At 40.9% G+C, this 265,821-nt stretch overlaps 12 protein-coding genes and 4 non-coding genes across 25 annotated transcripts; 7 read left to right on the top strand and 9 right to left on the bottom strand.

Annotated features, from left to right (window-relative positions):
• Positions 1 to 4,802: 4,802 nt before the first annotated feature.
• On the bottom strand, positions 4,803 to 15,552 carry tgfb5 (transforming growth factor, beta 5). The gene is made up of 7 exons (XM_004545585.5): positions 14,042 to 15,552; positions 11,885 to 12,048; positions 11,607 to 11,739; positions 11,405 to 11,515; positions 9,657 to 9,837; positions 9,112 to 9,265; positions 4,803 to 6,581 (listed from the first exon to the last, which is right to left on the bottom strand). The coding sequence occupies exons 1-7, from the start codon at positions 14,400 to 14,402 to the stop codon at positions 6,423 to 6,425; spliced, it is 1,263 nt and encodes a 420-aa protein (XP_004545642.1). The 5' UTR covers positions 14,403 to 15,552; the 3' UTR covers positions 4,803 to 6,422.
• A 2,614-nt stretch (positions 15,553 to 18,166) lies between these two features.
• Positions 18,167 to 21,404, bottom strand: trmt112 (tRNA methyltransferase activator subunit 11-2). The gene is made up of 4 exons (XM_004545584.4): positions 21,211 to 21,404; positions 19,322 to 19,423; positions 18,697 to 18,789; positions 18,167 to 18,588 (listed from the first exon to the last, which is right to left on the bottom strand). Exons 1-4 carry the CDS (start codon positions 21,283 to 21,285, stop codon positions 18,487 to 18,489), a joined length of 372 nt encoding a protein of 123 aa, XP_004545641.1. The 5' UTR covers positions 21,286 to 21,404; the 3' UTR covers positions 18,167 to 18,486.
• A 1,159-nt stretch (positions 21,405 to 22,563) lies between these two features.
• Positions 22,564 to 51,111, bottom strand: atg2a (autophagy related 2A). The gene is made up of 42 exons (XM_004545583.3): positions 50,571 to 51,111; positions 50,027 to 50,189; positions 49,434 to 49,583; positions 45,622 to 45,724; positions 43,340 to 43,484; positions 42,653 to 42,859; positions 42,458 to 42,557; positions 41,775 to 41,939; positions 41,230 to 41,366; positions 40,807 to 40,885; positions 39,821 to 40,073; positions 39,365 to 39,506; positions 38,881 to 38,979; positions 37,800 to 37,955; positions 37,153 to 37,426; positions 36,669 to 36,741; positions 36,050 to 36,224; positions 35,807 to 35,949; positions 35,030 to 35,151; positions 34,686 to 34,843; positions 34,246 to 34,378; positions 33,965 to 34,149; positions 33,802 to 33,882; positions 31,760 to 31,866; positions 31,568 to 31,660; positions 31,381 to 31,451; positions 30,481 to 30,557; positions 28,554 to 28,724; positions 28,327 to 28,453; positions 27,811 to 28,025; positions 27,476 to 27,705; positions 27,139 to 27,274; positions 26,789 to 27,016; positions 26,486 to 26,587; positions 26,141 to 26,225; positions 25,774 to 25,936; positions 25,477 to 25,546; positions 25,305 to 25,387; positions 25,077 to 25,198; positions 24,826 to 24,980; positions 24,550 to 24,708; positions 22,564 to 24,321 (listed from the first exon to the last, which is right to left on the bottom strand). Exons 1-42 carry the CDS (start codon positions 50,739 to 50,741, stop codon positions 24,085 to 24,087), a joined length of 6,045 nt encoding a protein of 2,014 aa, XP_004545640.2. The 5' UTR covers positions 50,742 to 51,111; the 3' UTR covers positions 22,564 to 24,084.
• A 1,090-nt stretch (positions 51,112 to 52,201) lies between these two features.
• nxf1a (nuclear RNA export factor 1a) lies at positions 52,202 to 64,955 on the bottom strand. Of its 3 annotated transcripts, XM_004545579.2 has the most exons (22): positions 64,512 to 64,955; positions 62,802 to 62,861; positions 62,170 to 62,377; positions 60,425 to 60,584; positions 60,251 to 60,334; positions 59,886 to 59,990; positions 59,582 to 59,662; positions 58,392 to 58,461; positions 57,992 to 58,080; positions 57,769 to 57,876; positions 57,526 to 57,635; positions 54,914 to 54,950; positions 54,515 to 54,583; positions 54,347 to 54,402; positions 54,047 to 54,154; positions 53,821 to 53,879; positions 53,618 to 53,733; positions 53,486 to 53,528; positions 53,311 to 53,389; positions 52,749 to 52,931; positions 52,605 to 52,665; positions 52,202 to 52,493 (listed from the first exon to the last, which is right to left on the bottom strand). In XM_004545579.2, the coding sequence occupies exons 1-22, from the start codon at positions 64,564 to 64,566 to the stop codon at positions 52,455 to 52,457; spliced, it is 1,980 nt and encodes a 659-aa protein (XP_004545636.1). In that variant the 5' UTR covers positions 64,567 to 64,955; the 3' UTR covers positions 52,202 to 52,454. The 3 variants fall into 3 exon arrangements, with proteins under 3 accessions (XP_004545636.1, XP_004545637.1, XP_004545639.1); XM_004545580.2 differs by lacking the exon at positions 62,802 to 62,861 and having other exon boundaries at positions 64,512 to 64,954; XM_004545582.4 differs by lacking the exons at positions 62,802 to 62,861; positions 64,512 to 64,955 and adding an exon at positions 62,922 to 63,162.
• Positions 64,956 to 67,025: 2,070 nt separating this feature from the next.
• Positions 67,026 to 73,263, bottom strand: LOC101469347 (inositol-trisphosphate 3-kinase A). Of its 2 annotated transcripts, XM_076874798.1 has the most exons (8): positions 73,208 to 73,263; positions 72,146 to 73,059; positions 70,867 to 70,951; positions 70,134 to 70,347; positions 69,377 to 69,581; positions 69,183 to 69,284; positions 68,031 to 68,102; positions 67,026 to 67,922 (listed from the first exon to the last, which is right to left on the bottom strand). In XM_076874798.1, exons 2-8 carry the CDS (start codon positions 73,010 to 73,012, stop codon positions 67,674 to 67,676), a joined length of 1,794 nt encoding a protein of 597 aa, XP_076730913.1. In that variant the 5' UTR covers positions 73,013 to 73,059; positions 73,208 to 73,263; the 3' UTR covers positions 67,026 to 67,673. The 2 variants fall into 2 exon arrangements, with proteins under 2 accessions (XP_076730913.1, XP_076730906.1); XM_076874791.1 differs by having other exon boundaries at positions 72,146 to 73,231.
• Positions 73,264 to 73,540: 277 nt separating this feature from the next.
• LOC101464193 (seipin) lies at positions 73,541 to 81,128 on the bottom strand. The gene is made up of 10 exons (XM_004545577.3): positions 80,219 to 81,128; positions 79,012 to 79,267; positions 78,857 to 78,935; positions 78,419 to 78,562; positions 78,273 to 78,308; positions 77,625 to 77,759; positions 77,377 to 77,474; positions 75,869 to 75,992; positions 75,699 to 75,759; positions 73,541 to 75,601 (listed from the first exon to the last, which is right to left on the bottom strand). Exons 2-10 carry the CDS (start codon positions 79,260 to 79,262, stop codon positions 75,456 to 75,458), a joined length of 1,074 nt encoding a protein of 357 aa, XP_004545634.1. The 5' UTR covers positions 79,263 to 79,267; positions 80,219 to 81,128; the 3' UTR covers positions 73,541 to 75,455.
• A 4,190-nt stretch (positions 81,129 to 85,318) lies between these two features.
• On the top strand, positions 85,319 to 88,201 carry rnaseh2c (ribonuclease H2, subunit C). The gene is made up of 5 exons (XM_004545576.5): positions 85,319 to 85,469; positions 86,184 to 86,338; positions 87,143 to 87,255; positions 87,350 to 87,469; positions 87,970 to 88,201. Exons 2-5 carry the CDS (start codon positions 86,185 to 86,187, stop codon positions 87,991 to 87,993), a joined length of 411 nt encoding a protein of 136 aa, XP_004545633.1. The 5' UTR covers positions 85,319 to 85,469; position 86,184; the 3' UTR covers positions 87,994 to 88,201.
• A 182-nt stretch (positions 88,202 to 88,383) lies between these two features.
• Positions 88,384 to 94,461, bottom strand: zbtb3 (zinc finger and BTB domain containing 3). Of its 2 annotated transcripts, none has more exons than XM_004545573.4 (4): positions 94,180 to 94,461; positions 93,718 to 93,872; positions 92,073 to 92,899; positions 88,384 to 91,757 (listed from the first exon to the last, which is right to left on the bottom strand). In XM_004545573.4, exons 2-4 carry the CDS (start codon positions 93,802 to 93,804, stop codon positions 90,689 to 90,691), a joined length of 1,983 nt encoding a protein of 660 aa, XP_004545630.3. In that variant the 5' UTR covers positions 93,805 to 93,872; positions 94,180 to 94,461; the 3' UTR covers positions 88,384 to 90,688. The 2 variants fall into 2 exon arrangements, with proteins under 2 accessions (XP_004545630.3, XP_012773114.3); XM_012917660.4 differs by having other exon boundaries at positions 88,384 to 91,754.
• trpt1 (tRNA phosphotransferase 1) lies at positions 94,458 to 99,948 on the top strand. The gene is made up of 7 exons (XM_014412603.2): positions 94,458 to 94,570; positions 94,764 to 94,845; positions 97,387 to 97,556; positions 98,464 to 98,641; positions 98,720 to 98,776; positions 98,869 to 98,979; positions 99,084 to 99,948. The coding sequence occupies exons 1-7, from the start codon at positions 94,499 to 94,501 to the stop codon at positions 99,104 to 99,106; spliced, it is 693 nt and encodes a 230-aa protein (XP_014268089.1). The 5' UTR covers positions 94,458 to 94,498; the 3' UTR covers positions 99,107 to 99,948.
• fermt3b (FERM domain containing kindlin 3b) lies at positions 99,652 to 115,580 on the bottom strand. Its single transcript, XM_004545571.5, has 15 exons — positions 115,341 to 115,580; positions 113,968 to 114,092; positions 110,613 to 110,846; positions 108,461 to 108,577; positions 108,126 to 108,294; positions 106,036 to 106,138; positions 105,816 to 105,923; positions 105,484 to 105,618; positions 104,920 to 104,966; positions 104,641 to 104,765; positions 102,445 to 102,551; positions 102,063 to 102,281; positions 101,714 to 101,838; positions 101,123 to 101,264; positions 99,652 to 100,442 (listed from the first exon to the last, which is right to left on the bottom strand). Exons 2-15 carry the CDS (start codon positions 114,089 to 114,091, stop codon positions 100,263 to 100,265), a joined length of 1,935 nt encoding a protein of 644 aa, XP_004545628.1. The 5' UTR covers position 114,092; positions 115,341 to 115,580; the 3' UTR covers positions 99,652 to 100,262.
• Positions 108,694 to 108,765, top strand: trnaw-cca (transfer RNA tryptophan (anticodon CCA)). Its single transcript has one exon. It is a non-coding gene; the product is annotated as a tRNA-Trp (tRNA).
• Positions 109,613 to 109,684, top strand: trnaw-cca (transfer RNA tryptophan (anticodon CCA)). Its single transcript has one exon. It is a non-coding gene; the product is annotated as a tRNA-Trp (tRNA).
• Positions 112,054 to 112,125, top strand: trnaw-cca (transfer RNA tryptophan (anticodon CCA)). Its single transcript has one exon. It is a non-coding gene; the product is annotated as a tRNA-Trp (tRNA).
• On the top strand, positions 112,719 to 112,790 carry trnaw-cca (transfer RNA tryptophan (anticodon CCA)). Its single transcript has one exon. It is a non-coding gene; the product is annotated as a tRNA-Trp (tRNA).
• Positions 115,581 to 116,425: 845 nt separating the features above from the next.
• Positions 116,426 to 263,917, top strand: macrod1 (mono-ADP ribosylhydrolase 1). Of its 3 annotated transcripts, XM_023154822.3 has the most exons (12): positions 116,426 to 116,978; positions 118,299 to 118,397; positions 119,616 to 119,723; positions 198,449 to 198,478; positions 215,121 to 215,237; positions 219,437 to 219,601; positions 243,897 to 244,018; positions 247,868 to 247,898; positions 251,811 to 251,884; positions 255,915 to 255,996; positions 258,803 to 258,832; positions 263,413 to 263,917. In XM_023154822.3, the coding sequence occupies exons 1-11, from the start codon at positions 116,558 to 116,560 to the stop codon at positions 258,805 to 258,807; spliced, it is 1,254 nt and encodes a 417-aa protein (XP_023010590.1). In that variant the 5' UTR covers positions 116,426 to 116,557; the 3' UTR covers positions 258,808 to 258,832; positions 263,413 to 263,917. The 3 variants fall into 3 exon arrangements, with proteins under 3 accessions (XP_023010590.1, XP_023010589.1, XP_004545627.1); XM_023154821.3 differs by lacking the exon at positions 258,803 to 258,832; XM_004545570.5 differs by lacking the exons at positions 219,437 to 219,601; positions 258,803 to 258,832.
• Positions 151,126 to 188,732, bottom strand: flrt1b (fibronectin leucine rich transmembrane protein 1b). 4 transcript variants are annotated; one of them, XM_076874737.1, is made up of 3 exons: positions 188,661 to 188,732; positions 159,012 to 160,107; positions 151,126 to 156,297 (listed from the first exon to the last, which is right to left on the bottom strand). In XM_076874737.1, the coding sequence occupies exon 3, from the start codon at positions 156,280 to 156,282 to the stop codon at positions 154,081 to 154,083; it is 2,202 nt and encodes a 733-aa protein (XP_076730852.1). In that variant the 5' UTR covers positions 156,283 to 156,297; positions 159,012 to 160,107; positions 188,661 to 188,732; the 3' UTR covers positions 151,126 to 154,080. The 4 variants fall into 4 exon arrangements, with proteins under 4 accessions (XP_076730852.1, XP_076730844.1, XP_076730848.1 ...); XM_076874729.1 differs by lacking the exon at positions 188,661 to 188,732 and adding an exon at positions 182,426 to 183,132; XM_076874733.1 differs by lacking the exon at positions 188,661 to 188,732 and adding an exon at positions 182,751 to 183,132.
• Positions 263,918 to 265,821: the final 1,904 nt, after the last annotated feature.

Genomic DNA, 265,821 nt, shown 5'->3' with positions numbered 1-265,821 from the left:
TAAACATTAATTATGCACAGCATTGTGCAAAAGCCTTGAACTATCCCTTTTTTCTTTATATTTTGCTTCCAAGGGCCTGACCATTTTCAGAGAATAATTGTTTTTTAAGGTACTTGGTGTTTTTCTGACAGGCTGCTATTAACATACTTTCTTCCCATGCCTCCAGCTGAGTTTATTAGAAATGCCAAAGATAACACAATTCGACAGGCGTAAGATGGGATTGTTACACCAGCAAGGTGATTCCAAAATATATCTCAGCAGTTTATCTTTGAGGAAAGAAAAAAGATTTTTCTATCTACAGCCGATAAACAGTATCTGAACGCCATATTCTTAAGAAACAAAAACAAACAAAAAAACTGGCACAGGACAAGCAAGGTGTAGCTGGACCTTCAGTTGATCCATCTACTGGTCACTGAAGCCTCATCAGAAATGGTATCAGTGGAAGGATGGGCATCACATCTTCAAACATCTTTTTAAAAAACAAAACCCACAGGAAAGATAACATATTTTTTTTAAAGATCAACTTTTGCATATAAATACTTGAAAAATAAATTTCAACTACATTTAAAAAAAAAAAAAAAACAACACACAGCTAAAAGGCTGTATTTTCGTATGTGATTTAACCCTGTTTTTAAAAATTAGTCTTAGCCTAAGCCTAGTTTTAGACTAAATACTTTTTAATTGTAAGTCTTTGTATTAGTTGAGGATTTGTTTTAATCCAAGGGTGATAAAGTGTTGTGAAAGCTGTAGATTTAGTGATTACTTACAAGGGGAAAAAATAGCTACTAAATCTTTTCTTCTGTTTTATAAAATGTGGCCCACTTCACAAAAAACTCCTGTTGTAATAAATATGACTCCCACAGTCAACACCAGACAGACTGAAAGTCGAACTGAGCCACCCTGCTGTGCAGTTATTGAAAGAAAGCACAGAAACGACGCCCTCGTCTGTTAAAAACCAGAACAGCCAGGCCTCTGTGGGTTTGGCCTTACAGCTGTTTTGTCCCAGCAGGGCCTCAAGTACAGCTCTGCTCTCCAAGTTTGACTGCTCGACGAATATGGCTTCAATAATGCCGAGGCCACAGATCGGTATCTTCTGTTTACTCCTGTGTCTCGTTGCCGCTCTGCTGCTTGTATAACTCTATATTTTGTGTTTATGGTGCCCTGTTGCCCCGAGAGCTGCGTTTTAATTTAACTGGCAGGAATAAATAGGAATGACTTCAATCTAAAGTCTCGTCCAGACCTGTCATGTGAGCTCAGACCATAAGGTGCTTGTGTGAATGAATTACTTTTCTAACAGGCTCTCTTACTTTTTGGTCAGCACGCGGAGGGTGAGCGAGCGTTTCCAGAGGCAGAACCATTAATCATGGCATATTTTGCTGCACGGAGGCAAAAATAGCAGAATATATGAATGTAGGGGTGTGCTGCACTCACACTCTTTTTCTATAGGTCAAAGGCAGGGTGTGTGTGTGTGTGTGCGTGTGTGTCTGTGGGTGTGTGTGGGCAGGGGTCGACATCCACAACAGACGTCCTTCTCAAGGACAGAGGGACTCAATGTGAGACGGAGCAAGGCGCTCTACCGTGGGATAAGTACAGGTTGGATTTAGCAAGGGGTAGTTAAGTGGAAAAGACTAACAGATGCTGGGGCTAGTTTACTCAGGGGGGAGGGAGGCTCACCACAGCTCGAGGACTGACACCCCAACACACACACACACACACACACACACACACACACACACACACACACACACACACACAGCGAAGCTGTTTCTCACTGCTGCTCAGAAAAACAATTTTATTGTAATCCTCTAGAACAGTTTGTATCTCTTTAAGCTACTTTCACAGCTGGGATTTAAACCACACTGCATTAAAGGATCAGTTCACCAAAAACAGCTCCGTGCAGCAGCATCCAGCCATGCAGGCAGTTTTGGGTTTTAGATGCTTGCTTTTGAGAAACTGGATGAATCAAGGGCCTTTGACTGTGCGATAATTCATTTCTTACACTATATATCTATATTTATAAAGTGTAAATAAAAAAGCCAACTTCAGTTGGTTATTTTTTTTAATCTGATTAAACAGACTTCCAGCCTCTAGACAAATAAACAGCCTACTGAGCCAGAGAGTTGTGTGGGAGTAATGACACAAATTATAAATATAGCCTATATGTAGGCTAATAAACACATGGATGAATACACAGATTAAAGGAAAAAGCATTAGTGCTGTCAATGCTATTAATGCCTAACATTTAAACACATACAAAAAAAAACAGACTTTTTAATTTATTTTTGCTCAAAAATATATTCTAATAAATTCTAATAAGAATGATTTCATTTTATTTTTCTTTATACTGTGAAGAGAGCAAATTAGCAAATCATTACAAGGACTGCTGCTGGGGAATTAATTATTAGGAAACTTCACCATTTTTTATGTTTTTTTTTTCATTGTGGCATTGAGCCTCTTACTTTTAACCCTATAACACCAAGTATGTCATATTTGATGAGATTTAGTACGTTTTTCAGATGTCTGTATCATCAGTGTTATTCCCCCCTGAATAGAAACAAATTAAATAGCACAATAAATCTTTAATTACACAAAAAGTAGCAAATATTATACAAATGATATATATGTAAGTTAATATTTAATTTTTAATCAGACAGTTAAAAAATTAGAATTTTCTGGCAATTATTTCACAGGTCAGGCTTTAGAGGGTTATCGCTCACCACCCAAATGTCATGAAGATGCCACCTGACGACCTCCTCTGTACTCTTAATGATGCGTACAAATATACCTCACTATATATCAATAAAGATGAGGTTTGGCGACTATTAGAACAGGCTCTGGGTTTTCACTAACTTTTGATGCACACCTAGTCATTTTGTTCTGGAAACGGCCTGAAATATGACAGAAACCGTTCTGTTCAGGAACAAGAAACAAGGGTTAGCCCGGGTGTTTTAGGGGAATTTAAAGTAGATTTCACGTTATACAAAACGGTCACATTCATACTCTTGATGTGTGATACCATTGATTTCCTTTCCAAACCGATACCAAGTAAAATTCATTGTGGCATCGACGATACTGATCTGATACTTTGTACAAAAAGTTAAAGTTAAAAAGTTAATTATAACTTCAAAATATTTACAGGACATCAGAATACTTGTTCTTATTGTTTAATTATAAAGAGTTATCATATAGAAATAAAAAACCTGACGGTGTGTGTTAATTGATGCTGTTTAAACACATAGATCTTGACATTAAACATGTATATACTTGCCTGGACATTTCAACAAAAACATTCAACATTCACACTTCCCCTCATTCACAGTAGTCCTGTGCCACATCACAAATTTTGGTATCAGTCCAATACCAAATAAATACAGGGCCAGAATTGCAGATATCAGTACCAATAATTTTAAGTTATTCAGGCAGTTTATTGGGGGAGAGTAGTGTGCCATGACTTATGAGATGAATTCTCAATTTGCAAATTCTGAACACATTTTAATCAGTGCTATATCACTGTGATTGTTACTTTCCACAATAATTAGTTAACACAACTCACCAGCTTTTCATGTGTTTTGAAACTGGGTTTTTGGAGACCTGGGATGTAAAATAACTAACACAGTTCAGTGGGCTACATACTAAACTTGAAAGAAGCAAAGTATTGTTACAGTCATGCTAGTATCGTTTCAATACCAGAACCAGTGTTGGTATCGTTACTATCGATATTTGGATCGATCCACCCACCTCTAATTCTTACAGTTCACTCAAAAGACTCTGAAAACAGCTCACTTTGCTGTTTTAAGAAAATTTAAGGGGACCTGTTATGCTTATACTCCTTATATCTCCTTATTATTTGTCATTTACACGGTTAAAGTGCTGGATGCTCACATCCAGAGTTTAAAACAGTGAGGTCAGAGTAGACTATATGAATAAAAATAGTGGGCCACACCTCTTAATCTTTGAGTTTACGTGTACAAAATCCAGCACATAGATACGCAGTCTGCCTTTATTAACATTCAGGGGAAAATGGGTCGCTCTAAAGAGGTCACTGAATTCCAGCGTGGTGCTGTAATTGGATGCCACCTCTAAAACGAGTCAAGTTTGTGAAATTTCTTCCCTCCAGCATTTTCCATGATCAACCGTAAGCGGTGTTACTGCAAACTGGAAACGTTTCGAAACCACAGCAGTTCAGCTATGAAGTTACAGACCACGCAAAGATCCAGACCGGGGTCAGCAAATGCTGAACCACCAACGTTTTGCTGACTCAATAACTGCAGAGCTCCAAACCTCCTCTGACATTATCACTGGCACAAAAAAATTGTGCACCGGAAGTTTCTTGGCATTGATTTCCACGGCCGAGCAGCTCGTGTAGGTGTAATGTGTCGGTGGCTCAGTGCTTCTGTCCATATATCTATGTGCAAGTAATCCCTGTGAGCTAAAAGCCCAGCTTCACACTGCACTAAAAACCAAGTTCCAGACATTTTTTTTCTCATTTTGACTCTGCGTGATGTCACTGTGATAGAAGGGACAGTTCACTGCTGTAGGCACAGAAGCCCCACCCCTTTCCTGTTTAAACCCTCTATTCATGAGGGACAGCCAATCAGAAGACAGCTGTCTTATAACAGCTTGTTTCATGCAAAATAAAGTTAGACCCAGTGTCAAATAAATATGGATTATTGTTAACTGAGACTTATGCAAAGCTACTCTAGTAAAAGTGTAAAGCTGGGAATGAGCACAATGTGTAAACTTTGAAGTAAATAAATGGATTCGTTGAATAAAGCGTCGAAGAAAAAGCACTTAAGCCAACCTGGGGAGAGAAGTTTCATTTAATCCACCTGAAGTGAAACATTCAGATATCTATAAGCTGTCGTGTATACTTTTTTTCTTTCTTTTGTTTTTTACAACAGCACATCCTCAAAGTGTTGACCAGAATATTGTTTGAAGTATCCAGTTACACGATTTTATTGCAGGTGATATTTCCTGTGGAGTAACACCAGTGAGAGTATAAAAACCACTGGCCCGCTTAATACTTCTATAACTGATGTTGTTGTCACAGCCTCATACCTACTGGGACTGGACTGCTTCCTATTCAGCTAAAACTTTACTGTCAAGCAGGTTTTCAAAACACATGCATGCATACATTTAAGAAAAGTCACAGAGAGAAGATCTGCTGCAGATGGAGCTTTTTTGTTGTTGTTTTCAGACACAATCACAATAAAATTCACAATAAAACCTCAGGAATGACTTCTGTGCTATCACGCATGACCTCACTAGCTACATTCACACACAAACAGTGCAGACGTGCACACACACACGCGCCCAGTCGCTGTCTGTCTCGCTCTCACACACAAACCACCGGCATACCAGAGAGTCTATATTTAAAATGAGCCCTGGGGATGTTTTGTTTTTTTTATTTTATTTTATTTTCAGCTTTTAGACATTCTATCAAAAGTGGTCAACGTGAATACTCGGCTGTAGAGAGAGAGTGAGAGACTCTGAGCGATGATAAACATAGGTATGACAAAATACAACCTCAGCAATGAGTCAACAGCTTTTTACATAAAGATAATGAAGGCACATTCAGCAGAGGAGCATGAGAGTGCGATTATGAAATGTTTGAGCCAGACCCGAATAGTTACAAATTTGCTAAGGCTGCAAAATACCACCTTCCAAACTTGCAGCTTTTCCAAATACAGCCCTATCATCCCACGTCTCATTTTCAAAGCCTCTCTTTTCTCCCTCTCTCCTCCCACCACAAATCCCAGAACTTTGAGCACCAGAGAGAGAGGGAGAGAGAGAGAGCGCAACAGCGGAGATGAGGGGAGCGTTTAAATCTGGCGTTCCGTGAGTGGTCGGGTCGGTGTCTGGAAATCTTTCACATCCTGTTTACGGCAGGCAGATTTCAGCCCGGGACCGCAGAGAGCTGGCGGGTGCCTCTGCCTGGACACAGCTCCTCTCTCTCTTTTCTATCTGTTCCCGGCCTCCTTCGCCTAAAGATCTCAGTCAGCCTGCAAACCTTTCCACACCGCCTCCCTCTCATCAACACCTTCAAACCTAAAGCAAACACGTCAGCTTTGCCCCCGCTGCCCGCGGCCGCAGGAGAACGACAGAGGGGGAATCAAACTCCTGATAAAAAGAATCCTTTTCATGCAGCAGGCGCACAGCAACCCCCATTTCATTTTAATATCAAAGTACGGGTTTAATAGAGCTGAGTTGCCGTATTTACAGTGTTCCAGTCAAACAGAAAGTTCCAGAGCGTGAAGAGCAGAAGTTTGGAAGCAAAATCCTGATACTGGAGTCATGTAGCATTAAAAAAATAACATCTCATGAGTCTGAGGTGCGAAGCTTAATGAACAGAGGATCAGTGTGTCCCCCCCTGAGAGAAGCAGTTTGTAGCTTTGGTCCTGAAATCAGTCCGTCTGCCTCCCTCAGCGGCACTTGCAGGATTTCACAACCATGTTGGAGAGCTGCTCAACACGCGGTGTGCGGCCTATGAAGTACATGATAGTGAGGGGCTCCAGGTCCTGAGGAACGCAGCAGGGTGTGGCGGAGGCCTCGGGGTTCAGCTTGTTGTAGAGGGGCAGAATCTGACCCGGGAACAGAAATGAGCAGATGTTAGAGCGATTTATCCAAAGTTTAGTGCTGCGAGTGATGAATGAACATGCTGAAAAGTGTGAAGTTCAGCCCAAGTTTAAGCAGGGCTGAAAAATGAAGCCAATGTGGTAAGTGCCAGAAACGGCAGTCCATCTAATGGCCACAAACGAGCCAATCCCCACAGACTCTCAAGCTGTTTAGGTCTCTTTAAATAATTTACCTTTTTTAACATCTGCGTGGACATGATTTTTTTTCATAACTGACCTGTTTCATTGTATTAAGGATTGCAGTTCCAGGTCTGAGTGACCAGTTAGTGCCTACTTAGCCTTACCTCTGCTAACTTGTTGGTGCCTTTTGGAGCATTTTTAATGCAAATAACTGACAAATAATATGAGTCTAATAAGAGTAATAAGTTTGTGCTCCAGTTTTAGGGAGTAAAATTCTACAACACTATTATTTTTTTAGCACCAATTAGCATCTCTCTAGTATCTGTGTCTGAGTGCACCCATACAGTCTTTGAATGCACTTAAATGATGTTTGCTGGCATAAGCGACTAACACTCGGGTTAAAGATTGTGGTGGCCATCATGCTAAACCCAAAGCTTCAAATGTCCCAGTGGCTACCTCTATCTTTTAAATGCAGTCTGTCGTCATTTTGCATGATTATTTTGGTACTTTTTAAAAATGTGTTGGCAAATCTGAAATGTTAGTTTGACATTTTGGGAAATTTGCTTATTTAGAGTTAGATGAGAGGTTCAATGGCACTCCTAATATCAGCATCTGGTTAGTTTAGCTAAACATAACAAAAGGTTGACTGATTCTGTTTACTGGTAAAAATGATATAAACAGCACGTATAAAACTAAATCAAGATAATTCAAAACTTCCTGTTTTATTCCAGTTTAAAAATAACTTTTAATGGTTGTTTTCCAGAGTCTCTACATTTCCCTCACTTATCCAACTTTTCAAGTTTAATTCCTACCAGGTCCGTTTTTTAGCTTTAAATCTTCATATTCAGACGTTAAAATGTAGCTTTCTGTGCATTTTATGTGGGGGAGCTCTAAGTAAATCTATAGCAATCAAATCAATTTTGACTTCTTTAAGTACATCCTGTCAGTTTCTCCAAAATACATGCACAGCAAAAGCAGCCAAACTGCCTTAAACTAAAGCCACATTTTGACAGCAGCAAAATGTGTAATTGCTGCAAACTTAAGTTAAAATAAATGTGAAATTCTACACATCTATATTAAAGTGAAGTACAAGAAAGGTGAGAGTCAGTGAGGCTACAGGCCAAGCCCTTCGCTGAGTGAGACGGGCCAGCTGGGTTGCATAAACCTATGTGCTCTTTAACAGGCTTCTGTGAGGTGTCAGCCCATTTATAATGCTGGGGTTAACCAGTGGTGTTTAGCTGCCGCAAACAGCGCGCTCAGGGCTCACTTACGGGAAAATGTCGCCTGCATTTCAGACTTTCTGTACGTTAACGTCAAGCCGAGCGTTGATTGGAGTTCGGTCCAAACCAGAGTGTTTTAGCAGACGGGCTGAGGAGGAGCTGCTCAGATTTTTCTGACAATCACAGATGTTTTCTGTTTATATAATTTGGCCGTGTCTCAGCAGCGAGAAGTCTGTCACTGTTTCCATTCAAAATATTCAGCACTAAAGGTCATGAATCTCCAAATTGGAAAGAAATATATGTTGAAAAAAAGAACACATTTGTCCTACTGGAGAAGGTAATCCAAGTTATTAGTCTGAACTAGGATCTCATGAGATATGGGAAGCTGCTAATATCGAGGTATCCACACATGGACTCGGCTAATTAGTAACAAGCCCAAAAACTGCCTATACCAATTCTGTTCTATTAAGGGCACAGATTAAGTTTAATTCCAGCTACTATGCACTAATGTAGCTTTGCATGATTCCCACTTCAAAATAATCCTTATTTACCTCATGCTGGGCCTCGGTGCAGCCGCTCCCAGCTGTTTTTGCTGTTCTCCCTTTAAGCCAGTGGTTCTCAAACTTTTCCTGGCATGCGCCTCTTTAACTTCACTCCACACACCCACATTGTTTTTCATTAATCATTAACAATAAATAAAAATGCGAGTTGAAAATAACAATCCCACCTGCAGTGGCTCTGTGCCCCCGGGTGTGGCCTGTCCCACAGTTTGAGAACCACCACTTTAACCCAGCTTTCTTCTGATTGGCTGTCCCTTGCAAACAGAAGCTTTAAACTGCAGGTGGGTGGGGCTTCTGTGCTTACATCCATAGCTGTATATTAGGAGTATCCCCTATATTTTGGTTCACAGAGATTACCTGCACATATACTGATCTTATTATCCAATTATTATTCATAATTTAACGGACATAAAGACATTTTTTCTTAGCAAAAGCAAAACATGTCAAATGACAGCTGTTAACTAACCACAATTATTGATTATTAAACGTCTTTATGGCAAAATTTATAAGAAAGAACAACAAAGATTAAACAGATTTGGTTAGTAGCCAGGTGACCTTTTGACCCCTGAGGCTCACCATGTTGTAGTGGTTGTTGGCGCTCCAGAGGTAAGGACAGTTGCCGGCACAGAAGTTGGCTTTGTAACCTTTTGGCTCGTGGATCCACTTCCAGTTGAGGTCACGCCTGAAGTCGATGTAGAGCGAGCGCAGGCAGCAGCCCTGGTCCGAGCCACTGAGACACACACACACACACACACACAATATGTAGTTCAGCTCCCACCCTTCTCTTCAGTGTCATGGGAAAATTACCACAGGTCACCATCGAAGAACCAACCATCACATGGTAATAACTATGCAGGGCTGCCAGAGTTTTCCCCTGCAGCGTGAGGTAGTCTAAATAAAACGCTGCATGCCCGCTGGCCTGCAGTCTAAACACAGGGTCAGCGCTGTTAGTTTTGCTGCGCAATTGTCTGCAAAGTGGGTCACGAGGAAAAAAACAAAATGAAACCGAGTGCTCCCCACAACTAGATTTCAGAATTACAAAACTACAAATCTTGGAGGAGTGTCAGCGCTGTCAGTCAGTCGCACTAAACCACCACACGAGCGGCTGGTTGGCGGCCTACCGGGAGCAGGTTGAGGTGTCGATGGCGGCCGCCCTCTTCTTGCGGTTCTTCCTGGCCGGGTTATCCACTCTGTCGCTGGGCAGCAGGGTGAGGATGAGGTGCGGCGTCTTGGTGCTGAAGTCTGCCTGTCCTTTCACCTGACCAGGCTTCCTCATCTGACGGAGCCGCTCATCATCCACGCCTACAGAAGGAGGAATTTTATTTTATTTTTTTAGGATGAAAAACTAAAACTTTCTGTCTTCCACCAGAGTCTGTGGGCGGACGTCGCTTTGTTTCAAAGCTAATGTGATTTAATTCCTATGGTTTGTGCAATACTCTAAGCATGGGAAATGCTTTCATTTTGCAGCAGCGACTGCTGCCCCTCCCAAAACTCCACGCTGTCTTTCTGCCAGGCCGAGGCATTTAGTTCACACTTTTTTTAAGCATATTTTTTCAATCCAAATATATTTAAATTCCAAGTAAATGCACTGTTAAAAATGCAGAAGATTGTGTGCATGATGTTTTTAAAGTTAGTCAGCCAGCCCCGGTGTGAGTGCCAGAAAAAGTGTTTTTTCATACGCAGCAATAACTACTGAATCTGTCCGTGAAAGGCGCCGTCACCTCTTTGATTCTTACCCTCTAAAGACTCTGTTTTTCTAAGAAGGCAGCAGAAGTAATGTTCTTGTGCACATTTTGAATGTCATTGAACAAATATGACAGAAGTAATATGTAAACCAGATGTTTCCTACAGCAGAAACGATGGTCTGACTCTTTGTCTGACTTCATGGATCGTTTTTTTTGCTTCACTCTTTCTGAGCTACAGGAGCCAGAGCGCTCAAAACAAGCCCCTGCTTGTCTTACATCAGTATCGCAAGTTGAATTTCTTTTCCCCCACGTGTGCAAAAACCTGACTTGGCTCAGTTGAGAGTAAGTCCTGAGGAAAGCGCCATAATTTGGGGGCCTAAATGAAGCAACACAGACAGTCTGGTATTCAGTAGTATCACTGTGTGGAGGAACAGTTTTTCCATTATTCCTGTAAGATAGTGTGTGAGTGATTCATAAATCATTTTTGTTATTTATGTTCACTTTTTTGTGACCTGCTGGATTTTTTTTTAATCTTGTTTTTTTTTGCTGCGCTCATAAATCTTCAACTCTTCCAAATCTGTGAACTTTGCATTTCGCAACTCAAAAGACTGCCAAGAGACAACTGAAGTTTCTTAAGTCTTGCTGGCACGCTGGCTGTCTTGCTTAGTTGTTCTTGCGAAAAACAATCTCACGTAGCTGCAGTACAACTAACGATGAATCCCAAACAGCCATCTAAAAACGAGCATCTGCGCAAAGAGGCTGATTGTGCTGATTTTAAGGACATAATCAGTAACAAAATGAAGCAAACAAATGAAACAAGCCATTTTGGCTCTTCTCCTCCTCCTGATTCGCTGCCCCTCAGAAACAGTTGAACAGGGGTGGGTGGGGCTTCTGTGTGGCTCAGAGGACCATATCAGGGACAGCATGTCTCATTGACGTCACTCAGAGGCATAAGTAGCAAAACTGAAACATTTAAATTAGACTGAAGCCTAAAATGTAGTCTCACATGGACTACGTCTGCATCTACCTTTTTAACAATTTATATGACAGAATAAGGAGCATCATCATCATCACTGGGTCCCATCACTGGGTCAGTTCCTGGACTAGAGTGCTTTTAGCGGCATCTGCAGTGCACATAAATGCATGATTATAAAGTCTTTCTATCATAAAAGACTGCAACAGACCAGCAAACAGGGCCTCCAGCTCCTCGCTCTTGTTGGGAACGATGTTGTTGGTGGATGGGACGAAGGTGCAGCAGGGACAGTGGACGCCCAGCTTCAGGCCAAGATTATTCTCTATGGGAGGGAAGAAGGGAAAGAGAAGTGCAAACACTGATGTATGGATCGCAGTGCAAGCTGGTAACGACTCGCTGGTGCTGAAGCTCACCTGGCTCTGACACCCAGTCCTTTACAGTCTCTGTGACCTCCGTAGAGATCCAGGCTCCTTTTGCTTTTGGCTGAACAGTGCGCGAGTCGATGTAACGCTGAGTGGATGTGCTGTCTTCATCCGGCTTTAGCAGCTGAGACAACAAACACACAGAAGGAGCTAGATCCCCATCTCATCGATACATAAGAGATGTTTCTGTGTTGGGTTGAATTATAAATAACAATCTTCTGACTTTAAGATCAAATCAGACTGTCGCTCACTGAGAATAATGGATATACCTGATAGAGCTCCACTCTCTGCTCCGAGGCCCGAGCCTGTGGGTTGGGGGCTCTGAAGATCCTGAACTCAGCCTTGACCAGAGTGCTGTTAGTCAGGTCGACTCCGCTGACGTCAAAGTGGACGACTCTGTAGTGGGGGCTGGGTGCTGTTGGCTGCACCGCATCTTGAGGGAGCAAAACAAAGCACTGTGGATGACTAATGCTCCAACAACATCTCGTGCCTTCACACAATGCTGTATTTATACTATGGGTTAAAACTGCACTGTGGGACTGATTGTCTCGGACGTAATTATAGGTTTTGGTAAAGAGGCTAAATGTGTCGGGCTTATGTTTAATATATGGCTGATTGTTGTGCTCATGGGTTTCCTGTGTGAAACATCCCCAAACACCTAGACAGTTATACAATTATGCACCATGTAATATCAGCAGCACCATTAATCTTCAAATCTTCCAAATGAGATCCATCAACACACCGAGTTTTCTTTCCACAGCTGGTGGATCGACTCCATGAAAGTGCTCTGATGGGGCAGGAAAGCAGAGTGCATTACTGAGGGGCACATCTGGGGTAGTTTTTAGTTTTTAGAAGATGGGATGTGCAGTAGTACAGTGTCTCACAGCAGTAGCTACGATTTAAAACAGCCAGAAACTTCTTACTGACTACTACTACTAACGCTTCTCCTTTTAGGTCCCCCTACTAAGCATGTGGTTTACAGCAGACTACAGAGTAGTTATTCTGTTGTATTTATCAAGAAATATAAATGTTACTTTGTTACTACCAACCTGACACAAAAATACATCGTTTAAATTTATAAAACATAACACAGTTTAACAGGCATAAAATAGCATTTTCGCAACAACAAGATGCTTTTCCAAAGAGCTATTAGTTGGCCTATCTCAGCAAGCTGTGCAGCGTGTCCTTGAAAAACTGAGGAAATTGGACAAGTGGAAGACAAAAGACAGCAGGTCTACAATCTGTCTGCAGGACAGGAAAAAATCCAGCCTGACGTAGGACCTGAGAAACGGACCTGGACCTTCGGTTGATCCATCTGCTGTTCACTGTAGACTGATTAGAAATAGTCTCAGTGGAAGGGTGGCTGTCAGGAAGTGATTTAAAGGAAGGGAAACATGGAAAAAAGGCTGAGTTGTACAAAATTATGAAAGAACTGGACTGAAATTCAGTGGCAACAGGTCTCATGGAGTGATGGATCCAGATCAGACCTCAGCATAATTGAAGCAGCGTGGGATCATCCCAACAGACAACGGAGCAAAAGACAGCCAACATCCAAACACGATCTTCGAATGTCTTTCAAGGAGCCCTGAGAAGCTTACCTGAAGACTGCTTAAATAAATAAAAAGAAAGCTTGACGAAAAGAGTTAAGAATAAAGTAGTCATACCAAATATTGATTTTCAAGCACATTAGAATAAATACTTTTTTTCCCCAAGTACGGTAAAATATAAGGAACTGAAGGGTGGCTCAGGACTTTTGCACAGCACTATGGGTTACAGTAGTTGCCAAAATATATATATTAATTAAAAATGTCACACTTGCTGCTTTCAGCTCTTTTTGTGTTAGAATTTATTACAAATATTTATATAAACTGATAATAAATGGTGCACAGAGAACCTGCTATATACGTAGTTAAAGTTGATAAAAGCAGGTAGTTTATAAAGCTTAGTTAGGAGACTGAACTATTAAACCAAACAGGTTAATCAAAGACAGACTCACAAAATCAGATACAATATTCAAGAACTACTAATCCATCAGCAGTCAGAAAATCGTTTTGTTTTTTAACTTAGATAATTATCAGTCACTGCTGCTATGATATGGGTGGAGGGACTGTTCAGTCTGTTCAGGATGCAGGACCTGAGGAGGTTCAAATAAATCTCTCATGAGGGGAAAACATGCACCTGATTTGCTATTTAAGAGTTTAAAAAAAAGAAAATAAAACATGGCAACATTGTTACTTTTTCGCTGTAATTCACTGAGATTCAATTACATAATTAATGCTCAACAACAGCGAATAGAGGCCTCTGTGTTTGTTTTACCCGGATGGGATTGGATATTCAGACGTTTCAAACTAGTACATACTTTCATTCTTCTAAAGTGACCACTGGGGACCCCGGGCCACACATTGAGAACCCCTGTCAGGACTCACTTGTGTCGGTGCGGGGGGGCAGCATGTCGATCCTCTGCACCTCTTTGGCGTAGTAGTCCTCCTCGCTGCTTTCGCGCTCGCACGCGGACTCGGCCTGGCGCGCGCGCTCCTTCAGCAGCTCCCGCGTGCTGTTGTACAGCAGCAAGACCTCCGGGGGCACCGAGCTCGGTGGTGGCACGTCGTCGTCGTCATCTGGAGGGCTGCGGATGCGGAGCTTGCTGAGGATCTGACCGCGCACCGCCTCGATGCGTCGAGACTTCTGCGCGTCCAGGTTGATGGACTGGCAGGTGTTGAAGCCCTCCACCAGGAATACACCGGAGAACCGGAGCAGCAGCACCAGCGCGAGACGGGGAAGCCACATTGTCCGGGGAGGTGCGAGGACGGAGATAATTCAGCGCAGTGGGCTCTGACCAACAAGCTGCGTCTCCAAGCCAAGCGCGCAGAAACGTGTGCGTAAAATGATTTAAACTGCGAGACTGAGGGTGAAAACCGAGCCTTTCTAACTTAGATCAATAAACTATTTTGAAAAATCCAGCTCTAATGTGTTAATTTGGTCAAAACCGCGTCATGTAAAAAAGGAAAACCGCATCTGCTGATTTCACACTTCTGATTTTGTAGTTTTATAACATTTTCATAGATGCGCCAAGCACCAAACACACAAGGACGCATTATTTATTCTTTAAAATCTACATTTAACTTACTGCATCTAAGAATAAACGGCTGTTTTAATTTAAAAATAAAAATATAAAACTGCAACAAAACACTGTAAAAATGTAAAAATGAAGTGATTGGAAATTTCTCGTGACTCTTCAGGTCCAGTCTGGTGCGCTCGGAGAGCTCTGGTGTCCCTTGCCGCCGTGCGCGCTCTCTCTTCGTGTATAAGTGGCGTTTTTTAACGAAAGTCTGTCCGGAAAGTTAAAACGTTATCTCCGTTTTCCGCCGTCCATCCTCGGATACGCGAACAGCTTTCAGGAGAACAGAGTCGTCACAAGAGCTCAGCCCATGTCGCAAATCCTTCAAACAACAACCTGAGCGGAGCAGTTTACCGAAAGCAACAGAGCTCCCGTGCCTTCACCCCCGAAACACCCATGTGTGGAGCAAAAGACTGTCCCATATCCGCTTCCAGAGAATCTAGCTACAACTTGGAAAACCTAGTGAGGTCCTCCCATTCCCCGTTATAGGTAAACAGTGAGCGGGCTGTACTGAAACGTAGAAAAAAATGTGATTTATGTTGGAAAAAACACGGTGGGCCTGTTAAACCCCTCATATAAACATCTAAACACGGAAAAAGTCAGACGACATAAAAATACATGACGCAGAAAACATAAGAAAGAAGTCCTTGTGCTGTGAGTTAAAAAAAAAAGAGAGGAAACTTTACAGTGACCTGCAGATCCCAAATTAAATGAGCTCCAGCCTGGTGAACGCTGGGCTGAAAGCTCTGCTGAAGACACACAGACCTGCTGCAGGATGTTACTCCATTATTCTGCAGATCCTCTGTGAGAAACTCTGAGACTGAGACAGAGAGAGAAGGAGGCTGGAAGGGAGGGAGGGATGGTGGTGGTGGTGATGGTGGGGCGGGATGCCACCAGAGTGAATGCAGTGTATTATTATGTAGGTAAAAACCATCTTCCTCCCTCCAGAGGAGGCACACACACATAGCTGCACATTTTGCAATTATTTTCTCCACAAAAATTCACCACCCTCTCCCCGCAACTAAACCGCTCCAGAGGAGTAGCTCGGCATTTGAGGAACTAAATCTTTACATTACCTTTGCTTAATATGTGTAAAATAGCCAAATTATACATGTTTATAGTGTACACCTGCCACTTTGTTAGATACACGGTGTTAGTACCATGCTAGACCACCTTTTGTCTGCAGAGCTGCCTTAATTCTTCGGGGCAAAGATTCAACAAGGTGCCGGAAACCTTATTCAGAGATTTTGGTCCATGTTGACGTGACAGCATCACACAGTTGTTGTTGATTTGTCAGTTGCACATCCATAATATGAATCCTGTTCCAGGACATCCCAAAAGTGCTGTGTTGGATTGAGATCTGGTGACCGGGGAGGGAATTTGAGTACAGAGAAGTCGTCAAGAAAACAGTTTGTGATCCTTCTGGAAGCAGCCATCAGAAGATGGGTTGTAAACAGATGGACATGGTCAGAAACAATACTCAGGTATGCTGTAATGTCTACATAACATTCAAAGTGCCCAAAGTGTGTCAATAGAATACCCTCAACACTATTACACCAGCAGCAGCAGCCTAAACTGTTGATACACAGCAGGATGGATCCATGCTTTCACATCGTCTCCAACAAAGTCTGACCCTTTCATCCAAAGGTTGCAGCAGAAATGAGACCTATCAGAGCAAACGTTTTTCTCCATCTTCCATTGTCCAATTTTTTTGAACTCATTTTATTCATAGTTTAATTTTTCTGTTTATAGATGCTCCCTTGCATACCTGGGTTGTAATGAGTAGTTATTTGGGTTTTTGTTGCCTTTCTGTCAGCTCAAAGGAGTATGGCTATATTCTTCTGACATCAACAAGGTGTTCTCACCCACAGAACTACTGCTCATTGGATATTTTCTCTTTTTAAGATCATTCTGTGTAAACTCTGGAGGTGGTTGTTTGTTTGGAGAAAATCCCAGCAGATCCAAAGTTTCTGAAATACTCAGACCAGCCCTAAAACCAAGCCATGTTCAAAGCCACTTAAATCACCTTTCTTCCTCATTCTTTCATATTAAATGAATTGTATTTCTGTGATTCACTAAATAACTATTTGCATTAACAAACAGCTGAACAGGTGTACCTAAAGACGTGAGTGCATGCAAGGAGCTAAATGTCAGTATTACATCTGTGACTCCCACAGAGTGAAACATCACTGGGCTCTGACGCCTTCAATCAATTATTCCTAAAAACCTGTGAAAATGCAGTAAAGTCAAGAAGCCCTGCGTACAGCAGTATCAAAAATACTAAAAGGGAAATGCAAAGTTTAGATTAGAAAAGCGGTGATCAACCACTTCAGTACTCTCAAGCTACATCTCTAGAAACCCACAGATCCCGACAATCACTAATCCAACAATAAAAACTGTAAATTTAAGAGTTTCAGCGCTCCTGTTGATGGCCATTTGTCACCTGCCAGTAGAGCCAGATGAGAGTGGTATCGATTTCTGCTAAAAGGCCCATTTCCCAAAATGTGAAACCTCTTTTAAATATTTATGCAACATGAAAATGCTGATTTCAAAATGCAGCTTTAGGCTAGGTGTGATTTCAGGCTTTGACTTGTTCATGCAGACTTTAGAGGCTTACTCCGAATTTTATTAAATCACTCCAAAGGCAGTCGATCCCCCGCTTTAAAAAAATCTTTATCTCTTTAAGCTTTCAATCTAGCGCCTTACATTTCTCTCTGTTCCTCTTCGGTCTTATTGTTAATTACAGCTCCTAACTCAGAGAGGACTATTAATCTGTCAGGGGTGGCTTTTATTGCTGCTCTGCTGCCATCCCATTATACCGTTATTATAGTTGCGGGTGGAGGCCTGTAATTGCTGTAAGTAGAAGGGAAAGGTAGGAGAGACTCAGGCTGCCTTTAGGCTTCTGGTCAGGGCAACCTCCCCCTTCGTCGTCTGTCCTGGCAGTGTTTCTAAAAATGATAACAGCGCCTTCGAACAAACAGGCTCCTGCTCTAACTTGACTGCTTGCCGCTTCACATCAGAAAGAAGACGATGAAAGACGCCCAATTAGTCAACACGGCGCTCAAATCCTCCTGTCAGCGATCTTACAAAGATCAGACATATCACGGACCATCTCAGATCAGAGGAGCATGCCCAGGTGGGGTGTTTTCTCTGTCTGTGTCTGACTCTGTGTGTGTGCGTGCGTGCATGAGAGCTGTAATATGTGGCTTCAAGGACAAAAAAAAAAAAAAAAAATAGAAAGACTTCCTCAAAAACAACCTCCAGCCTGCCTGCCTGCCATTTCTGCCTCTTTTTCCTCAAAGCCAAATATAGACAAGCCACTGCCACGTCATCTGGCCCTTAGCAGAAGGCAGGATGGGGTTCAGAGCCAGCCTCTCAGGGTTATATTTTAGCATATAACTGAATCCATATTTCCCACTAATGACTCTGGCTGTCATGAAAATCTGGACAGTTTTATTGAAAAAGGAAAAGAAAAAAGAAAAGACAAGTAAAAACAAGAAAGGAGTCAAAACAGTTACAAAAATAAATACAAATAAAAGCACTGGGGGTTACTCTCAGGGAACGTTTCCATCTGTTAATCGTCAAATCTTCTCCACTGGCGGAATCGGCTGTTCAGATGCCACAACTACAACCAAACTAGTGGCCCGTTTTCCAACTCTGGCCAGAGTCCAGCCTGTCTCTGAATGCACGCAGTCCAGAGTCAGAAACACAGTTTAGGGGTGAGAAGGTGAATGGGAACCGCCGCGGTGCCATCTACACCTCGTCTTCATTCAGCAGCATGTTGGGGATTCCTTTGGAGATCGGGAACTCCCGTCCTGATTCAGGGCACTGCAGACAGCCCTCTATCACCTCCACCTACAACGCAACAGACAAGAAGTCACCACTAGGTGGCACCATAGTGCAAATTCCGCACACATTATCTCGCTCTTAAAAATTTTAAATTGGCATCTTGGAGCCATTTACCTCTAACAGCACTCGGTGCACTTTCTTCAGGAAGTCTTCGTTTTTCTCGTAGTCCTGCACCAGCTCGCCTGGCAGGTCCTGCCGATGACCCAGCTGCAGAGAGAAAAAGGATTGCATCGGGTGTTTACGTTACAACATGCACCCCAGTGAAAGTTTACTGTGGAGCATTTTTTATAAACACAAAGTCCTGTGACGCTTTATGGATCAATTAGATTGATGCAGTATCGCCAGGTTGACAACAACCTCATACATAAAAGCCAGAGTCATAAAAAATAACCTTATTCAGCCTGTGGTCACATGAAGAGGGAGAAGAAATCCACACACACTCAAAACAACCTCCCTTATTATTCATCTTAAGAAGCAAGCGTGCCGAGCACTGATGCTACTTTTAAGGCAAAGGGTGCTCACTGAATATTAGTTCTCCTTTTCTTTTTATGCCACTTTGAATCATTTTCTTAACCACTCATCCAGCTCAGGTTCACTGGAGCCCATCCCAACAAACAGAGTGAGGGGCAGGACACAACCTGAACAGGTAACCAGTCCATTAAACATTCATTCGTTCACACTCGCACCCCACTACAGCCAGTTTAGCATCAACAATGAAAGTCGGTGATGTCTGACTCACCTCCTCCGCTGCCTGGACCAGAGCGCCCCACTCCAGTTTGGGGATCATCCGGCTGACAAACTGAGGGTTAAACTCCACCTCGTTCACCTTCACCTCAGTGGCCTGCACAACAGAGAACGCACGAGTTTAAAATGTTCAGTAACATTTTATTAACACTCATTCAAAACACGCACGCGTGATGTCACACAAGACCAGATGTGCATATTTGGTTTGGGTTTAAATGCAACCCATTAATAATTATAGATGAGAAACATTTTAATGTTTGCCGCAATTATATACTTGTTTTCAATGAAATGTTACACAGCTGATGTACAATGTGACCATCTTCAACATTCCCCTGAGATAATATCCAAATTTCTGTTGTGCTTTTTTACATTTAACTGTATATGAAAAGAAAGAAATAAAAATAAAAGATGTTTATGGGGGAAACAGCAGCAGTAACTATCAACCACTCTGTCGTGTGTACCAGGAAAAGAATATTTTTAATTAATCGTTACTACTTAAAATCTTACACTGGATTTCACAAGAATAAAATTGGAATTAAGCTTTATTGTCACTGAAGCAGAGGTTAGTGACATTAGGAGTGCTGCCCTGCCATCTGCTGCATAAAAATGTAGATACAGTCACACACGATTCACATAAGCAGAAATCAGACAACGTGATAAAATGCTCAGTGTAAAGTGCATTTCAGTGATTCAGCAACTGTTACAGCGTGTAATGGCAATTTTATTTGTACAGCACATTTCATTTTATATATAAAGATAAAAACATGAAACCTGCGTAGTTTTACAAAGGCTTAACGCCAATTAAGTGTAAACTCGTGTGAACAAAATAAAATTTGTGTATGTATGTACCTGTAACTGATCTCAGATCAGCTGATGTAAAAGTACGAAGGCTCTGCAAAAGAAACTCATTGAGTCTGGATGTGTGGTGATGAAGCTGCAGTATCAACTATAAAAACTTAAATAACAGACTTCATTTCGTGCCAATACTTCTGACTGTAGAAGACCCAGTAGTGATCTTATAGTGCCATTTCATCCCATGCCAGCACCTGGCTCTCAGAGCGCAGGCTGACTTCCGGTTCCTGGAGTTTGCAGAAGAAAAAACGGCAGAGCCTTCAGCACTATACTGACTACCTTTACGATTAGGGCTTCAAACCTCTCATCATCATGAAGATTATAGCTGGAGCTGGATCAGGTTATGCTGCAATAGGCTCAGATTATTTCCACTCTACACACATTTTATCCCACTAATTGATGCCATTAAGTTTTGTTTTCTCTCTCTGATAGTGTGGGTTTTGTCCTCGTCTCTCTGTACTCTCCCTTTATTACTCTCCTCTTACTCCTGACCCTGCTAACTCTTCCTGGATTCGTGTTGGTAATTAAACTGTTCTTAATTTTTGACTTATAACAATATCAAGCCTTAGCAAGCCTATCAAGTTACTTTTCCATATTCTTATCGAGGTAAAAGCGCTCCCTGAGTCTGACATTAAAAATGTCTTTTTTTAATAAGACATTTCTTTATTTTATATGTCCCCTTCATAAATTATGTTGATTAGAGCCTATTTACCAAAATAGCAAAGATATGAGCCATAAAAACCGCAGAGAAACAACAGATGGCTTCTCTTCCCTGAGCCTGGATCTCCCAACTAAAAGGGAGTTCTTCCTTCCCACTGTTGCCAAATGCAGCTCAGAGGGAAACAGCTGATTGTTTGGGTTTCTCTCTAATCCTTCAGGTCTTAGCCTTACAGTAAAAAGCGAACTGTTAACTGCTGCTGCATAAATCAACCCTAAACACTAGAATTCGGCGTTAGCAGAAACGTGTGTCGCGATAAGCTCGGTGAGCTCTGGTGTTTTAGAATTAGCTTCTGTCCAGGTGTTCGCGGTTACCTTGATGAGCAGTGGGTATCCCTTGGTGACCCCTTTCACGTGAGACGTCAACATGTTGTGCGTGAGGAGCTTCATGTTTACAAACAGGCGCTAAAAAGCCAGAAAACTGCAAACGCTCTGACAGCTACACGTAAACCACGCTGCGGAGTTTACATGTGCACCGGAAGTGACGGCGGTACGTCGCATAAAAGATTCCCAAAGCTTCCGTTGATTCCTAGTGTCTTTTAATTTATTATTAGGGGTAAAAATTTTTATAAAGGCACATTTTCCGTACCACAAAAATACTAAAACAAATATTTGTCGTATAAATTGCACAAAAGTGTTTCCAAAATATGTAATATATAAAGTAGCTTCTGAACACCCCTCTTTTTTGTTTTTTTTTCTCTTGTTCCTACTTCTGCAGTAACAAACTGCAGGTCAAATTACAAAGTAAGTTATAAATCCACCTTTTCTTTTCTTTTTTCTTTTTTTCCATGTTTGTTGTAATGATCCAACCAGTTTAACGTGTTTACATAATATTAACGTATTTTAATATATATACATATATATTGCATAACAGTAATTTTGCACTGCAAGTTTCTGGAAAATCCGTTTTTGGCAGCGAAATTTATATATCCTTTATTTTGTAGATTTCGGTAACACCCATTTAGCCCGGGACAGGAGGAGACAAAGCAGAGAGATGACCAAGAGGAAGAGACATGAACACCATGGGTAGAAGGTCTACACATGGTGACCTTTGGTCTACTTCCACTTCCACAGTTTCAAACCGTTTGTGTGTTTTTCTTAAACACATAGTAGAAAATTACAAAGTTTCTCTGTCTTTTGTTCTTTTGTAATTTCTGAAGTCTAAATTTTCCTCCAAATATAGAATCACCCATTATTATGTATTTAGTGTAAAAATTAAAAAGTGTGATTTTTTTTTGTAATAGCCGTTACCTCACGCAACATGCACAACAATTATCAGAGAAAGAAGTAATAAAAGAGATTAAAAAGTTAAAAAAGTAAATAAATATATGTAAATACACTATTCTCAGTATATTTTATAAAAATATTATCAATACTCAGGATGTGCAATATAATTATTGATGCACCAGTACATACTTACAGGTTTTATTACTGCACCAGCTCACGATTGAGTTACTTTCAGTCTTAACTTTTTTAAACAAGTGAAGATACAATACCGGCCATCATTTTGGATGCAAGTAATTACAAGTAAGTTCCTGAAATGCCACAGTATACAAACTGTACAGCAACAACACTGCTTAAATTACCAATAGATACAATAAATAAATAATAAGAACAATAATAAGAATCATAATAATTAAAAATACAATAAATAAAGGCAGACAGCTGTTCGGTTTTTATACTCAAATTTTTTTAATTTTTCTATTAATTTTGTATAATCCTCATCTTTGTATTATACAGATCATTCATACAGTTTATGATATAGTAAATAGTAATTACACGCAAGAGGTGTAACAAGCATCAACCTGTCACCTTCACAGACGTGCATCATGCGCGCAAACACATTTTCTCATCCTCACACATTCACAGACAGACAGACACACACACACACACACACAGAGAGACAGGGACACGCGTCCCTCACACTGATTAAAAACAAACAAAAAAAGAAAATGTAAAACATTTTTAACCCTAATTTTTCTATCCTCCATTTTCACCAGATTCACATACCTCCTTACTCTTACTCTGAAAACAAATATGACAATACTTATGCTTTAACAAAATAATAATAATAATATTAAAAAAAAACTAAGAAGAAGAGACAATTACAAAATCAATGCAGAAAGGCAACTAAAGATGTGGGCAGAGGACTTCTGAGGACATAGTGGGCTAATTGAGATCCAAGGATCTGACATTTAACAGGAGAGCTGCAGTGACGTCAGCTTGGAAAAACGTTCATCTTCGTGAAGCTCGAGCAGAATCCAATATGCTACAAAATTTAGAGACTTCATGTGACCCGTTGTTTCTGTTCAGTCAGGTATGCCACTGTATGTGCTGAGCTTTGAGTAGGGGATGAGGTACAGATCCGAGGAAGGCAACACAAACTAGTTAAAAAGGACACTGTAAGGTTTATGGCACGAATAACAGCACTGAGGGTAGCGGGTGCATAGTGGGAGTCACAGCTAAACCAATCACACAGCTTTGTACCATCTGCAAGGGTGTTAAGCAAAGGACACTTGATCAAAATATTTTCAGTTTCCATTATGAGCACAAAGAGAGCAAAACTAACACATGGCAACCCCCCTCCAAAGACAGGTACCCCCCACTCATCTGCAGAAAGCTCATTAAAGTGAAACTGCTCTCAGTTATAAACATCCCTTCTCAGCGCTCCGTGCAACTCGTGCTTGAAATCGCTGCTTCAAATTACAAACAGCTTCAAGCATCACAGTTCAGAGCACACAAATGAGTGAAGAAACACAGAGCGTGATAATCTTACCTGCCCCCTCTGCCCGGGTCACACTGAAAATGAAGCCGGCAGAAAGTGACGGCGATATGTTTGCACTGACGTTAAGAAGAAAAACACTAGTGTGTTACAGAGAGCGGGAAAACGAGCGAATGCCGAACAGAAAAATGAAGTCTTGCACGTCTATGTATGTGGGAGCAACATTAAACACTGTGCGTCAGGAACTGCAGCAGTAGTTAGTCATTTTTTTTTAAATTTCTTCTTCTTTCCTTTTCTCTTTTTTGCATTGGAGCACACGCTGACTCTTTTTAGACACAACACACATGCAGCTACTCACACAACCCATGGATTCCCACAGAATAGACTTTCCCAGATCATAATCTCATACTCTCGTATACACGTACGCACACACACTTCCCCTCACACACAGACACAAAAAGCTGTCCTCATTCTTGGCCGTCCTCTGTGCGCCACTTGAGGAAATCTTCTTTCCGGGCGTCCGGTTTGATCTGGTTTCTCATGCCACCCAGCAGATTGGAGGTGGCTTCAGAGGCCACTATTAAAGGTCGGACTACAGTGGGCGGGATCTGCCGCAGGACGCCGCCCACGGCTCCGGGGAGACCTTTCTGTTCGTGGCCGCGGGATGCTACATCGCACAACTGTTGGGCCGTGTCAATCACTCCCTGGAGAGCAAAGAGAGCAGACAGTTTAGTCTAAAAATTTAGGGTTTCAACCCCCTTTGCATTCTTGCATGTGGAAGTTTCTACAAGGCCTTTTAACATATAGTTAACCTCTTCTACCAACATAGATGTAGCTGCAGATATTTTCTTTTCATCCTCAGCCCTGGTTAACCCTGGCCTCTAACCCACGAACTCTTTCTACATTTTAAGAGCGTCTATTTGGGCACGTACCTCTCTGACGGTGTCGTAGGCCTTGGCCACTCCTTCCCTAAGGTCTGCAGGCTGGGCGACTCTTCGAGGTCGACTAGAGATGGCCCGGCCCTCGGTGATGGCGTAGCGATTCAGAGGAGGTGTTGGAGACAAGATGTCGTACACGGTCTCTGCTGTAGCCTGTCACAGAGGTACACAGACACCAGAAGAGTTATTGGCATATTAGGAATGTGTGTGCTTTACCTTCAGGCTTTTAACGTCTTTGTAACTAAGAGTCATGATCTGCACTCAGAGTACCTGGATAGCCTGCACCAGCCTGTTGCTAAGCTCCAGAGCAGCAGATGCTGTGGAGGTACCAAAGGACGCTGCCCCCCTCTGGAGACCTCGAATGATGCGTCCATCCTTCCTGTACTGCTCTATAGGCAGCCAGAACAAATCCCTCACTCCGTGGACTGGACAGGATGAAGGAGAGAGGAAGTATGAACCACAATCCAAGCAATAATGGAAAGCAGCTGTAAAAATGTTTGCAGAAAACAAAAGCAACTTACACAGCTGGACGACTGAGTGCATGGGTCCGACACCTCCCAGGATGCCGGGCAGCTGATTCTTCCTGATGTCCGTCAGCCACTCCGTGACGGCGTACTGAATCACTTTGTCGACCCCGAGGAGACTGGAACATGCAGAAAGTCTCAGAAAGTCAAACTACTAACAGCAAATTTAGGGCAAATTACTGAAAAATAACTGAAATGTTTGCTTGTTGGTTCGTTTGTTTTTACCCGTGTCTGCAGCAGAGCCTCTTCAGTTTCAGCTCGGAGCAGTTTAATTGGGCCAGACCGATCAGAATCCCTGCAAACGTCCCCTGAGGAACAACAAGTGTGAAAACGCATCATTTAAACCCTTCAGCTTTTTGTTTGAATTAGTAGACAGGATCTCTGAATGACCACTCACTTGTTCAATGACGACATGCTTGCCATGATAGTCGAGCCAAATAGGCACTTCAGATGTGAAACGAAACTCCCTGAAAAGGGTGGAGACAAGAAGCGGGAAACTTTATCAATCATTGAAACTTTTAGTCTTTGAGTTACTCTATTTAAGCTAATTTGTTAGAGGTGATTTTTCTTTTTTGGAATCTGTAACATAGGAGTTTCCTAGCTAGTAACTTACATCGTCTTTACAGTATTCTCTGCTCTTTCTTTTTTATTCTGTTTCTCTAGATTTCTCACTCTCTTTTCAGTCACTACATACCGGAAGTAGATTGGCTGGTCAGAGGAGGCGCTGGAGCCGGCAGAAGAGGAACTCTGCTCACTGTAGGTAGTTTCCACAGAAGCTGTGAGGTCGGGTCCAAGACTACCTGCAGCAGCAGCCATCTCTAGATCCTCAGACCCCTTCTGGGAGAAATCTGCCTTCACTGAAAACAGAGAAATTACAACAGGTCACAAATCTAGCATGCTAAAAATTCACCTCAGTCATCATTTAAATGTACTCTGTAGCTAATTAAAATTCATCGTGCCACAACGATGAACAAGAAAAAGGCTACAACTCCATAAAAATCAGCTCGGCAGATCTGACATCAAAGAAATGAATGATAGAAAGAAGACCTGGCAGAGCTCACCTTCAGCTGCAGGATCCACAGGCAGGTAAGGATTAACAGAGGAAGCTAGATTACTAAAAAAGTCTTTCAGGAAAAACAGTGCGTCCTACACAACAAACAGAAAAAAATAAGAAAAGACGTGAAGACTTTATGGGAGCAGTACAAACAGCAGAATGAATGGTACTGAATGAATTTTGAGCTACAAAGAAACATCTGTGGAGTGTGAAACGGCTCATTTATGATGATCAAACAGATTTAATACACCTGTACTCAAAATAATTTCTGCAGTAAGAGTTGTTTTGTTTGTGCCACCACCTCATGGACGAGGTTCAAGAGCAGCTCTCAGTATTCAGTCCCAAAAGTTACCTGGTCGATGTTGAGTCTCAGCGGCAGCAGGCTGACCCGGAGACAGCACTCTGGCCCCCCGAGGCCAGACTCAGGACACACCTGCAGGGCCTTCACAGTCAACTACAAAAATGACACACCACATGAGTACTATCATTCAAAGTCTGTTCATCGTGTCCCTAACTGCATTAAAGCTAAGCTAAATAGAAAGTGCACAAAGTAAGTAAAGATTTACAACATCAGGATGGTTTGACTCCAAGTCAGATGCTGTGCACGACAGAAAACTCAGTTTCTAATCAAAGACCCTCCGTCTCTCTGTCTCACCATGTTGGAGTGGGCTCGGCGGGGCATGCTCTCACTAGTGTAGAGGTAGAGGAATTTGTTGATTTGTGAGGAGGCCAGTCGGTCTCGAACTTCCAGCTCCTGGACGATGAACACCTGCCTGGAGAGCGGCTGCTCACCACCGGGACCGACCCCGACCACAGGTGCTGCTGACCCCTCCCCATCCTGCCCCGCTACTGCCACCGGGTAGGACTCATGCTGGAACGACACCTGGAGGACAAAACAGGAGACACATGTTGAGACAGAGGTACAGTGATATATGTCTGTATGCCAATATGTATTTAAAAAAAAACGTACATTTTCAAACCAGTGATATCAGTGCATTAGTGTACCTTGGTGAGCTGTATCTCCATCAGCAGGCTGTGCTGACGGCCGACGCCTCCAGCCGAGCGCCAAGAGTTCTGCGGTCGAGAGGAGGGGGCGGAGCGAGAAGGTGACCCACGGACACCAGCGGGCACTGAACGACCTCTGCAGAGAGGTGCACCCACACACACAGGAGAACAAAAACAAAAACTATAAATCTGACAAACTATGTACACAAAAGTTTCAAAAACCTTGTATGGACTGGACCAATCACCATACTAATGTTTCAGTTATTTAATATTTATATAATTAATTATATGATAACCATGGGTGTCTGTGCATGAAAGAATTCATGTGCATTGTTACCTGTTGACGTTCTGAGCATGCAGAGACATAGGCCTGCCTCCAAAGTCCTTTCCCCCGTAAAGGTGCCAGACCACAGAGATCTCCCGTAAAACTACCCTACTCTGAGGCACTGGGAAGCGACTCGGGGCTCGGAGCAGGTCTGAGCTGCCACGTGGCCGGGAAAAATGGCTGTCCTTCACTCTAATGGGCCCCTCGCACAGCACTGTTACCGTGGGCTCCCCATCCCGGGGCTGTAATAAACACACATGTAGACATTTTGTGAGTGAGCGCAGAGTCTGAAATGGGTTCATGAATGAGAGGTGACAGGGAAGTGAAAGCTAAGAGGGGACCCTCACAGGGATGCCCATGCCGGGAGCCTCCAGGATACAGAAGTCGTCATTGTCGGTGGAGCCCTCGGAGCCTTCCTCTGACATCATATCTGCCTGCGCCTCTGTCGCTGTGGCAACCAGCCCGTCAAGCTCCCCCTGAAGGACAGAGGGGCCGTGCTTTGAGGCTTCATCGGGGAACAGGTAGACGGAGACGGGGGAGCTTCTCGGCATTGAAGGTGAACCTGGATGAAAGCAGACAGAATCAGATGTAAATATTTAGCAAACTGGTACTCTATACAGACCATAATACCTCCTGTTATACAAAGAATGCCACTGTTCCCACTAAAGAATTTTTGGGGTTTTCAGACACTCAAACAATATCATTTAAAAAAAAAAAAAAAAAAAGGAACTGAATTAAGTTTTTAAGTTATCTCCTGTGTGTAAAGTGAAGCATGTCTACACACATGGGAACAGGATAATTTTACCTAACTATAGCATGTCAGGATGATCCCAGGGGTTATAAACAGAGCAACTCTGCAGTACCTGGTTCTAAACTTTCTTCTCTGTGGCTCTTCTCCGTGTCGATTAAGGCGTCAGCCAGGTCGTACTGGTTGATCTCGGCGGTTTCAGCGGGAGGACAGGGCAGCATAGACGCTGGACTTTCTGACAGCTAATAACACAACATAACAACACAACAACATTGGTATGTTGGACCAATTTATCACATCTTTAAAGTAAACATCATACACTCCACATTTCACCAGCCTTACTGGTAATTTCTGTCCAGCGATTTCAGTGGGCGAGGTGTGCCGTGGCGGCGGGTGCAGGTCGCCCTGAGAGACCAGGTACTGCAGCAGATTGACGAGGGCAGCACAGGAATCTGCACAGGTGTGCAGATGGACCACATTGTTGGAACAACGGAGCTCAAAGAGCGGCTGGGACTGCAGAATAAAGAGAGGACAATGGCAGTGGGAACACAAGAGGGAAGATCATAAGAGAGATGAGAGAACTTTTGTCAAAAATGTTAACAAAATGTGTAATGGTACAGAAATAAAGAGTTTTATTGTGGGCAGAGTTTATTCAGAAACTTCATTAAATCAAATCCTCTTAACCTCTAACATCTTTTAATCCTTAAAATGTATAATTTTTTTATTTACGTATTAACTTAATTTTTCATTGTGAAACCTCAATCTATACATAAAAGAGAAAAAAAATCACAACTTTTAAAAGTCATGTTTATAGAAATACTATAAAGGGGAAAAGGATAGGTGGGGTATAAGAAATGCATATATTTGTATGCATTAGAAATAGTTTATTTCTAATTTATTACCAGATATTAATGTTGTACATATCTACTTTTTTTGTGTATCTCATTTTAAATTTATAGTAAATTAATACAAGAAAGAAAATAAAAGAGATTCCTTTTCATGACATATTTTCTACTTCACATTTTCTCAAATACATCATCCATATCCCCATCCTTCATTTTACTTTCTGGGTGTTTTCCTATAAATGTATCTACTAATTCTATTATTTACATCAGAGGGATTTAGGTTTTTTTTCTGCCGTTCGATATGTTCTTCAGTGAGTCAATAATTCTCAATTAAGACTGAAGGGAGTTTTCTTCCCCAATATAATTTCATTGTGCCTTTAAATATTCTACAAACTTAAAAACTTCTAGTCAAAAATCTATTTAAAAATGTATACTGCATGCAATTTCTCCAGCACAGAAAACCTGAGCTTGGCATAATCAAGAACATGGACAGGTACTTGTATATATAACTTTTCTATTCTAACTAAGCACTCAATGCACTTCCTTACTACCAGCCTCATTCACACACACACACACACACACACACACACACACACACACACACACACACACACACACACGCTTTTGTAAACCGATCATTCACACACACTCCTGGATGCTTCATGGAGACTAAAGAAAACTGAAGATCAAGCTACCAACCTTCTGATTGGTAGACGACCCGGTCTACCCTCCTGAGCCACAGCCGCTGCTGATGAGGTTGTTTGTTTTTTATAGCTGCATTGTTATGCTTTGTTGATGCCTTGTTTATCTGAATATTTAACTTACTTGTAATGACTCTTATCCATCTTTTTTTTTCTTGTTCTTTCTTTCGTTTGTTTGTCTGTATTGCCTGGGGATCTAAACATTTTTTTGTCTAATTACAGCCCATAAAAACTTTAAAACCTTAATAAAAAGGAAAACAATAATTAAAAAAGGGCAAACAGAGCAAATACACCCAAATAAAGACTGAGAATAGACATTTAGAGCATTTTTTAATTGATTTTAAACAGACATTTTTCATATTATACCCTGAATATGTCCTCACTGACCTGGTTATAGGACAATTGCATCGGTGAGGAGGGAGGCCCTGTTTACTGTGGCTGGTTTTGGTTTCCTGCCCAGCTGAAATGGATTATAGTCCTAAATTGCTACCTGGAGCTTTTTATCGTATTTAAACTTCATTATAACAAACAAAATATTTATAAACATGTAGCCTGTGCTTGTTAGTGGTTTGTGAAGATAATTGCGCTAAATTGTGATGTTTTATTTATGCTCACATATTTTGCTGGCAGCAGTAATCTTTTTCTCTTTTTTTTTCTTGCTGTGGTTCACGGCTGCTGAGGGTGAAGGAGACAAAGGTAAGTAAACACACGGTGGGCACTCACCAGCTTTCCCGTATCACTGCCTTTCCATGTGGTGATGGCGAGCTCCAGCAGGTCAATGTCCAGGACACACACGTAGTCTGTGTGACACAAACACGCGGTGGTTTTATTAGGAAACTGCTTATTTTGTAGTCATTTCAACACATTTTTTTGTTTATTTTACTAACAATAACTGCGGGACAGGCCCTTAAACTGGCAAACCAGTTTTCAGAATGCCTGTTTTTGGAAAAAGTACATATTAAGTAACCTTTCTATTTGCCATTCAGCTTCCCAATATTATAGTGGATGTACCTGTTCTTTTCAGCATAAAGATGACCTTTTAGGCCCAGTTCCAGTCATATTTTTATTTTCTATTCTTGGACCCTACTGGAGCATAATTAACAGTTCAAAATCTTAATCTTTATGTTAAACTGAGCTTCAATAAAGAAACAAACCATTTTAACCCCCTTTTCCACCCTTCAAGATTACTTTCTTCTGATTGGCTGAGGGTACTACCTCCCTTTAACATCATACAGAGCTCACACATACTCTTTTGTGATCCACCACTTTAAACCATTCAGAGGGTGGTAAATTACTCTTAAACAGCTCTAATATCAGTCTCACAGGCCTCATGTTAAAAATACTAGACCGCCAAACTTGGGATAACCATTTTCACTGTTCAGTCATCTGTCATTCTGAACAGCATGGCCAATGATTCGGTCCCCTGTTAGTTTCTGATATCGCAAGACACTGATTAGTTTAATGCATGCAAGATAAGAAAAGAAAATGCTACTTCTCATCTAAGCTTCACTGGAGTTCCTCAGCACACAGTCCTGAATAACTCTAACAGATAAAATCCAAAAAGGAAACCCAAACCAAACCCCTGTTTTTACACAGCTCCAAAAGGCATCTGAAGTACCTTACCTCTCCTCAAGTCCACTGTTTCAGTCTCACATTTGTCAGAGAGGTAGAGAGCAGAATCATCCAGGATGAATCTGACCGCAACATAACAAAAATGAACAAAGGTCTCCCAACGATTCATACACTGTGACAAAAACTGACAGCGACGTTTTTGATTATCGTTTTAATGGACAATCTTTATGTCGAGTACCTGAGGTGGAAGGTGGCAGTGTCAACAATGATATTACTGGACAGAGAGAAGGACTCCGCTGTGAATAACACTCGCAGGGGCAGATACAGGGGTCTGAGAAACAAGATATGAAACAAGGGTGTAAAACGAGAAAAAACAAAAACAAAATCCATGCCCACATTATTTTACAAAACCTCTCTTTTGGGTGTATACCTATAGTCAACAGCACAGGTAGCGAGGTGCGTGTGGAGGACAGTGATGACGGCCGGCGCGGTGTATCCCAGAATAGGATCGTCGATGACATCCAGGAAGTCAACCAGCTGGAACAGTTTGCAGGTCATGAAGTAAATTTAGACTTTATCCACTTTATTTGACTTCTTTGTGTAGAGTGTGCTTTTTATTTTTCTCTTCAGTCCAAATGGTTTAACTACCGGTTTAATTACCACATTTACACATTCTGCAGGATAAAGCTCATTATAGTTATGTAATTTTCCATCTTAAATCATATTTTTTTCCTGTCTACGGTGTAACAACATATACTTATTTATTATTTGTGGGAGCAAAAAGTTGTTTTTGGCAGAGCCGGTAATAGACTAATAGCAGCTGCCAGCACACTCGCAGCCGTTTTCAGCTGTCTGGATTTTTTATTCATTTCCTGTACAGAAACATTTGCAGTGCAATTAATCTGACCTGTATAATCAATCTGTGAAGTCCAAGTTTTTTTTTTCTTTCCCCCACACATCTCCTCTAAACCACATCTACATCAGTGATTACAGCACTTTCTAAATCGCCTGCAACCTCCCTGATGCAGCAATTTAAACGTTTTTTCTTAATGTATAATCGTGAATTATATGTTAACTGCACAAGATAGTGGCTATAAAATAATAACAGCATCAGTGTTTAGACTGATGGTGCAGAAAATGAAGAAAATGAGGGCTTAATTGTGCTTCCAAAACTAGAGTAAGACAGAGCCTGTGTTTTCCTGGTAGCTATTTTCAGCCATTTTCACACAGATTAGAGAAATGCTGGATGCTGGGAGAACCAGAGTAACTGTGGAAACTCAACACAGCAAAAGAAGCGTCCTGTTGTTGTAAGAGCCAGTAAAAGCAAAGAGGGAGAGTGATAGAAGAATAAAACTCTTTCACGATGGAAGGAGCTCTGGGACTATAGCAGAGTCTAAACTGACATTTAGCTGGCATTATTTCTACTCAAGAAAGAAAAACTTGCAGTCTGAGCAGGGAATGTTTTTAGAACTGAAAGCAGTCATTTCTTTATGATAGTGTCCCAGAGGGGAGGGCAGGAGAGAAGGTGTTTACTCCAAGTACTTGGAAAAATGTCTCACTAAAAAAATAAATACAATAATAATGTGTTAGTCTAGTTTCTATTCAGTCCTTTTTAACCAGTTCAAAAAAAAAGAAAAAAGAAATCTGTACAGATTTCTTTTTGTAGAATGTAGAATGCCAAAAACCAGCAGTGTAGGAAGAAAAAGATATTTCCTGAATTGCAAAACAGCAAATCTGACATTTTTTCTCTATGACAGCTGAAATTTCTAATCCAAATACTTCAAAATTGAATAGCAAAAACATCCATTCATTTTCTTAACGAAATGTCCAATTCAGGATTCAGGGTTGCAGCAGTGCTGGAGCCTGTCCTGCTGTCAAAGGGGTGAGATGCAGGTAGACCCTGGTCAGGTCGCCAGTCCATGGCAGGGCTAACCCAGAGAACAAGAAGACAAATTCATGCTCATTTTCACACCTGTTGCCATTTTAGAATCACCAATTAGCCTCACATGCATGTCTTTGGACTGCAAAAGGAAGCCGCACGACCTGGAGAGAACTTATTAAGGCATGCAGAGAGCATGGAAACTCCACACAAAAAGCCTACAGAAGCTTGTTTCCCCCCACAGAAAAATATATATTTTTTGCCATCCGCAAGTCAAAATTCTGACTTCCTCAGAAGTTTTTTTTTAAACATTTTAGTTTGATTTAGACAGAAAAAGATAGACAGGAAAGAGACTGGGAGGGGTAACAACACATAAAGAGCCGCAGCAAAGGCTGCTGCATGGATATGGGATATGGTCGCCTGCTTAACCAGTGAGCTAGCTCTCTAGATTTCAAATTCAGCAAAATGCTATTTTGTTTTCAGTGGCTTCCATATCAGCTAGCTGGTGGATTCAGACTGAGGACCTTTTTGCTGTTAGGAGACAAACCATTGCACCGCTGTGCCTCTTTAGCGCGACTCATTCAGCTTCTTACCTGCTCGTGCCAACTGTGGTTAGTCTGCGTCATGTAATGTCGCATGGTGGCACCTTGAAGGCGAAGGGCAACGAGGAACTCCTGTGAAGAGAACAAGAAATAAAAAACCAAAACAACAACAATAACAATCATCATCATCACTATCAGGTATATGAGGACATGCCTTGACATTTCTCTGAGGGTCCAGTGTGATTTTGATGGCTGTGGATAACATCTGCACCTCTCCCTCCCTGCCGCTCACACTGCTCACTCCCACCTCTGTGGGGTAGATGGTGAGGTCCAGGTGCTTTGGGGGCATGAAGCTGGGCATTTCCAACCGCTGCGGGATGGGGGTGTCCTTCAAGACAGCTGTGTTTGTGTGGCATATGAAAAAGTTAACTGCATACTTAGTGCATAACACACACCATGCTGAAACTAAATGTCTTTAAATAACACAATGCGCACCTCGATGGTAGAGCTCCACTCGTCTGCTCTCCAGACACAGGAAACTGAGATTGGGGTCATTTTGGTGCTGCGCTACACTGAATATCTTCCCCCCTTCCAGATCAAGCACGAGCTCTCCGTGACTCTGGTCCTCCTGAATCAATAACATCAGTGTCAGCAGAACAATACATGACGGATACACAGTTAACAATGGAAAAGCATTTTACGCATCTTCATGATAATAGTAACTATGAATAGATTTCGATAAATACATTCATTAACATGTGGTTGGATATCTGATTACAACTACTTTATAGTCATTAAATCTTCATCTCCTGACTTGAAAGGCTAAAAATAAGAAGTTCCAACACATTGTAGTTTAAGAGAAACAATCTTGGAAGGTTTTAATAATTAGTATCTGATGCAGTTAAAATCCACAAAATTCACTGTCTTCTGGCCACCTTCTTGTCTGTCCTGGCTTGGAGGCGACCCTTCCCGATAATCACAGTGAGGGAGAGAAGGCTCAGATTGTGGTTGGGACGAGGAGCCATCGGATGCGACTTTCCAGATGATTCACTGGCCAAGTAGTACTGACACTCGTCCTCTTCTGAGTCAGAGTCTACAGCAGAGAGAGAGCATGAGAGAAGACGAAAGAAAAAACATTTTGTCTGTTTAATTTTAGTCATCAGTGAAGGAAAAATTCTCCAAACATAATAAAATACTTAATATAAGATGACCTGAGAGGTTATTATGTCTAATAAATCTACAATATGTTCAAGTTTTCCATCAAATGAGCCAAACTTACCCAGTCTAAAGGCCGACTTGCAGAGCTGGAACTCGTCCTGGTGATGGCGACTGTGGTCGGGGCTGTGGGCTGAGGGGGGAGGAGGCGGGGGAGGCTCCCACATCAACAGATCATTATTGATCCTTGTGGACAGAGGGACGGGTGAGGGGAAATTACTTTTAGTTCTGAGGCAGGATTTAAGACCAAAATAAGGATGAAAATAGGAACAAAGCTGGAAGAGGTATTAATATAACAAGCAAAGTCCGTTTGACACGAGCACCTCAAAGACGGAGAATTGCGTTAACAGTACAGCTCCGAGACGCTCAGAGGGAAATGAAGGAGCTCGTTCTGGGTTATGTGGTGGAAGAAATACTAGCAGTATGAACTCGCTACACAATCAGCTAAAGTCAGTACACTCGGGCTGGACTCCCTCTGCACATATAACCAGCGCTCATGAGCAAACTGTAGGAGCAAGTTTATCTCTGGTGATGCAAAACTTTAATGAGTTACGTTCATCTATAAGTAATGATGCAACATAATCTTTATCAGCAGTAATATGTTATGTATTAAGTTACTTTTAAATGTATCCAGCACTGGACACTATTAACACCTAAAGCCAGCAGAATCTTTTGTGTGTCAAGACAGGTAGAGTGCATCTGTAAGACTTTATAAGAGTCGTTTGTATTTTGAATATTAAACTTAAGAGTTTAAAAAAAGTAGAGTCCATATTTTTTAAGGACACCTGGATTATTCTAAACTGGGAGGGCAAGCAGTGGTCTTGTGATACTTTTTACATACCTGTTATAGATGCTCTGGAAGGCCTGTTTGCTGGGGAGCAGGATATAAGCTAGTGGCATGCTGATGTCCACAGCACACTGACACTGAGCGACACACTGCTCCTGAAACTGACGCATCTCCTCTGGGTCGGCTGGAATCACCATCTAAAACACACAGGGAGGAGAGGTGAGGCGAGGAGGAACATGGATGGCTGAGATGGTTTATAAACTGGGATGTGTCATGTTTTTGTGTGTGTCAGCACACCTCCTCAGTCTCAAACATGGTGCGGTTGGAGGAAAAAGGAGAGCTCGTTTTGTCGTTGAATTCACAGTGACTTTCAAAGAAGGCGGCGCCAAGATCCCTGATGAGGCCCGGGTTCATGCCACTCAGACCAGCTGCTGGGCCCTGAGCCTCACCTCCACGCACACGCACTGATATCCTGTTCACAAAGACGTGAGGAAAGCTGACTATGAGTGATGAGAAAGAATAATGAAGAAAATCAGCTTTGCCTTCAGTTGTCTCACGAGTGTTGCTACTCCTCATGGTACTGAAAGAACCAGACTCCTGAACAGTGAAGTTAAAATTAAAACATGTAGTTCAGCATCTCAAATTTCGTGAATTACACATATTGTCTTTTGGCTTCTGTATCTGAAAAAAAGGGCTGGTGAATATTTGAAGAGAAGACAATTTGGTCACAGCCTCAAAAGGAGGAAATGCTAATTCAGTTTATTAAAGATCTTGACATTTTTATTATATTTTATAATCTTCCCATAGCTGAAAACACATTTATTGTGTACTTCTGATGGTCTTCTTGAGCATCATAAGATGGAGTCTGTGACTCCTTTTATGAATCACTGATCCACTGATGATCAGAAGGACTAACCTGGGCAGAGTGTCCCGGTTCTTCCTCACTCTGATACAAGGGAAAGAGCCTCCCTCCCAGCCCTCATATGACCCTGGTGAGACACAAGACATTGGGAAATTAAACTGAGTTCTAAATATCAGACTAAAGGAATTATTAACTAAACTATAATCTTAGAAACCAAGCCGGTAAAAACACAACTTGGATGGGTACATCAATATAAAACGCCAGATATGAAAATGTCTGCATTCATTATAAAAGACACTTGTATATAACATAACTTTATGTACAGAAAGACACGGGTCTCTTTTTTTTAAATATAGCGCTAATTTAAAATTAAAGTTACAGTTTATTGTTTCCAGAAGTCCCTAATAACTAAATTTAACACTAAAAGTACATCGGACTGTCTTTGCTAAACAGTGGTCAGTAATCTAGTCATCTAGCTTTGGTTCCTCCTGTCATGAATCTTCACTGAGAGGTAACAACTACTTGTGTGTGTTCCCACCGTGCAGGTCGGTGAAGGAGGCCTCCAGCAGCTGGGTGAGGCAGGGGGCCCACGGCTGTCCCGGTGTAGTCTGCTCACTTTGCAGGTCTGGGGCCTCCTGGTGCTTCAGCTCAAACTCTGTCATCTCCAACACCAAGGTTTCCTGCCGCACCGCCCTCTGAGTTGGAGGCCGACGCTTTGGGAGGGGCTGCAGATCAGGTATGGGGAAACGAAGTCTGAGGACGGCGTGAGGCGACAGGAGGGTGAAGGAGGAGCTGAGCTCGGTGCTGTGAGTCTAAGAGGACAGTAGGAGGAAAAACATGTGAACATGGATTTTAGGAAGCATTTCAACCATAGAGCTTCAGAAAGTAAAAAGTTATGACTCTGAACAAAGCTGCCAATGTTATGTTTTATCTGAATGCTTTTCTGCTCACAGTCTTTTGGAGGCTGAGCCTCAGTGGCTTGTATTACCAACATATTACTATAATTATAAACTCTATAGCCTTTAATGATGTCAAGATTAAGTATCCCCTCAGATCCAGTAACCATGAGGGATTTTTTTAACAGCAGGTCTCTCTGTATGGTCTGGACCTAAGACACGATACACAGTTCGTACTCTCTGGGTGACCTCATTTATTTTTTTCACAGAATAAATCTTTTCCACTGACCTGTACGAGTCCTGGTCCAGGCGTCTGATTGGGACAGTAGCTGAAGGCTTTGCTGAGGCTCTCCAGGCGGCTGAGGATGTCCAAATCCAGTTCGGCACTAAGCTCAGCCAGCTCCACTCGCACAACGCTGCTCCGCCGCAACACCTGCTGCTTTCCCTGCAGAAACACATGAACACACAACAGGTTAAAGAAAAAAGAAATTGTTGCTATTCTCACATCAGTTTTTGACATAATGTTTGGTTGATTACGCATGTTTATGTTTGAATAGCTAAAGTAAACTGTAAGGCTTTTAGCGGTCAATCCTTCTGAAGAGCTTCACAAAAATCTGCATATATAAATACTGGAATTGTTACAGTACAGATTTTTCAGGATACAGCTATTAAATATTAAAAAAATTACTTGAACTTTTGAATATTTTAAGACATAAAAAGTTAAAGGGTAAAGTTTTGTTTTGTCACAAATATCTAATTTTATTTAATATGACATGGAAAAAAAAAAAAAGAGGGAAAATCTTTCTTAATAAAACTGTAAGAAACGCATACTTAATGCTTTTCTTTTTAAGCTATCAAAATGTCCTTCCTGGAGTTCACATTTTCATGCAACTGCTTCTTGTCCCGTGTATGATCTCCATTGCAAACACTAATTTCGGCTATGACTCTGAGTCAAACCTATACTGTTTTAACCTCAGCTGGCATTGGGAAAAATACATAGAAATCATTTTGGTGCCAATCTCTAACCATAAATATAATTTATATTTGTTTACAGTAAAACTCATTACGGAACCATTAAACCATTTCTGAAAATATTTCTGAGCACACTGTGGTTTGGTAATTAAAAGGTGAATTGCACTTTATTATCAGAAGATATACTTTTAACTTTTACTTTACCTGATACACTGCTTTTAAAATGTATATTTTGTAAACGATGATGGGTGAACAGAACAGGAAGTCTTGAACTGAATAACCACCATCAGGGTATCCTGGCTCCAATGTGAACCCAGAATAATTTGCAATTTGAGAGGCTAAGTCAGCGGACTACTCGATGGCTAAAAAGACTGGGCCGTGTGTTTAGAAACGCTTACCTTACGCAGGCGTTTTTCAGTGAGGCTGTAGTGTAACTGGGCACACGGTCTGGCTGCAGCTCCAACTGTGAACAGACCAGCTTTCTGGAACTGAAGCAGCTGAAAAGAGAAACCCACAGGAGAGTTAAGACTGGATTTGTAGTTTTTCCCTTGGGGTGGTAAAGAAGCAACAAACGTACCACTTCCAGACAATAGGGAAAGGTCATCTTAAATGTGAAGTTCTTATCTGACATTTTCAACTCTAATTTAAGTCACTTTTCCTTTATTTTACAATAACTTTAGTCTGAACAGCCATTTCTCAAAACCTTAAATATTGATGTTTGTTAAGTATTTGGATGCTCTTATGAAATAACTTACTCTGGACTGTGCAAACACTGACTTTAATGTGAATGCTTCACAAAATTAAATTCTTAGCACGGACACAAGTGTGAACACTGCCTGTTTTTGTTTAAAAGCTCGACAGACTGACAGAGAGATGATCTACCTCACAGTACTCCGGCTTTCCGTCCTCCCAGAGGCACTCTAACATCTCCAGTCTGCTGAAGGAAAGGTCAGAGGTCACAGCCCTGTTTTGGCGTCTCCCACTCCGCATCTCACAGGCGACCTGCACCGCTGCTCCTGTTAATCTGCAGTGAGAACGATAAAGAGAAACAAACTCTTGGTCTCAGTGGGAAAACTTGACCAACTGTGTGTGAATGCAATTTGAGAGAGAGGACGGAAGCAGGACCAACAAAAAGTCGGAAAGAAGGAGAAAAAAAACCCTCCCAAAACATCTGCATCCTCCTCAATACCTACAGACTAACTTCATTAATGTTTGTAGTACTTAAGAAATATATAACTACCATCTAATGATCAATCACAAGCACCTGGTTATGAAAGTGTATTTTTCGTTGTCCTTCCATACAAAACCACAATAAAGACGATGTGTGCATTTTTTAACCTGAGATTTGAGCGTGGGCAGGCTTTGGCGAATCCGCCTCTCAGTTGATGGAAGTCTCTTTCACTGAACATGCTGTCCTTGAAGGCGGTCAGCTCCTTGAAAAACACCTTAGACACCTGAGCCAATGACGAGGCTCCGTCAGCACTGGAGGGTTGTGGATCCTCCTGCAGAAGGGTTAGAGTGAGTCCGCCAAGGGTCAGTCGCAGCAACGCGTCAGGCTTCAGCTGCTCTGCCTGGCCACTGTGTGATCGTCCTGCAAAGATGAGAGTTCAGCATAGAGACAAAGCATGGCCAGGCTTTCTTGCTTAATATAAGGATATAAGTAAATTTAATTTGCTTTACATTTAGTTGTCATAGTGTTAAGGCACTGCTTCTATTACTAAGTGTAATCATGACACTTGTTATATTAGACCTCCTGATTCTTCTATAGGCACAAATGCCAGGACTCCCTTATTTTAACACCATCTTCTGGCACCCTTCTCTTTTGCTGTTTCTCCCAGAAAAGTCCAGCAACTTTCTTAAAAATCTAACTTTTTTAATGTGTACATATATATATCAGACATGCAAGCTTTTTGTGGTCATCTAAAGTTGCAAGACTGCCCATTAAACACAGCCTACATGCAAACTTGTAAACCCAATTCAGGGTGTATGTCTGCAGGTAGACCAATTAGATGCTCCCTGACTTAGTTATTTTTACTTCACCACTTCAGCTCCTTTTATAGCAAAGGCAAAATGAAGAGTAAGACTTGAAAATACTGAAAAATCAATAACTTTGTGGCTTTTGTGAAGCTGAAAAGATTCGAGCTTCCTGAATTAATAGCAGCACATTTTTTCTGAAGTATTCAGGTAGAGCGTGAGCTTCAACCAAACTGTTCAGTCCTCTGGCCGGACAATGTACAACTGTGTACTTTCACCAAAATCATTTTACACATATCCCACCCGTCCCTCTTCCCAACATAAACCCATTACTTAGCACTCCACATTACCTCTACTGCGGCCGCTGGCCTGGGGTAGACTAGATAGACAGCCAGCAACAGGATATCTCCTGGGACAATTCATGACGCCCTGGCAGGAAAAGTCAAAGTGAGAACAAGATTTACAAATTCCTGTTTAATGCATGCTATTCTTCAACATACATAACTTTGTGCTTGCAATTGGTGCTAAAACACATTTTTGCATTTGTTAACAACTGTGAAACGCCCAAAATAAAATAAATGAAATAATTGTTTAAAAAATAAAATAAAATAAAAAAATCATACTAGATATTTTTATACTTTTCATGGCATGAGCACACAATACAAATACAGATCAACCAGAAATTTATTCTGACAGTTTTTGGACCTTAGAACAATCAGGCATCTGTTAGAAATTTAAATATGCGCGCGCACGCACACGCACACACTGTGTACCTGTGCAGACAGCGGCTGTGCGAAGCTGGCTAGACTGTGTGTGGAAGACTCCATGTCGCTGTCTGACAGCTCACTGCCGGAGCGGACAGATGTCACACTGCTCGTCATCCCAGCAGGACCCATAGAGTAAAACATTTCTGCAGGAAGACACATACAGACACACCGAGTGATTAATTACTGAAATGTAAACAAACACTTCTTCACGTCATGTTCCTGTAAGAAAAGGAGCAGCAGTTTTACACACCTTCAGGAATAGGACATAAAATTAAAATACCAGACTACTCTCTGTGGCTCACACAATCAAACACCAGACTGGTGTCCTGTATCTTTTTTAAATGACACTATCAAAGGAAACTGTGTATTAATTGCGAGCTAAGATATTGGGAACAAACACCATTTACTATCCCAAAATAAATCAACTCATGCTTCACAATTTACTTGGCTTTTTCTTTTTAATTAAATATGCAGATTCTTAACAGTCCTCCTGATGTTAGGATGCATTTGAAGCAGACACAGTATAAGAGGTCTTGTACTGATCCGTGTACCTCCATTCTCCATGCCGGTGACAAACGACTCGAGGTCAGGCTCAGTTTCCCACTCATCGTCTCTGGGACTGGAGCCGAGCTGCTTACCGAGGTCTTCCTCAATCATTCGCATGTCATCCGAGTCTAACGGACGACTGTGCACTCTGCCGCACTTGGTCTCTGGCTCTGGGTAATAGAGGAGCGAATATCTGATTAAAATGGTTCAAAAGAAAACAGACCATGTGTATAACCTCACATTTAGGAGGCGTTTAAAAATATCTGTGACATTATTGTTTAGCTCCAGGCTGCAGCAGGAGAAGCCAGACTAGTGTAGGTGTTTAAGGACAGAGACGTTATCACATTATGGGGCTGTACAATGTACTGCTTGAATTTGTGAGCCCGTACTACTTTATGGTTCAGAGGATCATACATTTCAGGTGCAATATTATGAGCGAGGGCAATACTTTTTAACCTACATGACCATAAAGGGGAAACAGAGAAAACTTTAATTTTAAAATCATTTATTTATGTTACTATACCCCCAATTACCTAACTATGCTTCAACCAGTCTTCTGCTTTCACCTAGAGTCAGCTGACAAAAATGGCATTCTTTAACTTATAAAGGTACAGACTATTTTAGGTCATGGCATAATCATAAAACTGGCCATGAATTAGTTTATATCACACTGCCCGTTTTTCTGTACCAGTGTCTATACAGAGGGCTGCCAGCAGGTCTGTCAGATGGGTTATTTGATCAGGAGACAGCAGCATGTGGACACAGCCCACTTTCCCATCCAACTCCAGCTAAGAATCGGAGAGAAAGAAAAGAGAGAGAAGTCAGCCTGAGACAGTAGTTGTGTTTTTGCATTTCTTGGTGTGCATGAGAGAGCTTCGTGCACCTTTGGTCCGGGCAGCATGTCGTTTTGTTTGATCTTGACGGTGGTCTCAATGAAACCGGAGGAGCTTCCTATAAGGAGCGGCTGAGATAGAGGGGCAACTTGTGGCTTGGCCTTCTCCTCTTCCTCCTCCTCCTTATCATCGTCGCCTTCACCTTCCTCTCCCTCACTAGCCATGGCTGAATCTGTGTGTTCCTCCTCAGGAGTACCCTGTCAAATGAAGACAGAGATGAAAGTCAGGAACATTTTCTTCTTCACACAATGCCACTTGTAAATTATAATTCAGTTCTAAAGAAAAAGCAGATCCACACCACTTTGTCCTCCCTAGGTATCACATACCATTATTATGGAAGTTGTACTTTAATACATTATTTTCTGACAACACTTCACATAAGAAAAGACAAATCATCCTGTTTGTAAAGCTGTGAAGTCAGACATTTTTAAAAAGCTGCAGACTTTCTCCAGTCAGATTGTCTGAACTGATCTTATAGTCTCAGTTTAAACATCAGCAGATCATGTCTGTGTCATATCTGCAACGTGTCCCCAAAGCTGTCCACATTTGTTAGTCTGATTACTTGTATTCCAAATGAAAACTAAAAATGTTGCAAAAAAAAAAATCTAAAGGTAAAAGAAATAAAGAAAATAAAATAGAAAAGATACAGAAATCTGAGGCAGCGTGGTCTCCATCACCTGTACTATGCCATTGCTATCATAGAACAGCTGAACAGCGCTCAGCTGGAGGATCTTGTGCAGGAAGGCGGGTGGCTGGTGGATGTCGACAGGCACGGCAGTCTGGCTGGCTGGATCGCGCACTGCCTCGTCGAAATACTCCAGCCTGGAACAACATGGCAAAATCAGAAATGTACACCATTTATTGCTAACAGCAAATTTAAGTGAGAAGAAAATAACGGTGGAAACAGAGGAAGACATTACACCTGCAAACTGGTTTCAATGTGACAAAACACCAGTCGTGTAATTAATGATATGCTGATAACCAACGTAATATTCTGACCAGAAATACACACTTACACGATCAGTGCCTTCAGCACCAGGACAGCTGAAGCAGAAGCGCCTGTTTAACAAACACTGCATGTGTAACATGCCTCACTTGACCTGAATCAGTTCTGCCCTTGTGGCCTCTGATCACAGATCAGCAAAACTCAACCTGTGCAGCTTTGTCAATATGCCAGGACAACAGAGAGTCATCAGTCTCACAGCAAAATGCCAATAACGTCATGACATATGAGGGACACAGAAAGACGTGTGCAGGGCATTGAGGTTTAAAAAAAATGAGCATACTGTAATCCAAGTCTATTTAAAGTAATCTTTACCTTCCTTTTCAGATAATAACTTGCGATTGTCAAAACAATATTAGCAACTATAGTTTAAATAATTTAAAAAGTATCCTGATGCATTCTCAATCATCCAGGAAAGTAAATCTCCAAAAGTTGAATCTATTCATCTGGACGTAGCGTTGTCGAGACTGAAGAAGTCACTTGGATGAGTGACGAAACGTTTCTCCCACAAAAACGCTACGTCCAGATGAACAGATTCAACTTTTGGAAATTTAAAAAGTACTGTGATTTATCCCATTTAAAGTCCAGCCAGCCTAAAAGTAGCCTGAGAGCTAAAAACACTTTCTTGATTATGACAACTTACATCCTCTCCTGTCTTCTTAGGCTTGGATTAAGGATTTTTTAAAGTTATAAGATCTATCTGAAAATAAAAAATTGGGGGTCATTTGTAATAATAAAACAGAAAGAGTATTTTATGCTTTAAACTAGGTTTAGTGCATTTTATTTAACCATGCTTGACTACTGCAGTTGGAAATGGTTCCAATGTTATGTCAACAATGCAGCACGAATACATCAAACTATTAGGAACAGCTCTCTCTATATATAATTCTGGTGTTTCATACGCAGCATCAGTGACTCATTAGTGTCCATAGTCATCAATGAATGTCACGGTCACAGACACTCTATTATTGACAACACCTCAAGCACAGGCTGCAGTTATCTGTAGCCACTGTTCAGCCGAATACTGGTAATGTTACAGTTAGATAGAAGGTTAAAATATGACACTATTGGTGAACACATTTGGAGCTTTCTTGAAGCTGCGGATTACGATCATAGGGCCTGATTTCTGACTTCTGTGGGGAATCTTTGTAGAACCTACGACGTAACTCTGGAAGCGGCCGACGCTGTTGCCACCACTTATCCTTGTGCTGGTGCACTATGTGTTAATAACCTTGTGGTTGTGTCCCAGTCTTTCATGTGCCTGGGCATACGCTCTTTGTTGTGGTCAGTTTTGTCCGTCAAGTTTTTCTTGTTCATTCCTCCACATCCATTCTGACCGTTTCAGCTATCACCTTCTGTGAAATTGCTGACATTTTTGAGTCCTTAAACTGGTGCTATGATTATTATTCTGTCACTGATAAATGCAAATCTAGGGAAAAAGTCGCCAGAAGTGCACAGGAGGTATCAACAGTACTGAACAGACCAATCACACCGGCTGTGTTGTACCGACACACATCAAAGTGCACGCCAGGTTACAACGTAGGGTTTCAGAGGGGTTTGCAGCTACAGCATAGCTACGGCTTAATTTTCCACTTAAGCATCAATTCCAAGTAAGCCTACTATTATTTCATTTGCAAATTTCAGGAATTTCTAGTGAACGTAAATGTAGAAAAATAAACACACAAACACATATTGCTCCCTTTAATACACTGAATGAAGACAATGTGACTCTAAAAGGCAAGTAAAGTTACTGTCAGATGAACTACTGAAGCACAAGTTATACATTTATGTGTTTGAAAGTGTTTCCATTACTACTGGAAATGTTGTTACTACTCTAACTGTAGTATCAATGAGGCTGTAACTGTAAGTATGTAAAATAACCTTCAGTGAAAACCAGGTCTAGTTTTTCCTGTTTGCAGCTCATATTCCGTTAGGAAAAAGGAAGCAGGAACTCACCTTTTAATGTGCACTTCTAAGGCAACACCTGTTTCCAGGTCCAAGGGCTGGTGCTCGATGCGGACGATAGTGTCTAGAAAGGTGACTTTAATGCGACGAAGGACTGAAAAACAGACGACAAAACAGATATGCAAAGATTCATTAGCACCAATCTCTTACATGAGTTCTGCTTTGCTCTGAATGGTGGGATCTAATATGTACATTAACAGTGTCTCTACTGTCTCCCTGAAGCACATCTGCTTAATCAAAGCTGAATGAAGGTAAATTCTGATTTGTCAAAGTCAGAGCTAACCGTTGTAAACAAGAGGCTCTAATTCACCTCCCTTTAAAACAGTGGATATCAAACTATGGTGGAGGCCCCAGTGGTGGGGAATAAAGCCAATTCAGATGGGGCATGAACAACCATGGAAAAATGTGAAGTGTAACAAAGTTGAACTGACATGTTTTCCTGTAAGGAAATTAAAAGTTTTGGAAGCAAAAGATTTGAAGAGCAGCTTGGTGGAATTACAGAGCTGTGTGCCCAAGATGACAATATTAAGGATATGACCTCTCATTGGCATCAAAGCCAAGAGCCAAGTAAGGAACAGAAAGTACTGCCTGAAACTGATCAAACAGAGAAAGAATTACCTGTGCAAACAACAGCCTCCTTATCTGAAACATCAATCATATTTAATATGAGCAGTCACCATTGTAACAGTAAAGTAGATTATGAAAAAGAAGTAGAAGTATAATGGGGGCACTGTAAAGTTACTGTGAAATTAAAAAAAAAAAAAAAAATCCATGACCAAACATTAATGCTGTTTGATAGCACATTATAAATGTCAAACAACTCACTTGTACTGTGTAACACTATATGTATATGTATGAAGTGTTGTTCAATTATAAAAAAATAAATTAAAAAACAGAGTAATGGTCTTGAGCCACCTTTAATGTCTATGCTTCCAAGGAGCCAGAATTTCCTCTAATTATTAAAGTGGTCTTGAGCAATAGTTCTCCAGGCCTTCTAAATGCTTGTTACTAGCAGCCTGCTTCAAAAGCACATAATTTTGAACAACACAAGAACTTGACTGTCACTAGAATCAGTAACGAGTCTTACAGAGTAATTTTCAATTCACTGTCAGTATATCCGGAAGAGATCAGGAGAGCGGTACTAATTTAAATGTTTACAGCAGGGGTGGGGAACTCCATGCCTCAAGGGCCTAGGTCAACACCCCTGAATCAAATGATTAGTTCATTACCAGGCCTCTGGAGAACTTCAAGACATGTTGAAGAGGTAATTTAGCCATTTAAATCAGCCGTGTTGGATCAAGGACGCATCTAAAACCTGTAGGACACCAGCCCTTGAGGCCTGGAGTTCCCCACCCGTGGTTTATCGCCATCACAGTTGAGAGTCATGGTTTGGGGTGCATTTGAGCTGGTGGTGTTGGAGATCTTTTCAGAATTGATGAAATTTTGAATTCAGAAAAGTACTGTGAGATTTTCATTCACCATGCAATACTATCTGGAACGCATCTGATTGGCAATAGCTTGATTTTTCATCATGACAGTGATGCCAAACATACTGACCATGTAGTAACGGCATACCTGGATAGAACCCCCCCCATCAAATATAATCAATGAGCAAGGGTCTTGAACTCCAGGCCTCGAGGGCCGGTATCCTGCAGGTTTTAGATGTGTCCTTGATCCAACACAGCTGATTTAAATGGCTAAATGACCTCCTCAACATGTCTTGAAGTTCTCCAGAGGCCTGGAAATGAACTAATAATTTGATTCAGGTGTGTTGACCCAGGGTGCTATCTAAAACCTGCAGGACAGGTTTTAGATAGCTGACGGTATCCTTGAGGCCTGGAGTTCGAGACCCCTGCCCTAGAGCATCGACCTCAACATTATTGAAGCAGTGTGGGGTCGTCTTAAGAGAGAACAGAGCAAAAAGCCAGCCAAAGAATCACTTTGAATGTCCTTTAAGAACCCTAGACAACTATTCCTGAAAATTACTTAAAGAAATTATCAGAAAGCTTGCCTGAGAGAGTTCAGGGTGTGATGAAGAAGGTGTTCAAACCTAATATTAACTTTCAAACTAATTATTAATGTATTTTCCTTATATACTTTATTTTCACATATGTTTGGACGTGTTTCAATAAATAGTAGCAACTAGCATCTCACTTTCCTCACAGAATAAAAAATGAGGCGTGGCTCACTGGCCTTTTGGACAGTACTATAGGCCAAAAGAATACTTATCAGTAATGGAGTAAAGGGTAACTACATGAACAAACAACTAAATAAACATAAAAAAGAACCGCACCAATGTGGAGAAATTGTAAATTAAGGTGGCCAACTGTGAGCAGATCACAGGTTTTTAAATCTGTTCCATTTCAAATTTACCCAATATTTTTTTTTTCTCATTAGTTACACAAACCTATAAGCATGCTGGATGCAAATGAACAGATTCCCCATCTCTCACAATAATATAATCTCCTGAGTCCAGTCTGCAGGAAGCCAGAGGACGTCACTTAGCAGGGATGGGCCGCCCAGAATAGATAGAACAAGTGTGCAGTGAAACTGTTGACCTGTAGCATGCCCTATATTATATTTATGTAAACCTCCAGAATCCTGTTTTCTTTTTCTTTTCTTTTTCCAAAGAAACATCTACATCGCTGAGGAGCCTCTGATTTAGGTAACATCAGGAGGTTTGGTAAAGATGAACAAAAGCCCCTTTCAACCCCCAAAGTAGGAAATGAACCGTGGGATGATGGGTAACAGCCAGGAGTAACTGAGTAATGATAATATACAGAAGAAGGCTGTCACAGAGATGGCTTTCTATTTGGAATGAGGTGGAGGGATAATCGGGGAGATAGATCATAAATGGTTAAAAATACATAGTTTAAACTATAATTCGTTGAAATGTCAAAGCTGAGACATGTCAACACCACCATGAGGCCAGCAATGATGATTTCCCTCTTTCTTACAGAAAACAATACAAAACAACAACAAGAACTTTGGCTAGTTTTATGGTTCTTTTCCATGCAAAATAAAATATGAGAGTATCAATAAGTGTTATGTGTTTTGAAACAAAGTGAGCGTTAAAGTTCATCCCTCTGTGTGTTTATGTTGGTCACTGAACCATCTGATACACACAGTATCTGGTACACATGAAGTACAGCTTATTGTAAGTTGCAGTCAACCTACCTTAATTTCTCCCCGTCTGGCCTCGGGTGATATGTGTCACTGTTTCTTCATCTGCAAGTGTGCTAGGGTCAACTTGTGTCTGGGTTGCGTTAAGTGTATCAACAGACAATGAGCGAGACGCTTCATGCAAAAAATCTGCATGCCTGCCTTTTTTATGGACTCGACCCAACTACGCATGCGCCCTTCAGAGGACTATTACAGGAATAAGCACTGGTCAGTGGTGTCTGCACCTGTCTGTGTCTGCAACAAAGACTAATCCCCACCTTACTGCACTCGGTTTTGTTTGATGCTCCCCTCACACACACAGTGACTTTAAATACATGTAACACATGAAACACTCAAAGCAAAAAAGAGCAGATAAATTAGGTCAATAAAGTAAATCTAATTTTATGACTTTATATTTTTATTTGTACATTTTTATCACTTTGGTTTCTTGGGGGAAGAGGTTTCCTGGGGAATGGATGGAAAGTACTGTACTCCAAAGTGATCATAACTGTGATGGTTTGTGGGAGTTCTTGAGAACGCTTGACTTTTCCTCCGTTGCTGTGGAAGTTCTTTTGTCTGCACGCCAACTATCACATTTAGACAAGTGACAATCTGCATGCAGACAAACTGCTTTCACTCACCCGTCTCAATAGTCTGTGCAAACATCTCAAGCCCCTCCAGTGGAGCAGGGGGCTCCTCTGAAGCCTCAGGGGGGTCCTTTAGGCACTCCTGAGCCAGCTGCATGCTGGAGGTCATGCTGGACGACCAACCTTGCGAGTCCCAGCCCCCACCTGATGGCAAAAGAGGGAGCACTGAGTGATTTCTGTACTTTAGCTATTTCAGCATTGGCTATTTACCATTCTTTTAATTTCTTTTTTTTTAGTGAGATGATGTCTAAGTTACACATATGAGACAAGATTTAGCCTGAGCTAGATGTGGACCTGAAAGGATTCACAAATTAGCATCATTAGTTTAATATCTGTCAGACTCAAACATATGAAAGTATATGGCAGAATTATTGCAGTCCTTGTTCACATAAATAGTACCAAATGAATGTTTTCTTATCCTGTTTACATCTTCTGCAGTGTCCTTGAAGATAAATGATGCAATCTTAATAATTATACTGATTTTGTCAAACTGGGTTTGCACGTTAAGAAATGATAAGAACATGAGTTGCTGGCTGAGGCGTGTTCGGTGTCTCAATGAAAAGAACATATACTTTAAGCGAACTTACTGGTCCGGTACTTGGGTCGGCATGTTATCTGAAGACCAGAAACCTCTAAGGTGCAGTGATCAGTCAAGAGAGCCTGCCAAGGGATGGTCACCGTTATGCTGCTCACAAAGCCATCTACTATCTCCAGAGGGGCCCCCAGGGACTCCAAAAGCTCATTGACCGCCTGTTGTAAAGAGGAGGCAGTTAGTAAGCAGCTGCTAAGAAGTAAAAGTAAAAGAAAAAATTGAAATATGCGGTTTCACATTTGCCTCATCACTCTGGGTGTCATATAAAGCTGAGGAAGTGCATAGTTAGTGTACCATGGGCATATATATTTATGCTGAATGCAGACAGAGGTAAACCTAAACTCGTGAGCTAGTGGTGCGTTTCCTGAGAGTGGATTTCCTCGAAGAAATGTGACCTAGGCTGGGAGCCCGACGCTGGAGATTGTTGTTGAATTCAAGCGCAGTTGCGAAATAGTCGAGGGAGCACGAGTCCGACAAAAACACTTGATGGCTGCTGCTCGCGTGCCAAGATCACCTTCTCCTCACGGTTAAAAACTCACCCAAACATCGAGGTTGATATCCTTGATGACACCGCTGCCGTTGTACAAGTCCAAGCCCAGCTGATCGAGGCTCAATCGCTCCTGCAAAAAGTGACCGAGGTAGTGCTGTAAAAGGTACCGACAGGCCCGCTTCTTGATTGAGCCCGACCAGGGGAAAAACCAGCGAGACATAGGGCCAGAGAGAGCGGGGAGAGGGAGCGAAGAGGTGGTGGAGGAGAACGAGTGCGAGTACAGTCCCCTGGAAACTGCATAACAGACTAAAACAAAGTGTGCAAAAACAAGGAATGAGCCACAGCTAGCTACAAGGGGCTAAGGAAGGGGTATACCGTAACTCTAGTTCTCCCTACACAAAAACTACAAAATCCTTTGTGTCAGGACCCAAGAAGCTCCCACGATACTTTTCGAGACTTTACTCCAGCTGACGGTATCCGTCTCAACTCATATTTTCGCCCGCTTTGTGTCGAATCGCAGCGATAAGTCCTCTTCGCGTATCCCTTGTTTCGGGGTTGTTTATTGTTATCATTCGCCAACTGATGGAACGTCCGTGCGTAACTCGTCACACTGACGTAGACAAAAACCGGAAAAGGAACGTATCTATCCAGGCGCCATTTTTAGAAGGTCAGCGTTTTTATTGTAAAACACTGATTTTATATTTTTCTTCCAGAGTTTTGAACATTTACGTATAACTGTATGGAAGGCAAGGCGATATGGACGATCAGAAATCACAAATCTTATCCTTTTATAAAATGTGATATTTTTTAAATTCCGCTTCAGTGTGTACCTTTGTATGTAAAAAATAATAAAATTGAAAAAAAGATCATTTGTGCGTTCTCCCCGATTGTCTCCATTTATTTTTCTTGCTGATCGTTTTCACTTGTTCTTTAACCTTAAAATTTGTTTTGGTTAATTAAACTGGTTGTATCTAACAAGAGTTCTGTAACTCCAAACTTATTTTTTTATAAAACTTTGTGGTTTTATCTTAACTATATTTAATATAATAAACATCACAAGTCTTAGTATCATAGGTAAGGCAAATGTACAGCATATATTAAATCTACCACCCTAAAGCAAATACAAACTTAAGGCCAGCTTCCCTCAGCTGCTCCCTTCAATAACACTTTGTCTAAACCATCTGCTCTCCCTCCATTTCACATGCTCCCACATCAGACTACTCTGTCTCCAAACTGCTCAACCCGAGCTGTCTCTGATATACAAGAAAAATAATTAATTTAAATTAGCCCAAACTTCAATCTGGACAGCCATAAAGATGTAGGAACTAAAGCAGCACTGTAAAAAGTTCCATACTATATTTTTTATGTCAACTTTTCCCACACATTTATATTTGCTTGGATAAAACTTTCTGATAAAAGAAGTCATCCATGAGCAGCACCATTGATCTATTTTTTTACCCCAATGAAACTTAACAATTTTACATCTTTCAATAAGTCACCGTTTCTCAGTTATTTAAAATATTTTGACATTTTTGCTGTAAACTGAAATGTAGTCAAATTATTGGGCATTTCCCCCTCACTTTTCCACTCTTTTCTAATGTAACCTTGAAGAAAATTTATCAGTTGTGACAAAATATATTTTATTGTTAAACATAAACAAAATCAAGATGAGCACATGAATACAATGGACCAATGGCCATATGTCTTTATTCCTATAAAAACTGTGTAGTGATATCTATACAAATGACCAAAAACTAAGGTTACAATAACCAAAAACAGTAGCAGAATGACATTTGGCTGTTAAAACAGTTAACACAAGTAGACTTGATCTACTTCATTCATAATTAAACAAAAGTGAGCGAATAAAAGAACAAAAGCCATAAATAAAAGTAACTGCGCTTTAGTTTATTTCACAGATATTTGATTCCACTCTTTATTTTATGAAAGCTACGTCAGGAATCTTTCCTTCAGCCTGGAAAGAGAAAACAAAAGGAGATATTTCAAAGCCATGGCCTCACAATAGTGTTTCTATGTTGATTTATAGACAGAACAATTATCATTATTATTATACAATTTAAGTTACCTTCAACTGAGTAAAGATCTGCGCTGCTCTGCTGAAGTCCCATTCATTGTCTTGTAGACACCTGTTAAAGATGTATGTTTAGATGTTTAAATACACAATCATACACAAGACCACAAAAAGATATGTGCAGGAAACAAAACGCACTTCTGTGACCACTCCAGGTTCATGCCAGACTTCTGTGAGAAAGCTGTGAGCATCTCTTGCTGCTGTGCAGTGAGGGTGGGGACAGGGCTGGAAGATGGAGTCGGGGCAGGAGCCACGAAGGCTCGGCGGATCTCCTCTGTTGTGGCCATTCGAATGAAAAGCTGGTCGTTGACAATGCACAACCTGTCACAAAAGAACCACACACAGAAAACATAAGGATATCTGGATGTTTCTGTTATACACAGGAGAAGCTAAACGTCCTTTTTGTTTGTTGGTACAATTTCTGATTAGGTTCATCTGCAATACAGTCTGCTGTCAGGCTCTAGCAGGAGACGCACGCATGTAATATGTTTGATATATTTAACTTGACCGTTATGACTCTCTGACTCTAACACAGCGTGTTACCAATTTCATGAAATACACATTTTTCTCTAGTGATTGGTGGGTGCCAAGTTGTTGCAGACTGGTCTCAAGACGCAGACTGAAGCATAACAATAAACAAACACTTCGTTATGCACCACAGGAAGATCATATAAACCGCCGGGAGCTCAGTAAAACTCACCCAGAATTTCCTGCTGGGACTGTGATGAAAACTCGAGAGAAGGCCATTGTGGATTCTCGCGATTTCCCATCAACAACAACTGAAACAGACAACAGACAGACAAATTAGTAAAGAAATCAACAGGTATGCCCCTTTGTTCAGGACCAATTCTAAAACTCTGACTAAAACAGCTCACCTTCTTTAAAGACTCCACTCACTGTGAATGACAGTAGTGTATTCTGTAAACGGAAAACATGTTTTGAGAGAATTAGAACAATAAATTGCTTCAGAGGAAAACGTCAAGGTGGATGACAGAATGAAAACCCACCGTGTAGGTGTTCACATCAATCGTAAAGGAGGCGATGTCGTGCTGAGTCTTTGGTAGCTCGTTGAGGAAAGCCACCACGTTCAGTCGTGTATGCTTCAGCAGTCGAAAGCGTATCGCTAAAGAAGTCAAAATTTCGAGAGGGAAAACATGAGGAGACGTCTCAAATCCCGACAACCTCAATTTAGACAGTGAAAGATACTCACTGGAGTCTTTGACTCTCTTCAGGTTTCGACTGTCTTTGTAATACTCTCCCAGACTGCTCCTAAACAGCAGAGGGACAAACAGACTCAATGTTAGGGGAGGACACAGAAAGAGCAACCCATGCAAACATCTTGTCAATGAAAAGCTTAATTCTGCTTTGTTGATGAAAACACCCAAAATATATTAATCAGAGTAGTAAGTTATCTACAAATGTGCTTGTGTCCTCACCTGGAGGGGTTCTGGGTGGAGTAAGGTGTTGTGATTGATAATGATGCTCCATCATGATAGGCATCCAGGAGCGGCTGTCTATCCCCCGAATCATAGATACTGTAGTACCTGCAACACAGTCACAAGCCATGAAGTTAGTTTCTGTGTTTGTCCTTTTCCCCAAAAAATTATTTCCTTAAAAGCTAATTAAAATTAACAAATAAAAACATTAATTGTTCAGTGGGCACATTATCAGTGCACCAACTCTAAAAAAATTTCAGGGTTTTCCTCATTACTAAAAAAGGAAAAGGAGAAACTTACTGTTGCAAGAACCGAAGGATGTGCGCCTTGATCTCATCGGAGCCAAAACAGCTGCCCTGGAAAGTCACACAGGAAAACATTTGTACAACGCAGATTAAACTAATTCAGTTAACAGTAATATAGACACAATGCTGAATATCAGTGAGTAAAACTATACATTCAGCTAACCTTGCAGGGGGGAATAGTGGTGGGCGTTTCCACATCAAATCCAATCGGTGGAGGGAGGTCATGACCATCCTGAAGTGAAACACACAAAATTATCGTAAAAGTTTGGTTTAACATCAATAAAGCAATACAAAAACTAAAATATGGAGATGTGCGTATCATATGAAAGATAATGACCATTTTAGGGTTTCCCAGGGAACACATGAAACAAAACTACTCTGATCATTTTTCCCATTTTGGCCAAAAACAATAGAAATCAAGAACACCAACAGATTCTTCAGAACATGACATTTATTGGAATATTCAAAAGGATTTTATAGCATCTTTAGGTAAAAGAACAACTAAATAAAGGAGAATGACTTCAAAGATAGTGAATTTTGAGATATAAATGTGGGAACCTACCAGTCTGAGAAGCCGGGGAAACCTCTGGCGCACAGCACTGGTATGGGAACAAAAACCAAGAGCAGGAACGTTATCGTCACAATCCATACCCATACACACACAAATAATGTTCATTACTGTGGGTATAACTGACAGTCACACCTGCTGATCCACTTAATGTCATTTTGTGCCTTTCAGTTGAATTTTTAGGACACTACACTTTGAGGATGAAATTAAAATGTTTCATTACAACCAGTGTCACAAAGGATTTAATCTTCTGTGTGTACAAGGAAATCCACAAATCAACTTAGCGTTTTCGTCCTTCTCATATTTTTTGCTGTGCTCTTTTGAAGTTTCCCGCACTGAAGTGTACTTACCAGCTGGTATACTCACCCTCTCCCCCATTTTGGTGACATACACAGATCTGACATGGAGCAGCAACACAAGCACACTTTTCTAGGAGCGCACACATACTAACATGCAAAGTCCCATGATTTACGAGACCACACCAGGATCCAGCAAACACATTCATTCTGAAGTATTAAAATAAAGAGATTATGCATTGCTGGGAGAGAGGTGGTTACAAAATCTCTGGCCAAGATGTTGGGGAACAGATGAGTCTACGTCACCAAGAAAACAAAACAGGTGAAGTACAGTTCAGTGACATACTAGCACAAGTAGCCTAACATTCAGAAGACAGTCACTATTCATCATTTGGGTGATTTTCATCAGCGTCTGTGCCCACGATTATCAGCAATTAAAGCAGACCTGAGAAGAGAGCCGAACGGCAACGACAGCAGGTCTCTAAGAGAGCTTAGCCTAGCAGTCCCGCCGCTCATTCTGTACCCATCCCCTGCTGCTAAAGTACGAAATTTACCAGCTAACTTTCTCACTCTGAAGAGTAAATAAACTTTCTCTAAGCTTTTTTTTTTTTTTTTCAAGTAAAATTTGGGACCAAACCTCTGGTTAAAGAGGCGTAATCATGACGTAGAGTGATAATCATCTAATAATAATTGAGCTTTTTCGTACTGGTCACAGCCATCAGAAACTGGAAGAGGAAGTGTTTTCATGTTGGGGTTTTTTCTGAACTGATTTCCAGTTCAGAACATATTTTCTTCAGACGTTTTGTCAGGGATATTTGCCAAACTCTCCACTTCATTCACAGACAATCAGAGGCCCATTTTAGGCAAAAGAGATCAGACTTAGTGGGAGTGTTTTCTCTCTTTGGCTCATCACTGGTCATTGATAATGACATTTCCCCCTCCGCCTCATCCCAGCGGCTTTACCCTTGAAGTCCCGTCTTCTTCACTTCATCTCATCAGTGAGTCTGAGCTCACAGGGACTGAGGCCGAGTAATCGTGACTGTGCCTGCCTTAGGTTGTCCCAGGGTTTCGAGGTGGGATCTTACCCGTCATGGGCTATCCAGCCTTCCATACTCGCCTGATACGGGGGCCAAGTGGGCAGGGGTGCTATGAGGGGAGGGGACACACTGGCTGTGGAAATTTTCTTTGTTTCATCCAAAATTTGTCGAGATGAAAATGGCTTGCCCACTCTCCAACAGAGAGTCTACACTTTTACAGTACTGCTCAAAATCTCATTATGGATCCCTGTTTTTGAAATAAATCAGATGTGAAATGCTCACTTTTTTTTGCTTTTTGTTGCAGTTTTTGTTTTGTTTTTTAAATTAGCATGCTTCTTATCATCTGCAGTGTGACAGTATTTTTACAGCAGCTTATGGGATAAGTAACCACAATGTCAGCAGGGGAATACTAGGCAGAGCGCCGCCTAGAGTGACAACACACAAAGATGAGACCAAAGCTTGAAAGGAAGTGCCACAGAGAAGCTGAACAACCGTCAGAAAGAAGAAGTAGTGCTGTTCACACTGCAGAGGGTTTAAGCAAGCTGAAAGGAAAATAAATTTTAACACTGTGCAAATTTACTGTGGTCAGATGTCCTCTCAGCAACTTTTGAAAGTAAGAAATGATTAGTTTGCAGTGCGAAAAAGAAACGTTAATCATTGAGTGGGAAAAACACGTTCAAACCCCGCCCCCCTCAAAAAAAGCAACGACAACAACAAACAACCCCCAAAACATTTAAATACCCACAGATCCTTGATTATTTAACGCACAGCAACATAGCTGAATACTTGTGTATGTCACTACAAGTGTATAGGTATAGGCACAACTGCATGGATATTTAAAAGTCTGTATGCAAGTAAATCTGTACATAAATGACAAATATTAATCAGTTATCATTTCCATTTAGGGCGTTTTTAATATTCCTCAACACAGTGACAAGATCAGAAAGCTTATGGTGTATTTAAGTCAACTGGTACGTCTCCTTCAACTTTAAAAAAAAAAAAAAAAAAAAAAAAGATAATATCTGCGAGTTACAGTGTTTCACTCACAGAAAACACAAGTCGTTAAAGTTTTTATGAGTTGGCTCTGCTTGGTCCAAGCGTTCATCCTCAACTCCTGAGCAAAATGGTTTGTTACTTTACAGCCATCTTAAACACAAACACAGGTAACTGATCTTGTTTTGTAGCATCCTGCATCATACTCAGACAGCCACACGCAGTCACTGAATTATTTCTGTAAGAATTACTTTTTCAATCTCGTGAATCGCTGACTGACCTAATGTATGAGGCCTGGTCCTTGAAGACGTCACACAGAGGGTTTCGAGTTAGCCACAGCTCCACCAGCTTCAGGCCTTTCACCTTGTCCAGCTCCCGATCAGACTTTAGCTGGAGAACCACACAGAATCAGGATTTTTTTTTATTTTATTTTTTTAAATTGCACAAACATACACACGCAACGTGCAAAGGACCACTAGGTCATGTCTGTTTATACTTCTACAAACTGAGTAGTCAGTCTCACCTCATTTTGGGAAAGATTGAGAGTTTTCAAATTGGGCACCTTGGTAACCAATTCAGCCAGTTCATCCAGTTTGTGAATACGGTTGTTACTCAGGTTTAAGGACGTCAGCTGGCAAAATGAGACACAAAATGATAATGAGCACACTTAAATGTGTTCCATTACTTTATAGCAGCTACAGTAGATTATAGAAGTGCCCGTGCTTCTGTCACTGCACTAATGTTACCTCAGGAATGTTTTCTTCAATGATCTTGATGACAGCTTCCATGTTAGTCTTCCTGTTCAGGATCACTTCAATGTTTTGGGACACCAGGTCTGTCATGCAAGATAAAATTAGCAATAAAACACTACACAAACATGTTAAAGTGTTGTTTTACATGGCAGTAAATAAAGTTCTGCAAGGTACAGTTTCACAGGAGGATTGATTTGACTCTTGGTGTAAAACATCACAGGAAGCCATTTAGAACAGGCATTCAATCGCCATTTTGCAGAGATGCAAGTATTGTAATAACAATAATAATCATCATTTCTGTAAGGCTGGTCAGAAACTTACTTATAAGTATGAACCGTGTGATCCTGGTAGCAAATGTATGTAAAAAATTTTTTTAAAAGATGCGTATAATCACCTGGGTCTGTTCGAATGTTGTTCAAGTCGAGTGCTTGCTGGGAGGCATCGAAACGTTTTGCCATGCATTGCTGTCAGATAAAAACAAGAATCAACACATTAGCCTCCAAAACACCACAAATGGTCACAATGGCAAAATAATTCTCCTCTGAACTCTCTCCACCACTCAGGTCAGATCACTTCTGTTGAATCAAATGCAAAAAGAGTTTACCAATTTAATAAAATGAATGCAGCGAAGCAGCCACCACTTTACCCGTTTGCTCAATGCGTCCAAATATAACAACACAAATAATAAACTTATGGTACAGTCATATAAAAATTTCAAAAATTTATAAATATTTTATTAAGGTTCTACTAACGCTCCTAATCACTCCCCATAGTTGCAGCTTTACTCTGAAAACACCTGACTGGGACAATACACATTTACAGTTATTATAAGTAGGGTTTGGCTAGAATATAGCAGCTATTGGTAGTTCAGTGGTCTGCTTGCTTGAGAATTTGACATGTATTTCCCAAAAACACCAGAAGGTGGTGCTTTCTTCCTTTTTGTTGTGTTGAGTGGATAGCTGTACACTCATCAGTGAGTCATTTTATTGTTGATGTTAAGTTCATCATAACAAAGTCCTGAACATTGTGCTTGGTTAGTTTGGGGCGCTTTGCCTTTATGGTTGTGAAACTGAGATGTCGTCATTTTAAATCATACTGCCTTACTACATTTAGCAGTAACGGGTGAAATGTGTATTTAGTCAACTTTGTTTTCTGCAATTTCATTCTAAAAATGTCTCTACAAACAAGACAAGCGCATACTTGGCATTTTTTGACAGGGAGTCAGGTTGAGACGATCGGTTAAAAATGCAGGCTAAAGGCCACCTGTCTCCAACTTCTTAGAGATATGACAAACTTTCACTTTCACTCATGACATGTGCATCACTAAAATGAAAATGCTTTGCTTTGAGGTTCTATAATTCTGTGACCTAAACTGGTAAACTGCATTTAAACGAACGTGCTATTAACATCACTAATAAACAGTTAATGTATGTAAGAACGACACTTTAACAGTGTACTTAGTACTAGAACACCATTAGTTTGAGCAACAGACTCTCACAATGATTAGAGAAACTCAAAGACATTTTGAACATTACTTATGAGGCTTTTAGCCACAATCACTGCCCCCACTCAGGTGCTTCCTACCTTCAGGTGCTCCAGGTGTTCAGGCTTCAGGTCAGAGAGGAGGAATGACGGTGGAGCACTTTTGTTGACGTGCACTTCGACCTTGGAGAAACACAGATGGAAAATGACAAATCAATAACTTAAGATTAAGATTGTTTGATTAATGGTTATTCATTATCTTGTTTTCACATTCAAGTAGGTGGATAAACACTCAGTAGCAGCACACCAATGATCTGTGACCTTAAGGCAACAGCACAGCAGAGTACAATAGGCGTGAACAGTACACATGACACAAAAACCTATCGATATTATTACACCAACATACCTTATAACCATCGGTGTCTGTGATCTTATGTGAACACTTGTGTAAAGCACTGGCAACAGAGGAGTCATCCACATAGAAATGGACCCTGTTATGGTCCACATGGTACTGGATAAAGAGGGCAAGACAAGAAAGAAAAAGATAATACAATTAAAATCGCCTTAGACTTACCTTACAAATTTTACTACATGGGTACTGCAGATATTTTCTGAATAATTGTATAGGCATAAAGAATTACATCATTTATTTTATCAGAACACAACATACAGAAACTTAAAAAAGCTTACTCATACATTTGCTACTTCAAGAAATATATAAAAAGGTATTAAATCTGTTTATAACTAGTAATTATAAGCGCTTAAATGCACCTGTATAGGGTGGTACGGAACGGAACAAATGTTCTGGAGAGCTGGGAGTAGCCACTTCTTGTCATATTTTCTTCCATGTGGAATCTGCCAAACATACAAGAAACAAAATATAATTTCTTTATAGATTACAAAGTGGTTTCTTTGACTTCCTGGGGTGACCGTAATGATACACACCGTTACTTTGTACCAGCCCGATTGGTTTTTCCCTCCTCCGCCACCTCGTTCTCCTCCTCTGAAGGGACCACCCCCTCCACCTCTGCCTCCACCTTTGCCTTGTCGCCTGTCTCTGTCAAACCGTCCATCTAATTTCCTAAAAGGTCTTCCGTATGGGTTACTAGGGAGAACACAACAAGGCAGTATATATTCAGGCATATGGCCACACAGGGAAAAGAATCAACGCAATTTTTAAGTTCTATTTCTCAGTATTCTGTCTTTGTACAAGCAGTTTATTTATCTATTATCATCATTGCAAATCATGCCATCTGCCAAAGATTAAGTCACAATTCTGGCATGTGAGGCGCTTTGATAAACTACCAGTTTGTTGTGCCTATCTAGATTTTTGCAATCTGGTGTGTGCAGAGCAGAAGGGCTAAAGGTACCAGTAGGTCGGTCTCAACGTGACTCATCAATCATATATCTCGAGATAGCAATAAGGAGATTCCTGATAAAAACCTCTGTAATTGCGTTGTTTGCCATTCTGACTTGTGTTCTGATTCTAGTTCAAAACCATTTCCATCATTTAGGGGTAGACTGCAGCAAGTGTGGTTATGATATGCACAAGCAATCACCAGTGTGCCAACCACAATCATTACAGGACTTTGCATCAGGTCGACAGGAGTCAGGTTTCAAAATTACACGGATAAATGCTCTGTATTTTTCCTTACATTCAGTGTTGCTTTAACCTTTTGTCAAGGCCCAACACAGCTTTCACACTCGCAGTTCTTATTGTAGTAATGGTAATGGCCTGCATTTGTATAGCGCTTTTCTAGTCCATAGGACCCCAAAGCGCTTTACACTACATTCAGTCATTCACCCATTCACACACACATTCACACACTGGCAATGGCAAGCTACATTGTAGCCACAGCTGCCCTGGGGCGCACTGACAGAGGCGAGGCTGCCGGACACAGGCGCCACCGGGCCCTCTGACCACCACCAGTAGGCAAACATGGGGTTAGTATCTTGCCCAAGGATATTTGACATGCAGCCAGGATGCAGCCTGGGATCGAACCACTGACCTTCTGATTAGTGGCTGACCTGCTCTGCCACCTGAGCTACAGCCACCCCTAGTAGACTTAAAATAAATAAAGAAATAATTACCCTACCCCAGTGTTTGTGAAATAGTCACACGCATGTACTGGCAGAGCATGAGACACAGACAGGCAAACTTATTAAAACACTGCTTTACAGTGGCCTCCCTTTTTATTACCTGGAATATTCTCCTTCATCAACCAGTTTTTCATTCAAGATGTGGAAACTAGAAAAAAAAAGTCACACTGGATGCAGGACACGAGCTGATATTTTAATAATTTCATGTTATAATTTTTAGCTGACTAACAAAATCACTTATTTTTTCTCAGTTCACTTTTACCGTTTCAGTCCTGTTCACTTTTCCTGTGGTATTATTCATGTCAGCAAAGGAACAGAAGTGAAAATGGTCTGGTGCTCTACTTTCTCATCCTGTGCGGGCTATTCAAGATGCAACACCTTTCCTACAGCTTCACATGAAATCCACATCAAACACCTAAGACCTTGCTGTTTATGTGTTACTCACCTTACAAGAAAATTATACATTGTGCAAATGTTCTTTTCAGTTTAAAGCCATTAATTGTTTACTTAGACTAAAGTATTACTGTGAGAAGTTTATCAGACAAACTCTAGCAAATGCATTCAATGAAAGTGTAACTTATTACACTTACAATCTGTTCTGGGAGCTGCTGTCCTGACAGCCATCACTCATAGTTACATCTCCATCAGTATCTTCAAGCCTCGACCGTGGTCCAGGACCTCCAAACCCTCCTGAGTGGTTTCCACGCTGGCGGTCTCTGCGAGACCTGTCATACCGACCCTTGTGAGGGCCTCTGCCTTTACGGTTGCGAAACTGTGGTGCGGTTCTGTCATCATGCTCTGTAACGGAGAAAGTAAGTTAGCTCACAACCTAAATATCACATCTCAGCTACAAAATACAAGCAATAATAACCCCCCAAAAGGCATAGGTTATGAGTTAAATTAAATCAGCTACTGTACATGGACTAGATAAGACTGAAAAGAGCTCAAATGACTGTTACAGATTGCAATGTAAACATTAAAGGAAGCTTACAATTTTAAATACGCACTCTGTAGCAGATTTTAATTAAGCCTACACTTTTGCAAATTATGCACATTTTAAAAATTCCTTTAAATATCCAAGACAAGCCCTGGTCTTGTTGATCTCTGCAGTAACTCTCTGGACTCATTTTACCAGCGAAATAATACAAATATTCATGGCGTGGTACTGGGTAAACATGTGTCACAAAATGACACCTCCGAGATGCCTTCGACATATTTTTACCTCCGTGAACCATGAAATCGGTTCTTCTGACCTCTCTCCTCACCATAAAGTCTCCAAGATCTGTGGAAAGGTCGTTAAAAGTGCAGTAAGTTTAAACCTGCAGTGAACGTGGCTTCTTACCGTTGTAGTAATGCCCGCCGTCCGCCATATTTCTCCAATAGTGTTGGATAACAGCCACAACCCAGAGTAAAACAAAAAACAACAATGCTACTAGTGGTGGTTTCTTTTCTTTGTTTCACGGCACTCAAAGCCAAGGCTGTCGGAGAAACTCCAACATTCCGAGTGGACCAGCGGAAACAAAGGCGACCCCGACGTGACTGTCGGCTCGTAATTAGCAGCTTAGCTTAGCTTCCCCTGCCGAGCCCAAACGAAAAGACAAAGCCGGAAACACAACTGGGTTCTCTTCCGGGGCAAGAAAAGGGAGCGGACAGTTGACACAAACTACGGTGGGATTATGGTCAAGTAAAAAAACAAAAACAAAAAAAACAATGTACAAATCAGGTTTTGCTAGCGTTAGCTTCGACTTACTTTTGCGTATATATGCGCAAAACCTATAGCGCGAAGCTTGATGTGGGATATCCGACCACTTAAATCACACACGAACCTCTTTAAAAGGCTCACCAACTTCTGTATTTCCACAAAGATGAGGGATAAAACACAGACAGCTGTCTTTTAAGTTAGCCAACGGGCCGGTCTGTTGTTTTTTCAAAGCTGCGCCAGTATGCAAATGTATTTTTAAAAAAAACTACAGCGGTTTCAAAGGGTATACAAAATGGGGTTGTCTCGTTTAGCAACACTTCTAAAAAACTATATTGTTTGAATTTGAAAATAATAATTTCAACATCATGTAACACTGAGACCTTTGATAAAAACAGAATCACATAAGATTCATTTAGATGTGTCATTTCCTAAACCTACAGAAGTTTTTATTCTAATTTCAGCGCTGCACAAATCATATCTCAGTATGTTGTTTTGACCAGCTGTCAGTAATCCTCCAAATAAGTTCCCGTGACATGTGCACAAAAGACTGATTTTTAAAAGTAAGAAAAAAAAACCCAGGTTATATTAATGACTCACTTCTATTGTTTGTGCCACTGAAGCATAAAACCAGGAGCACTTTCAATGCAGGAAGGTGCAGCTGGAAGCAATAACAATAATGATGTCCCAATAAGCCCTGACAGTGAACCAGCACGGTTTAATACTAGCAGAAATATCACAAAATGTCATAATAAGCTCTTAATATTTTATTCTGGAATTGTCCAGAGGTGCTTTTTTTTGTACAAACAGTGCACTTTAATATGACCTATCAGGATTTAAAAAGGAGTATAATTTGATAATATTTCGCTCAAAGAAACTTTAGGATAGGGTCAGCTGTACAAACTGTGTTTTATCGCAAATCGTGACGATCCTGGTTCTTAGTAACCAAACTGCAACTGAATATATATTTAATTAATATAAAAACATATGCATTTAAAATATTAGCCTGAAGGCTTCCGTTAGCATCACACCATTTAATTCTCTGACCAGGTAAACAATAGCTACACCTTCCTCCTCGGTAGCATGCTTATTTATTTTGTAAATTTTCAATGTTAAGGCAATATCATTCACAATGTCTGTTTAAAACACGAAGCATAAGCAGGTGTAAGCGATTAGACGGTAATGTAAACCCGGGCTAAACGAAGCCGAGAGAATAATAGGAGTCAGACTTACCATCATTCACCACATGTGTCACCACGGCCAGGTTGCGGTAGTTCCTCTGAAACATGATCACTTGGTCCTCTCAAGACCACTTAAACTCCCAGAAAAAACTTACTTTCTCCTTGAAAAACTCCTTTTCAAAACAGCACCAGATTCTTTGTCAGCCTTCTTGAGCGAAATTTGAAGTTTATGCTTTTTTCCTTTTTGGGCAACTTTGTGAGCAGAAGCTAAGGTTAGCTTGCAGCTAGCAGTATCGTTCACGTTGGCTGCCCAGGACCAGTTTCAACATTTACCACTAATTTCTTTTTTTCTTTTTTTACCACCTTATTGGTTTTCCCCCCCATAAAAGTACCGAAAACGTGTCGTTTTAGCTCCTGTCAGTCGGTCTCTCCCGCTCACTTGTCTCCTGAAGCGCCAACAACATGGCGCCACCTGGCGAAACGAAGCTCTAACGTCTAATTACTGCAGCCTGAGCGCTTAAACTGCCACAGTATTAGCATACTTTAAAAAAATATATTTAGGCAAATGTAAAATTTTGTATTTTTATGGCATTTTTTTAAAATAGATATTTGGCTTAAATAGTTTTATTATTAACAAAGTAATTAACTTAATGTAATTCAGGCATCTATTTGTCAATCAAACACAAATTATTATTAGGTTGTTAAACAATAACAAAAGGGGAAAAATTTAATTTTTCTGCTGTATTTCCTGTTGTTAACTAAAAAAAAAAAATACAAAATTAAGTCATTGTCATTTTTAACAATAGTCCGTAATAACAGCTCCAAAACATTATTGCAAACTTCTGCATCATAATTTGTGGTCTCTGTTTTAGACTTGTCACATTTTAATGCCAAATGTGTTTTCAATAGATGGAGCCTTTAATTACTAAAACTATACATTTTCATCTTGACAGTCTACAACCACTAAAATGCTAATTATGATGTCTTAATGTTGGGGGAATATTGTCTCTTGGGCCAGATATTTCTATTTTTCTAAACTTTTGAACACAAAAATGTACTTGAATTTAGCTGAAGTACATAAATCTGTTGAAACCCTAACCCTAGCTCTGAGTCGTAACACTTTGCAGAAAAAAGGAATTTAACAAGTAAAGTTAGTCTGATTATTTTGTTATCCTCTGTTTCTCAATGTCAGTGAGAAACAAAAACATATTGTTATAGCCTAGAGTTCAGATCACCGATGATGTGTTAGACCTCACAGGGTTAATAATTGTAATTGTTTTACTGCTTACTTTTCAGTTATTATTATTTGCCTTACTTTAAATTAAACACTCAGCATTATGTTAACAATACTTCAGATTTGCACAAATCATATCTTTCAGTCTTCTTCTTTCGGCTGCTCCCTTTAGGGATTCCCACTGTGGAAATCTGTCTCCATCTCACTCAACCCTTTGCGTCCTCATCTGTCACACCAACCCTCCTCCATTAATATTTTCCTCCTATTTTTTTCCACTATCCCTCCTCTGCACATGTCCAAACCATGTCAGCCCTGCCTCTATAACTTTGTCTCTCTGATGTGCTCATTTCTAATCCTGTCCATCCTTCAGCTCTGCCACCTCTAGCTGCACCTCCTGTATTTTTGTCAGTGCTAGTTTCTCACTCCCATCTTGTAAACCTTCCTTTTCACTCTCACTGTTCTCTTTCTGTCACAAATCACCCCTGATACTCTTCTCCACTCACTCCACGCTGCCTGGACTCTCTCCTCTCTTGTGCCCCATCTGTTGCTTTGGATGGTTGACCCGAGATATTTAAACATCCACCTTCACCACCTCTGTTCCTTGCAGCTTCACTTTTAGATGTGTTTTCACCTCTCCATGCTCTCTTCAGCCTGCCTCCTTCTCTCACTTCAGATCATAATGTGTAAGAGGTCAGGCAGGAGTCTCTGTGGACTCCTGCCTGACCTCATCAGTCCACCTGCCCATCACCACATCAAATAAGAAGGGGCTCAGAGCCGATCCTTCCCCACCTTAAACTCATCCGTCACTTCAGCTGAACACTTCACCACTGCCTCATGCAGTGTAATACATATATGTACATTCTGCACATTCACTACTGCACATTACCCAATGTATATACTATATATATATAATGTTCATCCTCTACCCCCCCCCCCCCCCCCCCCCCAATTTTTGCACACGTCGAGGAGTGTGTCAGGTTACATTTCACTGTGTGTTATACTTGTATAACTATGTATGTGACAAATAAAGAACCTTGAACCGTGACATATATGCTTTTTGGCTGCACCAATCCAGCTCACTGAAATATTTCACTCAACCTGCTTTTTGCAATGATCGAATGGATTTGACTGCCCTGAGATTTCAGCTGTTAAACTCTCACTGCCATTTAGCATTTTATTTATTTATCTACTTTTTTGCATATCACTTGGATGTCTGCAACTCATTGATCATTTTATATAAGATGATGATAATAGTGACATGGATATATAAAAACCCAACAGAAAGAAGCATTCTTATTTTAATTTTATATATATATATATATGTGAGGTTATTTATAGCCTATAAAACTGTGAAAAACATTTCAGCTGCATCATGTGTAAGTAATCTAAATACAAACAATATAATAATACAATACAAACATTGTGGCTGTGTTTTCTTCATTGGTATAGCTTAATCTGTACTTAACCCATGTTTTTTACACATACTGTCTTAAAAAAAAGATAGAGCACGAGGCTGTTCAGTCGATGTGCGCATTATGAGATACCTTAAATGAGCTTATGTTGCAACAAAGGTAAGCTGTTTTAGGTTATGTAGACCAACCACATTAAAACAAACAAGACAGGAGCATTTGTAAACAGATCTCCAGCAGAGTCATTCCCAACCCATGCCTCTTCACTGGGCAAGCCCCTGATCTGTAGATGTTCCTTGGATTGTCCGTCTTTTGCAAATGAGAAAACAAAAAGGTCTTTGTAACATAGTAGTTTTAACTGTCAGAGTATGTACATACCGGATGCACAACCACATATCTATGGATTTTCGGTACACTGAAGTCCCTTTTTCCTCCTCCTTAGCCCCTGAAGACACAATCTCCATTAACAAATCAAGTCTCTTCCAGTGAATGAAACCATTCCGATGTAACACCAGTCGATTTGTCCATCTCATCCACTTACAATTGTGTAACGACTGTCAAAAATGCACATTCACGGGCTTATTTGCTCCTCCTCACAGCTCTCCTCCTGCTGCCAGGAGGCCACACTGATGGCCTGGGCTAAAGATGCGACGAGAGAGGACAGACCGATGAGGTAGCCGTCCTCCCTGCTACCCTCAGACCACGGGACGTTGTGTCGGAGCTCCTGCGAGTCAGGCAGAGGCGTCGTCTTTCCGAAGTCTATCATCCATACACTGGCCTTGCTGTGGTCGTGGACAAAGAGAAGCGAGCTGCCAATCACCTGATCGATTAAAAAACATAAAGGTATTGTAAGAGTGGCTATGATGAATTCATGTGTTTTTTATTTATCGTACAATTGAACAAGATTCATCTCTACATGTAGACTAACCTCATGAGTTCTGAAAAATGGCGAATTCTTTAGTGCGTCACTCAGGGCCAGGAGTCTGGAGTGGTACGCTCTCTGAGAACACACATGGGTGGAAATGTTTAGCAACAGAAAATGGTGAAGCTATGATAACTAAAACAAATGGGATCTATTATGCTTTTCCTTGTTTTCAGTGTTACAACAGTGGATGCTCATCTTAGACATGGCCAAAGCTTTCAGATAACCAGGTCAGTGTATGTGCAGCCAATTGGGCTGTAGGCTGCACTCAGTGTCACTATCCCTGGGTCTCTTCACGGTTCTGAGTTTTTAGAGTTTTAGTTTCATTTTGGGTTTAAGTATGCTTTAGGTTTGAGTTGTTTCTCATTTTGCTTGAGTAACTTTGTGTGCCTGTTTACGAGATTTTCAAGTTTACTTATTTTGCGTTTTGACTTTTTATTAGAGTCCTAGTTCAACTGGGTCTCCTCGCTGCCCCAAATACCCCTGTGTGACAATTGTTTCTGTCTCCTTGTCCTCGTGTGTTTTCCAAGTTTTATGTTTGTGTATTTTCAGTTATATTTTGGACTTTGTGGGGTTTTTTTTCCTTTTGTGGATTATCTGCCAACATCTTTAATAAACGGATCATTTTTAGCTCATTCCTGCCTGCATTTGGGCCCACATTCGACAAGTCACGATGACACTTTTTCACTCTTATTTGTAAAAGAAAGACAATGCTTTTAATATGGTCACAGCTCTGCCAGAAAATGCAGGTCTGCTTTCTCCAAAAATTAAGAATGAGAGATGTGAATGAGCAGAAAATCCAAAAGTAATTTTACATTTTCTGATCATTTTGTAAAGTGGTTGGTGTTGGATTATTCTTTCAAAATAGTTTGGTCTGGTAAGTGTCTTTAGGTATACACTGCAAGAACTTTGCACTTCTCTACACTTTTCCCTACGACCATGACAGGTCACAGCAGATGTAAGTCCTCACCAGGTTTAGCTCCACTTAGGGTTTCTTTATCCTCACTTTTTCCACTTGCTTGCTCATTAAGGATTGCATTCATTATCAGTTTTGAAGTTGCCAGTTATGTTTTCTGTTATCAAACAATTTTTTTCTTACTATGACATGATTCCAGTGTGTTTTCTAAAGGAAAAGTTTTACATGTTAGCAGAACTGACCAGAGTGTGCAGCTGGCTCCTGGTGAAGTAAAGCAGTGCCTCAGTGACCTGAGCTAAAGTCTGAATCTTCCTGAAGTCTCGCTGGATGCTACCATCCTCCATCTGACTCACAGAGACAGAAACAGATACTTTATCAGATGGATACTTTTAATAAACATAAACAGTGCAGTTCCTTCCCTGGCCTTCACTCCTACCATAATGCCCTCTATCCTGAAGCCCAGCGTGGACGTAGAACTGATTGAATCCCTCCACTGAAGGTAGCGCCATTTGGTGACTCCCTTCTGTGCATGTTCCTCTGCTGACGGAGCAGAAGGGTCCATTTTCACCATCTTCTGGTACATATCGCTTCGCAGAGGAGCTTTGACACGAGCTTTGACTAATTCATCCTCTTGGTAGGTTCTAGCAAAGAAAATGTAGATATTTAGTTTTGACAAAGGGGTCATTCAAACAAAAACACCAATATCAGACTGGAAATAATGGTGTGATATACCACAGTGAGTGAAATTCAAGGGGAGGTTTAATTCCTGGCCCTGAGCAGAAAGTGTGGTGTTTAGATGCTGAGGTCTCATAAGGTAAGACTCAATTCATTCCTTGTGGACACAAAGACGTATCTGAACCATTCAAAACGACAGTTCCCGTATCCGTCGCTCTTAATGACTATAAGCTCAGGACCAGGTACAAACTGGATGTTCACGTTTTAATGTTTTGTCATTTTTTCGGGATTCGATATAAAAATAACCTTCCATGAGTTAGTCATCATAGCAAGAACATGATATAAACAATTTATTCCCAAATACCCTTTCTATACATTAAAACCAGTGTAGCGTATTATTCATAAAATCTGAAATCTTGACATTTTCTCTCCTAGAAAACTCACTAAGCCCTTCACGTAGCTGAATGTTAATATTCTGCAATCAAGACTTGATGAGTCACATGTGAGGGACGCCTTACCTGACTCCCATCTTGCAGTCCATGATGACGGGCCTCTTCAGGCCACTTAGCAGATCCTCCAGGCGGATATAGCAGAGCTCCCCTCTTGTTACCAAGCCATGATACTGTGGGACAAAGGGTCTCAGCGGGTCTCTCATCAGGCAATCCAGGCAGTTTGCTTCCACTTCACTGTATAGTTTCAGCACCTCACCTCCTTTACTGACCTGGAAGTTACCTGATGACATCAGCAAACATCAAGAAGAGATGAAATTATTGTTCCCATACAATCAATAAGGCAATAAGTGAAGGAAGCAGAGTGATGGGTACTGCCTAAGTTCAGCATAGTAAACTTTTTCAAGACTGACACCTCAGTAAAGGTAATACTGAGCTTCACTGTCTCCTGGTTTTAACCATCCACTGTTCAATGACTAGCCCACGTCCTAATAATCTTTTGAAACACAAACTAAAACAATGACTAAGTCCATGAAGAGCTGACATAATGTGCAGTCACATGGATATTTACATATGAGTCAATGTGAGTTAATGCCGGCAAGCAGTGGTGATGACATACAGTACATCCTATAGTGACTTCAGTTCATATTTACAAGTCAAAAATGTCCTCTTGGAAAGCTTTGCAATCATGTAAACATCAATGTGTTGGACAGCATCATAGCTAGCATCATTTGGAAATGTGTTCACGCTGATTTCTGAAAGCCTGCACGTGTCTGTGTGGAAGAAACTGTAACACACATGCCTTGATGTCCAGCCAGCTGGACCCAGGAGCTCTGCCGGCTCATAGACCAGTGCATCATGGTCAGGAAGGTTTTCCAGGAGCGGCACTGAGGCATAAAAAGAAAAGCATGTTACGTGAGAGGAGCATTCCTGTCTAGTAGTTATCCAACAACTATTATCTCTAAGGCCAGTTCAGGGTGTGGAGAATACCTTCCATTTCTTTGTTAATAGGTAGGTTACCTATGTGTAAAGGACAAAGACAAACACCTGCAGGGAGTTTGGAGTGCCGAATTTACCTACAACAGGAATAGCAGCATGCATGCAAAAAGAAGCAGGGTAAGCCGGTTTGTTAGTGTGAAGGGCTAAACTTGCTTTGTCACAGTAGGAAAAACAGAGATGTCATTAATAAAATTAACAGAAACTGGTTTGTTTTAAGCGGCAAGTACGTGTGTTTTTACGCACGTTTGCTACCGTGAAATGTCAAAACATTCACAGTGAAATCATAGCTATGGACGCACGTTGAACTTTAATTCTCTGTAATTTGGAAATGGTTCATTTGTACATTTCTTTTGACAAAAGCATAAAATGACTACATAAAATTCTTTGATTTCCCACTTCGGGGAGCCATGTAGTCACGTGGCCTTAACAAACTCTGAAAAATGTACTCCAACAAACAGAACATTCCTCAGCAGTTACGATCTACTTTGTATATACACAAAACAGTCTCTAACAGACACAGAGGTAGCCAATGAAAAACCTAAACCCAAAAGCAGCTGAAGCTGAGCCAAGCATGTTCAGTAGTGCACTGTTACAAAATGACAGGCTTGCAGTTTGGAGGAAATGTCTCTATTACATCATATTTAAGCTCTTCCAATCATACACGCTTCCATATTAAACGTTACCATGCTGGTTTAAAATGTTTTGTAGGCCTGCTACAGCCGACTGTCTGCTATTCAGTGTCTGACAATGCAAACACACTGTGTTTAGAGCGTGCTTCCTATCATCCTCCCTCTGTTCGCTCTTTACTCTCATATCTGCAGCAGCAGCAGCAGCCAGGCATGCAAACACCATTCAAATCTGACTTTGTCAAAGTCCTCTTTCAAGCCCATGCAAATCAGTAGGACCACAGGTGCACAGAACAGTTGAGAAACATGGTTTTACTTTACTTCCATGGAAAACCAGAGCAGCCAGACACATGAGCCAATGCTAGTGTATCAGCCAGGACCCCCCTCCCCCCAAAAAATGAGAACATACTTTAAAGCTGCATCTGTGTATAATGTGTTGTTCTCAGATATTCTCACCTTCCTGAATGTCTTCCTCTTTGACCCAGCATCCTCTCCTTCACTGAAGACCTCGTCGCTCTCTGCGGAGGAAAGGTTGAGGGAAGAGGAGGAGGAGGTGGAGGAGTGCAGAAGCTTGGAGAGGATAGGATGTGGGGAGGACCACTGTTGTGTTGTGGACCCCTCTGTCACTCCTGGCAGTTCCTCCTCATCATTCCTTTTTGGGGTCTCCCTGCTGCTCTTTGTATCTCCTTCTACTGCTGAAATAGTCGATCTCCCATCTTCGTCTTCCTCCTCTTCTTTCCTCACTTTCTCAAAGCTGGAGTTTCTACCTCTCCAGTGTTTTCCCTCAGCATTTGCACACCCTTCATCATCATCATCATCATTAAATTCCTCTTTTTTTTCAGTCTCCTCCACCCTTCTTTTCCCACTCCACCTTCCTCTCTCGCAGCTGTCTGCGTCGACCTCAAAGCTTCCCCCCGACCTCTCCTTCCTCCTAAGTTTCCATTTTGCCTTTAACCAGTCCCTTGGAGATCTTGTAGTCAGCTCTTCGTTTCGTTCTGTGCTTTGAAGTTCTTCTGTTTTGTCTTCCTTCACATTTGTGGCATTTGACTGGCAAGCCATGTCTGAATTGTGCTGATCATCCTCGTCCTCGTCCTCTCCCAGTCCACCTATGCACTGACTATAAGGGGGGAAGCTTTTTGTTGACTGGAGACTGGGTCTGGATCTTAATCTGACCACCCTGCAGCTGCTCGACGGTCTTTCACTGATCAACAGATGTTGATGCGTTTTATCCGATAAGGTGGAAAAGCAGTCATTCTCTACAATTTGCTGATTCTCTATCTCCATCTTTATCCCCTCTGTGTGGTTGTCATCTGTAGTGTCCATCTTTGTGTCGGATGTGAGCCCAACATGTGCTTGTACAACAGCAAAATCTTTACAACAGATGCACAGTTTTGAACACGTTTGAGGAAAAGCATTCAAAGAGTCTAAAAATCACTAGAACGACAACATTTTTTTAAAATGACAGAAATTGAAAAAAAAGAAGAAGCAGCATTAAATGCTCACGTGTATCTAACTTACCTAACCCGTGTCCTCCACCTACAAGTTTTCAGTTACACAAAGCTGTGTGCCTGTCAGTGAGCCACATCCCGTTCTCATTCTCTCTGCTGGTGCCAAATTTTGCATGCAGTGACGCTGTTAAGTTTCCAGAGCTTTATTCAGGGACAGCTGCTGGAATTTGGCCAAGAGTGCCACTGGCAAGAGGACATCCAGGAATACGGTGTCCTCCCTCCAATAATGAATGTGTTTTACAGTGTTTTACTTAAATAGTTACACAGCATTCGAGTGAATAAATGCAAAAAAAGTGTTATTTGTGTAATAAGAAAAAGATGCAAATTTTGCTTTGTTGTTTTTCAGAATTTCTTTTCATCATACAACAAAAGAAACAGCTCCACAGTCCAACATTTCACAGCTTAATGAAAACAGAAATTCTAGACAGTTATTATGTAGAATAGATTTCATGTATATTGTTATAAGTACATATTACTTTGAAATAAACCCATTGACTACTTTGTTAGGAAAGCCTCAACTGCTCATTTTCACAATTATCTAATCAGCCAATCACATAGCAACAACTCAGTGCATTTATGCATGGTAAGGGATGCTCAACATAACCTGCTGAAGTTCACACACTGGTAATTTCTGCTTCAGACTTGCTTAAAATGCCACACCCTATAGAGCATTGTTGCTGACCATATTGACCCATTTGTGACCATAGTATACCCATCTTCTGATCATTGCTTCCAGCAGGATAGCGCGCCGTATCACAAAGATCACATAATCTTAAAATAGTTTCTTGGACATAACAATGAATTCACTGTACTCAAATGGCCTCCACAGTGACTAAACCTCAATCCAATTAAGTATATTTGGGATGTGCTGGAGCGGGAGATTTACAACTGTGTGATGCTAGCATGTCAATAAAGCACAAAAGAAGGATGTGTACGATATCTCGTTGGATTAAGGCAGCTCTGAAAAGAGATCCAATCTGGAACTAGCAAAGTGTAACCAATAAACTTTCCAATAAGTGCGTGTTGATGGATGTAATTGTCCCAAGCTAAGGAGACACGGTGTGGCTTTTTTTTTTTTTTGCAACTATTGCTTAAAAAACTTGCAGTGGGGTAACCGTTTGGCTCACTGTGTTGAGCAGACAACCAATATTCTGAAAGGCTACTGCAGGAGCTGGGGTTTGAGTCTGTCTTGGGCCATTTCTGGCCCCCAGCTTCGTGCTGCTGATGTTTCTGCTGTTTTATGTGTGGATGTTCTGTTTTAAACGTATTTGTCTTCATACTCAGTTGTCCGCTGGAGTTTCCCCACATTGTTTCGATTCTGGTTAGAGCCAGTTCAGGCTGTTATGTGAAAGGAGTAGCAAACACCAGTGTATAAAAGCATCACTGATTTTGATTTTCGCATTAAATAGTCCTCATTTCTTAGAACAAGAATGCTCAGTTTGAAAAAAAAGGTCGTTTTTTTTAATGGTAATGCTTCATGCAGTCAACCAGCTAAATGAATTACTTGTATTTAAAACCCCTCCCAAAACCAAAAGCAGCTTTCAGCTGATGTATTTGGAAAAGATTTTATCTAAGTGTAAATTAACATAGAAATCTTGGATTAATATGCCACTGAAACACAGAAGTGTGTTTCAGTGGCATGGGAAGTTACCTACACAGCTGTGTAGGTAACTTCTTTTTCTTCTTTCAGCCACGTTCAGTTTCTACCTTTGGAGGTTGCCTCAGGGCGTCATCTGCCTCCACCTCAAACTATCCCTCTGCATGCACCCATTCACTACATCCATAAACCTCCTCCTAGATCTTTCTCTTTTCTTCCTGCTTGGCACCTCCATCTTTGTCCAGTATATCCACTATTCCTCCTCTGCACATCTCCAAACCATCCCGACCCCTCTTACTTTGTCTCCAGACTTTGTCTGTATGATTAGTGTTAACCAGCAACTACAACATTTATGATCATTGTAATTATGTTTTATTTTATATCAGAGCAAATGTCTTTTTGTTTTGATTATAAAGACATTTGCAAGTGACTTATTTGTGGTGCCTATAAATACTCAAACAAATAAAACCATATATATTTTTTTCAGTCTAACATATTCCCAAGAAATGTTTTTCTCATAATGACAGGGTTTCTTTGCGGCTTTTATGTAAAATTGATTTTCTTCATCATTTTCAACCAGATATTGGCCTTAAATATTCATCTTTACATCACATTATCATGGTTGTTCTCTGCACATTTTCCTCCTCCTTTATCAGTTGCCTCAGGCTGCTTCTGTTTCGTTTATTTCTCCCTGACCAATTGTATCTCTGTTTTGCTGCTCTGTGCCATTTCCAACGTGAAAATGTGGTTCCTCCTGTCTCACGTCTGTGGGGTTTTGATGGAAGGGACCCAGCATTTCTGCAGTGCCTGTCAAAGAATTTGTTCCAGCAGTCAAACACAGTAAATCACACTCTTGAACTGATCCAGTTAGTTTAAACATGCATGAACATAAATAATAATGTACCTGCAGGGACAGCTCTTTCCTCCCCTTGCTGGTTGTTCTCCTCTGTCCAATTCATTCTGAACTGTAGGCAACAAGGAACTCAGTGACAGGTAAGCATGACCAGGAAGGAAAAATCTGATAATTCAAGTTTAGAGCCCTGTCTGTTTGCAGTCATGGGTCTCTCTTCTCACCCGCTGTGGTTTCACTTGAAACAGCAGCCTCATGTAGCTGAAGATGAAGATGAAACTGAGGAAGATGAAGTTGCTGGAGACGCCCACAATGGCTGATATGATGGGGAAGTAGTACAGCAAGTATCTGGTGAGGCAACAGGTAAATATTATATAAATCTCAGGAAAAAGTGTCCTGAATGTGTAGTGCAGACTAAACAAAGACCAAAACACAAAAAGCAACAGAAAAACGTCTCTTTACAGAAGCATAAACTGGGAATAAATACTAGGGAAATGTAGCACAGGACCTGGGATATGTTAGGGGGAAGTGAACTGAGGCTCTGACAAGGACAATGAGGAAGACAGCAACTACATAGGAAGCAACAACTCAAAGCAACAAACAAGGAACACAAACTCCCAAAATAAGATAACTACATGGGGAAAATGCAGACACATAAATATGAGGGACAACGAAGAGTGAAATGATGAAGCTACTTAGAAACTAGGAACAAAACTAAATACAAGAATACATGAAGTGAATATAAACATCAAACAAACCGGGGATCACAAAGAAGAAATAAATCAATACAACTTCAAAACTTCAAAGGTCCAAGAAACTCTGGGTAACCTGAGCCAGAACCATGACAAAAAGTACTCAAACTGTCTGCCAGAGACACCCCTCAAAGACTTAGCAGTAATGCATCTCAAAGTCTGCATGTCTCTGAGTGTGGTCACTGAGACTGGGCCAAAGTCTACACAGTGTCGGGACCTGGGGTCATTGAGTTTGGCAGCTGATTAACAAAGATGAGGATCACTGCTACCTGAATTCAAGTTTTTCAGAGCCACTTCTGAGAAACGTGTGTCCCTTTCACGTCCACATCATATTTCTATTCTATTTATTGTGGCGTTATTGAGCTGAATGTAAGTTCTGCTTCATTCCTCATAAACCACGAGTGAAAGCAGAGCCACTGGTGCCTTGGCTTATCATTGTTATATCTCTGTCAAGTAACCAACCCATGATTTTGAGGAAGATCTCACAAAATGCCATATTCTGACAGTTGGTCACAGAAAAAAAATAAAAAATTTATATTCCATAAATAATCAAACGTGTATTTAATGAGCCATTCAAAATTTTGCCTTCATACTACAAACATTTTCCTGGAAGAAGCCCTCGAGGTACATATGAATGGATCGAAAACTTCTTTTGGGTAAACTTTTGAGCGTCTTTATTCCCACGCAGTATTTCTGGTCGAAACCAATCGCAGCACATGAAAGCTCTCCTTTTTGCCTACATTTCAGTTCCAGGGTAATCTGGTATGATTCCTTCTGGTCGAAGCAATTTTCTAAAATAGTGACATTTTATCATTTGTGCTCCATATGATTGTTTGGATACATCACAGTCATCAAATAGCTTTAGACTGTGAAGAGAACCCTGCAATCTGAGTACACAGAGGGGCCTGGAGGAGGTTTAAACGTTACAACACGTTCTTCTTTTTTCAAGCAAATGTGTGCATTATGTGGGTAATTCTCACCTTATGCCAGTGAAATGAGCATGAATGTAGAGGTCAGATGAATATATCTGCACCTTCCTGGACATGATCTCGATGACAGCCGTGACTGAGGGAGCATACTGAACAGAGAGGGAAAATAAACTTGTTAATTAGGTGTCAGTTAAATATTGACCTGCTGTTTCCGTATTAACATGTGTTCCCCTGTATCCCTGTCCTGCTTATTGCTCCCTACTCCCTTTTTATCTAACATCTATATATGCAGGACTCACTGGGTTGTCTGTGAAGTCTGAGAAGAGCTCCACCTCCAGCACTTGTTTCTGCTCGGCTGCTCCAGTCAAAAAGGCCGGGAGGAACAGCAGCGTTCCCAGCGTCCTCAGCAGGTCTGAGCGGTATCGCAGTATGCTCTGACCACAACAGCACAGCACAATATCTTTCACTTACAGTGCACATATTATTATCCAGACTCTGGGATGAATTCATTTTGCTCTTTTGTTACAAGTGTGCAAGTCGGTGCAAAAGGTCTTTAGTGATGAAATTTAAAGAAAGGATTACAGATGCAGGCTCAGACGCTCATGAGTTTATACTACACCCATGAACCAATAGGCTGTTCATGGTGGTTGTGGATTCACTTACCTGGGTTTTTTGTAAACAATTAAAACAAAACTCATATAATTTATTTCTGCTGAATTTAAAAAAAAATACTTTAGAGTTTGAGTATCGGTGCTGAATCAAACAGTCCATGTCACATATTCATCTTGTATTTCTAAGCTGTCATGTCACATCTCTGTCCTGTCATCTCATTAACTTTAGCACTGGGGTGACCTGACACAGTGGAAGACCTGCCATAAGCAGCTCTAATCTGGCTCTGAGCAGGCTGTGTGATTAAAAGGGTTAGCATGCATCAGCATTGTACTCACAAAGCGAGAGCTGGAGGCAGACAGCTGATGTTTTCCCTGGGAAACACACAGCAGTGCAGCAGTGAATCACTGGAGTAGCTGTTAAAAGTACACTATTTGATTGCATGTAGACGCGCTGGTGCTGAGTGAGTATGAGTGCAGCTTACAGAGCGAGCAGAGGAGGCCACTTGCTCTCCATCCTGAGAGAAACAGGTTGTTTTAATCATAAACATCCCCAGCTCCCGATTGGTTGGGGAATCCGGCATCTCCAGCTGCAAAGACATCCGATAGGGCTGGCCGAATGTCAGCGCCTCGATATATATTACAAAAAACATATGAGTATTCTTGGAATGCATATAAATATATACATATATATAATATGAATGAATGTCTATAGGGGAACAATTATGCTTATTTCCAGCCATATATTTTTATTTTTAGAGTCTACTAGTGAGGCTTTGCATGATTCACTGTTTAAAATTAATTCACTGTCTGAAACAAGCCCTTTTTTGTTCCTCCGCACTCCGCTCCCCATTAAGGACCACTTTCTTCCTCTAAAGAAAAGCCTAATAAGTCCCCTGCATGGAGTAAACTGATGAACTTACATGTTTTTTATTTCTGATCAGAGAGATGTTGGCCATAGGGTAAGAGCACAAAAACGAAGCTGGAGATTCACAGTCTGTCCTGGAGATTAAAACATGAATAAATGAGAAAGAATGGACCACAAAAACAGAAGCTGGATGGGACTTGACATACACACCTGTAGTAGTAGTTCACAGGTGCAGAAAAAGTCGCCTGGGGCATGTAAGAGTAGTAGAAAGTCCCGTACAGAAATGCAGCGATCCACAGGAGGAGGAAGACAAATGAGAACACAATTGAGAGCTGTACGAGTCTCTGCCGGGCCCGTGACATCGCAACGAATACAGCGTACTGGAGCTTCACCAGCGCCCAACCAATAAGGACTGATGGTTCTGCATCATCTTGTGAGTGCAAGTTGCTTTGTCGCTCCATTAAATCTAAAAACCAAACAAGCAGTGAAGGTTAATAAAACACATCGATAAAGGTTATTTTATGGAAATAAGGACTCATATGGACTCAGCTAAAGCAGGTTAAGATCCACATTTGTGAGTCTGAAAATGTTTCAGTGTTATCTAAGACGTCATCTGCTTCACATTTTCTTGAAATACAGACACACTGAGCATTTGATTCACTCCCAGACCCTCAGTGTGGCTGATGATGTTATGATGTTTCGGCACAAGCCTTCACATTCATGTTACCGAGATCTGCAAATCCGCTGAGTCCAATCACAGTCACATGCAGAGTTCTTTCATATCAGATTACTTCAAACTGTGTCAGCAGTCAACTGCCAGACTGATAATATTCAGCGGTGAATCAAAGTCTGATGGTACTTTTCTGTGTTCATAATGTCATCAGTTTTGATAAGATCTCCAAAACCACTGACTGAAATGCAGCCCAAACCATGATAGAGCCTCCACTGTGATTTACAGATGGCTGTACACACAGTTCTTGTGTAATTTGGCATTCCTCAGCATGTTCCCAATATTTCCCTTCCTTAAGAATGGCTTTTTCTCTCAGATCCACTGTAGTTTTATTTTTTAGGAATGACATTTCTTCTTTTGTCCTCCACTTGTCCAGTTTCCTCAAATTTTTAAGGAGACACTGCACACCATGATGAGATATGGCAGGCTTTTAGCTAACAGCTCTTTGAAAACCCCTTTGTTGTTGCAAAAAAAAAAATGTCTATGGAACTGTTATTTTTGACATTTTTATAGATGATAAATATAAATGAGGGGTAGCTCAAGAATTTTACACAACACTGTAAATCATAAAAGAAGAAGGGAGTTGAGACTTTCTCTTCACGTGAATCCTGATAAAGCATCCAAGAAAAAAGTAGGATCCCATACAACATGCCTGCAACAGTTATCTGTCCTGCTATAAAAACTCACCTCTTGCTTGCGCTGGCTAATTGTGAGCAGTTAGGAAACGTCTTCTTCTTCCCCTGAAGTCCCCTCAGTGGAGGCTTGACACAGATTTTATGCAATATGAGCAAAACTCCCCCAGGAAACTTCTCCTTAGTGGCTCTCGGACTCACATTGGACAGGATTTAGTCCATCCCACACTAAGACAGATGCTGCTGCCAACTGTAGCAGAGTTCTCAGAACTGAGCAAGACTGAAGTAACACTGCGACACACGTCATCAAAATACTCCGAATGTGCGAGACATTTCAAAGTGTACTATGACATGTGAGATTATTTAGTGATGGTGCTTGAAATAATGCCTACAATATCACATAAACTATAAATACCTTGGAGTACACATTGACAATAAACTGGACTGGGCTAAAAACACCACAGCACTTTACAGGAAGGGCCAGAGTCGTCTCTATTTTTTGAGGCGACTGAGGTCCTTCAACATCTGCCAGAAAATGCTGAGGATTTTCTATGAGTCTGTGGTGGCCAGTGCGATCCTCTATGCTGTTGCATGCTGGGGGAGCAGGCTGAGGGTCGCAGATGCCAACAGACTTAATAAACTGATCCGTAAGGCCAGCAATGTTGTGGGGATGGAGCTGGACTCCCTCAAGGTGGTGTCGGAGAGGCGGATGCTGTCCAAGATAAAGACAATGTTGGATAACACCTCCCACCCACTCCATGACATGTTGGTCAGCCACAGGAGCTCGTTCAGTGAGAGACTGAGATTACCGAAAAGCACCACTGAACGACACAGGAAATCATTCCTGCCTGTGGCCATCTCCCTGTACAACGCATCCACTTAACACACTGTTTGCTGCTACAACTACACATGTTTCTTTTCCAAATATTTATTTATAAGTGACTTATGTATGTACAGCGGGGAAAATAAGTATTTGACACATCAGCATTTTTATCAGTAAGGGGATTTCCAAGTGGACCATTGACACAACATTTCCACCAGATGTTGCCATCAAGCCAAATATTGACGTCATACAAACAAATCAGAACATATAAGTATACAAGTTAAACCACAATAAATAAAGTGAAATGACACAGGGAATAAGTATTGAATACATGGAGATAACAAGGGGCAAAATGACATAGAAAGCCAGGAGATCACCTGAAATCTGTCAGTATTGATAGAGAAATCCTGTCCCCTATCAGTACCAATTGATATCAGCTGCTTTAGTCCTAATTGATGGCCTATAAAGGCTCCTCATTACCCAGAAGGCACACAGGAAAGACTTCATGATGGGTAAAAGCAAAGAACTCTCTCAAGATCTTCGTAATCTTATCGTTGAAAAGCATTTTGATGGGAATGGTTATAGGTGCATTTCCAGAATGCTGAATGTTCCTGTGAGCACTGTGGGGGCCATTATCCGGAAATGGAAAGTGCATCAGTTCACCATAAACCTGCCACGATCAGGTGCTCCACGCAAGATCCCTGTCCGAGGAGTCCAAAGAATAATCAGGAGGGTTCTCCAAGAGCCAAGAACCACTCGGACAGAACTTCAGGAAGACCTTGCATCAGCAGGTACTGTTGTTTCAAAGAAAACTATAAGCAATGCACTGAACCGCCATGGCATCCATGCACGCTCACCACGCAAGACTCCATTGCTGAACAAAAAGCATGTCAAGGCTCGGTTAAAATTTGCGCAACAGCATTTGGAGAAGCCTGTGGATTATTGGACGACTATAGTATGGTCAGATGAAAGCAAAATTGAACTTTTTGGCAGTCATTCTACACACCATGTTTGGAGAAGAAATGGCACTGCTCACCACCCCAAGAACACCATACCAACAGTCAAGTTTGGGGGTGGAAGCATCATGGTTTGGGGCTGCTTTTCAGCAAGGGGTACTGGCAGACTTCATATTATTGAAGGCAGGATGAATGGAGAGATGTACCGGGACATTCTGGATAAAAATCTGCTGCCATCTACCAGGAAGCTAAAAATGAAAAGAGGGTGGACATTTCAGCAAGACAATGATCCCAAACACAAGGCCAAGGAAACAATGAAGTGGTTTCAAAGAAAGAAAATCAAGTTGCTTGAATGGCCCAGTCAATCACCTGACCTAAATCCCATAGAAAATCTATGGAGAGAACTGAAGATTAAAGTTCATAAAAGAGGCCCAAGGAACCTTCAAGATTTAAAGACCGTTTGTGTGGAAGAATGGGCCAGAATCACTCCTGAGCAATGCAGACGACTGGTCTATCCATACAAGAGGCGTCTAGAAGCTGTAATCACCAACAAAGGCTTTTCTACAAAGTATTGAATAAAGTGTGTTCAATACTTATTCCCTGTGTCATTTCACTTTATTTATTATGGTTTAACTTGTATACTTATATGTTCTGATTTGATTGTATGACTTCAATATTTGGCTTGATGGCAACATCTGGTGGAAATGTTGTGTCAATAGTCCACTTGGAAATCCCCTTACTGATAAAAATGCTGATGTGTCAAATACTTATTTTCCCCGCTGTATGTATGTATATATATGTATATATTGTACTATTCTTAGTTAGCGTATTGTCTGTCTTGTCTTAATGTTGGTTTAAAATGGAGCACTGTAACAAAAAATAATTTCCCCCAGGGATCAATAAAGTATTCTGATTCTGATTCTGACATATTCAGTGTTTGAATCCATAGCGTAACAAATGCTAACTCATGATCTAATGCTGCATGAGGTCTAATATTCTGAACTGTGTATTGGTTTTATGTCCAGCAGAAACTGATAATCATATCAAACTGTTTGCTGAACTGATCATTTATTGTTGATCTATTTTGTTTTATCTCGTGGTCCATCGTCCCCAGGGGTTTTTTGTTTCAGTTTTGTGTTCTGCTTCATGTCTTTTTTAATAGCATTATTACTGGTAGTGATAATAGTCTCCCCAGTGTTTCTATCTGTATCATCCTCTGTCTATTTTCTGTTTTAATGCTTTGTTCCCCCTTTTGTTCCTTTGCCTCTGATATCCAGTTATGTGTTAGTATTCATGTTTCCAACAGCCTCCTTATCAGTTTGTATTAGTTTTATTTGTATTTGTATTAGTTTTATTTCACATCTTGTTCCTCTCCTGTTAGGAACGTTCAGAGAGCTACACTCCTGTCTTCCAATTTATCTGTTAGTTCATTTCAACACTGTTTTGTGTTGTCTTGTTTTTGTCTGTTATTTTAATATATATATATGAACAACATGGTTCACGCCTACTGGCTAAAGAAGCTGACTGCACTCCACGAGCATCTGGCAGCACAAATGAGCCAGCTGCTAGTTAACAGGGGACACCCGGAATGGCTAACCAAAGGTCAGACGGTCCTGATCCCCAAGGACCCCAAGAAGGGACCGGTCCCCTCCAACTACCGACCAATAACCTGCCTCAGTACTACATGGAAGCTCCTGTCAGGCATCATATCGGCTAAGATGAACAGGCACATGGGTCAATACATGAGCGGGACACAGAAAGGAATTAGCAAGAATGCCAGAGGCGCAAAACACCAGCTACTGGTAGACAGAACAGTCAGCCGAGACTGCAAGACCAGACTGACCATGGATGGAGGGTTTCACCCCAAGTCCAGCACCCTGAGGCTGTACGCTAAGCAGAAGGAAGGGGGCTGGGGACTGGTGAGTGTCAGCACCACAGTCCAGGATGAGACAACGTACATCCAAGAATACATTGGGAAGATGGCCCCAACTGACCGAGTGCTCAGTGAATACCTCAGGCAGCAGAAACCCAAGAAAGAGGAGGGAGACGAGGAACCATCATGGAAGGACAGGCCCCTGCACGGTATGTACCACCGGCAGATAGAGGAGGTGGCTGATATCCAGAAATCCTACCAGTGGCTGGACAAAGCTGGACTGAAAGACAGCACAGAGGCACTAATCATGGCAGCACAAGAACAAGCTCTGAGTACAAGATCCATAGAGGCTGGGGTCTATCACACCAGGCAAGACCCCAGGTGCAGGCTGTGTAAAGATGCCCCAGAGACAATCCAGCACATAACAGCAGGGTGCAAGATGCTAGCAGGCAAGGCATACATGGAACGCCATAACCAAGTGGCCGGCATAGTGTACAGGAACATCTGTGCCGAGTATAACCTGGAAGTCCCGAGGTCAAAATGGGAGATGCCCCCAAGGGTGGTGGAGAATGACCGAGCTAAGATCCTGTGGGACTTCCAGATACAGACGGACAAAATGGTGGTGGCTAACCAACCGGACATAGTGGTGGTAGACAAACAGAAGAAGACGGCCGTAGTGATCGATGTAGCGGTTCCGAATGACAGCAATATCAGGAAGAAGGAACACGAGAAGCTGGAGAAATACCAAGGGCTCAGAGAAGAGCTCGAGAGGATGTGGAGGGTGAAGGTAACGGTGGTCCCCGTGGTAATCGGAGCACTAGGTGCGGTGACTCCCAAGCTAGGCGAGTGGCTCCAGCAGATCCCGGGAACAACATCGGAGATCTCTGTCCAGAAGAGCGCAGTCCTGGGAACAGCTAAGATACTGCGCAGGACCCTCAAGCTCCCAGGCCTCTGGTAGAGGACCCGAGCTTGAAGGATAAACCGCCCGCAGGGGCATGCTGGGTGTTTTATGTATATATATATATATATATATATATATATATATATATATATATATATATATATATATATATATATATAAATGAAATGAAACACTGAGATCTCTTACTTAAGTAAGAGTAAGTACTTGTTATGTGCTACTTATGTGCTACTCAAAATGTATTTATTTATGTTAATAATTATGTAATAATTACTTTATTATGTTATATATGATATTATGCAGACATATAATATATGTATATATACGTACATAATAAAATACAAAGACTTATATTAAATGAAACCTGGGAATGAACGTGTTTAAAAAAAAAAAAATAAACCTTTAAAATCGAAGCAATTGAGTTGGCCGCTAATTTCACTTCAAATAGAAATCAAAATTACAAAGACAGGTGTTTAACCCCCCACCAAATAAATAAATAAATAAAAAGGATACGGCTAACTATCTCACATCTAGAGGTGCGAGTGTGATTCACAGTTCAAGGGCGAAAACATCGAGCTTCACCGGGAGGAGGCGCTATTCTGGGGCTGAGCAGAAAAAAACCGCCAAAATATCTTCTGGCGTAGAAGAAGAAGGTTTTGTCCAATCACAAGCTGTGTTTGTTGTTTACCGGAAAAGATCCAGTTTAACGTTTCACGTTTGGAAAACTGCAGAAAGGTAAGGGTGGAGATATATGTCTTTTAAATAAATGTAAGACTTTTATTGCATGTTGTATGTTATTTAATAGGAATTATTTTTTTCTCTGGGATTCTTTGGAAAACATACATGTGCTCACTTTGAGTATGTCGTATTCTGTGTATGAAAAATGGAGGTCAACAAATAACCATTCTTATCGAAAGCCAGAAAAAAAAATATTGTTTTAAAGTAAGTATTACTTTTGGCTGCTCTCAGATACTCAGACAGACTGAAAGCTGTCCACCAAAAAGTTTCATCCTGTGCTGTGATGCATGGATTACATAGCTGAAGGTCTGACAGACAGTTATGGTTGACAGGCAATCAGACAAGTAGGCTGGCAGAACAACAGAAAAAGCTGTAAACAGGTGGAGTAACATTAAAGTCACCATGAGTTCTGAATCAACTGCAGATGATTCATTGTTTGTTTTATTTTTGAGTACACTAGTGTGCTGGACATAAGAGCTAAAAAAAAAAAACTACTATTGTGAACCTTGTATTGTGACATCTGCAGTTGAAAAATTATTTTAATTGCAGAAAAACACTCAGATTAAAGGCTGAACTTTGTGGCTCAGTTTGTCTCACATACAATTTTTTTCCCCTTTTTTTGTAGTCTGTGACTGTGTTTGATAAAAGAGACTGAGGTTAAATTAAAAACTAAAAATGTACTTTCTTTTTTCTTCTGTCTCCTGGCTGCAGGATGTCCTGTAATTCCAGTGTTATTCGACTTTGTACATCATCAGTGGGACAGGCACCGCAAGCTCCAGTCCACCTCATGCCATGTGAGATTGAACACAATGGGCCAGCACAGGTCAACCAATACTTCACTGCTACCACCAAAGACCAGAAACAAGGTAAACACAAAATCTTTTGATATCTGCTAATATGGATTAATCCACAGTGGACAGATAAAAATGTAGAGATAAAAGATCACTAAATGTGTAAATAAAGCAAACAGCTGCCAGTATCCTGGTTTTAAACTATTTTTACTGCTTTTTTAATAACTGCTGTTTCTGATATGATTAATTTGTTTTGGGGGTAAAAGTGGAATGGTTTTTAAGAATTCTTGGGAATTTTTAGTTAAAGTGAGTTGCTATTTAACACTTAAGTAAGTAATAAAAATGTAGCTTTATTGTCCTTTTTGAGACAGAAAACACTAACAAAGCGCAAAAACCAGCATATGCTAAAGCAAAGTGGACACATATGAACACTACCCGAATGTCTGTCTGAACAGATGAGTTTTAAGCTTCATTATAATGGATGCCACAGAGTAAAGGGTGTGTGTAGAAAGTGGTAAACTATTCCCTAGTTCTGGAGGTTTGGAAGTCACTATCATATTTAGTTTTCAAATGGGTTTGCAGAATCACAAGAAGACCCCTACCTAAGGACTTGAGAACACAAGTGGAGTAGTTTGACAAAATATGTGGGGACCTCAACCTGTAAGGTCATAAAAGTGAGACCCAAGATTTTAAACAATTCAAAAACTTTAAAAGTGGGATGTTATGCGAAGACTTATGAGAGTGAGTTAAAGCCTTACAGAATCAGTTTAGACAGACTGGAGGCGACAAGTAGGTGCTTTAGGAAAGAAAACTGCGCATTACACAGCACACATCAAGAATCCTCAATGCTTTGTTTTGTTTTTTCCTTTCACATTGCAGATAAGTCAGTGTCATTCAGGGGACGTGGGTTAAAGGGGCAGGAGATCAGCTGTCCGCAGGGCTACACGGGGCTGGTACTGAAAGAGATCAACAAACCCGGCTCAGACCAGGAGGTAAATACCACTGGAGTTGTGGGTCCAAGAACTATTTCATAAAATCAGATGCGTAGATGAGGTTTTTGTAACTTGTGTTTATGTGTGTTTTCAGGACAGGACAGTGAAAGTATCTTCTGTATTTGACAAAATGACCTACTGGAACCTGGAAACACCTCCTAATTCAGACGATACTATTGTGATGGCAATGGATTGGCCTGATTTGGCTGAGGCAGTGAGTTGTTTTTTCCCCCTCTTGGATCCATTAATCCAAGATCAAACCAAACTTTGTCTCCTAGTAATTAATATTTAATACATTTAACATAAATAATGTGTGTTTTTTTGGTGAAATATGACCCAAACAATCTTGGGATACCCTTGGCTGTATTTTGGAGCAGGTTCATATACTATTCAGTCACCTTTAATCACATCCTACAAAAAATTAAGCATGTAATACCAGTTGTTGCTTGAAGCTGCTGTTCTGAGTTAATTACCAGTTATTTCCTGGATCTATATTACATTTCCATCTGTGGCTATTCAGTACATGTTCACCGGGTTTCATAAATATAACGTTTTCTTGTAAACTCAAATTACACTGCACTGAAAACCTCAGTTGAGGCTCATTCTCTTTGGTGGAGGAACTGTGTTTAATTCAACTGATGAAAATGCAAAAGACACAGACAGAAATATTTTCAGATATTTGCAGGTTTGTCCTGATATTTTGTCTCTTCACAGATCCACGCTCCAGTAGATGACTGAAGAGGCCGCCTGATGTCTCCTCAGCATTTTACATATGAAATGCGCCGCTTTCTGGTTATTCATGATAACTGGTGGAAAGGCTTAAGAAATATTTTCAGTAAGTGTTGCTGTTGCAGAGCAATAAGTTACACAACCTTTGTATATATCTTTAATGACATGTTTTTTTTCTAGTGAACAAAAAATAAATAAATAAAAGTCACTGACCAAAGTGTGCAATGTTTTATTCACTGAAAAAACTACCATGTTCATGTGGCACGTTCTACTCAACACTGTTTATTCACAAGGGCACATTTAGATTCTGTAGACTGGCTACTATAAAACCCTCTAATATGTATTAACTGCAATTATGATATGATAACGGTATGGTAATAACGACACACAGCAGCTGTCATACAAATACACTTAAGGTGGTGCAGAATGAAAGAGTGTTTAACATTAACTTAAAGTTTAAACAGAAGGCAGAAAACTGCATGTGTTCAAGTGTGTCGATACTGTGGTGGTTCTCAGTCATGGTAGTTTCAAGTGCTTGAAAACTATTCATTGCAAATGCGTAAATGACCCTCAGGTCCACCTCCAAGGATACAGTCCCCACTAAGACTCTCAGACAGCTGATGAAGCCGCTTGGATGAGAGGCAAGAAGAACATAAAGAAGTCCAGCTGCCTTCTTTTCAAGCACTTGAGACGATATGCTGTTCTGTCAAATTACAGAAGTAAAACTGGTATGAGATTAATCAACCTGTTAGCTAATCAAGAAATGTTGGCCAGGAGCGTTCAGGGTTTTGTCTCCTTGACAACATTTGATTGTATCTAATGAACAATGTCAAACAAAGTCTGAAATGTGTGGTGATAAGACACAGACGTTACGACCGGACATGCACAGAGCTGGGAGCATAACTTGCAGTAAACTACAATGTAAAATCCAATCCTGTGCAGGTCACTGGAAATAAAAAAGTTAATTTAACACCTTTATCCATTTCCATTATTTTCAGATGCAACTTCAGTATTTCTGGATCAGTTACTTTATGTTCCTCATTTGACACTTACTGCATTGGAGATAAAGAGGAAGGAAATGAAAACGAGAAAGAAACAAGGCAGGTATTGACAAAGTGACTTCAAAACAGTTCGAGCTCACATTTGGGGGTTTAAAATGGCACAAAAATCAACTTTCTGGCACTGAAAGAGCAGTCATACAAATTTAACAAATAAAAAAATAAAACCTTTGTGTTTGTTTTGAGTTAATAAAGCATAAGTGGTATAGTATGTCACATGACTAATATTTTTAGACATCTTTTTCATCTCTGATAATTTTAACAAACATACGTCTTTGATGCAACAATGATGAAGGTATTTAAAATTACAAACTTGGGTGCGAGGTGTCACTTAATATTACAAAGAGTACACAATAGTACAGCTATCAAATCTGTTCCAGGGCTCCAGTAGACAACAGTGAACATTAAACAGATTAGATTTGTGAATAAAAGAAGTACCAATATGTGTGGGTAAGATTGGGATCAAATTTCCAGAAAGGAAAGTTGGGGTATCTGTGGAGCGTTTTTAAAGTGAGAGATATAAAAGTCAGTCAGTGGCAGGGGTGGGAAATTTTCTCTCAGCCACTCAAACATTTAACCAGCCACGATTTTTATTTTTTGTGTGTAACATTTGCAATGTTGCGTTATATTTACTCCAGAAATATAACGCCACATTGCAAATGTTACTGATCGATTTTTCCTCCCTCTTCTAGATCCCCCTTTTCCATTAGTACCTACTCGGATTGATTTGCCACGGGAGTCAACTCAGATCGACTGGTTCTCCATTACAAATCAGTACTACCTAACCTGCGTGGTTGTCATCACAGCAATGCGTCAGAAAACCCTGCAACTTTATTAATATGCGACATGAACACTACAAAAAAAGGTGGACGTTGAGGCAAGAATATACCTGCTGCTCGGTCTGTGGCCTTTCGTCAGACTTGGGGACCACAGAGTTATTTTTGTAGCCATTTCCCCTGCTGCTGGGTTTAAAAAATGGTGGTTTCAATTTTCACGAACGTATGTAACGAAATATGTGCAGCAGGCTAAGCGTAATTTATGGTCCCAAAAATGTGTTTGTCAGCGTACATCTTTCCATTCGGGGTGAAAAATACAGAACAGGCAGTGGCTGCAGTTGACAACTTTTTACTGTTTTAACACTCTGCTTCACTTCAGCTCTTTTGTATGTCATATATGCTGTATGTATGCTGATGGATCAACAACAGCACAAGCAAAAGTGGCTCACAGACCGGTTGCACCACATACTTTGTACACTGCTTCCATATGACAACGGAGCTCTCTGCAGGTATACGGGCAACCCCAAAACTGCCAGCGGACAGCAAACATGCTCTCTCTGTTGGATCATAAACTCAGCTTTAGAGTGATTAAGGACAAAGAGAGATGGAAACATACTGATGAATGAAATGTGTGGTGAGCAGATGGAAGGAGTACTTTAAGGAGCTGATGAATTAAAAAATCAGAGAAGAGGACAGACAAAAGATAGTGAATCAGGAAATGCAGAGGATTAGTAAGGAGGAAGTGAAGGCAGCTATGAAGAGAATAAAGAGAGGAAAGGTGGTTGGTCCAGATTACATACTGAACAGTATGGAGTCTTTGAGAAAATGTACATACTGTACATTTTGTTGTGGAATTGAAAGGTGTCTGTGTTAGCTAAGAGGTGGAGGTGGTGGTGGTGGCTGCGCTGGCAGAGAGGACTCTGTGTCTACTTTGCTGCGTTTGGCTGGCAGTGTGTGGTCATGCGCTTTGCGAATGTGTCGGTACAGATCGCCCGATTGTGTGTAGCTTCGGTAGCAGTAGCGACACTCATACGGCCGCTCCCGTGTGTGCACAATGGCGTGGCGTCTCAGGGTGTAGGTGCACGAGAAAGTTTTTCCACAGACACCACACGTTGGTACGTCCTCTACGAAGTTTCCTACAGAGTCCTGGAGCTCCTGGAAATATGCAACAGGGTCGGAGTGCTGCTGAGATGTGGATGGAGGAATGAGGGATGCAGTGAAAGAGGAAGCATCCTGGGAGGAAGGTCCAGCCCCAGAGGAGGAGGAGGAGGGAGAGAGGGGGAAGGAGTAATCATTTGTTTGGGAGGTCAATTGTAAGAAGCCCTGTGGGTGAGAAGAGAGAAACTGAGGGCTGTTCAGATCTTCTTCCTGGATGTCATCTTCAAAGTCATCATCAACTTCCATCACGGGTTCTCCCTCTTTGCTTTCCTCTTTCTCATCCTCTAGCTCTTCATCTGATATAACAATGGCCTCCACTTTGACTTTCACATTCTCTCCATCATTGCCTCTCCTATCTGTTCCCATTAGAGGGTGATTTTTAGTATTAGATGAAGCTCCAGTGCCCCCCTCAGGTCCTTTAAGCATTTGTCTCTGAGGAGGAGGAGCAGCAGCGAGGGATTCTGAGCTCTGGGTTTGAAGCGATATGGCACTCTGAATTCGGATCTGTGGAGGCGCACGCCGGGACAGCGTCTTTGGTGCGCTTAATTGTAAATGTGAGGTCAGAGCTGATGCTTGGATCAACATAACCATCTGCTGTCCTTTGCCTAATGTACTTCTGTCATCAGTGACTGAGGGTTCCCCTAAAGAGCCATTGCGTGGGAGTTGCGGTTCATCAGGATGTGCACTGGATTCTGACTGGGGAAGAGCAACCAGTGAGCGACCAGCAGCCTGGCTCACTGGGACCAGAGAAGAAGATGAGGAGGAAGGCTGCTGGTTACTGCTGAAAAATAAAAAGGAAGATACAAAGCCTTTTGATAAAAAGAAATAAGAATGTTCAATTTCTTATGGTTTAATCTAAATAATGATCATAAGTCCTCTCAGTGAAGGCTGTATTGAAATCAGATTTTACTTTACTTCTCCTGTTATATATATATATATATATATATATGTCCTTACACCCTTAAAAACATCTGATTATGAAACTGAATTAAAGACAACACTAAATAATTATAGAACAGAATTAAGTAATGTATGCTGCCATTGAAGTGTTCTTGTTTTTCCTTATTTTCTGTCTGTAAATCAACAATTTATCTACCTGCATGTCTCAGTGGTGCTACAAGGACTACAGAGTGCTGTGCCTTCTCCCTGATGCACAGCCCCCATCCTGATGTGACCTCCAGGAGCAGGGGCAGACTGGCCTGTGATGAAGCCTTGCACCAGCTCTCCACCTGGGGGCAGAGGAGGGCCATCCATGCCTGGCTGGGTGGTATCGGCGAGATCGGGGCTCAAAGGAGTCTGAACTCGTGCCTCTGATGACTGCCCACCAGTCCTTTGTTCAGACTTCACAGTCTCTACATGGCTCCTCTCTGCCACCATGGATGCTGATAACAGTGGTGCAGCTATGGTGACTGGATTTGAGTGATCTGATGCCATGGCCACCATGGGCTCTGCTCCACGGTCACCCCCATCCTTCCTCCGTGTCTCTATTTCCTTCCTCGAACCAGCACTCTCTTCAGAGCGTGTGCTGTCTGCCTCAGCCAGAGGCCCTCGTCTCTGCAGCCGCCTCTTGCAAACTCTTACTACCTCATTCATGTGTAGAAAGCTTGCAGCTGCCAATACGTCCTCCACTGGAGGTGACTCTTCAAGCTGCAGCACTCCTTCATAGACAAAGTCCAAGAGCAAGCCAAATGCAGCTGATGTGACAATGTCACTGTCGAGCGTGACAGAGCTGCTGGTGCTGTTTCCTCCTGGAGAGTCTGAGTAGAACATATGGAAGAATGGCGAGCAGGAGGCCAAAACAGCCCGGTGAGCCAGGAAACGGGATGAGCCCACCAGGACGGTGCAGTCACAGAGGAAGCCCCGCTGGCGCTGAGACCGCAGGGCGGACAGCAGCTGCTGGGAATGCTGAGGAAACTCCATCACCTGAGCAAAAAAGACAGGGAGAGATGCGTTTAACCCCTACAAGTGAAAGCTTCTGTATGAAACTATACTGAATCACAATACAGTAAAGCAAAGCACAATTATACAAAAAGAGGATCTGTTCTTGTGGGATAACTGTAGGTAAATATTGTGCACTAGAAAATGTTTAAAATGTCCTCAAAGCTGGAAACACATTATAGTTATCACAGTGTGTAATAAAGCATTTATGACATGTCTGCTTTATAGGGAGACAACATGTTACCTATGCACAAAATAAAGCACAATAAACTAAATAAGTTAATTAACTTATTTTCTCTGAGTGACAGTGTGATTTTTTTAGATGTACTCTTTAGATAAATTAATGTTAATGCTTAGATAAACATCTAATAATATTTTATAAGACTACCTGTAGAGAAATCATAGGGGGACACTACAGCTAAATACAACACAAACATTTCCTAATTACTTACACTTACTAACAAAATATATATGATTTCTGACACTGTTCCATATAAACGATAACTGTTGAATAATGACATGTCTCATCTAATTTTGCACCAAGATACATTACTTTTCCAGAACAGACACTGGATAATGCCGAGGTCAGAATTGCTAGTGCAAGATTTATACAGTTATATACAGTTATGCAGTTTTTTGTTGTTGTTGTTGTTTTTAAATCATTATACCAGTAAATAAATGGCTACGGCTATAAATAAAAAAGAGAGAAGCTATTTTTAAAATTGGAAATTGATTATTTGGAGCAAAAAGTTAAAGTGGCTATCACCATATATATAGAGAGAGAGATAAAATAAAAGACTCACGGCAAACTCTTCGTGTTTCCGTCTTTCAGCGCTGTTTAATGGCAGGTAAGACTTTAAACAGCCGTCCAGCTTTAACGTTGCTAACATTAGGTTTCCATGGTGACCTGCTCGAATTCTTCGGTCCGCTGGCAGATCTCTTCATCCACGAGCTCAATCTGTAACATGGGACGTTTCACACAAACAGGAGAAGAAGAAGCACGACTGAAAGCGTACACTTTTCAGAAATCCCCCCCCCTGCTGCCCAGCCAGAAATTCAGGTAACCCAAGCTCAACGATGCTAGCATTAGTTAGCCAAGTTAGCTCAGGTTCTGTGTTCAGTTCCAGCACTAGGAGTATCCGGACAGTCCCTACTTTAGAGCCTGCTATTTACCAGATAGGTTCTTATTTACCACGGACGGAAACGATCGTTTCTATTCTTGAGTGCGTCATTGTTTTTGGTGGGTGTCCTGAACATTTTCTTACCTGCAGCCACTCAGACAACAGCTGTCTGTCTGAGTGATGTTTTCCTCCAGGACAAAAAAAAAAAAAAAAAGAAAAGAAAAGAAAAAAAAAACCCCGCTTTTCCTCTGTGGTGCCGAATTACCGGAGCACTGCCCGTCACAGTGCCACCTGCAAGCGGAGAACGGGAACACACAGGAAGCGAGAGCAAGCCAAAACGCTACGCGCAATGCACTGACAACAAATATTATCCTATGCAACGTTTCGCAGAATTAAAACCAGTGAAATTTATCATACAACAGCTGTAAAACGAGGTCTGAAAAGCTGAGCTGCCTGTGCGTTCATGGACAGTGCCAAAGGAGGGGGAGGAAGTGGCAAAAGAGGAAGAGGAAGGAGAGGACATCGTGGTGGAGAGGTGAGAGTTTGTTGACCCATTCAATTGGGATAATTTCCCGTCTTTTTAATATCTCATAGTATTAGCTGTATGACAGGCAGTATGAGGGTTTTGGCATGGTAAAGTCTAGGTCCTATATTTAAACCACAGCTATAATTAGAACTAAATTTCAGTGTGTGTATGTTACTGAAAGTGATGCCTTTTCCACCACCAGGACAGAGATGTCCGCCTCTCTAAATCCATGTCTTATGCACTTCGCCATGGAGCCAGCCAGATGGGTCTGCAAATGGGTACAGGTGAGCTGCTTACAGTCAGATCTAGGTAACATAGATAATGCAGGGTAGACTGGTAGGGATGCAAATTTAGCAAGGACTCTAAAGGAGTTTTCATTTGAAAATGTAGCAAATTTTCATATTATTACCTGCAATTACACACAGGAAGTTCACAAACACTTATAATGAGCATCAAAACCAGCCTCACACTTACACCTCCAGAAATACCTCGTGATTGTGGTCAGTTAGCTCTATCCTTGTCTCATTTGTGGGACGGAGAGATTTCGCAGGTCTTTCCTCCCCACTGCTGTCAGACTCCACAACAAAGACTTTAACTGAACAAACACACACATCCACACATGTGCAATAACACTAAGTGCAATAATCCTTTCTGGCATCGTTGTATTTTTACTCAGTTGTATATAGCATTCGTATTCTATTTTTATCTTATTGTATATTTTTATTCTATTTTATTCTACTGTATATAGTATATTATTTTATTCTATTCTGTACAGCTGTGTACTGTATTTATTCTTATTGTATTCTAATTTTTGCGTCATAACTTTTGCACTGTCCACTTCCTGCTGTGACAAAACAAATTTCCCACGTGTGGGACTAATAAAGGTTATCTTATCTTATCTTATCTTATCTTATCTTATCTTATCTTATCTTATCTTATTTAAGCATAAAGCTTTTCTCCAGAAGTCATTTAGCTTGTCCATGTGGGCAGTATAATCATACTATAATCATTCTGCAGTTCAAATAAATCATTAAAAGCCCTAAATCACCACTATTAAGGGCTAAGACAAGTGATGTGTACTGAAAACATAAAGGGCCCTGATACATAGAGATAACCTGCATGTAATTAATGTCACCATTATAAAGGACATTTAAGAACGTAGCCTGTACATATGTTTACCTAACAGCAAAATTAAGATGGGCAGTTTAAAATAAATAAAACCCAATATAAACATTTTACTGAGTACCCAATATGACCTTTAAAGAAAATGATGTCATTCACCCAGGTATTTGTAGTATAATACTTTCTTCACAAAGTCTTCTGCTGGATATGCTTACCAATATTATCTGAGATCTGAGGGTGATTTCTGTAAACCAACATAAATTTGGTTTCCTTAACATTAAGAAGCTGCTTTAAACAAGACAATTTGGAGCTCTGACTCAGAGCAGGGTCAGCTGGTACAGTATTATACATTGAGCTACAGCCATTGCTCAGTTCCGGTAATTAGTGTATAAGGACGTAGTGTATCTGTTAATCAGAAGTTTGGTAGTTTGATCCCTGGTTGTTCCCAATGTGTATCTTGCTAAGGCACATTCATCCACTGATGCATCAGAGTATGAATGTGTGTGAATGTTAGACAGAAAAGCACTTACACTAAAGTTGTGCCTGAAATCTGCTGGTCTGCTCGTCGAGTTTCAGGGTTGTTGCTCCTTTTACTGCTGGGATCACTTTGGACATTCTGCATCTCCTCCAGTTGTTGTTGGTACTTCTGTTTTCTTGTGTTCCTTCTTTCTGATATTGCTGTCCGCTGGGATTGCCACATCTATCACAGCTGCAGTGTTCTGCTCCTTGTCAGCCAACACTATGTCTGTTTGGCTGGCCAGCAGCTGCTTGTCTGTCTGGAACTTGAAATCCCACAGGGCCTTAGCCCTGCCATTTTCAAGCACCTTCAGCAGTGTTTGCCATGAGGACTTGGGGATTTCTAGTCCATATGTGGAACAGATGTTCCTGTATACTATCCCAGCCACTTGGTTGTTTCTCTTGGTGTATATTGTCCCAGGTACCATCTTACCTTTTTCTACTATGTGCTGGAGTGTCTTTGGAGCACCTTTGCACAGTCTTCAACTTTGGTCTTTATCAGCTGTGCTAGATTTCTGCCTCTATGGAGCTTGTGCTTGTAGCCCTTTCTTATGCTCCTAGGATCAGAGCCTAGGAGCATAATGTTTTCCTTTAGGCATGTACAAACTATGCATTGGGAAAGTCTGAGGACGCATAGAGATTAGTACCAACTAACTAGAGGAACCTCTGATTATTATCATTCATAAATTTGATTCATTGTGTTTTGTCTACATGTGATGCTGGAATGCATCCTTAGAAAAACACTCACTGGTGAAATACCTAGAGTTGTCTTAATCACAATCACGTTGCTTGATGTAAACAACAAGAAGGGTAAAAAACTTCAGTTACACCAAAAAGACTTATGCATTCAATATGAAATAAGTAGTGTGAACAATTTTAAGCAATTAGAAAAGTGGGTGATACATATTTCTGATGTCCATATAACAAATTTCACCTATGGACAGATCCCATTTAATGATGTTGTCATAATTTTGATAGCAGATGCAGACCTTAGATTTATTTTTATTTTTATTAATTTTAATATTGAACTTTTTAACATCCTTTTGCTGTTTTTTTTTTTGGATTATTTGTAGAGAAAATGCTGCCAAATTGGATCAGTGCCTCAAACAAACAACTTGTTGCTCACAGGGCTGTAACATCCACAGGGGAAATTTGACCATAGTCATAACAGCTCTCTTCACATATAGACGGCTTCCTGTTTGTGGAGGATCTCCTGGCTCATCCGCAGTTCCACTCGTACTCGTTGGAAGACGTTGAGAGAGTTGTGGCCACAAATGACAAGCAGCGCTTTAAGCTCTGTACCCACCCTGAGGATGGCCGGCTGCAGATTCGGGCCAATCAGGGTCATTCAGTACAGGTAATGAGAGTTACAAAATTGTAAGACATGTCAACACCTGTAAACTCTGAGAAGCTTATACTTGCTGTTGTCAGCACATTGGCTATATTGCATTATCGCCTAGCTAGATGCTGAATTCAGTAAATATTCAGTTTGTTTGTTTGTTCTTGCTGATCAGCAAATGATTAGAAAAATATGATGAAAATGTGATTTATATACTTTTGGGACATAAAACCAAAAAGCAACTCAGAAAATGCAGACTTTGCTTTAGTCATATACCCAATTTGTGCCTAATATACTGTAGATGTGTATGTGTGGGAGAGTGTTAGTGAGTCAAAGACTATTTTGAAGAAGTTACTCTATTTCTTTGCATTCTTGTCATGGAAGAAGTCCTACAACATGGTAAAACAAACTCCATTTTATCCCAAATAATGTAATAAATCAATGTAAATAGAGTCTTTGGAATATCAGCGTATCAGTGTCTTAGAATTAATCCCAAAATTACATTTTTAACAATCTTAAATTACAGGAAAATACACGGATACACAGAGTAGCTGTCTTTAATGTGTACAGACTGATAATGATTATATGTGTAGTCAGGCCTTCCCAAATGCCCCACTGATGCTGGAAAAACCCTGCACGAGCGTTTGCATTTGATGTTAGGTTTAGGCCCAATAACAATGGGGAATATCTTCCTTTTAAATTTTTTGACACTGCCACTGTTGTTGACATTTCAGCTGAGCATGGGATCAGTCAAACTCTCACTGGGCTTGAGTTTAATAATTTCTCTCACTATTTTCTCCGATACTAATCAACTGCCCATGACTAATTACTAAAATAAAGCAATAGTAACCAGAATGCCTTTCTTTACCAGATTTAAGGCGGCTTTGTAAATCTGTGGCTATCCTGGCTGTGTTTCCACGGTCAGGTTGTGGATCTGGAGCTGAAACCGGTCATGGCTGGTTCTCCAGACTGCCCTGCTGAGGCTGTTCATGGCTCCTACCTCAGAAACTGGAGCTCCATCCAGCAGCAGGGCCTGAGCCGCATGAAGAGGACACACATCCATCTGGCACAAGGCTTGCCAGGGGAGGACGGCATCATCAGTGGTATGCTCGTGTGAGTTTGATGGAGAGTAGCTTGTCAGGAGGTTTGTACTACAGCGTTATTTTTTTTTCCCCCACCAGGCATGAGGAAAGATTGTGATCTAGCTGTGTTTATTGATGTCCCCAAAGCACTGGCTGGTAAGATTAAACCCCGATTGCTGCTGTCCAATTATCTACCTTTACTCTATATGTGTAGGAACCAATGCTACTAGTTTTATGTGTCTCTACAGATGGTATCAAGTTCTTCTGGTCTGAGAATGATGTGCTGTTGACTGAAGGTGATGCTGAGGGTAAAATTCAACCTAAATACTTCAGCCGAGCTCTAAGACTGAGACCTTCAAGTAAGAAAAACTCTTATACAGAAATAAAAGTTTAGATTTTATGCTTACGTGGATTTGGGTTCACTATTTCCTTGTTCACTGAGCTCTCTTTTGCTGTGTTCCAGGGAGCATCCTGCCACTGCAGTAACAGCAGAGAGTGCTGTCCTGTCATTGGTCATTACCGCACTCACCTGACCATGTTAGCATCCGACGGTTGGTTGATGCTTATCCCAGTTCCCCTGGCAACACTTGTTTTCCAGCAGCATCGATTTATCAGCAACAGAAGTGTATATTCAGAAATCTCCCAAAGTGGCACCTGATTGGTAAACTTTAAACTGTTGATTCATTATTGAAAGTGAACAGGACAGAAGGTGTATCCTTATTTTTATATGACAATTCAACAAACTTAAAAATACAGAAGCCTTGTTTTCCCCACTTCATGCTAAATAAAGCATTGTACCAATGACTACCAGGATATTTTAACTGGCAGATCTTTAAATAAAGCGTATTGTGCATGTGGTTAGTCACGTGGCTAAGCATGGGAAATGAGAGGATGCAGACATTGAGGTTTAACGGACTGCAGTTTCCAGTAAGATATGGACTGACACGCACAGTGTGTGAGGGAAGATAACTTGTTTGAGGTTTCCTGTGTAAGAAATTGCCAAAATATGTCACAGGGAAAACAAGAGATAATGAAAAGTATACAGCTCTATTTATTTTAGTAAATGTTTTATGTGGTGAATATTTTGCCATTTATCTTATATTTCTCAGTCATATCATTACCTGTAACATTAATTTCTAATAAAAAGTTTAAGTAACACTGGGTCTGGAGCTCTGGACATTCAAGGCTTTCAATTCTGAGCAATGCTGATTACATTTCTTGACAGAGTGAGTTCAGAAAAGTAGTTAGAAGTTAGAGCTGGCTGATTCAGCTGTTGATTTTACATTTCTTTGAGTCTGATTATGACGCCTGCTGAACCTGGACCAGAAGCCCAGCAGATTGGCCCAGCAGCAGTCCATCCTGTAGGGAGGGGGGAAGTCAGCATGAGGACCGCTGGAGTCTTGAACATGTCAGAACATATCAAGTTTAACATCCACTGATGTGTGAATGGAAAACTTGGTGTACTTACAAGTTTCTAACACATTTACAGTAAACTGAGTATCTTGTTTTTGATGATTTCCTTATCTTTTTGTGGCTGCTTGAGTTAAACATTAAGTCTTTTTCCAAGCTGGTTTTCCACTGAGACACAGGAGGTCTGATGGGCTGTCAACCATCCCATTGTCTGGGCTTTTGTGTTTCAGTCTTAGAGAGCTTCGTGGCCACCGGTCAGCTTGTGGAATAGCTCCTCATTGAGCGTTTCACTCTTCTCCCGACTGCGTGTCGACATGAAAATGTAGCCTCCGATAAACTCATGAACAATTTTGCAATCAGCAGTCACACAGCTGAAGGCAATGTTCACATTCCCTTCAAACTCAATGGCCATCTGGAGTAGATGAAAATTAACACAAAAGAAATGCAGAGCTATTTAGAAAAAAAATATTAATCCAGGGATGAAAAATATCTTCACTACAAATATACATACATATCCCACGTTGTAAGTCATTAGGGCAATAGCTCCTAAATTTTCTTTCTGGTTTTGTAAAAGCATATTCATCAATCTCAGTTTCATTTCAGGTTTTTCACCTGGTTGTCTGTGCCCCACAGTTTCACAACCATTTCCATTAAAAGATCTGACCAGTAAGAACTATAAATGTCACTTTATTGAAAGACACACTGTCAGCATGTTTTCAGAAGTCTTTAGCGTGCAGCTAAATTCATGCTTGGTTTGTGGGTCTGTCTCTAAACACACAAGCGTCTTTTCATTCATGCTCAGTTATCACAAATACCATTGTGTAATAAGGCATTGTACATCAGTTGTACAAGAAGTAATTATTCTTGCAAGCCTAAGGTTCAGGCTTCAGACTACTCAGAGTTCTCCCTCTTAGACAATTTTCTAAAACTCTTGGTAAAATATGAGGTCAGGACAGCGAGTAGAAGGTTCAAACCTCTTGTCAGAACTATGAATCATAAAAACCTCTGAGAATGAAAACGTGAAGTTGAAAATGAGCATTCTAGACATTTTTAAATTATCAGACAGAAGCCTGTTCAAGATATGAGTCATACCTGTCTAATATCCCAGTTGACGTTCCACTGTTTCATGTTGTTGTAGCGCCAGGTCTTCACTACATCACCCACACTAAGGTCAATACGGATCAAGCGATTGGGAGCAATGCCGAGTACCTCATCCTTCCGGCTGCCTTTGAACCTGTTTGGGGGGGGGGGTATATTTTGTTTAGATTCCTCTAAGTTTATTTATTTATTTATTTTAGATAAAAGTCAGTCTTGAGTCCTCCATATAAAAATGATTAAACTTCTACAGAACTACGCTTAGTCTGATGACTTTGCACATTGCTGGTGGAAGGATGTTTAAAATTTTTCTTTCTGTCTACCCAAAAAGTGAAAAAAAAAATGTTAGGTTAGTTTCATTTTTTTTAGCATGAACTACATTTCTGCCGATCTTGGGCGTGCATTTCCCTCGACTACAGTCTCTGCTTTTATGCTGTTAAAACATTTATAATGTTCATAACACACAGAAGGAGGATGTTCGAGGTCAAGTGCTTTATAATAACCTTGTCACAGTGAATTTCGGTCTTTGATGTGTTCACTGGCACAGAATCAACTCTCAAAAGCTTTAAATGAAACTTTAAACTTAACCTGACAACAACGTATGCAAGCCCAAAGTCAGGCAGGGCTTGCCAGATCTGCAGGAAGCGCATCAATGCATCTGTCAGGGAGAGCTGAGCCACGTTCTGGTATGCATCCAGGATTCGAGGGGTCAGCTGGAAGAGCAGGCAGAGGGTAAAAGGTGAGATTTAATTATATTTTTGCTGCCATAAGCAGTTGCAGATTTGCACAGTTGCACAAAATTACTGTACTGTAAGGTCATTTAGGTTGGTAATTTGAGCCACACAAAATATATGAGATCAAAAATACTGCTTTGTGAAAACACAAGACAATAAATCTGCAACATTTATCCTTTTGTGGCCTGTTGCTACATCTGTACCTGTTTGGGTTTGTACTTTTTATGGTAACGTGGTGACACCAGACTGTGAGTATTGATGCTTTCTTCGCTGGCATTTGCACTGCTGGAACTGGAGTTGGTCTTTTGCATCGCCAGGAAAGAGCGGATACTCTGGATCTCACTTTGGAAACTGCTGTCGGCGAGGGTCTTGCCTTTGGATCCCAACCGGCACCCTGCCATCCACTGAGCATACTGCTGCTCCTGCAGGGTGAATTTCAAAGACATAACATAGAAAAAAGAGCATGAGAGACAGGTGTGACTGTGGTCAGAGCTGAGATGATGAACTGAAGATAGAGGCATTGAAAATGAAAGGATGTCACACGTAGAGATGAGAAGAGGTGTATGGGTGTGCGTGTGGCCTCACGTTCTCACAGCGAAGATAGACCTCATTCATGCCTTCAGGTGCTGGAATCAGGAGTCTGATAAGGAACTTCTGAGCAGCCACATTAACGTCTGGAGCCACCTCACATCCTGTGTAAAGGAGCAACATTAAAGTGGTATCATTAGGTTCATGGTTAAGCTGTTAAAAACAAAAAGCGTGTAGGAAGAGACTGATATGATCCCCGCTGATTCTCCTCAACCTCCTAAGACCCGAACTCTTCCATGTCATGCATTTTTAATTTCTCTTTGATATTTGGGCATATTGGGACCCGATGAATGTAAAAACAAAGAATCACCACATTTGTTTTTTTTACGCCATTTTTGTTCCTAAGAAAAATGAGAGCCACATATGAGGATATTCGTTTTAAATTTTGATGAAACAGAGGCAGTATAATGTCCTCGTGAGTGGATATCAGGCCCTTGTAAAGCAAAATTTAGTATTTTGGTCTAGACAACCCAAAATGTGATGTCCACATATGTGGACGCCAGGTCCTAGGAGGTTAATTCACTTTTAACTCATAGTACTTATCTACCTTTAGGTGTTCACTTCTTGCAATATATTAAAACTCAGTGTCTGATATGTGATTCCATATGTGTTGGAAGTTTTTGGACTTCTTCACTGACAACATTAACACCAGAAGATCTAAAATGTCACCCCCGCATTTAACATTTTCAGAGAGTCAGTCAACTTCATCACTGTTCTCTAAATATAATACCTGCACACTTCTTCATGGCAGCTTTTGGTCCACTGTCTCCTTTTATTCTGACTATTTACGCTATAATTATTTAGCAAATTGAGTCATTCCTTCCTGTTTTAAAACACAGTCATGCAGCCGTTTCTAAAGAAGCATAAACTTTGCCCATATTTCCTTAGTAACTGCAGACCGATACCAAAGTTACCTTCCTTTGCCAAGATTTTAGAAAAAAATTCTCTTCTCCCAAGTTGCTTTCTAGATAAATACTTTTAACATTTGAACAACAAAACATTTGAAGCATAACGTAGGACTGCAGGGTTTCTACACTGGTTTTCCTCAACCTTTAGTGTCCAAATAGGAAACGGCTTCAGTTTCTACTAACTGTGATATCCCTCAGGGATCCATGTTAGGTCCTCTTTTAGTTTCAATATATTTGTTACCCCTTGACTCTAGCATTCATGAATACAACATTTACTATCACTGTTACGTGATGGCACCCAGTTTTATCTGCCAGCCACACCTGACATTGACCACTCCTTTAAGAACCTCTTCGACTGTTTGAATGATCTGAAATCACAGATAGCCAAAATATCCTTCAACTTCAAATCATAGCATAACTGAAGGTATTTTGCCTTCAGTTAGGTATTCTGCTAGAGTCTTTACTGGTACAAAGAAAAGACATCATGTCACTCCTGCTGTAGATCAGCAGTATGGAAGCTTGTCTCTGCCACATAAAAAAGTGATTTATATGTCTAAATTTTGGGTTATAATCTCAAAATTCAAACCTCAGAAATCTGAGCCAGTAAGTTGAATTTTTGAGATACCTTACTAACAATATCAACTTAGTTCCCCCTGCTTACAATCAAGCTTCTATACACATGCAATAGCTACCTGTGAAATTTCTAAAAGGTTTTAAAATTGTACTATTTGTTTTTAAAGACCTCCATGGCCATAATATACTACAGGTCTTTTTCCTCCAGGTCCTTCAGCGTATCATCCCAATTTCTCTTAATGTCTCTTCTCAGCTAAAAACAGGTGACCTGTCATTGCCTCTAAGTTCTGGAATAGTCTGGCTTCCCACATAAGAACCTGCTCAACAATTGACAATTTTCATTCAGCTCCAAGACCTACCAGGCCCATTTTCATCAAGTTTGAAGTCTCTCATGGTTTGGTCAAGCTCACTGTTAATGTTTTCTTCTACTGTTTTATTTAACTTCTTACCATTGTTACAATTTAGTTGTTTTTATTCTCATTTTCTGACTTATTTTCCAGTTATTATTTTTATTATATCATCTATTTAGGCAAGTTATGTGTTTTGTAATTGATTTTTGGAGAGTTGGATTGCAAATAAGTGTGCCTGGAAATCACTTTGGGTAAACATCTGTTATTTTAAAATGTGCTAAACACTTACCATTCTGTTAATAGCATGGTGCACTATATATAGCAGAAAAACATAACATAAAAGTACGTAACGAAGTCATTACCTTTGAGGTTAATCATTTGAATGGGCTCTCCTATGCTTTCCTCTTTGCTCTTGAAATAAGAAATGGAGGTATCTTGGAACTTGAACCAGTATTGCTTGTACCCCTTCAGAGTCAGCCTTTTGGGTCTGAAATATACATGTAATCACATTAGCTGATTTCACCAGGGATTTTTCCCCCAGATTCATAACAAGTTAGAAATAAAGAGGAAGGTTACTAATAAATATTTATTTATTTAAAGAAAATGAAATTTATTTTAACCAGTTGGAAACCAGCTCTCACCTAAATATCTTCAGGTAGTCAGTGAGTTCTGGTGCTGTCATATTTTCCTGGATAAAATGCAAGTTTTTCAGTTAATATGTTTTAGCAATAAAACTGTTAGTCAATCAATGTTAGTTTGACATAAGACCAAACATTTAACTCAATGCTGTCTACATCATCAGTGGATTTGGATCCAGGCTAATACTACCATTAATGAAATATCTTAAATCAGGTGTTCTTAAAGCCAATCAGGGGGACAAGGAGGCCCATATAGGAAAAATTCTACCATGAAACACTGATGTGCTGGTCTATATTTTTTTAACCATGAGTCAGGTGCATATCACATTTAATAATGTCAGCTGTACTTGTCAGTGTTAGGAAGGTTAAAATTGAAGTGAAATAATCCCTCTGTTTCATTCTGTGATCAAAGTAGTAAAGTGTACAGTAGCACATATCATCACAGGCAGCCACTGGCCTGCAAGCCACACTTTGAGAAGCCTGGACCTAAATTGTTATAAATTTCTGTTCCCCGTTATTAAAATAATTTAATTTTAAAAAGACTCGGGTGAGACTATTGTATCTGACCAGCAAATCAGATGCAGAGCTGCCTTCTCCCTCCATCTTGACCTCCAGGGACTGCAGGGCGGAATCCAGATCGTCCATGGCTGGATTGTTGCTCATGATCTGGGGCTCTGACTGAGCCACCTTACTGATATGATACTGCATGTAAAACGAGACAGAGAAATGTCCTATTTAATCCAGTTTTATACGACACTGCTTTACTGACGATTGAATAGACCAGATATCTTTGAGGAGTGGGAGAACATTTGAGTCTCTATATTATCTGACATCCAGCGAAATGTACACTTCCATTAGAGTGATTCACATATTTCACTGTCAGCAGATGGATTTTCTACCTGCAGAGCTCCAAACAGCATCATCTCCTCCTCGGTGCAGTCGATGTCTTCCAGCAGGATGGCCCAGCGTGCCTGCTCATAGAGCTGGGTCAGACGTACAGCATCATACTGCAGGGTGGAGAGGAAAGAGAAGGATGAGGTCAGAGAGTTGATATACTGGCAAAGAAATATGCACACACACACACTCTCTGTATTTGTGTAAACACACACACACACATACCTTAGAATCCATATCGTAAGTAGCATAGTATTTGAAGCGAAGCCAGAGTTTATCACTCTCTTGGATGCCCTGCTGCAGAAGACAACGGGACGAGTCCAACCACCTGAGAGGGACAGACAAAGAATATATATGTTTATGATTTCATATTTGTTACATCCATGTTTATCTGTATTTAAAATCACAAGAAAATACTATTTGACATCATATAGACAGCTTGACCTAAACAAAGTAAATTGGTAACATGATTGTTTTTAGAAACTACATCTTATAGCAAAACACAGCAGAATAACAAAAAATGTGCAAAACCTTAAGAAACAAACATATACTTCTATATGAACTATATTCTGTATTTCACTTAATTTTATAGTAGTGTACAAAAGTCTAGGGTGTGATCATTATTATTATTTAACATAGTCTGAAGTGTCTTAGCCAAGCTTTCTTGTCATTTCTTTAAGTAGTCTTCAAAAATAATTCCCCAGGATTCTTGAAGGACATTTCAACCTCTTCTTTGAATGTTGGCTCTCTTTTGTTCTATTATCTGTCAAGATGATCACACATTGCTTCAATTATATTAAAGTCTAGGCTCTGGGGAAATCAATCCATTACTGATGGCATGCTTTTACTCCAGTGTGATCATTGTCCTAAACACACTGTCGTCAATGAGATGCTTTCCAGATGGTATTGCATAGTGGATCCAAATCTGACTGTACTTTCCAATGCTCATAATTCCATTTTTACAAGATCTCAAACACTGCTGGGTGAAATGCAGCTCCAAACCATGGCACAGCCTCCACTGTGTTTTACAGACGGTTGCTTGCCTCCTGCATACATATTCACAACCGTTTGAATGAAATTTTTCAAATTTGGATTCATCACTCCATAAGACCTGTCACCACAGATTTTGTTAGCACACCTCAGCCTTTTCTCCATATATATCTACATTTTCCTCTCAAGCATCCTTCCACTGACACGATTTCTGTATTAAATGGATTAAAAGAAGGGACAAATGCATCTCTCTAGTCCTGTGTCAACTCTTTCCTGGATTATTTCCTATTTCTTAAGGACATGACTTTCATGTACTGTTTATTTTTCTTTTTCTGTCCTCTACTTCTAACATTTCCACAAATGTTCTAAGGACACACTGCACACTCTGCTAATTAATAGCTAACAGCTCTCTGGGAATAGGTGCAACAATACAAATTTATGCCAATCAACTGTGTTATCTTTAACATTTTACAAAAATAGAAATAAACAACACCAGTTCATCCCTTGAGTTAGGTGTCATTTTATGCTTGCATGACTCATAGGTGTGTTGAGGGTCTAAATAAAAAGAAAAACAAACAAAATATTCTGGTTGCTAAGGTACAAGGACTGGACTGAAAGTGGGTGAAAAATCATTTAATGTCTGAAGTCTGGCTCCTTGGAAGTAAAATATGAAGAAATGACGTGTGGCTCAAGACTTTTTCACATTACTATATTACTGACTACTTATTATAAAGCTAATGATATAATGTGCTTTATGTAAGCTCACGTATTTGATGTTTTCAAAAAGTATTTATTTGATGTGTAATTATGCAACAATGGCTGAGGCAGCTGAAGTTTAAAGCGGCTTTGAACTTTAGAGAGATAAAGCAGGAGACTTTAAAAAAGCTGCGACTGTGCCTAATTTATCACATCAAAGAGTCTAAAAGCCCTTCAAACAGCTCCTATTTTAATACATTTGTAGGCACTGGCGGTAGTATCTTTATGAACCAGCATGCGCATAAGATAAAATATGTCTGAACTCGAGATCAGAGGAGGCCACTGCTTCAGTAGATACAGCTCTGAGTTCTGGAAATCCCCAGTTTTCTTTATCAGGACTGATAAAGAAAAAGAAAAGTGGCGAGTGATTACACCGGCCTTCTGTATTGTGGGGTAAGAATACTAACTGAGGCAGCATCCCTGATAGCTAGTTAATAAGAGGACTCAGTTTGTGGGGAACTTGTTTGTTAAACATCTTGCATTAGTGTGACATGGACAATGAAACTCTATCAGTTCCCCTCTGCGATGTAAACACCTGGTTTGACAGACTGATACCTGTGCACACATACCTGCCATTGATGTGAGCCTTGTCCACAACGCTGGCTGGGCGGTACTGCTTGGCTATGACCTCAGGGGCAGGGGGAGGCTGACTGACTGACAGCATCTTGTAGATGGCCTCCATCTCCGGTGAGTCGGCAAAGTGAGCGGGCATGCCGTTATACAGACAGGGCCGGGATACTGCAAAAGGAGTGGAAATAATAAGGTTGACCTGCATAGTTTTAATTAAAATGACAGCACACAATGTTTAAAATGTTTTTCAGGCCTTTTACATTACATGGGAAATGATTTAATTTAATTTTTACTATGTTATGCCTGCAGTGTAAATAAAATGTGATGCGTGTACCCGAGGAAAGGGGCACCTCGGTCAGGTCGTAGATCTCTGGTGCCAAATTTTTGTCTTTCTTCTTTTTCTTCTCCTCTATGGGTCGAAGGAGGGAGAGTTCCTCAGGGTGACGAATGTCTATTAAAAATAAATAAATAATATGTACAGTAACAGTGCTGTAAAGGTGATAAGTTATTCAGGGGTGTGTTTACTTCTTGTATTAAGCTGATTGTTAAAGCAACACTCAAAGCATAGACTCTGTGGCGCAACGGTAGCGCGTCTGACTCCAGATCAGAAGGCTGCGTGTTCAAATCACGTCAGGGTCAAGTCCTTTAATATCTTACCCTCTAACAAAGCTAGATGCTACATTTGTATCCTCACTTAACAGCAATCCGTTAACTGACGATCTTCACTCATAACTGATCTAGGTTCTGCTGGAGCTTTCTTCCTGTTTAAAAGTAATTTTCCTTCCCACTGTCACCAAGTCCTTGTTCGTTTTGATTCTTGATTTTTCGTGTATTCTCTGTATTATTGTTGGATCTTTACCTTACAATTAGCAGATATCTTCATCTTACTGGAGAATTGTTCACAGGCGGATATAATACCAGAATTAGTACATATAATAGTAAGAAACTGTTAATGTCAATGCTGTCATTTTGCCACTGACGTTCCCCCACCTCCAACTTGTCAGTATCGTTGGATTGAAACCTTCCACTGTGAAAGGCTCTGATTGCGCAGTACATGCACTGTTGTCCCGATAAGGATTGGCAAGAGATGAGAATCTGTTAAACTGACAACCCTGGTCAAACGGCTGTAACATGACCTTGTGGTGCAATAGTAGTGTGTCTGACTCCTGATCAGATGGTTGTCTGTCTGAGTCACTTAGGCTCATGGTTCTGAGAATCTCACTCCTATCCTCTAACTAAGAAAGACATTAAAACTAGGGCATTTTAATAAATTAAAACCAGGTTCTTATTAATATTTGCTTGTGTGTGATGTGTTTGTAGTACAGCAGGTAATTTGACATAAAAGGAGATTTTCATAAGTACCAAAAATGGCACATATACTATAAACAAACTTTACTTTAGTATTCTACCCCACCCCAAAAGTTTTCCAGTGTTATTACACTGACACTTTGTATTGAGTCTGACCTGAGAAAATGACCACCCGTGCGACTCTGTGGCGTAACGGTAGCGCGTCTGACTCCAGATCAGAAGGCTGCGTGTTCAAATCACGTCAGGGTCAATTTATTTACTGCTTAAATCAGTGAAGTGTAAGAGTGCATACCAAAATTATAATTTGGTATTCAAAATTTCCTTTTGTTGAACATTTAGTGCCACTGCAGAGCTGCTTTTATTTATCTCATCTCAGGAAAATGCATTCCTCTTTTCCTAGGTCTGGTCATTTTCCTCTTCCTTATATCAAACATCTGTTGTCTTTATATTACTTTAAAAACGAATTTTATTGTCTATTAGATGCCAACTAGGTGCCTTTATATGCAGTGGTGTGCAACTGCAGCAAAGTGGAATTTTGGAGCATACATACTCCCTACAAATCCTCACATACACCTCTTGATATTGATCCATACAAACAACATATGAAGCAATGTCACAACAAAGGCAGGAAGCAATGCGGGATTTAAAATTAGAAATAAAAAATAAAAGTTTATAGTCAAGAGAATGTCCTCAACATGGATGTGTCTTTTCTGCCAGTACAAGTGAGCTCTAGGAGCAAATATAATTAAAAAGGAACTGCTTACTTCATGATACCAAGCCTTATCTTTGAACATGTGTGTGACATTTCTATAGACAGATGTCATTATTTTCCCCCTTCCGTGCTGCTTTAAAAAACCTTTCCAGTCTGCTGGCCCCTCCCGGGGATTTCTGGTGAGGAATCGAGACCAAGAAGTGCCAGAATTAGACAAAATGAAAGCACAAAGCAGATGGGGAAGGCCCTCTCTGGCAATAGTTGCAGTCACCCTGCGATGTATTAATGAGGCACTTTGACACATTTCACTGATTAAATTATTGTGAACAGCTATATTACAGCTTGAGTACTTAGAATCTGCAACAGGACTGAGAAGGAGAGATGAGAAAAAGAACTTAGATGTGTAGATGTTGCTAGCAAACAGAGAACTAGACAAAAGAGAGAAATGAAAGAAAGAAAATCTTACTAAGCATTCTGCAGATGCCCATCACTGTCTGGAAGACGGGATTGGAGAAGCAGACCCGGAGCCTCAGTGTAATGCCGTTGGGCAGACCCAGTCTTAGGGGCTTGTGCTGGGGCATGAAGACTAGCTTGGCATCAGCGTGGATACCATATTTCTCCAGAGTCCAGGCTGTCCGCAGCAGCCACCGCTGCTTCTGCTCCCACCACAGCGCATGATCTGACCAGTCCTGTTTGATCTCTGCAGAGGACAGAAACAAAAGTCAGAGTAAAAAGAGTTAAACTATTCAAGAAACTGAATCTGGTCATCTTTACTTTAAAAATATTCTAATTTACTTATTACTACGATGATCGTCGGATATTTTAAATGGCATTTTACTTGAAAAATAATGGATTTTTTATTGACTTTTTGTATGGTTAGTTTTAACAAAAGCCATAAAGTGATTTCTTGTCTTTTTTTTTCACAAAAAAGTACAACTTAAAAGTTTCTACTGACCATTAATCTTTTGTAAATATAAATGAACCGTTTTCCGCTTATATTAGGCAGCCATACTTGACTGTGTTATGGAAATATGTTTCTAATATTGTCTCCATTCCCATTTGAATGTAACAAATATAAGAAAGGAGTCAATACAGTCTGCATGCACAGCATAACTATTGTAGAACAAACAAAAGGAAATGTGTGAGCTTAAAATTTAGAATTGATGATAGAGCTGTTGTATTGGTCTGCAGCTGCTGGTATTACCTGATCTCCCCCACAAAACTTTGGTTTTCACCTATTCGATACCTGGTCTGCCTCCTCATTTACATTATATTACTAATAAAAAGAATACAGTATTACATTATTATTACTGCTGTTGGCCACTTTACTAGATATGTATGTCACATGTCATGTCCTATCTCTCACTCTGCTCTCGTTCCTTTGCTCGTACCAATGGCTCCCTCTCTAGTTCTGCTGGAGTTTTCTTCCCGTTAAAAAGGAGTTTTTTGTTCCCACTGTTGCCAAGTAGGGGTCCTGCGATTGTTTGGGTTTCCTTAGTGTTTTCACCTTCACAACTTACAAACCATAGCGTCGTGTTTTTTTTTAGTTAAAAAAAATTGTTATTAGTACGTTACACATTTTACGTGTGTGAAGTATTTTAGGATTCGGGGGAGTTAGCGTAGTTAGTGTACTGTATGGTAGCAACAGTGCTTATGTTTGCAATTGCTAATTAAATATCACAAATTCGTTTAATTTTTAATATTTAATTAGTGACATTTGATCATTAAAAATTGTTTTCTATGCTTTGAGCAACACTGCTATGACACACTATATAACATAATTTCTTTGTTTAAAGCTAACCCCAGCTCACTGCATTTGTGACCTAATAATTAACTAGTTTTTTGTTTGTTTTTTTCCATTAAGACAGGAAATGGTGTGTAACCATAGTTGGTGCACACACTGTGCAGACTCTGTGGCGCAACGGTAGCGCGTCTGACTCCAGATCAGAAGGTTGCGTGTTCAAATCACGTCAGGGTCATTTCTTTAGTCTCTTACCCTCTGAGAAGTCTCGATGCATGCTCAGATGACTCACTTCAGTCTCGAGACTGAAGAAGTCACCAAACCTTTTTTCCACTGAAAACGCTACTTTTTGGGATACCTCAGTATTACATTTGTATCTAAAACCAGCAATCTGTTAACAGAGGATCTATTCTCGTAATTCATCCAGGTTCTGCTGAACGTTTCTTCCTGTTTAAAATAAGCTTTAAATGTTTAAGGTTTAACATTTAAGAGACTGACATGAAAAACGGTTTAGATGTTTCAGAGGGTGAGAGTGAGCAACGATGTTCATTGGAAATACATCAACATTTTTTCAAGACATTTCAAAATCTCTGAAAGGAGATTATAACACTTAACAGAATATCAAAAAGTACTTTATGAGGGACGATTTCATATCTACTACCCACTAGTGCATAAAAATGATGAATATATGCATTACTCATTTTTCAAGAGGGTAAAAGTTTGATGAAAAGTTGAGTAAATGACGTTATAACAATAAAAAAAATATCAGTTGTAATTTTCTGACTGACACCTTGCATTGACTCATTGACCTGAGAAAATGGCCACCTGTGAGACGCTGTGGCGCAACGGTAGCGCGTCTGACTCCAGATCAGAAGGTTGCGTGTTCAAATCACGTCAGGGTCATTTCTTTACTTATTTCTGCTCCTTATACGATGCTTTACACTGCTCTTATGTGACCACTACCAAACAATGCTAGGCAATAGCCAGATTGTTTTCAGTATGTTCCCACATGGCTCATATTTGTCTGCTAGTTTTTCGTTTTTTCCACACATTATTTACACTAATGTTCCTGAAACACGTCATAGGAAAGTGCAGCCTCTTTATTAACTGGAATATGTTCACTACAGAGTTAAATCAGCAGGACCTTATGGATCTTGGATTGTGAGAGATGCAGCACAACACTGTTACCCACTCTGCATTGATCCTGATGTGATTTGAACATTTTCCTTATTGCTTTTCCTTATTTTCTGTTGTCAGAAGTTCACATACACTCAGCGACAGCTTGGATCTTTTTTTAGACATTGGACAAGTGGTGACACATCTGAATAACGCATCTGGGAACATCCTTGGAATCTACAGCTGTTCAGAAATGGCAGCAAGGACCTTCCCAACTTTTCCCATTGTTCTGAACATTGGTCAGTCCAATGATTGCAATCAATTTACTGTTTGTCCAGTGCAGGGTTCGTCTGGGGTGGAGTCTGTCTCTGCTGTCAAAGGGCTGTGTAATCTTTTGCATGTGTACAAAACATGTTTAAATAATGCGTGACTGATTTTGATTGAATGCATGCATAGACCTGCTCGCAATTAACAAGTGATCAATTTGCCCGAGCTTTATTTATAGCTTTGTTTCCTCACTTCTTCAATGTTTGCTCCTAGGTCATTTACATTCATCCTCTCTGAAACTAAAACAGCCTCATGTGATTGAGCTGTTTTGGTTAGATCTTACTGGTGTCTGCATGATCCGTCCAACCTAATTGGTCTCACATTGACAAACTACTTGATGAAACATATGTTTAGACTGATGTTGTGTTTCTTGCTGAAAGCAGTGGCGGAAGAAGTGAACAAACTAAAATTGAAAACATGTAGCAGGTGACAAAAGAAAAAAAATTATAAGAGCAGTTCAGAGGACTTGTGACACACTGTGTGCTGAATAATTCATTCAGTTTTCTTGCCTTAACTATGCATTTGTAATTTTGTTAACTGTATGTGAACTCTTGTGTGAATATGTAAATTACGACACTAATTTTAGTCTGAAGTGTGACTGAGAGGAAGACAAAGAGAGGAAGACAGAGCTACCCACGTGTCTTTTCCACCAACTTGAGGATAACCCCTCCGATGTGAAGGTCGGAGGCCACGCTGATGGTGACGGGTGGGGCATCGAGCCCCAGGTCCTCCACCGTGACTGACAGGTCCCACGCCGCCATACTGGAAAAAAAGAGAGCGTGGGATAGTGAGAAAGAAATGCAGGAGACAAGCCTGACAGAGCACAGTGACAGATAAACAGACAAACACGGAGAGAGTAAACAGCTTTATCGCCCTCCTCCATCTTTTATGTGATGGATTATGGGTGACAAATGCCTTGTGTTTCTTTTTATTTGTCCTTGTTGTTACATATGTGACAACGATGACAAAGACAATGGAAGAAGACGTGTAATTAACTTTCCTTTGTTTCTTCGCCACATTGATCAAACTGTGAAAAATCAGCTCCATGAGACTGACATGAAAAACTGTTCAGATGTTTCAGAGGGAGTGTTAGGGTGAGAGTGAGCAACGATGCTCGTTTGAAATACATCTACGTTTTTGCAAGACATTTAAAACTCTCTAAAAGGAGATAAAAACATGCAAGAATATTACAAAGTACTTTATGAGGGATAAGTTCATATCTGAATTATGAATTATGGATATATGCATTAATTATTTTTCAAGAGGGTAAAAGTGTGATGACAAGTTGAGTGAGTTATTTTATAACAATTAAAAAAAAATTAAAAAAGAAATCGGATAGCTTTGGTCATATAACACCTCCTTCTGCTTTTCAGGGCATTTAAAATATTGAATGAGACAAAGGGAGGATATTTGACCTGCCAATCACTCTTCGGCCTATCAGAGAAAACCAACTTTAACCCACATAATACTGCGCAACATGACACAGACACACACGTATAATGGATGGGATGTCCACTTTGATGAGCACTTCCTGTTTCTGACTTAAACTATCACCATGGATGCACACTTCCGCTTTCTGACCCACCCAAAGTGAGAAGTTCATCCCCCGTTAAGACAGTGTCCTCCTGCATATGTATGAAAAGTAGAAGCCCACCTTGAAGATATTGGATTTATGGACTGAAATGTGTCTGAACTTAATTAAGAACTGAAATAAGAGCAGATAGAGACAAAACAATGCATAAATAAAAGTTTCATACCCCCTGCACCTCTACTTAGGCCTACACTTTCCACATCTGTATGAGTCTAATCATAATTTTCCATCTGTGTGACCACTTCATCATTTTACATTTCATTTCATGAAGTGGTGAAAGTAAATACATGACCTCAGATGTGTGTATAACAGAGAAGCTTCGTAAACATGCGCATACACACACGCCCTGTCCTAAACTTGCTCTCTGTCCTCATGCTGTCTCTCTCTCACACACACACACACACTTTAAAGGACAATACCGTCAGTTTCCCGCGTCCAAGGTTTTGAAAAATGGAAACTGGGGACCCCCTGCGCCTCTGTCAAGATCTCTGAAGAAGTTTACCAGGTTTTCTCCGAGAAGGTTTACCAGTTTTGTCTCTCTTGGGTTGTGGTCTCTGCTACTTGTGTCACTGCTGCTTGTTCCTTTTTTTTTCTCTGTCAGTTTCCGACAGGCGGAAATGTGAAAAGGCTCAAACATTTTTCACTGACAGACTGTGGGAGTGACACATATATGGCAATTTGGGTGTGCATAAATATGTTATTTTTGTGTGTTGAGTAATCAGCAAAAATGTAACTTTAGGGTGTGAGTTATGAGTTCTATACTTTAGTAGCAGCACTTTCACCTTTTATTGACATATCAGACACAAACCAAAACAATTTCATTTTTATGCTCGACAACTAATAAAAATTGGCGCATTTAAAACCAAAATTCATTGTCTCCTGTCTAACATCCACAAAGATAATAAGGAGTTCATTGTTTTTAATATGGGGAAGATACCTTTATACAATGATAGGCTTGCTGTGACTACAGACTGTCTTTTGTTTTTTTGAATCCGCTAGAGGGAGACCAAATACGGACATATTCTTCTGTACGAGCGTACAGTTAATGTTGCTTTCAGGGCTAGATGGCTTTTGAAGAATCGGCGAAAGTGTCGATTTTAAGTCAAGATTACTGCGTAGGGTTGATGCTTTAATTTGTGTTGTCCTGCTACCGCATCCAAAACGACTACTTTCTGGAAACGTCTTGTTAAGATACATATTCGTATTCATTATTCTGTGGGCTGTAGCAGGCCAGCGTGTTCTTATCATGTAACGTCAATGTTTCCGACAGTCATGAAGGCGGCGCGCTCTTGTGGTTGACGGTTTCGACTCTGCTACTCGGGTCGAGGTTTTCGCTGGGTGGGAACTTGTAAATAGAAACACCCTCAGCTGTGTAGTCTACTTATTTCACATGTCACAGCATAACTTGTTTAATGACACCACTGAAAACCATTACAACTCACATTTTTACAGGTACTTATTTGGCGGCAATTAGCAGGCTCCCCTCATAAATGGTACGGTCCCATCTTAACTTCCCAAACAAAAATGGCACATGAGTGTTTGTGAGGTGTGTTGATAACGAAAACGAAACAACGACGTGTGGCCGACACTGCAAACTAGAAAGCCGTAGCAGCACGACCCGTTAGTTTCCTCAGACATGGCACTGCAAGTATCAGCTCGAGTTTCCCGTATCGGGGCTCTCCCGTACTACACCGGCGGCCCTCTGTCCCGTGTCAGTGCTGACACTCAGAGTGTCGGTGTCAAGTTCAAACATATTTTAACTCCTGGAAGCCCCCAGCTGGGAAGGAGGCCAGCAACAAGTGCTCCCCGCAGCCATATTAACGCTGTCCGCCGAACTGACAAGTTCTCAACGACAACACCACTTTGGCGGTCCAGCCGAGGCACCCATTCCTCCTTACCCCAGGTGAACAGAGGCTGGCTGGGCAAGTTTGCCCTCGGTACCGCCTTTGGAGTGAGCACAGCCGTGCTGGTCCAGTCTCTCCACACCGGAGCTTTCACCGCCATGGCCCTCAAAATTAACCTCGACTCTGATAAGGAAGACTGGAAGAAAACCAAGGGTGAGAGAATTCAGTGACAGAGGCGAAGATTTTAATTTAAGTTGACAACGCTTAACCTGCAGGGCCTTTGACGCGTGTGTGCGGTCACGTGACCGCCAGAACCTGTCCAGCTGTTGTCACAGGGATCAACAGTACCGATAAAGCAATTAGTGGTAACAGATCAAAGTACACATGTATTTCATACACATTATACTGTATATTAAAAAAATCGAATTAATAAATTAAACTTAATAAATATGTAAAACACACCAATATTTTTAATTAACTGTTAAATTAAATAATACATGATTAAAATACAGTAACGTTATAAAATTATAAATTATGGAATGAAACTGACTTACTGCTGCCTGAAGTTGTAAGCTTGTGAAAAATTTCATGCACTATTTAGTTTCCTTCATAAGGTTGTGGTCTGAAGTTTACATACACTCATCATAGGCATGAATGTCATGGTAATTTTGGGCTTTAAATTGTATTAATTTTTTTAAAAAATTTTTTATTAACTGTTGTTTTTCCTGAATGAAATGATTGTACAGCATACATCTTTAATGACTTAAAAAATAAATTAAAGAATAGGATGCACAAATTTGAAATGATTTTTGGTTCTCTTTAATCTACACAGGGTGAAAAGTATACATACAGGCTTAAATGGACACATACAGCCCCATTGATATTTGGTTAAATGTCTGTTAGCAAGTTGTACTCGAACAGATGCTTTTGGTAGCCATCAACAAGCATCTGGCATAATTCTGGCCAGATATCTGACATCTCTTCTCGGCAGTTCACTTAACTGGAGTTCATTTAAATTCAATTGTTTCCAGTCATAGAGCTGGAATTGAAGCATTATCTAAAAGTTTTCAGTTGGGTTGAGGCCAAAGCTTAATGGAGCCATTTCTCAACAACTCCAGATTCCATAGTCAAACGACTATATGCAAGAATAAGTTTTCTGGATGTGTCACCTCCTTTGCAAAGTCTGGAAGAAGATCCAAACTGTCACTCTCAGATGAGAGGAGATTGGTTTGGTACAACCAGGAGTCACAAAGACTCAAGCATGTCATGAACTGGAAACTGCTGGAACACCAGCATGACTGAGTTTTACATTGTCATGGACTTAGAGGGTGCTGACCAAATTTGCTACTGCCTACATGGACAGGCCAAAAGCCTTCTGGAGAAATGTTTTTCTCAAAATCTGCCAAGAAGAGTGATCAAATATTCAGTCAGAAAGTCATTGATGTCTGCTCAAAGTGCAAATGACAAATACATTTGATGTTATATGTTTCAGATGACTTACTGCCTGTTCTCTTTATCTTACTTTTCTCTCAGACTACCTGCTGTCTCTGAGCGTGGAGGACAGGCGTCAGTACTACTGGACAACTGACTACAAGCCACTGGATGAGATCTCAGTGTGGACTCCCACTGCAGGTCAGACCCTCAGCATCAGTCACAGTTACCATTCTGTTCACAAAGAGTTGAGTGATAGTAGTGGTAGGGTTTTCCAAGAGTCTCAGATTTCCAAGGTTTCAGATCATTAACAATTATTTTAATACTGGACAGACCCCATATGTAGCTGCTCCGTAAAGGTAGGCATAAGATTCAGCTGCTAAAAAATGCAGTCTGATTATAAACATCAATATATTTTCTTCTGAGTGAAAAAAAATGCTGCCCCACACATCTCTGGTTTTTAAGAGACAATGATAGGCAGTGTGCTCAAACGCTGTCAGGCGGAGTCAAGTTTTTAGAAATGAAAAACTATTTTGTTTTGAATTAGCTGCAGAGCTTTCAGTGCACAATATTGTATTATTTAACATTATATAGGTATATTTAGAATGATGAATTAAGGTGGTGATTTCCAATATGCACTAGAGTGGTGTGCAGCAAGAATGACTCAGCATTTTGAAGTCTGAGGTCATGATCCTCAGCCGGGAAAGGGTGGAGTGTTCACTCCAGGTCAGGGATGAGTTGCTGTCTCAAGTGGAGGAGTTTAAATATCTCAGGATGTTGCTCACAAGTGAGGGAGAGTGAGATTGCAGAGTATTAGCTTGTCCATGACCTTCCTCTGAAGGGTGGCTGGGTTTCACACTGAATAGAGCTAAGTCAGATTGTTTGATGGTTTGGGCATCTGCTCTAGGATGCCTCCTGATCACCTTCTAGGTGAGGTATTTGATGCATGTCCTGACAGGAGAAGGCCTTGGAGCATCTCTGTTTGATATCTCCATGGATGGATGGATGGAGGTCATACATTTGAAGGGTCACTGCAGATCACTACACTTGCTTTGATGAAGGTTGTGGAAACTAATAGTTTTTAGTGCTTCAATGTGTTTGCTTTAGATTCACTTTGCTATATAAAGGCCTTGAACAATGAAATGACAGATCCCTCTTGTATGAATCTGTATCTCATACTGTAGATGCTTGGCAGGGAGTGTGAGAGTTCTGACAGTCGCTTAAGGATTGAGTGCCTTCCTGGCAAATCATTTCATTACATACACATCTTGTGATCTTCTATAAATGGTGGCAGCCTTTTCCAAGAATTGTTTAGGACATGATGCTTTTTGTATGCGTTGAACTACAGATGTATCCTCTGTGCTGATTTATCAGGTAAGCAAACCTGGTCCTGAGGCTGTTTGTGTCTCTCATCATCAGGTGGTTCGCAGCCAACTGACTACAAGAGGAATGAAAAATTGGACCAGAAGATTTCCCTTTATAACGGCGACATCACCAAGCTTGAGATAGACGCTATAGTCAATGCAGGTATGTGTGTGTGTGTCTATGTTTAAACCTTTGTGAAGTTGTCTATTTTCACACAGGTCAAAATCAAATGTAATTAAAAAATAAATTGATGAAGCTCAATTTTATTTTGCTGTTATTTGACTAAAAATAATGGCTCGCAGTGGTGTACAGATGAAACCTCTGGAAAAGAACAATGTGAAGAAGAGTCAGTCAGAGGGAAACATGAGAAAGGATTATGTTTTTAAAAGCTTGGTGCCAAACTGAGTGCCGCCTCCAATCCGTTTGTGCATTGATGTGCATACATTTAGCAAGGAACACCTGTGAGGGAGGTTCGCGCTGTGATTATGGGTATTATGTTTTCTCAGTGTGTGGGAGATACAGCTACAGGGCTTTATATGGTTAAGAATCCTACTGTGAAGTTTTCTTTAAAGTGGAGTACAAAAGAATAAAAGAACAACAGAACGGCTGAGAATCAGAAGATTTGCTGAGTCGCTCCCTGGAAACTTTAAAAGTAGACAAAGAAACACAAAAGCAGAGCTAGCATTCATCTGAAGTCTCCATGCTGGAAGAATTATGGACAGACTCCTTTGATATATGTGAAATTCATATGCTTTGTTTGTTTATGTAGCATCCCCCAGCTGTTTGGTTTAAGAACACTGTATCTTTTAATGTCTGTGCACTGCAGAAAGTGATTATTTTCAACTCCAACTGTTGATATGCATGCATGCATCTGCTGGACATCGGAAATGGCCTTGCTGGCTGCAGTTGGCCTATGAGCAAAAAGGTTGACATTTACCCATGGCAGTGGCTGATGTTTATCTGCTGCGTCAGATCAGTTTTGCTTTGGGTAAATGTTCAGCAATAGTACGATGAAGAACTGGGAGAGTCTGAAATGTCTGAGTTACTGGAACAAGAGGCTGAATAAATAAAAATATAAAACTAAAGACAGACAATAAGTGCAAAACAAAACTTAAAAACCACTCTGATAACGGTAATGCTGTTAACCAAATGATTTTTAAGCCATTTACTAAATTTGTTTTTTAAAATTCTATTTAATATTAAATTATTTAAAAACGGACTAGCTCTGGAACAGAAGAGACGAATGTCTTAATTCCAAAACTACTTGCAAATATTGAATTATAAATAATATTTAAGCTATATCTAATCAGCCGACACATATAACAGAAATCCAATGCATTTAGGCATGGTCGAGAAGTTAAAACTGAAGTTTGGACCATGAGAGTACCCCATTCCCGCCATTCCTGTCAGCTCAAACTGAAACTGAGGGTATGATTCATACAGTCTCACTAAAATAGGATAATAAAAATTTGGAAACTTTTGCCTTGTCCGATGAGTCTCCATTTATGCTCTGAAATTCGGATGGTAGGTTCAGAATTTGGTGCAGACGATAGGAAACCATGGATCTTGTCTGTGTTGTAGTTCAGTTCAGGCTGCTGGTGGCGGTATAATGGTGTGGAGGATATTTTTTTGGCCAATGTTGGGTCCATTAGTGCCAACTGAGCACCTCTGATGAATGCTTCCAGCACCTTGATAAATCTATGCTATGAGGAATTAACACAGTTCTGAAGACAAAAGGGGGTCCAATTCAGTACTAGCCAGGTGTACCTAATAAACAGTCCAGTGAATGTATATCTAACTCTTAAAACATTTTTTGGTCTCATGTCCTCCCATCACTTGTTGTTCTCAGGTTTTAGATAGTAGTGACCATTAGATGGAGCCAGAAGCCACTTGATCCATTCGAGACTTTCTTTTTCCCACAAGGCTGTTTGGGCATGTGGGGGAAATTTAATCGGTGTCTTGGCACTGGTGATGCATCGGGGGAGAGTGAGGCAGGCCAGCATGCCTAAATGATGCTTGATGATGAGGCTTTAGCAGAAAATGATAGATTTTCACTGGCAGCTGACTGTCAGCAGGTGCGCGCTGTGCCAGCATCCAGTGAATATTTTGATCGTTGACTCTCATAGTTCAGTGTGACTGCTTCTGTTTGTGTGTGCTTGCAAGTAATTATACATGCATCTGTCTACAAATGTTTCAGTAATTATGTGTGTATACAGTAAGTACCGTCTCTGTGTTTCTGGAGAGGCGACTTTGTATTTTACAAGAGCTTTTACAGAGTCGTGGGATGCAAAGTAGCACAGAATTAACAAGAAGAAACAGCTAGTAAAGTGTCATTTAGCGGAGAGGACGAGGCAAGGTGACGAAGAAAAACCTCAGCAATGCCAGAGGAAACATGACTGAGAGATGGAGCGTGAGAGAGTCACACTGAGTGACAAAAAGCAAGAGGGGAGTCTGGAGGAGTGAAAAGAAGAAGATGAAAGAGACACAGGGAGAGGACACAGGCTAGTATTTAAATCTCAGACTGCATTGCCATGGCAACAAGCAGGTACAGGGTACCCTCAAAGGAGCTTTGGGCGGCAGAGTCCGATCATCCTTTCTGCCTGACTGATTGGCTGCCCAGCTGACTGTCTCCGTGGTCATTTTGTTGACTAAGCTGCTGACCTTTTCTCCCAGTGACTAACTGATTGACTAAGAGGCTTTGAGTGATGCCAGTTGCACTTAAAGAAATATGACATTAAAATAAAAGGAAACATCGAGCAAGTTAATTACGCTCATTTTTGAAATTGTAAACTTTCTGCTGTTGCAGCAAAGCTCTGACCAGAGCGTGCGGTTTTTGACATGTGGAGGAGTGTTGTGGATTTTCTGTGGCTGCTTTGAAAGGCCTTGAAGCATCATTTGGCCCCTAAGGCAGCAAACATTCAATTGAAGCCAACTGTGGCCAATTATACGCTATACTGGCAGGCTGGTAGGTAGGTTGGGAGGGTGGGGGCCTCCAGGCCTGGCTGGTGGTTAGCAATTGATTAGACACTCAAACACACGCACACATATATATGCATGAAGAGAGACACTCGTGTACATGAATGCATAGGGACGGATAAATTAACAGGTTTGAACTTCACGTGCTCCCTTATCTTGTTTCATTCCCTCCCTTCCTTCTCTCCTTTCCTCAATCAGCACTCGTTGATCAGGTAAACAGGGCGTTGCAGGGTGGGCGCTGGTTGTCGTTTGTGTCTCTCTCAATAAAGATTGGATTTACAGTAACCCTCAACTCCTCCTTCCCTCCTCCTCCTATTCCTCCCTCCCTCCTTCTTTCCACACTTTTACTGCTCCTGGCTTCTGCCCACTCCTATAAAACACTACAAACATAAAAACCCACAAGCACTTAAGAGCCGTCCGGGTGGTGGTGGTGGGGGGCATACTGGGGGAGGAGACGTGGGCAGAAACATCCTCCTCTTTACACCCCTCAATCACTCCGTCCGGAGAAGGGTAGGGAGATGGAGGGGAGGATATATTGTCTCTGATGGGCTAGCTGATTAAGATGGATTGCACAATGAAATGTCGTTGGAGTGATGCGTTCTTGGAGTGTGTGTGTGCTGCTACGCAGCAACTAACTTTGCATTAAAACCTTTTTTCAAATTGATTAAATGCAAATTTGTTGAGCTCTACTGAACTGCATTTTTGCCCTGCAAAAGTTTTATTCTTCATTTCCATTTCTACACTTACTTTTAGCCCCCGTAGTGTTTATTATGTTTGACATTAAATGCCATTTATTCTGGCCCACCGTCTTCACTGCGCAGAATAAAATCTAATTGAAAAAGATTTAAAAACTGAACCGATAAGTTCTCTCAGTATTTTTGTGTGATGTCCTTTTTTTTTTTTTCCGTGGAGCTAATTCGGTGCGTTAAAGTAAATGCAGCAGCAGAGTCAGCTGATAAATCTTTCAGGCTAGACTATAAAAAACTGTCCCTAAAATTAAGCCGTGCACCGTCAAGAGATAAAGAATATTCCGGTCCTATCTCAGTCTTCGCAGCTGAACCACTTGTCTTCGTCACAATTTCTGCTTGCCAGGAGTCTTTGTGTGTGTGTGTGTGTGTGTGTGTGTGTCTGTGTCACACCTTTACACCCTTATTTAGATGTGCTGTTAAGACTACATATATGTAAGTCTGCATGTGTTCCCCTGCTTTTGCCAGGAGCACACATGAACCCAGCTCTAACTGTGTGTACGTGTTTGATGTGCTTTGTCTATGAGTGGTTTGATATGTGAGCAGGTATCCTGTCATGTGCATGTGTGTGCCTGTGTGGGTGGATGAGATAGGGTCTCCCAGGTTTTCCTCTGCTGGTCAGAGATAAAGCTGTTGGTTGGCTCTGCTAACCCACCCACTGTGGCTAAAGCTGAGAGATACAAGATTAGAGCCAATAGTTTTCTCGGCCCCCAGGTGACCGACAAGAGGGAGGAAGAGAGAGTCTGTATGTGTAGGCTGGACTTGTAACATCCCCCTGGATAAGAAACCTAGAAAAGGAGATGGATGGATGGATAAAGGAGCAGGGGTGGTGTTGTGAGGGACAAAAGGTCAGGCATTAGACAGGTGAAAGGCACTAACTCTTCAGGTCACCTAGGATTTCCACCCCAAACCGTCACGTTACCGTCAGCGCAACATCAGCTTTTTGAAATAAAAAGTGTGATCGGATTGATGAACAAACATTTCTTGAGAAAAGCTGGGAGATTAAAAGCCTTTCATGAGTAATTGTAGACCGTCAGGGAAAATAGAGATATTCATAGCGTTAACTTGAGATGCTGATCAAAGCCTGAAGCTTAACTCCTCGGGAATAATAATAAAGGTTTAGGTGTGCAGTCGATTCAAAGGTCAGAAGGAGACTCGGCTCAAAGTCAAATCAGCTTGAGTGAGTACAGTTTCAGTATTCTGTTTCACAGAAGAGATGCATCTTTGTTTAGGTACATATTTACATGAATATAGGACAAATCGTCACACTGGAGAAGGTGGAAAAAGCACGAGGCCTTTTTGCTCAAAAGCCCACTGAAGCGTTGGTTTTCAAAATGCTTGAGGATTAATGAATTGATTTCAGGTTTAAAAATATTCAGGCATTATGCAGATTTTTCTCCCAATGGCATCTTTCCTGGTAATTAGTCAATCAACAGAATTAAGTGCTGATCTAAATTCTGATTTTCTTTGTCACATTTAATAGTCAGTTTTCAGCCGTCTACAGCTACTGGTCTGTTTGTTTGGCAAAAAACAAGGAAATTAAGGGTCTTGCTATGGCTTGTAAAAAGATGCAACAGTGATGAGATGATAAGTAGTTTTTTACTCTTTGCTTTTTTCTTGTAGCCTAAACTCTAGGTTCTCAAGAATGACTCGGTCTGAGTGCCGAATAGGAAAAAAAGTGACTAGTTTAAAAAAAAAAAATCTATTTATTTTTTAATAGACCATTTAACACGTAACAGTCAATCTCCTCAAAAATTTCTTCTCTAGAAGGAAATAAAAGGGCAGGAAAAGCAAACAAAATGTTCAAATTGAGACCAAAAATACGCCTCCATTCAGTACAAAAAATACAGCAAACAAAAACTGCATGGCTCTCGAAAAACAACTATTCAGGCCAACTTTCTGTTAGGTCTTTAAAATAGTTTGAAAAGCTTCCCCAAGCCCTTTCAAATGTGTTTGTCTTTCCGCGTATATGTTATTTGTCTGTGTTTTTCCTTTTTTCTTTTCAAAAAAACTGACATTCATTAATGCTTGCTTATTTTTGTTGCTCATACAAACTGAACAGAAGAAGCTTTTGAAATTACTTTTTCACATGTCTCTGCCAAACAGTGTTCCACCAGCCCAGGGATGTCAAACTCATTTCACATTACAGGCCATATGCAGCCCACTTAGACCTAAAGTCAAGTTTAACTACATATTTAATCCCTGGGAAAACGTGCTCCTGTAGTAAATGAAAGAAATCTGTCAGCGTGACTATTTGGGCTTGAATTTTAAGAGATAAATGTGTAAAATTACAGAATAGTTCTGGTGACTCATTTCCCATAATGTCCTCTAATTATAAAACAGAAGGCTTTTACTAAGTCACAGAAAATGCTGTGTACACATTGTTAAAAAAAATACCTTTCTCAAGTAGGACATGAAAAACAAGAACTTTTCTGTCATTTAATTCATAATCTAATCCTTAATTACTTTCGTGTAGTGTAAATGGCCAATTGAGATGTGTTTTAGGAGTGAAAGCTGAAAAAATTCAGTTAAAAGTCCAAAATCTGTTCACTCACATTTTCCAGAGTTGTCCAGTGGGTCGGGTTGGAGTCTGCACCGAGCCGATTCTGGCCCCTGGGCCTTATGTTTGACACCTCTGCTCTAGGCTTGTACATTTAGTACAAAGGCATTTTTGAGTTCCCTCCCCAGACGCCTTAACGCCCACTCACATCCTGGGCCATCTGACCTCAGGAATTCGCATGATAAGTTGGGGCCAGGTTTCACAATGAGCTCACCCGAAACTCTGGCTGATTGGGACCCACACCCAGTTTCACACCTTGGCTCAGGCCATTAGAGGATCATCAGGGGGTCCTTTTGTCCCTCTGTGGGGGGAAACTCCCACTAGGTTTAAATCTGGGACTCTCCACCATTTGACCTTAGAACTGAAGAAGCTTCTCGGATGAGAGGTGAAACGTCTTCAAGCAACTTAAAGAAGTCCAGACGCTTTTCTTTGCAAGCTCGATGACCTGGATGACTGAGAACCTTCACAGACATATTAATGGGGATGGCTGTTCTTTTATTTTTTTTTAACACCAGCTGCATTTATCAGACTCGGGGAGGTTTAGTCTGCTATGAGGGCGGGACTAAAGAGTTGAAACTGAAGATAAATGCTCCCTTGGTCTCACTCTGTGCGGGCTATATTACAGTTTAACATGAACCGTGGATTAATGAAAAGTACCACAGTGCATTCTTTCAGTGTTGCTCTCACGGCCTGAATAAAATGTTTCTGCTCTCGGCCTGCAGGCCCCACTTTGAGAACCCTGGTCTTAAATGATTAAATGCTTGTTCTGTTAATTGAGAAAATAATCACTTCATTAATAAACAATGAATATAATTGTTTCTTGCAGCCACAGCTCTTTTTTTCTGATGTTGTTGTTGTTGTTGTTAGTGAAGATGATCCATATTTAAAGGCTTGCTCTGCTTGGCGGCACTGCAAAAACTTTGTAATATAAGATCTGGTTCCTGCTCATGATGTAGACTATAGAGCTCGAGTGAGCAGACGCAAACACTGTAAATGGCTATTAATGCTTTTTTTCTATAACGGTGGGTAATTTTGAATTGGGCCGTAAACAGAAGTGATACAGCAGAAGCCGCACAAGATCAGCTTAATCTTTTATTATTACATTGTGTATACGGGTGGATGCATGGTGGGAGCATTAATAATTAAACAAAAGTGTTTTTTTGAGCTTGGATGCTTCCTTCGATTGAAATATAAATTCAAGTCAGTGTTGGGGCATCTTTTATTGATTCCAGAGAACTCCATGCTTGATGATGTCCTGTAGCAGTAGCAGGGTTGTGGGGGCCTATGGGTTATAGAGGATGAAGTTATTGGGAGTGTTGGGGAGTTATGGATGAGCGGACCCAGACGGATGGACAAGCAGCAGGACATCGACTAGAAAATGCTGGAGGAAAAAGGTGAGAGGGATGTACTCTCTGATCCTGTTTGGTGATTTTTAAGAGGATAAAACAGGCGAACCCTTGGCGCTGCAGGTAGAGCCCCTTACAAGAGCATTACCCTACAGCGTCACACTCCTTCTGCAAGGCTTCTCTGATTCTTAGCTGGCTTTGTCAATGGGGCTTAGTGCCGTGCTTAGCGCCAGAATCAGCCTGGCAGACGTCGCCGTTTTTTTTTCCACGCTGCCGGAGTGTGTATGGGAGATTGTCAGGCCTGACGTTGTTCTAAATTGCTTCAGCGCAGCTAAAATTATTTCTTAGATTTCACCTGAGCTGCATTTTCCTCATTTGACTAGAGTGATGGGGGACATTCAGTGGGAATCTTGCATGCTTAACCACTTTATAAGGGATTTTCCAGCATCAGGCCAAGGATTAAGTTTTCTTTTGTTGTCGTTTCTTTTTCTTTTTTTTAACTGATCTACTGTATCTGGTCCAGCTTCTGGTGCTTAAGCTGGTAATAGTGTAATAGTGTGTTTGTTTTAAGTATGTACATAGTGTAGCTGTTATTAGAGGATAATCAAGTTGTAGCCAGCTGTAGTAATTTTATTTTATTTTTTTAAGCAAGAGGAATGAATGTTTTCAAGGCTTCATAGACACCCTTCGACGTCTGCCAGTTAGTCACCAAGTCACACGTTTTACTCTAGGGAGGCAGCTTGTTGTGATCCACCCGACCTCTCTGGTAGTAGCAGGGGTGTGAGGGGGGAGGATTGATGGAAATCCCAGAACGGACCTAGTCGTGCTGCTGAGGTCTCTTAGGCCCCACAGCGTTCTCTGTTTCCTGCAGTTACCATATATCTAACCCAGAGCACTTGTCAGGTTGTGTTAGGACAGGCTCATATTACAAGATGCAAAATGTCACACTAAGTTTGCTGTTGCTGACAAATATTTCATGCGTGTATGCTTTAGGAAAGATGGAACTCAGATGCTGCAAAATTATAAATGTCCCGTGTGTTTTGATGATTAGGATTTCAATTGAGAACCAATGAAACTCTTCTCGTTGCCTTCAGCTTGCTGGCATCTGTGAAAACTAAGCCAGAGTTGTGCTGTTTACTCTAAAAGTAAAACGAGTCCATATGCCGCTCTTGTGAAGCAGAGCAGATCCCTCATGAAATGCACTGTTTCTCCCTGCTGTAGTAACTGTACTTATTTAGCTCCAGTTCCTACAGCAGTATCCCCACTGCACTGGCTGTTTTGTGAAGCACCGCTAATGGACGCGCTCTTACAATGTGCCTGTCAACTATCTGTATACAAAAGCACTACAGAGTCAAATTGGCATCGCTGGTGTAGTTTCAGATTGAGAGCAAAAATGATGTGCTGTCAAAACTTGGTAACGACACGCTCTCCCCCTCCTCTTTCTACCAGCTACTAAACCGGGATCACTGTGGCGAGGATTGTGCAGACTCTGCCAAATGGAGACATAACCTGCTCTTTTCTTCTTCTTCTTTTTTTTTTTTTTACTGTAAAGAGGATTTACTGTACAAAAAACCAATAAAAGAGAAAATCCATCAGAGTAAGATTGAGCTGTATGAAGCGAGTTCAGGCAGCGGTGGTGATCGGCAGGGTCAAAGACGGGGCTGATGCAATGTTTACCCATCATCCAAAGTACTACTATTACAGAGCAGAAGTACATTTAGCTTTGTTTTATTCCTCTGTAGGGTAGAGCAACTGTAATTGATTTAGACCACTACCCAACTGACAAATGATCAAGTTATTTTCATAATGGATTAATACGTCAGATGCAGAAGTATCATCAGCGCCGTCTTGAAATATCAAAAGTAACAGCAGTAAGCAGCAGGGATGCCCTTATTATTGTGTTATATAGTTATGTAATGCTGGATTAATGCTGCCTCTTATTGATTTATGTTAATCAGCTTTTAAATGTTGCAAATTTTAAAACCATTTTTAAGTTGATCAGATTTTTAGTAACTAGTGATTCCAGCTGTCAAATTAATGTATTGCAGGGAAAAGATTAAAATGTACTTGAGTAAAATTATAAAATGTAAATAGTCATTAAATGCATAAATACCTCGAAACTGTACTTGAACAAATGCACTCTACCACTGGTGCTTGTTCCAGACAGGCGGCCCAAAAGGTGAGACAGTAAGTGTTTTCCTCAGCGAGCTCCTTTAAGAGAACACATGAAGATCAAGTGAGGCGCAGGAGAAATTGGAGAGCTGAGATTTCAGGGTTTCAAATTGGCTTCTTCTCCCAAAAACTAGATTTAACACCTTCCCAGTAAAATGTTCTTCAGTGTTGGAGTTACTGTGACACAGCCAATAATCGGTGTCGGGTCAACTCCTTAGAGATGTAATCACAGTCCGCCCACACATTTCAGTTTGACAGTAACACCATAAGTGAAGAGCCTGTCTGTGAACTTCAAGACAGCGGTAAGGACACAACGTGGGCATCGCAGGGTCTCCACAGAAAATAAGTTCGAAGACCTTTTTAATAGCACTCTAAATGTAATTTAAACTTGTGAAGGGAATAAACATCATAACTGTAAAAAAATACTCTTTTTGAAGTAAACACATTTGATGTCAGTTCAAACCGAAAAGTAAGGCCGTGTTTAGTTGAGTTTAAAAAATAAAAAGCCCATTGTTCTTGATCTGATGAACAGTGAAAGAGCTGAGAAGCTGATGTTAAGAGAAATAGACTCATATTGCTATTTTTAATCTATATGACAGGGACCTTAGATATTTAATTTAATATGACTGAGACAAAAGCAGGAAGACCACATTTTAATGCCTCAAACAAGTCACTCTCTTTTTTTCCATGAAAAGATTACACAGGTAATAAATTGATTCAGCAGATGTGAATATTTGCTGGTTAACTTTTATGTTAATCGACTCATAAATGCCGTACAGGCTCTAACCTGTAGTAAAAATGATATCATGCATTTGGTGGACATATTTTTAAGCTTGTAAATGCTTTAAGATGGATTTAAACATTAGGCCGTGCCAGTGGGTTTTTATATTTGAATCACAATCGATGAGAGCAGTGACGCGCTGATCTAAAACCTGAGATGACTGCATTTAACGTGAAGCCAGTTGCTTTCTAAATCATAACTGTCCTCTCATTTAGAGGTTTTTTTTTTTGTTTTTTTTTTGAAGAACACTGGATTTTATTTATCTCTGTAAAAAAGGATCGGCTTTTTTTATAGACTTCCTTGTGCTAAATAAACTTAATTGTCACTAAGGAGACGTGCCATAGTTAGCCTGGTTTGTTTCTAATGGGAGCTTATATCTCAGCGCTCTGTGTTTGTGTTTCGAGGGTTTTCAAGAAAACCCTCCATATGAGTTAAAGACATATCAAATGAATAGAAAATTACTATTAGGCTGCCTCATGAAGTGCCTCATTTTTTTATGCTACAAGAACTTAAATGATTGGGGGTGTGTTTAATAACTTTTAAGGCTTTAGATGATCTGAAGTCCACCACTGAGAGTAATCAGAGTGTGTGGGCTTCAAACTCATTTAAAAAAAAGGTAGTTGAAGTGATCACAGCTGACATTTTGTTTTATGTTTAGCTACAGATTTCTGCTTGCCTTTTCAAGTCTCTTCTCTTTTTTTTCTGCTCCTTACTTAAATCTCTACTTGTGTCTCCCACTTTCAAGCACAACACTGAAGTTGCGTTACGGCCACTCTGTCCTTTTGTATCTGTGTCTATGCCATGGGTCAAGTTTGGAGGCTGCAGAGACTCGTTGGCTGCAGCGTGGATTTAGACAGTGCTGCTGCTCTAGTTTTTTCCAGTCCAGATCTGTCTGAGTTAATAACGGTACAACTGCCAGAAAGACCACTTTACTGGTCATTCGGGCAGTGACATTAATGCTCTCTGTGTAGTCAGAATTTTGAGTGTTCAAGGTTCAGTGCCTCCCAGTTTCCACAGGATGCTGCAATGTTCAGTTTGTGTCTCAATTTGAGTGGGAAGATGAAAGGAAAAACTTCAGCGCTCGGTTTGTTAGGCTTTAATCCTTTCCCTTCCCCCTTCTTTCGCTCATGAACTCGGGCATCATCGCAGTGCTGTGACCTGAGAGGAGTGAGACATCGGCGCTAGACAAATGGGCCTTAGTTTATAGCCTCAAACTGATTTACACCCTGACATTGAGAAGTTAACATACCCTTGGAGAGTTAATCCCTAATGTTGTCTGGGTCAGTAAATAAACCGAAAGAGAAAAGCCAAATTGAAGGAGTTTGCAGAAAAAGCTCATTCGTGCTAATTATTTCTCTCCCACCCCTCCCTAGTTAAAAGCTTTCCCACCCCTCCAATCAATCGCCACTTTAGCGAGCAGGAAGGGTTGAAGGAAGTGTGAGCCTCATTAGCCTGATTGGGCCAATGTGGGAGATGGAGAGAGATGGACTGAATGAAGGAGTTAAAGAGAAAAGGAGTCAGCTTGATCCTCAGCACTTGGCCCATCAGAGCTTCTGTCAACAAGGCAAGTGCTGCATTCAAATGTGTTGGTTTGTTTTGTAGAGTTGGGGCTCCTAGTGGGATTTGGGTGGATCTGCTGATGGTATCTGTGCTGGATGGGAAGCAATTAATGATGTGTGCTGCTTGGAGTTTAAGGTAAATATTGTCTGTGTCAAAAGTGAGGAGACTGGGAATGTTGCCTTTGTTTTTAATTTGATTGGAAGATTAAGATTAATGGTTGAAACCTAATGGAGGCACGGGAAGAACTTAGACACACAGTTAGGCCCAGAGACACAGTCAGGACAGAGACACATTTTTTTTTGTAGTTTTGCCTTTGTACACCATCACAGTGGCTTTTAAATTAAAACAGTCAAAATGTGATTGAAGTGCAGACCTTTAATTTAACTGTTTAGGAATTACTGCTGCTTTCATACACAGTTCCCTATTTTAAGAGGCTCAAAAATGATTTTAAATATTTGTAGCCAAGTTTTTATTACTTGGCTAAAAATCCTTTGCAGTCAATGACTGTCTGAAGTCTAGAAACCATGGACACCACTAGATGCTGTGCTTCTTCTCTTTAGATCTTTTGCCAGTCCTTTACCGCAGCTGCCATCAGTTGCTTGCATGTGGGACTCTCTGCATTCAGCTTTGCATTTAATACCTGAAAAGCTGCTCTATTGGATTGAGATGGCTTTGCTGTCTGATCAGTTTTGCAGCAACTGCCTGAATCTGAGCAGAGCATACAGCCCGACACACTTCAGAGTTCATCCTGCTGTTTCTAACAGTGATCACATCATCAATAAACAGTGTTGACCCGGTTCCACTGGCAGCCATAAAACTACCCCCTTGTAGTGATGCAGTCATGTAGTTCTTGGTTTCATCGGCCCCAAGAATCTTTGTCCCCCAGAACTGTGCAGCCTCTTTTCGATGTTTCTCGGTAAAGTCTAATCTGGACTTCTTGTTCCTTTTATTTAAACTGAAGTAAACTAATTTTGTTTTATTCAAAGGCTGCATTTAAATACCAGGCAGTTTGGTGCAGGGTGAATTGGTTAGTTAGCAGTATTGGGATAACAGTGAAGCACTATTGTAGACTGGTTATATCAAGGGTTGTATACTGTTTTGTAAGGTATTTAAGTTAATGATGCTGATTAGATTCACTGTTTGAATTCTACCTTTTTATAGTGTCTAGAGGTTAGAAATCAGCTGCTCACATCACATATTTTCCTGTTAAAATAACAATGAATGTCAGGGTAGCAGCACAGGTCAGCTGATAACAGTCTGTACACAAAGAAAAATCTATTTGGGTTCACAGCACAAATTACTGTGTGATTTATTTCTGAGTTAGACCTTGCCTTAAGGTGTAGTTACACTTTAAACTATAAATTTCTGCTCTGTGAGTGTCGTGTCTCCTTCAGATTCTTGGTCAGGTCCACACCTTGCAGGTCCAGCTTTAACAAAACAATGTGATGGCCAAAACTCTGACTAATGTGTGACATCTTGGCATCTGTATCCATTGTTTAGATACATTTTTCTTGTCCTGAACACACAGTTTTGGCGTAATCGTAACTAATTAAACCATAAAAAATTTAAACAAAGAGGAGAAAAGGGAAATAAATCATGTCCATGTGTTATTTATGAACTGTCTAATACCAAGAAACTTCATCAGAAGTATGCGGTTGTGGTTTAATCAGATCTGATTGACACCATATTTTTCCAGGGCAAAACAAACAGCACAGAGATCTCTCAGGGGAAGGAGGGAGGCTTTCAGGGCATTTGAAGCCTTCGTGTAGTCATATTAAAGGAGGCAGACGCTGTGCATTTTTATTAAACTCATATGCCGGCATGACTCACACGTCGTGCTTTAATTGGCCTTTCTGGACAGCCGGAATCTGCAAAATTTTCAGACCTGCCTTCAGTTTTGCTCAAAGACTCTTTCAATATTCTTTTTGAGACAGTTGCTTTTGAGTGTTTACATTAGCAGAGGAAAGCAACATTACTCTGCACAATTAAACTGTTAATAAGACGGAAACGAGAATAGTAAAGATCTGCAGTGGGATGTAAGAAGTCTGTCTTTAATGCAGCCAAGTGAGTTTTATTGCTCAGGACTCTCAGGAAAGACTTTAGCCTCTAATATGTGAAATCTTTCAAAAGTAATATTAAATTTATTACTGATTTCCTGACAGCTGACCAAAATGTTGCTAGAAATTTAAATGATCACTTATAGTTCTCTCTAGCAGCAATTCCAGTGACAATCCTGCTGGCAGAAATTTGATCTGATCTCAAAATTGCTTGTGAGCTCATTTGGGACAAAAAAAGACCAAGGGTGAAATTGTCTACCTAGCTCGTGCTTGAGGAAAGAAGAGACTAGGCTTTACCATTGTTAAGGGATTACTGCCTCTCAGCCCAGTGGCGTCCACTTCTATGCTGGTGCATCTCGTCCTATGAGGCCAAATGGAAGAATATTGAGTTTTATTTATTTCCTTTCCAATCAAATCAGCGCTTGGTTATGTTGAAAATGATCAAGACATCTAGCCAGTGGGTCAACCTTTCACTGAAGATAGATGATATATGATATGATTGAACGTTTCCAGCTCCAAAATGAAGTTAAACTGAATCTTAGGCGTCCAGCAAACAATCCTGACTTTGCACCAGTGATGCAAGATTGCAAATTTAGACAGTGAGCATGTTATGGCATTATCTGCACATGTAAGATTGTTAAAATCTGTAACTTGTGTCAGACATATGGGCTTTAAATGCCTCAATCCACATTAACTGCCACATATGATACAGATATTAATTGTCGCATGTAATACTACTAATAAAGGACTCATAAGCAAGTTAGCATCACATCACTGAATAGTGAGACTACTGATTATGTGAAACAACGATAGGAGAAAGAACTGGGCACTGGAATATCTGTAGATATAGGTGGCAAACTGCTTTATAGACACACTCATCTTAAAACATATTCCTGGACCTGCTGTTGGAAAAACTTTAAGTAAAAATCCAAACAAACTGGCCTGCTGGTGAATATTGAAAAATACTGGCTGATTATACCCTCATATTTTGGATTTGTGCCTTTAATCCAACCTGGAAGGAAGTAGCAACAATCATCTCTAAAGGCTTGGGCGTTAAGGTTTGCTGAACTTTTACCGTTCTTTATCTTGGATGTACGCCAGATAGACTAAGCAATACCTTCTGAAGATCCCTCTGGCAACAAGCAAAAAGCCATTAAAAATTGATGGCTTCAGGAAAATTGCCCTACTGCCACATTGTTCGTCAATACTGTCAAACATACACATACTGAACCAGACGACATATTATATACGGAGAATAGAATATGTCGTCTGTGGAGGGAGAAATTGTGCTCTTTAAACCCTTGAAACAAACACATGTCGCGTTGGTGAGAAGCATATTTTTTCATTTACACATACAGTATTTATTTTAAAACATACAATTTTGTATTGGCTTGTATTTCAAAAGTCCTTGTGGGCTAAATTCACTCAATCCATGCAGTGTTTTGCTCTCCATACCTAAATGAATTGGTAGATTAAGGAAGTAACTGATCAGAAATCGTAGAACAGCAAATATGGAAGATCAGAGATGACACACATAATCTCCTCAGAGACTTCTGAAAGTAACCCAGGGTCTCTTCCCAGCCGGGCTTGCCTGGAAAACCTTCAAGGGGGAGTCATCCTAACCAGATGACATCTCATTTGGCTCCCATTAACATGAAGAAACAGCCATTTCAAGCTCCCTCTATATGTCCATGATACTCACCCTGTAGTATGATTTGGATGTGTGTAGCCAGAAGTCTGCTTGAGGCACGCTGCCTGGGCTACATGTGCAGTTGGTCAATTGTAAATTCTCTGCAGACGAGTCCACGTGGTCACAAAAATTGGCAAGTCTGCACGGACCCTCTTGCTCACCGACTGGTGACAAAATTTACATAACTCGGACCCCCGCAGACTCAGAGGAAAGTATAATCAATGCCTTAGGCTGAGCCCAGCCACCCTACTGAGTAAACACATTTCGGCGTCTTGTATTCATGACCTCACTCTTTCGATCATTACCCAGATCTCATGACCACAGGTGAGATTTTCATTATGGATGACTGATCGCGTACAGATCCATTGATAAGTACACAAGCACAACTTCTCTAAGCGTGTACAGTATTCTTATACTAAATGGTATTAAATCTGATTTTTAATTAAAGGTTTTAAAGTATTTTCTTTCTTTTGGGAGGTTTTGGAAAAAAGTAATTTTATATTTTCCAATTAGAATTATAATAGTTTGTTACAGTTGGATTTGTGCTATGTCTGTTCTTCTCAGAGTCTTATAGAGGAAAGAAAAAGGAGTAGCAGGGACATTTAAATCCATTTAATGTCTCTTGGGGAAAGCAGTGGAGTCACATATAAAAATCAGAAAAGTACTAACCCTGCACTGCTCCTGAAAAATATGGCACCATTGGATTATTTGGTCCCTGCTGCTACCAGCTCATCAGCTCCTTCTTGACCGCAGACTGGTAACATATCAATAAATATTTCAGTATTTCACTGAGCGCTACAAAAGGGAGACAGCAGGTTAAGCGATTACATCAATACACTATTCATATTTCCTTAATTAGAACAAATAAAGACATTAAATTGTGGAGGATATTAAGCATTCTTAGGTTTTGTATTGTTCTTCCCCAGAAATGGCATTAATGCATATTTCTTTTTAGGGCTTTAAAATGCCTTAATAAGTCTTAAATTGGATTTTTAAAAGTGTACAGTCAGACTGTGTAGGAATAATTGTTTGCATTCCTGGTTTTTCATGACTATAAAAGTGTTCACTTTGTTAAATATTGGAGTCAGACTAGTAATCAGAGCGGCATTGTTGAGACTTTGCCTGTGCATCCAAATGTCTTGTCTTCTTGGGTGCTAAGGTTAAATGCTTGAGCAGTTCCAGCACCGTAATTATGACCACAATCACCTGATGAATATTGTGACTGAGTTTATCAACCTTAGATGACTGCCGTTTTTCATTTAGAGGTTTTCCATTAGTATTGAACCCCGTTTCACTGAAGCAGCTTTGCAAGTAATTTTTTACTCAAATCGAGACTCACAGGACTGAATTGGGGGGGGGGGGGAATTAGATATGGAAATTAAGAACACATTGGGGAAGATTATCCTCATTGTAGGCGGTGTTATTTGAATAATAAAGTATAATGCAGTCTGACAATACCCCTCCATTTTCTCTAATCTGCGTAATCATAGTTTAGTGAACAAAGTACAAAGCATGTATCATTGTAACCTCCAAAATGGGCTTTAAAGTATTCCTAAGTCCTCTTCCCTTCTCTTTCCACCAGCCAATACAAGGGGTCCTCATTGTCTGCTCATATGTCCTCATCACTGATGATGCTTTTGTCACATAATTACCAGCATGCACATTCAGAGAGTACAGGGAGTGCACACGGCACACACTGCACACAATTACCATCTTGTAATTGCGATCTATCAGGCGTTGTTGTGAAGCGGTGATGCACACGCTGTCGGCTGTGCTGCATTATCAGAGCTTAGGAAATGACAAGACTATTTATAGGGGCTCTTTATCCACTTATCCTGCTGTTGCCATTGTCCTCGGGTGCAACGGGCAGCCCTGGTTGAAGCTGGACTGACAGACGGGTTGGTCAGTTGGATACTGCGGGACATAAGTGTGTAAAAGTTTGGACTCTATGGTGAAATGAAGTAATAAAGCACCCCCTGCAGGAAACTTGTTGGTCCTTAGCTGCATTATTAGGACTTCTCCTGACTCTTTAAACTCCCAAAACAACAAAAGAGCTAATATTTTATCATGACAGGCTCCTCTAAGCCACTTGCTGAAGGTATAAAATCAGGCTAAATGATGTAATCTAAACAGGTTAAGGCTATAAAAAGATATTAAACTCTCCATTCTGCAATTCCCCTGTCTGAATTATAATTTAGAAATGGCAGTGAAGGGGAAACCGTGGAAGTCAAAACATAGAAAGCTTTAAGATAAAGATTTAAGATAAAACTGCACCTGAGCCGCAAGAGAAATGCCAAAATCAAACCCATGGAGAGCTAAGCAGAACAGTGCACAGTTTATCAGGTTGGGTTGTATGACAACCAGAGGCACAGGAAATACTGACAGAGCCAAATATCATGAATTGAGTCAACAAAGAGGTTGATTTCTGCAACAGGGCAATGATCCAAAGCAGAGCTCAAAATCCACCTTGAACTACTTACAAGAAACATAAGCTGAATCTTTTGGAGCATCCCTCTGAGTGTCTGACCTGCACATCACTGAAGATCAGAAAATCAGTTGGGAGACCTTGGAAGTGCTGTGTGTGCAAGGGGTGCCTAAAAATATCTCAGAACTTGAAGAGATCTGCATGGTAGAGTGGGCAAAATTTCCCAAATCGGGAAAAGAAGGACTCTTATCTGCTACAAAATGTGTCTGAAGGCTGTGATAGCTGCCAGCGAGATACAAATAGCTTCCTTCCAAGTCATTAACATTTGAAGGAAGGCTAATATTTTAATACTTTCTGTGTTTTCAGCACTTTTCTTTACTACTTTAAACTTATAAATTAATTGTTGCTGATTTACTGGACTTGTGTACAAGCAACAGATTTATTGAGCTTTTAAACAGGCAATTTGTTCAACTGTTGCAGTTTTATCTTAATTATTTCAATTAAGGCATAATATTTTGTTTTGTAAGGCCCCTGGCACACATCTGCTTTCAGAGCACGAGCCAAGACATTTCTGTGGTCAATTTACTTTCAACACACCAGTGATCCAGTAATTAAAAAAAGGGAAATATTTATCCATATAATTAAATGTGATGTTTGCCACCTCGTGTAAAGTAAACTGAGAGGAAATTGTCAGTTGATATGCTTTTCAAGAAAAGAAAAAAAAAAACGAGGGATAAGAAGATGTGAAGGACACTGTGATGTATTGGAAGGACACTTGGATCACAACAACACTGAAGTGCTCAGAAGATTTATTACACCCTTTACGTCTTGTGTCTTCTCCAGGATCAACAACCTATAACCATTTCGTGGTCTGCACACTCATGAGAAAGCCAGTTACGTGTATGCATGAGTGTGCTGCTAATGTTTTCACATTATTGTGTTCAGATATGTTTACGTAATGGTGAGGTTCGGGCTCTGGGGAGGCCGTTGTGTGTTTGTTCTATCCAGGTATGCGTTTACAGCATTGGTTGGAGCAGACCTTCCCATAGTGTGTGGGGGGGGGGGCAGAGCCATTGCAGGGGGGGCGCGGTGTGAAAAGGGGGAAAAAAACAAAATGCTTGGACACTGCAAGCATGGGGCGCCCACAGAAACGCATAGCAGGAGATGAAGCATCGCTGAATATGTTTCCAAACCAACTTCATTCTAAGCCAAAGACTAGAAAATATGGTGAAGCATGTCTTCCCTTTGGTTTCACCTGCACAAGTGCCGAGGTAGGTCTCCCCTGCAGAATTGGTTTTCCCTTTGTTGGGAGCAGCGCTGGGCTGTTTAAATCACGGACAAACAGGATCCCACAGTTGCTTATGTTTTTAAACCCATTTTGCACAGAGAGGCATTTTTTGAAAAATGTATTGATAGCAATGTTGAATATTATTACACATGGAAAAAAAAACAACTACACGTAAAATAATTACACCGAGACGCCTCTGCCTTTCTAAATAGAGGGACATTAACTGCATCCCTATGTAAGCGTGTAAAACCTGAAGATAGTCAGATTAACATTATTTTGTCTCTATCTGCCATTCTGCAATTCATCTCATGTAAACAATAACGTGAGGCACAGTGTGACGTGAGAAAAGGCACATACCTTTGACGTTGAGTGATGAACTCTGTATTCCTCGTCCACAGGTAAACGCAAAAAAGGAGTTTTAAAAAAATCTCAGTTTTCGGTGATTCGAAACGCCGTTTACGTGTGGACGAAACAGCTGCGTTTTCAAAAATACCCGTGTAGGTGTGGACATAGCGTAAAAGAGTTAGTAGTTTATTTTATTACTACCTGTAATTTATTGCAGATTACTTGTATTTGCTTAATTGTTTACTAAATGTTTGAGGTGTGAAATAAACCGCAATGGAGCAAAATATGGGTGTGTGTGGTTGGAGGATGTGTTTGTGCGTGTGCACGCGCGAGAAGGGGGCGGGAACATTTTTCTTGTAAAACAAAGGGGGGCCTAGCAAAAAAAAGTTTGGGAACCACTGGGTTGGAGTGTGTTTGGGATTACTGTCATCCTGAAACGCTGTTGTCATTCAAACTTATTGCAGGTGGTACTGCATGGTGGATCAAAATCTGATGGTACTTTTCCTGCATTCATAATACATTGTTTTGACCACTGGCTGAGATCGCCAACACCACTGGCTGAAATACAGCCACAAACTGTGTTTCATCTCCTGACCTCCTCTGTACATATTAATGATTTAATCCAATCATTATTTACAACTCTGCTAAAAAAATCTTTTCCCGCTCTGCACAAGTTAAGCTCTTATATGTTAGTACTGTAATCCTAAACAAAACAACTATGCACACAGCTTTACCCCTGACATTAGTAAATAAGTACTTAGAAATCCTTGGTTTATTAAAAACCTCTACATACTGCATTAATCTTTCTTTCTTTTTTATGTGACCTGAGATTGCTATGTCCCTTCAAAATAAAAGCAGTTGTAAGAGTAGTATGCGAGGTTTATTAAAGCATGTTTGGTGTTTCTGAGAATGGACAAACTGCATGATGTATCCGATCATGGCTGCAGTGATACAGCATTTCTTCACTTCTATGAAATGTGAGACACATATATGAACTTGATAGACATCCAATTTGTAGTCCAAAGGATTTAATATGATGTTGGTCCACCTTTTGCAGTTGTAACATTTTCCACAAGGTTTCACAAGCAGATTTGTGAGGTCAGACACTGATGTTGGACAAGAAGACCTGGCTCACAGTCACTGCTCTAATTCATCCCAGAGGTGTTCTATCGGTTTGAGATCAGGACTTTGTGCAGGCCAGTTAAGTTCTTCTACACCAAACTGGCTCATCCATGTCTTTATGAACCTTGCGTTGTGCACTGGTTTGCAGTCATGTTAGAACAGGAAGTACCATCCCCAAACTGTTCCCACAAAGTTGGGATCACAAAATTATCCAACATGTCTTGGTATGCTGAAGCATTAAGAGTTCCTTTTGTTGGAACTAAGGGGCTGAGCCCAACTCCTGAAAAACATTTCCACACCATAATCTCCCCTCCACCAAACTTTACTCTTGGCACAGTGCAGTCAGACAAGGACTGTTCTCCTGCCAACCACCAAACCCAGACTCGTCCATCGGATTGCCAGACAGAGAAATGTGATTTGTCACTGCAGAGAACATTTCTTCACTGCTCTAATGGCGTCATGCTTTACAACACTATATCCAATGCTTTGCATTGTGCTTGGTAAGGCCTGGATATAGCTGCTCGGCCATGGGAATCATTTCCATGAAGCTTTGTATGCTTCTTAAACTAATCCGAAGGCTGCATGAAGTTTGAAGATCTCTCCGCAGAGAGCTGACGACCTCTGCACACTATGCTCCTCAGCATCCACTGACCATTCTCATTTTACTTGGCCTACCACTTTGCTGATGAGTTACTGTTGTTCCCAACCACTTCCACTTTGTTATAATACCACCAACAGTTGACTGTAGAATATTTAGTTGCGAGGAATTTTCACGACTGGACTTGTTGCAAAGGTGGCATCCTATCACGCTGATATGCATGAGCGACCCATTCTTTCAGAAATGTTTGTAGAAGCTGCCTGCATAACTAAGTGCTGTATTTTATACACCTGTAATGTAATAATGTGTGTATGTGTTAGTCCCCATAGGGAAATAGTTCCTCTGCATTTAACCCATTCACCCAGTGAATTAGTGGGCAGCCACCAATGCAGCGCCCGGGGAGCAGTGTGTGGGACGGTACCTTGCTCAGGGGTACCTCAGGGTAGCCGTTCAGTGGAGTCGAACCCCTGACCTTCCGATCATGGGGCCACCACTCTACCTACTGAGCTATCCCTGCCCCACTGTGACCATGGAAGTGACTGGAACACCTGAATTCAATGATTTGGATGAGTGAATACTTTTGCTTACTTACTTACAGTGTGTGGATGTGTGTGTGAATGGGTGGATGATTGTGTATAGTGTAAAGCGCTTTGGGTTCCTTAGGACCAAGTAAGGCGCTATACAAATACAGACCATTTACCATTTTGGCAATATAGTGTATCATAATCCAGCCTGTGTTATCTTTTTATTACCAGACAGCATTTTTTTGTACAGAGCAGTGTTGACAGAAAGCAACATGCAACAATGCCCTTTATGCATCTGTTGCATATAAATGATTGCAACTTTTCAAGGCTACTTAATCTGCAGGTTTTCTATCTAATTTTATTGTTAATCAGCAGTTGAAGTCTGAATTAAGGCTGTCTGTTACACTGTGCATTGCTGCTGTCATTCTGTGAAGCCTCACTGCTCACACAACGAACACAGCAGAGAGAGAGCAGGTGCTGTGCCAGGAGTGCAAGATGTCATTGTAAAGCAGTATGATACTGTACATGGAGTTTTTGCAGTGCCTTAAAAAAAGAACAGCTGAAGGGGCATTGAAAGTGGCTAAATGTAGTGACAAAGTGACCTCAATGAGGTGAACGGAAGTTTGAGAGAGAGAGAAAGAGAGATGTTGCACAAGCTGAGATTAGTTACAGTTCCTCATTTAACAAGAAAAAAACCCAACAACATATCCAAATCTTAAAATTCAACAACAGACAAATATCTAAATAGCTGAATATTTGGGTAGAGCCCCAGTACGCTTTTAATTTTTCACCTATCCATGCTGAGCTGAGCAATTTCTCCTCAATTGCAATTTCATTATTTTGCTAAATATTTGTTGTTGTCTTAGCGCAGCATTAAATAACGCAGGTTTGAACTGGGCAGTTACCTTTTAAGTTCAGCTGCACATTGTGTGCTACACCTCTGGAATGATCACAATTCACTGTGTGGCATTTTCAACTAAGTAATGAATAATTTACTGTGCTCCAGGAATTCATTTATTTTTTGGCTGAGTTGTGTCTGCCTCTGCTGAAGAAAGGCTGAGAGCCAGTACTCCAGAGAAATCACAAGTTGCCATAACTACAAGTGCTGAGGTCTCTGTGTAGTCCAGAGTATAGCCCCAGAGAGGTGGGCAGTAAGCCGACCATGAATGACGGCTGAGAGCTGTGGAAGACCACATCCAGCAGGAGCCGGCTGCCTGAAGCGCCCTTTAGCCAGAGTCGTTCCTCTGCAGTGTTTGCTCGTGTGGGTTGAATGGCTGATGGGTTATCGTATGAGAAAAAGAAAGCTATCAATTATTCACTTAATGTCAGCCTGGGATAGATAATGAGACAAATCGCACGACGACTACTTAAGGTTGACTTTAATTCTCTAGTTCTCTTGAATTTAGATGCTCTTTTTCTCCTGAAAGCAAGGTTACAAAAACAATCCTGTGTTTTAGGGGCTCATAATTAAGCTAAACTAAAAGATAACATGCACAGTGATCGGAAATTGAATAGAAGACAATTGCTGTACAAGGAAAATTTGGTTATCTTTTTGCACATGCTTTGAGTGTAGTTACAGCTGAACTTTACTTGGAAGACTTCTTTTTTTTTTTGTACTCCTTCACACTAGAGGGGCTTTGCAGTAGCACCAAAGTGTCTCTCTCTGATAGACAGCCTAATTCATACAGTTGGTGTTTTCATAATCCCCCAGAGGCTGTCTTGGTGTGCTCTCTGTCTTGTTTATTCCACTGATGTCCTCTCCACCCACTGCTACCAAAGAAGCCAGACCACTGCAGCCTAATGTCTGTCTGTTGTTGTTGTTGTTGTTGTTATAGCTCTTCATCCCTCTGAGGTATCTCATTGGTTTCTAGGAGTGTGTCGGTATAAAAGATACACACGAGTGTTTTTAATCTGGCCCCCGGGATCACTGGTCCCTTGTCAATTCAGGCTATACAAATGTGTGTCCAATAATGAGAACCTTTAAAATTGATTTAAAACTGCTGTGTTTGTCATGAGTTGGTGTTTGTAAATCTGTGCACGTCTGTTGAGAGCTGTTTTCATATCCTGCAAAGATTTGAGGAAGGCAAGGTCTCGAGAGAGTTTTTGCTTAATGAACAAAAAGTAAAATGGCTTTGTTAAAAAAAATCACACTAAGTGGGGAAAGGTGCTGTTTGGAGTCGAGCTGTAAAATGAATAAGAGAGAAAAGGAAAAACTAAAATCCAATCTTCAGGAAAAAGAGCCTTCATGTTATAGTCACCAACATGTTTTTACTTGAATCATAACTCAAGACCTGATTTGAATTTTTTTTTCAATAAAAAAACATATTTTTTTATGTTTGTTTGCTGCTTGTTTGCTGTATACAAAAGCATTTTCATTCCAGTGTGTGAAATAGTTCTGCTCTGTCGGGTACACACGGTGTCCTTGGGCTTTAGGGCCTTGACACATCAGTCACAGTAATATTGGACGCTGAAAGACTGGTTAAAGAGCCAAGTCCACGGTCCACGTGTAACTGAATTACATGGACATGAAAAACAAGTATTTACAGAATACCAAATAATTAAATAACCACCGACACTGAGCTAGAGTATTGCTCAAAAGTCTTGAGCCATCTATTTCTTTATACTTGGCTTCAAAGGAGCCACAATTTCTTAGATTTTTTTAAAGCGATCTTCAGTAATAGTTCGTCTGATAACGACTGTGTTGAGTCTGTTCCTTCCTATTCCATGCAAGGCCACCTGGGTTGGCTGGAAGACTGTTTACTTAGCCTAGCAGGGCGAAGCTGAACTATGGACACACATACACTTACACTGATAAGCACACACTCATCCCCCTCCCTTTCCAAACGCCTTCGATGCTTGTTTCCTGCGGGGGAACACGGCAGGTCTGTGTGCCGCGCTGGAATGGTAGCGCTGTGCAGGGCGGCTGCTGTGTTCGCTTCGGATTACTCCTCACCCCCCACCCAATCCCGTGGCTTGTCATGTCTTTCACAAAGTTGTGCTGTGGACATTTATGTGCTTTTTGTGCAGAGGAGTTTTTTTTGTTTCCTGTTCTCATGCTGTCCTACCATTGAAGCACAGCATGAGTAGAGGTCTCTTTTTTTCCTCTTGTACTTTCCCATTGTAGTGTACATTTCAGTGTTTTTCTGTAACGCTACCGATCTCCGACCTGTATCCCCATGTGATGTCTGTGTTGTGTGTGTAAGGTCAGGGGGTCCCATTTCACTGCAGGGCAACCTGCATGTGGCGAATAAAGCTTTGATTGATTGATTGATTGGTTGATTGATCTGGGTTTCTGAAGCTCCTTAAAAGTTTGTGTTTGGAAATTGGCTACATTTTTACCCATTTTCCATCCAGTCCTTATACCTGACCATTGTTTAAGCCACTTAACATTGACCTACGAATCATTCAAGCATAAATAAGGTGCCTAACTCAATGTATGAAGCACTGTTGTCTTCACATGTCAACTAAGTAAAGAACCTATGTTATATTGTATCATTAGGCACTTACAAGCAGCCGGCCACAAAAATAGATATTTTGTTCCCATTGCTTTAGTTCCCATGTGACAGGCATAAAATAGTATTTTTGCACCAACAAGGTGATTCCTAAAGAGCTGAAAAACTGGCACGTCAGTCTGCCGTGTGGTCTGCATTTCTGTATCTGCTTCACTCATTTAGTGTTGGTTCTGTCTTTTACACCAAAATGATAGGTAACAGATTTTTTTATTTTCATATAAACTCAACTTAAAGTGAATGATGATATTCCTCTTTAACTGCTGGATGTTAATAATGTCAACATATAAACTTCAAAGATGATGAATTGTAAATCTCTAACCAGAAATAAAGGTAAAGCATCGAATATTAAACCGCATGTCTGGAACAACAACTCTTTTCAGGCCATGGAAATTGGAAAAGTAGAAGGCAAAGGAAGAAGTTGCAGGATTAAAAAAAATATAGCAGAAATTCATGTCCTAAGGAAGAAATCCAGCAGAGACCCGAGAGATGATAAGTGGACTGTTTCTCATGGTGCTTTAAATAACGTCTCATTTACACAAGCACTTTTTTCTTATAGATAAATGCTATCTAACTATTCTATCTAACATTCATTAGTAGATAACCTGCTCTACCCTGATGAACTGGTCTGCAAATCAGTGGAAGCAGGTCTCCTTGAGTGAAGAATTCAAAATTGAAATTTTTGGTTCAGATACAACCATCTATAAAACACGGTGGAGGCTTCGTCATGCTTTTGGCTGCATTGCAGACAGTGGTGTTGGGGATCTGATTTTGATCCACCAACTTGAATTAATTTGACTGACAACAGTTCCATTTTTCGGCATGAGAATGATCTCAAACGCGGTGCCATTTCAATAAAAGCTTGCGTGGATAGAAAAACACAAATTGTAGCACGATCGGTCATTGATTATTCCTCCCCGGAGCCTGGACCTCAACATTATTAAAGCTGTGTGTGATCATCTTTTTTTTTTTTTTTTTTTTTTTTTTTCTTTTGGCCTGTCCCGTTTGGCTCTTTTGCCATCAGAATTGTTGTCTAAAGGCAAAGAAAGATGCCCAACGGATTTACTTTACCAAACTGACCATCCCAGCCTTGCCGTAATGGTCCATTTGATTCACCTTTTATTGTTTATTTTATTTTCACTTAATGAATACGGGACAGACTTGACTGGGGGAAAGAAGGGGAGAAAGAAAGAGGGAAAGAGAAACAGCTGAGAAGAGGGACGGGGGAGAAGGGCAAAAGACAAAAACCAACAGAACGGGCAGAGAAAAAAAATGCATATATCAATCACCTGGATCACCTGCTGAGAAAGAAAAAAGAAAGCAAGCAGAAGAGAACAAGAGTAATAGAATAAACAACATCACAATGATATATGGGAATATGACAGTAAATACTAAATGTTAAACATTATTGTGCAGCACATAAGATCAACAGAACACAGTGTGCTTTGAGGTAGGAGCCAAAAAGGGTGTAGTTTGTGGGTGTGATCACCCGTGTGTACACCTGTGAGCATGGACGCGCTTGTTTTTTGTTTTTTTAAAAGGTTCCTTCATGTAATAATCTGCTAGAGGGTGTGGGGGGGCCACAGCCCCGTCCTCCAGGGCGTGAAGCAGGTGTGGAGGAGATCAAAACTCCAGACATCCAGAGGCCCCCAGAACACAAGAGACCAAGGAAGACCAACAGAGGGGCAGCTGCGCCACTGTCCCGGAAAGAGCTGAGGAGAGTCCCAGATGAGGGCTCACTCAGCAGCCGCGGAGCAGAAGCCAGGGGGAGTTGCAGTGACGCGCCCGTGAGCTCCGCCGGCAGCCAGCTGCGCCTGAGTGACCGAGCCCCAGGCCGAGAGGCCGGGGGCACCCCACCTCCGAAGTGGCCCGAGCGAGCCCCAGGCCCCAGGCCCTGATAAGCGGCCGCCAAGGAGTGAGCCGGTGTGTACCTGGACACCCATCCCCGGACACAAAGAACCACCAACGCACCGATGTCTGAGGGGGTCCGCCACTGGCAGGGGAAGTGGTGGTAGGGGGAGATAGGCCTCCAAACCTTGGAGGGCCTGAGATGTCCCCAGAGAGGTGGCGCCTGACACCCAACCTGACATATAGACACAGACATACAGGCCCACACAGATACAAACATCCATTCCCACCCTCATGCTCTCATATGCACTTACTCCACACTCAACCAACGTGGAGACAGACATAAAGAGACGTTGTACACACGATCACACTCCCCAAGCGTACTCTACAAACCGGGTCTAGGTGCCCTTGCCCCTGGAGGGGGGAACTGCACCCAGACCCAGGTGGTGTTTCCCTTTTCCCTGCGGTGGGGGGAGGCAGACCGCCCCGACTCCGCAGCAGCAGGAAGGCTCCACACTCCAGACCGCAGTCGGACGGCCAACTCCTCCTCCTAGTCCTAGCCCTCCTGCTCCAGCAGGTCGCAGAGAACGGGGGTGAGAGAAGACTCCAAACCTCCCTCCACCCGCTCATTGTAATGTTGATGCATGTGTGTTCTAAGGTGCATTTAAAACCCAGGAGGGCTTGGAGCTACCTGCCAGAGAGCAGCAGGTAAGCACATGGTCCCTCCTGCTAGCCCTCAATGTCTACGTGTATTTAAAATTGAGAGGTGGGCAACGATGCCAGGGGTGGGGTGTACACCCTGATGGTACTTTGGACTCCGTGTATCGTGCCCACCCCCAAGATCCTATATGTATGTGTAATGAGAGTGTGAGTAATGTGAATGTCTAAGTTGTGGGATAAAATTGAGGCAGAGGCAGCCAGAAGGGGACAGAGGGGGGGGGGTAGCCTCCTCTGCACCCTGGTGACATACCCCTACTCCAAGGCCCTGCATGTGTGGGTGGTTGTGGTGGAGCGGGAAGAGGGAGGCAGCTGGAGATGGGGAGGGAAGGAAGGGAGGGGCAAGTGACCCCTCCCTGGGGCCAGCTCCCCCGCTGACCCCAGTAGGCACCCCCATACTCCGCGACCCGCCAGGGAAAGGGGGCCCAGGCCCATCCAGACCGGGCCCAGTGCAGCAGCGCCGCCCGGCCCCACAGAGCCCGGGACAGTCCACCCAACCCCACCACAGAGAAAACTGCACCCACCCCACCATCCACTCATCTTCCAGACTACATAAGACAATAAACACCCAGGCTGAGATCTTCCTCCACCTCTCCTGTATCTCCCCCTCCTGCAGAGGGAGCTCCTGAGGAGAGGAAAGCTCCTGCAAGATGTGACAATCTCCCCCACCAGTTGAAGAGCCCCCCAGGTGGCTCGACGCACCGGCGGCACCCTGTGTGTGATCATCTTGACAGAGAAAATGTTTGTTTCAAGAAACTGCTGTACCCGTTTTCCATTTCTATAAAGAACTGAGGGCCGGCTCAAGACTTTTGCACAGTGCTGTATTTTTCTGAAACGTCACACTCAGCTTGATCTGGAAGTAGCTGCCGCTGCAGCCGGTGAAGCTGTGGCTGGATCTGCGTGCCATAACAACATTATTATGAGATCAAACATACTGAAATGTGCCAGTTCTGATATGTTCACACTCAAAGCTTAAAGCATTAGGCACAAAAGTTGGCAGAACACCCTAACACACACAAGTTAGATTAGCATTTTTAGATTATATGCTTTACTGGTTGTGGAGCTGTGATAACAAAATGCAGGGTCTTTGACATTGTGTCATTTAGTTTGGCTCTAGCGCAGAGTGAAAGTTCAGTGAATTTTAAGGTTATTTGGCTGTTGATACGGTGCCCTTTTTTGTATGAAAGTAACTCTGGCAATGACCAATGCGAATCTGGTCAGATGGAGAGCATATAAAGCAAAAAAAAAAAAATTAAATAGCTGTCTGTTGTCCCTGAGATTGTGGCGCTAATTTGGCTTAACAATTAGCCCCTTCACAAATTAAATGCATGCTAAAAAATGACAGCTACCTTGTGTGTTTAAGTGCAATACCAAGAAGTCATTTATAAGCATTTGTATGTGATGAGTTAGAAGTAAACGGGCAGTTTGACTGTTGCCGTAAAGACAGTGCATAATGGCACCGATGCTAAAGGACACCTTGTGCATATCTGTGAAACGCCAGCGGCTTTGACAACGCAGCAGTATTTGAGGTCCTCTCATGTTTATATGTTGCATCTGTTCATGTTTTTCTCTGCCGTGCCCTTGACTGCTGCGAAGTCAAGAAAGAAAATGTAAACTTACACATTCACCCGTGCAGTGCCTTTTCTTTTCTCAGCTCTGCCTCAGTATTTGTAGAAACATTTGCATTCAAACTATCTGTGCCAAAAAGATTATGTTGTGGATTTGATTCGGTTGACTGTGCATGCATACATGCATTTCCTCAAATGCATGCATTGAGAGGAATACAGTGACCTTTTCACTAAATAAGCTTATAAATGCACGCAAACAGCGGAAGATAACTCGCGTTGCGGCTTTAAATCATCCGTGGCAGCACTGTTGTGAAGAAAATACTGAGCACGGAGTTTAAAATGCAACCGACCATTTTACTGCACATCAGTGAGTTGAGCCTGTTTGTTAAAGGAATAGAGGTCGCATAGTCAGAAATTAATTCAAATGAGATGAATCGAAACTCAACACACTGCTGTTGTGCTTCTATGTTCGAACTTTAACACGTGTTATATATATCTAACACTTCTTAATAATTTAAAGCACAGTTTATTCTCGCAAAGTAATTACTTTTGGACAGACGTACTAGTTGTTGTAACTTAATGGAAGCCTTCACTTTGATCCGATTTGTTACAGTGCAAGAATAAATTTAGCCCAAACAGATGCTTACCCCCAGTCTCGGAGTATACATCTTTTTCTTGGGTGTAATGCGAGTTAGGATAATTAAGCTGCAGGACCTGACGTTAGATAATGGACCGCGGCAGTGAAAGGCGTCCATAATGACCGATGAGAACTCGGGCCATTGTTGTTAAGAGCGTGGACGCCAAGATGCAGCCGCACACCGCCAGACGTATAATCACAGATCCTGTAGATAGTCATACGAAGTCATCAGCGTGCGGCAAACCATTTCTGTCTACAGTATTTTTCTTTCAGACTCCTTCCTTCTCAAACACCCATCACAAGCAGTTACTCTAAGATGGACACTTATACACTCCCCCGTTCGTTATATTGATCCATGCTTACACAAGCATTAGCACTCACTTAGAATGAGAGGCATGTCTTCACCCAAACTCAGGAGCACCGAGCACAAACACATCCATACAAATGGACGCAGCCGAGTTTCTTGTGTCACTCTGTGAAATACGCACTTGAACTTGTCAGGATAAAAACATGGAGCGCATAGACGCTGATGTATTCATCCAGTGTGTGTGATTTAACGAGGCCTGCTCCGTCTCGTCATAAATCATGTTAATAATCTGAGCTTCCCATTGATTTTTAGTTTTTAAGCCCTCCCCCCGCCCACTCTGGTGCATTATTTGACATCTCCAGCCTTTCCTTCCGATTTGATGAACTCCACTCAGACGCACGCACACACAGAACTCACGAATCCGCTCTTCCTTTTAGAAGTCTTTATTCATCTGCGTAGAAAAAAAGACGACAGACCAATAAATGGAATAGCGTTTTGCACCCTTTTTTTATGTTTATACATAAGAGTGTTTTCATTATCACATCTGAGGGTGACACTTTTAAAGGAAAAGGATCTCTACACAGAATGAAAGGAAGCTTCAGTGCTTTTAAAAAAATTAAAAAAAATAATAAAACAAATGCAAAAAAAAAAAAAAACAACCCTAAAAAACCCACACCGGAGCTCTTCCAATATTACTGGTACATTGTAACACAGGTTGAAAAAGAGAAAGAGAGCTACACAAAGTAAGACTTGGGTTTCAACACTTACAGGCTCTATCTAAATCACCCCTCTCCACTCTCCCCCTTTATTTTTCTCTCTCTACCTTCTCCTCTTCCTCTTCCTGTTAATCTCTGGCTGTATTTTATTAGCGTCTTCTTTGATGTTCCTCCTGCCTTAAAGTACATTAGTGTGGTCAGTGAGAGGCGGTCAGAAAGCAGGGGGTCGCTCGTTTCCCTGTGGTTGTCTTTGAGTTGAATTGCACAGTGTAGCGGTCAGGCTGTGATCCCAGTCACCAGAACATAGTGTCTATGCTGTGCTAAGGCCTATAAAACCACACGACCTGAGTCAACTTATACGTTTCACCTCCCAGAATGCACTAGATCAGGTGTGATTATACTAGTTGTTTTAGTTTCTCCAATTCAGCTAATCTTTATTATAATACAAGTAAATGAATTGCCTTTGTATATGACAGTGTAAGAGGAAAGGCCACAATTTCATTGTTGATCTAAATTAACTGATTAAAGAGGACCTATTATGCGCTTCCCTATTTCAAACGTGGGCCTTAAAAAAACTAACTTCAAATTGCTCTGTTATTTTTTTTGTTTCTACTCTTTGATCTGTTCATATCAAATACGAGGCGATCTCTATAATATGGTCATCACAGGCACACAGCTCTAGTTGTGAGCACAGCACTCCCACCAGTCTGCTGTTCAAACCCTCTGAGGGGCACAGGAAAGGGAGCTGAAGTGGCTCATCTCAGACAGTGGGTGAACTGAGGGGCTGCACCGAGATAAATGACGGTAATTTTGGATTGTAATTCATGCAAAGCAACTCTGGTGCTCGAAGAATAAAAATATGAGGCCGGAAATGAGCAGAATAGGTCCACTTGAATCATCTGGTCCATACAACGTGAGGCAATTGTGGAAAAACGTCTGTCTTAGATTCCTGCACCCTGGGGTAATGTCTTTGAACTGCTTGGTTCATTTAACTAACAGTAAAAAGAGATAAAGATTTTCAATTTACTGAGTAATAAGACTGAGAAAAACTGCAAATACTTAAAATTGGGAAGCTGCAACAGGGAAACATTTGGCATTTGTTTACACAGAGGGATAAAATATTAAAATTTTTAATTTTGGGAGTTTTACAGTTTGGTCAGGTGTTTTTAACTGATTCCTGATTCCTGTCTGGTATTTTTGCTGTAGTCAATCAATATATTGTAAGCCACTAATAGAGGTCTTTATATACAAATCATTCTTACTCTCTTTTTAAATAAACACAGAGAAAAATATTTTCCCCCCGCTGTAGTCGAATAGATTTGTTAAGAGTGGATTTTAACAAAGAGTAATCAGACCAGTGCCGTTCCAACTTCCACCAAAAAAAGTGTCAGCTGCTAAAACTTATTTTTAATTAAGAAGGTTTAGCCATCCTCTAGAAGATAATGGGTTACTATAATAAGATGTGTGATTAGGATTCTTTCACTTCATTTGCAAAGATAATTTAATAATGACACCAGACCACAATAAAAACTGGGTACATGCAGTGCTGAAATTCCAAGATGAAGTTTTTTTTCTTCCTTTTTTTTTTTTTTTTTACAATAATAGTCGTTCTTGTCAGGCTTGTCTGTTGTCCTGTGGTCTTGGCAATCAGTGTATTTTTTACTCAGATTGTCTCGCCGTGCTTCTTGTCCTTGTTGTTGTCCTACCGATGTTTTTAAAATCCTGAAATGTGCTGTTTATTTTAAAAAAAAGATACACGAGGTGAAAGGTAACTACCGAGAAATGTTAAATTCATCTTTGAATTTCAATGATCACAGGCACCTGAAAACAGTCCTTGAAGGAAGCATGCACTCTGTTATCACTCGGCATGTGCTGAGTGCAGTGGGTACACTGTGGGCAAAAACTTCATTCTTTTTTTTTCTCTTCTTTTTTGGACTATGATGTCACATTATTCCAGTTGTCAACCCTCTTCTTTAACCACCCACTCCCTTCTTGATCCCCCACCTTTTTTCCTCTTTGTGTGCTTTTTTACCTCCTGCTGCTGCATTTGTCACACGCCCTTTTTTCCACTTAGCTCCCCTTTTCTGTCCTCGCTCTTTGCCTGAAGCCAACACACCTCTCTCTGCGTCTACATTCCCCCCAACACAGCTCCGCACCCTCTTTTTTTCCTCATCTCCTTTGATGTTTTCTCCATCCATCCATCTATCCATCCATCCATCCATCACCCCCACCCAAACACATGCTCTCTCTCTCACTCTCATTAGTCTCCTCGTGCTGTGGTTTGTGTCTCTCGTCTCTGTCAGAACTGTTATCACTGCTGTCAGCTCCCTTGGCGAGAACAAAGTCGTCCTCTGCTCACAGCACCACAAAAGACACAAGAGAAATAAAAGGAAAGAGCCTCAGCTGAAGGAAAAAAAAAAAAAAAAAGAGGCGGAAAGGAGGAAAAAATTAAAAAGGAGGGGAATAAACCAGAGGAAAGGAAGGGGCTTGGAACACATCTTTTCATGTCAACCATGATGCATTGTCATCTGTGGGTTATAACAACCATTGATTTCTTCCTCTGTCATCCCTTTTATCTATACAGCACAAAGCTTACAGTTGGTTGGAAGATTTGAGACCTATCTCTATACACATCAAGTGCCTTTTCCCCATATTATAAATATATCTCCTTCTAAATCAGCTAAGCCTAGTATATCAACCTCAAATAATTTACTGTGTATTATCATTAGCTGAGAAGAACAGTAGGTTTGAAAGACACTGAGATATCCAAAAGAGAAACTGTAACCATTTATAAGAAGCGCTGAAAGAAGGGCCTACTATAAATTGTATTTATACAGTAGAAGAGTATAGTAGGACTTACACTTCTGTCACTCTAGCAATTGTCCAATTAACATAGCAGAAATTCTCTACTTAACAAACCAATCAGAATTGAACCAGCAGAGGCACAGAGGGTACTTTGGAAACCAAGGACAAAATAACCACTAGCCAACAGGGCTTTCGTGGCTCAGGGAGTGCGTCCCTGTATCATCACGTGTAGGCATAATCTATGTCAGGGATGCCACCCTCTCTGTAGCCACGGTTGGTGCCATATGTAACACGATGGTGGCTGGTTTGGCTGAGGATGGTGCCATTTAGGCTGCCAGCTCCGTGACTGCTCCGGTAGGTCCCGTTAGCTTGGGAGGAAGAGGAGGAGGAGGAGGGGAAAATGGTGTGGATGTAAGTGACATCCTCCAGCTTAGGCTGAACAGGCTGATGGGCCATAGCTGTCATCTGAAACCCTGCAGGAGGGGCCCTGATCTCTAAGATGGAAGTGTCTTTCTTGGTGCCTGACTCTACATAGTCATCATAATGTTTTCCTCCCCGGCCCCTGTTGTATGAGCCCGAGTCCCCGGATATGTAACCTGATCTCTGTCCATACCAGCAGAAGATGCCAAAGATTAACAGAAGGCTCACTAATGCTGTGGCACCCCCAATAATCCCAGCCAGTGGCAGGGCTGTTAATTCTGAGTCTCGTCCCTTTTTATCTGAGCCCTCTTCTCCTGAGTGTGCCAGAGCATCTCCAGTCTCTATCTGTGCACAGGCCGGGGCTGAGTCTTTACTGTCCGTGTCCGTGCTGACAGCTCGAGACGAACCCATGCTGGGGCTCCCAAAGGAAGTTTCCTGTCGTAATGGCAGCAGGCAGATGAGGTAATGGGAGCGTGGGGTGAGCTGGGTTAGAAGATACTGCCTCCTTTCTCCAGGTACCAAAGTCTCTGTTATTGAACCGAGAGCTGCACTGCTGCCCAGCCTCAGCCACGACAGGCGGAAGGAGGGTGCCGGCTCTGGACAAAGCCAACTCACCAGCACGCTGTCTGAAGAGAGAGGTTTTACAGTCAGCTCCAGTGCCTCTCCAGATACGTGCCCTCCTTCACCTGGGGGCAGAGGCATAACTAGGCCTGGCCGCTTAGCTCGCAGGGTGAAAAGAGAACCCTGTGTGGGGATGAGCAGAGAGGTAGTGGTGGTGCTGCCATGGGGGACTGAAGCCACTGCTTGACCCCCTCCAACACCATCTTCATCTCCTCCATCTTTGTCTGCTGGGTTCATCCCTATTCCAGTATTAGGAACAGGAGGGGGACCTTCACACTGCTCCATCAGAGAAGTTAGGTCTCTAAGGGCCTGACCCCTTACAGGCTCAGGCCCCTGACAGGTTAGACCCCTAACTGTAACCGCCGCCCCCCGACCGTGCAGCCAGGCATGGAGCCAGCGAAGGTTGCAGCCGCAGTACCAGGGGTTTCCTCGCAGCAGTAGCAGCTCCAGGCTTTCTGTGTCCTTAAAAAGTCCCCGGGGCAGAGTGGTGAGATTATTCCCCGACAGGTCCAGCCTCTGCAGCCGCCGCATCCCATCTAGCGCCCCCCTCGAGATGTGGGTCATACCATTGTCTTGCAAATGGAGTCGCACAAGGTGAGCTGAAGGCAGGTTGGCAGGTGGAGACTGCAGAGCGTTCCTGACCAGTGAAAGCTCAGTCAGGTTGGAAAGACGAGAAAAGGTGTCATCTGCTATGCGTGTGTTGGCCAGCAGGTTCCCGTCCAGGACCAAGCGTCTCAGAGAGGAGAGCCCACGGAAGGCATGAGTAGGGATGGTGCTGATTCTGTTGTCATCCAGTCGCAACTCTTCCAAGGATGTTGGCAGGCCTGCGGGGATGCTTGACAGGTGGTTCCGAGACAGAAACAGCAGTCGAAGCCGTGGGGTCCCAGAAAAGGCTCGGTCCTGGATGCTAACGGTGGATATCGAGTTATCATCCAGGTGTAAACGTTCTAGTAATGGTAACTTGGCAAGAGCCGACCGCGGTAACGTTCGTATATTATTATCCTGCAAATGGAGCTCCCGTAATGAAGGCGGGAGGTGTATAGGAAATTCATCCAACTGGTTGGCATACAGGTAAATCACTCGTATGGAAGTGCTGCGTTCCAGCGACGGTGGCAGCCCGGCGTTACTCAGGCGGTTGCTCTGTAAGTACAGGATGGCAGCCGTTAACGGCAGCGGAGGAATAATGCTGAGGCCACGGTCATTGCAGTAGACAAAACCCTCGTCGCAGCGGCAAACCGAGGGGCAAACTATGCCCTCGTCTCCCTCTCCCGTCTCCATGGCAATTGCCGCTGCCGCCAGTTCCAGCACCTCAGCCAATAAGGTGAGGCACAGGAGGAGCAGGAAGAGCCAATCGCGGAGTTCTGCAACACTCTCAGCTGCCATGGTGGCGCACAGCTCCTGATAGGAGAGAAAATGGAAAACTGGATCAAAACAAAGTACAGACACTGAAACCCAATGATTCTAAAATGAATGGAGAAAAAAAAATTCATTATATTCAAATAGGGAAGCAAAAAAGAAGGACGAGACAGAGCGAGATAGAGTTTCGCTGTGGGGTCTATCTCCAAAATTACTCGACCAAAGTGCTGTGTTTTCTACCTGCTGATAAAAGTAGAGTCTCTTTAAATCTCTAAAGTGCAAAAGATTTGGGGATTGAATCATCAGATGCACTTATAAGAAGCTGCCCACTATTATATGGGTCAGGGCGACCAAGCAAAAGACAAACGCACATTTAGAGACAGAGTGTGATGAGGGGTGGATTGACTGGACGAAGAGGATTACGAGAATCGGAGAAAGCAAAGGGACGACAGAAATGGAGAAGATTGGACAGTGACATTTGAAGGAAGGGAAAATAAGTGAAGAGGAGTTTTTTTTTTCTTCCACAGAGATTAACTGAAATGGAGTGAGTGACATGAAACTAAAATGGAGGCGAGATCGGGGAGGAGGAAATCAGATTAATTGCCCACAGTCCAGTTGATGGCTCAGAGAGTAGCAGAACTACTAAACTTGTTGTTATTGCCCTATATCTACCCCTAATAAATATATATGATAAAACTGAAGAGAATATAGAAGAAAAGCAGAGAAATTTAGGTTTCATATTGTATACTCAGAAACACAATTTATCTATCAGAGGTCGTGACCAAAACACACACTGAGAAATTTGCTCACACAAATAAACAAATGTACTGAGCACAAAGCATTCACATACAGAAGTCTCAGTACAAGCTGACATGTATAATGCATGGTTTCACTCAGTTGTTATTGTTCGTGAAATTTCTATAAATTATTCAGGAAAGTGGTCCTGAAATCCCCAGAAATGTTTTAGTGAGATGTTTTACAGAGAAGCATTTTTCTGCAACATTAATAGGTTCCTTGGTCGATGTTTTATGATTTGTCTCCTTGCAAATCCTTGACACCAACATCAATAACATGAATTTACAATTCAGATAAAATGATCTCCGTATGTGCACATTCACGGCTCACTATATTTAGAATATGAAAAATATACAGTGGTGAAAGTTGTGGAAATTGCATTGTGGCGTCCTCGTGTTTGAATCCTTTCTTTTAAGTAGCCCGAGGCTGGAAAATGTGCCCTGATGTGAAATGCCTGACATGATTTGACAGCACATTTGATAAACAAATCCTCTAAAGGCAAGTTTTTTTTCCCCCCCCCTTTCTCCGCCCCTTCTGCACATGCATGTTTGTGCGTGTGTGTTTGTATGTGAACTCTGTGCTACATGTAAAATTGCCCCTTGGCTGCAGTCAAAATCCATGCAAAGCAAACGAGAGATGGCAACAATAGTTGAGAGGCAAGGAGGGAGGGGTGGAGGCGAGGAGACAGATGGACAGTAGGACAGTCAGGAGGAGGAGGAGAGAGGGGGAAATGAGTTCCTGGCAGTGAAGACTGAAGTCACTATCAGCTGGAAAAAGAATAATGGCTCCAAATATTGGTTTGGTGTCATTTTTTTCTATTCTGTGAGATGGATGTAAAAATAGCCGCATTTGTGTACCTGTACATGCTTGTGTGTGTGCCTCTGATGCATGTGTGCGTTTATATATGAGAGAAAGATCTGTATCAACAACAACTAGCTCCTGTCTCAGCTCGACACCGGCAGCATTTGATATGTCAGGGTGAAAAAGAGTGTGTGCCACCTAATTCGACGTGGACCCAGACTTGATTTTTCTCTTTTCTTAATAGTATTTTTAGCTCGAATCTGACTATTTCTTTCCCCGGCATGTGAGAGACAGAAAAAGAAAGAAAGAGGTACACATACACACAAGAGGGGCTGTCAAGGTACGAGCTGAGACCATATTGGGATGCTCTATGAATATCAACTAGCATATGTTTCAGTGCCACACTATCCCTGCTTCCCTTTCATAAACATCCTCTTGGCACAAGCTGGCATGTGTGTTTCTTGCCCACATGCCAAGGTTTCCCATCGACACGTTCTTTTAATGATCCTGATTTTTCTCTCGTCTCTCTCCCCTCCCTCGTCCATCCTCTTGCTCTCTCTCTCTCTCGCTGCATCTTTATCACGCCGTGTACCTCTCCAATCCGCCCACCTCCCCTTGATAATCTTTCATTATATCTACTTTCAGGTTTGTTTACAGAAGTGTCCGTGCAGTCATCCTCCTCCTCTCCTCCCCTGTTTCTATCTCTCTAATCCTCTTTTATCGTTTCCTCTTCAGTCGTCCGTTGATTCCTGCACACTGAGATTGGATCAATTGGCTCTCCGCTTCCTCTCCTGTCCTCTCCTCCACTGCAACTTAGTTTCTGTTTTTCATTTAGATGCACCTCTCCCCCAAATCTCTTCCTCCTCCACCACTCCCGTCTCTTTCTTACTCCCTCGGCATTCTTGCCTCGGCATTCCCTTTCCGCTCCCTTGTGTTTTTTTTGTTTTTGACCCCCCACTTCCCACAAACATTTTAATCATGTTCTGAAGTAAAGGAGCACAGAGCTGGTGTGTGTTTTCTAGTGTCTTCCTTCCTATCCTGTAGCTCAAAGCAAGATGTAAGTGTAGTGTTCCTCACTGTGATGAATGAAGTGTACGTGCGTGCGTGTGTGTGTGAAAGGTCTGATCGACCCAGGATGTGATTGCCAAGGGCTTGCTCACCTGTTCAGTGTCTGTGCCTTTCACGCCCGCCGCAGCCTTGTTTTTCTCTATCAAGGATTTGTGGAGGGGAGTATTAGTGTTTATATGGGTTATTGAGGATGTTGCTGTGGATCTCTGCGTGTTAGCACAATTTCAGTCTCCTTCGAATCGTTCAGAAGTGTAGCCTCTTTCCTTCGGGCCGTTGAATCTTCCTCAGCTTGGGTGAATGATGATAGGGATGATGATAGCCTGTACTCCAGGGCTCCACAAGTAGCAACACCAGCATGGCTCAAAGCCGCCTCGGCATCCACATTTGTGTCTTCTTTGTGTGTGTGTGTGTGTGTGTGTGTGTGTGTGTGTGTGTGTGTGTGTGTCCTGCTGTCAAATTCTCTCTCTCTTGGTAAGGGGCTTTTAGGCCTGCCAACTCAAGTCATCTTCAGCAAGTGTCCAGAGGCCTAAATCTGAAACAGCCACCCCCCCCACACTCAAATGCTACAGTTGGGCAGACAGTCAGAAGATGGTTGTGGGCTCAAGGGTCCTTCTTCGAAGTCAAAAGCGACCCTGGTTACTCATGCAGGCAGTGGGTCATGCAAAAATAGTACTGTACCGAGCGGCACAAATAGACAGGTAGTGGTTTTAATAGATGATCGGCGTGAGGAAAATGAGAATAAGTACGCTTTTCACAGCTCGGAAAAATCCAACAAAGTGTCCTTGATCTGTTATTAGAGCTGTACTATAACAATTATTACAACATGCACTTCACGGTTCAGTGATAGTAATGAGCACTTTTTAAGGCAGTGATGGACAGGCTGGCCTCAGTAAGAGTGCCGACTGTATGAGCAGGATTCAAGGGAAAAGCTCCTTTCTCCTTCTCCCTCAGTTTCAAGCACTCTCTCCTCTGTTAAATGTTTGATCACTTCCTTCTCAGTTCACACAGATCATCTTCAGCAAAGCCAGATGACAGCATGTATTGTATACCGTCCGCTTTAAGGAGTGCTGTGATGGGCTGGCTCAGTGTGAAGAGTTGGTGGAAATGGACAGCCTTTGTATCCTGAAGGTAGACTTCACTGGTGTCGACTTCAGCAGGACAGCTGGCTGAGTGTTAGTGAGCGCCGACCTGAAAAGAGACAGCAGGCAAGAGTAGTATTAGAGGCTTCATTTGGAGATGCATTTGAGCAACGAGGTAAAATCTGTCTGATACAATGGGCCATTTGTAACACATCAGACGTGAAAAGAGAGTGCACAACAAGGAGGATTAAAGGTCACTGATTCAGTTCACGACACTCTTTACAAATTTTGGATTACTGTATGATGCTAATGGAACCAGAGACATTATAATAGAGAGCCAGAGAGACGTGGCACAGATTTTGATGGAAGATCGCTTCAAAAGATGGATGGATGGACAGTGCTGTCTACAAGCCTTTTGTTTCAAAATGTAACATGCAAATGCATGCGCAACAAATGTAGCTGCATAAATACAGCTTAATCAAAATAAGTGAGCCGCGTGATAATGATGATGGTGACACTTGTAGAAGTTATGCTAAAATATTTCAAGATGTGCCAAGAATTAAGACTGAGTCTTCTGAAGTAACGTGTCTTAGAAGCTGCATAAAATACATTATGTCATTGGCTTTGGGGCCAAGCGAGTCACTTTAAGTCATTCGTGTATCTACATTTTAACGAAAGCCTCTTAAGTTTGAGTCGGCTTGTAGTTTTTACTCTTATTTTAAGCGATGTTAAAAGCTTCATTTTCTTAACCACTGGAGCTTGTCACAGCTGTTTTTGGGTGAGAGGTGGGGTAATAACCACTCTATCACAGGACACAGAGAGACAGAAAACCATTCACACTTAGACATATGGCCAGTTTAAAATCACCAACCTTAAACTAATTTAAAGAAATGGATTCTGGTTAATAAAGGGGAATTGTTCTCATAAATCTGTTGTGGTAATGATCATAGAGTTTATTATATTTCCACAAAAAGAATATTTTAAATATTGGCTTAATGCTTAATGTGCCGTAAATGAAACATCTTCTAATATATCTTCATTTGTTACACCTGTTTTGTGTAAATGATGCCACCATGTGCTGTTGAGTCTTAATGTTGGCACAATACGGAATCCTAAAAGGTACAGGCTAAATAATTATCCCCATCTGAATGGTTATACCTCTTAAAATTAAGTACCTCGTGAAAATACTTCCTGAAGGTCACCACTGCATATGCACAGCACTGTGCTCCCAGTAGACACAAACCTCCCATTAAGGTAACTCCATATTTTATATCTGTTTTTTTTTGTGTTTTTCTCTTCAGACAAATCTTTTGAGCTTTTATTAACCATCACGCACTAAGTGCCTGTATCTTATGTGCAGAATCAAACCCCCAGTGAACACTGGTTTTAGAGATATAAGGTTTTCATCAGGCATACTGAGTGTACAGAGACAAATTCATCAAGGCCATTAACTGCTCTGCTGCTCACATTCGCCTCTTCACTTCATCCCAAAGTAAGTAGACTACATCGCCAACTGGGAAATTATCATCCAGTTTGCTTAAACACAAATAGAGACAAATAAAGGCGTCCTCATTTTCATTTTCAAAGGACACGCGCTGCAGCTGAGAAGAACTTGGTCAACAGGCTTATGTCTGTACTCCTGTACATCCTCGAGGGCTGTTAAAAGCTGTGCACTCAGGGCGATGGTGTACAGGTTTTTGTTTCCCATGTGATGTAACTGGTTCCACAGATGGAAACTGGATGTGCAGTTCAGTGAGGTGTTTGGCGAGATAAATGATCCTTTTTATAGGACGTCTTCAGATTGATATCCAGTTGATGCCTAGTAAACTTATTCATATGTGCAGACTGTGGCTAACTCGCATAATGAAAATCAAGCGACGTGGGGCAGAATGATAAAGAGGCAGTGTTTTTGCCAAATGTGTCGACTTTGTTATTGGCATTAAGGAGAAATGAGATAATGGTCTAAGCAAGGACTTGGTGCGGTACTCATTGTTATTCAGTTCATTTGTAATTTGTTAAGGTCTAACAGTTTGCATTTTTGGACTTTAAAGTAGCTACAAAAATAAACACTAATTGGATGTCATCAGTCACGTATTAACAGCAGATGTCACCTTTAATAACGTGAACTGTCATTTTAAAGCTAGTCGCTTTACTTAGCTATAATTTCTGAGCCAACTACTCTTAGACTCTGCACTAATCTTTGCATACTGCAGGCAAAACGTCTGCCTGCACTGGACAAGAAGTGACTATTGAGCATCAGCAGCATCTCCACAGCTCACTGCCATTGGTCATTAGACATCAATATGTGAAGCTCTATCTGTGTGATGTCAAGGCTGTCCTTAAAACTTTTTTTGATGGAAGCAAGCCTAACTAGTGGGAGTGTGATGGGAGGACAGCAGACATAAGGAGCATCTATCAGAGCAAGGAGCTTGGAGGCAAAGTACATGCTAGTCATTTGGCAGAGTATGAAAACGGCTGTTTGTCAGAGTTTTGAGGAAGATTAGAGAAAGTTTCACCAAGGTAATGACTTTTGTTAGTCATAACTGCTTGAGAACATTAGGGAAATTGCAGCACTTTTCAAAGGAAATCCGTCTAAAAATAACCTTGTAGAAAGATGTTACACAAAACACGAATGGACACACTTTGACATGGAGTCACAATGATAAAGAAGTTCAAGTGTTTTCGTTTATTTCCTCTTTCATGTGGTTTCATTCCTCTGATGTAAACATTTTCTAGAAATGCACTAATTAGTGGTAGAATATAAAAGTATGATAGAAAAGAGAGGTCAGCTGTTTCACTGTTAAGTCATTGAATGATATGAGGTGGGATCAGACCTTCAATATCAGGCAATGAAAATGGAAAAATGAAAACTACTCTTCGAGTGATAGTGAAGGTTGAAAAGGTCTGATGAAAACAAGTAAGCGAACGTCAAATAACAAGTTCTACCTTACTGAAATAACCATCATGTTTCAAAAGGGACTGCGTTTTCTTTGAAGGTGAAGGTGTCTAGTGTCAGGTTTGCATATCGCTTTTCTTCTTGGTCTGCAACCACTCTCCAATCAGTTGATGAATGCACATTTTTCTGTTGTTGATGGCGGTTATCATGGGGTCACTGACTGGTGACCCTGGAGACTAGGATTTGGCAGTAGATTTTAGAATGACTGCCAGCAACTACTTGCAACTATTCTGGGAGCATTTGTTTTTCCCTAGCAACTGGTAGTTGCCAGGTGGTCTACAACTAGTCTCTGGATGAAACATGCCTTAGCTGATTAGTCAAAAAGTTAATTTAAAACAAGGTGGGGGTTATAGCTTGCAAAGGGGGAACAATTATTATCTTTTCTTAATCTTAACTGATAGCAGATTTTGAGTTTAGGACCATTTGTTGGATAAAACACTTCAAACCATATCTGATATGCTCATTTCCAGTTCCATATTTTCATTCTGGGACTCTACTGAGAGGTCAAGAAAGCCCAAATTATCTTGTGCTAAGCTGTGGTGCAGCTTACATTCTTTCCCTTTTAGCTATTTTTCTTCTAACTAGCTACCCCTTGTACACCAGAAGTTTGTAGGTTAAGAGGGTGGCGCTGTGTTAATATAGGTTTTAGGTTGCAGTTTACTAAATTTACAATTACGCTTTATTTCATCAGCTTTTCGCCTGTAGAAAGGTTATATATAGAAAGCAAACTGATGTCTGCTATCGTAATATTATTTCTTCTAATGTTATGTCATCCTCTTTACATAACATGTCACACTGTCACTGAAACAAAGAAGCAGTTAAAAAGAAAGCAGTAATCCATATCGTGTGCTGAGGTCAAAAACATTTCTGACTGACCCTTCACTCCATGTTTTTTCTGTTGTACTCGATTTTTTTTTTTTGTCTTTTTGCATAACAGAGACCGGAGAGAACATCTCGTTCCTCAGGGGGACAGAAGTCACTCAGCTCTTGTGAGCCAGTCTACAACAACTGTGTAGCCTACAGGCAGGCAACAGTATGTGACTTTCACTGTGGCATCTGTGCTGTTCAGACGCTCTCACTCCTCTTTCCTTTGTGTAGTAATAAGCAGATATTAGTGTTTTATTTTTCTTTGTTTGGTGCAGAGGCTTATAAAGAAGGCTAGAGATAATAAAACTGCATAAACCAATAAGTGTGATTCTGTACAGATACTGCATCCACATCTGAGCTCAGAGCGACTGAAGACTACAACAAAACAAATCTTTTTACGTTGTGGATACTTTTATGTTAAAGTAAAGTGTACAGATGAACAGTAAAATGATTCGTGTGACTACAGATGTACAGATGGTGGTAACATATGTGCATGAATACAGCCAGAGCATTCGCATGTGCATTGTTAGTGGTCACCTTGTACGATTTGCGGTTGGAAGCTATAACGAGTGGTACTACAGCTGTTTTTGCTGGCATATTCATTTGTACTGACATGAGGTTCGCAAAGAGGAAATGGTGACATTGAGGCTAAGTAGCATGATCAAAAAAAAACAACAACAACCTCAAAACCTTTTCCAAATCCTCCTCCAGATGACCTTCTAGCTGCACTGTCACAAATCTGACACACTGTAGTGGGGGTGGCAGGAAATTGACGATATCAAATCTCCATTTCCATCCACCCTTTGCTCCATCAGGCTGATCAGAATAATTGGGAAAATGGAAAGCAAAGAAAAGTGACAGCTGTGATACTTGGCAGTTTGCTCGCTCTGTGCGCCGGAGTGAGCTAGGACAGAGGAAGTGAGGAAGTAGGAGTTAGGGATTAATAGTTGCGGGGCTGGGGACCAAAGTCTGAGTACTTTGTAATCATGTGGCTGTCTAACCCCAGTGTTAGCGAGGTTGATGAGCATGTGTCCCTGCTGACACACACTCTCTCCATATCCACTCTGCTGAATATTAATATGGAAAAGAGAATTCCTCTGAGCCCCATTGTCAGACGGCCTATTGTTCTCTGCTGGCCTCCGCCTGGGCGCGCGTGTATGTGTGTGTTTTAGTATTAATGCGTAACTTGGTGTCTACATTGTGTGCTTATGCATATTAAGGCCATGTATTCATTGCAAGCGTGCGCTGGCTGCAGCAGAGCAGCCGTTAAAGCGGCAGTTGGGGAGATGAGGGGTGTGTTTGCGGCCCGCCATGGCCAATAAAGACAACTGGCCTGAGAACACTTGGACTAGCCATCAGGGCCCAACACTGGCAATTATTTCACCTAGAGGCGCTATCAGTAAAATGAACACTCTCATTAAAACCGTGTCCACATGTGTGTGCATTTAAATGCGTGTGCGCACACCCAAGTCAATTTAGAGACACGGCAAATATATGGCAACACAACTGCTCGTCTTTCAATCAAAGGGTAATGTGCTGTTTATGATGTTTTGACTGCGGTTGTGTGCTTGCGCACATGAGTATTTACATACTGAGTTCTCTCGGCGTGCCCATGTGAGCACACGCGTGAGCGTGTACGTCTGTGTTAGCTGTGTGTATGCATCTGTATGGATTTATGTGTGTGAGTGTGTGACTGTTTAACTACCCCACACACGTAACCTCCCCATCTCTGCCTCCCCGTTTCTCATTTACTGAGCCAGCGCCAGTGAGAAGGAGTGTGGGGAAACGAGAAAACAAGTGATAGGAGGGGGAGGAGAATGAGAGATGGTGAAATAGAGGCGGAGAGGGAGGTGAGGAGGGTATAGGTTTATACAGGGAAAAAAAAATGAAGTGAGGCTGGAGTAAAAGGGAGAAAGAGAGCAGGGACGGCAGAGAAGAGGGGAAGATAGAGAAGCAGGAAGATGGGGGAAAGAGAAAGAGGCAGAGGAGGAGGCAGCAGATTTATGAAGCCATTGGAATGTAATTTGGAGGCAGAAATTACTGTCAGCCTGTGCAAGGTTTAAAGTCAGTGAAGCCTGAATCCAGGCCCTGCCTCTGTGTGTGTGTTTGTGTGGCAAGTATCAGACAAATGGATAGCAAATGTGATGCAGAGTAATACCACAGAAGCTCCGCAGTTACTTGTCATACACAATGAATGCAGCGTGTAAGTGTTTATGCACACGCACGTTTTTTACAACTACTCCATGCATGAGTGACATGACTGTATGGCATCAGAACACAACCCAGCATTCATATTTAACAGCTCATATTTCATCGATGCTTGAAGACACAGATACACCCCCGCACGCAAACGCGCACACACACTTTGCACAAACACAGGCGCTGAATTCTTGTCAGGCTCCGAAGGCCATGACTCCGGCAGAATCAGTCGAGGGTGTCGACGTGGACAGAACGAAGGCTGGAGGGAGCTGAGCGGGAAAGAAAAAGACAGAGAGCGTGTCAAGGATAGACAGAGAGAAAGGTAGAGGTGGGAAATGAAAAAGATAGAGGGGGAGAGAGAGGGAGAGACTCTAAGAGGAGCTAAAAAGAAGAGCGAGAGGGATGTGACTAGCTTTCTAACGCAGCAACACACAGCTTCCATTTAGCATGAGAGGGAGGGGCGGAGAGGGAGAGAGATGAGGGAAGCGACAAAGCAGGAATAATCAGCAAACATCTAAAGGGAGGGAAAGGCTCAATACAGTATATTTTTTCTGATCTGGCGTTACTTTGACAGTTGGTTGTAATGCACACACTTGGGGTTGGCTCTATTTTTGCTGCTAATTTCTACACGGACTTCTCATCGATTAGTTGCAGTGAGCACAAAGGGCAAGCAGTTGAGGCTGGAGTTATTTTTGAAATATTATCCTTTTGACAACACTTTCCTTAAAAAAGAAAAGAAAACCAATACAGTGTTGGTCTGCCCCTCAATGCTTCCTGACCTCCTTAAACTGCCTGCGGCTCTCAGCCCAAAGCCCATTTGTTTGTACTGAAGAAGAACATCTTTAAAACTGCAAATAATTAGTGCATTTGCTGAGGATTACATGGCAATGTATGCGCTTCTATTGAGGGAAAGCACTCTTTATTTTAAAAAGCGTTACCTCCAATAGTATTGTATTTGTAATAATGAGGATCGTTTATTGACATTGGAATGATTCCAATCTACCTCCTCCTTCTCCCAAATTCATCTAAAAAAAGAAATTTAGAAATAAAAGAAAAAAGCCTCCCCTGGTAATATTGGAAGTCCATTACTGGCTTGATGCAAAGCTTGGTGGGCATCCCTAGTCTGAATAGATGAAATGTGGACTTGCATTGCCTAATGCTGCAGTCACACTTGGGGAAAATAGTGGTTAGAGACCACAACATGACAGAAATGATTGTGACCGTGTACAATGAACTTAAAATCTCTGAGTCAGTCTCCAGTCTGAGATCGAATGGGGTCACAAACAATTACGTGGAATCTGTTTGTGATAATATGGTGATTAGCTGTTATTAATACAGCAAATATGGCAAATCTGTTGCCGTCAGTGTTGCAAATGTGTTATTGTCAGATATTAAATTTCATATTAACTACCGGAAATTCAGAAATTGCTCCACAAATAGTGACCTAGCTGCTGCAGGACGACGGTTTAGCTGCAAAATTAACTAGGCGCTCAGTAACCTTCCTTTTATGCAGGAATACAACCAGAATACAACTAGCTGGCAACCCACTGAGTCGAGCCTCCTGTAGATATGTGTGGCAGATACTTTCATTGAACTCGGATTGACTGCAATGTACTGGATCAGTTCAGTTCAATGTATTTATTTGAAAGGGAAAATGCAGTTTAACGTAATTCCAGAACAGAGCACATAAAACTGCTGTGCTGCACATCGAATTTAAGTCTGCTACTAATTTCCAGCACTTGTCCCTTGTTGGGCTTTTACATTAGTAATGCACAAGCAATATTTACAACTTTCAGTTAGATAAAACCATAATAAACATGTACAGATGGTGATGGTCTGTCTGAGAGTCTAAGTTGGACTGTGATTGTTTAGCGACCTGTGCAAACACCTTGTGATCAAAAGTGGCTGCCGCAGCGATTTGCAATTGGTTTCCGACAGCAAAGAAAATCTGACGCAGTCACCCGACAATTACAGATTTTCCTCTAAAGGCAGGAAGTTACCATCCTCTCTTTTACTTTAGTGAGACTGAGTCACAGACTGGAGCTTTTTAGGACATTTTCCAGATATGAGGTACAAAATGTAACTAAAATTCAGAAGGTTCAGCAATAACATGAAATTGACTTGTTTCATTCACTCAGAAATGGAACAAAATGTTTGTACAGAGATCCAAGTGCAGTAGTTTAGCGCTGTGATACAAGAGTTTATGCGTGACAATAATGAAAATCTCAATTTTATTGCTTACATATTTGATTTCTCTTGTGTAACAAAACTTATATTTTCTTTGTTTCTTCTTCTGTTGTTGCAAAATGAAATCGGTGAAATGTCAGTCTTTCTTTGTGCTGCTTTTTGTTTTGGCCATTTCAAGCTGAGGACTGAATCCCTCACTGCATAACTGCAGGAATGTGAAGCAGTGCTCTGAAAATTCCAACACGTTTGTTGTTGCACACATGGAGAAGGGGAAAAAATGTCACACTTCTGATAAATGTCAAGACAAATGTGTTTAACACAGTGACTGGGTAAGATCAGCTTCTTAAAGCAGATCAGTGCTTGGGTGGTTTACGCACCACCCAGCTGCTCCCCTAAAATGGATGCCTCTGAAACACACAGACACACAAAGTTCTCCAGATCTTTTCCACACTTTCTGAAACGAACGTCGACACCGTCACCCTCTCAGTCTCTCTTCTTGCTCTTTTGGCCTGTGGACTGACTTTCTCGCTGACACACAAACGCATCAGCTCTCTATTCTTTTCTCCTCGTTGCCAGTGATAACGAAAGCAGCACCATTATGCACTGTGACAACACTACCTCCCACTTACTCTTCAAGGCAGTACATACCACAGTGTTTCTGTCTCCGCCTGCTTCCCTCCATCTCTCTCCTCTCACTCAGAATAGTGTTGAGGTCAATTAGCTCTGAATTTGCTTATACACTTGGCTGACTGCTTCAGGATGCTGGAAGGTGTTAAGGAGCATCTGTAGATTATTTAAAAGGTTTTCAAACAGTTTTTTTTCTCTGACATTCATCCCCTTTAACACCTTCTCCTACTGTTTGCTATTTACATGTTTCTACATTTTTTTTGGTCTCTCCCTTTCTTTCTTTATCTTAGATTTTCTCTCTTTGTTAAGTAAAACTAAACTTTTTGCATTATTACTTTATTACAACAGATGGGTAAAGTTATTGTTATGTAAATGAAGCAGTTTTCTGCTAAAGTTTCAACACCTCTAGATTAACTTTGAAAAAAACAAACAAAAACCCCCAGATTTAAGTTGATCTATCTTTGTTTTTTATTTACAGACGATAAATTGAGTGTGATCTTTGAGTTATCGTGGTTTAGTAGTGATGCAAATGGATAACTTGCCATTTGTAGGAGTTTCATAAATGATGAAAACTCCACCGATCAATCACGATCGTCACATCGTTATCGCCACAGGCCAAAGATGGAAAAGCCACCAGCATCATTAAGGGGACAAATTATGCTGGCTGTCTGGACTGGTCCAACCTCAGTCGTGTGTGGCTGTGCTGAGCGGGGGCTATCCCCTCACGCCTGAGAGGATATGTGGCCGAAATGGTGCGTTATTTCCAGTTTATCCTTCAGAATATAGTTTGGACAGAAATTTACAAGGCAAGATAATAAACGTTGGATCTTTGCATAACTGCTTGACTGTCTTGGTGTATGCCTTGGTGGTGTATACGTTTTGTATGCCCCATCACATTTGTTGATACTAATTAAAGTTGAAATTTAGCCATTTAAAAAAAAAAGTATTTAAGTTATCTTAAAACACCATATGTAAGGTACAACATACACTAACATATTTTTTTCTCCAGCGTCACTGGAAGATGAGGATCTTACTGGCTCAGAAACAAAAGCCACCTTAATTACTTAACATTTATATAAATATATGCTAGCTTAATCTATAATAATATAGCATTTAATGTATCAGTAGTTTTTTTTTTATTGTATTGATCCTTTAAATCTCAAAAATGATCCAATAACTAAAGCTTTAAGGGAGTAAATGCTGCTGACCCGTGCATGCTGCAGGTAACCCTGTTGTCTGCCTTCAACAAAGGTTAAAAAAAAAAAAAAGTTTGTGGCAAACTGGATAAATGATATTTATTTCAGGGTTAGGGGTTAGGGGTTAGGGTTGTGCTGTCACTGGGTTTGGGAGCAGGTGGAATAGACTGAATTTTCTTCACAATTTAAAAAAAAAACTCAGCAGGTGTTTTCGTGCACTTTTATTAGCACTTTAATGTGAAAATACTGAGTGGAAATAGAAAATACTCATCAATGAGGCTTCAGTTCGCCTCACCAGTGAACACGATTAATGGAAACATCATTAACGGCCCTAACAGACCAGCAACTTGCCCAACAGATTTTTCTTTTTTTTTCCCCCCCTGACAGATTTAAAATTTCAAAGACCGACAATGATGTTATTGACAACAAAATTTAAGAGGTTTAAGTTTTTTTTTAAAAATCTTAACAATAGTCTGTACACATAATTAATCTCGTATCGATTTAAGGGCTATAAATCTAAACTAATCTGGCAACGTATCGCCTGAGTAGCCGAGTATTGTTTACTCACAACTTAACTTAATTACATTTTTAGTTCATTATTTTACTTCACTTTTGTTTATGAATCAGCTATCAATTATAGCTACATGTCTGCAATTCTTACATAGAGGAAATGTTGTGTAATTTTTTTTAATAAAGCCAGCAGCATCCATCTGCCAAGTGTCCGTGATATTGGCGAGGTGAGTTGTCTGCACTGAGTCCAGGGGGTACTAAAGGGCCACAGCTACCCTGGTGTCTCTAAAGAAGTGTCTGCTGTTGTTGCAGTAGACGTGGGAGCTGTCATACTTGTGAAAATAAAGCTAATAATTTTGTTGGGGTGATTTTGTTAGTACAATAAAGGAACTACATCCGAATTTCATTATAGGATCTTTGGTTGCATTATGATTAGTGAAATAAATCTCATTCTATCAGCATTGATGTCTTTAATATGGGTCAGCCCTACCTTTCATGTGCAGGTCTATTCATTTCAGGCCAGGTTATTGATGGTTTATTAGGTGGGATGTTAGTAAAGCGTGAAAATCGAAGACAAACTTTCTAAATTCAATCCTTTGCCGTCTGTGTCTGTCTGTGTGTGGTTAAAATGTTTCTTGCTGTGCATTCTTTCCTTCCCTGTACGACTCCTCCTCTGCTTCTTCTGAGCAAAAAGGACAAAACTCCAGCGGTGATAAGCTACTGAGAGGCAAGCAGTGCAAATGGGAAATTTCAATAGATGGGTCCCAAAACCTTCTGTTGAGAGGGAGAGAAAAGATGAAAAAAAAAGGAATGAAAGGAAGAGGATAAAGAGGAAAGATGGAAGAGGGGGAGCGTCGATGGAGGCGGACAGGGAGACAAAGTGAACTATAGAGTTTTCGCCCTGAAGGAAGCCGGTATCCAAAGAGAGAATGAACGGCAGAGGAGGCAGTAAACAAGACTTTGAGAGAGAGCGCTGCTGAAGAGGGGAAAAGAAGAAGAAGAAGAAGAAGAGGAGGAGGAGAAGTTGGGTCGCGATGGACTAGAGAGTCTAGGAGGGGAGCTGCAAAGGGACGACAGCAGTGGAGATGAGAGACGTGAAGAAGATTGGTTAACACACACACGCACAAAAACACACACACAAACTCTCACACGACACCCAGAGTGAAGGTGTTTTGCATAAATATGGTGCGAATAATGAAAACGCTGGCGGGTTCATTTTAAACACAGCAGCTAATAATTAAAGCAGCCAGACCTCACACTATGGGGCTACAAAGACAGCACACAGATTTTTATGCATAAGCGGTAAATAAACTGTATTATCTCTCTAGGGGCTCTCTGAGGGCTGCGGCCTTGGGTCCTTGCAATATATTCACATCGCTGTGAGCTTGAGCCCAGCTAATTCACCCACCCGCTCTACCTCCAATTAGGGTTAGACAGATACGCAGCCTTAATGATGAGTTTTCTTATTCCCTGACTGAAGTTGCTCCTATCCCCAAAGTCCTAGCCTTTCAATTAAAATTTGATCATTTTTAACAGCAAAGTGAAAACTCAGATTTCAAATGATTCACAGGACAGAAGCCTTCCATAACTGTAATTAGACGGCGATACACAGAAAAGCCAGTGAAAACCTCACAGATGAAGGCTTTTAGGTGGGTTGGCAGCTCCTTAAGGAAGGGTGAGGCAGGTTTCATTGCAGGTTTTTACAGACTGACACCCTTGAAGCTATGAGTAACATCCTCCCACGCCATGTTGGAGTGATTTCTCTGCTCAGCCATCTGCAATAAAGCAAAAATATTCCTAAAAACATATTTAGACCGAGGCCTCCGTCACGTCGGCAGTGGACGATGCGACCTGGCTGGTGCCTGAATGAAACATAAACAGCTTTAATACCGGCCTGTTACGCTGGCCTAACACTGTTCTCTATCAGCACAGGAGGAATGCATCAAATTTATACGCTCAGAGAAACTGCACACCCATCTGCCTGCAGTATAATGTGCCAGGAGATGCTATGATATACCCCGACTCTCAGCAAAACACAAAATGCAGCCCTGCATACACACACATCGTCTTGTGACAGTACGTGGATAAATTGTGCCATTAAATATGATTGAGGGGTTTTCCGTCTCTCTCTCAATCTCTTCCTGTCTGTGTCTCGCTCAGAATGAGGCATGCACAGGAAACACCTACAGATGGGTAATTTAAGGGCCGCACACCCTCTCACACACTCCACCAGAAGGCACTCTTAGATAGGTCACTATTACTCTCGCTAGATTGAACTTGGCACTTATGCCTTTGGAGGAGAATCCCCGGAGTCCTGTGTGTGTGTGTGTGTGTGTGTGTGTGTGTGTGTGTGTGTGTGTGTGTGTGTGTGTGTGTGTGTGTGTGTGTGTGTGTGTGTGTCGGACAAAGCAAGTCATTTTTAATCCACTAATATGTGATGTACATGTGGCCTCCTGGTGGCGGGCTAAAGCTCAAATCCAGCTGACAACCTTTCCTACATTTTGCCCACCAGTGTTTTATATTACTTCCTGTCACTCTCCATTTCATTATTATTCTAGGGAAGGGGAAAAAAGGGAGCTAAACTTCTTAAAAAGAGGACCAAAAAATCCCCCCAACTTGCATGTGAAAAGGCGCTGTTGCTGAGTAAAGAGGCTGAGCTGAAAGCACTTAGAGTCTGCCAGCTGTCTGTCGTTCTGTTTTCGCTGTGTTTATCTTTGTTTCTAATTGTAAACAGACAATGAGTACACTCCAGAGAAGCTATAGGGTAATTATCAATTCTTATTCAAGCTCAAAGTCTAGTGCAACCCATGCATACCTAAGAGATCTATTGGCATTCTATTCATCAGGTCGAGCACGTATTCCTGCCACTTGTCCTTACGCTCATGCACCATCTTGTCTTGCTTTGCAGAAAGAGGAGCACTTTCTGAACATTACTAGGCATCATGACTGATGATTTCAAAGAGTGTAGCACAGTTTGACTATAACTCTTTTCTGCCATAGGCAATTAGACATATAAGGCCTTGTGCACCTTGTGTTATAACGCAACCAATCTCTGCTCTTTCTGGAAAACTGGTCATAAAGTCATTCACCAATAAAATGGAGGCAAAAACATCACTAAATAAGGGCAATTTATGCAAGCAAGCATGTAAAGGATAGAAATCAGATGTTTCCTACAAACTCACTTTTATTTTAGAACACTTACTGTTTGCCATTAAGCAACGAGAAACCTCGGGACAAACCTGCCAGCAAAAAAACACAGCTGGTGCAAATCTCAAAATCGAAAATTAAGCTTTTATTTTTTTAATCTTTTTATTTTTTTTAAGTTCCAAGTAAATTACATGCACCACATGTCATTGCAACACTAATTTCTGCTGCAGGCAGAGCACTCAGACTGTTGCAACAGATGCAAACTGTGGTGCAACTAATACGAAAGTGGAAAACGTAGACAACATTGAGCTTTTGTAACACTCGTACCTTTACACATTTTGGGTTCGTGTGAGGTATTCCTTTTTTAAAAAAAAAAAAAAATCATTTTAGATTCTCATTGATGTCACATATTGTTACGTGTTTTGAGTAATTTGCAACACACACAAAGAAAGACTCACAGAGGGGGAAAAAAATGGAGGATGTCACCCATCATGAAAAATCCCATGTTCAGAAATGGGACGATGAATGGCTCTTGATACCCAAAGTAATCACTAAACCCTGGCCGTAGGTTCCTGATTTATTCATTAATACTTTCATACCTGTCCCTCTCCATTAGCTTTCAGAGCCTTTGATCCGAGAAGGATCAAAAAAAAATCCCTCTTTGCCTCGACTGAACTCCTCATCCAGACGATCACATCTTTGGTCTTTGCGTTTCCTTCACCACTGGGCTTATTTTCTTTACAAACATTTTCTTTCTACAATGATTTTTGACACGGTAACAACCACAATTTGTCAGAAACTTCAGCTCACAGTGATGCAGTGTGATACTTTCTAATTACCTCCCATTAACCTCCAGTAAACACGCTTAATCACAACAGTTCATCTGTGGTTTTCTTCAGCATGAGGTGCTACTGCTAATGGTAATTCTGGAGGTGTTTAACGCAGTAAAAACAGCAGAGGTGAAACCTTTTTGGCTAATTTGTTGATTAGGCGACCCACAGAAAATTATTGGCATAATTACTGTGATAATCAATTAATTGCTTCAGTAATTATGCAGGTTAAATGGCTGGATATTTGCTGGTTTGAGTGGCTGAATTGTTAGAATTTGGTCGGTTAGTTCAGAATGGGGCTTCTGGAAGTGTATCACTCCCAAATCTCAGTTTCCTGCATTGGCTTTCAGTAAAATACAGAACTGAATTCAAAATATCGCCAATCGTTTATAAATCACTAGACGGCTAGGGCTCTAAATCTATATCTGAGAGTTTAATGGACACAAAGTTGGTCTCTAAGATCTGCAAGATCCCAGTCACCTAGAAGGTTCACAGATCTGAACCTAAACAGGGCGATAAGGTGTTTTGCCTCTATGCTGCTCAACGCTGGAACCAACTACCCACTGAGGTCACATCATCTCCAACACTAGCTATTTTTAAAAAGAAGATAAAACAGCTTTATCCAGGACTACTTTACTCCAGTGTTAATTTTGTCGAAGAATAATTAGTTTATATTTTAGTCATCATCTAATTCACAAGGACAGAAACTGTGATGAAATGTATTGGACGCGTTCTTCAATAAATAAAAACAATATGAAAATGTTCTGGAGAGACGAGATCCAATGAGAACTGAATAGGTTGTGTAGAAAGGCGGGACGAGTTTGCACGTGATCCAATCAGAAGTAATCTCCTTGTCCAGTAAGGTCAGAAGGGCACATTTGATCTGATGGTAGGGCTAGCTCCCACACTCCCTGTTTCTCATAATGACGCGACAAAATGTCAGCGCTAGGTGGAAGAGAAGAGGAGACATATGGACGCATTTTGCATTGTAGTAAAAACAAGATAAACTTTCACACTTTTAACTTTTAGTCTGCTGAATCTTTAGATTTGAAAATTTTACATTTAGTCTATAATAACCTAAAATGATCTAATAATTTAAATTATGATTAAAACTAAATCAAGATGAACACTGCTTTTAACTAACCAGATTGCTGTACCATCATCATTATTAATTTGATTATTTTGGTGTTACTCCATCTCTTCTTTTATTTTTCATTTTAATTTTGTCTCATAAGGCACCTTGAATGACTGTAGTGTTTGAAAGGTGCTAAATATACATTATAAACTTGCCTTGCCTCATTATATATGATAGCTGATTTTCAGTATTGTGTGACTTCAGACTGTTAGACGTCAGCTAGTGTAATATAAACTATACGTAGGTGTGCGTAAAACAAATTGCCCATATTTTTTAAAAATGAGTCATTTTCTCTTCCATGTCAGAGGTTATTGTTAACGAAAGCCAAAGTTTAGACTGCATGTCTGAAAACTCTCATTAAAAAAAGAAGGCACGGCTCCATTTATTGACACCCTTTGTCAAACAGCTTCTCACAGTCTTCCATATGTTCCTTAAATAAAACATCAGTGAAATTTTTACTTTTTAATAAACAGCCAGGGTTCATTGGTGCATTCCTGTCACGTCTGTTCACAGTCTCTTTATGCATAAATGAGAATTTTAATGGAACAGAACGTAGCTTATTTCTTGTTTTCTGCTGTTACTCAGCTCATTCTGCCGTTTAATCACAGGTGCCAGTATTTCTGGGGGCGCCTTTGGCTGGTGTAAAGCTAGGTATGAGAACAGTGCGGACGCTCTGAAGTCATCTCTGCTGCTCAAACAAAAGCTCATCTCTGAACTTCCCTCTGCGTGACTCCTACGCTCTCTGACCCGCCTGCATCTCCCACACTCTTCCTCTGCTCCAACAAATAGACTGACGCACATACTCAGACACACACATGCACATAATGCAATATAACAGAGAATAATGCAAGGCCACTGTGTTTTTGTGCGTGTACGTTTGTCTGAAAGCATCACAAATTGTCAAAACCTTCCCGTGTGTAATGCATCCAATGCACTGCTGTTCTTATCTGGCGTTTCAGTGAGACATACAGTATTTATTTCAGGTTATCTGGGATTTGTATTTATTATGCCTTTCCAAGACGGTTTCAGCCAAAACATTGCATTACTGGATTGTTTCAGGGCCACATAGCCTCCTACAATAGCTTGCATAGAGAATAAATGGATATATCTTGGAACAACATGTGTCTTGAAACCAACATATCTAGTTCCTGACCTTCCTGGTGTATGTAGAAAGCAGTGTTTACTTCATTAACCCTCTCTCTATATGTGTGTGTGTGTAATTTGATCACATGTGATTGGTGCGGTGTCTAAACAGCCCACAATCTGTCATCAGATTTGATTCACATGCCGTTAAATCCTGTCTGCTGTACTGAAACATTATTTTTTGACTAAGTGATAAAAGGGAAAGCAGAAGAGGGAGGTGAAATTAAAATTTTAGCCACGCTGTGAATGGTAAAATAACTAATCTAGGCCTTTAAGGGAAAACATATAACCAGCTAGTTGAAAGTTTACGTTGTACTAGCTGAGTAGTTCTACCGCCAGCTCCTGGTTTTGTTGTGATAGCTTAGATTTGATCTCAGTTCAGGCAAATAGTGAGCATGCTTATCATCACCAGGTGTAAACAGTGCTACAGTTCAGTACAGTCTGTACTTTTTGAAGTTTTGAGGTCACAGCTCGGCACAATTTTCAGGAAAGCATCACAAACAAAGAAACTCAAAGAGCACCTCGATCAAAACGCTGACTGAAAGACTGAAGCCAATCAAAGACTAACACAAACATGATGAAAATCTAAATAATATGGCATCTCATCATTAAACAAATTAAACTAGACGGGCACTCAAATGTTATTGATTTATCTGGCAAATTTACAGAACGTTATCTGTAATGGGCTTTTGCTACACCTCTGCACTTTCATGAAAATCAGCCTGGCAGTTTTTGCATAATCCTGCTGGCAGATGAACACAAACCAACCAACAGCAGAGTTAAATTTACCATCAAGACAAAATTCTAATATACATCAACACCGCCTTACTTTTTGTCAACACTGATCTATCTGTTTTGAATAAACTTTATTAGAGATGTTGCTTGATTAAAATTAACTGGAGCCTTGATGCTTCTGTTCGAGGTAAGTTAGCACATTATACACGACAGAGTTTCTGCTGCTGTCATTCGTTTTGCGCTCAGTTGTTTACTACAGTGACTTTAGTCATGCTACCATGAGTCAGGAAGCGCACGTATTTATGTTCAAATAAAGCTCTTTTAGCCCAGTTGAACTCTAAACAGCATATCTCATCTTTATGTAATGAACTTCAAGAATCTGAGTCAGTTTGGGACTCTTTGATGTTTCGAAGCATCAACGTTCAACCCATACACAAGATTCGAAGCGCTGCATGAGCATTGTATAGCTGAAAGACGACAACATTTCCAAAATGGAACTCGCTCTCTAGATTTTCTTTTATGTGGATATTATCTTTTATAATCAAAACTCTTAAAAACAAGGAATTGGATTTGATTAAGGTGATGCAGATAACAAGTTAATACCTGATTAATGCATGTGGTTTTTCAATTAGCAGCTTTTTCTAATCAACGCTGTTTTGTTTTTGTTTTTTTTGTTAGCCTGGGACAAATATTTGCACATATGTGCTTCTGGCATGAACAACATGAGGGATCTGTACAGTACGATTGGTTATTCTGACTTCTAAAGAAGGAGCTCAGATCAGAGTTATAGATTTTTGTCATCATCAGTTTGACTGTTTACATCTAAATGAGCTTTGTGTTCTCCTCCTCGTGTTAAGAGAAGATAAAATGTGCCGTAATCATCAGTAAATTATCCTGGGTGCTGTCTCAGTCTGAGTCTCTGTAAAGCTGTTCAGGGCAGGGTTATGAAATCATTGTTTCGGGGGCGGGTTAAACTCTAAATCTGGCTACAAGTGCAGTATTTCCCACACATGTGGTGTGACTACAAAACACTAATGTGCAGGTATATGTGGAAGGCCATATATAGCAGACAACACTCTTCTGTTGGGTTTGTCTTTTTATTAGTTAAAGAAAGTGCATGTTTTAGTCCCACAGACTGTACCATTACATAAGCTTTTAAACTGCTGACAGGTGATGTGAATAACATCGATCATCTCACTAATAATAGTTTGCTGGTGTTTGTGGATGATGCCACCCACCAAGCACCAAGCACAACATCATGTGGTCCACCATACCATAAAGACTGCACGCTAGCAGGTCAAAGAATACCACAAACATCCCAAGGCATGCTCAGATAGTAAGATCTGCAGTAGGCCCAGGCATCACAGCACACCGCCAGAGGTCCCATGACTGGGGCCTGATGGGTCAGAGCTGGTTTAGAGAGGGAGCGAAGGGGACTTGCACAATATTAGACATTTACTTTTAATCTTGTAGCTGTCAGTATTGGTATATCAGCAAAAATACTGAGCTCTGTACTGTTTTTTTCCCCCCATTTGTATTCAATGACAAGACAATTTCCGCTCTTGCTGATCAATAAAGCCCAATTTGATCTGGTTCAGTTCATCTGGTTCATCAGTTTAACTTAACCATTTACCATCCTGAGACAGCAAAAGGTTTAACATAAATAAATAAATATATAAATGAACTGTCATGAAAAGGCCACAAGCCAGCGCCGGTCAGCATGGACATCATCCATTTACTCCAATTGGGTATTGATTTGGACGGGTACCAATTCCAGTATTAAATCATTAATAAAAGGAAATGTTAACAGCATGCCAGAGTCACTCAATTATTTACATTTTGCCGTGAAACATTAATGCTGAACGTCATGATTTTAGGCTTGGAAACAAATCGACGGACAGCGGTTAATAGCGATGTAAATCTCAGTAGATGTAAGCCACAGTGCTGTAATAAAGACGATAAAGGTCGGATTTAAAAAAAATAAATACAGAATCAGAGATCATCAAAGTAGGCATGTTAGATGTGACGGTATAATAGCCCCAGGACAGCAGACATATTACTGAGATACATGAAGCAGAGTTTTGCCACAGGGAACCGACCCAGTGCCTTGAACGTGAGCGTGCAATCACTCAGTGGTAAACTGAACAAAGTGCCACCAGGGAAATAACGTCACTCCTGATCAAAACTGTGGGTAGTTACAACCCCCAAGGTCATACTGCTGGGGTTTTATATTTAACAGTACAGAATACACTGACTGCATATTGCACAGTCTAACAAGGACGGAGTAAAGTTTGAAGGAAAATATATTACATCAACAATTAAAAGAAAAGAAAAGACTGCATGTAATATTAACCTACTAAGACCTGAACTCTTCCACAGCATGCATTTTTAATTTCTCTTTGATATTTGGGCGTATTGGGCCCGATGAATGTAAAAACAAAGAATTACCAGATTTTTTTTTTTTACCTTAATTTTGTTTTTAAGAAAATAAGAGCCACATATGAGGATATTTGTTTAAAATTTCGATAGAACAGTAGCAGTATAATGTCCTCGTAAGTGGATATCAGGCCCATGTAGAGCAAAATTGAGTATTTTGGTCTAAATAACCCAAAACGTGATGTCCACATATGTGGACGCCAGGTCCTAGGAGGTTAATGGAGTTGGAAAGCCAACAGAAGATTGTAGCTCTGCAGTTCTTCCCATCCATGTGAAACCACTCAGAGCCTTTCATGTGATTGTTGCGGTCATGCTTTGCTCTGATAATCCCGCCTTCTCAGCGCCACGCAGAAGACAGACAAAGTTACTGGTAGAAAGCTGAGTGTTTACCAGCTAAAGGCTCAGATGTTTCCCACCCTGCTGACTAAAGGTGAACCAGAAGAAGAGGGAATTTTGGAGCTAAACTCATCAGTTGGCCAGAAATCAAGTAAATGCTCATGTTGCTTGGTGTGTTTCTTTAATACACTCTATTCACCCAGTAAGTTTTTTGTTCATTTCTTCAAACTTGTTGCTGTGCCCTCAGTGTGACCTGGAAAAATATGTTAATTCTAAAAAAGCAGACTTGTTGTTTTCCGGTAAATCTAATTAGCTTTATACAAATTCCCCACTGAGCCTCAACTTAATAAAGGTCTGCTAGAAAAGCCTCCACTTTAAACAGTTAATATTCAGTGGGATAACATCTAATACCCTATGTGTTGTTTTAAAGCAGGCTCTAGGATCATACTTTTTAATAATGTGTTTTATTTACCCAATAGTAGCATCAGCAACCCGATGGCACAGCTTAGTCAACATTGCTGATACAAGACTAAAAGCTGCTTTAACATTAATCTGTCTGGAGCAATTCTTTGAGTTCAATTAGGGCTACAGAAGTGTTAACAAAAGACACATGCTGTGCAGAGCGCACTGGCATTAACATATCTTTTAACACATGTGCTGCTGAAATTTTAACAAATCCTTGGCTGAGTTTGAGGATTTGGAACAGCTAAATGTAGTTTTGGAGGTGAAAGCAGGGTCTCTTGATAGGTTGAATGATGCCTGTAGCAGATTTCAGGGAAATGAAGAATGCTGCCATTCAGGCATGGGGATGATACTAATGTCTGCCAGGCTGAGGATGCACATCTGTTCCCAGGTTTTAGATTTGAATGTTTTTTTCCTGTAATTTCCCAGTCTAAAGTGTTTTTTTTCCTCCAACCCCTTGGTTTATTGTGCTTTTCAAATGGGGGGTTATATAAGCAGCGCTCCCCTAGTGCTTTCAGATGGGTGAATAAGAGGAGATCAAAAGGGAGGCGATAGAGGAAGAGTGTCTGCTGCCTTCACCTCGTCTTTATTCTCGCCACATTCTGCCAATGCAGTTCCTTCTAACTGCATGACTTGCCCTGGATTCTCTTTCTCTCTGCCTCTCTAGGACATTACACTTTAATCTCATGTTCTGTGCTTCTCTCTCTCTCTCTCTCTTTCTCCCCCTTTGCCTGTCACTGGCCTCTTTGCCTGTCACTCCCTCTCCTTGTTCCCCTTCCATCACTTCATCCATCCATCTATCCATCTCTCCCTTTCTTCTTTAATCCCATGTTCAACTGCTCTGGCCCCGAGAATCTCATTCTAATCTGGCTGTCTCGATATGACTGCTAATCCCGTACTGTACATGCACATGGGTGTGCATGCGCAGATGTACGTTTATGTTTGCACCCAGTTAGAGATGTTAGTTAGTTTTAATGAGACGAGTTACATGACGCAACATTTTGATTGTGTGTTTTAGTCTGCTTGGTGTCCTGCGCATCATGGAGCATCAAAGCACAGAGAGCCTTGAGAGACACTGAGTGTGTGTGTGTGTGGGGGGGGGGGGGGGGGGGTGAAGGAGATGTAGACGTTGTCATGTAAGAAGGGCATGCCTGTTGGGAGACTTGGCCTTTCTGAAACACACACACACACACACACACACACACACACACACACACACACACACACACACACACACACACACACACACACACACACATAAGCGCAGACACACACACAACAGCTCACATGGGGAATGCAGGGAGGGAACAGGAAAGAGCGATAGGAGGGATGAGAGAAAACATACAAGCGGGAATTCTTTCTCTTTACAAAGTAATCTATGGCTTTAATCTCCCTCTGCCTGTTAACTCTCCGAAGCCCTGCTTCTCAAATCTCGGACTTTTTTTCTACTTGTCTGCAAAAAGCTTGGTCCAGCAGGTAGCTGCACAGATGAACACACACGCAAACACACATTTATATAAACGAGGGCAGGCGTACGTATTTGCAACACGGAGGGAGTCTAAAGCTGGTTGGCATCAACATGTAACCACGATGACAGACTGACAGCACTGAACGAAGCGTTTCCTCTGCAAACGCAGTCACCAACACGAACCACATCATACCTTTTGTTGCCCCTTTTTCCGCCTCTCTGGTGCTCGCTCCCCTCAGGGCATCCTTGTCCTATCATCCCCCTCAAGTTAACAGATTATTTCTGGGTGTCCGGTAAGTCCCGGCCAGCGGTCTCTACAGCCGGGGCGAGCGCGCCGCAGAGGAACGGGGACGCTCGGTCTGTCCGCACCGAAGCTCCGCGATGTGCACGAGTTATCTCCCACCCTGTTGTTTCACTCTGAGCTCCGCTGTGGTTAATGTGTTTGGAGTGTGTGTGTGTGTGTATGTGGAAGAGAGAGAGAGAGAGAGAGTGTGTGTGTGTGCCAGAGAGGGGCTAACCTCGAATAAAGTCCAGTTTTTCCCTCTCCAGCGTCCTTTCGCTCTCACTTATCGCTGTCAGCCAACAACCAAACGTCAACTTCGCTACTTCAACTCCAAAACGGCATGTCATAACGTTAATACTACACAGTCTCTTCCTCTCTCTCTCTCACTCTTTCTCCTCAAAAGAGGTCCGTGTCTCTCCCTCAGCGCAAAACAGCGGCAATAGGTGCGACTAATCTCTATTTCCACCTCGCTTTGTCCCCCAAGTCCTCAGGGCGCCTCCGTCTTTTTAAATAAACCAACTGTGTTCAGTAACGGTTTGACAGGTGTCGCCTCCAGCGCACGTTGTGTCCTCCTCCTCCTTCGCCTCCTCTTCTTCATCATCTAGAGCCGAGACTGCGCGTGATGTTGTTTTCTGTTGGGGTGTGTGTGTGTGTGTGTGTGTGTGTGTGTGTGTGTGTGTGTGTGTGTGTGTGTGTGGAGGGGGGGGTACTCTTTACAGCGTACAGCGGCTCTCTGAGCTCCGTTACAGGGGTTCAGGAGGTCGCAACGGTCCAGCAATTACCGACAACTCACCACGCATTAGAGTGACAGGTGCACAGACACACACCCACGCACACACCCATACACTCACACACAGGCTACACAAAGCACCGGAGACTTTAGCTGTTGGGGCTTTGGGGGCCCCCTTAGATGGAAAATGAGTGGATTAAAGCCCTCGAGGTAAGGAAGGAGAAAGGTTTCTCACACTTGAGAAAATGAAGTAATACATATTATTTATATAAGTCTGAGTTTTAATTTGACCCTAATCATAAACATAGAGTCACTGGCATCATTGTGTGTCAGGACGAGTCAAAGGCAGGGGTCCTTGAGGCATAATGACTGTGAATCAGCTCGGGGTTAAATTGATTCTGATGTGTTTTCTGACTCTGTGACCAGTGAGTTTTATTTCCCTAAGAGGCACACCTCACAATTAATTTGCATTTATTACCTTTGCGCTGTTTGCTCACTGAGGAGTCGCCACAGCTTAGGCTTTTATTGAATGCGAACACAGCAATTTTAAATGTTGCTTTCCCTGACAGAAGTTGGTCATGCCAGACCGAGGTGCAAACATTGGCACACCTCTGTCCTCTTCAATCACGCACCCACCCACACACTCTGCAGCTCATTTGCACACAGAGCATCTGTACAGGGCCTGTGTGGGCCCCTTGGGGCTCCAGGTGCAGGTGCAGCTACACCACCAGCACCCTCTGGCGCTGTTCCAGAGGTGCGGTAGTAGGACTTAGTCTGATTCATTTTGAAAGACTCTCATAGTCAGACTCACGGAAACAATCAGAGGGACTGGGGCAGATTTCCCTAGCAGTTATTTTATCTGCTTAAAAAATGTTATTTTAGAGTGTGTCTGCTCTAATCTACCACTGTGTCATACTGTATATTTGACCCACACAGTGCAACCCTGAAAAACGTCTTGATTTCCATAATACTATTATTATATGTTTTTAATGTCATCTCGTGAGACTGTGTACCCGAACACTGACGTTCTTAATCAATACACGAGTCCATCACAGTGAGCCATTGCTAACCAAACCTTGACACCCATCATGGCCACACAAACACCAAAAAAACCCAATTTTACCCTCACATTAGTAAAAGTCTAATCATAACATAAGTACTACTAAATTAATTATTTGGAAAAGTGTAAGTTGTGTTTTTCTGCCTGTGAGAACAAAACCGTTTACAATCAAAATCTCTGTGCAGGAGGCGCTAACAGAAACCAATCAGGAAATGAGCAAACGAACGTGCCGTGAAACTATCAGTTGCTAGGGAACAATGAGTATTCCCTGACCGATTGCAAGTGGTTACTGGACGTTACTGGCTGTTGCTGTTGAATTGATTTCTAACCCATATTCATGTAGGCCAAAAGACCGGTCAGTGACCTCATGGTTACCACTGGTATTTTGTATTCCAGACCAGTTGTTAAATGATTGCAGGAGGTTGCTGATTGTCGCTAAAAGAAAGACCTATATGGTCCTGCATCGGAAACCTTGTGATTGCAGCATAATTTGTATTGAAGATGCCAACTTGTCTGCAAACAGTTGCCAAGTGGTTGTGAAAGTACAATGCAAACTGCAAATGGACGATATTTGCCTTCAAAGTAAATGTTTGGCATTTTGAAACACATTGATGTAATAAGGTACAACTTTTATTTTGAATGCAAAGTGTTTCAGTCGAGTGTTTGCAGACCTGTCGGCGTCTTTAATGGAAACCATGAGCAGTTGCCAAGTTGCAATCTGATATGCAACCAAAGCAGCTATACCCGAGAACAACTGTCAATCGCCCACAATCAGTCGACTTATTAGATGACACACATTTATCGTAGAAACCAGAGGTTGTCAGAGGATCACCGACTGGTCTCTAGGCTTGTGTGGCTGAATTTGTGTAGACCCCTGAAGGTATTTATCCATAATAGATATTATAGCGTCATCATAATCTAGCAACCATATATCAGCAGGCTTTAGCATTTATGCACTTGTAACACTTTATAAAACAGTTGATCATTCTAATTCAATTACATCTAATTTAGCAAATATTATTAAATACTTCATATGTCTAAATTGTCATGCTTACAGTGTCAGTATCACTTACATCATGTGATATGATAATTTATGAAGTCAAGTGTACTATAATTATGGAGTGTAGCAGTCTCTAGTAATGGTCGTACTTATATATTCCTTCTGTTTGTGCTCTAAATGAGGCAGTGGGACGTGATGCTGGATAATTATTGCTTAGCTATTTAAGTAGTCTGGTACTATAATAATGCTAACATTTGACATTTTATGCAGTTTTATTTATTTTTCCACATATAGTATAAGCAAAATATTAGGATAAAGGAAAGTGTACAATATTGTAAGTCCACTTGTGGATAGACGCGTTGTGTATGTTTGAAACATCCACATTTAGCAATCCAGTTCTATATATTCTTCCCCCTGTCTTAATACAACAGGGTAATGTTGACTGATTTATCATTCTCATTCTGTTTTATATTGTCATATAAAGGAGCTTGAACCTGACTTGAGAACCTGAAGTACAATACAGTTCAGTTCAGTTCATCCTGCTATATTTACAAAGATTACCCTTGATTTTATTGATCTACATCAGGGTGTTTCTTATTGTGTTTTTTTCCCTCCCATTTTTGTTGAAAATGTTCTTAAATAGAGGGAACTTATTACAATCAGGTTACTATTTTTTCTGTTTGTATTATGGCATTTGTAATAAGAAAAATTGAGTTATTCCTGCAGGAACTATTACTGTGTCTGTGTTAAATCACTGTAATTTATGGTGGATTTATCCCTCGTGGTATCTGTTTAACACCCCCGTTCAGGCAATTATTGTCTTAAGTAAAAGTAGGTTAAAGGATTAGCTGCATGTTCCCCTTCAAATATTAAAAAAACAAAAAAGTTGTAGCCACAAATGGCAAACAAAATGGCCCAGATTATACCAAAACAAATGATACACAATCATTTCAACTCACTGATATGTAGATTTAGCATGATTGATGAAATTGCTCTCTGCATAATAAAAATTGCATTAGCAGCTGCTTAATGCTTAATACTTAAAATCTGAATATTATCTATATTTACCAGTGCAATTTCTGCACCAATAATTGTTGGTTTGTTGTGCAATATTGTGGTCATTCTGCACTGGCTTAGCCAATCAATACTTAAATGCTCATCTCTGATTGTTTAGACCACAAAAAGCAAAACAAACCACTCTTCTTCTTCAGGCTTCCCTCAGTCTCATTGTACAGACTTTGCATTGCCTCCTGCGTGACACATTTGCATGTTGGTTATATTCAGAATGGGTTCCCTGTATGTTCATGCTAATAGCAGTGATGGCAAGCTCAGTAATTTTCTGAGAGCACTACTAAAGATGATATCAGCCTGTCAAGTCAGACAAAGCCTTGAGCCAGTATTATCTACTGTGCAATAATTTTAATCTAAAGGGGACCATAATTTATAAAAAATAACATTGTGCTGTATTACATAAGATTTGACACTAGTGAATGACACGAGAAACACGTGAGCAAAGTGTTTGCTGAGGTTGTATATAAGAAGTTGGGAAGCTTTTCATAGACCTCTAGTATCGCCCCTGCTGGCCATTAGAAAAAATAATATTTAAGGCATTTCCACATTGGCCTCACTTTTCAGTAAGAGGCTACATCTCTTCAGTAGAGATTAAAATATAAAATATTGAATTTAGTAATTAAGCATTTATGGTATAAAATAGTGTAAAATGATAACAAATGGCTTTGTGCAAACTGGAAAAAGCCCAAATTTATGATTTACTTGCACAGTCTCACCAGAAGCAAGAAAGCAAAACTGGATCAACAGATGTTCTCTTAATTAATTCAAAGATCATTTTAGAATGATAAAATATAAATATTTTGCCAAGCATGCAATGCACTCTCTATGGTAAAGGCAAAAAAAGAGCTTTCTCTGCATCATTTATCTTCGCCTGTTGTTAATGTTGCCTCACTGATTGCAGGCATTTGAATTTCTACTATAAAGTTGTTGAGGAAGTACGCGGGCTGTTGCCAGCCGTTATAGTAACTGTAGTCGGTGGAGGATTTACGACAAAAAAATGTAAAGTACCCTTAAATACTTCTACCCTTCAGCTGGCCATTTCCCCAATGCATTACTGCTCATTTGCATAAAGTTGAACTCTGGTCAACTTCCTCCGTTTCCAAGTAGTCTGAGAAACCTGCTCTTGTCACGCTTCATCTTATCATTAATTTAAAGTTACCAGCTGCTTCATGTCATATCGCCACTGCAAGTGTGAACTATGGTAAGAATGCACAAGCAATTAGCAGTGTTGGGATCCTCACTTATAAATCTATGTTAACACTACATCAGTGCGTACAAATGCACATTTTGGAGTAAGGTGTTTGTTACACACAGGTGGGAACAAGACTTTGTGAAGCTTAAAAACATATTTCTAGTAAGTAAGGTTTGCCAAGAGGCCAAGGAAAGCCTATAAAGCAGCGTAAACACAGGTGCAAGAAAAGGAAACACAATAACACTATTTCTTTTAACCCAGTTTGCTTGCATTACTTGTTTAACTCAGTTTAGGTTATAGTCCACCTGTACTGATGCTCAGGGTGGAGCAGGACAAGTTAAAAAAATAGATTATTAACGATTACTTAATACAACAGTTGGAGTGTTTGTCATTAAAGGCAAATCCTCTTATGTTATTAATTACAAGATCAGATTGTTTTATGTTAAATTTGTCTTCCTCGGTTTAAAAGGTGATGGTAAAGAATCAAATCTGCATTTATCCTGCAACGTAGCTCAGGCTTTGTCCTCTCTGACACAGGGACAGCAGCAAACTGATTGACATTCTCAAGTGGTCCAAATAAATGATGGCTAGAAATTAAATGACTGAAAGCGCTATAATGGTGTTTAGGACAAGTGGGTAGGAGAGAGAGGCAAGCGGGAGAGGGAGGAATACACAAACAGGTTGCACTGGGGCCTGGGGAATAGGAGGGAGAAGCCAGGGAGAAAGGAGAAAAAAAACTAAAATAAGATGGAAGGCCATTTAAAGGAAAGACACACACTGGCAAAGCTGGTTTAACACAGGGCTACAAAGTAAATGTTACCCTGTTTTCATCATTATCATCATTGCCTCCGATTTCTAACACAGTCCCACAGAGAGAGAGAAACATTCACACACACTCATAAACGCGCAGGTGATTAAACACAGTGAGCCAAACACAAAACGAGAGCCCATTGCCTCTCCTTAGTCTCACTCTTACAGCCAAATTCTTTCACCACCACCTCCTCTCTCTGGCCAGGTTTTAAGGCATGTAGCTCCTGTCCTTCACTGATGCATCAATCAGGCCTCTTTCTCCCCCTTTCTCTGATTACTTACCTCCCAAGAAAGAAGAAGAACTACACTCCATCTTGTTGTTTTATGTTCCCGGCAAATTTAGCCCTGTGTCTCCCTTCTCCACCCTCAGGTCTCTTTCACTTTGTCTCTGTCTCTCTCACTCACTCACCTCCATCATCCCCTCCCTCCCTCACGCTCTCTCCCCCCTCCTCCCCGAGCCTTTCCTCTGTCCCCTGACACCTCGCACTCCCCTCCTCCACCCCATTCTCCACTCCCTCCCTGTCAACCCTCCCTCCTCCCGTCTCTTTCCTTCTGTATGTAGTTGTATAACTTATCACCCTGATCCCTTTCGTGTGCGATAATTGGTGTGTCTCTGCAGCAGATGCCAGCGCGTGTTATTTGGCGGCTAAGCATTAGCTCTTCCAATTAGTCATCTAATACCAGTAAGAAAAAGAAACTCTTGGCCTCTGCGCTTTCAGCACCACAGGAGCAGAGAATTGTGTGTGTGTGTGTGTGTGTTTGTGTTTGCTCATGCAACAACTGTGGCCAGCTCGTGCACACACAGTTACACTGTATCCACATACGACCGGGCAGAGGGTACATGTGGGTTTTAACAGATGGCGAAACACTTTCCCTCGAGTATCGACATTACTCTCTCTCTTTCGCCCTTACTCCTCCTAATTAACTAGGTTTCAGTAACAAACCTTTGGGCTTTGCCATCACCATGGTTACCCAAACACTGACTGTCTGGATTTGTATATGTGTGTATCTGTGACTGCTTGAAAGGGTGGTGTATGCGCATGCACGTCTTGGTGTTCAAACCCCTTTTCCTCCTGCACCCTTCTGCGTATGTGTGCCTGTGTGCTTCCACGTATGTGAGCGTGTGTGTGTCCACGTCTCTGCAACTGCGTGATTGTGCATGCACATGGGTATTTTGGTTGCTTTGATGCCTTTGTTCCCCCCACAAGGGAAAACAAAGGCATCAGACCAGAGGCTGGTTCAGACTCAAGCACCTATGTATCTACACAGAGAATAACAGGATTATATGGGATAACTGAAAATGTGTCAAAGATTTATACATTTATACATTTTTCATGTAAGACTATCTTAATAATTATATAATTCAATGAATAAAGATTACAAGTTGAGATTTTTTTTAAATGGTGAGATGAAATGAAAATCATTTTTGCATTTGTGACAGGAAGGTACAAGGTGAATTTGAATTTGAACTTGGCTCCCCTTCTTTGAAAGGCAAAAATAAAATGGAAATAGGATGTTGGAGTGCATATTTTACATCTTCAGCTACCTGGGCAGTCGGTACAGTGTAGCTCTCCATGCATTGCCCACGTGTCATATATTACCTACAAAATAGCAATTCTGTGATACTCGGTGTAGATAATTAATCAGCATCCTTGTATACTTGAAGAATAAGATAGCACTTTCCCTGCACTGTGGTGTCACAGTGTGCGTATATGTATTATTATTATTAGTCAGTTGGAATAATGTGTCTGATTAATGTGTCTGATCTAACTTGCTCTCTAATTTGCTTTCCCCTGCTGTCCACCACGTCCCCCCTGTGAAGTTCTTATGCTTCACTATAACTTAGTTAACTTCCATTGATGTTAATCTCATTTTATTTTGAAAGGCACCACCTTAAGGAATTGGTAGTGGGATCCATTTTTAGCATGGTCTCTGTGTTTTTAATAAAAGTGTTCATATTGCCAGAGTACTGAAAACGTATCTCAAAATGAAGTGATATGTAATATCACTTCATCTTTTCCTGCGCGCTGTTCCAAATATTTTGCCAAGAACGTTAACAGATACAGGTAGGTCCACAGGTTTTTGGCCAAATAATAAAAATAAAAAGATTAATTTTTACCCCAGTTACTTTCAAACCTCTGAAAAATCAGATATATGACAATGCCAGTGAGTGCAACACTTTTGTCACACTCCTTGCACTTCAGTCAGAAACTCATTGTATGATTTAAAAATGCACAGTGGTGGATTACAGAGAGAAAACTCAAGAAAAATATGCCACTGTCCACAAACTTATGGACCTAACTGAGCAGAGTATCCTGATCCACAGATGAACTCCTGACTGCAGCTGGTAGTCCTTGTTCTGCTCTGAAGCCTCCGTGAGCTTGAGCATTTTAACCACTTTTCCACCTGCCACAGGTTCTCATTAGAGTGTCCCTGCAGCTTGCAATGGATCTCTGAGGCAGAACATGGGCTACTGTCACCAGCTGCAGTCAAAGACTGTCGATGGAGCTGAATGATATTGAAAACCTCCACATCAGTGATCTGACTAACGAGTCAGCCAGTCAGGAAAACACAAGGCAGGGAAGGCTGGGGCTAGCTAGGGGATTCTCCAATAGTGGACTGATCGTGGATGGAACCTTTTTCTTGGAGTCTTGATGCATTCAAGTTGATTCTGTTCATCTGGACGCTGGTTTGAGCGTGGAGTCAAGGAGGCCATTTACGTGAAAAGGGAAAGACCATCTCTGAATCGAGGAGGGGCCCTAAGGGTACATCTTTCGCCATCTTACAATGCTGTGATTGCAGAAATTCCCCAACTCTCTGTGAATGGTACTCATGGCCATTGATCAGTGGTCTTTGATCAGTGGGTTTTGGTCAGTGGTTGTTGATCAATGGTCATGCAAATTTGCATAATTAAGATTAAGGAACTGACCTCCCAGCCCATTGTTCCTTCAGTGGGCTGGTTTCAGTCATTATGCAAATGTACTGTTTATGAGATCGGGGAAACCTGCAGTCAGCTGAGACTGAAGAAGTCACTTGGATGAGTGACGAAACGTTTCTCCCACAAAACGCTACGTCCAGATGAACAGAATCAACTTTTGGAGACTTTTTCTTGGAGGTATTTAAATATGCTAAAATGAGTTGCCAGTTACACTCTGACTAGTCTGCCCCACTAAAGTCTCTATGTTGGGAAATTCTGCTTTGCAGCCGATACTGAAGCAGAGAAATATGCTATAACTTTGAAGGAAGGATAAGAAATCAGCCCCATATAAGTATTCAGCGTATTTTTCAGGTGGTGCAGTGAAGTAAAGGCTAATAAATAAACAAAACAAAACACTGCTATACTTTAAATATCTTTCAAATGAATTAGGTCATACAGAGTGTTGTCTGTTCATGTCTGAAGGCAGCAGTTTTTATACTGGTCATCAGCTTCCTCTGGGCTGCATCAGCCTGCCCCCACGATCTCTCTCCAAGAACTCTTTGTCTGCTTTTGTGTGTCTTTGTCATCTTGTAGCTTCACACACGAACAGTGACGGAAGAGGGAAGGGGGAAAAAAAAGAAGTGCTTGAAAGAAAAATACACATCCAGCCTACTCTTTTCCCTGTACGGACATAACTCGCTGCTATCTGAAATGGTAGTGACTGCCATCTTATTAGTACTTTTTTTTTTTTTTTTTTTTAAATTTCTCAAACAGACATTATCATGTGGGAGTAAGACATTTCTGTCAGCTCTAATAGAGCAGCCGACACAAATCTCAGCAATCTAAAACATCAGGTTTTAGTGTCATTCCCTCAGAAAGAAAGAGGACTTAGTGCACACAAATAACAGCCGTAGGGTTCCAGAGGGTAATGGAGTAATTAAACACGTTGTCATCGTTGCATTGTTTCTCTCGACTGCCGGAATTTCATTATCACTCTCTGTGTTTACTGTGTCTTATTGTGATTAATGGAAATGTTTGGACATTACCTGACACTGATGTAGCCAAGGCATGCGGCAGGAGAGGAGGTGAATAATTTGCTTCCAAAAATCGTTAAGTTACAACTGGTCCCATTTGACATGCCTAAACACTCTAAATCTGTTTTTACAGCTACTAATGCAGTCATTAGCGATGAAGTAGCAATGGGATTTGCACTTCTTTGATGACACTGGGTGTGTTTTGGATTCTATAGATTGACACATGGTGACACCTACCAGTTCAAACTTGTTTTTACTCGGTGGCTCAGCTGTTTAGCTTTCTGTCCTCCCAGAAAGCTAAACAGCTAAAGTTCTCTGGAGCTAAAGAGGTAAAGGATAAGAACAGAAAAACTATTTAAGAAGAATGCTTGCTATTGGCCAGATTAGTCCAGAATTATGTTGAATACAAAATTAAAATAGTTGTTTTAAAAATCTGTGATGGAAGAGTTTAAAAAAAATGTGGTCAACATGTCAGACCGGATACTTGTTTAAAACTCAGTTTCACAGTAATATGTATTCCACACTCATTCTGCAGTGCATGATTATTATTTGCTGTTAAACTATATCTGTCATCGTATCCACACTTGATGCAGACAAAGTAATATCTATAGTTAGGTGTAATAGGGTTTGGTTCCCGTAACTGTCAGTGTCAGTTTCCTAGCAACCAATTTACCCATTACTAAAGTTAGACAGTCAGAAAGACGATTTTTAAAGTCTGTAAAATATCACGCTTTCATATGCTGAATTTATCAAATTACAATGTGTGAAACAAATCTCTCATAATGATGCTCATTTTGCCTTTTATTTGATAGCTGCAGATAGCCAACAGGAAATGTGGGAAAGACAGCAGGAAATGTGATGCAGTGAAAGGTACACCTGGTTGGGAGTTGACCTGGAACATTGTGCTGTTTTGCATTGCACTTTAAAGTTTTTGTTGACCCGCAGTGTTGTCGTCTCTTTGCTTTTGGCTACAGCTGGCAGATCTACAATGCAGTTGTGCTTTGGTGAAGATAGTACAGCATTTAGCTGCTATACAGTTAGGTAATTAACCATGGATTGGTTAGAGATTAAAACAAAGGTAACGTCAGTAAATATTGGTCTTGGATTCAAAAGGGTGGAAACGGACAAATTATAGGTGATTACTTTGCTCGGTAACTGCTCTGTGTCTTGCTAACAAGTTCACCAAATCAGCCTAAAACAAGTGCTGTAACAAGTTTCCACTGTGGGTAAACAAAATCAGTTATTCCAGCAAATCCTGATGTCACAGTCGGGCTCACCAGTTCACTTCAGCACCAGTAAAACACCGATAACTGTAGTTTTGGTCCAGTTCTCCCTGTCAGAGCTGCAGTCTGTCTCCTTCAGGCAGATTTGTTTTTCTTTAGAAAGGAAGCTTTTCACTACTCAGGAGTCCTGGCTTCAAATGGCCCGGGGCATGTTAGTCGACACAGACGAGTACTAACAAGACCTAGTGTGTGATATAAGCCTTATGTACAGCCTGCAGCTAATCAGCACATGATGAACGGGTGACTTAATGGAGACGATTTATCTGTCGGAGGTTTTCCATCTGAACGAGCTTTATTCAGGTTCATCATTCGATCTATCAGCTCTTAGACAAGCTGTGCACCTGAGACAGTTTCACACTGTCACATTAAACTCCTTTTTTTTCCTAAGAAGACTTGATAGAGAGTAGAGAGAGTCACTTTGGGAGATCTTAGTGAGACATATACAGGGAAGTGTGCTGTGTTTAAAGGGTGAAATTAAGTGGTATTTACAATTAATGAGGCAATGGGGGGTGGTGAAAACGGCGAAGACTAGAGAATCCTCGAGAAGGAAAGACATCTGTGGGATTTAGCTTCTCTTCCTCGCTCTCTTAAAAACCAGCTTGCTTCATGTACAGTCTCAGTGCGTACCCAGTTGGCACAATGCCTCCTGGCAAGGATTAGCTAAAATGAGAGCTGTCCCCTGTGTGTTCATACGTAACTTTGAAACTGTCCCTCGCAGAACGATTATGTGCTTATCAGATTATCCTAACATGTTCACAGCAACCAAAATAGGATGCATGAGCATAGGGGGAAAAAGAAGAAACTTGATTTGTATGAGTTTATGGTACGGTTTCCTGGAAGCGCTGCAGATGTCCTCAGGCTAACACTGCTGAGTCCACACGTTCATGGATATGCGGGTGAGAAAAACACTTGGGTATCACATATGTCAAAAGCAGCCACAGCCAGCATTATCACCCTGCCAGCAATTTACACTTACAAGCATGTGCAGTGACTTGATTCGAGTAGGGAATGATTTGGAGCATACTGGCCACTCATAGATACTAGTATTTATTCAGCATTTACCTTGCTGCAAAAAGAGCTCATTATATTCTTACTTTGTTTAAGTTACAGTCACCTCCTTGTTATCCAGGTTGGAAGTCGCTGTATGGTCTCCTTTTTCATCAGTGAAACACAAACTGAACCACATTACCTGTTTATTTTTTGTCACAGGGTAGCTTATTATTCTTTGGACTGTAGCCTCAGCGTGAGTTTATTTATTAGCTTCGCGGGCCGTGAAGTTACTCGTTCATATTGTGCTGTGCTTCTCAGCCCTCGCTGACGGGACTCCGAGCCTGCTGGTTCTCATTCTATCCGTCTAATCAGGGACCGAGTTACACCTGCGATGCCACGTGGATGCAATTAACTGACTGGCTGGGAGATAGTAGCAGCACTGTAAGCCCTGAAAACACAAACTGAGAGCCACTCGTGTGAAGAATTGCTGACACCAATAAACCTTTTTTTTCCCCCCCAGAAGGACAAATATCAAAACACCTTCCCCCCCCCCCCCTTATTTTTCTATCTTCACCTAAATGAAGATTCATTTAAATATAGAACTAGGAATTAAAATTAGAATTACTGTTGAACAAGTAGCTGAATGAATTAATTCAAACTGAAGCTTGATACTCACTGTGATGACTGTGAGGTTGTTCAGATCACCAATCATGAGGTGAAGCATAAACCGATCAAAGACTCTTGTTTGCACACAGAAGCCTGTTTATAATGTCAGCAAAGCACTTGTGCAACACGTTAGCAATGTAGCTAGTCATGCTTGTGTTATTTTGTAACGTTTTTGGTTGTAGTATCAACTTGGTGTTAGATTTATGCACAAACTGTAACTCATTTGTAGTTTTTGAAGTTTCCAGTGTTACTTTAAAGGGTATTTCTTCATTTCTTAATAGCATTGTCATTATTGTACTAATGAAAATGGATATTATATGAGCTCTGTCTTACTGTCACTTTGAATGAAGATGTGCTGTACACTTCAATGCACTGAAATATCCGGTTCTTCCATTTCCAAACTTGTAGAATGAAAACTGAACCAGTCGTCCACAAGCAGGAAATGGAGACAGTTTGCCTTTAAAGTATCAGTTGCACCTCTTGAAACAAACAGCATTTAGGCAGGGTTATTGAAGAAAAAGCTCTCCTGCATTAATATACACTCATCACCCTCTTTATTAGATACAAGTTGCTAGAACTGGCTTGAACCTTGTTTTTCCTTCAGACCTGCCTTCATTCGTCATTAGAGCAGGGCGATATGACCAAAAATATTTATCACGATATACATTTTAAATTTTGCTATAACGATATAACTGACGATATAATTGGCACTAGACAAAATACTTTACAACTCCACAACTTTATTAGTGCAAAAAACCCCATCAATGTATTTTCACTTAAACAAGCAGCTGTTTTTTATGTGCATTAAAGTTATATAAAAATTTAACAGTGCAAATGCAAAATCCTTGCTGACAGTTTAACCAAAAAGCATTTCCAGTGGAAACTGGCTGACATATCCTCAGCATAACCATGTATAATATCCACAAAACTTAAAAAGAGGTTATACACATAATACGGTAATATCATGTTGAAGCACAGTACGTATCACTCAGCGAGGCTCCTGCCTACGATAGCCGTAATGCTCCGACAATCCATCAAGTGGTGCAGGTTCGTAGCTTAGCAAAGTCGTACTAAAACATTTGACAGATTTCCGAGTGCCGTGTACGACATAAAATCATTTCGAGGTCAGTAAACACAACCAGAATTCATACATAAGGCACACGGGATTCTAAGTTTTTTCAGAAAAATCAAAGGATTGATTTTAAGTGTGCTGTATTTTCCAAAAACATGGTAATATCGACGGCCCGCTAGCATGCACTACCAAAAATAGTGCTTTGTTGTGTATCTGACGGACGAAAGTTAAACCAGTTCCACACCACTGAAGCTGCAGCATTTTTACAAACCAATTCTGGTTCATCCGTTTCATTCAACAATCCGCTTTCGCCCTTCTCATTCTGCGTCGCCGCCATGCTTTTTCCGCCATGTGTGTATGAAAACAAAGGCACTGCGCATGCGTGTTTTACCCATAATCTATTGCGATATTTCATTTTCTTATCGTTGCCCAACATTATACCGGTATTACTGTGAACGGTATGATATGTTCCGGCCCTATTTGTCATGACATAGATCCAAAAAGATGCACAGCACTACACACTTGCTTCAGATTTGTTAGCTGCACATTCATGATACAAATCTCCCATTGTACCACAAATGAAAGCTCTATTGAATTGAGATCTGGTGATATGAGATTTGTGACATAGTGTGTTATCTTCTGGAAGTAGCCATCAGATGATGTGTGGTAAAGGAATGAACATGGTAAAAAGGGGCCCAAAACATGAAAATTCCCCCCACACCATTACAGTCCTACTACCAACCTGAACCGTTGATATAAGGCAGGACTACTGGTGTGCTTTGACGATGTTTACACCAAATTCTGACCTTACCATATGAATGTTGGCGCAGAAATATTGACTCATCAGATCAGGCAACATTTTTTCAGTCTTCTCTTGACCAGCTTTGGTGAGCCTGTGCAAACTGTGCCCTCAGTTTTCCTGTTCTTGGCACATCCCACTTTTCAGTTATTTATTTGTAAAAAATGTTTGGAATCATGTATGATTTTCGTTCCACTGCTCACGTGTACACCACTTTGTGTTGGTTTTTCACGTGGAATTCCAATAAAATTGATTCATGTTTGTGGCTGTAATGTGACAAAATGTGGGAAAGTTCAAGGGGGCTGAATACTTTTGCAAGCCACTGTAAGTGGCTATTGTAGCTCATCTGTTTCAAGGTTTGATGTTAATAGATGCTCTACTGCATCTTCCTTCCCTATTCTGATGCTCAGTTTGAACTTCAAAAGGTTATCTTGACCATATCTACATGCCCTAAATGCACTGATTTTTCTGCCATGTGATTGGCTAATTAGATATTTGTATTAATGAGCAGTTGATCAGTTGTTCCTAATGAAGTGCGTAGTGAATGTACATTTTCATTAGGACCAGTTGGACACTAAAGTAGGAAATGTCTCCATGAAATGTACTACTGTGCACAGAATATGTTCTAAAACCAAAATGAGGTGTTTTAAATCATAGTGAAAAGTTATGCAGAGGTAAGGCAGAGAAAGCAAGTGTTAAAACTACTTCCTGTTGGATGAGGTGCCATCAAATGTATTGTTTGTTTGGGCTTCAGTTTGACATTTAGGGGTAATCGGTTTACAATTAAAATAACTGAATAATCATAATGGGAAAAAATGAAATCTGCTCATTGTAGTAATTGGAGTTTTATATCACCTGGATGTAATGAGAACGTGATTGCACTATTCATCACAGACCTGTGTAACATTTTATATTAGATGTGATGAGGGCTGCAACTCATGGGTATTTTTGTTATTGATCTGTTCAGGTATTTATTCAGTTTAACAAATAGCAATCACAGGTTGGTATGGTCCAAAAAATTAAAAGACATCTTCTTGTTCTTATTTCAGTCCAACCCTCAAATATTATTTGCAGTTTAAAATAGAAATCTAATAGCTAAGTGTAATACTTAGCTGTTTATCTGGCTAAATACATAGCCATAAATTGAAAAGACATTCTCGCCATATATACACTACAGACATTTTTGCTTAATTTAATTAGTTTTGTGTCCTCCGACTTTTGAATTATTGCTTGCTGTGACAGTTTAAGCCTTATTAATTACGCTTCAGTTGTATTCACAATCATTTCTTTTTTCTTGTCTCTCTTTTAGCCAACAACACTCTGCTCGGTGGAGGTGGAGGTAAGTTACCACCTGTCTGATCCTTTGGTCGTCTATGTTTGTGTGCCTGCCAAGATACGTGCAGGCCTCAGCTGTTATTAATGGCATGGCTTTGTGGTGCAAATGGTCGTCTGTGGACACCAAATAATTTAAAATTGTCGCACTTCTTTTAATCAGATGATGCAGTGCAATTTACGAGCCAAAAAGAGCGAGCGAGCGTGCGTGCGTGTGTGTTGGTGTACGTGTTTGCGAGTGTTTTATGCCCCATGTGTGGTGTCTGTCTATATTTTTCTTTGTGTAAGGTAGCAGGTAGCTCTTTGTTGTGGCAGGTGTTCAAGGTGCTTTTGCATGCAGCTCGTGAGGGTGTGTGCCTATGTCTGTGTGTGTGTCTGTGCTTTTTACGTGTTTGCAGGTGTGAAGTCAATAGTTCGTAATTTATGGGTGTGGAGTGCTGTGGAAATAAACATTTTTCAGTGTATTGTTGACTCAGTGCTTTGCTGCGGGTGTGTGATGTTTGACGTCCGTGGGTAATCGATACTTGCAATAAATCTGTATTGCTAATGCAGTAGCCAGATTCACTAAAACATGTGCGCACGCACCTTACTCAACTTGTGTGTGTGTGTGTGTGTTTGTTAATGCTTGCAAATTTGGGTGCTGGTGCATTTGCCTGTGGTCGTTTTCTTTGTCTTCATTTGGCCAAACAGCTTTAGCCTTTCAGCCCGGCTCGCTCACACTGCCGTTTTTAACCTTCCTATTTGTATGTTAGTCTGCATGCAGCCTTTTTCTTTGCAGTCTCTGTGGTGAAGTATCAAGTGGTGCACCTGCATGTCTGTATATTCGCGTGTATGTGCATTCGTATGTCAGCTTACAACCGTGCATCTGCTTGCCTGAAATGATCTACTGAAGTCCTGAGTGTCCATATGCACACATACACGACACACACACACACGGGCTCCACCTTAACTGATAAACACCAGCTGAGGCTCAAGCCACAAAAATGGATGCCACACTCTTCCTGTTGCCACACACACACACACATGCAGTCAAGCACCTCGAGATCTACAGCGTCGTTTGATGTTGTCCTGAGGTCTCTGATGGCTTTACAAAGACAGATGGTTTCTAGAGAGCCCTCGAACATGTGAATGCGTCACACTGGGTGCATTAGTGCCCGTGTAAAGCATGTTTATGTTGATCACTGTGGTTTAGTTAATGTTTTTATTCAGTTAAATTTAACCACAGCAGCTGTTTTCATTGTAAACATTTCCACCGACCAGCTGAACGAGCCAACATTAAGAGCCACCATCTGAATCTGTCTATTCTCTCTTTCTGTGCCACTCTGCACCATTTCCCCCCCCTTGCTCAGTTGATTTCCCTCATTTCTTATTGTATGTATTTTTCTGTCTCCATCTCCCTTTTCAGCTCTGTCCTTTGGGGTTTGCTAAGGCAGATAGAGCCTGGAGTAGGTGTTAATTAGAGATAGGTAAGGGTAGTGACAAGAGGAAGAATGGAACAAACAAGAGAGAGGGAGGGAAACGATGCTTAGAGAAAGAAGACGAGAAAGACGAGAGCGATGACGGCCACTTGGGATCGACAGATGCAAGCGGAGGGCCAAGTGGGGAAAAAACACACACACAAAAATCATTTACTATACATCTACATTTGCCAGGATCACACTCTGCACTGAGTAACCATGCATTCATTCATTCAGCTTTAGTGAGTTGTTTTTTCCATCAAAGGTGAGGCAACAAAAGGTCTTTACGGTTCTTTACCTCTCAGTCTCAAGGGTACCTGGGTAAATGTCATTCAGTTAGATCAAACGCACACCTGTCGACATTGTTTTTCGCACTTCAATCTGGAGGAGTGCTGAGCTGATGCAGTGCATCAACAACAAACTCAAGGGCAGGAAATTAAACTTTTTTTATGTCCACTGGCTGCTGTTGCTCATTTATTCCTGAGCTTATCTGCTATTTCAACATTTCACTGCTTTGATTGATTTTCTAAATGGAACAGAAAGCCAAGATGATAGAGGTTTAGTCAGCCAGACAGTTACCATTATCTTTGTATAAACATTTATTCATGTAGACATGAACATATATCAGTTTAATCTCTGAATGGATGCTGTTAAAATTGTTAGAGCCAACACAGATTCTTCTTCTAGGTCACCATATGTCAGTGCGTACCTTTGGGATGAATGGCACGCTAAAGTGTTTTTTCACTGGCATGTGGCCTCCAAGAAGTATCAGCTTTCACTGATACAGCGTGCAGCTGTTTTCTGCATTTCAAGACATTGTAAACAATCTTTAAGGATGAAAACTACAGTTTCCTTATTCATTTAGCAGGGTAGCCATGGGGTTTTAAGTGCAGTTTAACACATAAGTCAGCAGTTCGTGAACAGTGTTGTCACTCAACAGTAATTTCATAGCTTTGATACTATATTTTCAGAGCATTTTCATTCCATGGGGGGAATTTATTTCCTTATCTATGAGCATTCTGCCTTCATTCTGATTTCAACTGCACACCTGTGAAGTTTCCCGACTGGACTGTACACCTTTATGCTCACCGTTGTGGCCCTTTTGAACAGCGACAAATACTGAAAGTGACTTTAATCACTGTATCACTTTGCTTCCTGTTATAATTTTTTCCACTTCTGTATCAGTGATAATGCAGAGGATTTTTTTTGAGTGGGGACATCTGTTGTTCAGGAGGAGACTGCCGCAAGTCCAGGAAACATTGAGTGCCAGTATGAATGGTGACCAAGCTGTGACGACGACACAGCGGGCATGCAACACAATAAATTACCTTAAAAGGGGATTTAGGTGATGTAGGAGAGACGAGCCGTGATGTAGTGACAAGATTATATAGCTTTAAAATTATATAGCACTCTTCTATATATTTGAGCATTCAGAACAACTTGTATTGCATGGCACACTGGCTTCCTTTTTCAGCTCTGAAGATTGCACGTTGGTCACCCACCACACTTCTATTACAATAAGCAGTAAAGAAAATTGGTATCACAAGAACCAAACCCCTGAAACGAAGTTTGTGAACCCAGACGCAGGTTGCCTGGTTGGTAATTTTCCTGTTACATGCAGAGCAATCACAGAAGCCAGCAAAAAAACACTTTTCAAGTAAAAATCGTCTATGAGCAAAATATTAAGATAGAAATTGAGATCTGGAATTCAGCTTTAAGCACTTGTCAAACCAAATCATGTGATCATACATTCAAAACCCTCACTTGCTGTGATGTTCCGGTTTCATAATAACAAGTTACTGATCAAACAGAGACACAGTTACAGACACACAGACAGTTGCTGTCAGAGATCCTGCTCTGGGTCTGTAGGGACAGATTGCACAGGATGTGAGCCAGCCACAAAGACACTGCCGGCTTATGATTGGTTTAGGTTTTAAGACAGTGCACAATAGATGAGCACAGTCCCAATTAAAATTTCATCCACTTGCATTTTTTCATTTCGATGGGGAAACACGAAAGAAAATGTTGCACAGCTAAAAAATTCAGGCTGAAATTGCATGAGATGACATCTGTAATCAATCCTCAAGAACAACGATGGAGTTTGAAACCCGGTACTGGAAGTCTCTCGGCTCTCGTCCTTGTGTATCTGCAGCCCTTTTTGGGTTTTTTTTTTTTGCTTTCTCCTTGTCTGGATGGGGAGAAAAATACAGGCGGAGAAGAATAGGCTTGTCTGCTTGGCTTTCAGAACAAATGAACAGGAGAGCATGTATTGTGAATGAAGGGAGAGAGTTTTGGAGCATGGAGATGAGACTAGAGACAAAGAGCACTTAGTGTACCTTCCGCATGCAGACAGTGCTGTCAGCCGCATACATAAATTCATCTGTTTCACTGCTGTTAGCAACACTCATATATGCGTGTGCGTGCGTGCGTGTCTGTGTGCGCAAGAGTTCACGGTAGTAACACTTAACAGGTTGCGCTGCATTTGTTTGTGAGTTCAAGTTTGCACATATACACAGGTGCCTATACAGAATCGTAGGAGAGGCAGCGTGCGTGTTTGTGCGTCCATCCACCACCAGAACCATCCTTAATGTTGCCTTGGCAACAAGCTGACTGAAGTAAATGAGTGTCCCGGCTCTGCTGAGGGATTGTGGGAAAGCAATATGCCAGCGTTCCGCCCCATTAGTTTGACAGACAGCCTGTTTGGCCTATAAGAGGTCAGCTGGCAAGGGCAATCGTATTAGTATTCCATAGGAGAGACTTCAGGATTGGTTTTACTCTTATGCCAAGCTACCCATGAGTGTGTGTTTTCTTATGTGTGGATGTGTTTGTTGAGGGTGGGCGGTTTGAGGTAAAGCTTGTCGTGGCACAGAACAATAGCAGAGAATGTGTGTGTGTGCGAGTGTGTGTGTTTGTTTTTGTGCCCTGCTGGAGGTTGCAGGCTCCGCGCCAGGTAAGCATATCGCCAATTATCACTTCACAGTCCCCCTACATCCCCTCCCTCTCTCCCCCAGAGTCAGTCAATACAGAGCCTGCGAGGGAGATGTGATAACACCTAAACTGGTCAGCCGCCTGTTTAACAGGGTAAAGAAGCCAAAACACTAATTTCAATCCTTCCTGTATTCATCCATGCATTGCATCCTTTTAATCTATTCCTCTCTGGAACCCTGCTTAACATTCATCTCTCCCTTCTTTGTTTTTAGTCTCACCCACTCTTTTCACCTACACACCTTTTATTTATTTATTTGTTTTACACTTGATCCCCTTCCAAAGCCATTTCTTTTTGTCCAACTGTGCTCTTCAGTCTCCCGTCTCGTCGTTCTCTGTCTGTGTGTGAGTGTCTCTCCATTCCCCATTGTTTTTATTTATTTATTTATTTATTTATTTTTTTGTTTGTGCACTCCATCTCTGATTCCCCAAAAGACCGAGCTTCAATAGCAGAAAACGGTGAAGTGATATTTAGTATGATAATCAAGGCTAAATTATGAATTTTGCATGATTTTTTTTTTTAGGATGAAAATTAATTTGGCATATTTCATGTTTTGTGTGTTTTTGTGTGTCTAGTGATATAAATGTGTTCCCTGGTTATTGTGTTATAATCGGTTGATGTCTATTGGTTGCATTAGGTGTAGCCAATTAAGACTAATGGTCGAGTAGTTCACATGCTTCATTTGCACAGAGTCAGTGGAGTATGAACAACAAGTATCCTTTGACACCAAACTCATTGCTCGTTTTAAATGACTCGGTGTCTAAGTGGCTTATAAAGACCTGATATTGGTGGTATTTTTTATTAAGGCAATGTCAGTTTGACTTTTTTTGCTTCCCAAGAAAAGTGATTTTCATTTGTGATGAAGTTATTTATTTATTTTTTACATTCATAAGCATAAACAATACAGACAAACAGCCTTTACAAAATCCAGTTCCTATGCAATAAAAGACCAAAAGGAAATCAACAGAAACATATAAATTACATAAATCAATTAGAGTGAGGCTTCAGACTGCTGGAATATTATTGTTGTGTCTGAAATCCCTGCCTTGTACTAGAATTGTACTAGAGAAGACAGTATCACGACCAAAATGTTTGCAATAAATTCAGTCAGATTAATAATAATATTGGGAAGATGAGAAGTTCAGTCATTCAAGAGGCTCAGAGTAGCGCCACTACTCCTCTATGTCAAAAGGAGCCAGTTGAGGTGGTTCGGGCATCTTATTGGGGTGCCTCTTGGCCGCCTCCTGGGTGTTCCTGGCATGTACCACTAGAAGGACCCCCCGGGCCAGGCCCAGGACATGCTGAAAAGATGTATTTCTTGACTGACCTGGAAATGCCTCAGTGTTATTGTAGATAGACACATAACAGACAAGTTGTACTCTTCAGCATAGACTGACTAAGACTGATTTCAAGGTATTGGCAGTCTGCCTGCGTTTATAAAGTAGGCAGCAAAGGTAAGGAATAATTGCTAATCTGTCTGAGAGTGGCTGCATCAGATTGGAGATCTGTGCAACTGCCTCGTGATCAAAAGTGGTTAGCCAGAAATTGAGGGTGTTACAAACTTAATCTCTGGGGAAGTTTGTTACTAGAACTACTTGCAATTGGTCTCTTACAGCAAGAAATTTCAGTGCAGTCACTGAGCAAACACTGGTTATTATTTTTGAACCCCCTACTGGCAAGGATGCTTCCATGCTATTGTTACTCTGTATTGGGACTGAGCCATGAGCAACTCAGGTTCAAGTGCTGTAAAAGTTACAAGTTAATGTAGTTAGAATCAAACGCATCAAGTCCCTAGAAATAAAGGAGGTCATGAAATTCACATTGATCTATCCTGGGTCCTATATTCCGATCAGTTAAAGACAGCAGTCATGAAAAGTTTTATTTTCAACATCAGTAGAAGTGGTTGCAGCCTGCTTACATCATAAATCTTACTGACATCTGATATTTTCTGGAAATCAATAACAAGCCTCCTAAAAGAGCAACAATAGAGAGCAAGAGCTCCACGGTGAAAATAGACAGTAAAAAAAAGTGAAACCTCACAATTCTCTCCCAAGTGCTTCTCTTATAACACTCATTGTTTTCCAACTGTGTATGTGTGTGTCAAAGAACGGCATGTTTCAGGCATACTTTATAGTACTTGTGGTGAGTAGAAAAAACTTCCTACCAGCTCCTCTGATTATTAATCGTGTATAAAAAGTTATAAAGTAACCCTTAGCTATTAAACAACAATGGATGTTAAAAAGTTTTAGAAAAAACTTTTAATAGCTAACTTGATCAACAGGAAGAATACATTATAAATGTGAAAGAAGCCATTTCTGTTGTGATAAAGTCAACACCTGCGCTGTAATGACATTTCTCTGGTGGCCTGCTGAGGCTAATCTACCGAACACCTCGTCACCATATCAAAAACCACTCATTACATTACATAATGGCACCTAACAGGCTCACCGTTAAATAGGTTATTATTGCACTTGATCACACTAACATTAGTCTGTTATGCTGGTAATTCATCTTTAGGTAGGCATAGATTTCTGCATCAAATTGCAAAGAATAGGCAATAGTTTTGTTTTGTTTTTAAATAAAACTTAAAAGCACTCATTACAGCTTGCTGGTTGTACTAGAGGAAGTCATTAGACTTTATTCCTTGGGGACTATAAATGAACAAGTTGTTCTCACCCCCAGATTTTCATGTACTGAAACTTGACCACAACCTTTTGGCTTTAGATTGCGCTGTTCTGGCTACCCATCCAGCTTCATTTTCAACCTGCGGTGCAGTCCAGTCCAGTTCAGTACATCTGAGCAACTGCTGTCATCACTGCTGGACATGGGTAACCATGACAGCCATGAAACTAGCAGAGAAGTTTGTTGTAGATGTGAAAAGTTCTTGTTACTGCTACATGGATTGATATTTATATAGCGTTTTATAGCTTAACAGAGCAGTCAAAGCACTTTTTAAATACAATCCACATTCACCCTTTCACACATTCATACAGCATCTTATTTTATACTTTCAATAACTTTCTAACTACCTTACACACTCACACTCCAGTGTATCGCAGGCTTTTGTGGGTTCAGTATCTTTCAACATGTGGGCTGAAGGAGCCAGGGATTGACCCGCTGACCTTTCCATTGGTAGATTACATCCTCTACAGTAGATACTAGCTGTCCTCCTTTGTTAGGCGAGAAACTCAAATCAAACATTAGCCATAGTTGTTGTTTAGTCTGCGTATTGTTAGATGTCTGGAGGTCCGCATGTCTAATCTGCTACCATAAGAAATTGCAACAATGTTGGAAATAAAAAAGCATATTTATGCACGTTTCGTGTGTTAGAGTCATGACTTTCAGTGAGGAGGAAGAGGGTGACATTTGATCCAGATACAGGTTGCATGGTCTCTTCCACCTGTGCTTTCATTTCTTTGATCAAGGAGACTCCTTCTTAGATTATAAAACTTAGGTATTTTCCTTCTTCATATCTTGAGTTTGAAGGTGCAGACAAAAATTTAAAATTGCCTCCGCTGCAAATGAACAGTTGGTATGATGCTCCATTTCTGAAGGAAAAGACTTTTTTGCCGTTTATTTCTGAATACCGTATATTTTTTTTCTCTGTGAAATAACCTCAAAAAACAACTACCTTTACCCTTAAAATATGACAAAATTTGATCTGTACCCTGCCTCTTGCCCTGTGACAGCTGGAATAGGCTCCAGCACCCCCCACAACCCTGAAAAGGATAAGCGGCAGCGAATGGATGGATAAATGAATGGGTCTCAGTGAGAATCGGCTGGTGTGAAATGCGTGGCAATACATCCAATAGTTGTTCAGATATCACATTGTGAAGTGAGTTGACCACTTGGCAGCTGTTATAGCTCACCAAAACCACAAGTACATTATAGATGCTGGTCTCAAATTATATGTGTGGAATACTAGTATAATACTAATAGTGGTGGAAACTCATAGAAAACACATGCAAGACAATTCTTTTGTTCGCCTTTCTACTATTTTTAAAAAAAGGCAAATATTTCTGGCAGAAAAATGATTTTGGTCTAGAAACTCAACAAATCCACTCATATTGTTTTCTAGAGCGATATTGGTGCCCATAAGCGACTCTTACATAGCCGTCTGCATTGACAAGGTACTGCTGGTGCCGCTTTGCTTCAAGCACATCTTTCATTTGCTTCCCCCTCTGCTCATGAGTTCCCCCCCTTCATATTTCTGGCACCATTCAAGTGACAGAACAGTGTCTGAATCTACTCAGTAGCATGCAGTGCTCATGCTGGGCTATTACACTGGCTCCCATGGAGTCAGAAGTTACTGTAGACTGAAAGAAAGCTAACATGGTCTGTGTTCAGTGAGTGCAGTGACAGGGATAGCTTGTCTGTGTTAAAGAGGTGGGAGTCATGGAGTGGTTAAATAGGTGTATGGATATTTATTAACCATACTCACCAGGTTCAGGTTCTTTTGTCTGCCTCCTATCATCTCCATTTAGCAAGGAGCAATCTAATTTAAACATGATAATATCAAAGCTGCCTTTTGCTAAATGGAAAAAGCAACTCATGTGAAAGAAAATATATTGAGCATGACATTAAAATGATCTTATTTGGAGCTAAAAGGACAGGAAGTGCTGGTTTCTGGGATTAAAAAGTCATCTTTTGTGTGTCTCCGTGGGCGTGTTTCTTTCCTCTTTGGTTTTTTTGTGTCCCTGTGTGACTCGCCACATAAGAATGTGATTGGTCACTTCATAGAAAGGCTTTAGATCTGGGGACTTGAACTCAGAAGGCCTGCGCAGTCATTCATCCATGCCAGTAATAGGCTAACACCTTAGCACCGGGGATCTAAAATCAGATTTCGGCAGCCCCCTTGGCCCTGCGCCTGATGTAAGGGGTCATTGTAACAAGCGGAAATCAGCAGTTCGCCATCCTTTGTAGTCACATTAAACTCCCAAATTAAATGTATTCCAAACAGTGTTTCTGTGCCAGGACACGTGTTCCTTAATTTTGGCATTCAGCTGTATTTAAAGCTGTATGTGCACCCATGCATATGTGCTCTAGAGTGTGTAGCTGCATGTGTGTGTGCAAGCCTCAGTGTGGATGTTTTTCAGCTCCATTCGCAAGCTTGTATTACAGCTGTGTAAGAGTGAGGGCAGGGCAGTACTTGGGTCAAAAAGCACTGCTGTAGCTCAAGGCTATGCAGTCCACTCATAAAGACTGGAGGGGAAAAGGCCAGTTTGCACTAGTAGGCACACAGAGAGGCACATACACATTTGTGTATCTGTCAAACATGCAGCAACGAATGGAAAAAAAAAAGGTATTGTTGGTTTAATTTCCAAGTCAGTTCCTTTTCTTTTTTTTATAAGATAAGATAAGATAAGATAACCTTTATTAGTCCCACACGTGGGAAATTTGTTTTGTCACAGCAGGAAGTGGACAGTGCAAAAGTTATGAGGCAAAAATTAGAATACAATAAGAATAAATACAGTACACAACTGTACAGAATAGAATAAAATAAAATACTATATACAGTAGAATAAAATAAAATAAATATACAATAAGATAAAAATAGAATACAAATACTATATACAACTGAGTAAAAATACAACGATGACAGAAAGGATTATTGCACTTAGTATTATTGCATATGTATGGATGTGTGTGCTTGATCAGTTAAAGTCTTTGTTGTGGAGTCTGACAGCAGTGGGGAGGAAAGACCTGCGAAATCTCTCCGTCCCACACCGTGGGTGCCGCAGTCTCCCACTGAAGGAGCTGCTCAGTGCTGTCACAGTCTGCTGCATGGGGTGGGAGATGTTGTCCATCAGGGATGACAGCTTAGCCGCCGTTCTCCTGTCACTCACCACCTCCACTGGGTCCAGAGGGCATCCTAGAACAGAGCTGGCCCTTCGGATCACCCTGTTCAGTCTCTTCCTGTCCCCAGCAGAGATGCTGCCGCCCCAGCAGACCACGCCATAAAAGATAGCAGAAGCCACAACAGAGTCATAGAAGGTCTTCAGGAGTGGGCCCTCCACTCCAAACGACCTGAGTCTCCGCAGCAGGTACAGCCTGCTCTGCCCTTTCCTGTAGAGGGCGTCTGAGTTATGAGTCCAGTCCAGTCTATTGTTCAGATGAACACCATTATTATGTTGTTTTTCTTGCTTGTTTCTTTTTCTCCCTCCAGACTATTTTTACATCTGCTACTCTTGCTTATTCCCCTCCCCTCCTCCCCTCCTCTCCTTTCCATCTCTCTGTCTTATCACACTTGTTCTCTCTTTCAGAGTTGGCCTGCTTCAAAGTTGGTGTGCAGCGTATTTTTGTGTCACCTCAAGGACTCATCACACACACGCCACACGTACACTTGAAAATACACTCATAAATACAGTGTCCACAGCTGCACATATGCTTTGACAAGGATATACACACACAATATATCACTCACATGCGCATACACACATATCTAAGCTAGTTTCTGAGCACCCTGAGGAGGTAGCCACTGTTCAGAACTTGTTTGTCACACCCTCGCACTTGTGCTTCGCTCACAGCGTGGCCCAGTTCAACATGGCACAGCATGACATGGCACACCACGGCTCAGCGCCGCATGCGATATGCCAACTTAACACAATAATGTTCAGATAACACCAGACCCCTGCCTGGAGCGCCTCAGTTTGGCGAAACACACCGCTGTAACAGCTGGTCTGTACGCAGAGAGACAGATAAGAACCACAGGCCAATGTGCTGAGCTCTGGCATATGGATTGATGCTATTGAACTATTTTGAACCAGTGCTGACAAGTGTCACAGTGCTGTGACGAATCCATTTCTGACATGTGCCTGATTCTGGGTTGATTTAGAATCCAAACTTTAGATTTAATATTCTAGAAAAACGACATGTTGCTCATACACGACGACCAAAGATTAATTGAATTAAAGGGATGCTTTTCATTAACACACATGAACATGTTTAAATGTCTACATATTTACTGGCAACCTATCCAGGATGTACTAGTCCTTTCAGCAATATGCCAGCTTAACACAGATAACATCAGGCCCCCGCCTGGAGCCACTCAGTTTAGCGAAACACACCGCCGTAACGTCTGGTCTGTACACAGAGAGACAGATAAGAACCAGACCTATGTGTTGAGCTCTGGCATATGGACTGATGATATTAAACTATTTTGAACAAGTGCTGACAACTATCATAGTGCGCATGTTTAAATGGCAACCTGTGCAGGGTGAACCAGTCCTCCTTCCTCGCGTCAGTGCCTGACCCCACAACCCTGAATTGTATAATGGATGGATGGATGTTTTTTCCATTGGTTGGTTATTGCTCAATTGATCAAATATAACATTATGATCACTGACAGGTGATGTTAATAACACTAATTATTTCTTCACCTGCTACAAGGTGGGATATATTAGGGAGCAAATGAACATTTTGACCTCAAAGTTAATGTGTTAGTAGCAGAACAAATGGGCAAGTGTAAGGATTTGAGTAAGTTTGACAAGGGCCAAACAGTGATGTTAGATAGCTGAGTCAGAGCATGTCCAAACTGCAACTCTTGTGGGGTGTTACCGGTCTGCAGTGGTCAGTATCTATCAAAAGCCGTCCAAGGAAGGAACATTGGTGAACCACTCACAGAGTTATGGACACCCAAGGCTCACTGATGCCTGTGGGGTCTTATCCAACAGAAGAGCTACTGTAGCTCAAAATGCTGGTTCAGTAGAAGAGTGTCAGAATACACAGTGCATTGCAGTTTTTTGCATATGGGGCTGCATAACTGCAAACTAGTCTGAGTACCTGTGCTGACCCCTGTCCACCGAAAAGTCCTAACAAAGGGCATGTAAGCATCAGAAGTGGACTACGTAGCAATGGAAGCAGGTGGCCTGGTCTGATCAATCGCGTTTTCCTTTTTTTTACATGTCGATGGCCGGGCGTGTGTTAGTCACTTACACTTTACAGCATAGTACACCTCGCACCAGGATGTACTATGCTTTGGGCAGTGCTCTGCTGGGAAACCTTGGGTCCTGCCATCCATGTGTTACTCCTACCTAACCATTGTTGCAGACCATGCACACCCTTTCATGGAAATAGTATTCCCCGATGGCTCTGGCCTCTTTCAGCACAATAATGCCCCCTGCCACAAAGCAAAACTGGCTCATAAATGGTTTAAGGAACACAGCAATGAGTTTGAGGTGCTGACTTGGCCTCCAGATTCCCAGATCTCAATCCAATCGAGCATCTGTGAAATGTGCTGGACACCTCGAAATTTACAAGACTTACTGTATGTGTTACTAACACCTTGGCGTTAGATATCATAGCACATCTTGTGTGATCTAGTGGAGTCCATGCCTCAATGACCATTGCTGTTTTGGCAGCAAAGGGGAACCGACACAATATTAGGCAGGTGGTCATAATGTTGTGCCTGATCGGTGTGTATTGCTATTTGGTGTAGTCTGTTTTTAGATAGGATAGTTTCTCCTTACATGTATAATTGATATTAATAATCTCAATCTACTATATAATTAGTAACTGCACTCTAAAATAAATGTAGTGAAAGCTTCTCAAAATGTAGTGGAATAGAAGTAGAAAGTAGCATGCTGCTAGAATCACTGCTATAGAGAGAGGAGGGCTGCTGTCTGTAACAGCGCTTTCTAGAATCTGGCAAAGCTGGAAATTGATAACAAATTAGGCTCACAGTTAGTCTTCACACATTGCTTTCATTTTAAAATGTTTCTGGCAACTCATTTTAGCCTTGCAAGAGAGCTGTGGCTGTGTAAAACAAGCCAAAAGTGGATGTTAGAGTAGAAAAGATCACTTTAGTACGAGCTGGTAGGGCAATGTGTGTTATTAACCCACAAAATTTTATAGTTATAGTAATTAGAGCAGTTGTTAACTCTAGAAGAAGTTGTGCTTGACTTCACCTGAGCTCAAGGTCTCCAATACATCGGTGTATCTTTGCAGTGTGTAGGTGTGTGTGTGAGTGGAGAGGCTGCACAAAGAACACACAGATAACTGACAGTGCCATTGTCATGGATGTTGTGTTGCAGACCTTTGTTGGGGGGAAAATAAGATGCTGCTCAGGCTGGCTTTTCTAGTCTTTCTTTTGCATGTGCTCCTAAAAACACATTCACGGTTCAAACAATATTGTTCCTTACTTGTAACTGTGAGTGAAAGGCTTACCTTTCATATCACCATGGCCTTCCTCCACCGTGGTGAAGCTAAGAACCTGTTCTTTCTTGCAGTACATCGAACTGATTTTACTTATTTTCATATGAAACTTTTTCTTGGTTTAAAAACAAACAAAACCTAATTTTACATCCATTTACAGCCCACTTTGAACTTGAGTGGACCGGACGAGTGAACCTCCACTTTCTCATATCTCAATATAAGATAAAGAAGTGCAATTTCAACAGTGCATCTTAGTTTTTCTACATGATGAATGGGTAAAGTTACAGTGTTGCATGTTTTTGTTTTATAAAACAACAAAGTGTAAAATTTCTAGTAGACATTGAAAAACAGGAACTTTTCTGTCATTGAACTATTTAACTCAGGGGTGTCAAACTCCAGGCCTCGAGGGCCGGTGTCCTGCAGGTTTTAGATATCGACCTGGGTCAACACACATGAATCAAATGATTAGTTCATTACCAGGCCTCTGGAGAACTTCAAGACATGTTGAGGAGGTAATTTAGCCATTTAAATCAGTCGTGTTGGATCAAGGACGCATCTAAAACCTGCAGGACACTGGCCCTTGAGGCCTGGAGTTTGACACCCCTGATTTAACTAATACCTACACCACCAATTACTTTGGTGTAGTATGAATATCTGTGGGGGAGGTCTTTATCTGCAGGAAAAGCTGTAAAACATATAGAAACACAGGGTTTTATGTTTTACACACCTGATTTAGAGTATACACCCACTGTACACTTTATTAGGTACACCTTGCTAGTACTGGGTTGTAACCCTTTAGCCTTCATAGCTGTATTAATTCATCATTTATTCAACAAGCTGCTGGAAACATTCCTCACACATTTTGGTCATTTTTGACATGACAACATCAGACAGTTGCTGCAGATTTGTGGGCTGCATATCCACGACGTGAATCTTCTATTCTACCACTTCCCAAACGTGCTCTATTGGATTGAGATTTGCTAACTGTTGAGGCCTGAGTGTAGTGTCATGTCTCATTGGCATGTTGAGTAAACAAGTTTCGGATGATTTTACCTTTGTGACACGATGTGTATCCTGCTGGACGCAGCAGTTATAAGATGGGCACACTGTGGTCATAAAGGGATGAACATGGTCGGCAAAAACGCAGAGACAGGCTGTGGTGTTTCACTGATGCTTAATTGGTGCTAAGGGGGCCAGAGTGTGCTGAGAAAGTCTCCCTTACCTCAATTACACTACCAGTAGCCTGAGCTGTTGATAAAGGCACATGGATTAATGTTTAATGGTGTTCATGCTAAATTGTGACCCTGTCATCTGAATGTTGCAGCAGAAATCAAAACTCATTAAACCAGGAGATACTTTTCAAATCTTTTTAGTCTTGGTGAGCCTGTGTGAATTGTAGTCTCAGTCTCCTTTTCTTAGCTGACAGTGGTTACACCCGGTGTGGTCTTCTGCTGCTCTACTCCATGTGTTGTGCAATCAGAGATGCTCTTCTGTATATCTAGGTTTTAATGAGTGGTTGTTTGACTTACTACTGCCTTCCTATCAGCTTAGAGCAGTCTGACCATTCTCCTCTAGTATCAACAGGGCTTTTTTGCCCAGAGAACTGATTTTCACTGAATATTTAACTTAAAAAAGCAATATTTTCTGTAAACACTAGAGAGGGATCTGTGTGAAAATCCCAGTAGAGCAACAGTTTCTGAAATATTTGGGGCAGCACGTCTGGCACCAACGTTCAAAGTCACTTTAATCACCTTTCTTCCTCATTCTGATGCTCGCTTTGAACTTCACTGGATTGACCTGACCATGCCTACGCACCTCAAAGTACTGACTTGAGTACAGTTATGTATCACAAGGTTTGGGACAACTATGTTTTAAAATGTTTGGTAAAAAATAATGAAGTGATTTATAGTCAGTAAATTAGGTGAGCATTTCCTGAGGTTTTCCTCACTCTTGACTTTTATCTAAGGATAATCGTGATCTTTCCCAAAATCATTAGAAAGCATAGAATAGCATTAGTCATCATTATTCAAACAAATGAAATATGTTTTCAGCAAACAGGTGTTTTACTTTCATTAAAAACCACCCGTGGGTGCTCTGTTGGCCTCGGCTGTTAAGCTAAAGCCCGTGAACCACAATGTCCCAAAAGGTTTCACGATATGTTAATAAAAGAAATGTAAAAACGCCACAGAAGAACCTGAATGCTGAAAAATGGGAATATGTAAATGTAATTTCTGGAAGACTTGGTTGGACCTCCAGCTTATTCCTCCTCTTCACCCCAGCTGATCAGTGATCAATGAGTCAATCAAATCACAGAAAATCTATGTTATTACGGTTACTGTTATAGTGTCTCTGTGGATGGATTATTGTTTTACATGATTTTAAAAGCTCATTTGTTGAAGTTTGATATTTTTAGTGCTTTTTTTCCTTGAAGTGTGAATTAGACGCATTAAATTCTTCTTTCTCGCTTTCATAATGCTGCAAATCATAATAATAAAACTGTATCAAAATGAACTTTGAAGAAATAAGTCTGACTGCAAGGGGTGCATAGATTCTGTCTGAAAATGTAATTGGCACAGCTGTAAAATTGCTTCAGCCGCATCATTGCCCTCCTGGAAATGAACACAGTCACGGTCTTTAGATGTGGTGGGGATCAAAGACAGATACACATTTATGAATATTATGTAGATTTATGAAAATTTAATTAATAAAGAGTAATTGCCCAAAAAGTCAAAGTCAGCTGAGTCCTTAATAACACATTAAATCAAGTAATTAAGGAAGGCAATAGCCTTAAAATCCATTAAATAGACTGACATGTAGAGAGACAGATGCAAGCAGGATTAGGGGTGAAAAGTTAGTAACCTGCAGAAGCCTGGAAATTCAAGCGTTCACCGCTAATACCAACATTATCCAGGTCCTTTTAGCACTAAGCCTCGACTCCAGTAAAAGTGTCTGCTGGACTTCAAACCACACTCTGGCTGCTGTAATTAGTGAGATTGCAGGGGATTCACATAAGTAGGCCAACTTTTTTAAATCTCCTGTCGTCTCCTTTCCAGTGGACGGAGCGATCCACCGCGCTGCTGGTCCCATGCTAAAAAAGGAGTGTGCTTCGCTCAACGGCTGTAAGACAGGAGAGGCCAAGATTACCTGCGGCTACCGCCTTCCTGCAAAGTGTGAGTATAAAGTGTTTGTGTAACTTCTAGCAGCTCCGGTGAGGCTGCTTCCATGTGTTTCTGCTGGACAGCTTCCAGGTGTGAATGTGTGGGAAAGTGTAACAGGGATGCAGGATGATGTGGAAAAAGAGTTGCACTGTTGAGTCTTTCTAGAAAAACGAAGGTTAAACTGCTTCATGAATTTAAAAAATGGCTTTTAATAAGGAATTGGTGCTGTCTTAATATCAACAATTTCCTCTTTTAACGAATTAGTTTAAATAACTTGTGCATTTTTTTCTCTTAGAGAGGTCTTAAAGTAGCTCAGTTTCCCCTCTTTACCTCAAACCCGAGCAGCAGCACAAACTCGGATGTATCACTGAGTTCCATTTATAGCAGAGTAAATGGAACTCAATTATTAAGTGGCACTCCACTGCTGCTTGTGTAATGTGATGAAACTGTAGGGTCAACATGACAGGAGGCACTTTTCTAGGTGTTCTCCTCCAACTTTCTTCATATCTACAAGACATTTAATTAAGTAGGAGATCAGAACTCTGCATTTACATAAATCACAAAAGCTGACAGTCACTTTATTTTATTTTAGCCATTTAATTTTATTTTAAAAACCCTGAAAAACACAGTTATTGGGACATAAATAAGCCTCTAACTATAATATATTTATTTGTGTTATTTTTTTGCTATAAAAATACTCCCTTAAAGTTTGGAGCCAGTCCTAATATCTTTATATTTTAAGCAAACCTTTGTGGGGATACAGTATATAAGCCAAAAATCTGAGTTTCTATCATTTTAACAAGCTTGATCGTCAACACAGCCTGAACTGTCTTAGACGAGCTTTTTTGTGATAGCTTGAAGTACGGTACTGTGCAAAAGTCTTGAGCCACACCACCCCTTTCTTTATATTTTCCTTCCAAGGAGCCAGACTTTCTCTGTTTCTCTGGGCTTTCTGAAGTTCTTTTTACACTTTTTCACCACTAATTTTTGGTTTTCATGGGAATTTTTGCTTTTTTGGTAAACCAAATTGACCCATAAACCATTCAAGAATAAAAAAGGAGCACCTATCTTACGCGTTGTCCACATATGACAGACCATTTTAAATGGTATCTTTAGGCACTTTGTTACAAGCAACCTGTCAAAAAAAGCATAATTTGTTCCCATTTCTTTAGTTGAATTTGAGGAATAATGCAGACTATAAAACAGCTTGACAGACATAAAATAATGTTTTTGCACCAACAAGGTGATTCCCAAGAGCTATTAACTGAAAACGTGGCATATCTCAGAATGTGTCCTTATAAAATGAGGAAAAATGGACAAGTGGAGGACAAAAGAAGAAGTGTCAGGTCTAAAAAAAATATCCACAGCAGATGAAAAGTATCTGAAAGTCATGTTCTTAAGAAAGTCCTGACACAGGACCTGAGAGACGCATCTGGCCTTCAGCTGATGTGTCTACTGAGGTCTTATTGAGATGAAATTATTAGCATAACAGAGAAGACAATAAGAAAACAGACATATAGTTAAGGGACAAGAATAAATCTTGCTAAATTAAAGATCATTTTATGGAAGTTTTTACTAAAAAAAATATAGAAAAAGTTTGTTGATCGGTGGTCAACAGCATCTTCAGACATTGAAGATATATACTATACTGTACATGTTTCAGGCTACTGCGTGCATTTAGATATAACCACATACTGTACAATAAACACATAAAATATTACATTTTGTTTCACAAGATAACATTTCTTTGCACAGATCAATTTACATGCATACACAGTGCATCATTACCAAGAGGACCAGTCACAGTTGCTCGTATCTTTCTGTCTGGTTACATTTCTGCGAGGCGGAGCAGGGTAATTTGATATAGAGTTATTGGCTCGCTGAAAAACCCAGGCGATTCAGGTGATCTCCAATAATCTCTCTCTAATATCAAATCACAGCCTTGAATGTTAAAAATGGCAAAAAAAATTGATGGATTATTTCTCGGTTTAGTGCACGTTTAGTGTGTTAGCATTGCTTAGCTAATAATTGGGCTTTTTGCCTCAAAGCCAAACATATTTACCTTCTTCTGGCTTTAGATCAAGGAGTGTTTTTGGGCCATTTTGCTCACAAATGTCAAGAGGTTTACCGGCCACTATAGACAAACATTCATTTAGTTGTTTTCTAGGTTGGCTCACCTGTTCTTTTTAGAGTCCTGCCTCTTTACCAGTCTTGCATCTTTATCAGCTTAACTGCTTGAAACACCAAAAAACCACAAGTGAAACTCAGATTGGCAACTAATTGGCTAATATCAGCTCTGCGTGGGACTATAGTGCTAAAGGTTTATGCAAAAGATGACAAAAACTAAAAGTGTGGCAAAGAGAGGTAACTGTAATACCTTCATTATTCTAAATGGGATATTTTAAAGGAGAACTCCGCTGATTTTTATCACAGTCTGTTCACAGCTTTGGGGGACTACTGCTAAATATGGAGAGAAGGTTGGATGTGTTTGTGGCTCAGGAGTGAGCTGAGGAAAATCTGATAAACTGTCTTATAGTGATGACATCACTTGAGGCAATTTAGATTGAGGTAGGGGGGGAAATGAAAGACATCTGGGGGTGTGGAGCTGCAAAGGAGCATGACACTAATAGGTATGGAAATAATGCAGTAGCCAAGCTTTGAGCATTATAACGGCCACCCAGGTGTGAGCGTGCGTCGGTGTTTTTTTTCCGAGTGAGATTAAAGCAGCACTGAGGCTGTGTGATATCAGCTTCTGGTTCTACTGAGAGTTTAAGTTCACAGTGGCAGAGAAAAGGAAAGAAGAGAGGGGGGAAAAAAGGAGAAGAAGCGCTGATAAAGGCGAGCTCAAGGCAGAATGGAGCGCAGGAGTAGGAAAGATAGATAAGGAAAGAGTTGGAGAGAGGAAGAAATAAATGAAGCGGCGTAGAGGAGAGGAGAGATGTGAGAGGAGCTGAAGACTGAAGGGAATTAGGGGGAGATGAGTTCTTACATTGTCTGTTCTCCTTTGTTGGTTCACTTGTTTAACTTTGAGGATGTTAGCTGTCATTTTTGTTTGCGTGTTAGCGGATGCTTGGCTGCTTGTCACTGGGTTTTTTATGAGTGCATATTTATGTGCAATTGTGTGCATTTGTTTTGCTCTCCTGTACTTAGTCATACAGCCTGTTTCACAGGCTGCGTTCGCTCATGTGTTGGTGGATACGCTGTGCCAGTGCAGTATATCCTTGCACGCGGTGGGGTCTGCCTGTCAGATCCTATCAGTCTGGTACCTGTAACTCTGTCAGCATGAGATCTGTGTGACTGACAACTTTCTGACTCACTGACTCACTGACTAACCATGTGTGGGTGTGTGTGCGCGCACATCCACGCACACACCTTCTCGGTGTTGCACTTATGTGTGCGTGGCCTTTACCCAGCATGTGGTAAGGAGGCTGGTTCTCCCCTCCCAGACAAAATATTAAGTCCTGAGAATAATTCAACGTGCGTCTGCTCCAATGCTTAAACACTCACAACAGGGCTTGATTACCTCTCAGCAGGAGGGCGAGCGAGTCAAGACAGCAACAACAGAGGGAAAGCAAAGGAGGGGTGACAAAGCAGGCAGAGGAATGCGTGAAGGCAGAGGAACAGCTGAAGAGAGAGAAATGAAAATGAAACTCGACAGGAGAGAGGCAGAAAGGTTGAGAGATGGGCTCGGTCTCAAAGGCAGCACTTTGATCTTGATTTGTATGGGCTTGCCACCAGATGTGGGATTTCAAGAGCATCTGACTCACAAGTTGCCAAATGGTCCAGAAGACCTGCTGTCAGCCCTCTATGCAGAGTGTCCATCGATGATCCCGCAGCCACTTAGCCATCAGCAGCCTGGTATCGTAACCTAGCAACACCCAGAGTGCACGCCACACTACTGCTGCTGTTTAGCAACAGTTGCGTGCAATTCGGGGAAGCTGATAAATGACAGCTGGCCCAGGTCGGAGTCAAATCTCAGCCAAAATGTAAAGGCAGTTAAATCAGAAACTGTCAGCTTTGAGGCATATGAGCCACTGTAATTAGGACTCGATTAGGAGAGGAGCCTCCTGTTTGTGTGCGCTGCTCACTTGTGAGCCCGTTAGATGCTGTAAGATGCTTCTGCACATGTGTAGGTGTGTGCAAATGTTTTTTTTTCCTCTCTTTTTTCTTTTGCCTTTTTCTTCTATTTATTTATTTTATTTTTTTTGCAGTTGCCAGACAAGGGAGCCTGGGCCAGCGTGTTGTCTGGGCGACTCATGGCCCTGAGCTCACCTGTGTACCGATAAACACAGCTGTAACCCTGCTAACTTGTTCCCCAGCCAGCTCTACTCCCAAACACACAGAGATACAGCACTGGGGACAGAAGGTGCAGGAGGGTGAGTCAAAAGATAACACAACTGGCAACTTCCCCGTTAGAAAAAGCACCCCTTGGCTTTAGTGATGTCAATAAAGAGAGCTAGAGGCTCAGACAGCAGGGGTTTTGGGCACATTTAACCCTGATTCACTCCTGTCAACGTTTGGAGGAGAAAACTGCTCTGAGACTCACAGACACCGATGTTCAGCCCAGATTATCTGGTAAAGTGGAGGGTTTTTACAGAACCACTCTTAAACCTCCCAAATTGTTTGCAGATTAAAAAAATAAACATTTTTGACATTTGGAGTTAAGATCTGGATGATTATGAAATTACAAAACAAGACTCCAAATAAAGACAACAAGCAGCCAGCTCTACTACCTAATAGCTTTCTGTGAATGTAATGTAGCGCAGTCTGGGCAGCAGAGTAATACAATTTGAAAGGGGAAAAATATATAAAAATGTCAGACTGTGGAAAATCACCAAATAGTTTAATGACCCAGGCTGAAAGCAAACAGCTGTGCAGGTGAAGAGTAATATCAGCGCCTTTTACCTACCTGTAAACATCAGTCTGAGCACAGCATACTTATCTGCAGTGGCCTCCTACATTTTTCAGTTGAACTCACTTTGAGTTGTACTTCTAGATAAAATGGCAGCTTCTGTTTGTTTCCCACTTGTATCTGTTTTCAGCAATGTTTCTGTGTTCCCAGATCTCAGTGGTAAGTGCCATGCTATCACAGCTAATACCTGACAGTCCTGTTTTCCTTTGAGATCAGTTGAAGCAGTGTAAATGTCCAATAAGTAATTATTTCAGAAAACAAGCTAAAAATGTTAAACTGTATTTCTTATTTTCACTCCAGTAGGTCCAGAGCATCAAGATTATTTCAAGATGAGCTGACCTGAAGTTACAATTAAGGCTAAAACTATCTTGTTTATTGTGGAAAGATGCATCTTTACTACATGTTAAACTGTAACTGTTTAGCAGCTGTTTGGGTCCAGCAGGCTAGAGCTAGTACCAATGTAAGGTCTCAGGTGCACAGGTTTAGAAACCACTGATCACTGGGGAAAAATGTGTCTTCTCTGACAGTGGGAGACTGCTGGCTGTTGTCAGTAACCTCCAACACAAGCACTAGCAGATGGCTTCAGTCACCTGTACTTAGCAGATGTTTGCGAACTACCCACGAAGTGGAAGTAAAACTAAGAAAAGTGTGACTTTAACTAGAAATGTAGAGCGTTTCCCTGAAACTAAAAGTTGTGTCTTTTTGAAATGTGTGGTGATAAAGAACAACTTCTACTTAAAAGGCAATTTTTTCCAGTATATCTCAAGCTAGTGAGTATTTGCAGACAGGTCACCATCTTCCATGCAAACATGGGCAATTTGGTAATCTCCTAGCAACCAAAGCAATCACAAGGAGGTAGATGCACCTGATTTCAACAGGTGACAGCCAGCATCTCCAGCAACCACTCATCAATTTATCCAATCTTCATGTGTAGAATCATTACAGGTGAAACTATATGCTTTTCTAGCTACAAGACAGACTCTTACAGTGTTCAAACCTGAAGGCAGTGTAGCTCACTGTGGCTTGCTTCTCCACCCCAAAATGAAAGTTCAAGGGTTGCTGGAGTGTGCACTGCAAATGCACAATTGGAAACGGCCAGAATGGGAGAGCTTAAATTGGTCCAGGACTTCATAAGGAGACAACCTCAAAGGAGTTGTCTGCCAAATTGAAATCTGCTGCAGCTTTAGATTTTTAAGGGTCGAGTTGTGAAACTTATTGCAACTTGTACAGGTGCAACTACTTCCTGTGGAAACACTATTAACATACATTTGTAAATATGAGCCTGAATTTGCACCAAGTTAATCACAGAACGGCTCATTTTAAATGTAGGTACTACACATATTTATCACACCTTTTTTTTCTAGATCCCAGCCCCTCCCCCCAAATAACACTTTTAATGTATCCTGCGCCTCAGTAAACCGTGGTAAACTTTTTAGTATTACTTGCAGATATTACTTTCTGGTGTCTCTTGTGCCAAATACAGCACAGTATATTGTCTTGTGTTTTGGGGAAATTGGCTGAAAGTAAAAGATACTGTTTGGGGAAAGTGGGAATCGCACAGTTGGAGGTGGAAAAAGATGGAGGGAGAGTGAGATGGATCTGGAAAAGATCAGACAGAAAAAGGACTGAAGGAAATAGAGAGGCATAAAGCAAGAGAGATATCACTCTGTCAAAAACTGGCTGTTATGCACCCCTCTCTTCTCTTCCTGCCTCCCGTCTCCCAATTTCTGTTCCCTCGGTGGCCAATTACCGCTAATTAAAATCCTCACTGCAGCTCTCCCAGACTCCCCCTCTTCTTCTCCTCTCAGACCTCCATCTTCTTGCTTCAAATGTTGCCCTGTCTGTTTCTCTTTCTTTGAAGATGCGGTGCTTCTCCCCCGTCGTGATCAACAACTTAAACACCTTGTTTCCCTGCGCTCTTCTCATCGTCTTTCTCACCTTTATACCTTTTCACCCTTCCTCTTTCCCCCCTTTTTCCTCACTCCTAAATTTGGTTCTTCTTTTCGTCCTCCCTCCGCCTTTGCTTTCTCCTCCACATCTCACCTCCCCCTCCACTGTTCCTATCATCATCAGCAGTAAGGTTTCTTTAGTAGTGCCAAGAGACTTGACAAGGCTCTGGGCTAAAGACTGTAGCAGCCTGACTGTGATACCTTGCTACTTGATGAGGGTTTTTTTTCTCCTCTCTTTTTTGCTTTTCCTGATAAGGTTGTCGACATCTTTGCTTCTTCCTGCCTCAGTGTCAGCAGTGCGATCCTTATAGGTGTTAAAAAGCTCCGTCAAAACTGCTGCTGATGAGGAGGAACGCGATGATGATGATCACAGCAGCAGCCGCCTTGGTGTTAATTCATTCAGTTAATTCATTCGCCTTGAAGGAGAATAAGGGAAGGGAAAAAAATAAGGCTCCAGTGTTGCTTGGCTCGGGGAAGGGAAGTTGGATAGTGGGAGTGAAAAGAGTAAAGAACATCTTTGCTGCTGCACTTTGATGAAGAGAATTATGTCCGCTCTTTTAAGCATCTGCATCTTGTTCCCCCTTTTCCATACACTCTCGTCCTCCTGTTTAGAATAACCGCCCCTCTGTCTTTTTCAGGGAAAGGTGGAAAGAGACAGGGAGAACCATAGGGCCTTTTACAAGACCTGAGCCTTCCTATTGTGCCAAAAACCCAGGCCTGGATTTAAGAGCTGTGTCTGCTTGGCTGAGCACAAACTGAGGCCGGGCACACAAAGGACCCGCTAGCCTTTTTCCTGCCTCCTGCTTTAAAGGCAGATAAAGAAAGGCGAGGGACAGATGGAGGTATGAGAAGAGGGAGTGAAAGGGGAGGGGAGGTAAAAAGATGGACGAATGGGTGGCTGTTAAGTATGAAAAGCAGAAGCAGTGACTCGTGGCCTCCCAGGTAAGAATGGTGTGAGGCCACAGGAGGAGAGAAGGGGAGGGGATAGAGACAAAGCCAAAAAAAGAGGAGGGTGATGGCAATAAGCAGGAAAAAAGCTGGAACGGTAGACAAAAAGAAAAGCGGGTGTCACCGGATGGCACTCAGTCAAGTTCTCTTAAGGCTTATGCCAGTGTAACGCCCACTTATGAGAGAGAGCAGGCACACACACACACACAGTCTCCCGCTGCATCTTTGCAGGCTGAATTTGCAAGGCGCATGCAAAATTTATTTAGCTTTTCTTCTCCCGTGTTACTCCCCGCTTCCCATCCTACCTGTCTGTGCCGTTTCATTTCATTATGTTGTTCTGTCACTTTATTATTGTTTTAGCAAAAAGATTCCACGGTGTGACAGCGCCTTTATAAAATAAGTAAAGCGGTATGTTTCATAAAAGCGCCTCGGTGCCATCTGTGGGGAGGGGAAAAGGCTCTTGTATTATAATTAGGTCAGACAGAATTGTGTTTTTACATTTTGATGAAAGTAGCTTCTTAGCATCGTATTCTAATTGATCTGATAAGCGCTACAGTATTCTCGGGCGGAAAATGAGATAAAACCGCAGGAACATTGGCGCTTTGCAACAAGAGGAGCCTGCTGAAACCATCTCCGACTTTGGAGACGGTTTCAGATGCAGCACTGATTAAATATTGTTCTCTTAAAGACAGCATTTGTATTTCAAACCAGTTGCATTCATAAAGAAGTGTTTTCTTTTTTTTTATCCACTGACCACTGTGGTTACTGGCTCCTTAACAAATAAAGATTTTACAGTGAAACTATGTTAATCATCAATGCCTGGCTCAAGGCCAACAATAAAAACAAATATTTCAGATTTTTGTTTGTGTTATTCACGTCACAGTAGATGCATATAAAAATTGACATTTTGTGATTTCTAATTAGGAAAACTTCCACTTTCTGAGCTTCCGGCTGCATCGTGGGTGCTCATGAATGAATGGAGCCCTATGGAGCTGTAGCCCAAAACATGATGAAAAAAAAATGTGTCCTTTAATTACCTAAACCAAAGCGGTTATGTATTAACTAGGGTTTGTATGTGTGTCATTCTGTCTGTGAACACAGTAGCTTAAAATGTTTGAAATGAATTCTCATAAAACTTTGAAAAGTCTAAAGTTGGCATCGTATTGTGTAAAGACACCTAACGAAGCAAACACACAATACGTCACTGGAATGCGTAGCCACAGGGTAATGACAGCCATTAATTCACATTGCATGCCTAACATTCATCTGCAGGCAGTGTTAAATTTCTTCTTTACATATCATAAACTAACGTGTTACACGCTCAGCGTGTGTGCATGTTCTTGTAATGACAGTTTAGAGAAATTTAACCACTAGCAAGATGATAAAATGCGGCTGTTACATCCATTTTTTCGCACTGTATGCAGACGCTACAGCGACGGCTGATGTTGGGTAGACGGGAAAAATGTTTGTGCAGAATCAGCAAGTGTCTCCCTCATTAATCAACAGAGCCAAACTAAAAAAAACACAAAAAAGCAAAACTTATCTGATGAGGTGGGAGTAATTTGATTGCATCTACTCATTATTCTGAATAAAATCTAGTCTTTACTGTTACTGTAGCAACTGTGCATAATTACTTTCAGAATATATCTGAGCATACAGTAAATCACAGCTCATGATTATGTTTTGACTGTAACTTGGATCTAAACCGAGGTGGCTGTATGATTGTTTTTTTTTATTCTGTGATCTGGAAAAAAGTTGGGGATGGATTCACATAAAAAATTTTTATCACAGGTGGGAACTGGACCAACTACCAGTGAATGTATACTTCTGTAATAAATCAGTGTTTCAGGTACATTCTAACCACAGATCTTTCTGAAGCAACCTAAGGTGTGACCTGGCGTGCTCCTCTCTAGAAATGTAAGCAACCGTTGCTATTGATGCAGCCTGCACAGATATAAATGTTGACCCTGGCGTAGGATCTTCATATATTCACTGCAGAAGTATAAATTAAGTGTTAGAAGTAATTAACTTTTGAAGTCAGTCTGGATAATTATTCTGATGAAGGAAGGATTCTCTACTATTTTGAGGGTAAATTGGACGTTTTTCATCATATATCAGTCTGGAGAAAGGAAAATTCGGAGACATCTTGATGTTCTCAAAAAATATATACTTGTGGATCCAGGAACTCCATACGTGGAGGATGTGGGGGGGATTTTTTTTAGCCTTGGCAAAGGAATGCTGTCTCAGACTGCTCTTCTTATTGTTGCTAACATGCATGTTATGCTCAGTTCACTGAAGAAAATAACTGTTTATTTAGTAGTGCAGTTCAATAATACAGATCATTTCACTGTTGCACAAAAGTATGCGAGCACTGCTGTTGTTCTGGAGCTGTTTTTTATATTTTATCTCTATCAAAGCACAGCACATACACTAAAAGGCAATCAGTGGATCTTTTTCAGGCAGCTTGAAGTTTTTGCTACCATCTTTTCTAGCAGCTACGAAGACAAGCTTGACATATTTGTTAACACCTCCTATGCTCGAGTGACGTGTGTTGATATACAACACTCATGGCGCCAGTATGTATAACAGGTGAGGGGTTTCAGTGTGTAGGAAACCTAATTACACAGCTTTATCAGCAAGTGCAGCTGGAGAGGAAGAAACTGCATCCCAAAGAGTTTGTTAAGATGGACAACCTGGAAACCTGGAAGTGCAAAAGTGACGTGTGAAGGATGAGTTGGCAAAGATGAGGCACAACGTGTGGCCAAGAAATGGCACAGGGACCTCAAATTGGCCATTAAATCCTCAAGGGACAAATAGGATTAAGTAATTGGATAAAGTCACATGAAAAATAAGGTTTTCACAGTCCTGAGAAAACCTACGTAGAACTTCTAATTCAGTAGCTTATAAATGCCTCCTGCAGTAACTTAAGAAAATCGTTTTTTTATCAGTCTTTTGCATCATGAAGTAATTTTTTTCCATTCTTCTTTACAAGGTTGTTTCCTTTCATTGAGGTTTGCAGCTGTGCCATGTATCATTGTCCCACTGCATGAACCAGTTTCAGATGAGATTTAGCTGTTAACAAATAGCCTTCTGTGACTGCAAAACAAGCCCAAATATACAGAGTTTAGCTTTTGCCAAAGGTAGTGCTATGCATTATGTCCAGAGATCTCCACCTTGGTCTTGTCTGTCCAGAGGACATCGTTCCAGAGGTCCTGAGAAGTCGTCTTCTTCTTAAGATGCAGCTTTGCAAACCCAAGCTGTGCTGCCATGCACATTTTAGAGAGAAGAGGTTTTATCCTGACATCCCTTCCAAACAAACCAAACTTGTTCAGTCTCTCTCTGATTGTACTGTCATTGAGTTTAACATTGAACATACTAACTGAAGTTTGGAGAGTCTGAGATGTAGCTTTTGATTTTATTTGCTCTTTGTTGCATCATCTAAACTTGAATTTGCTGAGATGTCCACTGCTTGGAAGATTGACCACTGTCTTGTTTTCCACTAGTGAAAAATTGTTCTCACTGTAGAATGATGGACACCCTTTTCAGATTGCTGCTTGCCAAAAACTGCCAAAACCTCTGCTTTTATGGAGATGGTTACACCTGCTGATGATCAGTTAATCAAGTGCATTTGATTAACAGTAGCTGGCTGCTGCTTAACCGTAAAGATGTACTCAGTGTTTCATGTGATTGTATAAGTGGTAGACACTCCCGTCCACAGCTAGTTCCCAGGTGACTGTTGACGTGTCATGTTAATGTTTGTTTTGAATGGATACAATGTTTTATTTTCCACATTCTTTTGCATGTTTCAGACGTGCCCGTTTTTAAATTAACAGACAGAGGATTCAAAATCCCTCATCTGTTAGCGAAACTAAATGCACTCACAGAAGGCGATTGTGTATGGTTCTGAATGTTAAATACACGCACACTCTCTTACTGTCAGTCACACACACTTTCAGAAGACATATCCAATTTGTCTTTTTAACACTGCTCCTCACACGCGCACTCACATACGCTCCAAAACGCACTATCCACCACACTCTTTCCTTCAAACATAAATCCCTCGCACATCCTAACATGCTTCGCTAGCTTTCCATCTCCACACCACCACCACCTCCTCCTCTCTCCCTACCATCTCCTCCACTCTGTGTTTCAGAGTAATGTGAGCCAGCAGCCGTAACACTGGGGTGGGGAGTGTGGGGATGTTGATGTATGGTGGAACTAAAGCAACCCTGCCGATCGATAATGTAAACAGGAGCGAAGAGAGGCGGTAAATAAGGCCAACTCCTGACAGAACTGTCTACCTCAGGTGACGGAGAGAGTGAGCCGAAGGAGGGGAGAGAGCGAGAGATTGGGAGCAGGGAAGAGGTTGTGAAGGGGAATATCTAATACAGGGACATGGGGACAGACAACGATGTAGGGCTAAAGAGGATAATGGAGGGATGAGGAAAGGGTGGAACAAATGGGGCAAGAAAAGCGAGGCATGGGAGGGATGAAGGGACTGAAAAATATGAAAGAAAAGAGGTGGAGAAAGACAGGAGCTGATGGAGGCACGGAGGAGCAAGCAGAGGTTGAGTGGATGAGGTAATGGCAAAAGAGGGAGGGAGGACAAAAGAGGAAAGTGAAGCAGAAAGATGGAAGTGAGGAAGAATGGATGGAAGCGAAAATGGGGAAAGGAGGGGGGAGACGAGTGGAGGAGACGACGGCTTCAGCAATGAGGGTAAACGGCCACAGCAATTATAGATTACAATTCAATTTTAGGAAAAAACAGTGGCGGCATCTGCTTGCAAGTTTGTGGTAGCAGTGACATTTAACTGATGACATGCAGATGGATGACCAGCAAGTGACCTACTGTTGAACCAAATCGGGACGACACGTACAGTACGACAAAAACACACACACATGCACACACACACAGGGCCGATTTGTGATCCTAGTCACCGCTGGAGGCTCCGTTGATGCATTGGCGTGGCTGAACAATTCTTTGAGAATACCACGCACTCGCCGCGTGCCGCTACGGGACTAGTGGGTAAACACACGCTCACGACAACGTCAACAATCGCACAGCCCGTGCACAAACACGCGTGGCGATCAAATGTGTGCCTGACTGTTTTATTATGTTTGCATTGCACTCCATTGTGTTTGTCGTTTTATTTCCGGTCGTGCGTGTTTAGTAATTAAACAACAGTGTCTGTGAGCGTTTCATTTTAACAACTTTGCACTTTCTGATCAGTCTCTGCTGGGATTTAAAGAATTATCTGCAGCTTTCTCAAACACTATAAATTGCCCACCAAGTGATGATTCACAGTGGTGATTCATCATATAGCCAATTCTTGGGAGCTCTTGAATTTGCAGTTTTAATGACGTGCCATTTCTCACATCCGTGCATAAAGTTATTATTTATTTATTTATTTGATATTATATTTTGCACTATCCTACTGTATATTACTGTATACTTGTATTCTATTGAACATATTGTATATCTTATTCCTCTGCTCCTCTCTCTTGCTGCATTGAGCATGTCCCAACAGCTCAATGCAGGGTATTTAAGATACAGCAGTTAGTTACATAACATTTTTATGCAATCGTAATGTTTTAAACAGTGCACAACAACAGTGGCTTAAGTTATATTTTATTAAAAGTTAGAGTCGGATTTCGTTATTTCTCCAGGCAGGTGCTTGAATTCCTGAATACAAACACTGTCCCCATTAAATTTTTTTCTTTACCTGGAAATAGAAAAGGCCATGAAGAGCACTGAAAGTAATCAATAAAGTAATTCTAAAATTAATTCTAATCTATATTGGGAGCCAGTGAAAAGAGGCTAAAGCGGGGCTGATGGAGCAGTGTCTGTGATGAGCTCAGAATTCAGATGAATTTTTACATCAGGCTTTTACTGAGAAAAAACAGAGATAAGGCTTGTAGAAAGCCTGATAAACAACAAGTAAAGCTGATTATTGACTTTCAGCCAAGTGATAATGTGATGATTTGATCTCATCTTATTATTCTTCCTGTTTGTGCTGTTTGAACTAATAATTTTATGGAGGCTGTGATTAACAACTGTTGTATTTTTAGAGCTTAAGCGGGAAAATTGGGGGGTTTTTTTGGGGTTTTTTTGAAAACTGACAAGTCAGAACTGTTTTGATAATTGTTTTATTATTTAATTCAATTATTAGGTATCACAAATTCCGTGTTTTAGCCCCTGAGCCTCTGTTTGAATGTTTTCTGCTTTTCTTGGCTTTTTGGGTTTAAAAATAAATATCATCTTGGGCCCGGGGAAATTAAAAGAGACATTTTTGATTATTTTATTTTTCTGATCTAATGACTCAAATCATGGATAGCAAATAGGGTGACACATTAATGCAGTGCTTAACCGCACACTGTTTTTAGAATCGGTTGGATTATTTGTGATTTTCCACGCCTGTGTTGTATCATCATGCTTGTCAATTTAGCTGACGCTTTGCCACGACATCAGTGTTTATTGTGTTTACAGCTTAATAAGCTGACTCCTGGCCACTTTATTAGGTATACTTTGCTTCTACTGAGTTTGAACTGCCTTAATTCTTAATGGCACAGATTCAACAAGGTGCTGGAAACATTCCTGGGACATTTTGGTTCACATTGATGTGAAAACATCACACAGTTGTTACAGATTTGTCTGCAGCACATCCATGATGTGACTCTCCCGTTCCACCGCAAAGGTGGTCTATCGGATGGAGATGTGATAACTGTAAAGGTCATTTGAGTACAGTGAACTCATTGTCATGTCTAAAAACTGGTCTAGGATTTGTTTGAGAGTTTGAGATGGTTTGATGTTTATGGCATGGTGTGTATCCAGCTGGAAGCAACTGTCCATAGATGGGCTGGGACTTATATGGTGTCTTTCTACTCAGTTGAGCACTCAAAGCACTTTCTGCTCCTCTCTAACTCTCAAATTCTGCCACAGAAATTTAAGTTCATCACACCAGACAATATTTGTCCAGTCTGTTATTGTCCAATTTTGGCGACCCTGCCTGAGTTGTGGCCACAGTTTTCTGTTCTTAGTTGAGAGGAGTGGCACCGGATGTGGTCTTCTGCAGCTGTGGCCTATCTGCTTTGACGTGTTGTGCATTTCAGAGATGCTCTTCTGCATACCTTTGTTGTAACAAGTGGATATTTGAGTTACTTTTACCTTCCTATCAACCCAAAGCAGTCAGGCCATTCTCATCTGACCTCTGACATCACAAGCTATTTTCACAGAGAGAACTGCCGCCCAGTGGATATTTTCTCTTTGTCGCACCAACCTCAGTAAACACTAGAGATGGTTGAGTGAGAAAATCCCAGCAGTAGTTTCTAAAATACTCAGACCAGCATGTCTGTCACAGTCAGAGTGACCTGAATCACCTTCCTTCCTCATCCTGATGAACAGTTTAAACTTGAGCCTAAATGCATTGAGTTGGTGTCGTGTGATTGGCTGATTCAGTAGATAATGCACTAACAAATAGTCGAACAGGTGCATCTAACAAAGTAGCCAGTGAGTATACAGTACAGCATGTGATCACAATAATGTGACTGTTCTAATATTAATATGTATTTTTATATTAACCGCTGACTGTTAATTAACTTGAATCAGTATCAGTGTCTAAGTCGAGCCCTTTGTCCTTCTCCTGGGAGTCTTTTTTTAAACTTTGAGATGTCGTTCAGTTCAGTATATTGATGACTGCTTTGCTTTGTCATGCCTCACTGCAAGTGACACTTCTTTTTAAGAGGCTGACTCGCTTTCAAATAATCTGTGGATTACCAAAGTTAAATGTGTGATTTTTGCCTGGGTTTTCTATCGATAGGCTGGTGAAGACATAATGTAGAAGAAGTATAGCAGAGTCCACAGAGCATATTGTTGTTGCTGGCTGATATTGTGGTACTTAACAGCTAATGGGCCTGCAGCCGGTGCTTATTGAAAATACTGCAAACAGTGACTGGCGGGGGATTAACTCTGGAATGAGCTTCAGCATCGTCTCTGAGCTGAGATTTGGAGTAAATGTGGACTGAGAGGAAAGATGGGCGGGAGATGTGCAATCATCAGGGTTATCAAGTTTAATCCTCCCTTTGCAGATTACAGATGTTTGTATGAATTAGCCCCACGCCACCTCTTGAAGGATCATTGCTGCCGAGAAGCTGCGGTAATGATTTGTCACTCGCACAAACACACAAAACATTAACACTCGAGCTCTTGCTCTTAAACAAAAGCCTAATGTTGCATTAATGCACCCTAAAAACCCAATGAGCCGTAGCTCGAGCTGTTAGTGTCCAGAAGCCAACATTAAAGTGTTTCTGTTGCTGGTGTATTTAATAACCACCTTAAATTTCAAGCAATATGTTGGAAGTGATGCACAGTGGTGACTGTAAGTTTGACAGCTGTTCAAATAAAATAATTAAATGATTTAAAGAAATGAAATGTTACAATTAAGAGAAGAGAAACGTATCCATTTATAAAAATGATGCAGTATAACATATCTGCAACAGGGAAAAAGTATGGCAACCTTTCCTGTGACCTCTTAGTGCAACAATAACTCCAATCAGACATTTCTGGTTACTGCTGATCAGCCCTGCACACTGGTTTGGAGAAATTAAGGGCAATTGTTTGATATAAACAGCTTCATCTATGAGATGTTTCCTCACTTGAAGTGATCACTCCACACCATTTCTGTTGAGTGAAGATGAGGGCTTGAACTCTGCCAATCCAAAAGTTTATCGTTGTTCTTCTCTAAGCTTTCTTTGATTAAAAATAAGGGCTGTCATCTTGGTGCACAACTCTCTTTGTTTTGAGGTTGAAGGCACAGAAAGATGTCCTGATGTTGTTCTCTAAGATTGGTTTGTGTAATTCAGAATTGTTCTTATCATTGATGTTGGCCTGAAACTGGTCAAACCAATGAGATGAACTTACTGGGTCCAGTTCTTATGCTGGAGAGGAGCATTTTCATTTCTTTTTTTAAACATAATACTATTTTAATTCTCTGCCCCACCCTGAGCCTGGTTCTGCCGGAGGATCCTTCCTGTTAGAAGGGAGTTTTTCTTTCCCACTGTCACCAAATTATCATCTTAAAGAAAGAAAGAACACTTTAAAGAAATCATTAAAAGACAAAAATTACCATTAACATGTATAAACATTTCGGACCACAACTGTACATCCATCTTTTATACTATCTGTGATTCACACACCTGTCTTGGTTGTTTTAGTGGACCACAAAATGGTTTTGTAATGGTTTCCAACCTGAGGAGCATCAATAACTCTTTTTCCAAAATCCCCAAAACTCTAATTTTTCATGTCACCATAAATCTCCACTAATGTGTCACCTTCAAATTTACTGCTAAACTTGTGGGCAAAAGTACTTGATCCTCTAACAAATTTGTAATATTGGCAAATTTTCCTCAGTAAATAAATCACTGAGTATGTCATGCTTTCTCTCAGTTGTTTAGTTGGGTTTTCTTTAATTCTGTTTTTAGAACCTTTGTCTTTTGGTTTATAAAGTAATTTAGAGAAACATAAAAGCTTGACAAACTTTGAAGTAGCACTATAGCTTTATCCTCTGATAATCTATGCAATAGGAGAATATTGGTTTATAATAGCCATGGTAATACATAAACAGGCTTTGATTGGAGCACTTATTATTCCTTCTGTGTGGGTTCATGCACTCAGACTAAGTGATTTCTCAGGGACTGCACTCTGCTTCATTAGTGAGCAGTTTGTTGAAGGACTGTCACGTTACTCAGACAACTCTCTTTCATTCTAGATCTGTGGAGTCCACTGCAAGCAGGACTCCCATATCAGGCTGTGGTACAGACTTTCATCCACACGCTTCTGGTCTTCGGGGCACACGGAGGCATCACAGCGTTCAGTTTTTCATAAGTTGCCATAGCAGTAAAGCTCTTCGTCTTCAGCTTAATGATTGCAGGAGGAGTGTAGTCTGCTGAAACAGTTGCACAGTTCACATGGGCACGAAAAGGCACATGTTTGAAATGTTGCCTTTCAGGTACAAAAAAAAAGAAGACACAAAGCAAATCAAAACACTGACAAAACCTTCACATACAACAGTGAACATATTCACACTGCTTGCCTAGAATTGAAAATCAATCTTGGTATAATCAATACTTCATCAAATAAAGCCTGGTTAATATAAAAGGGGCTCAATTAGCATTTTAGCCTCTTTTAGCTCATTGTTTTGGCTTTGTGGGTTACAGCTTTGCTGTTATGCCCCACTTTGACCATTTATATAGAGCCATTTTCAGCTAACACTAAAGGCTGTTGAAAAAGCATGCTGTACTATATCTGTCGTGCTTTAAACATTGGAGTTGAGCTCTTTAACATAGGGAGTACTTAGTAGCTAAAGAACCACATATTTCCCCCAGGAAATGATAAAGACCTTAACAGAGCTAAAAGAAAAGCGGATACTCAGTAAACAAATCAAGTGAATGTTAATGTTGCGCTTTATCTTCAGGCTTTGTAAAGAGGTAACTTTTTTCTAACACATGAAACTTCTGAAATTATTTAAATACAAACTCAGATGAACAACAACATGTGGAATATTAGTGTAAGCAAAATGAGTAGGCAGTGTGTGTTAAACCAAGTATATCTCATAATTCAGTAGCTTGTAGAAACACCTATAGCATCAATAATTTAAACTTATCATAACTACATCAGTTGTAGCAATTTTAACCCCCTCTTCTACTAGTTGTTTCAGCTCATTGAGGTTTGCAGCCATTTTTTTATATATTGTCTAACCTTGGGATGAAATTGTTGGACGTCCACTCCTGGGAAGATTGACAGCTATCTAGAATTTGTTCCACCTGTAAATAACGGTTTTGTAGAATGATGGACTTCAGTTTGTTTTTTGTTTTTAATGGCCTTTAACCCTTCCCAGATTGATGGGGAGTAATGATTGCCTCTCCAAAAATCATTCCGATGTCTTTCCTTTTTGGCATTGTTGTAATGCATATCTTACTGTTCCAGACAAGCAGACTTGATGATCATAATCATGTGCATTTGATTATCAGGAGCTGGTTGTTTCTTAATCTCTTCATTTCATATTTTCCCCATTTTCCTGTATGATAAATGACTGTCATTGTAGCTCATCTGAGATTATATTTACCTAATTTTAAGAACTGCTGAGGGCCAGAAGATGTTCTGATAACAGGTGATATTTTATTTTTATATTTTATTATATTTTAGGTGCCATTTTTATACCTTGTTGCTCTTCCTCCAAATGAAGAACAGTTAATGCAGCTGTGTCAAATTAAAACTTAAGGGGTAAATAATTAAATAAAATGACATGTAAATGCATGTTGATATCTGATAATGGAAATATAAAATTTCATTTTTTTTAAATTAATGTAATTATGAAATATATTTGTTATGGTTTATTTAAACTGTAGATTATTAGCTGGCTCTATTGTAGGGTCATTATAAAGCGCCTTGACCTTACTGTTAGTGTTAAATTCAACTGTATTAAAATTCAGGGTTTTTTATTCCTTATATAGCTTTTTAAGTTCCATTTTAGTTACTTTTACTTCCAAAAAATATATAGATTTGACATTTTCTGTATTTAGTCATGTGATTTCTACATGTTTTTTACATGATATAAAATAATAATAAGCACAGGCGCACAGATGTTCACAAACTTCACTGCACTAGCTTTTGTAGGCTTAAGTCCCTTAATGCTCTTCAGATATGTGAAAATAAAAATTATTTTCTTTGTTTCTTGAAAAAAACAACCCTTTTTTTTTTTAAACCTTTACATAACATTTTTTTTAAAAGGAAAAACACGGTAATAGAACAAAATTACAAGTAGTACGACTTGCACAGGAAGTCTCGGTCATAATTCGGTATGTTGAAAATGCTGAACCAAAAAAGTTTCTTGTTTGTTCTTTGATTTCAGTCAGTGGATCAAAACTCCCACTTTCTGACCTGTATGATGAAGTACAAAGATGCTGTATATACTTCAAGGCCTGAAATCTGACAAGTTTGTGCCATGCTGCTTCTAATCTGGCCTGCACCCAGCTAATCAGTCACTCTGCCTGATATCACACATTTCAGTTCATGCATTTGCACTGAGAAGCATTAAAATGAGTGACAAAAGGGTGTTTTTACATCACACCCCATTTAATATACCTTCAGGCTTCAGAATGTTTCCCTCTTAAAAAAAGTGGTATGAGATTCAAATCAGCTTGCGCCTCTTTCCCTGCAGTTTCCTTCTTTCTGGAAGGCTGAGCTCCGTTCCTCTGCCTGCGAATAATGAACAGATCCTGCATGACTAACCAATCCTTCACTGATGTTGGTTAGCTGTCGATGGATACAGCTACAACCATTTCTAACCACAAATAAGTCTGTAGAGGGCATCGGGGAAATGGGTAGAAGCGCACATTTCATTCTTCTGTTATGAATTTCTGCTTCTGAAAAAAGATCACGAGATCATATTTCAAAAAGTCACAAACACTGTGTTAAATCGTTCTGCCTAATGGCCTCCAATCCTCAGAGGGTCCGATTAAAGAGGTTCTGCAGGGCTTCCTCTGTGCTCTGCAATCTGTGGCTTGTTTTGTGTGAGTGACTGAAGCAGCATTAAGGTCCATATTAAGTCGCTTAATTATTAGACTCATTTTGTTTTGAATCGTGAAAAGAAAAGTCCAGCACGCAGGAGTGAGTTGATTTTTGTTTTTGTTCTCGTTTGTGAAGTTTTGTTCAAGTTTTCAGTGCCTGATGAATGAATCTAGAAATAAATCATAGAAACGGCCTCTGTCTATAATTAATTAATAATTATAAAATATAATTGATCTTGTTACGGTTTTCTTTTCATTGGAGTGAGAGGACTAGCCAAGTCTTCCAATTCTACACGCTTTTTATTCTCCCTTTTTGACAAATGTGAACAAATCCAGGCTCAAGAAACCATTCAGGTTCTATATTTGGATTCTCTGAGGCAACTATAGGTGTGCCACTGGCTCTTGTGACAAATATTTAATATTCGTAAAGCACACAACTGCACAAAACATCATGAATAAATTGTTAGTTTTCCATATTAATACTTCCTATGACCTCATTTCCACCAGAAATCTCCTAAAGACATGTCTGTGTTAAATTCTGGTTCTTTTGGATTCTTTCAGGCCAAGAAAGACACGGCTCAAAAGTGGTCCTTTTACTTTAAAAATGATCTTTATTTTACATATCTGGATATGGAGACCTGAACACAAAACACACTACCCCAGGTCTGAAGCACAAACGGAAGCCTAGTTATTTATATACTTGCTCTCTACGTCACACCACACTTTAAGTTTCGATCAAACAGCCTAGTTGGTTTCACTTTCTACTGCAATTACCATGCTTCTGCAAAGGCGTGCAGTTTCCTGTCAGCCTGCAACCTAATTTTACACTGAAGTCTGGGCCTCTCATAAAACACACTAGTCAGCATTCAGATTATATATTTTATTTCCTAATATCTGTCAAAAGGAACCACAATCCATTTGCACAATTACCGAATGATGAGAGTGACACGCATCAAAGGTCCTGCCTCGGAGTGAAGTGGAGAATGGATCCCGCAAACCACAACCAGTGCCATCAATCCAACACCTGAAGAAAACATAAATGAAAAAGCCACTTTCATTGGCAGTACTGTGTAAACTGCAAGTCTTACAGTTGTGTTTTTACAGTACTCTATGCAGTCCTGTAAAAAAACACTAAGTAATGGTTTTCTGTCTTCAGCTGGACTGGGTCTATTTCACATGTCAGATGACAAAAATTCACTTTCCATGGATATGAATTCAGGAGTGTCTTGAAATTTCGGCTTGCCCTTTGGCGTGCTTTGAGTGCAATAAGTTACTCACTGAATCAATGGTAAAATTAGACTGTTTAAGTGCACTTTTTTTTGTTTTGTATTGATTTATACCTCTGTCAAGTCTAAAGCTTTACATCTTCTTTCTTTTCTTGTCTCTTAACCACAAAACCTGGAGAGAATTTTTAATGATTTTGGGTTTGTCTAAAGCTAAACAATTAGGAGTGAGCGTGGCTGTGTGATACCGCTAATCTTGTTTTTAATGCCAAGTAACACCCAAGCTGATATCCCCATTGCCAGTAAATGTTTAAAAAGTTTAAAAAAAAAATATAGACTAAACCCATTTAATTTTAAATCATCTTGTTAGTGTAGGTGCTCTTTACCCTGGGCTGGCAGACAGACTGAACCTCAGTACACGGCATAATAAAACTAACTTATATTTGCTGTACCTCAGTACACTGATTCAGTAAAAGGACTAGGTGTTACAATCCCTGATAATGCATTGCTTTAAATGGAGAAAATCTTGAGGGATGGCTGTTATGAGGAAAGGCAGCCCAGAAACGTTACCACCGGCACACATCGTTGTGTGCCTCAACTTTTGGTCTTTTACCCAAGCTTATCTGCCATTTTTTCCTTCCTTGGTTAGGTTTAGGGATTAGAGCTCTGATGTAGATTATCATATTAAAATTTGGGACTCATCGTCAGTATTTGACCTTGGATTCATCGGGTGTTTCGGACATTATCACAGGACACCCTCATCCAGGGAGGACCTGCCAGGGTTGATCAGGCACCGGAGTGTCACTGGTTTATGTTAAATTGTTATTTCTCTTCTTCTTTCTTCAGTTTAGTTTTCTACTGTTTATTTTCGTCTATCTATTCACTGCAACTGAGAAGTAATACTTACCTCTTTAACATTTATGGAGCGTCCAAATCTGCACTAACTACTGTAAAAGATCAGAGGAGAAAACACAGGCTTGGTTTTTAATTATATTGTATTATAATGAAAGAAATGCATGATAAAATAAGTAAATAATGCCCTAATGAATATATATACAGTACTATACAAAATTATTAGGCACCCTTCACTTCTTTTATATTTTGCTTGGAAAACTAAATATAGTGATTTCTCGAAATATTTGCAACACACTTAAAACACATATCCATGAAAAGACAGAAAGTAAAGGTAATAACATTTTTATGAATTTGAAAGTCAATATTTGGTACAAGCACCTTTACTCTGGAGAGGACAATCAATTCAATTCAGTTCTTTTAAAAAAATTTTTTTACCCTACATCATATATTGAAAATAAATTGACCCTGATTCGCAACACATAAAATGCAACCAAATAAAACAATCTTGTAATATCCCCCAATATTGCTATAGGGTTGAAATTTTTAAATTAAAGGGTTAATAATGACGGGAACATTAACTCATAAAACTGTAGCCTGGATAGACACAGGTTGCTTTGCTGCAGTCAGTGATAATTGTTGCTTTTTATCAGCCCTCTCTGTGTTTTTCCTCACTCTCTCTGTGCGGGCATGAGACCAGACTACTGTACATCATGAACAATATGTAATCACCCCTCACCCTCCACTGACCCCAGCACCCACCTCCGCCCCCACAGGCTGGTCCCACTGGATGAGTAGAGGGCTGAATTTCTTCCCCAGCACACAACTAAATACACATTTATGTCCAATTACTGAGTTTAGATATGGATTTTTTTTTTTTTTTAAATTAGAATTGATTCTAAGACAGGAATCTCGGGATTTGGAAACGTCAATATTTCAGTATCAATCCACCCAGCACAGCCAGATTGCAAATAGACAAGCAGACCTTTATATTATATCACATTGTTAGTGAGGGCATGTGACAAATAACTTGTCCTAGATGGATGTAAAAAATAAATAATAATAATAAAAAAACAGGGCCCCTTTTAATGAACAGTGAACATGTTTGAGGCTGTGATTGAGCTGTCTGGTGTGAGTGAAATCTGCAGATCAGTCCACACTTTATTCAAGACTCAAGTGTCAAAACTGATCTGAGGTGGAAAAAATCAGAGATTATTTCACCTCATGGGAGCCTGTTAAGAAAAAAAAAGGTGTCTCGTGGTACTAGATGGAAGAAAAAAGCCTTGTATTGTTGAGATTCTTTTCAGTTTGTGTGTGTTCTCGTGTAGAGGCGGTGGTCCAGCCAGGTCTTATGACACCGCTAGGATTCAAGCTGAGCAACATGCTGAGCCTCATCAGAATGTGTGGTGGTGTCGGCGTGGGCGTGTAGAGGCCGGTTAAACCGCAGCTCACCGACAGCAGTCTCTGTTCCTCACTTGGTTTCTGTTTACTAGTATTCCTGTTTTCTCTGCCTCTCCTGTCTTTCCTCAACCTTCACGTCAGTACGCTTCAGTTTATTTAGCCTTTATTTAATCAAATACACAAATTTAAATATTTTTTCTGAGACCATAGAGTAAAACTGCAGCAATTAACTTGACAGAGACAGTATCAATTAGTCGAGCTACGGCTACATGACTGAAAAGCATGAAAAAATATTTCACACAAAACAAATTGGAAACAGTGAAAGATGGTGTTGCTGTGGACTCGCTGAGAGGACAATGTAAAAAAAGTGCTGTGTACCGTTTTCGGTTTGGTAAATAATGGTAGTACTAAAAACTGTTTTCATACGACACCATAGGCTGTGACAAACACCCAGAAAAAATGATTTGCTTGCGGCATCAAAACCAGTGACAGCAGTAGATTCAAAGCTTTCCAGCTCTGTAGTTAAAATCAAATGTTAAACCCTCTGGAAATTTAGATTGAAATAGTAAAAATGCATTTGTGATCTCACAGTTCAGAGCCTCATTAATCATCACAGAAATCAAAGTGAGGGGAAAAAAGTCCAGAAATATTGAGAAAACCTAGTTTAAAATCGGCTTATTTTACTGATTTAAAGTGCCTACATATCATAGCAACACTGGATCACCTTAAATAGACACTCACCAGCCACTTTGTTGGGTACTCAGATTCAACTGCTTGTTAATGCGAATATCTTATCAGCCATCATTGCGTGGCAGCAACTCGGTGCATTTAGACGTGTAGACACGGTGAAAACAACCTGCTGAAGATCAGAAACAGGGAGCAAGGTGATTGAAGCTGGTCTGAATATTTTAGAAAAAGTTGATCTGCTGGGATTTTCCCACACAACCATCTCTACAGGGAGTGCAGAATTATTAGGCAAGTTGTATTTTTGAGGGATAATTTTATTATTGAACAACAACCATGTTCTCAATGAACTCAAAAAACTCATTAATATCAAAGCTGAATGTTTTTGGAAGTAGTTTTTAGTTTGTTTTTAGTTTTAGCTATTTTAGGGGGATATCTGTGTGTGCAGGTGACTATTACTGTGCATAATTATTAGACAACTTAACAAAAAATATATATATACCCCTTTCAATTATTTATTTTTACCAGTGAAACCAATATAACATCTCCACATTCACAAATATACATTTCTGACATTCAAAAACAAAACAAAAACAAATCAGCGACCAATATAGCCACCTTTCTTTGCAAGGACACTCAAAAGCCTGCCATCCATGGATTCTGTCAGTGTTTTGATCTGTTCACCATCAACATTGCGTGCAGCAGCAACCACAGCCTCCCAGACACTGTTCAGAGAGGTGTACTGTTTTCCCTCCTTGTAAATCTCACATTTGATGATGGACCACAGGTTCTCAATGGGGTTCAGATCAGGTGAACAAGGTGGCCATGTCATTAGTTTTTCTTCTTTTATACCCTTTCTTGCCAGCCACGCTGTGGAGTACTTGGACGCGTGTGATGGAGCATTGTCCTGCATGAAAATCATGTTTTTCTTGAAGGATGCAGACTTCTTCCTGTACCACTGCTTGAAGAAGGTGTCTTCCAGAAACTGGCAGTAGGACTGGGAGTTGAGCTTGACTCCATCCTCAACCCGAAAAGGCCCCACAAGCTCATCTTTGATGATACCAGCCCAAACCAGTACTCCATCTCCACCTTGCTGGCGTCTGAGTCAGACTGGAGCTCTCTGCCCTTTACCAATCCAGCCACGGGCCCATCCATCTGGCCCATCAAGACTCACTCTCATTTCATCAGTCCATAAAACCTTAGAAAAACCAGTCTTGAGATATTTCTTGGCCCAGTCTTGACGTTTCAGCTTGTGTGTCTTGTTCAGTGGTGGTCGTCTTTCAGCCTTTCTTACCTTGGCCATGTCTCTGAGTATTGCACACCTTGTGCTTTTGGGCACTCCAGTGATGTTGCAGCTCTGAAATATGGCCAAACTGGTGGCAAGTGGCATCTTGGCAGCTGCACGCTTGACTTTTCTCAGTTCATGGGCAGTTATTTTGCGCTTTGGTTTTTCCACACGCTTCTTGCGATCTTGTTGACTATTTTGAATGAAACGCTTGATTGTTCGATGATCGCGCTTCAGAAGCTTTGCAATTTTGAGACTGCTGCATCCCTCTGCAAGATATCTCACTATTTTTGACTTTTCTGAGCCTGTCAAGTCCTCCTTTTGACCCATTTTGCCAAAGGAAAGGAAGTTGCCTAATAATTATGCACACCTGATATAGGGTGTTGATGTCATTAGACCACACCCCTTCTCATTACAGAGATGCACATCACCTAATATGCTTAATTGGTAGTAGGCTTTCGAGCCTATACAGCTTGGAGTAAGACAACATGCATGAAGAGGATGATGTGGACAAAATACTCATTTGCCTAATAATTCTGCACTCCCTGTAGTGTTCAGAGGGAAGGGTTTGAATAGAGAAAATATCCAGTGAGCTGCAGTTACTTTGGTGAAAAAGCCTTATTGATACTAGAGGTCAGAGGAGAATGCATTCTCAAATAACCACTAGTTGCAACCAAGGTTTGCAGAAGAGCATCTCTGAATGCTAAAAGCATCGTAACTTGAAGCAGATGGGCTACAGCAGCAGAAGACCACACCGAGTGCCACTCCTGTCAGCTGAGAACAAAAAACTGAGGCTACAATTCAGGCTCACCAAAATTAGACAACAAAAGATTGGAATAACCTTATTTGTCATGAGGTTTATTGATTTCTGCATCAGCAGGTGGACGGTAGGGTTAGAATTTGGCTAAAACAACGTGAAAGCCTGCCCGAGTACTGCTGCTGATCATGCCGATCCCTTTATGACTGCAATGCACAATCTTCTGATAGTTCAAAAAGTTCAAATCATCTCAAGCTGGTTTCTTGAACGTGACAGTGAGTTCACTGCACTGAAATGCCCTCCACAGTCACCAGATATGAATCCAGCAGAGCACCTTTGGGATATGTTGGAACAGAAGATTCACATAATTCATGTCAGTTGAGTTTCTAGCACCTCGTTGAATTCATACCACAAAGAATTATGGCAGGTCTGAAGAAAAAACTTGGTACCAGCAAGGTGCAACTTACAAAGAAACCAGGAAGTGCAATTTATTAATGGCATGTTTACATTCTGCCTCATTTCCAACTTCCAATGTTCGGGACTCAGGAGGAGGGGAAAGAAGGCGCAGCTGCAATACAGATAACCTTGCATAATGTATACTTTCCTGGGTAAAACTATTTAATTGGTCTTTGGTTAAATGAGTATGCCAAGAGTGGGAGTTTTTTCTTTTTTTTAACGATCGTCCACAAAACATAAATTCCCTGCTGATTTTCTATGTAGAAAATAGAAATAAAAATAAAAGACTTGGGTCAAGTAGAGGTAAAAAATGTAAACAAAAGGCCGACATGTTGTCAAACTTTAATGGCTAATGTGCCATCAGAGACAGCACAATCAATAACAGTGGGGCAAGGAAAGAAAAAAGAAGTGTACAGTTTGGTGACAAAAAATATATCCGTATAAAATGTTTTATGCTTTTTTGCTATCAGCTCAAATGCAACTTGACACTGATTTTTAGTTGATGTATTTTAAATGTGTGTTAAAGCAAATTTTGATGACTATCGTGTACAGACGAGCTGGATTATATAGACGGAAGGCATCTGAGTTTACACTTGCTTGAAGTGCGATCAGTGCACTGTGTGAGCTGACAGAGAAGGTGGTTTTTTGAAAGCTTAATACATCCAGCCGGTTGCCTGATTTATTTATTTTTGAAGTTATGATGAATAAAACGGTGATATTGGGAAACTCTGCCACGTAGAAACTCTGTTTGAAATGTGAAAAAGTAGACTTTGTTTTGTTTTTCATTGTGCTCATTACTTAAGAAAACCATCCTGCAATGTTAAAATGAAGGTCATCTTGTGTTTTCTGTTTTCCTAACTGAAAGAAAGAGACTCCTCAGTAGAAGAGTACAGCCACAGACATGTTGCTCTATAGTTACAAGCTTTTGGATTTGCTTAGAGCACTTAAATAGAAGCTGTTTGGAGTCCAGAAGCAATGGCTAAAATACAAGAGGTGTTCCATTTAGCTGCGTCAATTAGACTTATGGTGTTACTGCCATGTTCCTGTACATGAACACAAAGAAACATTCAATATTCATTTGGAGCACGGCTAACCTGCATCACCTGGAAGGCTGGTAATCTTCTTCAAGCCCTCGAAGCCCACTCATCGCTTCATGTAGGATGTTCACGGTTTATTTTATCCGGAAATAAAATGGATGGCAATTTCCAAAATTGCACCTCTATGCTAAACAGAATATCAAACCACAAATGTATCCACTGTTGGCCTCTTGGTGTGCACCAGCAGTTCTGGTCATCCACTCTTCTGATGATGGGCACGTTTTATCATACTATCAACATGGATAGATCTAAAGATTATAGTGTTGGTGCTAGTTGGCACAGAAAGTGCACTACTTTTCAGCTGATCACGAACACTGTTTACAGTAAGCATCATTTTTCAGGCTTTTGTCAGGGGATATAAAACATGTTTTATAAGGACTTTAATGTTAACAGTAGAGTTTATTAATAATATTTAAAATAGTTCCCTGATAAAAACTATAAATTTTAACTGTATTTTATTTGCAGTTGTCCTGTTACCTTTATTTCACAGTAGCTTCATACCTTTGACACTGTGTAAAGAATTCTTTCTTCCCATCTCTGCAGATGTGATTCACACAGTGGGGCCGATTGCACAAGGCGGAGTTGGAGAGGAGGAGAAGAACGCGCTAAGATCGTGCTACAGAAACAGCCTCGAGACGGCGACCGAAAATGGTGCTCGTTCTGTGGTGAGAATGAATTTGAGACAGCAATTTGAACTGATGCTGAAAACGGGGTAACGCAGGAGGATTGAGAGGTCAGGTTAAAAGTAAAAGAAGGTAAAGAAAAAGAAGCACTGAAGACTGTGGCACACGAATAAAGAAGAAATCAAAAGAAGCGAATACAAAAGAAGCATTGGTAGGAAGAAAAAAAGGACGGGTGAAGCAGTCATGACTGTATGACAGGGTGCTATAGTTAAAAAAGAAACCCAAGCCAGAAAAAATGATCGCATTGGATTTTTCAAAGAATACAGTGTTCAAACTGAGATGGATGGAGGAAGGGGAAAAGAGGTAGGAGTGTGAGTTGTAAGAAGGTAGCATTAAACACACCAGGCAGGAGGTTTCACAGAGAACGAAGTGTTAAAGCCAAAGAAAAGCACCAAAGCAACATGAAAACAAAGTCAGAGGTGCAATTGAAGAAAACAGGAGCATGGAAGCAGTGTGAAGATTCATGCAGAACATTAGTAGCTTCGCTAGTAAAGAACAGGATTTGAAACAGACTTAAATGCATCAGTTGCAGGATTTTTTTTTAACCGAAGTTTTCATAGCAACAGCAATTTTCACAAAACTTCAAATTATTTGTTTATTGTAGGTGTCAGAGAACCTGTGAGGCATAGTTGCCTTCACCCTGAGTCTTAAGCTGTGCAGTCTGGTTAAATGAACAGATCTGGAGACCTGGGGAGCATCCAGACATCTGCTTGTACTGGCATATTTGACAACAGGTTGGAAATCTGCCAGACTTGAAGTTTACTGGCTGCTTGACTCAAAGGAGAACCAGTGGTGTTGCACAGACTTGGCAAACACGGACCTCACTGACTAACAGTTATAATCCTTTTGATTTTTAATATGTATTTATTTCTGTTAATAGCTGCATTTACCTTCTGCTGTGGTCTCTTCTTGTCATTGTTTTTTCATTGCTGGTGAGTCTGCCAGCAATGTAAGCAAAATCACCTACAGTGCAGGAAATAATGCATGACTTAAATGTAACTGTTGGCTCTGCTGCAACTTTATACTAAAGTACAAGTCGACATTGTTCCAGTCTGTCTTAAAAACATCCGCCTGCTTATGCTTGTCTGCTTGTCCAATTTAAGAAAAAAAAAGTTTTTGGTTTTGGCAGTTGTCCTGCGGTCCAAAGCAGCTGCAAAGACATGCCTCTTTCAATCAGATGCAATCTAAGTACTGCGGAGACAAAATCCCCAGTTGTCTTTGTGCTGTGAAAAAATGCTTTCAAAGCTAATCTGAAGTGATTAATTGGGCAACTTAGAGAAACTAAATCCAAGGTTAAATACTTTCAGTACCAAATTACCTATTTTACCTTGCCGAGATGCAAAAGAGGGAATGTGGTGCTAAATAGACTTTAAACAATTCCCTCGCTCACATTCGCTTTGTCGGGAACCTGAAATAATGAATCTGCTGCAGATTTTTTGCAGCTATTGTTAATAATGAGTGCGGACGGGTGAGGACAGGTGAGAGAGATGGAATAAAACGATGATTCAAACTGGAAATGTCATGGTTCATAGCCCACGTGTTAACTCACAAGAGGATGGTTTTTAAGACAACACAGACAACACAGTTAAAGGCATTCAGCTGCCAGAACACAGCAACACTTACTGTGTAAAAAGCAGTGTGAGCTCTTAGAAGAGGGTGACAACTCTGTTTACCTGTTAACTTTTACCTGTTTGTCCTGTTGTTTGGGAAGGATCTCCCACTCAATCACAGCATTGGTGGGGAAAAAAGCCCATTTAGCGTTGTATTAAACTAATATGACACAATTACAAGCCCACAATCTGTCTAGCACTGCAGCAAGTCTTCCATTCAAAGCTTCATTTTCACCAGCATCATTAAAAAGTAGCTGTTGCAAAAATGCACCAATTCCACAAAATCGTGGACACAAGAAGTTTTTTAAGTTCTTTTCCTAAAGTATACCGGTAATAGCTTACGGTATAAAGTGATTGTTTCCTCAGTGGCTGTCTGTATACCCACCATCGTAATTACTGTAATGATGTCTGATTAGTGTTACTAGCACGGCCGAAGCTGACGGAAGAATTCTTCCCTGCTCGGCCTTGTCAGCAAAGGATGATCAACAGTTTGGTCTTTAAATAGATGTGAAAGTCAGAGGCTGAAGAAAGGCTGCCATAAAAAACAATCAAGAGAAAGACTCCATCAGGATCCAGCAGAGAGTGTGATTTCTGTGCAGTGCTACGTGTGTGTACGTGTATGGCTGCCTTTGTGAGGACCAGTTTGTTGTAGACCTTGAAAGTGAGGAGATTTGGGGAAAGTTGCTTTTTGACACATCGTCAAAGGTTTAGACCCGGATTTAAGCTTCAGGTTTAGCGTCAGGTTTGAGTTATGTTAAGGGTTGCTTCTAGGGCTTTGGTTTATGCTAGTTAAGGTTAAGTAGAGAGGATAGGCAATGCATTATGTCACCGAGTGTCCTCAGAAGGATAGACATACAGAGAGTGTGTGTGATGATGATGATGAGCTCTTCAGAAAGTTGTCAGATCTTTTAAAATTTTCCCCATTTTGATGTGTTTCATGCTCTTCTTCAGTTCATGTTCTCTCATCAGTCTGCACACAGTACTCCACAATGTCAAAGCAAAAACAAGGTTGTAAAGTGTGTGTATGTTTTTAATTAAAAGAGTGAGTCTTTTTTTCCATTTTGTTTGGAGCCTTTGTCATGATACACGTAATTAAGCATCCCACGTCTATCAGTGATCCTTGAAATGCCTACAGCATGATCTGTCTTTTTGAAGTCATTGGACAAAATCAGGAAATATATACACATACCAGTTAAAATAAAGTTTCCAAAGATCTGCGAGATGGGTTTTTGTTTTTTTGTCTTTTAAATGATCACTTTTCGATGTAGTTTTTGTGCTAAAGCACTGTCAGGGTGCATTTGGTTGAATTTGGTTGAAAATGAAAGAAATCTGGAACCACCAATACTCATCCTGTCAAAATCAGGAATAGGGGAAGAAGGCATTGCGTGAACAGGTAACCAATAATTCAAAGGTCATGATAATTAGGATCCAGAGTTCCTTTATGGAGATTAGATGTGTCTAAAAGAAGGGCAGCCTTTGATGATGCGTTCTAGCTGTCAGGCCTTTATGGTGGACAGACTGCTTTGTCAGATACCTGACTCTTATACTTCTGGTCTGATGAAATAAAGATTGAATTCTTAGGCCACAATTCCCCACGCTTTGTGTGCAGGAAACCGGACACTGAGCATCGCCTAATTAATACCATTCCTACAGTCAAACACAGTAATGGCAGCAGAAGATGGATGCAAAAAACACAGAGCAATACTGAGTGAAAACCTTTTCCACAATAAGATTTCAGACTCAGGCAGAAGTTTACATCTTAGCAAGAATATAAAGCACATTACCAAGTAAACTCAGCTCTGGTGTGGGAAAGTCAACCAAAAGTCTGGACCTGAAGGAGCATCCCAGGAGACACTTGAAAACGCCTGTGCACCACTGCTTCCCGTTAAGCTTCACTGAGCATGAGAGATTCTGTCAAAATGAAAAGGAGCTTTGGAAAAGAAAAGCATGCCAAATTTGTGGGATTATTCCCAAGAACTCATAATGCATTGCTGCAAAAGGTGATTTAGCAAAGTACTGAATCTACTGTCTGAACACGTATGTAAAAGGAGCGTTTGATTTCTAAATGATTTTGCTTCATCATTATCATGTGTTGTGTTTAAATTGGAGGGTGGATTGATTGAATGCATTAGAACATAACAGAGTGACACAAGGAGCTGATAAATGTTTTAAATGTGACCTGCGGCACATTGTAACTTGGTTTTTCCTCTTCACTCTGCAGGCTTTCCCTTGCATCTCAACTGGAATCTACGGTTAGTGCCTTCATGTGTGTGTCTCCTCTGTTCCTACACTTTGTGTTTGTGTGTCAGTTTTCTATCATTTATTTCACATTTATTGATCACCAACAACACTTCCTCTCTGCTGTCTTCATTCACTGTACACGCTGTGTGCTCTCCATCACACGCTTGTCAGTCTGCCTGTTTGACCAGAGCGCCGAGCCTCCGGGTGCCGCTTGTCAAATGATCTCCCCCGACCCAGAGGTGGTTCTCAGATTAACGCCTTGGATTAAGAGCGGCAGATTAAGATAGATTAGGCCGGAGATTGTGTTATATTGACTGTAATCCTCTTCACGCTGGCAGGAGAGAGTCAAGGATAGTGCTTAAACACACCCCAGGGTGGCTTTGCTGTGAGGGCTAGTTGTTGACACCTCTCTGTCATTGCTGGAAAGAGGAAAAGGCTAAATTCCCAGTTGACTCCAGGTTGTCTTCCTCCCTGTTCTGCTTGTTTGTCATTGTCCCGCTGTTTCTTTCCTCTTGAGTGTTTTGTAGGTCAGGGTGTTGAAGCAGTAACACAAATTATGTAACTTTAGGAGGTATAAGCAGCTTGTGTCTCTACAGACAGACGGCTGCAATTGAAAACAAATCTGCCATCTTTAAGCCATAGTTCCACACAGAAAACATACCAGCGTATGAGTATCATTTTTAAAGAATGGTCTCATATTTTAGAGCTGTAACTTAATTCCTATTAAAGCATTAACTGCTCCTCATCAGTGTTTTATACACTCTGTAATCTAACGAAATTGGGAAAAACAAATGTGCCTGGCAGGCAGTCACACTAGTAGTTTGTTGTTTGTTTTTTTTTAGTAGTAACACAGATGATGTACACCTCTTCCCAGACTTTGTACCACTATTATAGCTGCACTTTAAGGCCCTGCAAAGCTTGCTGGTGTTTCAGTCAATAAGGCTGAGCAGACCTCATTACAGCGGAGGTGAGAAGACCTCTGCTGGGAAATAAGCGAAATAGTTTACTTACTTTACTAATAAGGACGGTAAATACATTTTTGGAGGGAATATAATTGCATCCTTGATTATGTTCATTAGCAACATTTTTCTCCTCAGGTTGCCTCTTGCGTCAGATATGTGGTAAAGTAGAGATTACTAAAACACTCGAGTTAAGGTTGGAGGAAAGATTTTGGTTTTGATTAAATATTAAAAAGGGAAACGTGTTCCACGCTGTGCTTCACATCCAGTGGTGTGCAAGTTAAGCTCTGAGATTAAATCGGTGCTCGCGCTCAGTTTTTGCACTAAATTTGTGGTACCGAAATAAACCACTTAATGTTTATTTTCCTGCATTTTAATTTTATAAATGAGCTGTTTTTTCAGTAGAGCCCCCAATCTTTGAAACTGCCTGCCAGGCACATTTGTTTTTCCCAATTTCGTTAGATTACAGAGTGTATAAAACACTGATGAGGAGCAGTTAATGCTTTAATAGGAATTAAGTTACAGCTCTAAAATATGAGACCATTCTTTAAAAATGATACTCATACGCTGGTATGTTTTCTGTGTGGAACTATGGCTTAAAGATGGCAGATTTGTTTTCAATTGCAGCCGTTTGAAACTGACTAAATCACTGAACTCTCCTACTGCTAAACCAGACAGATTACTTTTACATGCAAAGAAAAACAAAAGTACCAATCGAAAGCTCAGACACACCTGAGGGCAGATATGTTTCTAATTATTTGTGCGTCACAGTATCAGAACATTTTATGTTTAATAAGATAACGTGATGCACAAATGCACAAAATTACACTCTTTTGATTGTTGTACAGAGTGAGCATGAAGCCAGTGTGATTAAAAAAAAAAGTAAATTTCTTAAAATATGTTGAAAATTTATGAGAATATCAGTGATGTTTGCTTTGGAAGATCAATCGTTTAGTGGCTTTACAGGTGCGTCTGTGGTTTAGTTTTCTTCTCACTGGCTATTGATGATTCATCGCAATCGTTTATTTACTAGTAGAATAATCCAGGACCCCAATACACATATGTGGTACAATTTCCTGGATCAGCATTAGAAAGAAAGCTCAACCTACTGTGTTGTAGGTCACTGACGAATTCAGCAGATGTTGTTTTGTTTTTAAAAAATGTAGAAATCAATTAAAAATAAAGAAATGCTCTTCAATGATTGAGTGTGCCTAAGCTTTTCACTGGTATTGCATGTAAATATAAACCAATCAGTAGAAATCAGGACAGACGTAATTCAGCTCTACGGGACTTTTTATGGGCTGTTTCCACAGGATCTTACACTTTTCATGACTGATCCTTTGTGGTTATTACCAAAAACTGCCCTGATCCTTTAAGTCAATTTGACATTTCAAATTTGGTGCTTATTATGTTGACATTGTGGCTTGTTTTTCAGACCCATATGGACACAAATTACATTAATTTGACACCCAGCAGCCACCTTGTGAATCCTGTGTTGCATCCTGTTTTGTCTGCATATCAGTCATAAGTCTTTGTGCCATAGATCCAACAAGGTGCTGGAAACATTCCTCAGATGTTTTGGTCCATATTGACATGATCGTATCACACAGTTAGTGCAGATTTGTTAGGTACACGTCCATGATGTCAGTCCCTCTGTTCAACTACATCCCAAAGGTGCTCTATTGGATTGAGATCGGAGAGCCCCTGCGAATTGTAGTGTGAGTTTGCTGTTCTTTGCTTGCAGGAGTTGTGGCATTTCCACCCAGAGAACTGCTGCTCACTTGATCTTTTCTCCTTTAGACCATCCTTTGAAAACTTTAGCGATGGTGGTGTGGGGAAATCTCAGTAGATCAGCAGTTTCTAATTCTAATGCTTGGTATTGAACTTCAGCAGGGTGTCTTCACCTATAAAGCTAAATGCATCGAGTCGCTGCATTTACATTGACTGATTAGATATGTGCTGAACAGATGTACCTAATAAAGTGGCTTAGTTGGCTGAGCTTTTTTTTTCCTGTGCGAATTTGCACAGATTTGCTCAAAATCATCCAATATTTAACAGCACTGCTGTAAGCTGCACATTTTCTCTGCCTCCTCCAGCACTAGCACTAGCCTTGCTGACAACCTGTGGTGCTGTTTACATCATATGCAATGAATGCACTCAGTGGCAACTATTCAAAACAATCAGTGTGCTCAGTGAACAGCTCTGCTCACGCCATTGTATTTTTCAGTCTTTATTTCAGTATTTTATGCGTGGATGTAACATATACATTTAAAATTAAAATTATAAGGGTTGAAATATTGAATTAAAGAGTGACGCAGGTCTCAATTGGTCCAAATAAACAGAAAAAGGAGTGAAAACACCTGTGCAGATGGAGTGAGGCCACTTGAATTAGATGCACATGTCAATCAGTAAAATGTTTTATATAACAAGCCATAGTGGGCACATATTAACATATTATATTATATTACATTTTCTTCAGTGCATTTGTTTCAGTGCTCTAACAAATTGTATGTTGCTAATTTGTACCGTCGCGTATTCCCCTGTGCTAACACGCTGAACCATCTCCTAATGTATAATCACATAGTGTTTGTTTGGGTTGAGCAGTTTGGCCAGATGATGAGTTTTCATTGCCTTTGTGCTGCTTTACCAGCGCTGGGTATAATTTTCCAGCAGTGAAAGGTCTCAGCTGCTCAATGAATATAGAAGAAGAAAAGCAGCCTTTCTCCATCTGTCTCCTCGTAACCAACAAGTGTGTTGTGTCTGCGTCTCGCTGGAATAACTGAGTCGGGATCAGACGACGTGAGAGGAGTCAGGACGGGGAGTGTTAGAATAGTGGAAAGAAGAACAGAAAGCACCGAAGACAACAGCACAATGCAAGCACACAGATCTCTCTCTGCACCTGTTCTCGAAAACTGTGTGTGTATTTTTGATGTCACTTGCGCGTGTGTGTTTGTGTTTCTGTAGGATATCCATCTGAGCGGGCTGTGCACGAGGCGTTAAAAACTGTGAGGGACTACCTCGATGCACATCATGACAAGGTGGGTATGTGTTTGTGTTTGCGCCTGCATGATTGGCAAATTTTCCCCTACCCTTTCCTCCAGGTATTATTTCTCTCACAGCTGTTGTTTTTGTTTTCGGGCGATACGAGGAAAAGGGTGCATTGAGAAAACACACACAATCAGACACACAAAAAATATTTTTGAACACACACCCAAGTTCTGCCTCTCTCATGCTCATGGCCAAGTCTGCGTTTTAATTGGCTCCTTGCGGGACCAAACCCGACTAACACAAACACACAGGCACGCACACACTTTCTCTCTCAGGAGAAACGCCAAGCGGAGAAAAGACAAAATGATGGAATAGATGACTGGAGGGGAGGGACGGAGGAAGAGATTGGAAAAGGCGGAAACTTTCCAATCAGTCATTGACAAGCCCTAAACTCTCCTCCCTTTTTCCCCTCCTTTACTTCTCTGGTCTCCTCCCACTTCTCTTTTTCCATCTTTGAAGCCTCGCTGTTACCGCCGTCCTGCACGGCCTCCCAGAGAGGGTGCTGATGATGTTATTGTTAGCTCTGACATCTCCAGAGTCTCTGTAGCAATACCGGTCGACTGATGCCATCAGCCGCTCTGTGCATAGCAAATGAACTCAAATCATTGCATTTCTCACCAGACTGGACAACAGACAGCAAGCCTCGAATGTCAGTAAATAAGACCAGAAGGCCAAATCAACAAAATTATTTATATTCTGCCCACAACTACTTCCACTCTGCTTTTAAGGGGGAAAAAAATATTGAAGGCGACCACATAAATATAAAGAGAGAATGTTTACCAGAGGAAATTGGGTTTATTCATTAATTGAAAAGTTTTATGGGGTTTTGTCGAGCGTGTTCTGGCTCTGAGCGCTTTAATGTTGAAATGAAATTGAAAACTGCAAACATAGTAAGGTGCAAAATGGACTCAAGACACGGGTCAGTATGCCTACATTCTGCATCAAATGTAATAAAAATCGAATCATTTATGTGCAGAAAACATACCAGTTTTAAAATGTAACTGCTGTTGTTGTTGTTTTGTTTTTTGGGGGACCGGGGGGGTCTCGAATTAGACTCAGAGTCAACTAGAGAGTCTCATCAAATCCTTTTAGCAGCTCTTCTGGCTTTTTATTCATAATCACGAGCTTCTTCAGCAGATTGAGCTTTTTAGTTGCATTGAGCTGCAAAGCCCCACCCTACTCTTACAATTTAATTACACTTCTGCATTATGTCTATGGGGTAACTTGCGTCATAGCTGGAACCCCATTTTAACCCTACGCCGCAATCTTCTGCATAACCTGACGTGCACCTCGCTAGAAATGTAACCACGCGTTGGGTTGGGATCAAAGGAGCTTCCGGTTACTGCACAAGTTAGGATGTAAATTTCCCACAGAAGTCTAAATTAAACGTTAGCAGCAGTGTGTGATACTGCAAAACCAAGTAAATACAGAACTAATATCACTGATATTTTTAAACTCTAAAGGCGGCTTATGTACAGGAGAGCAATACAAGATGATTTATGAATTTAATGTACCAAACTTGGAGAGAAACATATTAAAGTATCAGTCCTATCACATCATTAGGGATCCAATGTCAATGTTGGCATCAATACAATCGATCTGCTCTCCCCTAACTCTTGGGGTGTCGTCACACCTGTAACGGTTTTTAATCTGTTCAAATCAAATTATTCCCCCACTTGGTGCCGTTTGTTTCTGCAGCTGTAAACACAGCAATCACATTCAGACACAGACCAAAACAACAACAGTTCTGGTTAAAGTTGGTCTCATTATAAATGACTTCAAAGTGGTTCCTTTAAGGACATGGTCCAGTCCAACTACCAAGTGTACACTGCAGGCTTCAACACCTTCCTCTAGCTGGGTTTGCTTTGCATTCTGGGAATAAGCAGTCCCACAGATGTACTGTAGCAACTAGCCTCCTACATACAGTTATATGCCCAGGTAAATATAAATGCTAGGAGAAAACTCTTCACGTTATCTACTACTCCAGGACCCAGCACCTTCTCTCTGTGTTTATTTTTGATGCTCGCACTGCTGATGCATCTTGCCAGTAAGCAGACTGAGCATTCTCACGCGGTTTGTAGTGACACGTTTTGGTCCTCCATGTGGAAAGAAACCTAACCAAATGAAAAATCTAAAAGTTTACAAGCTCATCAACTGATCGGTATAGCTTTACATTCTCTTAAGTGTGCAATACTTTCATGGAATGTATATCAAAGAGGCCACTCATTGGTTTCTGGTCACCTCTGTACTATTTTGTTGAACAACTTATCTTCTAACACTCTGAGTTGGTGAGCAAACTCCATCCAAAAACTTTACAGAAAGACATATCTGCTAATTGGTGCTAAATAACAGACTAATAAAAGGAAACGGTAGAACTCACTAAAAGTAAAGCACAAATGTTTTGAAGAGACTGCACCATGCTGGTCCAAAAGGGGAGCCTTGATGTACAAATTCTCTCTTGTTAACCACAGTTAGCCAATTTTTAAAATATTTTTTAAAGCAGATCAAACGCAGCTTGGTGTGAATGAACAATCATTTTCAGGATGAGGTTTGGCTAATGATCAGTATGACTTTCAATCTCATCTGTTAAGCAGTATGAAATCCTAAAACTCTAAATTAATAATTTGACTAGTTCCACAATTGCATTATTTCTGGACAAGTTGCGCTATGACTGAAGTCTTCAGAAAATCTACTAAATAGACATCGTGGTGAGAATATTGTTTTAGTTGCTGTCGAGCCTGAAGTAAAGCTGAAAAGCACAGTATTATATATATTTTTAGATGCGTCGTTTGTTAAAGGATATGCATTTTCACAAGAGCACAAAGACTAATGTAATTTCCACAACAGTTGACAGGTTTTCTGTTTGAGAGGGGAATATTTACAGGTTGTGTAACGTGTTTCCATTAACAACAGGCTGTTCTCATAGAGCCATTTACAGTGACTTGCTGTTATTGTTAGCATTAGCATCTCTAGGCTCGCTGCTGCAGTAGTGTGAGAATTAGTTCCCACTTCTACAGTTTTCAAGTGGAGCCACCTTCGTGTGGAGGTTAGAAATTTCAAACCTTAGCCTAGGGGATCTAGTTACATTTCCATATCTTCCCTTTTAGCTTCCATGCAAATCCTGGTGAGTGATGGTAATTGTACAGCAAGCCGGGGCTGAAAAACATGGGCTGCAGGCTAGCATGCTGCTGAAATGTCTCTTTGAAAGCACTGAGACTTAAACTCCCACACCAGGCTGAAAGAGATGGAAACAGCCTGGCTATAAATTGCACTGCCTCACCCAAAACAGAGAAATCAAAACCTTTGTAGAGACATTAGGGTGGTAATAATGTTTGTCAGAGTCAGAGCAGAGTAGAGGTTATATCCCTAGAAGCATCGTTTTACTGTAGCTAAAGTAACTTTAATCATTACAGGCTACATCCACAGTGTGTACTGTACTCCGTCCAGATATACAGAGCATAATATAAATATTATAGACTGCAGAGCTGGGGTCTAAACAACATAGGAGCTCGGAGCATAAAGATTCTTTGTCATATACTAGCTGCACACTCTCAGCCAATGTCTTAATATTGTTTGAAAGCTACTGTATTATGTTTATGGCTTTGTGTGTGTGTGTGTGTGTGTGTGTGTGTGTGTGTGTGTGTGTGTGTGTGTGTGTGTGATGATCTCTCTAACCCCTTTATTTCTGCCTCTGTCTTTTTGTCTTTCTCTTTATCACACACATACCCACTCTTTCCCTCTCTTTGCACATTTTCAGCACTCTGTCCCCAGCACACAGAGTAATAAGCGCCTTGTCGTGGCATTATCATAATAGAGAGCTAATAGTGGAGTAATGGACTGATGCATTAGTGGCATTCTCCTGATATTGCCACCGCACAGTGTCACACATTTTTACATTGTTCCCTGCTGCAACTGATGGATTCAGAGTTATTGCATATGCTTGCAATAAAGGTCATTTTGTGTGTGTGTGTGCGTGTGCGTGTGCGTGCGTGCGTGCGTGCGTGTGTGCGTGTGTGTCAGCTGGACAGAGTCATCTTCTGCGTGTTCTTGCCGAAGGATCAGAAGCTGTATGAGGAGAACCTGCCACTCTACTTTCCTGCTGGTGAGTTTCCTTCATATATATGTGCAGCTACACGTATCAGCAACAACATTAAAACCAGTGACAGATGAAGTGAGGAATACATAATGCAATGTGTTGGGAAACCATGGCTCCTGACATATATACAGGATCGGGATCACACATACAAAAAATAGCCATATATTAATGCAACCAAACAGCTTTTAACATTGATTGATTTTGAGAGGTATTCCAGGCTGATGTGTAAATGGCTCTGTGAGAGAACAAGTATAGGGAGGGAGCAGCATGTGTTCAGGGCCTGCAGAGAGAAGGAAAATCCATCCATCCATGAGCTTGTGTTAGTTTGTTCTTATATACATATAGCATTTTAGCCCCAGAAAACCAAGATGGATGCAGTGAGATTGGTATAAAATAGCTATAAATGAGTCCTGAACTCTAGAAATGAGTTAACATTTTGCACTTGACTCATGTCAAGTTTTTTTAGACTTCAGTCAGACAGCCCTAAAGATTTGTCAGCGACCCCTAGGAACCACAGGTCACTGGGGAAAAATGTATATTCCACGACTGGTTGGTGAGTGGTTGATGCTTGTCAAAACACTGACTTGGTGGTCGTGAAATTTAAAGGAACTGCGATACAAACAGCAGATGGGAAGTAACAAAGTGCAAATGCTTTGGTTCTGTACTTAGTAGAATTTTCAGGTATCTGTATTTTACTTGAGTATTTATTTTCCTGACAGCTTGTCTTTGTCTAGCTGGAAAAAACAACTAAACCCTTTGTTTGTATGACACGCCATATTGAAATTATATTTTTTAAAGAAAACATTTTTTTAATTGCAAAAATGTATAAATAAACTCAAGTACAGTCAAAGGCTAAAGTCAAATAAAATAAGATATATATGCGAGCTTAAGGCATAAATAATGTACCTTTGTCTTCTTGGAAGACTTTCTGATGTTAATTGGAGGCAAGTTTTTGTTCTGCTGAAAACAGACATTATGATTGTGTAGACATTAATTAATATTAATGATGATTCAGTGTCCAGTCTAACAGCCCTCGGGGTCAGTGGCTCAGCGTTTAATAGCACTTGTATATTTTTATTGGTTTGTGGGGTTTTTTCTGTTTATAAATATTAATGCAATTTAATTAATAAAACATTTGATATTATGTCACTCAGGGGTTTTCCTGAGTGGACATCAGCGGGGTGGGAGGAGGTGTGTGTGTGTGTGTGTGTGTGTGTGTGTGTGTCTGACATCATAACAATCAGATTCAGTGTTAAACCATCATGTTTGAGTCGGTGCAGCTTTAACTTTTGGTTTGTGTCGCACTTTTTTATAATTTCACTGCCACTCAGCAAGCAGTTTTTCGAGGGTTTGCAGACAAGTGGAGATCTTCCATGCAAACTATTGGCGATGCACACCCGCCAGTAACCACAGCAATCAAAAAGAGGCATTTAGCGTAGCTCTTTGCAGCTATTTTCACCTGGTGCCAGCTGGCAACCTACAGCAACCACTAACCGCTTGGGATTACACACTTTCTCCTAGCAACATGTGTTTTCCAGGTCATCAGTAACCACTGCCTAGGCCTGCATGAATGGAATCTTAGATGCATAGCATAAAGTCTGTGGTCAACACTCGCTTTGGTCATTTTTATGATTTGTTCGATAGTAGTTTCAAAATTCATAAACAGGTGCGTAAGAGTGTTTAAAGAGATCAATTATAACTTCTTGTACTCTGTCTTATTCACCATTATTTTATTAAATCACAATGTTTTGGTCCAACTGACCTTCATTAGATAGAAATTATGGCAATCATTTGTTCAATAACAAAAAAATAAATGCCCCACTTGCAAATTTTAAGCTTTATGTGTGCTAGAGAAAGCAGGTGGTTAATAAGTGGCTAAATAAGAGTAAGTTGTTGAAGACATTCAGCATCATCACATTAACCATTTCCCCCATAAAGACAACATTTGACGACCTCCCTGGTACCCTTAATGACGAGCCTTGACACCTCATTATATATCAATAAAGACACGGTTTGACCATTAGAATAGTTTCTGGGTTTTTCCGAGGGTAGCCGCAGAGGCGGAGACCACCCTCACTAACCTGCAAACCCAGGCATTTTCTTCTAGAAGCAGAAATATGACAGAAAGCACTCAAGTCAGAAAAAACATTGCAAAGGTTACTCCTAGTGGACTTTCAAGGGGTATAGAGTTAAACACAGGAACTTGATTTTGGTCACACAGTCTTGATTTATAGCCTAACATTATTGTGGTGAGCTACTTTCTTTTGCATTTAAGTTTCAAAAATCACAAAAAAGGGTGTCAGTTTGTAGAGATTTGCTGAACCAAACATGGTGGCATTAAAGCTTTCCCACAGAGCCTTTTTTTCTGATACTCATAAAAAAAGAAAAGCCTATTGATAACTCCCACTGGCATTTTGTCAAGCAACCAAGATGATGCCCGCTTTCAGTTTTTTGCCCTATAAAAAGCATAGTCAGTGTGGCACTTTATGGATAACACGCAGGTTGTACTTTTATCTCTGATCACATGAGTCACCTGAAATATGAATGAATGTTACAAACAATCTCTACGCTCATGAGCTGCCTTATTATAAAAGTTCTCACTGTTGAGCTTCCTTTTAACAGGAAGGACCTTGAGAGTAATGGCTGTGTGTGTGTGTGTGTGTGTGTGTGTGTGTGTGTGTGTGTGTGTGTGTGTGTGTGTGTGTGTGTGTGTGTGTGTGTGTGTCCCCTGCAGCTTCTTTGTTTTGTATTTTGATACAAACATGTCTTTTCATTCTGTATCCTGCCTTCATTTCTTCGTCCACCACTTTAGCCTGACCTGTGGCAGCGACCCGTTGTTCAGGTAACCATCGTGGTGTTGTGCGTCAACATGTGTGGTTTCTTCTATCAACTTAACTGCATTCAGTCTGTTTGTCGACACGCAGTCTTAACCCCAGTGCAAAATGTAAATTACGTGTCACGGAGGGGAAACTCTGACATTTCCTTCAACCGGCACTCGTCCCATTTTGCAAATAAATTGCTCATATTTAGACCTCAGTTAAATGAAAATGGCATTCTGTGCATTCCTGAGTACAACGGCTGGCCTCAAGCTAGTTAGTTTTCGAAATGATGCAAGGAAAAAAGAAATGGGCTTTGTTTTTTTTTTGTTTTTTTCCTGCAGTGGTGAAAAGGGTCTGATTTAAATGAAAAATAACAACCACTTTTTAAGCCTCCAAGGTGCCTTCTTGAGTCATGCCTCACCTGCTTTCCAAAACAGACTGAAAGGAAAGTGTTGTGCCATCGCTACAGATTGATCTATTTGGTTAAACGAAGTTTTGTAAATAAGTAAAATGTATTTAATGTTATGTTGGCTTTAGCTGTGACATGATGACTTTACCCATTTGTTTTGATTACACTTGTGATTTATGGTGTTATATTGCCAAGCAGTCTGGCTCCTAAGCATGATCAGTCATTCACTCAATTATTCAAATTAAGCATCGGTATTACAACTGCAGCCTTAACCCCTAATGTCTTGCTTTACCGCTGCTATAAATCAAACTCACCTCTTGCCTTCGGAACATTTTGAGAGAGAGGTCTTAACAGTCGTATGCTTTCTGGTTTTGTAATTTTTAATGGGTGTTATGTGGCTTGGGACGCAGGTGCTACCAAAGCTGCTGAAAAGAAATCCAACAAATTATCAACCGCAGGTCTTTTGTACGAGTGAAGCCGTGCTTTTGGGTTTGACAGAATTTAAATTTAAATGAGAGCTTCAGATGGAGCCGGGTCACTCTAACACTCATAATAGAGATGCATGGCAGAAATATTAGTGAAATTAACTGAAATCAGGCAAACTTAATCACCACAGAAAAAAGTGAACCAGAGCAGGATTGCAGTGTTTAATTTTAAATGAAAATGAGATCATGAAATTGTCTCAGCGCAGGAAAGTCAAAGCAGAGAAATGCTGCTGGCGCTGGAATATATCACCCTTTGTAACATTAATATGCGTTCTGCAGTTCAACAGTTCAAGAAAACATACAGCATACATGTCATTTAACATTGTTTTCTCACCTTTGAGTGCTTTTAGACGTGTTGGCAGCAGCTGAGTTCTACATAAAGAAACAAATGTAGACACAGAGAGAGTTTTCTGTTTTTCACAAACATGGCCTGACAGCCAAGGCGTTAAAGAGGAGTGGGAGAGAGAAGAGAAGAAGCCTGCTTAACCTAAGAGGAGAATCCAATCAACACTGCAGCCTTATCTCTTATATGAACTCACACACCGGGTCAAGAGTCTTAATCTTTTTTAAAATCTTTTTTTGTGAACAGATTTGACCACTAGCCCCCCGAATCTGAAAGTATTTTTCATTTATTAAAGTTCAAGGAGGATCAATTGCTAAAAATAATGAGATCTCAAAATGTGATGAACTGCTTTTTATAAGCATTCACTGGCCACTTCATTAGGTACCCGTTGCAAGCACTGGATTGAACCCTTGCTTTCGTTCTTGGGAGCATAGCGTGAACAAGGTGTTGGAAACACTGCTCAGAGACGTCACACAGTTGTTGCAGATTTCTTAGATGCACATTGATGACACGTATCTCCTTTTCCATAACATCTTAATGATGCTGTATTGGATTGATATCTGGTGGCTGTGGAGGCCATTTGAGTACAGTCATTGCTATGTTCAAGAAGCCTGTTTGAGGTGATTTCAGCTATATGACATGACACGTCCTGCTGCATCAGAAGCCATCAGAAGATGAACTCAAAGTGCTTTCTGCTGCTGTCTAAGTCTCATTCACCTAAGCATTCATACAACAATTTTATCTGCGCCTAAGCTCTTTCTATTGTTCACACATGTTCACACTCCAGTTGATGCACTGGAAGCAACTCTGGGCTTCATATCTTGCCAAGGATACTGTAGCATTTTGACTGCAGGAGTCAGGGATCAGGGAGCAATGCTTGGGCAGACTGTGATATTTGAATGGCACTCATTCTATACTAAGGGGCCCAGCACACCTTTACACCACCAACAACAGCCTGGAAACCAGGATGTATACACGATTTAATGTTGTTTTTGAGCCTACCATGTAAATTTTACAGAAGAAATCAAGAATCATCAAGCATGACAAATTTCGGTGAGCTCATGTGAATTGTAGCATCAGTTTCCTGTTCCTATTTGACAGGAGTGGCACCCGGTGTGGTCTTCTGCTGCTGTAGCGCATCCATTATGGGTTCAGAGATGCTCTTCCGCATACCTTGGTTGTAACAAGTGGTTATTTGAGTTACTGCTGCCTCAAAGCCATTATTCTCCTCTGACATCTGGTATTAACAAGACATTTTCTGCCAGAGAACTGCTGCTCACTGGATATTATCTTAACTTCAAACCCCTCTCTTTGAACACTAGAGATGGTTGTGTGGGAAAATCCCAGCAGATCAGCAGTTTCTAAAATACTCAGACAAACCCCAAAACCCTGCTACGCTCAGTGACTTGAATCACCTTTCTTCCTCATTCTAATGCTCAGTTTGACCTTAGCAGGGTCACTACATGCCCAACTGCACTGAGTTGCTGCCATATGATCAGCTAACTATCTATTTATGTCAACCCTCAGTTAAACAGGTATACCTAATAAAGTGTCCGGGGAATGTAGATACAAAATATACAAAAAACAATGTATTTGCAGATAAAAGGGGAAGCAGAAGTGGATACTTCCTGCTAAAACGTTTAATGCGCAGGTGTGAGTTTATTTTGAGAGAATCCCACATACGCCCTTACGCTGACTAATACCCAGTAGAGCATCATCAGTGTATTTATCCACTGCTGAAAATGGTACCCAATAAACAAACTATTTATTCTTGTTTGAGTAACGTTTGCTAAAAAGCTGTTATACATTGCCTTTAAAAGTAAAACCACAAGACTAAATATATATGACTATAACAGGCAGTGAACAGTAGTCAGAGTACTGAGCAAAAAGCACCGACCTTCCGCCTCAGCTACCTATGTAGAAAAATAAGCTACAAGGTAAAATCACAGCAGCCCTTTATTTCTGTTTGGCCGGAAGGAAAATGTATTTTTATGTCTAAATCCAGTTTGTCATCAGTTTGTGGATATGTTTAGAGAGACGTTTAGTCATCAGCCACAACAAATCAAGGCAGAAACTCCAGTTCACTTCAGGCCAGTTTCGAAAATGAGTCAGTTCTCATCGACTCCTGTTTAAAATAAATAAATAAATAAAAAATGTTCTGCCTAAAAAAGGAGCAAAAAAATTTTTGGTCATTGTAGCTTTGAGAAACAAGTAGGTGGCAACAAAAGTGGCTGAAGGCACTGTCTTATAGCGATCACTTTTAAACCAATTGTTTTATTTTGGAGCATTTTAATGCAGTTATCTGACAAATAATATAGCCTGCCCAAGTATTTTATTTCAAAGCTAGCACTTTTTTAGCATGTATCTCTTTGTTTGGATGCATCAGCTTGTGTCTCAAATATAAAACATGACAGCAGCAGAAACTCAGAGTTTAAAAAGAAAACTCCACAAAGTAGTGGTGAATATTTTTATTTGCAATCTGTGCACCAGCTATTTTCTCCCTGAGTAGCTAAATATTCTGCTAAAATACCAGACGAAAGAACAAAAATGGATAAAGACTGAATACGCGATTCATATTTTCCAAATATTTTCCATTTTTTTTCCTTTCCACCTACATTTTCACTTTGATGACCTTGTGAGGTCAAATTATATCACTGTGCTGTTTACAGCTTGTTCCTCTACCCACAACTGGCCAACAAATATGTAGTTATTGCTTTACAGGCTAAGTGTTAAAGAATGATCAGTGCGTACAGCTCAGAGCATTAGAGGCTGTTTTTTCTTCCTATTTCTTGTAGCAGTAGCTTCCACTCAGCAAGCCAAAGTCTCAAACTGCGGCACAGCCGGTCAGATGCCTGAACCATGAAATCAGCACTTTCACATCTTCACCCTGGGTCAGCTGACCGAAAAGGTTATTTTCCCCCCAAAAATCCAGGTGTGCCCCTTTAAAAAAAAAAAGTCTGAGCGAGCTGCTGGTGTCTTTCTCCTCTAATGGATGTGCAGCAGATTTGGTAGCAGTAGTGGTGCTTGGCTGTTAGATGGACCGGAACTGTCTGTCAGTGTGACAGAGCTGCTGCAGGCAGGCCTCCAAGTCTCCACTATAAACCTTATGTGTCTCCAACACCTGGCACTACCTACGCTGGCTGTCTGTCTGATGTGTATGATTGTGTGTTTGCATGTTTTGAGTGCGTCCTTAGCCATGTTGGGCTGAGAGTGACTAAGCCTCGCTAACAGATCCCTCTGAAGCAACCAGACGCTCCAGAAGCCAAAATGCTTTTAACCGCTGCATGACCAAGGTAAAATGTTCCCCCCACCGTGTTTTACATGTTTCCATTTCCTCTCTCCCTCTCTCTCTGTCTGCTCCCACAGAGGCCACAGTCAAGAGCAAACTCTAAGAGAGTGGATTTGTCAGATTTGGTTGCCGTGGATACACACCGCTACACTCACATCCAGATTCTTTCTCCTCCTCCTCCTCCTCCTCCTGTTTGCCATTGACGCAAATCAAGACCATCTTCATCAGGAAGATAAGTTGCAAATGGGTGATTGCCTTTTTGAAGTGCTACGGTTCTCCTGCAGATGTTGTTGGAGGAGGTGGTTTTCTTTTTCTCACTTCTTCCCACTAATGGCTGAGGTTAGGAGCGGTGTTATGATGACTGTGTGAAATGAGGCAGATAATTCTTATGAAAAATGGACTGTGCGTACTCGTAAGCTTCACTCTACCTGTGATCAGCGGCAGCTTCGCATCAGGCTTACGTCCCCCACCCTCCCGATTTCTCTCTTCCCTGTACTACAGCATTTGAATATTAAAATATCAGCATGTGTGCGTGATTGTAACACACATGACAAAAGCTTATTAAAATGAATCTGAGCTTTGTGTGAGCGCAGTGATTATTTCTCTGGTTATGAAAGAGTCGATGAGTCAGGGCGCCATTCGAGAACACTTCACACCAGTATTTCCTTCTCCACTCTCTGGCAATTCTTTGTGAAAGAGATCGAATAAACTGGAAGATGAAGTCAAACCTTTCTGGAGGAAGTGTGTGCTGCTACTGCCATTTGATATGTCCTGCCGAGAGAGCGCAGAGTGGGAGACTTTATAAATACCCTCTATTTTAAACGTGTGCAATTTTTTTTTAAAGGCAAGCGTTCAGACACCCTTTAAAAGATTATATTGTTATAGTCTAGCCTACTATACTCATATACTCTAGTAAGCAAGCTCACAGTTGAATACCAGTTGAATACTGGAAGGAAAGACGGAGCTTTTCAGCCTGCAGCACCAGGGCTCTCGAACAGCCCCCCCCCCCCCCCCCCCCCAGCTGCGTTTAGCTGACTCTTTAGAGTCTTTTAAAAAAAAAAAAACTGTTCTGTTTAATCTTCTACTGAAATTCTTTTGTTTTTTAAATGTATTTTTATTCTATTTTAACATTTAGTTCCTTAGAATTATCTAATATCTCGTCCCTAATTCATAAGTTTTGATTATGAATATTCATCACACAGCAAGTTCCTTTTCTGAGGACGTGTTTGACACTTTTTTGAGCCTCTTATTGAGCTTGCTACAGTCTCTGTAAAAGCTGAAACCAAAATTCCCATCAACAAGTGATTTGATGAATCTGTTCCACAAGTTATCTCCAACCTGAAGATTGGGACCCACTGTGCAATCTTAACTCATATTTTAAACACAGAACATATCTACATATCAAACGTTAGTCTGTTTAAGTTACATGAAGGCAGAAGCTGATACATTTTAAATCATGGGTAATTTTTTTCTGATAATAATAAAGACTAGCAAATGTAGGAAAAATCATGAACGTCAGTGACTCGTGTTTAATTGAAATAGCTTCACTGAATTAATCTTGCAGAATGTCAAACGGTGCTAATATTTAATTATCACAGAGCCCTTTTTCTCATGAATGACTAACCAGAACAAATTTGACAAAAATATTTCACTTGGTAATCATACAGTACTGTGCAAAAGTCTTGAGTCATCCCTCATTCCTTTATGTGTAGCTAGAAAAATGGAAACTAGGTGCTGAAGCATATGCAAACGGGGATGGAAATACAGTAAAAACAGTCTGCACAAGTCTATCGAGCTTGAAAGCTAATAATTGTTCTCAGTTCTCAGGTCCAGGCTTCTTGAAAGACATTCAAAGCTCTTCTCCAGATGTTGGCCTCATCTTTTTCTTCAAAATGATCCCACATTGCTTCAGTAACTTTGAGGCTCAGACTCCAGGGAAGCCAATCCATGACTGATAGTGTACCACTGTAAAAGACTGAGTCGACTACAAATCAGTGAAGCCGATCGAGAAATGCCTTAAACCTGCATTCTTGCTAAGCAGAGCCGCCAGAGTACGACTCCACTGGCGGAAAACAGAAGTCTGATTAAGTTGAAGCCTGTGACAAATACTCTCATTTTCACTTAATTTATGACCTCAGATGATGTTTTCCCAATAAGTGCTTTTAGTTAGAAGTTTCTACAAGTTCAGTTTAATATAGCAAGATATTTACTTTACACGTTGTATATACACATATATATGTCATGTTTATGGCCATTACACAGAAAGTATGTTGCAAAAAAATACCGAGACAAAATTCAGAATTTTCCAGATCCGTACTTGCCATGTCAAGTGTACTCTATATAAACTGAACGTGTTTCTCAAGAAAAGATCCACTGTGTGATCGAGATGATGAGCTCGTCCTGATGTTTCTAAACAAGAAAATGGTTTCATTCTGGTTTCATCGGATTCTCACAACAAGGCGGCGGCAGCAGAATTTCATGGTTTG

This window comes from Maylandia zebra, linkage group LG2, assembly GCF_041146795.1.
Source record: "Maylandia zebra isolate NMK-2024a linkage group LG2, Mzebra_GT3a, whole genome shotgun sequence".
Classification (NCBI taxonomy): Eukaryota; Metazoa; Chordata; class Actinopteri; order Cichliformes; family Cichlidae; genus Maylandia; species Maylandia zebra.
Note: the sequence above shows the minus strand (reverse complement) of the source record. Positions and strands in the feature narration are given on the sequence as shown.

What these genes read in the sequence shown, in the direction of transcription:
- atg2a (XM_004545583.3), bottom strand. Translation starts at nt 50,741, where the DNA reads ATGTCTCGCTGGTTTTTCCCCTGGTCGGGCTCAATCAAGAAGCGGGCC. An exon ending in ATATCAACCTCGATGTTTGG is followed by an intron (nt 50,190 to 50,570) that starts GTGAGTTTTTAA and finishes TCTTTACAACAG; the next exon opens with GCGGTCAATGAGCTTTTGGA. An exon ending in TGGAGATACAGCTCACCAAG is followed by an intron (nt 27,017 to 27,138) that starts GTACACTAATGC and finishes TTTGTCCTCCAG; the next exon opens with GTGTCGTTCCAGCATGAGTC.
- macrod1 (XM_023154821.3), top strand. Translation starts at nt 116,558, where the DNA reads ATGGCACTGCAAGTATCAGCTCGAGTTTCCCGTATCGGGGCTCTCCCG. An exon ending in AGTGTGGACTCCCACTGCAG is followed by an intron (nt 118,398 to 119,615) that starts GTCAGACCCTCA and finishes TCTCATCATCAG; the next exon opens with GTGGTTCGCAGCCAACTGAC. An exon ending in TCGATGCACATCATGACAAG is followed by an intron (nt 251,885 to 255,914) that starts GTGGGTATGTGT and finishes CGTGTGTGTCAG; the next exon opens with CTGGACAGAGTCATCTTCTG.
- tgfb5 (XM_004545585.5), bottom strand. Translation starts at nt 14,402, where the DNA reads ATGTGGCTTCCCCGTCTCGCGCTGGTGCTGCTGCTCCGGTTCTCCGGT. An exon ending in GCCCCCCCGCACCGACACAA is followed by an intron (nt 12,049 to 14,041) that starts GTGAGTCCTGAC and finishes TGCTCCCTCAAG; the next exon opens with ATGCGGTGCAGCCAACAGCA. An exon ending in CCAACAACCACTACAACATG is followed by an intron (nt 6,582 to 9,111) that starts GTGAGCCTCAGG and finishes TTCCCGGGTCAG; the next exon opens with ATTCTGCCCCTCTACAACAA.
- rnaseh2c (XM_004545576.5), top strand. Translation starts at nt 86,185, where the DNA reads ATGTCCTGTAATTCCAGTGTTATTCGACTTTGTACATCATCAGTGGGA. An exon ending in CACCAAAGACCAGAAACAAG is followed by an intron (nt 86,339 to 87,142) that starts GTAAACACAAAA and finishes TTCACATTGCAG; the next exon opens with ATAAGTCAGTGTCATTCAGG. An exon ending in AACCCGGCTCAGACCAGGAG is followed by an intron (nt 87,256 to 87,349) that starts GTAAATACCACT and finishes GTGTGTTTTCAG; the next exon opens with GACAGGACAGTGAAAGTATC.
- LOC101469347 (XM_076874798.1), bottom strand. Translation starts at nt 73,012, where the DNA reads ATGGACACTACAGATGACAACCACACAGAGGGGATAAAGATGGAGATA. An exon ending in GGAGCCAGCTGCACACTCTG is followed by an intron (nt 68,103 to 69,182) that starts GTCAGTTCTGCT and finishes GTGTGTTCTCAG; the next exon opens with AGAGCGTACCACTCCAGACT. An exon ending in CATTTTTCAGAACTCATGAG is followed by an intron (nt 67,923 to 68,030) that starts GTTAGTCTACAT and finishes TTAATCGATCAG; the next exon opens with GTGATTGGCAGCTCGCTTCT.
- nxf1a (XM_004545579.2), bottom strand. Translation starts at nt 64,566, where the DNA reads ATGTTTCAGAGGAACTACCGCAACCTGGCCGTGGTGACACATGTGGTG. An exon ending in CAGACACCGATGGTTATAAG is followed by an intron (nt 59,663 to 59,885) that starts GTATGTTGGTGT and finishes TGTTTCTCCAAG; the next exon opens with GTCGAAGTGCACGTCAACAA. An exon ending in CAACATTCGAACAGACCCAG is followed by an intron (nt 58,081 to 58,391) that starts GTGATTATACGC and finishes CTTGCATGACAG; the next exon opens with ACCTGGTGTCCCAAAACATT.
- fermt3b (XM_004545571.5), bottom strand. Translation starts at nt 114,091, where the DNA reads ATGGCGGCGTGGGACCTGTCAGTCACGGTGGAGGACCTGGGGCTCGAT. An exon ending in TGCTGTTTGGAGCTCTGCAG is followed by an intron (nt 105,619 to 105,815) that starts GTAGAAAATCCA and finishes TTTTACATGCAG; the next exon opens with TATCATATCAGTAAGGTGGC. An exon ending in CTTGCATACGTTGTTGTCAG is followed by an intron (nt 101,265 to 101,713) that starts GTTAAGTTTAAA and finishes CCCCCCAAACAG; the next exon opens with GTTCAAAGGCAGCCGGAAGG.
- LOC101464193 (XM_004545577.3), bottom strand. Translation starts at nt 79,262, where the DNA reads ATGGAGCGACAAAGCAACTTGCACTCACAAGATGATGCAGAACCATCA. An exon ending in CTGCCTCCAGCTCTCGCTTT is followed by an intron (nt 77,760 to 78,272) that starts GTGAGTACAATG and finishes TGTTGTGGTCAG; the next exon opens with AGCATACTGCGATACCGCTC. An exon ending in GCTCATTTCACTGGCATAAG is followed by an intron (nt 75,993 to 77,376) that starts GTGAGAATTACC and finishes TTGCCTCACCAG; the next exon opens with ATACTTGCTGTACTACTTCC.
- trpt1 (XM_014412603.2), top strand. Translation starts at nt 94,499, where the DNA reads ATGGACAGTGCCAAAGGAGGGGGAGGAAGTGGCAAAAGAGGAAGAGGA. An exon ending in GGGTCTGCAAATGGGTACAG is followed by an intron (nt 94,846 to 97,386) that starts GTGAGCTGCTTA and finishes CTTCACATATAG; the next exon opens with ACGGCTTCCTGTTTGTGGAG. An exon ending in ATCAGGGTCATTCAGTACAG is followed by an intron (nt 97,557 to 98,463) that starts GTAATGAGAGTT and finishes TTCCACGGTCAG; the next exon opens with GTTGTGGATCTGGAGCTGAA.
- zbtb3 (XM_004545573.4), bottom strand. Translation starts at nt 93,804, where the DNA reads ATGTTAGCAACGTTAAAGCTGGACGGCTGTTTAAAGTCTTACCTGCCA. An exon ending in GGAAACACGAAGAGTTTGCC is followed by an intron (nt 92,900 to 93,717) that starts GTGAGTCTTTTA and finishes TTTTTTGCTCAG; the next exon opens with GTGATGGAGTTTCCTCAGCA. An exon ending in AGCACCACTGAGACATGCAG is followed by an intron (nt 91,758 to 92,072) that starts GTAGATAAATTG and finishes TTTATTTTTCAG; the next exon opens with CAGTAACCAGCAGCCTTCCT.
- trmt112 (XM_004545584.4), bottom strand. Translation starts at nt 21,285, where the DNA reads ATGAAGCTCCTCACGCACAACATGTTGACGTCTCACGTGAAAGGGGTC. An exon ending in GATACCCACTGCTCATCAAG is followed by an intron (nt 19,424 to 21,210) that starts GTAACCGCGAAC and finishes TCTGTTGTGCAG; the next exon opens with GCCACTGAGGTGAAGGTGAA. An exon ending in TGGTCCAGGCAGCGGAGGAG is followed by an intron (nt 18,790 to 19,321) that starts GTGAGTCAGACA and finishes TTCTCTCTGCAG; the next exon opens with CTGGGTCATCGGCAGGACCT.
- flrt1b (XM_076874737.1), bottom strand. Translation starts at nt 156,282, where the DNA reads ATGGCAGCTGAGAGTGTTGCAGAACTCCGCGATTGGCTCTTCCTGCTC.